Source organism: Bombina bombina, chromosome 3, assembly GCF_027579735.1.
Source record: "Bombina bombina isolate aBomBom1 chromosome 3, aBomBom1.pri, whole genome shotgun sequence".
NCBI classification, from domain to species: domain Eukaryota; kingdom Metazoa; phylum Chordata; class Amphibia; order Anura; family Bombinatoridae; genus Bombina; species Bombina bombina.
This window is the reverse complement of record NC_069501.1, coordinates 1,067,699,198-1,067,987,555: the sequence shown is the minus strand read 5'-3', so window position 1 is coordinate 1,067,987,555 and position 288,358 is coordinate 1,067,699,198. Positions and strand designations below refer to the sequence as shown.

Here is a 288,358-nt window from a genome sequence, read left to right as displayed (position 1 = left end):
TACAATTAATTCAAAAAATTCTTATCACCTGGTGGCTTCATACAATATTAGCATCATTTAATATTTTTGCTATTATATGCATTTTAATCGGACGTTAATTATCATTCCTTTATACTGATTTGTATTTAATCTCTTTTAAGGCCTGATGATTAAAACCTCGACGACATGGAAAGAAATAAAAAAAAAATATTCTGAGGGCTTTTTTTGACCATTATATTGTGAAGTAGGTGACTCTTCTTCACATCTTGAACCCTGCATACCTTTTTAAACAGCTCTCAAGATAAAAATTGCCTCTATACATTTGTTTGAGTGTCTCAAAGTGCGGTGGAGACTTTTAGATAATCTTACCACAAAGTTCTCCAATGGACAGAAAGCAGACACACACAAACACTCAGACACAAAAACAAAGGCACACACACATACAAACATTCAGACACACACACACTCAGATACACATAAAAACACACTCAAATGCACACACAAAAACACTCAGACACACACACAAACACTTAGACACACACACAAAGACTCAGACACACACACAAACAAAACACTCAGATACAAACACACTCACACACACACAAAACACTCAAACACACACACAAAAACACTCAGACACACACACACAAAAACACTCAGACACACACACAAAAACACTCAGACACACACACAAAAACACTCAGACACACACACACAAACACTCAGACACACACACAAAACACTCAGACACACACACAAAAACACTCACACACACAAAAACACTCAGACACACACACAAACACTCAGACACACACACAAACAAACACTCAGACACACACACACAAACACTCACACACACAAAAACACTCAGACACACACAAACACAAACACTCAGACACACAAACACTCAGACACACACACAAAAACACTCAGACACACACAGACAAAAACACTCAGACACACACATACAAAAGCAGTGAAAGTGGGCAGGGGAGGAGCACAAACAAGCAAAAACAGCCAGGAAAACTATTTGTGGAAATTGTGGCGTGGGCTCAAGGGGCAAACAAATTAAGTGTGTCTACAACTTCCCCAGTCCCACTAATGTTCACAACTGCTGGCCCCTCTAAAAAAAAAAATCTATGCATCTCTACATTGTATTTATTTGAATTTCAATAAAATAGAAAAAATAAAAAATCTATGCTCTCTGGCTAGTAGTGTCACCCCCTGGAGGGTGTCACCCGGGTGCGGTCTGCACCCCCCGCACCCCCTAGTGAGGCCACTGGCTGTAATACAAAATATAGTATATGGCAATTGCATTCTCCCCTCCTCTAACTGAGAGTTAACTCTGGTCTAGAATCACTAGTGTCTACATAAAATAACACGGCAAGATTAAAAGTGGCACACTCTCACACTAACACAAAAAAAAAAATATAAATACACATTTATATACATATGTATATATACACCCATACATATATTTAGAGTTAGACTTATATGTATACAATATAGCCCTTTCAATTCAAATACCTTGTCATTTAACATATACCTTTTAACCCTTATAATAGAAATTATTAATACCTTTAAACGTTACGCTAGGTCTTCATTCGTGCAAACCGGATGCACAGTAATTTAGTTTGTGCTCGAGCGAACGATTTTATTTAAACTTTTAATACTTGCACAAGTAATTGCTAACTACATAATGCCACTTGTAATCTATCCCTGCAAAGTCCATATGGAGTTTAAAGGGACAGAAAAGTCAAAATGAAACCTTCATGATTCAGTTGACTGATGCAATTTTAAACAACGTTACAATTTACTACTATTATTAAATTTGCTTCATTCTCTTCATATCCTTTGTTGAAAAGCATAGCTAGGTAGACTCAAGAGCATCCATGCAGTATGTGCAATGGTTCAACTGATGTGTTTAGCCAGCTTCTAGTTGTGCTTTGCTTCACCTTGAACATGGAATACCAAGAGAATAAAAGGGATAGTCTACTCCAGAATTGTTATTGTTTAATAAGATAGATAAACCCTTTATTACCCATTTCTCAAATTTTCATAAACAACATTAATATATTAATATACTTTTTGCTTCTTTGATTACCTGGCTTCTAAGACTCAGGTTGCCCCCTTATCTCAGTGCTTTTGGCAGACTTGCATTTTAGCCAATCAGTGCTGACTCATAAATAACTTCATGGGACATATGGCACACATGAACTAGCGCAGTCTAACTGTGAAACGCTGTTAAATGCACTGAGATCAGAGGCAGCCTTCAAGGGCTTACAAATTATCATATGAGTCTACCTAGGTTTAGCTTTCAACTATGAATACCAAGATAACAAAGCAAATGTGATGATAAAAGTGAATTGGAAAGATGTTTAACCCCTTAATGACCGGACCATTTTTCAATTTTCTTACCCTTAATGACAATGGCTATTTTTACATTTCTGCAGTGTTTGTGTTTAGCTGTAATTTTCCACTTACTCATTTACTGTACCCACACATATTATATACTGTTTTTCTCGCCATTAAATGGACTTTCTAAAGATACCATTATTTTCATCATATCTTATAATTTACTAAAAAAAAAAGATAAAATATGAGGAAAAAATGGAAAAAAACACACTTTTTCTAACTTTGACCCCCAAAATCTGTTACAAATCTACAATCACCAAAAAACACCCATGCTAAATAGTTTATAAATTTTGTCCTGAGTTTAGAAATACCCAATGTTTACATGTTCTTTGCTTTTTTTGCAATAAAGGGCCATAAATACAAGTAGCACTTTGCTATTTCCAAACCACTTTTTTTCAAAATTAGCGCTAGTTACTTTGGAACCCTGATATCTGTCAGGAATCCCTGAATATCCCTTGACATGTATATATATTTTGTTTTAGAAGGCATCCCAAAGTATTGATCTAGGCCCATTTTGGTATATTTCATGCCACCATTTCACCGCCAAATGCGAGCAAATAAAAAAAAACTTTACATTTTTCACAATTTTAGGTTTCTCACTGAAATTATTTACAAACAGCTTGTGCTATTATGGCAGAAATTGTTGTAAAAGCTTCTCTGGGATCCCCTTTGTTCAGAAATAGCAGACTTATATGGCTTTGGCGTTGCTTTTTGGTAATTAGAAGGCCGCTAAATGCTGCTGCGCACCACACGTGAATTATGCCCAGCAGTGAAGGGGTTAAATTAGGTAGCTTGTAGGGAGCTTGCAGGGTTAATTTTAGAGATCAGCCTCCCACCTGACACATCCCACCCACTGATCCCTCCCAAACAGCTCTCTTCCCTCCCCCACCTCACAATTGTTCCCGCCATCTTAAGTACTGGCAGAAAGTCTGCCAGTACTAAATAAAAGTTTTTTTGTTTTTTTTAAATAAAAATAATAAAATATTTTAGTTGTGATGGACCCCTGCCTTAGCACCAACCTCCCTGATCCCCCCCTCCAGCTCTCTAACCCTCTCCCCTACCTAATTACCGCCATCTTGGGTACTGGCAGCTGTCTGTCAGTACCCAGTTTGGCCCCACAAACCAAAGTATTTTAATTTTATTTATTTTTATTTATAACTTTTATTTTTATTTTTGATTATTTCTGTAGTGTAGCAGCCCCCCCCACAATACCCCCACCCCCTCCCAGATTTTTTTATATGTAAAAAAAAAAAAAAAAAAACTTTTTTTCCCTTCTTTCATCGGTGTCAGTGTGGCTAATGTGTGCACGTGCACGCGCGCCCCATGCACACGCACCCATGTGCACGTGCATCGCGCACGCTCGCGCATTGCGCACACATGCACACGCTCCCTCCTCCCACCCGGACAACTGCACCATCGGCACCATCGCTACCGGTGCAGAGAGGGCCACAGAGTGGCTCTCTCTGCATCGGAGGCTTGTAAAGGGGTATTGCAGGATGCCTCCATATCGAGGAATCACTGCAATACCCTCAGAGCTGCTGGAAGCGATTGTGATCACTTCCAGCACTCTGTTAGACAACTGACGTACCAGGTACGTCCATTGTCATTAACTGTTAGTTTTTGCATGACGTACCTGGTACGTCAGTTGTCATTAAGGGGTTAAAATTGCATGCCCTATCTGAATCATGAAAGTTTAAGTTTGACTAGACTGTCCCTTTAAGTAATTTTGATTAATATAAGTAAATTGGAAAGTTATTTAAAATTGTTTGCACTGTCTGAATCATGAAAGAAAAAGTGTGTTTAACGTCCCTTTAATATCTAAAGACATACAACTAGATTATGAGTTTTGCGTTACGAGTATAATGCCGCTTTTTCCCTACTGCTGCTATTACAAGTCTTGTAGCTATAGGTTACACTTTTTTGGCCGTCACGCAATGTCAGTACCGCACTTTAAGAAAAGTCCTTTTTCAATGGGACTCCCACAGCGAAGGTATTATGAGTTTTGCCTGGGAGGCCAAAAAGTGAGCGGTACAGCCCATACTGACAAGATTCGTACCGCCATCTAAAGTCAGTAGTTATGAGTTTTACGTTACTAAGCTGTAGCATAAAACTCATAACTAAAGTGTTAAAAAGTACACTAACACCCATAAACTACCTATTAACCCCTAAACAGAGGCCCTCCCGCATCGCACACACACTCAAATAAAATTATTAACCCCTAATCTGCCGTTCCGGACATTGCCACCACTTAAAAAATGGATTAACCCATATTCCACCGCTCCCCAACATCATCACCACTATAATAAAATTATTAACCCCTAAACCGCCGCCCCCCCCGCATCAAAAACACTATATATAATTAACCCCTTTTCTGCCCTCCGCCCTAACTTAAATATAATTAAAATAAATCTAAATAAAACCTACTATTAATAACTAAATAATTCATATTTAAATCTAAATACTTAACTATAAAATAAAACCTAAGCTAGCTACAATATAACTAATAATTACATTGCATCTATCTTAGGTTTTATTTTTATTTCACAGGTAAGTTTGCATTTATTTTATTATTACTAGTTATTATTTTAACTAGGTAGACTAGTTAGTAAATAGTTATTAACTATTTACTAGCTACCTAGTTAAAATAAATACAAATTTACCTGTAAAATAAAACCTAACCTGCTTTGCACTAAAACCTAACATTACAATAAAATTAAATAAATTAAATTAACAAAATACAATTATCTAAAGTACAAAAAAATAATAAACACTAAATTACACAAAATATTTTTTTTTTATCAAAAATAAAAACGAATCACTCCTAATCTAATAGCCTTATCAAAATAAAAAAGCCCCCCAAAATAAAAAAACAAGCCTACACTAAACTGACAATAGCCTTAAAATTGCCTTTGTGGGGCACCCCCCAACATTAAAACCCCCCACCCACACAACCAAACCCCCAAAATAAAACCCTATGTAAAAAAATCTAAGCTAACCATTGTCCTGAAAAGGGCATTTAGCTCTTTTACATTGCCCAAAACCTTAAGCTAAAAATAAAACCCACCCAATAAACCCTTAAAAAAACACTAACCCCCGACAATCCATAGGAATTAAGGGGGAAAAAATCCTATTGGCTGTTGCAATCAGCCAATAGGATTGAGCTTTCATCCTATTGGCTGATCCAATCAGCCAATAGGATTAAGCTCACATTCTATTGGCTATTCCAATCAGCTACTAGAATGCCAGCTCAATCCAATAATCAGATCAGCCAAAAGGATGCAAGCTCAATACTATTGGCTGATTGCGTCAGCCAATAGCATTTTTTCCGTCCTGAATTCCTATTGGCTGATAGAATTCTAATAGCCAATCTGAATGAAAGGGATGCCATCTTGGATGACATCATTTAAAGGGAAACTTCATTCTTCAATAGCAATTGGAAGAAGAGGATGCTCTGCGCCGGATGTCTTAAAGATGGACCCGTCTGGATGAAGACTTCTGCCCACTTGGATGAAGACTTCTGCCGGTTTCGATAAGGACTTCTGCCAGCTTGGATGAGGACTTTGCTGCCTGGAGGAGGATGGATGTCCGGTCTTCAAAAAATGTAAGTGGATCATCGGGGGTTAGTGTTAGGTTTTTTAATGGTTTATTGGGTGGGTTTTATTTTTAGCTTAGGGTTTTGGGCAATGTAAAAGAGTTAAATGCACTTTTAAGGGCAATGCACATCCAAATGCCCTTTTCAGGGCAATGGTTAGCTTAGGTTTATTTAGATAGGATTTTATTTTGGGGGTTTGGTTGTGTGGGTGGAAGGTTTTACTGTTGGGGGATTGCTTGTATTTTTTTACAGGTAAAAGAGCTGATTTCTAAGGCTATTGGCAGTTTAGTGTAGGCTAGGTTTTTTTTATTTTGGGGGGCTTTTTTATTTTGATAGGGCTATTAGATTAGGAGTAATTTGTTTTTATTTTTTATAATTTCTTTTTTTATTTTGTGCAATTTAGTGTTTATTGTTTTTTGTACTTTAGATAATTGTATTTTATTGTAATTTTAGGTTTTAGTGTAAGGCAGGTTAGGTTTTATTTTACAGGTAAATTTGTATTTATTAAACTAGGTAGCTAGTAAATAGTTAATAACTATTTACTAACTAGTCTACCTAGTAAAAATAAATACAAACTTACCTGTGAAATAAAAATAAAACCTAAGATAGCTACAATGTAACTATTAGTTATATTGTAGCTAGCTTAGGTTTTTTTTTTTACAGGTAAGTATTTAGTTTTAATATAATATAATATAATTATATTAAAGTTAGGGTTACATTAGGGTTAGGGTTAGATTTAGGGTTATGTTAGGGGTTAATATATTTATTTAGCGTTAATGATGTGGGAGGCCAGAGGTTTAGGGGGTAATAACTTTAGTATAGTGGCGGTGGCGACATTGGGGGTGGCAGATTAGGGGTTAATAAATTTATAGAGCAGCTAAAATCCTCGCACTCACAAGGGTAGGTAGAAGGAGGGTGAATATAAATAACGTACCGCCAGTCCAGTGGCTTAAAAATAGAAAGCTCCTTTAATAGAAATGCACTAAAAAGGCATACACGTCAGCAAGGTAACAAGGTCAAACGCGTTTCATAGTTCTAACTTCTTCAGTGACCTATAACAACACCTGAAAACTCATCCTTAATAAAGGTATTAACCACTCCCCTATTACAGGTGCAAAACATTGGTTCAGGTGAATCACAGAAAAGGAGGGCAATCACATTCAATATATGTATTATATAATTTCTAACAGATAAGCATATTTACATAGTTACAGAGTGAACATTGTGAGATATATATTTACTCTTATCAGTGATATTTTTGTACACTCTGTAACTATGTTGGCGTGTATGCCTTTTTAGTGCATTTCTAATAAAGGAGCTTTCTATTTTTAAGCCACTGGACTGGCGGTACGTTATTTATATTCACCCTCCTTCTACCTACCCTTGTGAGTGCGAGGATTTTAGCTGCTCTACAGTTTTTCTCTTGAGGGAAAAAGGTGAAGTTCCCTGTACACATCCCTTTCTGCACCAGTCGAACCGGAACCTTTGTTTTGGCTACAGCTCCCGTGGGGAGCGCTGAGGAGGTGAGACGGAGCGGTGCGGCAGAGGCAGTGAAGACACAGTACAGCGCGGCACAGAGAGAGGTGAATGAAACTGCCAAACACACTGAGCGCTTGCTTACGGATTCTGGCACTGGGTTAATAAATTTATGTAGGTGGCAGCGACACTGGGGGCAGCTGATTAGGGGTTAATAAATGTATGTAGGTTGCGGCGACATTGGGGGCAGCAGATTAGGGGTTAATAAATTTATGTAGGTGGCGGCGACATTGGGGGCGGCAGATTAGGGGTTAATAAGTGTAGGTAGGTGGCTGCGACATTGGGGCGGCAAATTAGGGGTTAATAAATTTATGAAGGTGGGGGTGACATTGGGGCTGGCAGATTAGGGGTTAATAAATTTATGTAGGTGGCGGCGACATTGGGGGCAGCAGATTAGGGGTTAATAAGTGTAATGTAGGCGATGTCGGAGGCAGCAGATTAGGGATGTTTAGACTTGGGGTTTATGTTAGGGTGTTTTTTTCCCCATAGACATCAATGGGCAGCTTTACGGTGCTTTACGCTCTGCGATTGCAGGTGTTAGGTTTTTTTTTAGCCGGCTCTCCCCATTGATGTCTATGGGGAAATAATGCACAAGCACGTCAAAACATTGCTTGTATTTGGGTGCAGTAGGGAGCTCAACGCAACCATATCGCCCACACAAGCCATTTTTTTGCAAACCTGTAATAGCAGCGCTATTAAAGGTGAGCAGTGAAAATAACTTGCAAAACTTGTAATCTGGCTGATAGTCACATTAGCACCTAAACTGTTTAGTCAAATAAAACGTTATTAATTATTAGTGTTAAAAACATTTTAAAGTGACAAAAGCCTAGCCATGTGGGAATTCTTGTCACAAATAACTTCCTTGGAATAAACAGTTCTCCCACTAACTCTATGGGGTGAATTTATCAAGCTCCATATGAAGCTTGATGCTCCATGTTTCTGGCGAACCTTCAGGCTCACCAGAGACAGAAGTTATGAAGCAGCGGTCTAAAGACCGCTGCTCCATAACCTGCCCGGCTGCTCGGGGGAGGCGGACAGAAATCAACCAAATCAAATATGATTGGGTTTATTGACACCCCCTGCTAGCGGAATCTGCAAGGGGCGGTATTGCACCAGCAGTCCACAAGAACTGCTGGTGCAATGATAAATGCTGACAGCGTATGTTGTCGGCATTTATCGATGTGCGGCGAACATGATAACGCTACATCGTATCATGTCCATCCGCACTTTAATAAATAAATCCCCATAAATGAATTGTAAAAATATAAGTAATCAAATCATGTATCAAAGCCTTTTTTTAAAGAGAAAACAGACACAATGTGAATAACAACAAAAACTGAAAAGAAATTGTGTGTCTAATGAATATCAAAACTCTAGGAATCTTTTATGTTTAAACCAACTTAAGGAAAGATTACAAGTGAGGCGCAAACGGTTTTGCACTAGCGCAATTGCCTTTTTGCAAGCCATTTTAAATTTACTGATATTACAAGTTGAGCGAAATAGCGTTCGCTCTAGAGCAATCGCCTTTTACGCTTCAATCCTTACCGCAATCTCAGAACTGTTTTTAACTGGTTTCGGAAACTAAAAGGCTGCCCAAAATACTTTAAAAATTCATTACAAAGTACACTTACACTGATAAATAAACTATTAACCCCTAAACCGACATCCCCATATTGTAACATACCTAATAAACTATTAACCCCTAAACCGCCATCCCCACATCGCAAAGTACCTAAATAAACTATTAACCCCTAAACCGTCATCCCCTCACATCACAAAGGACCTAAATAAACTATTGACCCCTAAACTGCCATCTCCACACATCGCAAACTATCTAAATAAAGTAAAAACCCCTAAACCGACATCCCCTCACAAGGAAAAGTAATAAACTAACGTCTAAACCCCCTAACCAAAACACCCCTAACTTAACCCAAATGAAAATACCACTAAATTAAAAAAATCCTAACTACCTTAAAAAATCCTATAAAATTAACTAAAAACCTAATCTTACCTTTTAAAAAAAACTAAAAAATATAAAAAAGAAACCTAACATTACAGAAAATACATTACTATTAAACAAAGAATAGCTTTAAAAAGTTTTAAAGTAATTTTTTTAGTACATTTTAATAAACCCCCAGCTAGAATTAAAGAAAACTACACAGTCTAATAATCTTAATAACAAAGGTTTCAATTAATTTCTTTCTTCATACTATATGGGTACATAGTACCTAATGTGACGATCCAAAACAGTTCGCTATAATTCAAAAGAAGCTCTCTACTGCCCCTCCCTTAATTGATTAATATTATGTTGGGCTTCTAAAAAATGGCATGCAACTAAGGCTCTGCAGCATTTATTATGTTTGTTGGATTTATGTTCCACTATCCTATCATGATCCCTTCAGGTAGACTCACCCACATAAGCTATTTAATCAAATAGATTATGTACTACTTTTTATAGACCTTACCTTTAAATGGATGTTTCAAGGAACGGCCCTTGATCATACTATTGCCATTGGAGCATCCAAGACATGGGAAACAGCCCTCTCTATCCCCCATCTATATAGCTAATTTGTTTAGAGATGCATATAACACGAATTAGGTTTAAACACTTTCCTATTGTATTGAAATCCAAGAGGATCTCATCAAAACAATACATAGCTATGACTAAGCACTTAAAAAAATATTTATTAAACTGATCTATAACAACATTTCTATATATAATAATTTGACAGAACAATGATTTTAATGTAGCCATACACAATTTGTGCAAAATGTTAGGTCTATCATCACAGGGTGAGTCTATAATATATTGAACTATATTTAGTCCTGAAATATTATTCATTAAAATAATAAAGAATTCATAATTATTTATACAGTAATCTATATAAACTAGATAAAATATTATTTAAAACCATGAACAAAAATATATTAACTAAATGTAGGAACCTGACAGAGAAGAAAATTAAATTGTTTATAAATTATCTATAATATATTTACATGTCTAAAGTGGCAGGAGATTGTCTCATGTACAGAACAAGTCTTTTATACAGGTTAGGTTCCTAAGCAACATCTTCTGAAACCTTATTTTTTATTTATGAATTTATTTTTAAATGCTACCAAGCTGCTGAACATTAAATGAAAATTGGAGTAGGATTAAACTTTACAACTGAGAAAATGTTTGTACATTTGTAAAAAGGAATGCACAAGTAAGTAAACCTGCAGCAAAAATTAAGCTCTGTTTCTACTAGCTGAATTTAACACTTATTGGCTTTTTTTTTTTTTTAGCAAAAACAATATAAACATTATTATTTTATTTTTCTTCTTCTTATTATTATTATTATTATTATTATTATTATTATTATTATTATTAATATTGCATTTTAGCAACTATCTGTTGAAAAATGAAAATATGAATAGTGACAGATTGCCACTCAAACAATACTGATTGGGTACAGTATATACTTTCCACTTGGCCTTGTACTATCAGTATCACTTGATATGGTATTGCAAACTATTGGTTAAAAATTTAACCAAAGATTTGTTACATGTGTATCACTAAATTAGCACATCCAATACTTTGATTAAGAATTAATTAGCACGCTATTACTAAAAAACCCAGACCGCTAAACCCCCTTGACCGCTACAACCTGCTGCACCTCTAACCCACTCTACATTGAACCCCTAACCAGAACAACTTCCAACACAAAACCCAACGCTATAAACCCCTAAGAACCACAACCCCAATGCAAATTCCCTCTGAGTTTTTTTTTATTTTTATTTATAAATATGCATTTTTTTTATTAATGCATTTATTGTTTGTTTGGTTTTTTTTTACATTTATAAATAGCCAATATTAAAATAGAGGCAGTCCAACAGTGAAGTAGAGGCAATTGTCTTTATCAGCCAGTGAGGATTAGCTGGAGGTACAAAAGCAACACTACAGTCCTTATTTAATTTAAAAAAAAATTAAGTTAATTTTCCTGTCCCAATTTTTTTTTTTTTTTACATTCATAAGTGCTGCTCTTTCTTATTAATTATAGGACTTTTTAGCAAAATACCTCTTTTATTATTTTGTTTCCTTTAAGGTTGAATTTAAAGTCGTAAAGCTTTGATGTGACATTTATACACACAAGAAACCACAGGGTGGCATAGCTTAAAGGGATAGTCTAGTCAAAATGAAATGTCCATGATTCAGACAGAGCATGCAATTTTAAGCAACTTTTTAATTTACTCCTATTATCAATTTTTCTTTGTTCTCTTGGTATCTTTATTTAAAAAAGCTGGAAAGTAAGTCTAGGAGCCAACCCATTTTTGGTTCAGCACCTGGATAGCGCTTGCTGATTGGATGGCTATATTTAGACACTAATCAGCAAGAGCTATCCAGATGCTGAACCAAAAATAGGCTGGCTTCTAAGCATACATTCTTGCTTTTTAAAATAAAGATATCAAGAGAGCGAAGAAAAATTGATAATAGGAGTAAATTAGAAAATTGCTTAAAATTGCATCCTCTATCTAAATCATAAAAGTTTAATTTTGACTTTACTATCCCTTTAAATGATGATGAAAAAAACCTTGCGCAATATTCTTCTATTTAAGTTCAAACCTTTTGCTATGTTAAAACATACCGATTACAGAACTGATATAAAATTATTCACAATAACCCTGAAGTGCACCTGATTGCATACTGATATGAGAAATTAATGCAATAATATTTCACAACAGGAATAAAGATATGGTGTTATAAAATTGATTTTTTTTTTCTTAAAGGGACAGTCTACACCAGAATTTTTATTCTTTTAAAAAAATAGATAGTACCTTTATTACCCATTTCCCAGTTTTGCATAACCAACACAGTTATAATAATATACTTTTAACCTCTGTGATTATCTTGTATCTAAGCCTCGGCAAACTGCCCCTTTTTTCAGTTCTTTTGACAGACTTGCAGTCTAGCCAATCAGTGCCTGCTCCCAGATAACTTCTCGTGCACAAGCACAGTGTTATCTATATGAAATACGTGAACTAACACCCTCTAGTGGTGAAAAACTGTTAAAATGCAATCTGAAAGAGGTGGGCTTCAAGGTCTAAGAAATTAGCATATGAACCTCATAGGTTAAGCTTTCAACTAAGAATACCAAGAGAACAAAGCAAAATTGGTGATAAAAGTAAACTGGAAAATTGTTTAAAATTACATTCTCTATCTGTATCATTAAAGTTTATTTTGGCCTGACTGTCCCTTTAACCTTGAATAATTATACTTGATTAATATTTAGACCCCATGTATCAAAGGGTGGATAGATAAGGTTTCCGACTTGGGAACCTGCCCACTCATCATACAGTGTTTCCTACTTTGTACATTAAGTGCTTAATACAAAGACTGCACATAATGTCATAAATATTGATTCATATTTTGTTAAATGTACTGCCTCTTAATTTTAAATAATATATTAGGAGTGGGGAAAAAATATGTTCAAAATGTAACATTCTTAATAAGAGAAGTAGTCCTAATCTTGCCATTTCAATATCATTTCAATTAATTAATGTCACTAATCCAGGTTCACTCAAGCGTCAATAAAGCTGCATATTAACTTTATTAAGAGAATTAATTAACAAGCACTATTCTGCTATAATCAAAACTGATCTGAACAAGATATACTACTAATGAATTGCACCTAATGTTTAATACAGTATAATGAATCACCTTAGTCACATGTCACATTCAGGTATTGACGTGTGGTTTAATATGACAGGAAAAACATGATGAATCTGTCAAACGATTGTAATTTGTTTCATGTTTTCACACCATCATTCAAATGTTATGTCTATCTAATTTATAGCTATTAAACCTTGTGCTGCTACTACCTATGGCTTGTGTGCTGCTCGTAATATGTCCTGCACAATGTGAAAAATCAACAAATGTTCTCCTAGTAGTAATTGTACATTTTTATGGGGGTCATTAGTAAAAGAAAATTAATTGAAGAGAATTCGTTTCTTTTCTTAGCTGCTTAAAATGAGATTTAGCTCTGGGTTTGATTACTTTTGGCTAGATTACAACTTGTAACAATGGGAACAGCACACATTCAAAGGATAAGTGCACGGTAGACCTCAGGTCGCTGCCAAGCCCTGAGACATAAGTACAAAGAACAAGCTGGGTCTCCAGCACTTAAACAATTTTATTTGCACAGTAAGCGACGTTTCGGGGTCACAGCCCCTTATTCATGCTTGGTATATGCTTTGGCTAGATTACAAGTGAGGCGCAAACTGTTGTGCAAGCAATATCATCTTTTCGCAAGCATTTTTAATTGTGCTGATATAAGGAGTTGAGTGAAATTTATACTTCAATCCTTACCGCAATCTTAGAGCTGTAGTTAACTTTTTTTTTTAAGCAAAAAACTTCCACAAAACACTTTCAAAATACATTACAAAGTACAGTTACACTCACATTAACACTGTCTAATAAAAACTATTTAAAAAAAAATATAAGGGCTCATGAGTTATGAGATCTCGGGTGGTAGAAAAAAATAAAAGCAGCCAAAGTACTTTAACATTGAGATACATACTTATACTGTACATTGCTAAATATGTTTTTGTATTTATATAGAAATGTCTATATACAGTATGTGTACATATATCTTAATGTATTTCATAATTTCATATATATTAATGAATTTCTATGTGTATATATGTATTGACGGCTATATATACACATATAAACATATAAATATATATGTATGTACACATATATAGACAAATCTCTCTCCCTCTTTATATAAATATAAATATATATATATATACACACACACAGGTAGCCCTCAGTTTATGCCGGGGTTAGGTTCCAGAATGAATAGTTGTAAATCGAAACCGTTGTAAATTGAAACCCAGTTTATAATGTAAGTCAATGGGAAGTGAGGGAGTTAAGTTCCAGGCCCCTCTCAAAAAAGTTACACCTAATACATTATTTTTAAAGCTTTGAAATGAAGACTTTAAATGCTAAACAGCCTTATAATCCTAATAAAATAGATTGTATCATCATCAAACTAAGTTTAATTAACAAAAACATTCGCTAAACAGCACCTAAAAACATAATTACACAACAGGCTGTATCATCATCAAACTAAGTTTAATGAACAAAAACATTTGCTAACAGCACCTAATAAAATTATTACACAAACACAGACTGCAACATCATCAATCTAAGTTTAATGAACAAAAACATTTGCTAAACAGCACCTAATAACATAATTAGACAACAGGCTGTATTATCATCAAATTAAGTTTAATGAACAAAAACATTTTTTTACTTGCCTTTTTCTGCAAACAGTTCTCTGCATTGAGTCTGCTGCTAAGGGAAGTGGCTGCTAGATCTTGTTCCTTTAAAAGCTGATCCATTGATAATGTCTGGCTTGCTTGGCTTTGCATCTCTTTGCTGCAACACAAGCGGACAGCTCCACCTACTGGCTATTTTAATGAATGCACTGCTTCTCAATGGTTTTCAATAGCAGTCAATGCTTTTCAATAGCAGTCACATGACTGAAAAAAGGACGTTATTCTGAAACGGCACAAATTGAACCATTGCAAACCGAGGGCCACATATATATATATATATATATATATATATATATATATATATATATATATATATACAATATAACCCTTTGTCATTAAGTAGATGAAAAAAAGGAAAAACAAATATATGCTAAGTTAATATTTAAAAAAGATTTTAACCCCTTAAGGACCGGCATTTCAGACAAAAACTTCCCCAAAAGACCGGAGCATTTTTAGCATTTTTACCATCACTACATTTAAACAGAAATAGAGCCTTTTTTATATTAACCTATCAAAACTATATATATATATTTTAGTGGAAACCCCAAAGTATTGATCTAGGCCCATTTTGGTATATTTCAAGCCACCATTTCACTGCCAAATGCGATTAAATGAAAAAATGTGTTAACTTTTTCACAAACTTTAGGTTTCTCACTGAAATTATTTACAAACAGCTTGTGCAATCATTGCACATATGGTTATAAATGCTCTCTGGGATCCCCTTTGTTCAGAAATAGCAGACATATATGGCTTTGGCATTGCTTTTTGGTAATTAGAAGGCCGTTAAATTCCGCTGCACACCACACTTGTATTATGCCCAGCATTGAAGGGGTTAATTAGGTAGCTTGTAGGGTTAATTTTAGCTTTAATGTAGAGATCATTCTCCCACCAGACACATCCCACACCCCCAATCCCTTACTGACCCCTCTCAAACAGCTCTCTTCCCTCCCCCACTGCACAATTGTCACCGCCATCTTAAGTACTGGCAGAAAGTCTGCCAGTATAAAAATAAAAGTTTTTTTTTTAAATTATTTTCTGCAGGTATTTTCCAATCTTGCCTCCCAACCTACCTGCCCCCACCAACAAGCTCTCTAACCCTCCCCTATCTACCTATTTGCCACCAGGCTGTCTGCCTGTATCCAGTTTGCTCCCAGAACCCTTTCCCTCAATGGATGTTATTTTTTATTTCTCTATTGACTTCTATGGGGAATGCAAAAATGCGATGGTGTTCGCGCAATCTCGGGTGTTTTTGCACTATTTGGGTTACTGCTAGCATAATATATTATTTTTTTTGGGACTTGTAATACGAACACAACCCGACTAGCGCAAAAAGCTTAACTCTAGCAGAGTTTTCACACGCCAATTGTAAACTAACCCTTTACAAGTAAAATAAACATGACCTTGCAAATGACCCACTAGACATATGCCACTCAGCTATGCCCTCCACTCACATACGTGCTCTTGGTGCAGGTTGTATGACAGTTCCACCAGATTATCTATAAGAAAAACACATTTTTGAATGTAGCATTTAAGAAAAATTTATAATGATTATATTGAAAAAAACTATTCTAATGGAATTTGAACTGCACTGAAGTACAGTTCAAATAATACTTTGTATGGTATGAGTGGTATGGTATCCATATTTCTGTAAAATGGGATGTGAGTTTTTTTTCCATACTGCCATAAATAATGCTAAAGTAACAAAAACAATTATTTACAGCAAAATAATTACCATATCATAATAAAATATCTAGCAAACCATTACTGTGACTTTCCAAGCCCCAAGATAAAAATATTTACCCTTTGTAATATCAATTCAGAAGTTTTAACAGACTTTGTAAAGACAAATTCCTTTTGAGCAGGGGTGGGCAAGACGTAGATCGCTGTCTACCAGTGGACCATGAGTGAATTTTGAGGTGACCACCTGGAAGATTTCAAAAGTCTGCATAATAAGAAAAGCATTTCTCACACATCTGCCCCCTGATCAACCTGACATGGCGTCCAGCTATTAAAATGACTTTGTTGAATGAGTCTGTCTATGATTGGCTGAGAATAGTTCATTTTCATTGTTGTACCTGATCTGTGGGTTTCCCATGTGTTCCATGCTTGACTACACCGCTAGCCCTAGACTCGAGCCATCTTGATTGTGAGACTACTTATTCATACGCAGGCATGGTACACAGATAAGGTTGCTTGATGGTCTCAGCGTGACGTAAAGAGAAAGCTCTCACAGTAAGTAAAGAGCGCAACTGTATTTATTATTAAAGAGCGCAGCTGATTTTTTAAGCTGGATTATTTGTGGCAAAAATACAATTTTCACCCAGTTACTGGTGTTTGTCTGGTCGCTCTTGCCTTACAAATGTCTGCCCACCCCTGCTTTTAAGGGTTTGGTTCTTGTTTTTTATCATGAAAGTATTTATTCATAAAAGAAATTACACTGGCACAATTGATTGAAGGCCAGATTAAGAGTGGATTACTAACAGTTACATGCAAGCGATAAGGGGTTTATCACGGAGGTTTGCGCGCATCGGGTTAGCGCATGGGCGAAAACAGTTTATAATATGAGCGCAATCCAAAGCACACAAAAAGCTTACTTCTAGCAAAGCATTAAATAGCGCTCCACTTGTAATATGGTCCTAAACATTTTAACAAAAGCCTCTGAAATAAATTATGCTCACTTATCTTAAGATGAGATATGTATAAATGTTCTAGTTCAGCTAGCTGATATTTTAGAGAGGTTTGCTTTGCATTGATTCTCAATAACAACAGTTACAGTACTGACAGCACTAACAGCACTGACAGTATACACCCAAAAGTAGGATATGGAAATTACATATTGCAGTTTATATGAACTGTCTTTGAAAAGATAAATTACTATTACATTAGATCTTAAATTGCGTGAGAGGCTACTAATTTTCTTTACAATTTCATGAATATATTTGCATTTTTTAAACTAAATTCAGTCAGACTAGCTTTTCAGTTTACTTTAAATAAAAGTACCTCCATATAGAAGGAAGATATACTTCATAGGCAATTCATATGGAAGCATAAATGTACTTACTCTGGTGAAAATGTCTCCAGTGCTCCAGTTTAATATAACCAATCAAGGGACAATATTCTGAATAATGCATCCCTTTGTACGACAATAGAAAGTAGCTCTATCCAAAGAAACACTGTAGACATTTTCTCTATGTTATATGTATTTTAAAACCACAAATTAGTTTTTCACTTCTCTAAATAATTAAAACAGCAAATAAGTAAAATGTACAAACTACACATAAGGAAATATGACATAAAAATAAAAAATAAATAGGATGAGATTATACAAAAAAAATATTTATTTATTTTTTGTATATAAAATACATTTTTATTTAACTTTTAACCCTTGTTTTCTGCAACATGGCGCTAGAAAATGTGATTAGGGATTTCCAGTTTATTAAAATGTATTTTTCCCATCATAAACTAGTTTTCTTAATTGACTGGTGTGTGTTAATTGATTAAACCCCCAATGTATATTAACTCATCAGTAATTCAATTTAAATATAACATATCTTTGCTTATTGTACGGTAGAAGAATATAATATGTTTTTGTCAGCATTTATAACAACATTCTTTACTCCAAATAATTTAAAATATGCAAGTTTAACCATCTATGAACAAAGTGGCTATTCACTGCAATTTTTTGCTCTAAGACTAAACTCTAGGGACTAGTGGACAAGTGGAAATTTCCAACCCTGTGTATGTGTGTGCATGCATGTATAAATATTAGATATGTGCATTTGTGAATATAGTTCCATAATGAATATGGAAGAAAATCTGTGCATATCCAGATTTCAATATGTTGCACTTTCACAAGAAAAAAATGTGGCTATGAAAAGAGTCAAATGCGGCTTGTGGCTTGCGCCCGCCTTCTTCCGGATTAATTGTAGATTAATGTATATGAATGTACAATATATCTATTATCTATCCTATCTATTTATTATTTATCTATCTATTATCTATCTATAAATCAGTGACTATGTTCTGCAGGGGAAAATGTATTCTTCATTCAAACTTGATTTTTATACAACTGTATCTAAAAGAATTACATTTTAAAGATATTTTTTTTTCTTTGAAAAATAGAGCATAAACACACAATTGTATTATTTACCAAGAAGAGAACTGAGTTATATTTGATTTATGCATATATTAAAACATTTATCATTGATTCATTTTTTAAAACAGAATTAAAATATGCAACATTTATCATTTGCTAGCTAAGCAACCTTTCTTTTTGACTTAGAGAGGAGTCGAATATTTTTTATGTTTAATTTCCTTTGATCAGAATTATTGTCAATGATGTAAACTTTTATCTATCTTAGAGTAAAAAATATGGCTTGCATTTTTGTATTCTTATAGATGATTAAATAGTAGCAGCAACATCTTGCAATGCTCTCTACCAACAGAGAGGTCAGCAAAGTATCATAAAGTCATACAAAGTGCACTACTGTTAAAAGACAAAATAACAGTGGGCTAGATTACAAGTTGCACGCTATTGTTTGAATATAAGTTGAAAGTAAATGCGCTCGCTCGAGTGCAAACAAATTGTGTAGAAGTTAAAGAAAAATAAACACCAAGCACAACATAAATACATTAAAATAAAGTGCTATACTTTAAAAAATTATATATAAGGGTAAAAAGGTATATGGTATATGATAAGGTATTTGAATTTAAAAGGTCATAATGTATATATATATATATATATATATATATATATATATATCTCAAAATATACCTATGTGTGTATTCATATGCGCATATATGTATAAATATATATATATATATATATATATATATATATATATATTATATATCAAGAAATATACAGGAGGGACATATTTGCTTAAAGCTAGAACAAGAAATTGGGATAAGGTGGCCATAACCGGCTATACCCTGAAAAATCCACAGAATTTTGGTGCAGACCCTTTGAAAAATGTGAAATGTTTTACCAACAAGAGAAACCATCCAGGATAAATCAACCAGGATGAAAGAAGACAGGGAATTCAGCACTCTTTTGAAAAAATATCTTTGCTAGCTTAATAATTATAATGAAAATAAGTAACAAAAGGTGAGCGCAGAGTAGGCGTGCTCCCCCGCAGTGTGAACAATGGAATATGTAACAATTATCAATTGCAACCTAGACACATCAAGACATTAATAGTTACTGTGTTATATATTAGACACTAAACCTGTCCGGTCTGGGGTATGTGCGTGTGCTTATACTTAGTAAATCTCTATATCTGGAGAAAATGCAATAGCAACATGGATATTAAAGGCATGTCAAACTTTCTACACCCTGCTGCACACAGCATCTCATATTAGAGGTCCCAGCTGGGCAGGTAAGTAAAAAATGGGATCTAAGAAAGAAGTGACTGCCTTTCAAATACGGTGTCTACAATCAACAAAATTTTATCAGGCATTCAAAGTTACTGTGTACAAATAGAATAGTATATTCAGGGGAAAACGCTGCAAGGACCCACTACAGGAAATAGTGGCAACGGTGTTAGTTTAAGCAAATATCAACCCCTTCATAATATAGTATGCTGAAATAATAGTAGATATATAATCTATTCAGTATTCATTATATACCAGTTAGTATCACTGGTGAAGTGTAGGAGAAGGGGGGTGCTGACTGTCTGATAGATATATAGGTACAAAAAAGAGAGAAAAGTTTGACCGTACCCAGCACTCACAAAACACTATATAGTAACAGTATGCATTGAAAACCGGATTGTGTCAAGAACTGGTTATTAAAACGTAACTTTTACTAATAATAGAATAAAAAGGGTGGTAAATAGTACCAAATGTATAACATAAATATGTGAGACATACATTTAAAACTTAGATTAAGAAACAGATCAGGACTGTGTGTGTGAGACTTCAAAAACAGAATTACTTCCCTGGGTAATAGTTCAAATACACCGTAACCCTCAGGGCTCAGAGAATACACGGATTGCTCTAAAGCTAATCTAAAAAGGGGATTGACCCCAACAACATTACCTAATCTGAGCAATACTGGTATTTAGAGCAGGAGAGGAAACGGTTTATAAATGACTGATTAAGGAAGGCAATTGCCACATAAATATGAGCTTAGAAACGTCCCAGGTAAACACAAATTATCAAGTCTCATGCACACAGACAATGCCTGATGTACATTTCGCCGCTAGCACGGCTTTCTCAGAGGCTAACCAGAGTCAGGGCCCCAACCCGGTATTTGTATCGTCATTGACCAATAGAAATTGGTTCTAAGCACACACCTCTAGATGCAGCCTATCACAAGAGGCTTAACATAATTGGTTAAAGATTCATCACATGATCGTATCAAGCAGATGTCAGGCTAGTAACATGTTGAAACAATTTTGTAATATAAGATATTAGATATTCGCTACATTGTTTCAAAATCAAGTAATAGGTGTCAGGAGCATTGAAAGATGTCAGCCTAGCTTACTCAAAATTGTCACTCCCACCTGCTCAAAGATTAATTCTATCCACCAATTGGATTCAAAAGTGTCTTACAATACAAAAATCTGCGTTCATTACCAATGACAGATTTTCATTCACACATTTCAACACACGTATAATGAGATTCATCCTTCCTATGTCACACGTAGGAAAATCTTACTCAAAATTGTCACTCCCACCTGGTCAAAGATTAATTCTATCCACCAATTGGATTCGAAAGTGTCTTACAATACAAAAATCTGTGTTCATTACCAATGACAGATTTTCATTCACACATATCAACACACATCCTTCCTATGTCACACGTAGGAAAATCCTCAATTGATGCATAAATCCTCTCCATATATGTTGATAGAAAATTTGATTGCGTTTTTCAAAAAACGATCAGGCATTCAAAGTTACTGTGTACAAATAGAATAGTATATTCAGGGGAAAACGCTGCAAGGACCCACTACACCCTGCTGCTACCGGCACCTCATGCTGAGGTATAGACTACCGGGCAGGTTATTAAGTTGGGATCTAATTGGTCGGTGCAGTCATTCCCTCAAGATATGTACAATTCAGTATTTATGAGCATAATAATCAATTTTATAACATGTGCAGTTGTCACACACAATCTGGATGGAATGCTGTATAAGGTCATATATATTTAGTTCGTCAAAGAGTTCAAGCAAAAGATGCAAGCATTTGTGGTTAGTAACAAGCAAGCAAGCGGAATGATGCCCAGCAAGATGCTGCTCGTTAGTATGTAAGCATGTATGCCTATTTCTTAAGTCCTTGTTGTTATCAAATGAACAAAACTGTCCCCTCAACAGGGTAACGTTTCCATGTATCAGTGCACAGTATGATAGCTGGTTTGCACAGTTCAGTGACAGATGATAGTAAAGGACCATATGACCTGTAAAATACAGTTGGTATCCAGGTATGCTCAGCCGTTCTTTGCCTGAATAGAACAGCGGCAAGTTGCTCCAAGAATTGCTCCAAACTTTTCCGTTATGCCTGTAATGGACCGTAGATACGTGTTGGAGAGAGCCTTCACGAAAGCACGAACACGCACATCACGTGATCCGGTCGGCTGGACCTATGCCGACTCGCGTTTCACCCGCTAGTTCAAAATTGATACCGGGCTTTGTCATGGTGTAATATTCAAGAGATCCTTACGTCCTCTTTTATACAAGTTGTAGTAAGCGCCTCTACAGACGATATTATTGCAGGTAACACTGATATGCCAAAGAGAAGTGGAAACCTACGTGTGTTAAATGAAGCAATAAAACATTTATCTAAGCATAAAAATATTAGCGTGTTAGCTTAGAGAAAGAACAACATAAACATGTTAGTTATTTTATATACACAAAAAGGTACCATAAAATTATTAGGTATATAGTGCAAATAATTTTAATTAAATCTTATGTTTTTCATACAAGTCTTGAGATCATAGTTATTTAAAGGAAACAGGCCATATCTACTCTATCATTAAGGCCTATAGGTAATTGTGTTTCCAAGATTGAGATCCACCTGCATTCTTTTTGAAGGAGGACTTTGTCATTATCCCCTCCTCTATTGTTTGTACTGCCCCTATCTATTCCAATGAAAGAAAGAGAGTCAGGATTACTTCCATGAGCTTGTTCATAATGCTTTGCAACATTGCTTTTTGGGTTCTTGTATTTTACATCATCTCAATGCTCAACTATTACTGTCTTGATGTGTCTAGGTTGCAATTGATAATTGTTACATATTCCATTGTTCACACTGTGGGGGAGCACGCCTACTCTGCGCTCACCTTTTGTTACTTATTTTCATTATAATTATTAAGCTAGTAAAGATATTTTTTTAAAAGAGTGCTGAATTCCATGTCTTCTTTCATCCTGGTTGATTTATCCTGGATGGTTTTTCTTGTTGGCAAAACATTTCATATATATATATATATATATATATATATATACACACACAACACACAGAGAAAGTCCAGCACTAACTTACAAGCTCTCAGCTAAGATTTAAAAGCAAAAATGGAAAGGTTAGTTAACGCATCTGGCCAAATGGGACAAGCCAGGTACCACGTCAAGGTCCTTTCCAATACCTGGGACCCTAAAACAGCCACACAATGCAAGCTCTCAAATCCAAACAAACTGGGAACAAGGGAAGGGTGCACAGGCTTATGTATACACCCTAGACATATACAAAACACGGAAGGGGACTGCACTCTCATACCGGACCGGGTACACATCCCATGACCCTGCAACATGCTCAGCCCTGGGTGCTCACTGGCACTCACAGGAAGCTGTGCTGTCCCCAGAGTAACAGGCAGTTAACCCCAGACAGGTTTGGGTGCAAGAACTATAGGGAAAATTACAAAACAAATTAATACAACACACAGAGAAAGTCCAGCACTCATTTACAAGCTCTCAGTTAAGATTTAAAAGCAAAAAAATTAAAACATTTGTTGATTAGGGGGGGCGGAGTCGACTGCCGACATGGACGTCGCACCTAAATGGAGCTCCGTATAGAGTGAAACTAGGGAACATTTTAAAAGCATGTGAAGCTGCTAGAAATATACTAAAACCGGTTCCAACACCCAGCAAGTTTGTTAGAGACTCTGAATAAACACCGTATAAGCCTCAGTGTCAGCTTTGGTTGAAAGATCTCGGACGGAAGGCTCCGGCCTCAGCACAGACAAGGCCTCTAAACTACTACTCCTGGTCGGACCCCACTTCTGAGCACTACATTCAGGTAACCAAACGCATCACTTACCGGGTGCTATACTTTAGCAAAGTACTGAATTGGACCGACACTGGGGGCAAGACAAGTCACATAAAATTTACGGCCTCAGCAGACTTACACAAAAGCACGCGCATTGTGCATTAATTAAAAAGGAGCTTAATTGTTCATTAAATTCTTAACAACACGATACCCGGCTGCAACTGTTAACAGCTAATATTTTCTAGTCACGCATCAGATGCTAAACAGCAGGGCCCACAACAATATTAAGCCCTTTCTACAAGCGTTTTAGCTACCAAGTTCATGCACTAATTGTGCTGGCTAGCTGACAGTATCTAAATAAGCAGCCAAATATAATCTCAAAACCTACCTTCACTCAACGAAGATATCCCTCACACCACCTACCTGCACTACTACTATATTTTCAACATGGCCGCCAAAAGACAGCTAGAAGGGGCCAAAATGCCTAAAACACCCTCTAACACACAGTGGCTAAATTAAACACTTATTTTAAGGCACTGAGCCCATCCCAAGGCCAGGGGATAGATTCTGAGCAGGAAGAGCAATCCCTTAACACGACTCCTACAGAGAACCCAAAGGATCACAGCGCTCCATTAACTAAAGCTGACATTAATTCTCTACCAACTAAGGAGGACTTTGACGCATTAATTCAGCATGTAGGGAAAATACTAAAAGAGGAAGATTTTCATCCCCAGAATACCCAGTTGGATTTTTTAACTCCCATCCTCTAAGGAAGGTATCAGGGGTTGGGATAATGTTTCATAAAAACACTCACTTCCAGCTTACTAATAGGTTTGAGGACCAAGATGGCAGAATCCTCATTCTCACAGGACTCCTCTTTAATACGCAGGTCACTCTAGTGTGTTTGTATGCCCCTAACTCAGGTCAGTATAAGTTCCTTAAAAAAGCAAATAATAAAATCTTAGAACTAAAGTCAGACTCAGTTGTGGTAGGAGGTGACTTAAACGTAACATTTAACCCACAGATAGACAGCTCGTCAACCAAAAGTGCTAGTAGCAGTTATAACCCCCAAAATATATCCAACTGCTTCCGAGACAACACCCTTGTTGATATTTGGAGACTACAACACCCGCAGAAAAAGGAATTCACATATTATTTGCATACACAAAGATCCTTTTCGAGGATTGACTATTTCCTCATAAACCACAACAGTATGACAATAGCTACTCACACTGAAATGTATGCAGCCGCATGGACAGATCATGCGATGATTAGTCTAGACTGGGTAAACAAACCTCTACGAAATACTATATGGAAGCTAGATGAATCTCTACTACACGATCCAGAAATAGTTACAAAGATTAAACATACAATAGAAGAATATTTTCAACACAACACTAACTCAGTAGATAATATTGGTACGTTATGGGAGGACCACAAGGCAGTAATTAGAGGCAGTTTTATACAACTTAAAGCAAGGAAGAGAAGAGCCCAAACTTTTGAATATAATAATCTTATGCAACACCTTAAGTTAGCAGAAAGCTCACATAAACTTAACCCCAACAATGATGGCACACTAGCTAACCTAACGGTGGCCAAAACTGCAGTCAATAACTACCTACAGAAAGAAGCCCATAAGAAAGCCCTCTCCCTTAGAAAAATTTACTTTCATGGTGGGAACAGATCTGGCCCCTTATTAGCTAAAGCTCTACATAAAAAAACTTTAATGAACCACATATACTCTATTAAAGATGAAGAGGGGCAAACTACTCACGACAGCCCTAAAATCGCTGAAACCTTTAGGAAATACTACGAGCATATTTACAACCTCTCACTCTCTAACACACCTCCCAACAAACATATCACAGCTTATCTAGATTTGATATCAGTGCCATCACTCACTGAACAACAAAAGCAGAATTTAGATTCACCGATCACAGCCCAAGAAATTATAAAAGCTATATCAGATCTACCCTCAGGGAAAAGCCCTGGCCCTGATGGCCTTACAAACAAATATTATAAAACTTTTAAGGATCTGTTAGTTGCCCCTCTCTTATCCCTATTTCAAACATTAGATGAGAAAGGACACCTCCCAGAGTTAATGAAAGAAGCACATATTTCGGTAATCCCCAAACCAGGGAAAGAACAAAACTCACCCCCCAACTTTAGGCCTATATCACTTCTGAACACAGATCTTAAAATCCTAGCCAAGATTATAGCATTGCGCATAAACCCGATTTTACCAACACTTATACACACGAACCAAATGGGGTTTGTGGAGGGGAGGGAGGCGAGAGACAATACCATTAGGGCATTACAGCTGATGGAATACGCCAAAACAAATAAAATCAAAACAGTCTTCTTGTCCACGGATGCCGAAAAGGATTTTGATCGCCTAAATTGGGACTTTCTTTTTTCCACACTACAGAAATTTGGCTTTGGGAACACAATAATAAATAGAATTCGAGCATTATACCTTTCCCCAACTGCAAAAGTTAGGATAAATGGACTTCTTTCAAACAAATTTAACATAAGTAATGGGACGAGACAGGGTTGCCCCTCTACCCTATTATTTGTCCTCAGCATTGAAACATTGGCAGCTCGTATTAGGGAAAATGAGCAAATAGAGGGGATTCCTCTAGGGGGAAATAATTATAAAGTGTCACTATATGCCGATGACGTCCTCTTATCTCTCACCTCTCCACATGCCTCTATTGCAGCAGTCACAAGCGAATTTGAAAAATTCGGAGAACTGTCTTACTTATCGATAAATTACACTAAATCTGAATTGATGAATATTAATCTCCCTAAAACTGACATAGTCACGCTTATGAATCACAGCCCTTACAAATTACAAACCAAAGCACTGAAATATCTAGGAACCAACCTTACTCCTAACAACAGACTACTCTTCCAACTTAATTACTCAAACCTACTTAACTCCACACAAACTGACTTGAGTTCTTGGTCAAAACAGCCCTTTTCATGGTGGGGTAGGATTCAAACCTTAAAGATGACCACGCTACCCAGGATTTTATATATTATGCAGGCAGTACCCATTAAAATTCCCGCCTCATTCCTTTGTAGATGGCAAGGCATCTTAAATAAGTACGTTTGGGGTCCAATCAAACCAAGAGTAGGCAAAACTACACTATACAGACAACAAGGGGAAGGAGGTTTAGGCCTCCCATGCCTAGAAGTATATTATAAGGCGATTAGTCTCCAGAGCATACTTGACTGGCACAGGAACTCAATGACCAAAGCCTGGATAACGATAGACTCACACATTTTAGAAGTCCCGAATGCAGGAGTTCTATGTTGGATACCTCAAACTTACAGAGCTGAGACAAAAAGTGCGTACCCCCTATACAGTAACGTTTTTGATAATTGGAACAAAATCATTAAAACGCACCCCCATATATCAACTTATAGATCCCCAATGTCACCTATGTCCCCAAATGCTGAGTTTTTAGGATTATTGGATTATGCAAAAACCACTTCAACACATCCAGAAATAGGATACACAATCCCTATACACAAACTATTGGACGGTAAAAAAGTGAAGCCACGACAGGACCTTACGCACTATTTGAATGGGGCATTCTCTAGATGGCTTAAGTATGAACAATTGCTACACCTAATAGATACATCTGAACGCAGACAGGACTGGACTAGACCCCCAACATTTTTAGACATTATATTCTATTGGGAATCCATTAGACCCACATTTATAGCACAAACTAGACTAGTTCCTGACAGTTTACAAGTAGGGTTCATGCCTCAGACCCATGACGACTCAACACAATAAAATGCTGTGAAATATTTTATAGATTGTACTGAATGGTTTTAGAAGTCAAAATGATGACACTTGATCTTGTGACATCCTGAATCAATGAGAATAACTGTACTGCAACGGGTATGTTTTGTTTTGTATTGTTTGTGACATTGTATTATTTGTTGTATATAACACTAATAAAAATGATTATTCAAAAAAAAAAATGTGTTGATTAGTGAACTGACTTTATTCAGAGTCTATCTGTTTGAATAAATAGTGATAATAGTACATCAAGATAGTTCTATTGTTTTTTACTGCCATATTAAACTGAAAACATATACATTATCCTTCAGTATTGCCATTAGTAACTGGCATATTTTAAAAGGCAATTCTGATAAACCATTAGGATATGCAAATATCTTAGTACTGTTTCTTTAAATATTTGGTGTATCTAAATGTTTTGTGTTTTTCATTACAATAGGTATAGTATCAATCTTATATAGTACCTCAATTCCTGGTGAATGTGTTTGTAAAATTAGTTCTGTCGCTTACAAGTTTTATATCATTGTTTTATTTAAATTAATTGTACCCATGGACAGCGCTGCGGAATATGTTGGCGCTTCATAAATAAAGTATAAAAATAAAGTATAATAATAATAATAAAATAGTATCCCTTAAAGGGACACTAAACCCATTTTTTTCTTTCATGATTCAGATAGAGCATGCAATTTTAAACAACTTTCTAATTTACTCATATTACCATTTTTTCTTCATTCTCTTGCTATCTTTATTTAAAAAAGAAGGCATCTAAGCTAAGGGGCCAGACAATTTTTGGTTCAGTCCCCTGGACAGCACTTGATTATTGGTGCTGTCCAATCAGCAAGGAAAACCCAGGTTGTGAACCAAAAACCGGCCGGCTTCTAAACTTACATTCTTGCTTTTCAAATAAAGATAGCAAGAGAATGAAGAATATTTGATAATAGGAGTAAATTAGAAAGTTGCTTAAAAAATGTGGGCTCAGTGCCCCTTTAAGAGTTAGAAATGCCCCTTAGAGTAATCTACCATCCTCTATATTTGTTGGTATTGCTCCTTTAAATATTTCCTTCAGAGTTTGTTGTACCTTAAGTCGATACTGTGATTGTATATGTTTCAATATACTCTGATTTCTAATGTGCTTCAAGTAATAATTAAATATACACATAAGTTGCAGTGTTACTGAATTAGTATTTAATACATGGGAATGAGCTTGAATATAGATAAATTAATTATGTTGCCATTTATAATTGTTTGCAGCTTGCTATGCAACGTTTACTTACTCTTAGTTTACTGTTTTTAAACCTTTGCAAGCAAACTACTTCTGTTTTGATTTGGCGGCTCATGATTTGAGCTGGTTACCAACCATATATGAAAACATACTGCTATATGTCAAGTTACCATCTTTCAAATTTAAATTTTAACCACCATTAACAGCTCATTTGCTAACAATGAAAATCAGTTCAAGATTATTATTGGAACATGAATTAAAATACTTAGACTCCCAACAGCGCTCTCCCCTTTCACTCTACAGGGTCTATTTATCAAGCTCCGAATGGAGCTTGATACCCCGTGTTTCTGGCGAGCCTTCTAAAGACCGCTGCTCCAAAACCTGTCCTCTTGCTCTGAGGCTGAAAATCAACCTGATCCAATACAATCGGGTTGATGGACACCCCCTGCTAGCGGCCGATTGGCCGTGAATCTGCAGGGGGCGGCATTGCACCAGCAGTTCATAAGAACTGCTGGTGCAATGATAAACGCCAACAGCGCAAGCTGTCGGCATTTATCGATGTGAAGCAGACATGGTTCGCTATAGCGGATCATGTCCATCCGCACAATGATAAATGAACCCCTACATGTTTTGCTGGACTCGCTGCTCTCTCAAAAGGTGAGTCGCCAAATGTTGGCCCATTCGTCCGCAAAACGAGTAGAAAAATAAACAAGGGACGAAATGGGCGAGTACCGAAAATTTTCATATTTGTTAATTTCATTAAATTTTTTTGGGGTGTAAAATATATAACAATAATAATAATAATGTCTACTAGTAAACTATCTGTATTACATATATCATAGTACAAAGTACCCCTCATTTAATTAAAAAAAATATGTTGTTATTGCACTGGGTCACTGTGGCTTCCTGGCAGTTTGCTATAGGCTCTCTAGCACTATAGCAGCATACCTTGTTACTTGGGTGTAAAATATATAAAATCAATGGCAATAATATCTCAGAGGCTGGCTATATTGCACAGTAGTACATTCTTGTTGCTTATACTGTTGCTAGCAGGCCCAGACTGGCCGTCATATAGGGCTCTAATGTGTGCCTTGCTGTTATATAGAAGCCCCACCCTCTCTTAATATGGGTAACAATAGGAAAGCTGTCACAGTCTGTCTATTTTGTAAAGCAGAAAGTACATTTTCTGTGTGGCTGTTAATCAGAGCTGCAGCAGGATCAGAGAGAGTTCTAGTCTAGTATGACTACCTAGCTGACAGAGGTCTAACTGATATGGGCTGCTCCGCCTTTAAATGCCCGGGCCCATTTTTGGTCCCAGTCCGGTCCTGGTTGCTAGTATGCTACCTGTATTACATATATCATAGTACAGTGTACCCCTCATCTAATTCAAATGATATAGAGCTAGACCACAAGTGGCTTGCTAACATTTGCGCGCAAGCAATATCAGAATATAGTGGGTGCGTTAATTTGAGTACATATTACAAGTTGAAAGCAAACGCGTTCGATCAAGCGTTATCAAATCTAACGAGAATTTTGTTAGCGTGACTGAAGACCTCACGTAAAGGGTTAGGGCTAAAATAAAAGTTGCACCAAACACAACATAAATATATTAAAATATAATGTTACACCCAGATAAACACTATCTGATTGAACAAAATATTTATGTAAATACTAATAAAAATATTTTTTAAGGGTTCAACGGTATGTGGTATATAGCCATGTATTTCACTGCAAAGGGCTTGAGTTTTACTGTAAATACTTAACATTCCAATGTTCTTCACATACAGGAAAATGCTATTTTAATCTTATATAGATATGTCTATATATATATCTATATATGCCTTTACCTATATATCTATTCCCATAGATAGATATATAGGTTTATATATACATTTTACATTAACATTATGTCATATATACAGTATCTCACAAAAGTGAGTACACCCCTTACATTTTTGTAAATATTTTATATCTTTTCATGTGACAACACTGAAGAAATTATACTTTGCTACAATGTAAAGTAGTGAGTGTACAGCCTGTATAACAGTGTAAATTTTCTGTCCCCTCTGGTAAAGGAGTGATCTCCTATGTATCACAATTAGTTGACTATATCTCCAAAGGGTAACTAACTTTAATTTACTATTAATTTAATGGTAAGTGAAACCACAGCGTGCCCAGAGGTGACTGTGGGAGACAGCACTATTATTGTGTATATATAATCGTTGCCTATGTGTTATATTAAGCAAGTAAAAAGTCTCCACATTCCCCTAGCCGCCAGACTTGGGCACACATTACCACTTAAATAGATGCCCACAGTGGGCCAACAAATTACCACATTAAAAAAAGTTCCTGGGGGCGGAGCCAACCGCTGGCATTAATGGACGCATCTTTGCAGAGCTCCCGGCTCCAAATGTCTAGAATAGGGCTTAATCAGCAATTGCTTAGCATTTATTTTAGTTTTGATGTTAGCCCCAACTACATAAAACTCTCTGAAGCGGAGCTCGGGAGCCTTAACTAACTTCACTATATCCATTTAGGCACTTTATCAGTTTTTGCCATGCCCTGGCCTACTGAGACCTCATCGCGACGCCATTAACGCTTTTGTTGTGTCAGGTATACGATCTGTGCTGTTTCTACCTCCTGATAGTACTGAGATTACACTTCAGATGGAGGAGACATACAGACTGATGCAGACTCTGCTATTATCTTTTGATCGCCAATTAGATAAAGGTTTCCTAGATCTGCAAAACACCCTGAAAATGGCGACTCGCGGGGAGTCAGCCAAGGGAGATCCTGACCAAACAGATGCGTACACGGAACAACTGCCGGTATATCGATCTGAGAATATGCAGAGCACCATCTTATGTGACAGCTGCGAGTTTGATACGGGAAATACCTTGCAAGACTCGGCTAACCTGTGCTCATCCGGCCTTACCGCGGGAAGATCTCTGCAAGAATCAGCTAACAAAAACAAGGCGGCTCAGCTAGAAAGCTGCACTAGTGATCCCGTACCTTTGCTGCGGCGAACCTACACATTCCGTCAGAGTCCTGATGGGATCGCCTCCTCTCTCAGGCTGCATGGATTAAGGATGATACTACAAGAAGCAGATCAAGCGGTTCACTTCCTACCCTCTGCACAGCCGGAGCCTACAGGTAGGGGGATATTTCTTACTTCGGGAGAGAGAGACCAAGGTTCTAGGGAGGGAAGCTGTACAGACCATCTATGGGAAATGCCCCTCCATATTGCAGTTAGTTGCATACAGAGACTGCCGGAATTAGTGTACAATACACTTCTGCAAAAGATTGGGGCAAGCCATCAGCTAGCGGCCATGATCCGTATATTGCACTTGCTGCATTTTTCTAAGATTCTGCCTACCATTGTCCTCACTGCAGTCTACGTTAGAAGGGGAATTGGCTGAATCACCTCTGCCCGGTGTATAACCGGCTGCTAGTGAAGTGCTAATCTGCTGGATTTCGCTGGTTGTTCAGGGATGTGACTTCTAGGATAATACATCTATATACAGAGACCCACGTGAGGAATACTAACTTTTTAATCAACATAACAGTATGGTCTGATGGCGTTTTCCTTTATATGTCTTTAACTACTGAAATTAACTACATCATCAGTACCATTCCAAACCTTAGAAGCAGCGATGTTAGGTGAATTTGTATTGACTGCTCCGCCATGGTCATGCCTACTCGGTTAGCCGCACTGAAGCTGAAGCGACTTCTCACCACAGATGCCGCTCTACCTCAGGATCTAAAGTTTATCAACCACCCAGATGGACATTTGCTTACTCGCTCTGGCATAGGGTTAATCCTTAATGAGGACATATCCTTGTACACTTGCCCTATGGGGCTTGGACATACGTGTTTGATTTTTTTACCCCTAAGATGGCTGCAAATATAACATACCTTCTGTGGAATGTTAAACTAATCCCCATACCCACAGACTACAGTTAATGACGACATGTACAAATTGTCTGATGTGCAGTCTGCTGGGCACTGGTTATGACCACTTAATCTTCTAGGGGCTCTTTTCCCTCTTCCATTTAGCCCTTAACAACTGTTTTATTGTTAACTCAGCTTCCAATACGAAATACTTTCTGAGGATAAGTGAACAGAGTTCAAGTTTGAATTTAATGTATATGCTTTTCCTCCCTTAATAATTTCTCCCTCCAATAATAATAGCATTTGCTTACTACGATATACTACATTACTGTAAAGCTTGCACTTATTTGGGGGCCATGTCTTTCAGCCATTAATTCAGCACACGTGGTGTAAACCAGACACATGTAAAGTTTTATTTTAGTTACAGTCTCTCTCTTGACAATACCTTCTCACATGTACAAAGTGTCAGGCCTGTGTAATGCTATGCTAGCCTATATTGCCTTATATATTTTAGAAAAGCTGCCTTCCCAGACCTTGTTAAGGTTATGATATGAGGCATAAGTTAGACACCTGAGATGTAGGCTATATAACATGTTTAAATTTTTATTTGCTCTGGCCATTATGCTGATTAACAGAGGATCAATCTACCTAGGCTCCTTAAAAGTCCTCATAGTAACTTCTGATTATATGATATGTTCTCAAGTATTAAATGCCTGTCTGCTCACTGTTAATGTTTGCATTTTTAACACATCTGTTGGCAGTTTAGCGCTAGTGCTTATAAATGCTCAGATATCTTTGCGTCACATTCTTATACTATAGGCCCAGAAGATAACCTATTTAGTCATATTATATATTATTGCTAAAGGGATTCTATGAAGTGCCTTTCTTCCCTGCAGGTTATGATGTGTACTACTAATGTAATGTGTTTATTATACGACCAAATATATCTCATCGTTCCTAAACAGTTTACTACCTTCTCAAATGTTACATGGAAATGTATATTTTCTATCAATCTCCACCTTAATTAGTGGGCATGCTTGCTACGCAATGTTTAGATAAGCTCACATTTTAACTGTTTCGTTACTCTCTAGACCAGTCCTGAGCACCTAAGTAAATTGCTAATATAGTGACATGTATACATTCCTTTGTAGTTTATATTTGTAATGTTCGGGTCTCCCTGAATGAATCAACAGAGTGGCCTATAGCCCCTACCTAGTTACTCCATTTTGTGTTGGAATGTTACTTTACTCCACTATATACTTCTAAGTAGACTAATGGACACTTATGAGTCCACACCTAGTATCATATGATATTTACATTTATATATGGCTCTGCCCCCCCACCTCCTTTCCCTATGTGTATAGCGGTGCTTACCCGCTGAATATCCCCCTTCCCCTATACATCTCGGCCCAAGAGTGGCTGATTTCTATGCTAACCCTCCACAGGCTGTTATGTTGGTCTTAGATTAAATATTATTAAAATGTGGAGTTCATACGCTGAAATTATAATATAAAATGAAGTTCTGTTTCATCTCGCCTAAGATACTGTCTATATTCATAATCAGAATTGAAATGTATTTTTTATTGCTTTATGCGCATATTGCTTTCTCAATAATGCTTTTTTATAGACAATGTGTTGCTTTCTCTGTTGTAACTTTGGCCTTTGGGCGAGTCCTTGTTGTGATGTTACATGCTTTAACTTCAATAAAAAAAATTATTAAAAAAAAAAAAAGTTCCTAACGCGTGTTTCGCATATGCTTTATCAAAGGCTAACCCGATCACCACCCGGGGTTTCCTTAAAAAGAACCAATAGCCAATCCTATAATTCTAATTTGATTGATAAAGCATATGCATAAAGCATATGCGAAACGCGCATTAGGCCGTTTTGCACTGCTGCTCTCTGTGGTACTAGTACTTTAACTTTAACGGGGTATATCGTAATTGGGAACTTTTTTTAATGTGGTAATTTGTTGGCCCACTGTGGGCATCTATTTAAGTGGTAATGTGTGCCCAAGTCTGGCGGCTAGGGGAATGTGGAGACTTTTTACTTGCTTAATATAACACATAGGCAACGATTATATATACACAATAATAGTGCTGTCTCCCACAGTCACCTCTGGGCACGCTGTGGTTTCACTTACCATTAAATTAATAGTAAATTAAAGTTAGTTACCCTTTGGAGATATATTCAACTAATTGTGATACATAGGAGATCACTCCTTTACCAGAGAGTACACAGTGCCATTTTCTTTTAAACTGTGTTATTTCTTTTTCTTTTTTGATTCTAATATAAGTTGATACAACGTTTTTATTAAAAGTGGCATGGTCCACAACACTTGATTCATTTTATGTATATATTTAATAAATGCTAAGTTTTAATATAATTCACAATTCTACACAATGAACTCACCACCTACATATGTATGAGATGACAATACCCCTAAAGTGTGCCATATAAATGCTTCTGTTCTTTCTCTTTGTTTAAAAATTAAACAATTTTATTGCTAACATGCATCAAAAATCGTAACAAAATTCTTCACCAAAAATTGTATTTTACCAAAAACTTAAAATTTGTATGTAATTTACACAGGAATAAATCGTATTAAATATGCACAGCATAAATCGTAATTGTAGTACACTGGATGTGCATAAAACACAGAAATTTGTACTTATAAATACAAAATGCAAATCATAATTGTTGTTTTTTCGTGAAATGAGCTGAACATGGGCGTTTCTTGGGCGTTAATGAAAATGTCTCTCTAATCCCAGCGTAATTTTGTAAAGATTTTCGCAACTAAAAGGTGACAAGCTTTTCTCAAAAGAGTACAAATACTTATAAGCCGAATAGAAAAACGCATGCATATGAAGATATAGGCAATTGTAAGTTTCTATACTCAGAAAGCAGCGTAATGTGATTTATATTGGCTGCAGGATTTTTAAAGTGCGCCCCCTTCTCAAGTGTCCCTATCCATCAAGCTCCATTACTTTTGATAGCCATCTTGCCACTCGCAGGGACTGCCCATTTTTTTACATTTATTCCACCAGGGCATCCCCTGTGAGAGTCGGCAAGAAAAACTAGGTTTGATCTGGCAAAGTTTATATCATCTAGCCCTATGTGTACTCCTGCCGGGATTATGTGTATTAACTCGACATGAGTATTGAGTTATCTTAAGGTGCATTATGTATTTATCAAATATAAAATATTTAAAAGTATTAAAATATTAGGCTCTCTATCACCATAGCAGCATATCTTTCCATTTGGGTGTAAAATATATAACAACAATAACAATATTTTCTCAGTGGCTGGCTATATTGCACACAGTGCATGCCTGTTGCCTATACTGTACTGTTACTGGTATACTACCTGTATTACATAATTTGTAGTACGGTGCACCCCTCATCTAATTGGAATGATATTTGTTATTGCTGTGGGAGCCCCAACAACAAATAACTAGTAGCTAAAATATAATTATATTATTCTATCATAAAATTGTTAGTTGGTCAGAGTCTACTATGCTTCCAGTTGTTGACACCACCACCAGTAGTACCACCAGCACTGTTACTGCCAGTGCACTGTCTGCTTATACGGAATCAAATATAATATTCATGGACATTGTGTGATGCTCTGGGGGCCGCAGAGGCAGAGTCATCTTTAGCATCTGCTGTATCATGCAATGCCATATCCTCCAGGAGTAGGAGATATGCCGGGCCCACCGCTAGCACAACTTGGATCAGCAGCATCAGTAGCAGTAATAGTCCACCCATAAAACAAAAGCAGACTATGAGGGGAAATGAAGGTGTAGGTGCTGAATTGACATTGTTTGGTTTCAAACCTAGTAATAGAATTGGAAGTGGGTCAGAGGTTACCACTCCCAATGACTGCCTTGCAAATCGAAAGTAAATTTTTTGGCATAGTGAGATTCATCAAAAAGCTTGCAGTTTTAAACATCCTTGCCCATTGCTGTGGTGAATTAAACTTCCAAAATACAGTAATACTCCAGTGGTTATTCTGTGTTTAACTGGAGGTCAGGAATGGGCTATAGACATCAGAATAAAGCTGCTATGCAAATAAAATTGATGGATCTGAATGGCAACACTGACTAGAACTGATGATAGGTTGTAGATAGTCTGTGCACATGGTTCAGGGAGCAGCATGTGAACAGCAAGTCAATTTATCAAAAGCAGAAAATAGCAGGAAACTGCAGATATGGAGTGATGAGGATTAGATCAATCAGACAAATTATTTACACATCTGTCTTTTTTTCAACCTCATCTACTATGTTATAGGCAGTGGTACATAGAGTGCAGGCACATGGGTGAAGTCACAGTTAGGTAGCGACACACAACGTTAGGCACAAGTGTTATTTTGCAGTTAGTTAGAGGTACCACATGACAAGACCAGCACCGTATGTTAGTACACTGAGAAAGCATCCGCAAATCCCACAGATTTCACACAGCTGTCGCTGACATGGTCACCCCATACGGAGTTATGGACATTAGGAGTATACAGTAACTGTAAGTTTAAAAATTCAAATATCAAAGAAAGCCATACATTTATAAAAGTTTAGTCTTGCTATCCAAAAAGAAGTGAGGGGAAGTCAAAGGGGTCAAATCACTTCTGTTTACATATGTTATTGTCAGTCAAAGAGGTAAAAGTATTTCTTTGTATACTACTGGCATCCAAGGGGTAAAATTGCTGGTAATTTATGAAAAATATGCATTGTGGATCAAGAGTAGGGCCTAAGGTAGAGCTTTTAGGGGGCATCACCTACCATTGTGCCCAATCACCATTAGATTGTCCAGTATTTATGTATAGGACAGCTGGCAACCCTATTGATAACACTCCTTTTTGAACGGCAATTGTAGTATAGACCCTATTTAATCTTCTTTTATTTTTTACTTGTCCTGGGTATTCAAGAGTGTAAGAACAGTAATCATATGAATTAAAATTTAAGCATAAAGGTTTTTAAAGTAAGTTAATGGTGTTACATCCAATTGTAAAGTTGGTTCCAATTGTTTTGCACATTACTCACTATAGGTGCCAGTACAGGCATATATTCTGATTACAGTGCTAAACACAAATCTGCAGCACTAGTAGGGGTGGTACTGCCTTTGTTCCTTGTTAAGAAGATAATTGCCTACCTTTTCAAGACGGATTGGGGTCTGAATGATATGCTACACTAGGGCCTCTAGTTATCAAGCTGTCAACTGCAAATACGCTGGAATTCCGCAGCGTATTTGTGGCGAGGCTGATTCGCTGTAGTTATCAAGCCCTACAGCCCAGCAAAAGTAGAATTTAGTGACATAACATACGATCCGCCGGACTCAGTCTGACACAGATCGATGGTTGCATCACTACAGATGTTCCGAACGCAAGTTCGGCACAATCTGACTACTTTTGCTAGTTATCAAATAACTAGCAGGTACGCTCACCACTATTCCGGGCCAGCGTACCTGGTTTTCAATCCGCGGCCCGGGAGGCGGCGGATCCCATAGGAATCAATGGGATTCTGACAGCAGCGAGAGCTCATGTTCGCTGCTGCCCGATACCCCATTGATTTCTATGGGAAGTGTCTGCACCTAACACCCTAACATGTACCAAGAGTCTAAACACCCCTTATCTGCCCCCCAACACCGCTGACACCTACATTATACTCATTAACCCCTAAACCGCCGCTACTGGACCCCGCCGCAACTATAATAAATATATTAACCCCTAAACCGCTGCTCCCGGACCCCGCCGCCACTATAATAAATATTTGAACCCCTAAACCGCCGCTCCTGGACCCCGCCGCCACTATAATAAATATATGAACCCCTAAAGGGCCACTCCCGGACCCCACCGCCACCTACATTATACCTATTAACCCCTAATCTGCCGCCCCTATGCCGCCGCCACCTACATAAAGTTATTAAACCCTATCCTGCCGATCCCGGACCCCGCCGCAAATAAATTAATTGTTTAACCTCTAAACCGCCGCACCCAGAGCCCTCCGCCACCTACATTACATTTATTAACCCCTATCCTGCCCCCCTACACCGCCGCCACCTACAGTACATTGATTAACCCCTAATCTACCCCCCTTACACCAACGCCAATATATTAAATGAATTAACCCCAAAACCTAAGTCTAAGCCTAACACCCCCCTAATTTAAATATTATTTAAATTAATCTAAATAAATATTCCTATAATTAAATAAATTAATCCTATTTAAAACTAAATACCTACCTATAAAATAAACCCTAAGATAGCTACAATATAAATAATAATTACATTGTAGCTATTTTAGGGTTTATTTTTATTTTACAGGCAACTTTGTATTTATTTTAACTAGGTACAATAGCTATTAAATAGTTAATAACTATTTAATAGCTACCTAGTTAAAATAACTACAAATTTACCTGTAAAATAAATCCTAACCTAAGTTACAAATACACCTAACACTACACTATCAATAAATTAATTAAATCAATTAACTACAATGATCTAAATTAAAATACAATTAAATAAACTAAACTATATTACAAAAAAAACAAACACTAAATTATAAAAAATAAAAAAATATTACAAGAAGTTTAATCTAATTACACCTAATCTAAGTCCCCTAATAAAATAAAAAAGCCCCCCAAAATAATAAAATTCCCTATCCTAAACTAAATTACACAGTAATCAGCTCTTTTACCAGCCCTTAAAAGGGCTTTTTGCGGGGCATTGCCCCAAAGTAATCAGCTCTTTTACCTGTAAAAAAAAGAAATACAATACCCCCCCAACATTACAACCCACCACCCACACACCCCTACTCTAAAACCCACCCGATCCCCCCTTAAATAAACCTAATACTACCCCCTTGAAGATCTCCCTACCTAGAGCTGTCTTCACCCAGCCGGGCCGAACTCTTCATCCGATCCGGGCACAAGTGGTCCTCCAGCCGGGCAGAAGTCTTCATCCGATCGGGGCAGAAGAGGTCCTCCATGCAGCAGAAGTCTTCATCCAAGTGGCATCTTCTATCTTCATCCTTCCGGCGATGAGCGGCTCCATCTTGAAGACCTCCGGCGCAGAGCCTCCTTCCAGCACGACGGTCTAACGATGAATGACGGTTCCTTTAAAAGACGTCATCCAAGATGGCGTCCTTTGAATTCCGATTGGCTGATAGGATTCTATCAGCCAATCGGAATTAAGGTAGGAAAAATCATAAATATAAAACAGAGACAGATGCGCCACATGGCCCAATATTGTAGTTTCCAAATGTATGTAGATTTTACTATATAGTTGAACTCACATGTATTGAAGCACCTCACTTGGTGCAAATGACACAGTCTGGGATCTATAACAGTCACCCAGCAGACCGGCCTCTCGAGTTGTTCAGGGTCTATGTAAAATAGAGAACACAAAAAAAAGCCTATATGGCCTAGTATTGTATGACTAGAGTGATTCCACACCAGATAGTAATATAAGATTTTGAACTCACATTTGGTGAAGCATCCCCAATGATGCTATAGAGACAGGCTGGGATTAATTCAGTCACCCAACAGACTTAACTCGTGGCATACAGCATGCAATAGTCCTCTCGGTGGTCTTTAGGTCAGTTATATCCTCAGATAAAAACCAATTCATAGGCAGCAAGTGTTTTTAGTAAAAGTTAAAATCACTTTAATAAAATAATAATAGATTGCGACGCGTTTCTCAGTCTCAGACTGTTTCCTCAGGCATAATAAAATAGTTTACAAACACTTGCTATATATTCCTAAGCAAACCACTTAACATAATTGGTAACACTTGTTGTGGGTGTGGTTTATGACATCATCAGTATCCTAGCTACTAATATGTTTTAGCAACAAATGTGACACAGTATTGTATACTTAAACAATGTACATCAGAATTTACATTTTATGGGTCAAATGAAACAATCTACCTCATACTTTGTAGTACAAATATTAATCACAAAATTGGTTAAAACACATAAATAAATACAATATTGTAGCAATACATATATTTCCCATGCTACTCAGTCATATCTGATTCCTATCTCTATTTCTATATAAAGTCTACACTGAGCCTGTTTTATAACTGAACATCTTTAGTGGTTCATCTTTTATCTTTTTTCAAAATCTGATCCCTCTCTGCCAATAGACACAATCTACATTTAATGTGAGGGTAACTATTCTTTGTCCTAACACTTGTATTACACATTAAAAGCCCTTTGGTTTGTTAGTACGTTACAGTTTTATGATCTGCTGCTGTGCAAACACTGTAATTTCAAATGGCAGATGGTTGACTACCCTTATAGGGCTATTGATCCATTAAAATAATATTCAAGATCACTTACTTTGTTTGGTTACAAACGCCATCTGAGGTTCTAAATGGCGTGTGTGTTGCGCTAGTGCGCATGTGTGCAGCGCCAATGCAACTGTAGTTACTGTTGCCAAGGGAACAATAACTTTAATCAATTACACGTTATGCGTAAAACGTGAAAGAGCGTAGCTAGTAGTAGGTTGCGCTAGTGCGCATGTCTGTATCACCAATGCGTCTCAGGTTTTTGTTGCTAAGGGAACCAGAATCTTATTCAATTAAAGATGAACCACTAAAGATGTTCAGTTATAAAACAGGCTCAGTGTAGACTTTATATAGAAATAGAGATAGGAATCAGATATGACTGAGTAGCATGGGAAATATATGTATTGCTACAATATTGTATTTATTTATGTGTTTTAACCAATTTTGTGATTAATATTTGTACTACAAAGTATGAGGTAGATTGTTTCATTTGACCCATAAAATGTAAATTCTGATGTACATTGTTTAAGTATACAATACTGTGTCACATTTGTTGCTAAAACATATTAGTAGCTAGGATACTGATGATGTCATAAACCACACCCACAACAAGTGTTACCAATTATGTTAAGTGGTTTGCTTAGGAATATATAGCAAGTGTTTGTAAACTATTTTATTATGCCTGAGGAAACAGTCTGAGACTGAGAAACGCGTCGCAATCTATTATTATTTTATTAAAGTGATTTTAACTTTTACTAAAAACACTTGCTGCCTTGCTGCCTATGAATTGGTTTTTATCTGAGGATATAACTGACCTAAAGACCACCGAGAGGACTATTGCATGCTGTATGCCACGAGTTAAGTCTGTTGGGTGACTGAATTAATCCCAGCCTGTCTCTATAGCATCATTGGGGATGCTTCACCAAATGTGAGTTCAAAATCTTATACTACTATCTGGTGTGGAATCACTCTAGTCATACAATACTAGGCCATATAGGCTTTTTTTTGTGTTCTCTATTTTACATAGACCCTGAACAACTCGAGAGGCCGGTCTGCTGGGTGACTGTTATAGATCCCAGACTGTGTCATTTGCACCAAGTGAGGTGCTTCAATACATGTGAGTTCAACTTTATAGTAAAATCTACATACATTTGGAAACTACAATATTGGGCCATGTGGCGCATCTGTCTCTGTTTGATATTTTAGATTGCTTAATTGGATCCTGGTCTGGACCACTACAGATTGCTGCCCTGGTATTCTACTATCAAGATTCTTATAAAGGACAATAGTGATCATTATCACCCTATAACCACTATCTTTGAGTGAGATACAACTGTCCTATTAACATTGTGATTATCAATTGTATAGGTTAATATCTATTTACTCTACTCTATTCACAATATATATACAAGTTACTATTGAATCAGTGTATCATCACTTATACTGAAAGGTACATTCCTATTGGTAACATATGAGCTACCTCATATATCACATATTATCATTTTTTTATTAGATACTCTCAAGGGCGCCCCCTTTTCTTTTGTTATAGGAAAAATCATATTGGCTGATGTAATCAGCCAATCAGATTGAAGTTCAATCCGATTGGCTGATTGGATCAGCCAATAGAATTGACGTTGCATTCTATATTTGTGTATTTGTAACTTAGGTTAGGATTTATTTTACAGGTAAATTTGTAGTTATTTTAACTAGGTAGCTATTAAATAGTTATTAGCTATTTAATAGCTATTGTACCTAGTTAAAATAAATACAAAGTTGCCTGTAAAATAAAAATAAACCCTAAAATAGCTACAATGAAATTATTAATTATATTGCAGCTATCTTAGGGTTTATTTTATAGGTAAGTATTTAATTCTAAATAGGATTAATGTATTTAATTATAGGAATATTTATTTAGATTAATTTAAATAATATTTAAGTTAGGGGGTGTTAGGGTTAAGGTTAGACTTAGATTTTGGGATTAATTCATTTAATATATTGGCGTAGGTGTAGGGGGGTAGATTAGGGGTTAATTAATGTACTGTAGGTTGCGGCGGTGTAGGGGGGGCAGGATAGGGGTTTATAAATGTAATGTAGGTGGTGGAGGGCTCCGGGTGCGGCGGTTTAGGGGTTAAACAATTAATTTATTTGTGGCGGGGTCCAGGATCGGCAGGATAGGAGTTAATAACTTTATATAGGTGGCGGCGGTGGTATAGGGGACGGCAGATTAGGGGTTAATAGGTATAATGTAGGTGGTGGCGGGGTCCGGGAGCAGCGGTTTAAAGGTTAATATATTTATTATAGTGGCGGCGGGGTCCGGGAGTGGCGATTTAGAGGGTCATATATTTATTATAGTGGCGGAAGGGTCCGGGAGCAGCGGTTTAGGGGTTAATATATTTATTATAGTTGCGGCGGGGTCTTGGAGCGGCGGTTAAGGGGGTAATTAGTTTATTTAGGTGCAGGGGGCTCCGGGAGCGGCGGTTTAGGGGGTATAACTGTATAGTATAGTGTGGGTGCTTAGTGACAGGCTAGCAAGAAAGCTGCGAAGAAGCCGATGAGCAGCGAGATCGATGACTGTCAGTTAACAACAGTCCGCTGCTCATCGTTCCGTACTTGGTGCGCGGCTTCTGGACAGCTTTTTTGATAACTTTGGCAAACGTATTCAGGTCCGCGGCGGCAATGTTAGGCGAGCGTATTGGGCCGGCGAAGTAAATACGGAGCTTCATAGCTAGAGGCCAAAGTGTTTTCCTATTTAAAGCTCTTTCAAAAGTGGGCTTAATCAGCTGTATTTTTAGTGATCACCATCCCAAAAAACATTAAAGTTTTCTTGTTCAAATTGAGCATCTATATCTCTTCTCATCAAAACATAAATTTAAAAAATGTAGAGAATGTTCTCTATTCTCAGATTAGATCTTTATACAGACAATAAGCTTTACAAGCATTGTAAAAATAATTTATTTGTATAAACTGTTTAAAAAATGTTAGATATTCCCAATAAAAGTGTCTTTGAATTTATTGAAGTTTCCATATCTAGTAACTTTTTTTCTTCTGACTGTGAAGTATATTTTAGTATGTGCACACATAATTTTATTTATACACATACATATATATACGCATTGGAAAAAGTATATGCGTATACATATGAAACAATATATATAAGGGAAAAAGTATTGTTTTTTCTGATTGAATTTCTCTGTTTTTTAAAGTGCATTTTACCCATCAATATTAAAGGGAAATTATATGGCTTTTGGGCAGAGCAGAAGGCAAGGTCACAAGGAGAGGGATGTGTCAATGGCAAAGGTCCAAACAATCACCACAGCACAAGGGTCAGACAAAGAAGCTGAGCTGTTAATTGTAGCCAGAGGACAGAAACACAGGTCAGTAAGTATTACAAAGCTACTTTAGCGCAGCCACAAGCAACTCTCGAGCAAGCTGTCAGCAGCAGTAAGCAGGTGTGTAGCTCTGACAGTTATATGATAATATATAGCATTCAAATATTGTGTAGGATGTCTCCAGTATCTGGTAAATTTGGCAATACAAAAGGAAGGAGTATGCAAGGTCAATTTGTCTGGGTATCCAAAATGAAATATATAAAAAAAATGATTCACAAAATCTAATTTCCCTACAGGAACCATAATGAAAACAGCCAGTTTCATATTTCCAAAACACTGATGCATGGCAGGAAAAGAATTTTTGTGATGGCCAGAACTTTCAGCTGGTGACATAGCTGTAGTATGGATCAAGCAGTAATTTGCCTTATGTATTTGATAGTCTGTGACCTCTTTATCAAGTGGACTTTAGCTATGATCTGAGGGGCTTGATATTTAACAGTTGTCCTATTTGCATAAAGTCATTTGGTTTCCAACACTAATTGGTTGAAAGAGATACTTCAATAATAAACAACCAAATACATGTGATAATACATAATAATGTAAATTCTAATCTGCATTAGGGCCAGATTACAAGTGGAGTGGTATTTTGCGCTTTTGCTAGAGCGTTAATTGTGCTAGAATTAAACTTTTTGCGCTAGTCGGATTGCGCTGGAACTATGAGTTGAAAGTTAAAAGTTATCCCTCTCGTGTTAACCGGACGAGTGCAAACAGCTTACTTCAAGCACAATTAGACTGTCGCTCAAACAAATACCTATTGTCATGAGATGCAGGACATATGCAGGACACAGCAATGATGGTACAACTCTATTTTATTACAGAGCATGGAAACATACATCTAGTCAGGTTGATTTCACTAACTAACTGCGACACAGACTACCAGACCTAAGCCCCGCCCCAAAACTAGTGACATCACTTCCTGCTCTCATCACACCTATTCCCCTATAGAAGTCAAGGGAGAAAAAAAAGTGGAAAAAACACCAGACTCGCCAGCAAATACGATTGCATATTTTCATATGCACGCACTTGATCGCATATTATAATATGCACAAGCCCGATCACATATTATAAAAAAAATAGGACTTTAAAATTATATATCTGAGTATTTGTATACCATCCTTAAGAAATCTATAAGAAGGTGCCTGCTATATAACACAGCAAAGGACACAACACACAGTGGCTGGAACCCAATATTATAAAACATTGTGCAGCACTCCATTAACAATTGTGGTCATTATAAGGGTAAGCTACAGTCAGATCTTTTAATATTCAAATATTCACTAAGTAGTCTGCCAATGTCACTCTTATCTGAATTTAAGAATGTAACTACCTCTAGAATTCAGAGGCCTTAGGAGTTAAGGGTTTGGATGAAAGTAGAATGTCCCTTGTAGGGCTATGGAGATTGCAGCTGGGTCAGGGAATAAGGTCATGCTGTGCTTTTTTTTTTAAATAAATGGTGTTATTTAAGTGAGGGGAGTCATAGTTAAAATGATACTGGTGAAGGGATCACAATTGGGATTATTGCAGTAAGTGAACATTGTAAATAGGGAAATTGCATTAGGAAGTCAAGCACTAGGACAAAACTGTGAATGGAGTGCAGTTAATTTACTGACCTTTCAGAGTGGCTTAATTTTCTGGACTATCCCCGGGACATCCCCTAGAGTGAATTCCCCCAAAATACTCTAGGGTGGGCCAAACACATTGTTGTGATGTTGATGATGGCACCTGCCATCAATACCGTCTTCCCTGTCCTGACTACTGCTGGTAGCACTGCTCCTAGTATGTGGCATTTCTGGCTGTAAGACTGTTGAATTCTTGCTGATGCTTACCCCACCTTCTTCCATCAAGAACACAGCCTTGTGGTGCATTCTTCTCAAAGCTGGTGAGATGACACTCTCTTAGAGCTATCCTCTTTGCCACACAATTTACACTTAGCAAGACAGCCATGTCCAATGCTAACAAAGGGTTCCCACGCCTTTGTCCTACGTGAAGAAGTTGCTGCCTTTGCTTTCCCTTCTACTGCTGAAGTCTCCTTGCTGAAACTTTGAGATGTGCCAATTTTAATTATTACTGCCTGCCATGGAACACTTTTTCCTCTTCTACTGGTGGAACTGCTAGTGGTAGTAGTGGTGGTGGTAGTAGTGGCAGTTGTGGTGGAACAGCCAGTAACACAACAGGGGACAATGATGGCTATGGAGAGGGAGGGAATATAGGAGGAGACTGCTAGTTTAATAGTGGGGAGGAAGTTGTGCCACCCATCACACATTGACTCTTTGGTGGTATCTCTTCCTCCTCCACCATCTCCTCCAGCTTGTAATCAAGTTCCTACTGGTCTAGAGTAAAAGCAGACATGCAGTAAGATCCTCATAGTAAAAAAATAGAGACTGGGGAAGAAACCATTTCAATACTTCCCTCTTCTCTCTGACAACTTGGCACAATGATATTATCTCCTGCAGCATCTGCCCTAGTGTTGCTGCTGTGCTTGCTCAGAGACAGTCTTTCCGATTGTAAAAAGCCTACCCGGCTGCTGTTATAAAACATGAAGGAGACCAGGAGAGAAGCAGAACTGACAGTGGTAGAACTAATGGTACCACTGGGGTGAACACTTGTGCAGGTGGCTGCTTGGTAACCTTGGACCCCCTCCCAATTCTAGTACTAGGTTATGAGCCAAACAATGTAAATTCTGCCTCTTTACCTTCAGTGGTGGGTTTACATGACCCTTACTGATACTCCAACAGTGCTTGTCCCACTTAAACAAGTAAAAGCTGACACATGCTCTGCACTGATAGTGACGGTGTTGGTACTACTGATGGTAGTGGTGGCAGCCGAAAACATGGTAAACTCTGACCAAATAACAATTTGATGACATAATTGTGTGTGTGTGTGTGTGTGTGTGTATATATATATATATATATATATATATATATTATTATCAGATATTTGTAGGGAACCAACAGATTCCGCAGCGCTTCATACAGTATATATATATATATATATATATATATATATATATAAATCATAAAAATATTATATATAATTCTTAGATAACTATAGAAAAATGTAAATAAAAATATGCAGTTATGTGCTGTATTTACAAGGGAAAAAAAAATTATGCACACAAAGGCATCTACTTATCAAGCCGTCAACTTACTTGCATTCGACAGCACCAATACGCTCGCCTAAGATCGCCTAACTTTGCTGCTGCGAACCTAAATACGTTCTCCAAAGTTACCAAAAAAGCTGTCAAAAAGCCACGCACCAAATGAGCAACGGACTGTTGTTAACTGACAGTCATCGATCTCGCTGCTCTTCGGCTTTTACCCAGCTTTATTGGTATACTGTCACCAAACACCTACACTATACTACACTGTTTTACCCCTATCCCGCTGCTCACGGACCCTGCCGCAACTAAATAAAGTTATTAACCTTTAAACCGCCGCTCCTGGAGTCCACCACCACTCTAATAAATGTATTAACACCTATCCTGATGCTCCCGGAGCCCACCGCCACCTACATTATGTTATTAACCCCTATCTGCTGCCCCCTACACCACTGCCACCGACATTATACTTATGAACCCCTAATCTGCTGTCCCCAACGTCGCCGCCACTATATTAAATTTATTAACCCCTAAACCTAAGTCTAACCCTAACACCCCTAACTTAAATATAATTAAAATAAATCTAAATAAAACCTACTATTAATAACTAAATAATTCCCATTTAAAACTAAATACTTACCTATAAAATAAACCATAAGATAGCTACAATATAACTAATAGTAACATTGTAGCTATCTTAGGGTTTATTTTTATTTCACAGGCAAGTTTGTATTTATTTTAACTAGGTAGAATAGTTACTAAATAGTTATTAACTATTTAATAACTACCTAGCTAAAATAAATACAAAAGTACCTGTAAAATAATATCCAACCTAAGATACAATAACACCTAAAACTACACTAAATTACCTAAATTAAATACAATTAAATAAATTATATACAATTATCTAAAGTAAAAAAAAAAAACATTTTTACAGAAAATAATAAACAAATTACAAGATATTTAAACTAATTACACCTAATCTAATAGCCCTATCAAAATAAAAAAGCCCCCCAAAATAAAAAAAAAACCCTAGCCTAAACTAAACTAACAATAGCCCCTAAAAGGGCCTTTTGCGGGGCATTGCCCCCAAGAAATCAGCTCTTTTACCTGTAAAAAAAAAAAATACAAACAACCCCACAACAGTAAAACCCACCACCCACACAACCAACCCCCCAAATAAAATACTAACTAAAAAATCCTAAGCTCCCCATTGCCCTGAAAAGGACATTTGGATGGGCATTGCCCTTAAAAGGGCAGTTAGCTCTTTTGTGGCCCAAAGCCATAACCTAAAAATAAAACCCACCCAATACACCCTTAAAAAACCCTAACACTAACCCCCTGAAGATCGACTTACTGTTCTGAAGACCGGACATCCCTCCTTAAGGAAGCAGGAGAAGTTTTCATCCAACTGGGCTGAAGTTCTCAACAAAGCCGGGAGAAGTCTTCATCCAAGCCAGGCGAAGTGGTCCTCCAGACGGGCAGAAGTCTTCATCCAGAAGGCATCTTTTATCTTCATCCATCCAACGCGGAGCGGCTCCATCTTCAAGACATCCGACGTGGAGCATCCTCTTCCTTCTGACGACTACCAACGAATGAAGGTTCCTTTAAGTGATTGGATCAGCCAATAGGATGAAAGCTCTTTTTTTTTTTCAACCTTAATTCCGATTGGCTGAAAGAATTCTATCAGCCAATCGGAATCTAAGGGACGCCATCTTGGATGACGTAATTTAAAGGAACCTTCATTCGTCGGTAGTCGTATGCCCAATACCCATCCAAATGCCCTTTTCAGGGCAATGGGAAGCTTAGGTTTTTTTTTTAAGGGTCATTTGTTGTAAATTGTAGGCTAGGGTTTTTTTTATTTTGGGGGGGGGCTTTTTTATTTTTATAGGGTCCTTAGATTCGGTGTAATTATTTTAAAGCTTTGATAATTTATTTTTTATTTTTTGTAACTTAGTTTTTTGTAACTTTGTAATTTTTTTAGTGTAGTATTAAATAATTTGAGTAGGTTTAGGTGTTTAAATATATAATATAGTTAATTTAATTTTTAGTTTAATGTAATTTTAGTATAAAAGTTAGGTTAGAATAATTATTAATTTAATATAGTTTAATGTAATTTTATTATAATAGTTAGAATAGGTTAATTATTAGTTTAATATAGTTTAAGTTTAAATTTATTATAAGATAGGGATGAGTTTATATTTAATGTACAGTTAGCGGGTTGTTAGGTTTAGGGATTAATAGGTTAATTTAGTTTATGGCGATGTGGGGGGCTGGTGGTTTAGGGGTTAATACATTTATTTAGTTGCGTCGGCAGGCGGCAGATTAGGGGTTAATAAGTATAATGTAGGTGGCGGCGGTGTAGAGGGCGGCAGATTTGGGGTGTTTAGACTCGGGGTACATGTTAGGGTGTTAGGTGTAAACGTAACTTTTATTCTCCCATAGGAATCAATGGGATATCGGGCAGCAGCAAACATGAGCTTTCGCTGCTTTCCGACTCCCATTGATTCCAATGGCATCCGCCGCCTCCTCGGATTTATTTTACAGGTTATTTTGTATTTCTTTTAGCTAGGTAGTTATTAAATAGTTAAAAACTATTTAATAACTATTCTAACTAGCTAAAATAAATACAAAGTTACCTGTAAAATAAATATAAATCCTAACATAGCTACAATGTAATTATTAATTACATTGTAGCTATCTTAGGGTTTATTTTACAGGTAAGTATTTAGTTTTAAATAGGAATAATTTATTAAAGTATAGTGTAGTGTTAGGTGTAATTGTAACTTAGGTTAGTTTTTATTTTACAGGTAAATTTCTCTTTATTTTAGCTAGGTAAGCTATTAAATAGTTAATAACTATTTAATAGCTATTGTACCTAGTTAAAATAAATTGAAATTTGCCTGTAAAATAAAAATAAATCCTAAGATAGCTACAATATAATTATTATTTATATTGTAGCTATATTAGGGTTTATTTTAAAGGTAAGTATTTAGTTTTAAATAGGATTAATTTACTTCATAATAGAAATATTATTTAGATTTATTTAATTAATATTTAAGTTAGGGGGTGTTAGGGTTAGTGTTAGACTTAAGGTTTAGGGGTTAATAATTTTATTACAGTGGCGGCAGTGTAGTGGGGGGCAGGATAGGGGTTAATAAATTTAATATAGGTTGCGGCGGGGTCCGGGAGCGGCGCTTTAGGGGTTAATACATATGTTATAGTTGCGGCGGGGTCAGGGAGTGGCGGTTTAGGGGTTAAACTATTTATTTAGTTGCGGTGAGGTGCGGGATCAGCAGGATAGGGGTTAATAACTTTATTATAGAGGGCAACGGTATAGGGGGGGCAGGATAGGGGTTACTAGGTATAATGTAGGTTGCGGCGGTGTCCGGGAGCGGCGGTTTAGGGGTTAATACATTTATAAGAGTTGTGCCGGGGTCTAGGAGCAGCGGTTTAGGGGTTACAAACTTTATTTAGTTGCGGGGGGCTCCGGGGGCGCCGGTATAGGGGGTAGAACAGTGTAGTTAGTGTGGGTGCTTAGTGACAGGCTAGCAAGAAAGCTGTAAAAAAGCCCAAGAGCAGCGAGATCGGATGAGTGATAACTCTCACAATCCGCTGCTCATCGCCCCGTACTTGGTGCGTGGCTTTTTGACAGCTTTTTTGATAACTTAGGCAAATTTTTGCAGGTCCGTGGCGGCAATGTGAGGCGAGCTTAGGTGGGCGTATTGGGCCGGCGAAGGCAGGTAAAGTAGACGCGTTGATAACTACCCCCCAAAGAGTAAAAAAAACAAGTCCATGAAAAAAAGGCAATTCAAATGTTTCCCTGTGTGTCTCCGTAAAGCAAATCAGGGATAATTGTACAGCAATTGTATCCTAGATCTTGCCTAGGTGTTTAGGCTAGCAAACAAAAGATCTCATAGGTTGTCAAACAGTCTTACTTGCTATCCATATAGTGACAGTGTATTGCAAGACTTCCATATAAACGATCCTTAAAGGGACAATGAACCCAATTTTTTTCTTTTGTGATTCAGATAGAGCATGCAATTTAAAGCAACTTTCTAGTTTACTCCTATTATCAATTTTTTCTTTGTTCTCTTGCTATATTTATTTGAAAAAGAAGGCATCTTTTTATTATAGGCATTTTTATTAATTCAGACTCTGGACAGCACTTTTTTTATTGGTGGATGAAGGACAACCCAGGTTGTTCGCCAAAAATGGGCCGGCATCTAAACTTACATTCTTGCATTTCAAATAAAGATACCAAGAAAATGAAGAGAATTTGATAATAGGAGTAAATTAGAAAGTTGCTTAAAATGTCATGCTCTATCTGAATCATGAAAGAAAACATTTGGGTTCAGTGTCCCTTTAACATCTTCTGGGGGTAGACCAATACTGGAGCAGGATTGCGGAAGGGTCCGCTTCACTTCAGGTGTCCGTGGTTTACTGAGTTAACTGACTTCCGGCTCTGCGGCTCTCACCTGTAAAGATGTCCTATCTAGGACAAAAACGTCAGGGGATGTCTTTTTCCAAATAGACGATATCCAAGCAACATGTTTCAGCTGTCCATGCAGCCTTTGTCAAGCTGGATACTGGTAGTTTAAGAGGGCTATTTATACCCGTATCTGTATGCTCTTCTTAAGGGTGTATTACATGTAAATTGAATATGCATATAAGCATTAGCGCTATAAATTAACATAAAGGTTTTTTCAAAAAGCAAGCGTATTCTCACACAATGCACATAATTAATTATATTATTACATCTTATTCTTGCAGATTACGCAATGTGGCAATACTACAGCTTATAATCAATTAGATAGAATAGGTGAAAAGTAAGTGTAAAATAAATACATAGAGGGTGTTTGAACCAGTCTTAGGGGCCTATTTTTTATGGTGTGAGTGGACATGATCTGTTATAGCGGATCATGTCTTAAGACCGCTGCTTAGTAACTGATCCGCTGCCTCTGAGGCTGCGGTCTTCAATCCGCCCGATCCTATTCGATCGGGCTGATTGACACCCCCTGCTAGCTGCTGATTGGCTGCAAATCTGCAGTGGGGGGGGGGGGTATTGCACAAGCAGTTCTGATGAACTGTTTGTGCAAAGATAAATCCCGACAGCATATGCTGTCTGCATTCAGCGATGTCTGTCGAACATGATACGCTACAGCGTATCATGTCAGACAGACATTGATACATTTGCCCCATAATTCTAAAACATTTACGTATATATTGCCAGACATGTGAAATAGTTTTTAATTCTCTTGTAAAAAACTGTTCAAATAGAATTCTAGGTTAAGACCCTTTGAGTGCAGAGTTTGTAGCTGAAAAATCCATCTAGCTTCTGCTTTCAGTAGCTCATTCGCATGATTTTCCCCCCTCTTATTTTTAAAAACATTTTCAATTGCTGTGAAATGGAAATATTTCAGATTACTATTGTTGCACTCTCTAAAGTGTTTGGGAACTGGGAGATTAATGTTCCTTTTTTATATTAGAATGTTCGATGGATAGGATATGTTCTCTCGGGTGTTCATTCAGTTTCGCCTGTATATTGTATTTTACACTTTTTGCACTCTATGAGATAAATTATAGTTTCATCCATGCATCTAATTGTGTTTTTAATTTTATATTCTTTCCCTGTTTTTGTAGATTTAATGGTATCTGTTTTTTCTGTATATCTGCATACTTTGCTTATTTTACAGGGTAAGAATCCTTTCAGTTCCTTTTTAACACCACAATTTCAGATCTGTTTTTGGGGTGTTTGGTCATAGTGGGTGCAAGTCTGCTTTTCAAATTTCTCGCTTTTTTTTTATAAATTTGTTTTTTTATTGATAAACCATAAAATAGATGTACATAAATCATGGAGATGCAACTCCAAACTAGCAATACACAACTTGCAAAAATACAATAAGAGCATCCAGAGAGTAAATGAACTTTTTCATCTATTACAGAATTAAGTGCGAAAGATCAACCTGTCAGGCCTTGATACATGACCGACAGGTCTAGACATATGGGGGGGAAGAGGGATCATAATGACTAAGAGCAGAGGAAACCTTGATGAGAAGAAGAAGGGAGGGAGGGGGGAGGGAAGAAGGGTAATAGGGGGAGGGAGGGGTAGGGGAGAAAGCATGGAAAGAGGAAAGACAGGGCCGTCCAAATGAGGTCAGAGGTCTATGTGTCCTGGGCAGTTGCGTTAGGTTTCCAGTCTGTGCTTTGTTACTCTTTCCAATCAGCCCAGATCAATTCAAATAGATCAGATTTGTTCAATTTGTAAAAGATATCCTTTTCCATTGTATAGACGTAGGCCATATTGTTACAGATCATTGTCCAACTTGGAGCCCGTTCCTTTTTCCAGGAGCATGCAATAGAGTATTTTATAGACATAAATAGATAAATGCAAAAATATGCATGATTTTTAGGTAGAGTATGAAGGTTTAGGGGAAGTAGGGCTGAAGCAAGTAGCATGGGGAACCTAATGCCAATACCCTGAAGCACTGAGAAGGACTTTTGCCAAAGGGGCTGAATCACGGGACACTCCCACCATATGTGTAGTGCATTACCCCTGTGGCCACATTTCCGCCACCAGACGGGGGATACATTTGGGAATATTTTCGCTAACCTAGTGGGCACATAGTACCAGTGAGATAGAAGTTTAAAATAGGTTTCGTACAACGTTGTACAATGAATAGCTTTCTGGGTCAGAGAGAAAGCTCGCTCCCACTCCTCGGAGGTAGCGTGCTCTCCCGATAGCGTTTCCCAGCGGGACAGATGGTTAGGGGTCTCCGGATTTCATGATCCGCCTAATAGCACATAATGGATAGTAAGGGGCCTACATAAGCGGTCTCCTCTGGACCAAATGGACTCCCACAGAGTAAGTGGTCTATCCAGATTGGGTTTAAAACCCCAACTGCTTAGGAAACTCTTAATCCTTTGATATTCAAAGGGTGGATACGACGGGACCTGGGCATCGGCACAAATCTGGGATAGTTGCTTAAAAGAGTCTTGGGGGGACGTGGACCAAAGGTCCGATATTCTATTGATTCCCAATTGGATCCATTTATTGGGATGAAAGTCTTGTTGTAGACCCGTGAGAAGACCCACAATGGAGGCGACTGGGGAGGGGTGAGGAGCTACATGAGGATGGTGTCTTATGCTATTTGCTATCCCAAAAGCCGAGGCATTCACAGACGACAGGATTGGTTAGGGCCAGCTCCCTTCTGCAATGTGGCGGGGTCCAAATTAGGTCCCGTAAGGCAATTTGATAGGGCAGCGAGGCCTGCTCTATGGATTTCCACTTGGTATCTGACGATCTTACCCCCCATTGGGAAACATGGGTAAGCATTGCACCCTCGTAATAACGTATCACTGACGGAGAAGCTATGCCCCCCATGGATTTACGGAGTTGAAGTACTCTGTGTGCAACTCTTGGAGGTTTTTCCATCCAGATAAATTTGGTAAACCCGCTCTGGAATTGAAGAAGCAGATGCCTCTGTATTTTGATGGGGAGGCAGCGGAATAGATACGTCAACTGGTGGAGGAAAGACATTTTCAGTGCCGTGATCCTACCTAGCCAGGAAACATGTTGAAGGTTCCAGTCCCTCCGCAGAGAGCGGAGAGAAGTAAGGAGAGGAAGATAGTTATCTTTAATCGTTTGAGGAAGGCTACTAGAGATCCTGAAGCCCAGGTGGTGAACAGAATGTTCAGTCCAGTTAAACCGATAAGTCTTGGTGAGGGAGACTAATTGTGTACTTGGAAACCCCTGTGTGTACACTTGCATTTTCGAAATATTTAACTTGAAGTAAGAATGGGCTCCGAAGGTGGAGAGTATATCAAGGAGTCTGGGGATCCCCTGCTCAGGATGTGACAAGAAGAGAGTCACATTGTCAGCGAATAGTGCGATTTTGTGCGAGGTGCCCAACAGGGTAACACCCTTGACTTGAGGGTCCGACCTGATCTGTTCAGCCAGGGGTTCTATTGAAAGGGCGAACATAAGCGGCGAGAGGGGGCACCCTTGCCTGGTGCCATTAGTAATGGAGAAGAGGGAGGAGCGAAAGCCCAGACCACTTACAGATGCGGTAGGGGTGGAATAGAGGGCCTGAACGGCCACTATAAAGTCGGGGGAAAATGAAATCTCTTAAGAACTGCCCAGAGATATTCCCATCGGACCCGGTCGAACGCCTTCTCGGCGTCGAGTGAGATGACCGCGAGCGGTCTACGGAGTTGTGAGGCAGAGGTGAGTATGTTAAGGAGGCGTCTCGTGTTGTCTGGGCCCTCTCATCGGGGGACAAATCCCACCTGATCCGGGTCAATAAGGGAGGGGAGGAAATTAGCTAGACGGTTGGCTAGTATCTTTGAATACAACTTGATGTCCGTGTTTATCAAAGAAATGGGCCTGTAGCTTGCACAGAGCGATGGGTCCTTGTCAGGCTTAAGGATGGTGACAATGTTGGCTTTAAGGAATTCACTCTTAAAACAACCCTCCTTGCTAGCCAGGTTATAGAATTTTAGCAATAACGGGGAAAGTTCCTGGGCGTAGGTCTTATAAAAATGGGCCGGGTAACCATCCAGGCCAGGAGTCTTGAAAGACTTCGCATTCTTAATAACTCTCAAAACTTCTGAAAGAGAGAAGGGGGAGCTTAAGGTATCTCGTTGTTCTGGGGCGAGCATGGGAAGCGATAGGGCCTTTAGGTAGGTCTCCAAGACCTCCTGAGAGGAGGACCCGGGAGACTCAGCTGTGGCTATATTATAGAGCTTGGTATAGTAGTCGGCAAACGCCTCGCCTATCTGAGATGGAATCTGGAGAAGAGAGCCTGATGATCGTATAGAGTGAATCCGGGATGCCCCCAACCTGTTCCTAATCTTGTTTGCCAACAGGGTATCGGCTTTATTTCCTTTATAGTAGAATAAATGCTTAAGCTTAGTGAGATTAATTTGGGTTCTGCGCAGTTCGATCCTGGCAATGTGATCTTTAATCTCAATAATTTGAGAGGTGGTCTCTGCAGTGACTGTGCTTCTATTGCATGCTTCTAGTTGTCGTAATTTAATGTGAGCTTGTGAGAGGATGAGGCCTGCTTGCTTTCTAAGATGTGATTGTTTAGTGATAAGAAGACCTCTAATTGTGGCTTTAGCTGCACCCCATAATGTGTCATCTTTGACAGATAAATTGTCATTAGTTTGAATGAAGTGGGTGATATCTCTGCGGAGTTCCTCTCTAAAGGGTATGTCCTCTAAGATCTGGTGAGGCAATCTCCATGTGGGTCTAATATGAGTCGTGTTGGTGGAAACTATGTCGGCCTGAACCAGGTCATGATCAGACCAGGCACAGAGGGAAATTTTGGCCATCCTAACTAAGTCAAGGGAGTCAGCTGTGATGAAGATATAATCAAGCCTAGAGTATAGCTTGTGGGGGTGTGAGTAGTGAGTGTAGTCATGATCCCTGGGATGTAGAGCTCTCCATATATCATACAGGCCTGAGGCCGACATTATTTGCCGGAAACTGTGTGAAAGTTGTTTGGCTGGGGAAGGTGTTGGGTCTGTAGACCTGGGTCTCCTGTCTAACAAATGATCCCAGACCATGTTAAAGTCCCCTGCTATGAGGACTCTTCCCTGTTGAACCTGAGAAAGGACATGAAGAATGTGTTTAAGGTAACGTGCCTGCTTGGAATTCGGAAGATACACGGACACTAGGGTATAAGTGACATGGTTTATTTTACAGATAAGAATAAGAAATCTTGCCTGAGGGTCACTAATGACTTGTACTTTTTCGAAGGCTAGGCGTTTGTGCAACAGTATCGCTACTCCTCTGGCTTTTTTAGTGTAAGAGGCTGTTTCGATATGGGTATAGGACTTGGAGATGAGACTAAGAGGTTCCTTGTCCAGCCAATGGGTCTCCTGAAGGAACACCACATCTAGGTTGTGGTGTTTCAATATACTAAGTAACAGGCTATGTTTATGAGGCGAGTTGAGACCTCTAACATTATGTGTCGAGAGTCTAATAGTGGACATAATCGGTGGGGAGGGCGAGTGTGTAGAGCTCTATACAAAAACTAGACTGTGTTGTGGGTCGGGGGGAAAGTAGAGGGGATAATACAAGAGGGAGGGGTGGGAAAAAGAGAGCACTTAAGAAAAAAAAAAAAAAAAAAAGAAAATAGAAGTGCTCAATAGTGTGGTGGAAATAGTCCACCTCAAAGAGTCCTAGAGTGGACTTCTATGGGGGGGCGGAGCAGTGGAGGAAATTAAACTAAGGTACATGCAATTGGGAGCATCATCAACAGCAGCCCCGCTCTGCCATAGTGAATTACTAATATATATCTTAACATTAAAGATGTACTGAGTAATTTACTAGATAACAAAAATATAATATCCAGCAGAACAAACTTAAACAAAACACATTTATTAGATATTGCAAACATCAAAAAGAGAAAAAACAAAAAACACTTAAGCTGAGAAACAGAACCACCAGGTGGTTATGCGTTGATAACAGCATTTGTCCCATATAATGAGTAGAGAGGGGTAGCCCTAGGAATGAAGGGGTGGCTGTGGCTGGGGTAATTTTGCCCTTTTGGCTCTATGATCATTGACAGTCCACTCTGGAGCGGAAGCCCGCAATTTTGGATAGGGAGGGTCCCGTTGTGGGGGCGGCTCTGGTCTAAGACCCCAGTTGGTCAGGAGAGTTAGGCCCTGGGCCATGGTTGTGGCCACAAAGGTTTGATTGTCCTTGGTGATGATAAGGCGAGTTGAGAAACCCCATCTGTATTTGATGTTGTTGTTCCGCAAAGTGGTCGTGACAGATTGATAGTGGCGTCTCTGTTGTAGAGTATAAGCCGAGAGGTCAGGGAGGAGCTGGATATCTTTAAATTTCTCACTCAGCAATGGTTTCTTGAAGGCTGCCTGCATAAGCCTATCCTTATAAAGAAAACTATGAAAGCATACTATTACATCTCGCGGTTTATCTTGAGCCACGTTTCTAGAGCGCAGTGCCCTATGTGCCCGCTCCATGGTGGCGGTCAGACCCTCTGGGCTACCAATCAACGAGTGGAACAGTTCCCTCAGGAAGTCTTGCAAGTCGGATGGTGCTACCGATTCCGAGATTCCGCGGAATCTGATATTGTTGTGCCTAGCTCTATCTTCTACTTCTGCCACTTTGAGTTCCAGTTGGGAGATTTGGTCAGCTAGGCTTTCTGAATAGGCTAAGAGGTTAGATTGATCCACCACCATGTCATCTTGTTTCCTCTCTAGGGCATCTACTCTCTCCCCAACCTCCGAAATTTCCTTATTAAGCTCTGCTGAACTTCGCTGAATTTCCTGCGTGATGAATTTAGTCTGTGAGGCTAACAACTTCTTTAAGGATTTCTTGGTGATGTAGTGTTGTGAAGCAGCCACAGAGTGGACACTAGATTGGGACTCTTCATCTTGCGAGTCAGGTTCACTCAGCTCACCTTGGGGTTCCATCTCTGGACCCTTAGATTGCTGTGAGAAGTGATCATAGACTGTCTTCTTAGATTTCGATGTTGATTTAAGAGGTTTTCTGCCCAAATGCGGCATGTTGTTAATGCGATATGAAGGTAAGACACCCTAGTCCCAGTGAGCTCAAGATGGGTTTGCAATGGGCTATGCTATTCTGCTGGAAAGAAAAGGGGTTAGTGAATCATATCATACAGGTGAACTAAACATTACTCTAAGTACTGCAGAGCGGGGCTGATTACCATATAGATTATAGCACTCACATGTTAAATGCAAACACTTATATACAATGAATCAACCCTGCTCCCTCACCTCAGGGATGATGGGGATACGACCCTAAGGAAGGGGAAGGGGAGTTGGAAGTGACCCACCCGGGCAGGCCGAGTGGGAGCGGAGAGGTGAGGGAGAGACAAACAGTCATTATAAAGTCAGGCGAACAATCAGAAAATATGGTAAATACCAATCCAGTGCAACTCCTTACCAAACTCCCAAGATATGTCTCTATAGCATGCAATTACCTGTAGACAATCTTGACCCTAAATGTTTTGGCGGGTGTGTATTGTGGAGTATGTAAAAATTCCAATTGAATATGTACAATGCTAATTTTAGAACTAGCCTTTATAGAGGCGTAACTAGATGAGGTGAACTACTTGAGCATAGGCTAGGTAATAGTTGTTGAAGTATGCAGAGGGGGAAATGTATGAAGCTTGGTTTAACCTGAAAGTGTGGTCTAGGTGTATACTGGGCTAATGCGAGGGCTGGGATTTAACATTCAGCACTAGGACAGTGAGCTCTCAACTAGCTTTGTTACATAAAGGTGTGTGTTTAGTTTAAACAAAATTAGCTAGAGAACCTGAAAAAGAATAGTAGGCAGATTAGAAAAAAAAAAAAACACTACACCCTGAGTACTAAATTCAGGGACACCTGAGCTGATGCAGCAGCTATCACATATAGTTATGTAGCCCAAGAAGCCACTCTGTCCAAATAAGATATAGAAGCAGCTGCAAGTTCTATGTGTACTGCAGGCTGTTATCTATGGCTGCAGGTCTGTTTTAGTATTGACCGAGCGGCCACTATATTGATCTATAGGTATGAGTGATCTCATGTAGGAAGCTGTTGAAGCTCGCAACCCCAGAAACTTTATTAGATGCACAGGCCTCGGCAGAGCTTGGGGTGACTTGGTTGCAAGTTTTAGGGACAGTTATGTAGTTGCGTGGTCAGGATGCAAGAATAGGGTTTTAGGTAAGTCTCTGGAAAGGAAGTCTCAACAGAGGAGGCACACAGTGGGGCAGACTGCCAGGTGGACAGGAGGTCTGGAGTAAATAAGCAGTATAGATCTCTCAACCCTATAAAGACTATTCTGGCCTTCTCAGCACCTGTTCCCTGCTTGGGCAGAGGCGATGTTAATTCAGTTGACTGATAAGGGTGATCCTTGGGTGTGAATCTGTGGGAGGGCAGGGAGCGAAAGCCAATACTCTGGTATCAGACACAGAGAGGAAGGTATAGAGTCCAAAGTTCCTGTGAGATCAACTTGAGAAAAATTTAAAGTTGAAAAAGGAAGCTCCAGGGCCCCTGTGTATAGTTACTATGTCCCCTCTAGGATGGTTTATTACCTCCAAGCAGATGGTATGGTGAAGGAAACCAGCAGGGTGACTCTTATTGGCCTCCTAGGCAGAGTCAAACTTTCTTGCAACTGTACCCTGGCTGGTGGCGTAGGAGGTTAGGCCCAGTTAACTATGGCCTTCTAGATATGAGCTGATCCACGCCAAATTAATCAGCTGTGCAGCCTGGTAAATGGTATATGAAAACATATTACGTTTTTACTTACAGCGTCCAGCTATCCGCTACTGATAATCTTCACCCCAAAGCAGGCTTCACACCTAGGTCTGATGATCCGGCCTGAGGATCCCAGGGAAGTACGCCACAGGTGTTGAGGAGCTCTCAGTGTGCCAACCAGCTCTCTGTATTCTCAACTGAGACCCGCAGAAACCGGTCGGAGGTGTCAAGAGGGCAGCGGGTGCAGATATAGGTCCAGCTTTCAAGGCAGCGCTCCTCTGACCAGGTGACCTTCCTGCGCTCCCCGCAACCCAGGACCTTGCAGCTGGTGGTGACCCCGGAGCGGAGCCCCGACCCTCCGGGTCACTTCTAAGACGGGTAAAGTAGTTCCGCCACCTTAGGAGTCAGGATCCAGTCAGTCCGCAACTCCTCGAGGGTCGTGAATCGGGTGCAAGCTGAGACCTGGCTGTGAGTTTAAACCCTGACAGGGAGCGGGTAAGTGGGCCCAAGATGTCGCAGTTTCGCGCCTTTTGTCACGCTAGGCACCTCTTAGTGGGCTGTAAAAAGAAAAGTCAGTGACTGTGTTTTGGATCGCTCGGGTGAGATAAGGCGGCTTAAGGATGTAGTAAACAGTGAGTTCGGCCCCCCGGCCCCTACCAGGAACTCCGCTGAGTCTTGAGGTATGTGCTCTGGAGCGGATCCCCGGCCCTCCGGAGCAATGCGGTGAAAAGTCGGTAAGTATAGTCCACTGGTAACCGAGCTGTAAGAATCTCCGGAGCAGAGCCCCGACCCTCCGGAGATGGAAGACCTCAGCAGCAGGTCTCAATATAAGGCTGTGGCGCTTGTGGTTTAGAAACTTTTGTCCAGTGCAGCGCGGCAATCTGTCTCTTAAGGCCAACTTCCCAATCCGCAAGGAATTGACAAAACTGTGAGCAAGGGCAGGAGTCTAAGTTTTATGCCCACTTATCAAAGGTTTTAGGTGTTGAAAATCTCACTAGAAAGGTGTTTATTTCTATTAGCACTCAGGAGCTCAGTGAAAGCACGTCCATGCTGTGCTGCGGCTAGCTCCACCCCCCAATTTCTTGCTTTTTTATAAATAAATTTAGGTTTTTCCAGGATTATTTCTTTTAATATAGGGTCATATTTTAAAAGATTCCAATGTTTTTTAATAATTTTCTCAACAGTTTGTCTATTCTCGCTACATTGTGTTACAAAGGGTACGTTCACGGTTCCTTTCTTTTGACCATTATTTATTTGTTCGAATGTGTCTTGATGTAAAGATTTGTATTCAAGTAGGCTGTTCCTATTTATGCATTTAACTGTATTTATTTGGGTTTCAATATTCATTTTCTAATAACCCCTTTCTAAGAATTTATTTTCAAAATTTGTGTTTGACTTTCCTCCTCATCCTTCTTACAGTTCCGTCTAATTCTCAAAAATTGGCCTTTGGGTATATTTTCTTTCCAACGTTTTAGATGACAGCTTGTAGAGTCAATATTATTAATTGCATCAACTTTTTTGAAGTATGTCTAAGGGGTCGATTTATCAAGCGACCGCTGCTCCATAATTTGTCCGCCTGCACTGAGGCAGCGGACAGAAATCAACCCGATCGAATACGATCGGATTTATTGACACCCCCTGCTAGCTGCCGCGAATCTGCAGGGGGCGGCATTGTATAAGCAGTTCACAAGCATACGCTGTCGGCATTTATCGATGTGCAGCAGACATGATACAATACATCGTATCATGTCCGATTGCACTTTCATAAATATAGCCCCTAGTGTTAATTGTATTATTTTCAATCTCTATCTCAAGGTCTAAATAGTTAAACTTTTCTGTGCTGTGTTCACATATACCTGTAAATGTGAGATTTAAAGTATTTGTGTTCATTTCATTAATACATTTCTGCAGGTCTGTTTCTGCACCTACCCAGATACAATTGGGATGATTGACACCCCCTGCTAGCGTGCAGGAATCTGCAGGGGGCAGCATTGCACAAGCATTTCATAAGGAATGCTGGTGCATACGCTGTCGGCATTTAGCGATGTAGGGTGATCAGCGGATCATGTCCGCCCACATCTTAATAAATTGGCCCCAATGAATAAAGTGTACGTTAATGTAATATTTATCTGTATACGATTGTTCTCACTTTGAAACTTATCTGTGGTGGCAACATCCTTAAAGAGATAGTCTACTCCAAAAAAATGTATTGTTTAAAAAGATATATAATCCCTAAAAAAAAAAAAAAAAAAAAAAAAAAAAGATATATAATCCCTTTATTACCCATTCCTCCGTTTTGCACAGCAAACACTGTTTTATTAATATACGTTTTACCTCCGTGATTACCTTGTATCTAAGCCTCTGCAGACTGCCTCCTTATTAGATGGCTATTTATTTATTATCTATTCACTTGCATTTAAGCCAATTAGTGCAGTGTCATGCACAACTCGACATGAGAGAGTACAATGTTAGCTATATGACTCACATGAATTACCAGTTTCTTGTGTAAAAAAGCAAATAAAAATGCATGTGATAAGAGGTTATCTGCCGTGGCTTAGAAACAAGCAGACATTTAGAGATTTAAATGTTATAAAGTATATTAATATAACAATGTTGGTTGTGCAAAGCTGTGAAATGAGTAGTAAAGGCACTGGGGTCAATTTATCAAAGCGTCATCTGAAAATAAGCTTGAATTTCACATCTTATTTGTCGCGAGATTGATCCACCGTAGTTATCAAAGCGTCAAGATCGGCAAATGTTGAAATTTGTGACGTAAAGTACGATCCGCGATCTCAATCCGACGCAGATCGATGTTTGCGTCGACTCTATTAGACACTTTTATGCTACAAATTTGTCTCTCATTACAAAGCAAGGGGACAATAGTTCTACAAATTTGTTGAAAAGTTTTGCCCCAAACTTGTCACACTAATAGATATAGGGACCTATTTATTATGGTGCAAGCGGACATGATCCAATATAGCGGATCATGTCCGCTGCACATCCGCTGTTGGCATTTATCATTTATCCGCATACGCTGTTGGCATTTATCATTTATCCGCATACGCTGTTGGCATTTATCATTTATCCGCATACGCTGTTGGCATTTATCATTTATCCGCATACGCTGTTGGCATTTATCATTGCACCAGCAGTTCTTGTGAGCTGCTGGTGCAATGCCACCCCCTGCAGATTTGCGGCAATCTGGGGGGGTGTCAATCAACCTGATCATATTCGATTAGGTTGATTTCTGTCGATTTCTGTCTGCCGCCTCAGAGCAGGTGGACAGGTTATGGAGCAACGGTCTTTAGAGCTTGATAAATATGCCCCATAGAGATAAAAATGAAATAAATACACAACATAATATAGCTAACTTCCTTTTTATTTTTTGTGAAAAATCTATGTGCACCATGTTTAGGCCATGTAATACAAGTCCCATTCTCCACTTCATCCCAAATTTGACGCAACACTTTTAACACCAATGATGACGCAAACTCCTAAACAACCCACACACTAGTGAATTTTTCAACCACTTTAAATTGGAATATGCATTATCACATGATTTATGACATCAGCCAATCTGATTCAAATATACATTTTAAACTATCACTAACGAATCAAAATGCTCAATACTTTTGTCATTGATCACTCATCAGAACTTGTAAGTGCCATTTGTTACATTGTGTATTATACTTTGAAAGTATATATATGTGAATTTAGAATTAAAGATAAACATTGATGCTGACATTAGGACACACAGTGGCCTCTAGTTATGAAGCCGTCAACCGCAAATACACTGGAATTCCGCAGCATATTTGTGGCAAGGCTGATTCGCTGTAGTTATCAAGCCCTACAGCCTGGCAAAAGTAGTATATAGTGACGTAACATACGATCCGCCGGACTCAGTCCGACACAGATCAATGCTTACGTCACTACACACAATCTGACTACTTTTGCTAGTTATCAAATAACTAGCAGGTACGCTCCCATAGGAATTAATGGGAGTCTGACAGCAGCGAGAGCTCATGTTCGCTGCTGCCCGATATCCCATTGATTCCTATGGGAAATGTCTGCACCTAACACCCTACCATGTACCCCGAGTCAAAACACCCCTAATCTGCACCCCCTACACCGCCGTCACCTACTTTATACTTATTAACCCCTAAACCGCCACCCCGACACCGCAGCCACCTACATTATACTTATTAAGCCCTAAACCGCCGCTCCCGGACCCCGCCGCCACCTACATTAAACTTATTAATCCCCAAAAAACGCCGCTCCCGGACCCCACCGCAACTATAATAAATATATGAACCCCTAAACCTGCACCCCCTACACCGCCGTCACCTACTTTATACTTATTAACCCCTAAACTGCCGCCCCGACAGCGCAGCCACCTACAGTATACTTATTAACCCCTAAACCGCCGCTCCCGGACCCCGCCGCCACCTACATTAAACTTATTAATCCCAAAAAAACGCCGCTCCCGGACCCCACCGCAACTATAATAAATATATGAACCCCTAAACCTCCACTCCCAGACCCCTCCGCCACCTACATTATACCTATTAACTCCTAATCTGCTGCCCCTATACCGCAGCCACCTACATAAAGTTATTAACCCTTATCCTGCCGATCCCGGACCCCGCCGCAAATAAATTAATTGTTTAACCCCTAAACCGCCGCCCCCGGAACCCGCCGCCACCTACATTACATTTATTAACCCCTATCCTGCCCCCCCTACACCGCCGCCACCGACATTACATTGATTAACCCCTAATCTACCCACTACACCGCCGCCACTATATTAAATGCATTAACCCCTAAACCTAAGTCTAACCCTAACCCTAACACCCCCTAACTTAAATATTATTTAAATGAATCTAAATAAATATTCCTATAATTAAATAAATTAACCCTATTTAAAACTAAATACTTACCTATAAAATAAACCTTAAGATAGCTACAATATAATTAATAATTACATTGTAGCTATTTTAGGGTTTATTTTTATTTTACAGGCAACTTTGTAATTATTTTAACTAGGTACAATAGCTATTAAATAGTTATTAACTATTTAATAGCTACCTAGCTAAAATAACTACAAAATTACCTGTAAAATAAATCCTAACCTAAGTTACAATTACACCTAACACTACACTATCATTAAATAAATTAAATTAATTAAATACAATTACCTAATATTAAATAAAATTAACTAAAAATAACTAAAGTACAAAAAAAAATCTAAATTACAGAAAATAAAAAAAATTACAAGAATTTTAAAATAATTATACCTAATCTAAGCTCCCTAATAAAATAAAAAAGCCCCCAAAAATAATAAAATTCCCTACCCTAAACTAAATTACAAATAGCCCTTAAAAGGGCCTTTTGCGGGGCATTGCCCCAAAGTAATCAGTTCTTTTACCAGCCCTTAAAAGGGCTTTTTGCGGGGCATTGCCCCAAAGTAATCAGCTCTTTTACCTGTAAAAAAAAATACAATACCCCCCCAACATTACAACCCACCACCCACACACCCCTAATCTAAAACCCACCTGATCCCCCCTTAAAAAACCTAACACTACCCCCTTGAAGATCACCCTACCTTGAGCGGTCTTCATCTAGCCAGGCACAAGCGGTCCTCTGATCCATCCAGAAGTCTTCATCGAATCCGGGCAGAAGAGGTCCTCCAAGCGGCAGATGTCTTCATCCAAGCGGCATCTTCTATCTTCAATCAACCGGAGTGGAGCCATCTTGAATCCAGCCGACTAGGAGCCATCCTCTTCTTCCTATGTCCTAACACCAAATGAAGGTTCCTTTAAATGACGTCATCCAAGATGGCATCCCTCGAATTCCGATTCGATGGCTGATTCTGTCAGTCAATCGGAAATTAAGGTAGGAAAAATCTGATTGGCTGATGCAATCAGCCAATTGGATTGAGCTTGCATTCTATTGGCTGTTCCAATCAGCCAATAGAATGCGAGCTCAATCCGACTGGCTGATTGGATCAGCCAATCGGATTGAACTTCAATCTGATTGCCTGATTGCATCAGCCAATCGGATTTTTCCTACCTTAATTCCGATTAGCTGATAGAATCCTATCAGCCAATCGGAATTCAAGGGACACCATCTTGGATAATGTCATTTAAAGGAACCTTCATTTAGTTTAGGACCTCTTCTGTCCGGATTCGATGAAGACTTCTGTATGGATCGGAGGACCGCTTGTGCCCGGCTGGGTGAAGACGGCTCAAGGTAGGGTGATCTTCAAGGGGGTAGTGTTAGGTTTTTTTAAGGGGGGATTGGATGGGTTTTAGAGTAGGGGTGTGTGGGTGGTGGGTTGTAATGTTGGGGGGATTGTATTTCTTTTTTTTACAGGTAAAAGAGCTGATTACTTTGGGGCAATGCCCCGCAAAAGGCCCTTTTAAGGGCTATTTGTAATTTAGTTTAGGGTAGGGAATTTTATTATTTTGGGGGGCTTTTTTATTTTATTAGGGGGCTTAGATTAGGTGTAAATAGTTTAAAATTCTTGTAATTTTTTTTATTTTCTGTAATTTAGATTTTTTTTTTGTACTTTAGTTATTTTTAGTTAATTTTATTTAATGTTAGGTAATTGTATTTAATTAATTTAATTTATTTAATTATAGTGTAGTGTTAGGTGTAATTGTAACTTAGGTTATGATTTATTTTACAGGTACTTTTGTAGTTATTTTAGCTAGGTAGCTATTAAATAGTTAATAACTATTTAATAGCTATTGTACCTAGTTAAAATAATTACAAAGTTGCCTGTAAAATAAAAATAAGGCCTAAAATAGCTACAATGTAATTATTAATTATATTGTAGCTATCTTAGGGTTTATTTTATAGCTAAGTATTTAGTTTTAAATAGGAATTATTTATTTAATTATAGGAATATTTATTTAAATTAATTTAAATAATATTTAAGTTAGGGGGGGTGTTAGGGTTAGACTTAGGTTTAGGGGTTAATTAATTTAATATAGTGGCGGCGGTGTAGGGGCAGTAGATTAGGGGTTAATCAATGTAATGTTGGTGGTGGCTGTGTAGGGGGGGCAGGATAGGGGTTAATAAATGTAATGTAGGTGGCGGCGGGCTCCGGGTGCGGCGATTTAGGGGTTAAACAATTAATTTATATGCGGTGGGGTCCAGGATCGGCAGGATAGGGGTTAATAACTTTATGTAGGTGGCAGCGGTATAGGGGGTGGCAGATTAGGGGTTAATAGGTATAATGTAGGTGGCGGCGCAGTCCGGGAGCGGCAGTTTAGGGGTTCATATATATATTATAGTTGCGGCGGGGTCCGGGAGCGGCGATTTAGGGGTTAATATATTTATTATAGTTGCGGCGGGGTCCAGGAGCGGGGGTTTATGGGTTAATAGGTTTATTTAGGTGCGGGGGGCTCCAGGAGCGGCAGTTTAGGGGGTAAAACAGTATAGTATAATGTGGGTGCTTAGTGACAGGCTAGCAAGAAAGCTGCGAAGAAGCCAATGAGCAGCGAGATCTATGACTGTCAGTTAACAACAGTCCACTGCTCATTGCTCCGTACTTGGTGCGTGGCTTCTTGACAGCTTTCTTGATAACTTTGGCGAACGTATTCAGGTCTGCGGCGGCGATGTTAGGCGAGCTTAGGCAAGCATATTGGGCCGGCAAATGCAGGTAAATATGGAGCATCATAACTAGAGGCTAGTGTATTATTTTAGAAAAGGATTTTAAAATTCGAGTTGATGTTTGATTCAATATAATCTTAAGATGATATCTCAAAGGGATAGCCCACCTAACATTAAACTGTCATGATTCAGATACAGCAGAAATTAAAACCACCTCTTTACTGTCATGCTATTTTCAGTGTATTTCTTCCTTCTCTTTAATTTTTTTTTTTCAGTACGAATTGTAATCTTATATGCCAGCCCATTTTATAACACCTGTGAAGGGGTGGTTTTTAAAACTAGATTGCAATCAGGAGGGGTTACACAGGTACAGAGAGAAAACTCTTAAAGGAATAGTTTAGTCAAAATTAAACTTTCATGATGCGGATAGAGCATGCAATTTTAAGCAATTTTCTAATTTACACCTATTATCAATTTTTCTTTGTTCTCTTGGTATCTATATTTGAAAAAGCAGGAATGTAAGCATAGGAGCCAGCCCATTTTTTGTTCAGCAAGCGCTAACCAGATGCTGAACCAAAAATGGGCCGTCTACTAAACTTACATTCAAATAAATATACCAAGATAATTAAGAAAAATGTATAATAGGAGTAAATTAGAAAGTCTCTTAAAATTGCATGCTCTATTTAAATCATGAAAGTTTAATTTTAACTAAACCATCCCTTTAAAATATTTATTGATTGCAAATAAATACATATGATATATATATATATATATATATATATATATACAAGAATGTGCAAATATATATGTACAAATTCTAGCATTAATAATCATTTATAAAAAACAAAATAAGATTAAAGCATATCATGACTTCTAGAAATATAAATACAAATTAATTTATGTGAAAGTTTCATAGAACAGATTTGTTTGTATAACAAATAAATATAAAAATAACTTTCTGGGGGGGCGGAGCCGACCATGGACTGAAATGGCCGCATAGTTTTTAAGCTCTGCAAATCCTAAGTCACAGTTGGGGCATAACACTCTAAATACTCATGCTTTAATTATATAAACAGGCTTTGAAAACTCCTTAAACTCTAAAGCACAAAGAAAGTCACAGAAAGAAAGTGTGAGTATCATAATAGCTCTGCTTCTAACGAAGCGCCAAAACCGCCATACAAAGCACAGTGGTAATCATTTGAAAGAAGTTAAACTTGCCACACTGACAGGACGGTTCGCCGCAACTCAGAACCAGCATCACTCCTAAGGAAAAGTAACTACCCGATCGCTGATCGAGTGAACCGGCATAGCGACTGACCGAGTGCAGAGAAGGAGTGAAGGAGGCGGCCGTCACAACGCCAACGCAGGTCAGAGGTGAGCGCCATATTTAAACAACACAAGCACACAGGCGATCAGCTTTAATTATACTGTCCCAGCATATAATTCGGATCTCACAGAGCTGACTGACATTTACATCAGATGGGAAGCCCTTCGCCATAAATAGCGCCGTTTGCACTATAGCTAATAGGAGCTGCTTTAGAGCCAATACATCAGGCATAGCGGCAGGCCCATATTCTATGACCTCGTGGCATGGGACTGGATAAATTAAGCATTAGTGACTAAGACTTATCTTCCCGCAGCAAATACTCAGACAAAGGTTTTCCCAGACAGAGTCTAGCTCATTGGCTCAGTATCAGAGAGGCTTAAGGGAAGGTGAATGCTGTTTTCTCTCTCTTCCACCTAATTAGCCAGTGGCAGTATTTGAAAGATTAAAATATACCCCTGTGAGAGATAAGAGGGCTTATAGCTACATACCCCTATTACATATCTATCATCAAGCTAAGAAACAAATAAATAATTATAAACCTAAAAGGGGAAGAAAAAGAAAAAGTGAGTAGAGGAGGAGGAAGGAAGGAGAAACAAAGAAAAAAAGGAAAGTAGGGGTAAATAGAAGATAATCTGGTTCACACTGCATCCACAAATATAAGCTACATTTTAGTGACAGAGATCATCTGCACTGAGAGGGAGGATTGTATTGATAGATACCTGCTGAGGTTTCAAATATGGCTTCAAGGAGATCAGTTAAAGGTGACAAAAATATGAAACATAACCCCAATAAGATGAGCATGTTCTTTAAAACGTCACAGGCGTTGACAATGGAGGATGAGGACTCATCTCAGACTCCAGAAGAGGCAGAAATCCAACAGGATATAACAGCGGATACCCCTCTCACAAGAGCTGATTTAAAGGATCTCCCTACGAAAGGTGATTTCACCTCATTCATACAGCAAGTAGGCCGCATGATCAAAGATGGGCTGGCAGAGGTGAGGAAAGAGGTTAATGAGCTGGGAAATAGAGTGGAGTACTTAGAGGAACAGTCGGAAACACAGACATCAGATATGGATCTAATAAATAGAAAACTATTGGCTCAAGAATCCCAAATATCCTTTCTTCTGGAAAAATTGGAGGACCTGGACAATAGAGGGAGGAGGCAGAATATAAGGATTAGAGGTCTACCAGAAAGAATTACCCCTGAGATTCTGCACACATCCCTCCAGGATTTGTTCAAGTCCATATTAAGAGATCCTGAATATAATGAAATACCACTTGACAGAGCCCACAGGGCATTACGCCCTCAACCCAAAGAGAAGGATCCCCCAAGGGATGTAATCATAAAGTTCCATAAATATCTGGACAAAGAGAGGATAATGAAAGCATCAAGACAGCAGCAATCTATATCTTTCCAGGAGCACCAGCTACAATTTTACTCTGATCTTAGCCCACTCACTCTACAAAACAGAAAAGAAACAAGATTTTTGACACAACACCTTCAAGACAACGGAATCCCTTATAGATGGGGGTTTCCCTTCAGTATCAAAGTGCTGAAAAACAACCGCATGCATGTCTACAAATCTTTAGACGACCTGGAAACCTTTTGTACCCAACTTGGAATACCGCACCCCTCCTTGCCGTCACTACATGAAGCAAAAGCTCCAGAAGAAACCAACCCACTACAGCAAAGACCACGCTGGCAAACAGTCCAGCGAAAGCGCTCAAGAGCCCCTGCTGTAGGTGGCTCATCAGCAGCACAAGATTCTGAGGATAGATGATTTCTCACCCCGTAAGTAGAATACGGATCTTAAGAAGAAACCAAGGGCTTGGAAATAAGTCTTTGGTTCCCCACTGCCTTGAAGAGGAGAACTCTCATCTGCTCAGGTAATACAGTTTATTGTTCCTTATGCTACACTGTTCAGAGCTCTACAGGAATAGGCATTGAGCCTAAATATAACTGACTTTGCAGTGGACTCATGTTCTGCTATTGAACCCAAATTCCATTGTTACTGTTACTGAAAGACTTTGCATTCTTAGGCCTAGATTTAGAGTTCGGCGGTAGCCGTCAAAACCAGCGTTAGAGGCTCCTAACGCTGGTTTTGGGCGCCCGCTGGTATTTGGAGTCAGTGATTAAAGGGTCTAACGCTCACTTTACAGCCGCGACTTTTCCATACCGCAGATCCCCCTACGCCATTTGCGTAGCCTATCTTTTCAATGGGATCTTCCTAACGCCGGTATTTAGAGTCGTTTCTGCAGTGAGCGTTAGAGCTCTAACGACAAGATTCCAGCCGCCTGAAAATAGCAGGAGTTAAGAGCTTTCTGGCTAACGCCGGTTTATAAAGCTCTTAACTACTGTACCCTAAAGTACACTAACACCCATAAACTACCTATGTACCCCTAAACCGAGGTCCCCCCACATCGCCGCCACTCGATTAAAATTTTTAACCCCTAATCTGCCGACCGCCACCTACGTTATACTTATGTACCCCTAATCTGCTGCCCCTAACACCGCCGACCCCTGTATTATATCTATTAACCCCTAACTTGCCCCCCACAACGTCGCCGCAAGCTACTTAAAATAATTAACCCCTAATCTTCCGACCGCAAATCGCCGCCACCTACGTTATCCCTATGTACCCCTAATCTGCTACCCCTAACATCGCCGACCCCTATGTTATATTTATTAACCCCTAATCTGCCCCCCACAACGTCGCCGACACCTACCTACACTTATTAACCCCTAATCTGCCGAGCGGACCTGAGCGCTACTATAATAAAGTTATTAACCCCTAATCCGCCTCACTAACCCTATCATAAATAGTATTAACCCCTAATCTGCCCTCCCTAACATCGCCGACACCTACCTTCAATTATTAACCCCTAATCTGCCGACCGGAGCTCACCGCTATTCTAATAAATGTATTAACCCCTAAAGCTAAGTCTAACCCTAACACTAACACCCCCCTAAGTTAAATATAATTTTTATCTAACGAAATAAATTAACTCTTATTAAATAAATAATTCCTATTTAAAGCTAAATACTTACCTGTAAAATACATCCTAATATAGCTACAATATAAATTATAATTATATTATAGCTATTTTAGGATTAATATTTATTTTACAGGCAACTTTGTAATTATTTTAACCAGGTACAATAGCTATTAAATAGTTAAGAACTATTTAATAGTTACCTAGTTAAAATAATTACAAATTTACCTGTAAAATAAATCCTAACCTAAGATATAATTAAACCTAACACTACCCTATCAATAAAATAATTAAATAAACTACCTACAATTACCTACAATTAACCTAACACTACACTATCAATAAATTAATTAAACACAATTGCTACAAATAAATAAAATTAAATAAACTATCTAAAGTACAAAAAATAAAAAAGAACTAAGTTACAGAAAATAATAAAATATTTACAAACATAAGAAAAATATTACAACAATTTTAAACTAATTACACCTACTCTAAGCCCCCTAATAAAATAACAAAGCCCCCCAAAATAAAAAATTCCCTACCCTATTCTAAAATACAAATATTACAAGCTCTTTTACCTTACCGGCCCTGAACAGGGCCCTTTGCGGGGCATGCCCCAAGAATTTCAGCTCTTTTGCCTGTAAAAAAAAACATACAATACCCCCCCCCCAACATTACAACCCACCACCCACATACCCCTAATCTAACCCAAACCCCCCTTAAATAAACCTAACACTACCCCCCTGATGATCTTCCTACCTTGTCTTCACCATGCCAGGTTCACCGATCCGTCCTGGCTCCAAGATCTTCATCCAACCCAAGCGGGGGCTAGACATCCACTGAAGAAGTCCAGAAGAGGGTCCAAAGTCTTCCTCCTATCCGGCAAGAAGAGGACATCCGGACCGGCAAACATCTTCTCCAAGCGGCATCTTCTATCTTCTTCCATCCGATGACGACCGGCTCCATCTTGAAGACCTCCAGCGCGGATCCATCCTCTTCTTCCGACGACTAGACGACGAATGACGGTTCCTTTAAGGGACGTCATCCAAGATGGCGTCCCTCGAATTCCGATTGGCTGATAGGATTCTATCAGCCAATCGGAATTAAGGTAGGAATTTTCTGATTGGCTGATGGAATCAGCCAATCAGAATATAGTTCAATCCGATTGGCTGATCCAATCAGCCAATCAGATTGAGCTCGCATTCTATTGGCTGATCGGAACAGCCAATAGAATGCGAGCTCAATCTGATTGGCTGATTGGATCAGCCAATCGGATTGAACTATATTCTGATTGGCTGATTCCATCAGCCAATCAGAAAATTCCTACCTTAATTCCGATTGGCTGATAGAATCCTATCAGCCAATCGGAATTCGAGGGACGCCATCTTGGATGACGTCCCTTAAAGGAACCGTCATTCGTCGTCTAGTCGTCGGAAGAAGAGGATGGATCCGCGCTGGAGGTCTTCAAGATGGAGCCGGTCGTCATCGGATGGAAGAAGATAGAAGATGCCGCTTGGAGAAGATGTTTGCCGGTCCGGATGTCCTCTTCTTGCCGGATAGGAGGAAGACTTTGGACCCTCTTCTGGACTTCTTCAGTGGATGTCTAGCCCCCGCTTGGGTTGGATGAAGATCTTGGAGCCAGGACGGATCGGTGAACCTGGCATGGTGAAGACAAGGTAGGAAGATCATCAGGGGGGTAGTGTTAGGTTTATTTAAGGGGGGTTTGGGTTAGATTAGGGGTATGTGGGTGGTGGGTTGTAATGTTGGGGGGGGGTATTGTATGTTTTTTTTTACAGGCAAAAGAGCTGAAATTCTTGGGGCATGCCCCGCAAAGGGCCCTGTTCAGGGCTGGTAAGGTAAAAGAGCTTGTAATATTTGTATTTTAGAATAGGGTAGGGAATTTTTTATTTTGGGGGGCTTTGTTATTTTATTAGGGGGCTTAGAGTAGGTGTAATTAGTTTAAAATTGTTGTAATATTTTTCTTATGTTTGTAAATATTTTATTATTTTCTGTAACTTAGTTCTTTTTTATTTTTTGTACTTTAGATAGTTTATTTAATTTTATTTATTTGTAGCAATTGTGTTTAATTAATTTATTGATAGTGTAGTGTTAGGTTAATTGTAGGTAATTGTAGGTAGTTTATTTAATTATTTTATTGATAGGGTAGTGTTAGGTTTAATTATATCTTAGGTTAGGATTTATTTTACAGGTAAATTTGTTATTATTTTAACTAGGTAACTATTAAATAGTTCTTAACTATTTAATAGCTATTGTACCTGGTTAAAATAATTACAAAGTTGCCTGTAAAATAAATATTAATCCTAAAATAGCTATAATATAATTATAATTTATATTGTAGCTATATTAGGATTTATTTTACAGGTAAGTATTTAGCTTTAAATAGGAATCATTTATTTAATAAGAGTTAATTTATTTCGTTAGATAAAAATTATATTTAACTTAGGGGGGTGTTAGTGTTAGGGTTAGACTTAGCTTTAGGGGTTAATACATTTATTAGAATAGCGGTGAGCTCCGGTCGGCAGATTAGGGGTTAATAATTGAAGGTAGGTGTCGGCGATGTTAGGGAGGGCAGATTAGGGGTTAATACTATTTATGATAGGGTTAGTGAGGCGGATTAGGGGTTAATAACTTTATTATAGTAGCGCTCAGGTCCGCTCGGCAGATTAGGGGTTAATAAGTGTAGGCAGGTGTCGGCGACGTTGTGGGGGGCAGATTAGGGGTTAATAAATATAACATAGGGGTCGGCGATGTTAGGGCAGCAGATTAGGGGTACATAGGGATAACGTAGGTGGCGGCGGTTTACGGAGCGGCAGATTAGGGGTTAAAAGTGTAATGCAGGGGTCAGCGATAGCGGGGGCGGCAGATTAGGAGTTAATAAGTGTAAGGTTAGGGGTGTTTAGACTCGGGGTACATGTTAGGGTGTTAGGTGCAGACTTAGGAGGTGTTTCCCCATAGGAAACAATGGGGCTGCGTTAGGAGCTGAACGCTGCTTTTTTGCAGGTGTTAGGTTTTTTTTCAGCTCAAACAGCCCTATTGTTTCCTATGGGAGAATCGTGCACGAGCACGTTTTTGATGCCGGCCGCGTCCGTAAGCAACTCTGGTATCGAGAGTTGCATTTGCGGTAAAAATGCTCTACGCTCCTTTTTTGGAGCCTAACGCAGCATTTGTTTGAACTCTCGATACCAGAGTTAAATTTATGGTGCGGCCAGAAAAAAACCCGCGGAGCGTTAACAGCCCTTTTACCGCCGAACTCTAAATCTAGGCCATAATAAGTTAACAGAGTCACTTGAGATCACTGATTATTTGCCCAGTATGAGTATTTAGTATACTAATAAATAATAAATTTAAAAAAAATAATAAAAAAATAATAATAAAAAAAAAAAAAAAAAATATATATATATGTATATGTGGAAAATAATAAATATAAAAAAAAACAAAAAAAAAAACTTAAATATAAAAAGCAAGTGTAATTTTACAACTTTGTTCCCCTAACTGTGTCTAGACCTAAAAAGGTCTGTGGATTCCCCTACCATATTTTTTCTTTTTTCTCTTTTCTCTCTTGTCTTTATTTCTCAATAGAGAAAATGATATGGTTAACTAGATTTATGGTTAAAATGTTGATATTGTTTTACCTGGTTATCAGGTTATGTTTGATTTTTATGTATTGTTGGTCACTACTATATAAGAGGTACTATTGTATGGTCCGCCCGTTAGAGATGACGATTAAGAAAGTGCAAATGCAAACTAAACTCATAGTCAATGTCTTATGATATAAAGCTAATATCACAAAACTGTAAGGGTCTGAACTCCCCTACCAAAAGGTCAATTGCCATGGCATGGTTTAAAAAATCACAGGGATCGATAGTGTTTCTACAAGAAACCCATTTTCCCAAGCATAGAGAACCAACTCTATATTCCAAATATTACACCAAACAAATTCTTCACTCTAATGTCAGAAAAAAGAATGGGGTAGGCATCTTAATTAGTAAGGACGTCCCTTTCCAAATTTTAGATCAATATTCAGATGAAGAAGGCAGGTTCTTGATATTGGTGGGTACACTATATAACACTCAGCTAACTTTGATGAACATATATGCGCCCAATACAAACCAACAAGCTTTTTATAACAAGGCTCTAACCAAACTGGGAGAGGTTCAGAGAGGGGTAGTGCTGATGGGCGGAGATTTAAATATCACACTGAACCCTCTCATTGACTGCTCCACGGGGAAAAGTCAAATAACCCAGAAAAACAGAACATGTATCACCCAAAGATTGGATACTCTCTTGCTAATGGATGTTTGGAGGTTAAACCACCCCAAAACCCGAAGCTATACCTTCTATTCGCACCCGGGTCATTCTTATTCTAGAATAGATTATTGGCTGCTAGACCATAATAATATAGCTTTGGCCACTGAAGCAGAGATTCTGCCGATATCATGGTCGGACCACGCTTCTATCACCTTAGAACTTAGTTGGCCCTCAATGCCCCAACGCCAATCTATGTGGCGACTAGACCCCACTTTACTACACAACCCACTTATTAAGAATCATATAGGCGAACACATAAAAGAATTTTTTCAGCACAACACCTCAGGGGACACAAATAAGGTTAATAACTGGCTTGCACACAAAGCGACTATTAGGGGAGAATTAATTAAACAAAGAGCAACTCTCCGTAAACAAAATGAAAAAGAGTATCAAAAATTATTCTCTAATTTAAAGTCAGCAGAGCAGCGACATAAACTTAACCCCACAAGCGAGGACCTCACGCGGCTGGTATGTGGGGCCAGAGTTGCCTTCCGAACACACTTGCAAAAGGCCGCAAATAATAAAGCATTCTACCTTAAAAAAATGTACTTCCATAATAGCAATAAAGCAGGTACGTGGTTGGCAAAAACCTTAGCAAAAAAGATGTATCAGGCTCACATTTTTGAAATTGACAATGATAGGGGACAGACTGAGACAGAGCCGAAAAAAATAGCGAATGTGTTTGGTGACTATTATGCTAAATTATACAACATTGCAAATCAGGATGAAATAAGAAACTTAGACACCCTTAATCAGTACCTAGATTCGGTAGATACACCTAAAATTTCCACCCAAGAAGCAGATATCCTAGACTCTCCATTCACATTGAAAGAGATCTTAGATGCTATTGAGACACTGCCCAATAATAAAAGCCCAGGCCCAGATGGATTTTCAAACGATTACTATAAAATGTACAAATTACTATTAGCCCCACACCTATTAAAAGCATTCCAACATATAGACGAATTAGGTAGTTTCCCAGCAGAGTGTTTGGAAGCATATATTTCCGTGCTTCCTAAACCAAATAAGCCAGCCAATCAACCAAGCAGTTATAGACCCATATCGCTACTCAACACGGACCTAAAACTCTACGCAAAGATTTTAGCAGGGCGCATTAATAAAATATTACCCCAGATTGTCCACCTGGACCAAGCAGGTTTTGTCCCAGGGAGAGAAGCGAGAGACAACACCATCAGAACACTACAACTAATTGACTATGCTAAAATTAATAAACTAAAAATGGTGATTGTCTCCGCTGACGCAGAAAAAGCGTTCGATCGCTTAAATTGGAGATTTCTACAAGCGATATTAAAGAAATTGGGATTTGGGGAAACTATTATAAAAAGAATCTTTAGTTTATATCACAATCCCTCAGCTAAAGTAAAAACAAATAATATACTCTCAGATAAGTTTTTCATCCAGAATGGAAGCCGACAGGGATGTCCTTTATCCCCTCTTTTATTTGTGTTGAGTATGGAGGTCTTGGCCCATAAAATTAGACAAAACGCGCAAATTTCAGGTATAAAAATAGGGCAAAATGATTATAAACTGTCCCTCTATGCCGACGATGTGTTGCTCACACTGTCTAACCCATTTGAGTCGATCCCAGAGGTGCTTAGGGAGTTTAGGGAGTTCGGAACTTTTTCCAATTTCCTACTAAATGATCAAAAGTCGGAAATTTTGAACATTAATATGTCAAATAAAGAATACTCTGAATTATTAAAGAGATGTCCATTCACCCCTCAAAAAAAGGCTATCAAATATCTGGGGATTTACTTGTCACCTAGACCCAGTATCCTGTTTGAGAAAAACTACCAAAATTTATATAATGAGCTAGCTAAAGAATTAAATAGGTGGAGCGATAAGTCGATCTCATGGTGGGGACGCATACAGGCAGTGAAGATGACTGCATTGCCCAAAATTCTCTATATGCTCCAAACAGTACCAATTGCGCTAACTACCTCATTTCGCGATAAGCTCCAAAAAATGCTAAATAAATATATATGGGGCAAAATTAAACCAAGAATCATTAAGTCCACAATGTATAGACCTACCCAAAATGGAGGGTTAGGACTCCCCAACGTTGAATTATATTATAAAGCGAAATGTCTACAAAAAATATTAGATTGGCATCGAAATGCCGAAAACAAGGCATGGGTGGCGTTAGATTCTCATATTTTGAAATCTCCCTCCCCAGGGGTGTTGTGCTGGGTAGAAAGAAAGAGTCGCCCACCGTGGATTAAAGCATATCCACTATATCAACATGTATTCGACATCTGGGACAACACTATAGCCGGCAATAGCGGGATATCGTCCCTTAGATCCCCGATGTCTCCAGTTTCACCTAACGCTGAATTACACGGGGGTTTAGAACAAAAACTTAATATGCAACTTGACTGGGAAATAGGCTACACAACACCCATACACAAATTTTTAACCGGCGGTAAACTTAAGCAGAGAACTGATCTTGGGGAGGTAATGGGGGGTGCTTTCACGAAGTGGTTGAAATATTTTCAACTTCAGCACTTTCTGACCACTTCTCCAGACAGAGAAAAGCTGACTAGACAGCTCACTTTGTTCGAGCAACAGTGTTTGGGTAATCAACCCCTATGTCATACCTTGGCATGGGCTAAGAGGGCATTGTCGCTCAGTGATTTGAATGAAGTTCCTAATTATGTGAGTAGATGGCATAGGGAGCTGGGGAGTGATCTAGATGAAAGGGACTGGAAATTCATAATGCAGAACACCAGAAAATCCTCGACCTCTGCCAGGGCTCTAGAATTAAATTTCAAAATCCTGACGAGGTGGTACCTCACCCCAGCGAGAATCAAGACAATCTACCCGACAGCCTCTGATATGTGCTGGAGGGGGTGCGGTAGTAGGGGCACCATGATACACATCTGGTGGTCCTGCACTAAGCTACAACCTTTCTGGCTAAAAATAGGGGATTATATTAAATCTGTCAGCAACCAAAGCAACGAGTATCAGATCCAACCCACCACAGCATTACTAAACCTACTCCCAAAATGTAAATGCAAAATACGCAGGAAACTAATACAATTAGCTCTAAATACTGCTAAATCCCTGATAGCCACTAACTGGAAGTCACAAACAATCCCCTCATACAGAGAATGGGAAGCGTCAATGGATCGTACGATCCAATTGGAGGAATATGGCTATTTTATAAGAAAAGATATGGAAATGTTTCACAATGTAAAGTTCTATTGGGAAACACGAATGCACACACATTGAGTACTGTATATAATCTAGGAGAAATTCACGGTAATTGGGAGAGGGTAGTCCCTATGGTGACCATGCAGGCACTGCATAAATAAGTATATCCTTACATCGAGACGGGCAAGAGACTCTTTAACTCCTGCATAATCAAGATGACCAATATTTGTTCTGTTTTTGTTTTTCTTTTCTTTTTTAGTGAATTACAATGTACCTAAGATAAATTAAATATAGGATGTTAAGCTATTGTAAAACACAGCATGACATGTTGACTTGTAACCAATGTGATTTGAAATGCATTAACGTGTATTGTTTTATTTTTCATCCAATAAAAAAACTTTAAAAAAAAAAAAAAAACTTTCTATGGGATATTGTTTGTTGAGGTATAAATGTAGCTATTTCTTGGACATTAACACTAACAGTTGAAAAATAGAAGATTAGCTTTAGAGAAATGTGCTTGTTCATGGACAGTAATGAAATGGTATAAATAAAGTTGGGAAAATCCCAAATAACCGCAAAATCGATGACTGATAAATGGAGCCCATTATCTTTTTAAACAATAACAATTTCGGTGCACTGTCCCTTTAACTATATTGTGTATCTTAACTTAGTCTACCTAAATCGTTTTTTTATTTCCTACCAGCAGCTGCAGAAGCAATAGCCCAACACGGCTGAGTGAAGCAGATGCATTTTTGTTAGATGCAGTAGACTGTTTGGTGGGACCCACTAAAGCCCCCTCAAAATAGTGCCTCAGAAATGTATTATCTTTGTGAATCTCCTTTTCCCCCTACAGTAGACCCTTTGAGCTATTAGGATGACACAGAGATTGTGTGGCCTGCCTTGACTACAGGTGCTCAGGAGCTCCTCTGCTGTCACCCAACCACCGTGCAAAGTGAGTGAATGCTCTTATTAACTAGCAGTATACTGAACCCTCAGCGCTCACAAATGTCCCAGCAGCTCATGGAGAAAATGGCATTTCTTAAATTGAACATTCCAAAGCTAGGTTACTTGCTCTTAGCTTTAACACAGACTGATTTTTAGATGTTTTCCACTCCTGCTCCTGCCCTTCCTGCTCTATGTTGGCCATCATCAGAAAATGCCTAGTCTTTAGGGAACTGCTGGCCGCTGCTTCCAAGGGATTCTATGTACATGTCCATCCGCCTCCTCCATTGCAGGTGTATTCTTGAAGTTTATTTTCTGTGAGGCCTTCCTAGATCAATTACTCTGCTTCCTACTGCTGCTTCTCCTGCTTCTGCCCTTTCTGCTCTGTTGTGGTCATCGTCGGTCTCGTCCTTAGGGAACTGCTGGCTGCTGTGCCCAAGGAACTCTAGGCACATGTTTGTCCTTTTATATTTAGCCACCAATCAGCAAGCGCTACCCATGTGCTGAACCAGAAATGGGCTGGCTCCTAAGCTTTTATTCCTTCTTTTCAAATAAAGATATCAACAGAACAAAATAAAACTGATAATAGTAGTAAATTAGAAAGTTGCTTAAATTTGCATTCAGTGGGGCCGATTTATTAAGGTCAGAATGGCCCTGAAAACCCCTGTTTCCGCGCGAGCCTTCAGACTTCAGACTTAAGTCTTAAGACTGCTGCTCCTTAACTCATACTCCTCCTCTGAGGCTGCGGACATCAATCCGCCTGATCTCATACGATTGGGTTGATTGACATCCCCTGCTAGCAGTCGATTGGCCGCGAATCTCCAGGGGGCGGCTTTGCACAAGCAGTTCACCAGAAGTGCTTGTGCAATGTTAAATGAGGACAGCATATGCTGTCGGCATTCAGCATTGTCGGGCGGACATGATCCGCTACAGCAGATCATGTCCATCCGACTGTTAATAAATGGGCCCCTCTAGCTGAATCATGATGAAAAATTTGGAGTTTAATTTCCCTTAAAAATTGAATGTTTTGAGGGCTTCCCATTGGCGTTACATTGATCCCTTCGAACAGTGTGCAAACACAATAATAATAATTTTATATGAGTGAAAATGACCTTTTCATTTCCAAAACAAAAGTGCAAAGTGTTAATTATCCATTTGAGCTGGGTTATGGGTATACTGAGCATGTGTGCAGAATGTGATATTTATATGGATAAAACTGTAAAATTGTTTATTACATGTCTTTTGATTTATTGAAAAAAAAAAAATTGCAAGATTTTTGCAATTTAAAATATTAAGGGATACTGAACCCAATTTTTTTCTTTCGTGATTCAGATAGAGCATGAAATTTTAACCCCTTAACGACTGAGGACGTGCAGGGTACGTCCTCAGAAAAAAGGCAGTTAACGCCTGAGAACGTACCCTGCACGTCCTCAGTGTGGAAAGCAGCTGGAAGCGATCCTGCTCGCTTCCAGCTGCTTTCCGGTTATTGCAGTGATGCCTCGATATGGAGGCATCCTGCAATAACCTTTTTAAGCCATCCGGTGCAGAGAGAGCCACTCTGTGGCCCTCTCTGCACCGGAGATCGGTGGCTTGCGGCGTTGGTGGGTGGGAGCCGGACCAGGAGGCGGGTGGCGGCCATCGATGGCCCTGCTGATGTGGAGGGGGGCGGGATCGTGGGCGGGGGTGACCGGGGGCGCGCACGGACGCGCGCGCGTGCACGGGAGGGCGGGGGCGGGCGCGTGCACGGGGAGGGAGCGGGTGGGAACCGCTACACTACAGAAAATCTTTAATAAAACATGTTAAAAAACGGTCTTAAAAGTATAAAAAAAAAATGATAAGCAAGGTGGTGGGGGTTTGTCTGTGGGGGGGGGGGGGAAGCTACACTACAGAAAAAAAAACAAAAAAATAAAAAAAAAGCACTTTTTTGTTGCAAACTGGGTACTGGCAGACAGCTGCCAGTACCCAAGATGGCCCCCAATAAGGCAGAGGGGAGGGTTAGAGAGCGGTTTTGGGGGGGATCAGGGAGGTTGGGGGCTAAGGGGGGGATCCTACACTGTAGCATATGTAAATATGCTAAAAAAAATTAAAAAACCCTTTTATTTTAGTACTGGCAGACTTTCTGCCAGTACTTAAGATGGCGGGGACAATTGTGGGGTGGGGGAATGAAGGGAGCTGTTTGGGAGGGATCAGGGGGTGGGATGTGTCAGGTGGGAGGCTGATCTCTACACTAAAGCTAAAATTAACCCTGCAAACTCCCTACAAACTCCCTAATTAACCCCTTCACTGCTAGCCATAATATACGTGTGAGGCGCAGCAGGATTTAGCAGCCTTCTAATTACCAGAAAGCAACGCCAAAGTCATATATGTCTGCTATTTCTGAACAAAGGGGATCCCAGACAAGCATTTACAACCATTTGTGCCATAATTGCACAAGCTGTTTGTAAATGATTTCAGTGAGAAACCTAAAATTGTGAAAAATGTAACGTTTTTTTTAATTTGATCGCATTTGGCGGTGAAATGGTGGCATGAAATATACCAAAATGTGCCTAGATCAATACTTGGGGTTGTCTACTACACTACACTAAAGCTAAAATTAACCCTACAAGCTCCCTAAAAACTCCCTAATTAACCCCTTAACTGATGGGCATAATACACTTGTGGTGCGCAGTGGCATTTAGCGGCCTTCTAATTACCAAAAAGCAACGCCAAAGCCATATATGTCTGCTATTTCTGAACAAAGGGGATCCCAGAGAAGAATTTACAACCATTTATGCCATAATTGCATAAGTTGTTTGTAAATAATTTCAGTGAGAAACCGAAAGTTTGTGAAAATATTTGTGAAAAAGTGAACGATTTTTTGTATTTGATCGCATTTGGCGGTGAAATGGTGGTATGAAATATACCAAAATTGGCCTAGATCAATACTTTGGGATGTCTACTAAAAAAAAATATATACATGTCAAGGGATATTCAGGGTTTCCTGAAAGATATTAGTGTTCTAATGTAACTAGCGCTAATTTTGGAAAAAAATGGTTTGGAAATAGCAAGTGCTACTTGTATTTATTGCCCTATAACTTGCAAAAAAAGCAAAGAACATGTAAACATTGGGTATTTCTAAACTCAGGACAAAATTTAGAAACTATTTAGCATGGGTGTTTTTTGGGGGTTGTAGATATGTAACAGATTTTGGGGGTCAAAGTTAGAAAAAGTGTGTTTTTTTCCATTTTTCCTCATATTTTATAATTTTTTTTACAGTAAATTATAAGATATGATGAAAATAATGGTATCTTTAGAAAGTCCATTTAAAGGCGAGAAAAACGGTATATAATATGTGTGGGTACAGTAAATGAGTAAGAAGAAAATTACAGCTAAACACAAACACCGCAAAAATGTAAAAATAGCCTTGGTCCCAAACGGACAGAAAATGGAAAAGTGCTGTGGTCATTAAGGGGTTAAGCAACTTTCTATTTACTCCTATTATCAAATTTTCTTCATTCTCTTAGTATCTTTATTTGAAATGCAAGAATGTAAGTTTATATGCCGGCCCATTTTTGGTGAACAACCTGGGTTGTCCTTGCTGATTGGTGGATAAATGGCTTCTTTTTCAAATAAATATAGCAAAAGAGCGAAGAAAAATTTATAATAGGAGTAAATTAGAAAGTTGCTTAAAATTGCATGCTCTGTCTGAATCATGAAAGAAAAAAATGTAGGTTCAGTGTCCCTTTAATATATTGCAGAAGAATGTACTCACAACTTTCCTAACTTACAACAATAAATCATGTTTTTGCAAAATTTAGAAATTTCCACCATTAAAACTATTGAGCAAAAATTTATTTTACACTATTTGAAACATTTTCTGCTCAAAATATTTGTTTTCTCCCAATGGTCATCACAATACATTGCTCTTCCATAAGCGGAATTTCACTTTTCAGGAAATACATGACATTAAAATCACAACTTAATTTAGAAATAAACACATTAAATATTTTATCGGGACTAAAACATATTTCTCACTCACCATGTTGGTCTGTGGAAAGCCAGCAGAAATGCCCGAGGCGTACAGATATTTGCACTTTGCTTTAACCATTTGAAATGTAGGTAATCCAGATGTTCTTGAATTGAATATATGTAGAGTAACCTAAAATATTTTAACATAAGCAGGAATTGAAATATAGGGCTAGATTACAAGTGGGCATGCTAACATTAGTGCATGTGTGATATAGAAATAGAGGGCCCTCGCTAACTTGTGCTCATATTACAAGTTGAAAGTAAATGCAACTGCACAAACTAAATATTTGTGTATATATATATATATATATATATATATATATATATATATATATATATAACAAAAAAGAAAAAACAGGCGCACAAAGCACGATTCAAGTGTAAAAGTTTTAATAACAAAGTAACACACGCACAGTAATAATTGCACTTACTAGATTAAAATAAAAAGTATGCATATAAACACCACTCCTTGGGTCTGCAGCTCCTGTAACAGTGGCACAGATGGTCTTTCTCCTTACAGCTTTTGTCCAACAGCATCAGGTAAAAGTAATCCGGATCCTTAACCTGAGTGTGTGACCAGCTTCTGTACACAGGTTGTTCTGCTTCCCAGAAAAGAGTGACATTCTGCAGTGACTGGCCTGACGCGTTTCCCCCGACTTCGGCCGGGCTTTTTCAAAGGCTTAATGATATTGAAAGTGCGCCCTTTTGTTTTAAAGGCACGGTGACCAATCAGAGAAAGGGTGTGAGTTTAATTAGCCAATGCTAAAAGGGGTGTGTAAACACCATAAAACTGACATCGCTGTTCGTTGGAAATGCTCAGTTGGGTTAACAGCTTGTTGCTAATTGCCTAAAAAATTGCCACAATAAGTATACATATAACGCTGACAAATTCCATATGTACAAAAACTCTGAAGCATTAAAACCATGAGAGCGATTACATGCTTCCTCATATAATGTTTTTTTGGGGGGTGTATATTACTGTCAGCCTGTGAAAGGTAATCTCACCCCTGTAAAGGAGAGAGGGAATTTTTTAGGACCACAACTGCAGGCTTAGAAGTGTTGTGAAAGTATCAGTGATTCTGTGTAGGTGAGGGAAGGCAGCAAGGTTCAGAATCATTACATACCGTTCACTTTATTATAAGGATAGGTGTGACAATGGCTGAGACCACAGAGCATATAGCCCCACTCAGTATTGACAAACTGGTTCCCACATATAACAACATGCAATTGCAACGTTAAAGTTTTAGATAGACAATATCTAATCATTTTTGGCAGCAGACATAGTTGTACAAAACTCAGGCAAAAATAGTGCTAAGAGATTTAGGCTGTACTTAGGTAATGAGACTGAACAATTAAGAATATAGGTAGTATTAGAGCTTTTAATTATGAAGGGAACCTAACTAAGATTCTGAGACATGTCAGGAGTAATTACTGAATATTCGTAAGATACTGCGGTACAGGTATGAAGGAAGCGCTTTTGAAACTTACTAATAGCAGTAATGGTTGAGCGGTGTCCGGACAGAGAGAAGTTCCCCTGCAGAGTTTGGGAAAGTTGCAGCGTGTGCGATGGCGTGTGACGTCACCGCTTGCCGGTTCCGGTCCTGTGTTTGGTAGAGAGGTGAGCTGCGTCTGTCTCAAAGGTTGCAAGGAGGTTAGAGGGTGAGAAGCTGGATTCAACAATCAAGCAATTTGGTATGAGTAGGAGGGAAATTTAAACTGCTTGTTGGGGAGGAGTTATGTAAGTGTGCAAGACACAGCTATACAAAGGATAAGGCAAAGAACTTAGGCAGTTATGACAGGACCCCCCCCCCAAAGATCAACTCCGGGGATCGAGTCCAGGACGATCAGGAAAACGTTCATGGAACCTGGCCACCAATCGGGGGGCAGAGAGATTGGAAGCCGGTTCCCAGGAGTCCTCTGAATCAGGGTAGCCCTTCCAATGAACCAGATACTGAAGCTGCCCTCGAAAGCGTCGGGAGTCCAAGACATCTTGTACCTCATACTCCAGGGTGGCATCCTGCAGATGAGGAAGTAGAGGAATAGAAGGATCATGGTGACAAAGTTGTCTGTAAGGCTTGAGGAGAGACACATGAAAGGTAGGATGGGATTTCAGATTCGCTGGTAATGCGAGGGTAACAGCGTTCATATTCACAATTTTTATGATGGGAAATGGTCCAATGAAGCTGGAAGATAATTTCCTGGAAGGAAGGGGTAAATGTAGATTATGTGTTGATAACCAAACGTAATCACCTACTCTATATTTAGGCGAGGGAATCCTTTTTTTATCAAAATGAAATTTATATCGATCCTTGGCGATGCGAATATTTTCAGCAGTTAATGAGAAGGATTCACTAATAGTGTTGATGAGGTCATTCACAACAGGACAAGTGTTGCTGTCCATAGTATCCCATTCAAAAGAGGGATGAAAACCATAATTAATGAAGAACGGTGTGGACTTAGTAGAGGAATGTACGGAATTGTTGAAGGCGAATTCTGCGTATGGTAGTAGTTGAGTCCAGTTTTCTTGTTTAGCTGAAATGAAACATCTTAAATATTGTTCAATGCACTGGTTTGTCCTTTCAGTCTGGCCATTAGTTTGGGGATGGAAAGAGGTACTGAGACGTCTAGAAATACCCAGAGAGTGACAAAGTTGTTTCCAGAATTGGCTGGTGAATTGAGTTCCCCTATCAGAGGTGATACTATTCGGGAGTCCGTGATACTTGAATATATGATGGATCATTAGGGAAATGGTTTCAGAAGAAGTTGGCAGCTTATGGTAGGGCACGAAATGTGCCATTTTACTAAATAGGTCCACGACTACTAATATGGTGTTATTCCTTTCAGAAATAGGTAGGTCGACAATGTAGTCGATTGCTATGTCCTTCCAAGGACGGTCAGGAGTCGGTAATGGGATCAATTTCCCGTAAGGGGGAGTCATCCCTTTTTTTGTAGTTTCGCAGATTAAGCAGGTTTTAACGTAATCCTCAACATCGGAGAGGCAGGTAGGCCACCAAAAGAATCTGGAGACTAATTCTTGAGTTTTCTTTATGCCCATGTGTCCAGCAGATGGAGAATCATGTAAAGTTTTTAAGACTGTTGTTCTGAGACTGTTGGGAACATAGATTTGTTGTTGATAATAATACAAGCCATCCGAGTGTAAATCCAAGACCTGTAATGGTTTATTTGGGTCAGCCTGTTGTGCTGATTTAAAATGAATGTTTTGTTCTGTAGTTAAAGCTAAGAATCTGTCAAGAGGAATTAGGGGTGAAAGGTTTGGATGTGACACTTGGTCCACCAAGTGTCTTGAAAGGGCATCAGCCTTCTTGTTCTTGTTTGCAGGACGGTAGGTGATAAGATAATTAAATCTAGCCAAGAATAGGTTCCATCGGACCTGCCGTGCGCTAAGAGTCCTATTAGATTGTAGGTATTCTAGATTTTTGTGATCCGTGTAAATCAAGATTGGAAGAAGGGTCCCTTCTAGAAGGTGTCTCCATTGTTCCAATGCTGTTTTGATTGCTAACAGTTCTTTATCACCAATTGGGTAGTTTATTTCAGCTGAATTGAGAATACGTGAATAGAAGGCAACAGGGTGCAGAGGGTCTTTTGGAGTCTGCCTCTGTGAGAGGATTGCTCCTAAAGCATAATTAGATGCATCCACTTCCAAGATGTACTGCAACTCAGAATTAGGGAATTGGAGGATAGGGGCCGTAGTGAAAGCTTTTTTTAAGAAATTGAATATTTCTTCTAAATCATCGTTCCATCTGAAGTGTGTGTCAGATTTGGTCAAGTTAGTTAATGGTCTTGTCAGGTCAGCGAAATTTTTAATAAACTTTCTGTAGAAATTGGCGAAACCCATGAACCTTTGTATGTCCTTTTTACTTTTTGGAGAAGGCCAATTTTGAATTACCGATATCTTATCATTATCCATCTGAATACCTTGGGGTGATACAACATAACCTAGAAATTTAATTTCTTTGGAGTGAAATAAACATTTCTCTAGTTTAACATAAAGAGAGTTCTCTCGTAACCGTGTTAATACTAGGGTGACATGTTTGATGTGTTCAGTAAGTGAGGTAGAGAATATGAGTATGTCATCCAAATATATTACCATAAATAAATCCAAAAAATCCTTAAAAATATCATTTATGAAGTACTGAAAAGTAGCTGGGGCATTACAGAGGCCAAATGGCATCACAGTATATTCAAAAAGGCCGTAACGTGTACGAAATGCTGTAAGCCATTCATGACCCTCCTTGATACGTACCAAGTTGTAAGCCCCTCTTAGATCCAATTTAGTGTATATAGTAGCATTTTGTAATCTATCAAGGAGTTGAGGAATTAAAGGCAGTGGATAGCGGTTTTTTATTGTACGCTTGTTTAACTCTCTGTAATCAATAATGGGTCTTAGGGATTGATCTTTATTTTTAACAAAAAAGATACCAGCGCCAGCTGGAGAGGTGGAAGGACGTATAAAGCCTTTCTTCAAATTATCTGCCAAATAAGTTTTCAGATGTTGTAACTCAGGATCAGAGAGGGGAAATATATGGCCGTAAGGTATATCAACACCTGGCAGGAGATCTATAGGGCAGTCGTAAACCCTATGAGGGGGTAGATTCTCTGATTCTTTTTTGTCAAAGACATCAGCGAAAGTTATGTATTCCTTGGGGATTTGTAAAGGAACATCAAGTAAAATTTGTTCATGATGGAGACACAAATTTCTACAATAAGGAGAATTAAAGATGACTTGTGAAGTTGACCAGTGTATAGTGGGATCATGTTGTTTAAACCAAGTGATACCAAGTATAATGGGATATAGAGGTGAGGGTATAACATCAAAAGTAAGAAACTCTGTGTGTTGGTCATGTGTGGTGAGCCTTAAAGGTATGGTGTGGTATAAGATAGGTCCTGATGTGATTTCATTACCATCAATAAAACGAAGTACACTAGGCACCATTTTCTTAACTAGTGGAATTTTATTTACAGTAGTGAATTGGTGGTCTATATAATTGTGGCTGGCACCAGAGTCAAGGATTGCTTGTGAGTTGAGTCTTTGCTGATCCCACTGTAATAAGATAGGAAGGGAGCAATGATTAGATTGTGTTTGTTTAGCAGATAAACATATACTTGTGGTGTTCATCTTACCCTTCCTACGCTGTAATTGAGAGCAGTCCTTTACAGAATGATCGATTCCTCCGCAATACATACAGAGATCTAAAGCTTTTCTTCTTAATTTTTCCTGTTGAGTTAATGGACCTCTGATGAAACCGAGTTCCATAGGGATTTCAGAGGCTTTTGTAGTTGTTTTAGGTGGAGGCAGAGTAGTAACTGTATGTTTAGTTGATGTTTCTAAGTGTGACCTTTCTGAGCGTCTCTCTCTGATGCGTCTATCTAAAGTGATGCTTGCATCTATTAGGAGTTCTAAAGTCTCTGGGAGGGGTTGTCTGGCTAGCTCATCCTTGAGAGTATCTGAGAGGCCTAGGCGGAATTGATTGCGCAAAGAAAGGTCATTCCACTGTGTATCTGGGGACCATTTCTTAAACTCTGCGATGTAGTCCTCCACAGGCCTTTTATGTTGTCTCAGAGACCTCATTGCTGTCTCAGCAGACAGCTGTTTGTAGGGATCATCATAAAGCTGTCCCATTGCTTTAAAGAACTGATCAAATGAGTACAGCAATGGGTCATTGGTCTCAAAAAACAAATTTGCCCATATACGTGGTTCGCCACGCAGATAGGAGATTGTGGTGAGAACCTTTAAATGATCATTGAAGTATGTTTTGGGTTTTAATTGGAAATATAAGGAACATGAGTTTTTGAATTCCCTAAACTCTGAACGAATACCACTAAATGTTTGTGGAGGATTAGGTTGGGGTTCACTAGAACCAATACGTGTAGTGAGTGTATCAATTTTGTCATTGATGTATTGTTTTAGGGCAGAGTTTTCTAACTGTAGTGTACTTAACCCTGTTGTGAGGTTATCTACAGTTTGAGTTAATTTCTCGACATGAGATAATAAGGCTGCTGGGTCCATAGTAAGGGCTTGATTGTTATTGTCAGCCTGTGGAAGGTAATCTCACCCCTGTAAAGGAGAGAGGGAATTTTTTAGGACCACAACTGCAGGCTTAGAAGTGTTGTGAAAGTATCAGTGATTCTGTGTAGGTGAGGGAAGGCAGCAAGGTTCAGAATCATTACATACCGTTCACTTTATTATAAGGATAGGTGTGACAATGGCTGAGACCACAGAGCATATAGCCCCACTCAGTATTGACAAACTGGTTCCCACATATAACAACATGCAATTGCAACGTTAAAGTTTTAGATAGACAATATCTAATCATTTTTGGCAGCAGACATAGTTGTACAAAACTCAGGCAAAAATAGTGCTAAGAGATTTAGGCTGTACTTAGGTAATGAGACTGAACAATTAAGAATATAGGTAGTATTAGAGCTTTTAATTATGAAGGGAACCTAACTAAGATTCTGAGACATGTCAGGAGTAATTACTGAATATTCGTAAGATACTGCGGTACAGGTATGAAGGAAGCGCTTTTGAAACTTACTAATAGCAGTAATGGTTGAGCGGTGTCCGGACAGAGAGAAGTTCCCCTGCAGAGTTTGGGAAAGTTGCAGCGTGTGCGATGGCGTGTGACGTCACCGCTTGCCGGTTCCGGTCCTGTGTTTGGTAGAGAGGTGAGCTGCGTCTGTCTCAAAGGTTGCAAGGAGGTTAGAGGGTGAGAAGCTGGATTCAACAATCAAGCAATTTGGTATGAGTAGGAGGGAAATTTAAACTGCTTGTTGGGGAGGAGTTATGTAAGTGTGCAAGACACAGCTATACAAAGGATAAGGCAAAGAACTTAGGCAGTTATGACAATTACACTGTAATTCCTACTTGCATTGTAAGAAATAAATAAATAAAAACAATTGATTATTCGTGGTTTGATACAGCGAACCTTTAGGAACAGTTCATATTAACTCTCCATATAACAAAAGTTGAATTTCAAGTAATTCATATTGTGTTCACAAAAAGTATCTGCTACAAATAGAAACCTTTTACAAGAACCAGAAAGCATATATATTTTTAAAAAAGTGATAGTTCATGAACAAATGTTTTTATGCAATTTGATTGAAGGTAATTCGATGGAGTTTAGCTGAATGCCTTTGATATTAAAATAAACTATTCATTAATTTTGCGTTTCTCATTGTGAGATTTTGATGGTAATCCCTAGTTAGGTGATTGTATTTTTGTTATCTGATAAGAACGTCTGTAGTCACTGGGTTTTGCTGAATGTGTTAAAAACCTAAAATGCATGATCCCTGCAAGAACAATGAACTACCTATTATGCGGGATAGGATATATACATATAAATTTTGGGTGCTAACTTATTCTACTGAAGACACTAAAAATTAAAAAATATATATAATTAAAATAAAAATATTGAGATAAAAATTCCAAAGTTAAAAGGATTAACGATACCTGTATGAACAAAATTCCACCTGTTTGTTAATATTTTGTACAATTATTTTCTGATAAAAAATCCATATATTTAGTAACGGGTGAGTACCTAAAAGAGTAATTGATCTCCCAGTGCTCAAGTTTGAATGCAAGCGTGTAATCTATAAGATTAAAAAAATTCTAATAACAAAAAATCTTTCTTAAAGGAACATGATTCTCCTTAAAGGAACATAGTTCCACTTATTATTACTGTGGATGAATGAGTGGAAAATCTAGACTAAATAAATATTAAAACACTAAAAATGCTAAAATTCATTCAGATACATAAAATTATGTTGATGTTTGTAGAAAATGTTTAAAAATTAGTGTTAAGCGATTATTTCTAGATGATTTAAATAAAAACTGCCACATCTATGTCAATGTTTAATCCTAGAGGCTGTAATGTCTTTAGTTTGTAAATCCACCTGGTTTCTAATTTTCTTAGTGTCAAGAGTCTATTGGGTTTTGTAGGAAGCACTTGATCTATTACTTGTACTTTCAGAGAGCTTGGATTGCTCCCATGGCATTCTAAAAAGTGTCTCGGAACACTGTGATTCTCCATTTTTTCTTTAATATTGTATAAGTGTTCATTGGTCCTACACCTTATTTTCCTTTTTGTACGGCCCACATATAAGAGGCCACACCCACATTCTAGTAGATAAACAACGTACATTGAATCACAATTGCTTTTAAAGTTAATGGTGTATGTTTCTGTGGACTGACTATTATGGAATGTTGGTGCTTTGTTTATATGTTTGCACATGTTACATCTTGGTTTTCCACATTTCATGGTCCCCTTCCAGTTATTTAGCCAATTATCAACTTTTGGATTGGCATCATTTACTGTGGAAGGTTTGATCTTACTGGGGGCTAGGATGTTTTTTAAACTCTTGCCTTTCTTATATGTGAATGTTGGCTTATCTTCCAGATGTGGACCTAAAATAGGGTCTGATTTAAGAAGTGGCCAGTGTTTCTTGATAATATTTTCAAGTGTTTTGGAGCCTTGGTTATATGTGGTAACCAATCTTGTAGGATTACTATTACTTGATTGTGCTCCAATCAAAGTATCATGTATCACGGTCCCTATTGGTAATGAATTATCAGTAGATTTATTGTTAAGAAAGAAAGAACTTCTGTCTCTATCTGCTACTTTCAATTTTGCTTGTTTTAAAACCTCTGGATTATAACCTTTATCTAAAAACTTTTTCTCTAAAATATTGGCTTCTACTTCATAATCTGAGGAGTGAGTGCAATTTCTCTTGATTCTTAAATATTGACTTTGTGGAACATTATTGATCCAACTTTTCTTATGAGCACTTCTTGCTTGAATAAAACTATTGCAATCAGTAGTCTTCCTGTAATTTTTAACCGCTATTTTTCCTTGATGATCTTTAAAAAAGGTTAAATCTAAAAACTCTATTTTTTCTTTGGAGCTATTGCCTGTAAATGTAAGATTAAAATCGTTTTTGTTTATATGACTCATAAAATCACTAATTAGCTCTTGCTCTCCCTTCCATAAAATAATAACATCATCTATGTATCTTGCATAAATTAAAATGTTACTGTTAAAAGGATTGTTGCTCCATATATAATTATTTTCAAAGGCATTAACATATAAGTTTGCATATGAGGGAGCAAATGTAGTGCCCATTGCAGTCCCTCTTTTTTGTACATAAAATTTGTTTAAAAAGTTAAAATAGTTGTTGTATAAAATAAATGTTATACTTTCTATTAAAAACTCAATGTGGTCAGATGGAAATGACCAATTTTTTAGTTCTAACTCCACTTGTCGAATCCCATTGGAATGTGGAATACATGTATAAAGTGACGCAACGTCACATGTTAACCAAATCATGTCTTCCTCCCAAGTTATCCCTTCAAATTTGGTAATTGCTTCTTTAGTATCTTTAATGTAAGCTTTAGTAGATTTTACCAACGGTTGGAGGAAAAAATCCACATATTTGGACAATTTGTCTGTAATTGACCCAATCCCGGAAATAATTGGTCTTCCCGGGGGGTTTGAAAGGTCTTTGTGGACCTTAGGGAGATGGTATATAATTGGTATGTTGGGTTGTGGAGTAAAAATACATTTGTATTCATCATCATTTAATATTCCTTTTTGTTTTGCCTTATGTAATATTTCATTGAGTTCTTTATTAAAAGCTTCTGTTGGATCTTTTGATAAAATTTAATTAGTATTTTCATCGCCCAAGAGTTTCATAGCCTCTGTAAGGTAATCCTCCCTTCTTTGGATTACTATGCCCCCGCCCTTATCAGCCGGGTGAATAATTATTTCTTTATTGTCTCCTAATTTCTTAAGGGACTTCCTTTCTAAAATACTAAGATTATCATTGTTTTTATTAAGGAATTTGTTTTCATTTTTGAAGGACTCTTCAATATCGTTTAGTATTAACTTATTAAATGCCGATAATTGTTCCCCCTGGGCACCTATAGGGTTGAAGCTGGATTTAGCTTTGAGGTTTGAGTGTTGAATTATGGGTTCATATTCATGGGTAGAAAAGTTTAAAAGATCTAACTGAATATCATTAGACTCTAAATCAGGTGGAATATATTCAAAATTTTCCAGGTTTTTTAAGATATTCAGGGTCCCTAAATCTCCTGCTTCTAAATATTCTTTGTTTGGTTTTCCTCTATACTCTGGATTTTTTTAAAAATATCTTTTTAAAGTGAGTTTCCTCACATACTTATGAATATCTACAAACATCTCAAATTTATTGGGTTTAGACTTAGGGGCAAAATTGAGACCCTTTTGAAGAAGTGAAATATCGTTCTGATCTAAATCAATTTCAGCTAAGTTGAAAATATCCTTTTTGGCTTCAGTTATTCTTTCCTTATTTTTCCTATTTGTCTGTACGAGTTTTCCTGCTCTATTTCCCCTTCTTCTTTTTCTAGGGATCTTTTTCTTTGTCTTGTCCTGTCCTGTTGCGGGGGGTTGTGGTTTTTTACCTGGTCTGTCCCAAAAAAATGTTGTTTCCCATGTGTATCTTTTGGTCTTGCACCATTTCTGTCCCAATTGGGTGTTGTTGTATAATTACTATTGTCAGTGAGAGGATCAAATCTATTGTGAAATGAACCTTGCCTGCTATTGCCATTCCCTGTATGGTGATTATCCCTAAAACTATTTCTGCGTCTCCATTGTGGTGGCTGACTCGAATAATTCTCATTTTTTTGATAGTTATAATGTGAACCCTGGTTATCATATTATAAGCCAACATTCACATATAAGAAAGGCAAGAGTTTAAAAAACATCCTAGCCCCCAGTAAGATCAAACCTTCCACAGTAAATGATGCCAATCCAAAAGTTGATAATTGGCTAAATAACTGGAAGGGGATCATGAAATGTGGAAAACCAAGATGTAACATGTGCAAACATATAAACAAAGCACCAACATTCCATAATAGTCAGTCCACAGAAACATACACCATTAACTTTAAAAGCAATTGTGATTCAATGTACGTTGTTTATCTACTAGAATGTGGGTGTGGCCTCTTATATGTGGGCCGTACAAAAAGGAAAATAAGGCGTAGGACCAATGAACACTTATACAATATTAAAGAAAAAATGGAGAATCACAGTGTTCCGAGACACTTTTTAGAATGCCATGGGAGCAATCCAAGCTCTCTGAAAGTACAAGTAATAGATCAAGTGCTTCCTACAAAACCCAATAGACTCTTGACACTAAGAAAATTAGAAACCAGGTGGATTTACAAACTAAAGACATTACAGCCTCTAGGATTAAACATTGACATAGATGTGGCAGCTTTTATTTAAATCATCTAGAAATAATCGCTTAACACTAATTTTTAAACATTTTCTACAAACATCAACATAATTTTATGTATCTGAATGAATTTTAGCATTTTTAGTGTTTTAATATTTATTTAGTCTAGATTTTCCACTCATTCATCCACAGTAATAATAAGTGGAACTATGTTCCTTTAAGGAGAATCATGTTCCTTTAAGAAAGATTTTTTGTTATTAGAATTTTTTTAATCTTATAGATTACACGCTTGCATTCAAACTTGAGCACTGGGAGATCAATTACTCTTTTAGGTACTCACCCGTTACTAAATATATGGATTTTTTATCAGAAAATAATTGTACAAAATATTAACAAACAGGTGGAATTTTGTTCATACAGGTATCGTTAATCCTTTTAACTTTGGAATTTTTATCTCAATATTTTTATTTTAATTATATATATTTTTTAATTTTTAGTGTCTTCAGTAGAATAAGTTAGCACCCAAAATTTATATGTATATATCCTATCCCGCATAATAGGTAGTTCATTGTTCTTGCAGGGAACATGCATTTTAGGTTTTTAACACATTCAGCAAAATCCAATGACTACAGACGTTCTTATCAGATAACAAAAATACAATCACCTAACTAGGGATTACCATCAAAATCTCACAATGAGAAACGCAAAATTAATGAATAGTTTATTTTAATATCAAAGGCATTCAGCTAAACTCCATCGAATTACCTTCAATCAAATTGCATAAAAACATTTGTTCATGAACTATCACTTTTTTAAAAATATATATGCTTTCTGGTTCTTGTAAAAGGTTTCTATTTGTAGCAGATACTTTTTGTGAACACAATATGAATTACTTGAAATTCAACTTTTGTTATATGGAGAGTTAATATGAACTGTTCCTAAAGGTTCGCTGTATCAAACCACGAATAATCAATTGTTTTTATTTATTTATTTCTTACAATGCAAGTAGGAATTACAGTGTAATATACACCCCCCAAAAAAACATTATATGAGGAAGCATGTAATCGCTCTCATGGTTTTAATGCTTCAGAGTTTTTGTACATATGGAATTTGTCAGCGTTATATGTATACTTATTGTGGCAATTTTTTAGGCAATTAGCAACAAGCTGTTAACCCAACTGAGCATTTCCAACGAACAGCGATGTCAGTTTTATGGTGTTTACACACCCCTTTTAGCATTGGCTAATTAAACTCACACCCTTTCTCTGATTGGTCACCGTGCCTTTAAAACAAAAGGGCGCACTTTCAATATCATTAAGCCTTTGAAAAAGCCCGGCCGAAGTCGGGGGAAACGCGTCAGGCCAGTCACTGCAGACTGTCACTCTTTTCTGGGAAGCAGAACAACCTGTGTACAGAAGCTGGTCACACACTCAGGTTAAGGATCCGGATTACTTTTACCTGATGCTGTTGGACAAAAGCTGTAAGGAGAAAGACCATCTGTGCCACTGTTACAGGAGCTGCAGACCCAAGGAGTGGTGTTTATATGCATACTTTTTATTTTAATCTAGTAAGTGCAATTATTACTGTGCGTGTGTTACTTTGTTATTAAAACTTTTACACTTGAATCGTGCTTTGTGCGCCTGTTTTTTCTTTTTTGTTTTATGTTATCACTTCTGAGTCAAGACCGGTGAATTGCTGGCTGGAACAAGGCTGCACTATAAAGGCACAACAATTGGAATTCAATCCTTTTTACAGAGGAATTGTTTGGAACAGCATTCCAAGGAAAAACCTGCAGAACACCAGCTGCAAAACTCTAACCTTTAAAACCAATCTACTTCATTATAAGGTACTGTGGTCAAGTCCTTTTTCACATATCCCTATTTTGAGACTATATGGACAATTTTTGACAATAGACTGATTCCACTGGGATTGTGTGTGTGTGTGTATATATACATATATACACATTTTCATCATATATACATATATTTTCATTAGTTTTTAATATTCATATTAATATTCATAATATTTATTGTGGTTGGCATTAGAGCGCAAACATTTTTTTGTTTTAATATATATATATATATATATATATATATATATATATATATATATATATATATATATATATATATATATAAAAATATGTGTATTTATGTATTTATATGTGTATATATACACATTGGAGCCCTTTCCACTCAAATACCTCAAAATTATAAAAAAAAAAATGTAATCAATGTTAATATTTAAAGGGACATGAAACCCAAAATGTTTCATTCATGATTCAGATAGAGAATATACTTTTAAAAAAGTTTCCTATTTACTTCTTTTATCCAATTTCTCATGTTACTTTTTGTTAATGAGATATCCAGATAAGTAGCATATCTGCAGCACTAAATGACAGGAAATAGTGCTGCCATGTAGTGTTCTTGCTAATATATAATGTTATTGCAAAACTGCTGCCATATAAGTTATTTAAAATTGTATGTTCTATCTTAATCATGAAAGAATGTCCATTTAATAATGTGTTTTAGTGTGTGTTTACTGTAAATATTTTACATTCCACTGTTCTTCACATAGGGGAAAATGTTTGATGTATATTTAAATATATTTTCCTATGTATCTTTTGCCTAAATATATAAATCCAAAAATAAGCACTCACTGGACTTCAGATGACATATAGCCACATTCTTTAATTCTAGAAACGTGTCCCTTCCTCAATTTGTCCTAATGGTTTTTACAGTTTTCTGAGCAGCATTGGACAATGTTTTTAGTAGTTTTTTTTTAGCATCTCTGTACAATGTTTTCAGATGGCATTTTGCTTGATTGAATATATTTATTTCAGAGTGATCACATCCCAGTTAAAGGGACATGAAACCCAAACTTTTTATTTCATGATTCAGACAGAGCATACAATTGTAAACAACTTTTCAATTTACTTCATATTTAATTTGCGTCCTTCTCGTTATCCTTTGCTGAAAGCTTTATCTAGGAAAGCTCAGGAGCAGCAAATAACCTAGGATCTAGCTGCTGATTGGTTGCTGCATATATATATACTGATTATCATTGGCTCGCCCATGTGTTCAGTCAGCAACCAGTAGTGCATTGCTGCTCATTCAACAAAGCATACCAAGAGAATGAAGAAAAATTGGCAATAGGAGTAAATTAGAAAATTGCTTAAAATTGCAAGCTCTATCTGAATCATGAAAGAAAAAAATGTGGGTTTCATATCCCTTTAAGGGTTATTGCTGGTATGGATAATTTGTCCTCACTTTGCATTACACATAGCTTACACTAAGCTATGTTCAAGCAAATTACGACCAATGTGTAAATGAGTGGCTATGAAGTGTTGATGTAGGTGATCACAAGACAGTGGTTATTTACAATGTCTTTCACGCTACACTGTAGCTTAAACATGTGGTTTTATCTAAATTAGTGTACCGCCCCTCCTATGACTCACACCTATCCTGTGTGATTTGAGGTGTTCCTCAGATGATGTCAGCTCAGTGAGGCAAATTGCTTGGTGACATCAGGAGTATGGGAGGTGTACTTTTATGTATCGTAACTTCCAATGGTTTTGGGGTCTGATTTATAGGATTGGTAACTATATCATTGCCTTGGGTGTTTATGTCTCATTTTGTTTTAGTTACTCAGCTTCGGGGCATGTTTAATGGTTAAGATTTGTATTCTTATTGTTTGTATATTTTTTGGTTGTTAACAAAGGGGTGTAAAAGATTATAGATAGATAGATATTTTTCAAATAATAATCATATATATACAGAAATATATATATAGAATATGTGAAGAACATTGGAATGTAAAATATTCATAAATCATGTCGGGTATAACGCACTTGGTTAAATGCAGAGCGAGGTTAGTGTGTGAGCGATATGTGTAAGGCTTTTTTTTTTATTTTTTCTCTCCATTGAAGTCTATGGGGAGAAGAAGTTAGTGTGGTAGCGATATCAAACCTAAAGTTAGAACACATTGGGTTTTGCAGGCCCGCAAACATTTTACTTTTCACTTTCTATCGAACTTTGCGCAGGTTAGTGTGCATTGAAAGTTTACTTGTGATGGTGTTCGTGCACAAGTTAACGTGCTTAATAACATACCACTTGTAATCTGGCCTATAAATGGTAAGAATTCTAAAAATAAATTAGACCTATAATTAAATTAACATCTATTAACCTTTGCAAAATTGGCAAATAGCCTCCAAATGCAAAACCAAAACGTGCCCTTATCCTAAGGTTTTAATATGTACCTTATATTTAAGACATTATGATTACAAGAGCATAATTTGCTTTAAAATGCTGAAATAAATGATGTATCCTGTCATCAAGTCTTTCTTCTTTTAATCTCTTCTCTTATTTCTCTGTATTCTTTTTATTATTTGCTAGAAAAGCCACACTGACAAAATGTGGGTGTGGTGATGAGTATTTGATAGGAATGATTGCACCAAAGACAATTTACTGTTACCAATGTCAGTTTAATTAATTTGAATATCTTTCATTAAGCATAAAATCCTGTTTTGTTTTTTAAACTTCCATGATCACAATAAATTATTATGATACAATAAAGACATAATCATTCTGTCAGTAGTTTATATTTTCTTAGCATTTCAACATAATTCTGTTTTTGATTACTTTATTTGTGTGACTAGAATCAAGACACATGCCTAGCTATTGAATGATGGTATGATATTAATTTCAGGAATGTGAGGACAATTTGTAATGCTCACTGTGTGCCAGATTACAAGTGGCGCACTAAATAACTTTTTCGCTCTCATGTTAACTGCCCCCAAAGTAAAAATGAATTACAGCAGGGTTAGCGAGAATATTACAAGTTGAAAGTAAAAAGTCAGCACAGGAGCGAAAGATCAATGCGTGCTAACTTCAGGGCTTCTTCTACACTAAATTCTCCACATAGACTAATCTGGGGCACTCTGTAACCTGACACCACATTAGACCAAGGGATCGATTTATTAACCTCTTTGGCAGGCTTTTGTCTGGGAATGTGAGAAGGTAACAAGGGTGGAGGAGAGTAGGAGATCATGAGCGAAGCGAAGGGGATGGGAGGGGGAGTATCTGGAGACAAGGTCTGAGATGTAGGGGAGAGCAGTGCAGTTGAGGGCTTTGTATGTCAGAGTGAGAATTTTGTGTTTAATCCTGGAGGCAAGAGGAAGCCAGTGAAGGGATTGGCAGAGAGGTGCAGCAGATGAAGAGCGATGTGTAAGGAAGATGAGCCTGGCAGACAGTGACGTGCGGTGGGGTCAGTGGCTGGTGAGGCACTGGCTAGTATCAGAGCAAGATAAACACACATATGAACCCGATAGAGGTTTAATTGTTGGATACTTAAAAGTCTGCATGCTCTGTCTGAATCATTAAAGTTTAATTTTGACTTTACTGTCCCTTTAATTGTATTAAATAATTTCATTTTTAAATTAGAGGGACATGAAACCCAAAACAATTATTTTATGATTCAGATAGAGCATAACATTTTAAACAACTTTCTAATGTATTTCTACTATCAGCTTTGCTTCATTCTCTTGGTATCCTTTGTTTAAGAAGCAGCATTGCACTACTGGGAGCTAGCTGAGCACATCAGTTAAGCCAATGACAAGATGGATACAGGTGCAGCTGCCAATTAGCAGCTAGCTCCCTTTACTGCAATAGCTGCTCATGAGCCTACCTGGGATGTGATTTTTAAGAAAGGCTACCAAGAGAAAATGAGAAATTTCAAAATAGAAGTAAACTGGAACGTGGTTTAAATTTTATGCTTTATCTGGATCAGGTAAAAAAAAACATGTGTTTGATGTCCCTTTAAAATCTTCTTGTAACATTTGTTTAACCTCTGAAAAGGGGCTAAATACACAATCAAAGTTGTACTCCTGAAAAACCCTCATGCTGCTCAACATAAACATATGGATGGTGAGATTGTAGCATATTTATATGTGCCTTTCACTGATTGGCTTTGGCTTATACTTTTTTGAAACAACACAAGAGGATGATGGGTGCCCCCTGTTTAACCCTTTTGCTGGACATAACTCATAAAATTTGTTTAAAGATAAAACGCTAGGAACAGTAGTGCTGCACTTACACAAACACTTGTTTTATATCAGGAACTCAAAAAGGTACCTACTCTTATTCAGCAAGCAACCATGTCCTGTGGGATTTGCACCATTTCTCCAGAAATTATAGTAAATTTGGCAATGGTGGTAACTTGTGGTGTGACATTATCACAGATAGAAACACATATTGATTCTGGATATTTGACAAAATTAATGGTTCCTAATTAATGGTTCCTATTGTAGGGCCCGCTAGCTGCTCTGTGAGCTTGGTTTCAAAAACTTTGTATCTAGATTTTGCATCTATTACAATTAATCATCAGTTGGAAGGGGCAAAGCAAATATGGTGCAGTGCCTTCTCTTAAATGTAACCCTCCAGGGTGTAGAATGTGGAGTCATCAGAGGATTTTTTTTTGTTGTATTGAGAATTATTTCCTAGAGTAACAAACATAATTCTGTACACATGAATGACATTTTTCATAAGTAGGAAACAGATGTTGTGACACTTATCTTTGATGTATATCAAAAACAGTAACAGAAATAGGATCAATTAATCGTGAAGCTAATGAACACTGTCTAAATCTTGAACTGTCTAAAGCAAGTTTTTTTAATAGCTAGCAATATAAATAATTAAGAGATGATGTAGCTGATAATATTAGAATTTAGGGCAATGTAAGAAACTAAGATTACCCTGCGGGTGTGGGGCATCGGAAATGATCCGGAGTCCACTAAGCACACCACCACAAGTCCAGACCGCAACTGTCAGTGTCTGGCTCTGGCACCCTCTTGCTCTCTGTCAGGCTTGTCAGCTTTCTTTCTCCTGCTGCGCCTGCAACAACACGGCGGGTGGTGATTGACTGCGACTGGTCTCTCTCCTCACAGTCCGAGACGAAGACGACACAGGAGAAGTACAGTAGGACACACTTGCTAACACATGAGAGGACTCAGGACTGCAGCAGCTCCCTCCTGCTCCACGTTCTGTTTCCGCGCACCAACGCAATTGTCATGTCCAGGACAGCCTGACACGCCTCAACCTGGCAGCTCTGACAGCTGATTGGCTGTCCGGTTAGCTCCATCATAGAGGCGGTTTTGAGAACCGCCTCTATTGGAGCATGGTATGGGCCCAGTGAGACACCACTGGGTGGTGCTAGCTCATAGTGAGCTAAGAACATTATCAAGCATCCATTGTTGCGCAATCATGGAGGGCAGCTGAACCGCTCACTGCCTCTTAATTGCGTAACATGGACCTGATCATGTGATTATTAAATTATGTGATTGTGCACTGTGGGATCTTTTGCGCAGGTGGAGAAAGGGGGTTGGGTGGTCAATAAAGTTTAGACCAGAAAAATACTCAACTTTATTACTGCACGTCACTGGCAGAGGCATTCGTTTTGGTTTGTAAAGGAGCTAGGCAGCAGCTAGGAAGACCAGAGAGAATGGAGTTGCAGTAGTCGAGGCGGGAAAGGATGAAAGAGTGGATTAAAATCTTAGTTGTGTCTTGTGTAAGGAAATGTCTAATTTTAGAGATGTTTTGAAGGTGGAAGCGGCAGGCTTATACCAAGGACTGAATGTGAGGAGTGAAAGAAAGATCTTAGTCAAATTTGACCTCAAGACATCGGCATGCGGGGTAGGGGTAATGATAAAGTTATCAACAGTTATAGAGAAATGGGGGGTGGACATTTTGGAAGAAGATTTGAAAATAAGGAGCTCAGTTGTGTGTCTAAATATGTGTATTTTTCTATGTACACAAATTTATTTATATGTATCCATGTGTATTTATGTTTTTATATGTGTAAATATGTATGTGCACACATACATACATAAATACACATATAAACATATGTATACACATATATACACCCTTTTGAGCCATTCTCAGTCAAATACCTTGAAATGTTTGTGCACTAGCTTTTTATTTTTAAATTGTAAAATGCATGTTAATCTGCCCAAGCTAATTTTTTTACTTTGAGTGCAGTTAGCACTCAAACAAAATGAAAAAAAAATAATGTGCCACTTATAATCTGGCTCTTTGTATATTTTTTTTTCTTAAAACAATAATTGTTATTGAATATTTTACAGTACATGGTAAAAAGCATGTTGTGGTGGAACATTGCATACATTGTTACAGTAATACATATTCTTGTCTTCTGGTTGTTGTAAGTTCACCAGACATTCCCCAGTATTGGTTCAGGAGATTGAAATTCAACATTGATAACAATCGTTATAATCAGGTGATTAACAAGGAATTCATAAAACAAAACAAATCTAATATAATGAAACAAACAATTCGGTCTCAGATTCAGTTAATGAAAACAGAAATAATAACATGTCAGCCTAAGATTGGCAACTATTTGGAGAAGGTTCACATCTCGCAAGTCCAACATCATAAATTTGACATATACAAATAAAAAAGAAAACAGTTGGGGGGGGGCACCTCAGTTCAAGGCTAGGGTAGTACCATTCATTAAGGATTCCCAGTAAAAGGTAAGGTCAGTAAAGAAAGAGAGTCTATTTGTTCGGAAGTAACCGTATTTCTCTAGGGGAAAAATATCCTTCATCTTTTGGGACCACATTGTTAGAGTAGGTGGCTGTGGAGACTTCCATTTTAGGGCAATCAATAGCCTGGCACAATTAAGGACCATCTGAAGTAATGTATTTCGTATTTTGCATCTGGTGGGGGGACTCATGTTCAGCAGAGATATTGCTGGTGTAAGTGTGAAATGAGGGGTAGATTTTATGTAATCTAGCTGGGGTCAGGTACCATCTGAGAAGGAGTTTAAAATTTAGCTCAAGTATATGCGGTGGGGTAGACGATCTGCGGGTGTTAATGTAAATTAGATTCCAGTCTTTATTAGCTAATGTGTTAGGAAGTTCTTTGTGCCACAGTGTAACATGCGTAGGGGTGGGTGTTGAGAGTGCCAAATCTATAATTCTCTTTGAAATAGAAAGGGAACCCCTTGGTGGGTCATGTGATGTGAAATATTGTTCAAAAGGTGTAAGTGGCCTGGTTAGGTCAGGTTTAAGATTAGTATTGTTCAAGAAGTTTTAGATCTGTAAGTATTTAAGCCATGAGGTAAAAGCTCAGTTCATGACCATCTGTATTCTATTTCGGGGTTTCAATCTCCCTTGGTCGAAGAGAGAGAGGAAGGGAACCGAGTCGGGGATTTCTAAAATGTCACCCACTTTTCCTGTGGATTCATAACCCCCCATGAACTCCATGTTTGGAGAGATAGGGGTCAAAGGGGAGATTTTAGTTGAGATTCCTTCTGTCTTATCCAACATGTGGTCCCCAAGTTTTAAAGATGTGTCTGTATAGGGGTGATCTAAGGCACATGACAGGCCTGTGATTTTTTGGGGTCCAGCATAGAGAGTCTGATGAAGGAGCTCTTAGGATTTGAGAATCTAAGGAGGCCCAGGCTTTTGCTTCTGTCTTAGTGTGCCAGTCAATTATTCTTTGAATTACTATTGATTTGTAGTAGGCTTCAACCTGAGGTACTCCTAGGCCTCCCACTCTAGTAGGTCTATACCTAGTAGCCATATTAATTCTAGGGTGAATGCGACCTCATATGAATGAGTTGAGGCAACGTTGGAGCTGTAGGATATACATCTTAGGAAGGGCAATTGGGATAGTCTGAATGATGTAAAGGATTCTAGGCAAGATTGTCATTTTATTTTCCTGAATTCTACCCCACTAAGAGAGGGGCTTATCACGCCACGTGAGGAGAGTTTGTTGAGTTGAGTGTAACAGAGGTTTATAATTTAAGTCAAATTACTGTAATATACAGGGAGACAAGATTGTTCCTAGGTATTTAAGACTTTTTGCTTGTAGCCTATCTGGGCAGATTAGCTTGAGTGAAATAAACTCACCATGTGACAAAGATATATTCATTATTTCAGGTAGGTAGATGGGGAAGCTAATGTGATTAATACATTGTACGCATACATAGCAACTTTGTATTCATTTTTCCTTATCACTAACCCTTTGATAGCATCTTTCTTCCTAATATGTGCGGCTAAGGCATCCATTGTCAATATAAATAAAGTCGGGGAGAGAGGGCAACCTTGCCTAGTGTCATTTGATATTTAAAAACAATGGGACAATACTCTGTTAACTTTAACTTTGGCAGATGGCTTATTATAGAGGTGAAAAATAATTTTTATCATGGTTTCTCCAAATCCCAATTGATATAGTGTTTGTTTGAGAAATGTCCAATTTAGTCTATCAAAGGCCTTTTCTGCATCAATGGATACTAAGACAGATGGGACTTTATATGTTGTTGCATATTCCATTAGTTGCATGACTCTGGTAGTGTTGTCCCTTGCTTCACTGAATGATACAAAACCTGCTTGATCAACGTGTATAAGAGAGGACAACACTAAATTTATTCTTCTGGCAAGAATTTTTAAATACATTTTTATGTTACTGTTAAGCAGTGAAACTGGGCAATAACTTCTCGGTACTGTTAAAGGTTTCCCAGATTTAGGGATTACTGACATTTTTGTTGCTTTATTACAAAATTTGATAATGTACCAAAGGTCTCAAATTCCTCCAGCAAAGCTGGTAAGGAGGTAGATGGGGAAGCTAATGTGATAAAAACATCGTCCGCATACATAGCAACTTTGTATTCATTTTTCCTTATCACTAACCCTTTGATAGCATCTTTCTTCCTAATATGTGCGGCTAAGGCCTCCATTGTCAATATGAATAAAGTCGGGGAGAGAGGGCAACCTTGCCTAGTGTCATTTGAGATTTAAAAACTATGGGACAATACTCTGTTAACTTTAACTTTGGCAGATGGCTTATTATAGAGGTGAAAAATAATTTTTATCATGGTTTCTCCAAATCCAAATTGATATACTGTTTGTTTGAGAAATGTCCAATTTAGTCTATCAAATGCCTTTTCTGCATCAATGGATACTAAGACAGACAGTATTCCATTAGTTGCATGACTCTGATAGTGTTGTCCCTTGTTTCTCTGAACGGTACAAAACCTGCTTGATCAACTTGTATAAGAGAGGACAACACTAAATTAATTCTTCTGGCAAGATTTTTTACATACATTTTTTCATGTTACTGTTAAGCAGTGAAACTGGGCAATAACTACTCAGTTCTGTTAAAGGTTGCCCAGATTTAGGGATTACTGAAATGTGGGCTTCGAGTAGTTGAGCAGAGAGTTGACCCTCATTGTCAAGGTAATTAAAGAGGTTCGCTAGATGGGGAATCTAAATTGTTTATAAGAAATGTTTGTTAAGCCATCGGGCCCTGGGCTATTTTTGTGAAGGGATCTCTTTTTCTGCTAACAATATTTATTGGGTAGATATAGGGTCATCTAAGGCCTCTGCTAATTCTTTAGATAATGTGGGGAGTTGTAAGTTTTCTAAGTAGCTTTCGTGGAGGAGTGCTCGGTGGGTGGGATATTATATAGTGTATTATAATAAGCGCTGAATCAGCTATTTTAGTGCAATTTGAGGTTGCCTCCCCTTCCCGAGTTCTAATAGTTTTAATGAAATTGGCAAGTATTTTTTTTCTTGAGAGATCTAGCTAGGAGGGTACCGCCCCTGTTTCCTTCAGTGAAATAAAGTCTCTTAAGGTAAAAGGCTTATCTATGGGCTTCTTCATTTAATAGGTTATTCCTCTTTTGTCTGGCTACTCTAAGCTTCTTGGCGCAGTCAGAATCTGTGGGGTTGCTCATATGTGCAGATTCTGTGTTGTGTAATGTCTTTATCAAGCAAGTGTATTTTAGTTTATAAGATTTAATTAAAATAGAATTTTGTTTAATAAATTCTCCTCTGATGACAGCTTTATGTGCTTCCAATATCATTGTAGGTGATGATTGGGGCATTTTATTGTGAGAAAAGTAATCTTGTAAAGATAATTGTATTTTGCTCACTATAGAAGGCGGAAGTAAGAGAGTATTATCTAATCTCCACATAAAATCTGTTATTAGCCTTTCTGGCCATTCCAGTATCAGAGACACCATAGAGTGGTCAGACCATGGCCTTGACTCTATATAGGAGTCTCGAGACACAGTGAGCCCCAGTTGGTTAACACATATATAGTCCAATCTTGAGTAAGTTTGCCTAGGGTTGGAGAAAAAAGTGTTCTGTGTGAAGGGTGATGAAGCCTCCAAATATCAAAGAGATTAGCGGATTGAAGGTACTGTAGTAATTTTTGTAGAGAACCTGCAGGGTGCAAATTTTTAGCTTGTGAGCAGTCAAGTAGGGGGTTTAAAGCAATGTTAAAATCCCCCACCAGTAGAGTAATGCCTTTTGCTATGTCTAACAGTTCCCCAATAAGATGTTTGAAAAATCTCACCTGACCTGTGTTTGGTGCATAAATATTTGCCAGTGTGATTGGTTGGTTGTGTAAAAGACCAACCAAAATAATATAACGGCCTTCTGGATAAGAATGATTCTGAAGTACTTGAAAGGGAATCGACTTATGCAATAAAATGCTCACTCCATTTTTCTGTCGTGTGAGCTAAAGAAACCTACTGGGTAGTGGGTTGAGGCAAGTTTGGGTTCTGAGTTATGGAGAAAATGTGTCTCCTGTAAAAAGGCAATCTCACTTTTTTGTTTGTGAAACCAATTCAACGCTATGGGCTGCTTTGTAGGGGAGTTCAGACCCTTTGCATTTTGGGTTGTTACTTTAATTGTCTGTGTGGCCATAGTGGTTCGCTAGGTCGCAAAGGCTTAGAGATATCTCTGTAGAGTGCTGACAGTCCTGAGAGGGTATTAAGCGGATGAGTGTCGAGAGTGGTGTGGTTTCGTGTGGGTGTTATATACCCCCCAATGAATTGTGCCGGGGAGGTGCAACAAGTTACCTGTAAGGTGACATAGAGTTGAGACCATAGACCTTCGGGAGTAAGAACCTGTAAATAACAATAACAAAATGGCAAAGAACATGTCATATCAAATTTGTACGTAACAGTAACAAAATTAATATCTACGATTAGTAACTACTATATGGGGGGGTTAAATCTAGTGGGTGGGAAGAACAAAAAACTTGTAACACACTAGACGGCCTTTCCAATTAACAGTAAAAGTTTAGGCTATATATTAGTTTTCCTAGCAGTCTTTTTTCTTCGTAGTAATGGGACAAGGCTTTCTTACAACTAAGAAAGATCTGACAAAGTAACCTTTGGAGGTATCCTACCCTTAGCCGGGCATTTACCAGTTGCAGAGGTCATCTGGAAAATTATCTCACCCTCCACAGAGGGGGTTGAGTCTCAGAAAATCAAGGGGGATCTCTGTCCACAGAAGAAGGGGTCTAAGATGTCTTGGGTCTTTTCCTACCAACAGTGGACCATTTTGGTCATTGGGGCTGTGGTGCATTGATGGGCGAATGGTCTCTGGATACTGGTGGAGAGTGAAGCTGAGGTAGTTGTGGTTGCGCAATGCCAAGCTGCTTACAAAACTTGTCAAGATCTTCTGGTGAGCTGTATAGGAACACTTGTGTGCCCCGAAGATCATTTATAAAGAATGGGAATCCCCATCTGTATGGTATTTTTAAGTGTTGTAAGTGGTTGGTCAAGAATTTTGCTTCTCTCTGCTTTTGCAGTGTGATAGGGCTGAGATCCGTGTAGACCTGGATGTTATTACTCTTGAATGTGATATTTTAAGCTTTCCTTGAGGCTTCCATAATCTTTTCTTTATCATTAGAGATCTGAAATTTTAAAATAATGTCTCTGGGAGGTCTACCTTCAGGAGGTTTAGGCCTCAAGGCTCTGTGTGCCCTTTCTAGAGGCAGGTTCGGGGGGTCCTCAGTTTGTAGGAGAAAATAAAAGAGTCTTTGCAGATACGGAACTATTTGATTAGTTGTTATTGTTTCTGGGACTCCTCTGATTCTGGCGTTGCTATGCCTACCTCGATTGTCCAGATCCTCAAGATGAGTCTACATCTGGTGTATTATCTTATCTTGTGTTTCAATGGTGCATTGTTATGATTCCATTTCAGTGTTAACTTGTCCAACATTTTCTTCAAGGTATAGCACTCTGTCGCCCAGATCAGAAATATCTTTTTTTGACCTGTGTGAGGCCATCTTTTATCATTTTCCCTACTTGCGTGAGATATTCGGCAAAATCATCCTTAGTGGGTAGGTTAACAAGGTCTGCTTTAGTAAGTGGGACTTTCTATTGTGATGTGGGGGAATGAGGGCTCGCATCCAGGGCCTCGGGGTCCTGATCTGTTGCTTCCACTCCCTCCGTTGAAGAGGTTTCTATTATTTTGAAGAAATTGTTTAGCTTTCTAGCAGGATTTTGGGTATTTTTGAGCTGCTTCTCCTGTCTGAGGGGTCTTCTTGAGGCCATTTCTGAAGGAGTATAATAAAATGAGGAATCCAGGTGGTTTCAAAGGGACCTGGACAAATGGTCTTATAAATGAGGTTTACCCCTTCAGGGTAGGCAGTCTCAGGTAGGTTTTTGCCTTTTGTAAGTGTCCTTATATGAGGGGTTCCATATCTGCAGATGGAGGACCCTTGTCACGTGCCCTTTAGGGGGGCTGATGCAGAATTTATGAATATAGGCCCAGGCCAGCAAGAGCAGGTATTTAGGTGTGACCTTTATAGCATGTGTAACTCATGAGTATGTAGATGCAGAGGCCTCTAATTCAGTTAGTATGAGTTTTTGTTTTTTTCACATAGGGACTATACCTTTAAGGGTCTGACGCTTAAAAAAAAACTTTCTGTTCTAATTTTCATCTCTAACGATTCTTTATGCGTGCTGAGTTGTGATAGAAACTGCCCCTCTCTTACCAATGCTGCTGTCAGAGCCTCATACGCTGGAAGATCCCTCAGTGTGGTCACCATGGCTGATTACTTTTGACCCAATATTCGCTAGCTTCTCATCTGTGAGCTATGGCGCCTTGCAAATGGGGCCTAGACGTACTGGAGCTGCGGCCTCTTTGTAAACCTTGATGCAAGCTTTTGCCGTGTCCTGCAACCACCGACTACTGGTGCTGGGTTACAGAGGAACAAGTGCGGTGAGGCTTTTGTTTTGTCCTCTTTTTTGTTTCCACTAATTCCTAGCGTGGTGCAGAGTATGTGATAGCCACCCTGGTTCCTCCGCATACAGGGTGTTCAGTACAAATACATTGGGCAGTTGTGAAGGGGTTTAGACTTTGGTCCCTCTATATTATTTAGTTAAATCGTTGCCTATACTGCTAGGAGCTGCCCTGTAACTTTTCTGATACACAGAGCTCTCTGCTCAAGCGGCTATGCTGGTCGTTGGCTGGCTCTGCCCCCTCTCTTTGTATATTTTATCATCAAAGGACCTGGTGTACTGAGAAGGAATCTTGGTAATCTGAGGTGGAATTGGGATGGTTTGGAAGAAGAGCCAGGTGGTCCATATGTGTGGAAGGGAGGTCCACGGATGAAGTCAGGATGGTCCAGTCACATGCAAAGGTGGATTCTGCTACTGACTGCTCTCAATATTTTTAACCTTTGGCTATAAAGGTACTTGGCATCAGCTGTCCTGTGGATTATTATAAGTGGAATAAGTCCAAGGCTATATCCAGGATGCTGTGATAGTGTTCACTCAATTCACTACTCAGCTTTTGTGCCTTCCATTTGGACTGAGAAAACTAGTTGGTCTGACATTTATAGGTTGGATTTAGGTGGCTCCAAGCTTTGCTTTGTCAAACCAGGATATTTAAAAGGAAAGAAAGAGGCAGAGTTCACAAAGAATGACTTTACGACAAAAAGCAGGACAGTTTGGACCTCTAAAAAATAGTCTGCTTAACATTTCTAACACCTTGGAATTATTATAATTCTGTTACTGGACTAGTAAAACATTAAAAATGTTTTAACTTTTAAAAATAACATTATTTATAAATAATTCCAAACACAAAGTCAAAAATAAAAAACAATTATATGTATGGTTTTACCAAATATTTATTGAGAAAAATCATGTTATGTATTGACATTACCGTTTTTACAAGTACTAAAGTTAGTTAATTAAGTTCTTTATAAAAACAGTGACTTAAGTTCTTTATAAAAGCAGGGGCTCTCAATGCATGTGAATAAAAGCTAAGCATTGTAATTTATTTCTTAATTTGTGGATTTTCTTGCAACATTCTTATTCTCCATGCTTTTAAGAAATGATATATAAAACCCTGAATAGAGGGGGCGGAGCCTGGCAACGAATGCTGATGGCTGCACACTGAAAGTGCTCTGATACCCATGCACTCTCAGCATAAGGCTAAACATAGCAAATAGCTTTAATTTGCATATTAATGAGATCCTCTAACTCAGAACATAAGACTGCTTCGATATTAAAACTCTTTCTGGTGTGACCGCCGGATGGGGGGCGAGTTGCAGAGTGAGGCCTACAAGAACGGGAAGTCGGAGCACCGGTCTCTAAAACCCTGCGCACCAGACATAGTATAGCGCAATACAATTAAGAGCCCTGACCGCAACGGACATACCGGACTGCTGGGAGGTTGCTAGTGCCCCCTGACCCACAGGCTGATTGCGGAGGTTCTCACCGGAGAACGATCAGAGGTGACCACTGATACCAACACGCTGAAGGGACCCACCGACGCAGCTCGCCGATAAGGACAGGTCAAGTTCAGGCTTAGGCCATCTCAAGAGGAGACGACCCGCTTACAGAATGTGCCACGGACCTGATGGACGGTGAGTTGCGTCTTTTAGCGCTAATCACACCTGGGCCTCGCATTTCAAAAACCTTGCAATATTAACATTAGGGCACAGATATAAGTGTCTGGAGTGAAAATATAAAAAAGGCATTCCTGCATATTAGGCTAAATAAGGCCATTGAGGCATCACAGAGTTAATCTGGTGAACGAGAAATATTAAGAAAATACAGGCCTGTATTTGAGCACACCACGCTCTTGTTTTTACTTATATGTTACATCTAGGCCTTTCTCCCTGTTTCAACCCTCACAACTGTTTACTGAACTGGCAATACCCAGGGCTATTAGCAAAGCACAACCTTTGAGCTGGGAAAATATGTCAACTAAAAGAGGCCCCAAACCTCAGAAAGCCTTACAATCGGCAAGCATGGAAAACTATTTAATATCAACAGACCCAGGGCAGGGTTCACAAAAATATCCCCCAGACCTACCTAACACACAAGAAATTGTCCACCATTCTAGCTGTGACCCTAGACAAACTGGATATGTCACGAAAGAAGATATCAGACACCTGTCTTCTAAAAATGACATAAAAGCAGCTATCCTAGAAATGAGAAACATGTTTGGGGAGCTCAAAAAAGATATTGCCAATATAGACCATAGGGTCACATTAGTAGAGGAATCGCAAGAAGCCCTGCGCTCAGACGTGCAACAAAACTCCAGTTATGTGCAATCACAGGAAGCAACTATCTTCAACTTAAATGAAAGGATTGAAGACCTACAAAATAGGAGTTGTCGGAACAACCTAAGGATTAGGGGTGTTCCGGAGACTGTGGCCCCAACAGAGATAAACGACTATATACAGAGACTTTTCAAATGCATTAAAAACAGCCCTGGGGATGATGATATACATGTTGAAAGGGCCCACAGAGCCTTAAGTCCAAAACCACCAGCAAGGGCCCCTCCCAGAGACATTATTGTCAAGCTCTTATCTTACAGGGACAGGGAAGATATACTCCGGCACGCCAGAAACCAACAACCATTAATGCAAGAAGGAGTAGAGATTCAAATATACACAGATTTATGCCCCTGGGGATGATGATATACATGTTGAAAGGGCCCACAGAGCCTTAAGTCCAAAACCACCAGCAAGGGCCCCTCCCAGAGACATTATTGTCAAGCTCTTATCTTACAGGGACAGGGAAGATATACTCCGGCACGCCAGAAACCAACAACCATTAATGCAAGAAGGAGTAGAGATTCAAATATACACAGATTTATGCCCTGCTACCCTGCAAAAGCGAAGGGAGATGCACTTTATCACATTGGGCCTCAAAGATCAAAGGATCCCTTATAGATGGGGCTTCCCGACCTGTTTAATAGCATCTAAGGATGGAACCACAGCCACATACCGCACGATAGCTGATCTTCCAGCCTTCAATCAAGCCCTTGGAACACAAATCAGGCCGTTGGGCCCTGCAGCAGAGCCATTACCTATGAGAGAAAATCGCAGAGCATTGGAGGGCCCTCATGGCAGAGGCCCCCCCTGAGTCCATCGCCTCTCCACTGATGGGACACACCGCCAGCACCTTGACAGAGCTGCTGAATCTGCTGAGATTTGTATGTAGCAGATGCCGCATCCAAAACCATGCCTTTCTCACATGACAGCTAAGTACTTGAAAATATACTGTTTTACTTGCCTATGACTTATGTTCAAGGTCTGTTTTTAAAGGCCTTACAGTTACAAAATTAGCTTGTTGCAGTTATGTTATAAAAATTGGAATCTGATGCTAGAAAATACCTGATGCCCCAAATAGGGATAACTTAATACTCCTGTCATTTGTAGGAGAAAGATGGACAAGTCCAAAACTCCAATGAATTAGATATTATTGGGACTATACAGTAGCTGCAACTCTCATATTATAAACTCCAGAACTGGGACACTCACTGTTACTGTTTTTTCTAGGTTATCTTTGGTTGAATATGCATGACAGCTTATAATGTAAACATGTTCCTATTGTATGTCAGTTAAGTACATTGAAATTTTATCCTTAATCACCTGTTAAATTTTAGTGACGGTTTGTGTTTTAGATCCGTTTCGGAGGGCATTCTGTTGAAACATAGAATATTGTGGCTGTACTCATGTAGAGAAACTAAACTTAGAACTAAGGATAGACTCGATTGCATCCTGATGTGATTGGTTGCACTAACCACTCAAATGTTGGCTATAGACATACTCAGAGAGTAGATGGAATAGACAATGTTATGGTTGTACTGATATTATACGCTCTATGGAAATAACTACATTATAGACACATATATTGCCATTGTTAAAACTAAACTGTTATATGATAATGGAGATTAGGGAATTATAGGGTACACTACAGCTTAAGACACATACACAGCTGCCCCTAGGATTGAGCCTCTTCACGCAAGCATTGTCCTTAAACTTAAAGCTGCATGTTCATACTTGTAAAGTGCTTTCGCCCCATAATAGGACACATTAGCCCTTATAGAAATATTATTATATAGCCACATGACGGGGTCAGAAAGAGCCCCCATATTCCACTGGGAACTCCTTAAATCAAACAAAGGTACAACATAACGCCCATTATCTAACGCACTAAGAGAAGTCACTCTGTGCTGCTAACTGACACAAAGTGCAACCCCACAGAAAGGTGTAGTCCATCTTTGAATTAGCCGCACATACTTAAAATATAAATAAAAAATAGATAAATCACTGAGTTAAACAAAGTTAATGATATAAGTTATGTATATTGATTGCTATGTTTGCCTACAAGTTATAATGTTAATAGAAATATTTCATTTGCTGAGAGTGTAGGGGTTACTACCCCTGTTGTTAGACTATCCAAACTCTAGTCGGATAGAGTTCGATTCTACAGTTAATCTTTTTCCCTTTTTATTTTACTTTTATTTTTCTCCTCTCACATTTCCTTAACTTATATTGTATATCTTCATACATTAGAGAACTCTGTTTCTCTTTCTCTTTGCCTGTTTCTCCTCCCCCCTTCTCCTGCTTGTTCTTCAAACAGACCGCATAAGGTCATCTTTATAAGTTAGTTTCTCCTCCTCCCAACTACTTACTCTCTCCACCTTTCCCTTTTCTTTTCTTCTTACCTTCACATCCACCCAACCCCCCACCACTTCCCCCCCTTCCCCCTTTTTTTTTTTCTCTCTCCCTCTGTATAGCTCCCCTCCGCAACTCATCCCATCCTCTCTCGACCTGAACGGCTTTGAGCCACCAACTAGCACAATGAAGGGCATGAGGGACCACACCTTAGATTTGGTCACAATAAATGTTAAGGGATTTAATAGTCCTGGGAAAAGGTAGATTGTCACTAGAGACTTGCATAGAATGGGGGGAGATGTTGTGTGCCTCCAGGAGACGCACTTCTCTAAATTCAGAGAACCTAAATGGTATAATAAACAATTCCCAACGGCTCATTTTGCCTCCAGTCCCATTAAAAAAAATGGGGTGGGGATCCTTTTTCGGGCGAGTGTGCCTTTCCGGATGGAGAAGACCATAAGGGACCCAGAGGGCAGGTACTTGATTTTAATTGGCACCTTATATGGCAGATATGTGACACTTGTCAACGCGTACTTCCCGAATACAGCACAATATACTTTCTTTAGAAAATTAATGAACGAAATACTAGAAACCCAAAAGGGAATACTCTTTCTAAGTGGTGATTTTAATGTTTCGTTCTGCCCCATGCTGGACACCTCAGATGGACTGTCCAGCGCTAGACACAAGGTGGTCAAACAGATAGCTAGATGTCTAAGAGATCTGGTTCTTCATGATGTCTGGCGCACAATGCACCCAAATACTAAAAATTACTCCTTTTACTCCCACCCCCACGGGAAATACACCAGAATCGATTACATCTTTACAGATTCCGCAGGACTCTCTAGCGTCAATGGCAGCAGTATAGGTCAGATCACCTGGTCTGACCATGCTCCAGTGAGGTGTACCATCAAATGGCCTGAGATGCCGATTACTCCATTTATATGGCACCTAGATGAGTCCCTACTAGATGAGCCCCTACTAAGGCAGAAACTGGATAACACCATTGATGAATACTTTCGCAAAATAACTCAGGAGGCGACCAAGCTGAGACGGTATGGGAAGCACATAAATGTGTTTTAAGAGGAGAATTGATTAGACATGTATCTGCGCTTCGTCGGGAACAGAAATCCCGCTATAGCGCGCTACTTGAAAAAGTGACACAAGTCGAAGCCGCGCATAAAGAAAGGCCGACTGATAGAGCATTACAGGCTGATCTTAATGAAGCCAGATCGGCTCTATTGCAACATCTCCAGAAGGAGCAACAAATCAAAGCCCTTAGGCTACGACAACATTACTTCGAACAGAGCAACAGGGCAGGGAAATTCCTTGCACGAGCTCTGGCCGAGCCAGAGACTTAGGACTTATGTCTATGAAGTCATGGACCACCACGGTGGAACACACCGAGAAGGATCCTCTATAGCAGACACGTTTTGTAACTTCTACGAAACCTTATAAAATCTACGTACAGGGGAGCCAACAGGGCAAGACCAAATTCCTGGTAATACCCAGGAAAGAGATATTGTAAACTACTTACAGGGTATAGACATGCCCTGTCTGTATCGGGATGAGGTGGAGCAACTTGAAGCACTGTTCACGATAGAAGAGATCCAGCGAGCGATTAAGCTCCTCCCAGGAGGCAAAAGTCCTGGGGCAGATGGCTTTGGCATGCATTATTACAAAACATTCTGAGATAGACTGGCGCCACACTTACTAACAGTGTTTAACCAATTGTCAGAAAGTTCCACCCTTCCAAGCTCCATGCTTGAAGCACATATCTCAGTTATACATAAACCCCTGAAACCTGAGAATCTACCCAGCAGCTACAGAACTATTTCACTCCTTAATTCGGATGTAAAAATTCTAGCAAAAATGATAGCCAACCGCCTTGCCAGACTACTGCCACAACTGATCTCTACGGATCAAGTGGGATTTGTTCCGGGCAGAGAAGCCCGGGATAATACCCTTAGAGTACTGCAACTGATTTCGTATGCGGATCTTCACTCAGCTCCGTTGGCGCTTGTGTCCACGGATGCTGAGAAAGCATTTGATCGGGTGAATTGGTTGTTTATGCGACACACTTTGACAAAACTGGGATTCGGCATTGGCATTATAAATATGATCTTCGCGTTATATTTGACACCAAGCGCTAAGGTGTGTGTTAATGGTATGCTTTCGAGGCCTTTCCGGATCTCTAATGGGACAAGGCAGGGGTGTCCACCTTAGTAATTGAAACTCTAGCCTGTAGGGTTCGTAGTAACCCTGACATAAAGGGACTGGTTGTAGGACACAAAGAACATAAGTTGGCCATGTTTGCAGACGACGTTCTAGTAACGTTGTCAGATGTGTCCATCTCGCTTCCAGCCCTATTGACGGAATTCGCAGAATTTGGACAGGCCTCGAACTTCCAGCTTAACCTATCCAAATCCGAAATCATGAACATTACTATACCGGCGGATGTTTTTGGGGAAGCATGTGATAACTGCCCACTTAGTGTGGCGAAACATCGCTTAAAGTACCTCGGGATCTTCCTGACCCCGATGATCTCTGGCATGGTTGATATGAATTATAAGCTAATTAGAGATACAGTGACAGATGATATGACCAGATGGAGGAACAAATCCATCTCGTGGATGGGTCGTATCCATGCGGTCAAAATGAATGTCCTACCAAGGATTCTCTATATCATGCAGGCACTCCCTCTCGCAATGGCATTACCCTTTATCCATCAGATCCAGTCAGAAATGGAGACATATATCTGGAAAGATATAAAACCTAGAATCAGGAAAGAAACAATGTACCTACCCAGAGATAGAGGAGGGGCAGGAGTCCCTCTACTAAAGGCATACTTCCAAGCAATCATGGTCCAGAGATTGGTCCATTGGTGTCACAACAAATCAGATAAAGCCTGGGTAGAGTTGGACCGAGAGCTTCTACAGAGGGGAAATATAGGCACCCTTGCTTGGATATCAGCAGAGAATCGAACACCTCTGATCAAACAACACCCCTTTTTAAAAGATGTGTTCTGCACATGGGACTCATTGATCAAACGAGACAGATGCATCTCTTCTGTCCCGTCTCCGGTAACCTCGATATTTGATAACCCAGAAAATGCCTTAGCAAATAGAATACAGCCACAGAGAAGCACATACACACTAGCAGAAGCCGCTATATCTAATGCTTTTCATCAAGGCAAGATACAGACCCAGGATAAGCTAAAAGAGTGGGATACATGGCTGTTCTCCTCTTCGTTTAGAGTAGCTCAGTTTCATCATTATGTGAATGGACATAAAGATAAATCCCTCTTCACGAGAGAAAAAACACCACTGGAACATATTTGCACAGTGGCCCAAACACCTGGTCATCGGATATCTCGCCTTTACAAATTGTTGCTCGCAAGCAGTGATGAACACCTGCCCTCCTACACAAATGCATGGTGTGCAGACCTTAACTTAGACATAGCCTCAAAAGACTGGTTCCAGATTTTTAATAAAGCAAAAACAGCCTCAGTCTCGATGAGACTGCAGGAAATGCACTTTAAATTCCTAAGCCGGTGGTATCTGACTCCACAGAGGTTAAGCAAAATTTACCCACAAATGAACGGGGATTGCTGGAGAGGTTGTGGGGAGGCCGGCTCAATAATGCATATCTGGTGGGCATGTCCACAGATACAGGAATTCTGGACAAGAATATTCGCAGAGTGCAGCCGGCTCCTTGGGATAATATTGCCTCCAAACCCGAGCAATTTGATATACCATGCCCTCCCCAAGTTGGCAGTGGAAGCGAAACATAGGCTGTTTCTACTAATGCTAAATGGAGCTAAGAGCTTAATTCCAAAGTACTGGAAATCTGTCAATGTGCCGAGCCTGAATGAATGGAAACATGGGGTCAGAGACCTGCTTGATCTGGAGAGGTTCCACTACCTCAAAACTGGAAAACTTGTGCTACATGAACATATGTTAATGATCTGGGAAGGCAAAAATGTATGAAAGCCTGATGGGACCTAAACTAATTTGATTGACCTGAGGTGTTGTGTCCTGGGGGTACACATGACAGGCTGTTAACGGGGGGAGGAGTGATTGGGGAAGCATTGAGTCGATAACCTCGGAATTAATCCAGCTCTGGGATTGGATCGCCCATAGTGTTCATCATCGCCTTCCCCTTCGCCCTTACTCCCCCCCCCCCTCCCTTTTTTCCCCTTTTTTTTTTTTTCCTTTCACCCCCATTCCCTAACCTCCCTTCTCTCCCTCTTTTACTCTTTCTGACTCTTCTTCTTGCTTTTTCTTACCTTTTATCACCTATAAAGGGTATGACTTCATACCTATGAATATTTTTATACCTTGACCAATAGATATAATATACAGCCACGCTGTATAACACTACGCTAATGAATGTGAACAGTGTACCAGAGATATGATTTTTAAGCACAATTAGAGATATGTTTGCACTGCATTGTATACACAGTTTAATATCTCTGTAATGCTTGATTTGATGTTGCATTTAATTTTTCACTGTTTGTCTTAAAATACTGGTCACTCAATAAAGCTTTCTTATTAAAAAAAACAAAAACAAAAACCCTGAATAGTAATTCCAGAATAAAAAACAAACGGAAAAAAAAAAACACACACACCATTAAAGGGACAGGAAACCCTCAAATTTTCTTTCATGATTTGGATGGAACATACAATTTTAAACAACTTTCAAATTTGCTTCATTCTCTTGTTATCATTTGCTGAAGGAGCAAAATTGTACTACTGGCAGCAAGATGAACACATCTAGTCAGCCAATCACAAGAGACAAATGTGTGAAGGCACCAATTAGTAGAAGCTCCCACTAGTGTAGAATATGTGCGTATTCTTTTCCAAAAAAGGAATACCAAGAGAACAAAGCACATTTGAAAATAGAAGTGAATTTAAAAGTGTCTTAAAATTAAATGTTTTATATGAATTATGCAAGTTTAATTTTGACTTTCCTATCCCTTTAAAGGGACAGTAAACCTTAAAAATAATGTTATATAATTCTGCGACAGGAGCGAGCTGCACTTAGTCTTATGGCGCGGTCGGGCCGGGCTGTGACTATACAGCTGGCCCGATGCGCTGAGTAAATATAACAGACCCGCTCAGCAGAGCGGAGAGCAGAGAGCGGGTCTGTGAAACAGCATTTTTTTTTTAAAATTAATAGGGGAAATTATGTTTTATAAATGTTTGGCTAATATAATGTTACTAGTACTAAAGCCCGTGTACACGGGCCATTTTTTTCAGAACAGCTTTCCCACCCCTTGCTCTCTCCCCCCTTTCTTTTGCTCTCTCTTCCCCCCTCTCTTTTGCTTTCTTTCCCCCCTCTCTTTTGCTTTCTCTCCCCCTCTCCTTTGTTCTCTCTCTCCCCTCTTTTGCTCTCTCTCTCCCCTCTTTTGCTCTCTCTCTCCCCTCTTTGGCTCTCTCCATCCTTTCTTTTGCTCTCTCTCCCCCCTCTTTGGCTCTCCCCCCCCTTTGGCTCTCCCCCCCCTCTTTGGCTCTCCCCCCCCTCTTTGGCTCTCTCCCCTCTTTTGCTCTCTCTCCTCTTTGGCTCTCTCTCTCCCCTCTTTGGCTCCCCCCCCCCTTTGGCTCTCTCTCCCCCCCTCTTTGGCTCTCTCTCCCCCCTCTTTGGCTCTCTCTCCCCCCTCTTTGGCTCTCTCTCCTCTTTGGCTCTCTCTCTCCCCCTCTTTGGCTCTCCCCTCCCCTTTGGCTCCCCCCTCCCCTTTGGCTCCCCCCCTCTTTGGCTTTCCCCCCCCTCTTTTGCTCTCCCCTCCCCTCTTTGGCTCTCTCCCCCCTCTTTTGTTCTCTCCCCCCTCTTTGGCGCTCCCCCCCTCTTTGGCTCTCTCCCCCCCCTCTTTGGCTCTCCCCCCCCCTCTTTGGCTCTGCCCCCCCCCCTCTTTGGCTCTCTCTCCCCCCTCTTTGTCTCTCTCCCCTCTTTTGCTCTCCTCTTTGGCTCTCTTTCCTCTTTGGCTCTCTCTCTCCCCCCTCTTTGGCTCTCCCCCCCTTTAGCTCTCTCCCCCCCCTTTGGCTCTCCCCCCCCCTCTTTGGCTCTCTCTCCCCCCTCTTTGGCTCTCTATCCCCCCTCTTTGGCTCTCTCTCCTTTTTGGCTCTTTTTCCTCTTTGGCTCTCTCTCTCCCCCCTCTTTGGCTCTCCCCCCCTTCTCTTTGGCTCTCCCCCCCCTTCTCTTTGGCTCTCTTCCCCCCCTTCTCTTTGGCTCTCTCTCCCCCCCCTTCTCTTTGGCTCTCTCTCCCCCCCCTTCTCTTTGGCTCTCTGCCCCCCCCCTTCTCTTTGGCTCTGGGGAGCTCTCTCTCTCCCCCCTCTTTGGCTCTCCCCCCCTTCTCTTTGGCTCTCCCCCCCTTCTCTTTGGCTCTCTTCCCCCCCTTCTCTTTGGCTCTCTTCCCCCCCTTCTCTTTGGCTCTCTCTCCCCCCCTTCTCTTTGGCTCTCTCTCCCCCGCCTTCTCTTTGGCTCTCTGCCCCCCCCCCCCTTCTCTTTGGCTCTGGGGAGCTCTCTCTCTCCCCCCTCTTTGGCTCTCCCCCCCTTCCCTTTGGCTCTCCCCCCCTTCTCTTTGGCTCTCTTCCCCCCCTTCTCTTTGGCTCTCTCTCCCCCCCCCCTTCTCTTTGGCTCTCTCCCCCCTTCTCTTTGGCTCTCTGCCCCCCCCTTCTCTTTGGCTCTCTGCCCCCCCTTCTCTTTGGCTCTCTGCCCCCCTTCTCTTTGGCTCTCTGCCCCCCCTTCTCTTTGGCTCTCTGCCCCCCCCCTCTCTTTGGCTCTCTGCCCCCCCCTTCTCTTTGGCTCTCTGCCCCCCCCTTCTCTTTGGCTCTCTGCCCCCCCCCCTTCTCTTTGGCTCTCTGCGCCCCCCCCTTCTCTTTGGCTCTCTGCCCCCCCCCCTTCTCTTTGGCTCTCTGCCCCCCCCCTTCTTTTTGGCTCTCTGTCCCCCCCTTCTCTTTGGCTCTCTGCCCCCCCCTTCTCTTTGGCTCTCTGCCCCCCCCGCCTTCTCTTTGGCTCTCTGCCCCCCCGCCTTCTCTTTGGCTCTCTGCCCCCCCCCCCGCCTTCTCTTTGGCTCTCTGCCCCCCCCTTCTCTTTGGCTCTCTGCCCCCCCGTTCTCTTTGGCTCTCTGCCCCCCCCCTTCTCTTTGGCTCTCTGCCCCCCCCTTCTCTTTGGCTCTCTTCCCCCCCTTCTCTTTGGCTCTCTGCCCCCCCTTCTCTTTGGCTCTCTGCCCCCCCCTTCTCTTTGGCTCTCTGCCCCCCCCCCCTTCTCTTTGGCTCTCTGCCCCCCCCCCTTCTCTTTGGCTCTCTGCCCCCCCCCTTCTCTTTGACTCTCTGCCCCCCCCCCCTTCTCTTTGGCTCTCTGCCCCCCCTTCTCTTTGGCTCTCTGCCCCCCCTTCTCTTTGGCTCTCTGCCCCCCCTTCTCTTTGGCTCTCTGCCCCCCCCTTCTCTTTGGCTCTCTGCCCCCCCCTTCTCTTTGGCTCTCTGCCCCCCCTTCTCTTTGGCTCTCTGCCCCCCCCCTTCTCTTTGGCTCTCTGCCCCCCCCTTCTCTTTGGCTCTCTGCCCCCCCTTCTCTTTGGCTCTCTGCCCCCCCTTCTCTTTGGCTCTCTGCCCCCCCTTCTCTTTGGCTCTCTGCCCCCTCCTTCTCTTTGGCTCTCTGCCCCCCCCCTTCTCTTTGGCTCTCTGCCCCCCCCTTCTCTTTGGCTCTCTGCCCCCCCCCTTCTCTTTGGCTCTCTGCCCCCCCCTTCTCTTTGGCTCTCTGCCCCCCCCCTTCTCTTTGGCTCTTTGCCCCCCCTTCTCTTTGGCTCTCTGCCCCCCCCCCTTCTCTTTGGCTCTCTGCCCCCCCCTTCTCTTTGGCTCTCTGCCCCCCCCCCCTCCTGCTCCCTCTCTGGCTCTGTCTTCGCGGGACCCCGTCCGGCCACGCCCCTCGCGACCCCGGCCACGCCCCTCGTGACGCCCGGTCACGCCCCTCGTGACGCCCGGCCACGCCCCTCGCGATGCCCGGCCACGCCCCTCGCGACGCTCCCGTCGGACACAAACAGCTGTGAGGTCTGGGGAGTGCGTTGCCGCTTCTCACGCAGCAGACCTCACAGCTGTTGAGTAGCTCGCGCTCCCTATCTCACAGCTGCTTGTATGCTGTGTACCTCGCGCTCCCAATCTGTCAGCTATGCCGAGGTGCGCGAGAATAGAATCTAAGGCCAAGTGTTTGTCTGTACTGCGCATGACGGCTTCAGATAAACACTTGTCTTTTATAATATAGGATATAATTCTGCACTATGTGCAGAATTATATAACATTATTTTTAAAGTTTACTGACACTTTAAGGAGTAAAATTTTGTGCTTACTACTAATAATATTTTCTATATCAAAGGTCATAAAAATGTATAAAAATGACATTTTAATCTGATTTATCACCCTTTTTGTATCAAACACCAACTGCAACACATAAACAGTAATAGGTTAAAAACAAATAAGAGGCATTCATACATACCACAAAAAGTCACAAATTTGTAAAATTAGCTCAGAAATGAATATTGCAATTTCATTGTAAAACAGATTAACCACAGAAGGTTTAGCGGACATTACAATAGAACACCCTATACTTAGAATGGATATTGCAACCAAGCAAAATATTTCTAATATTACAGTTGATAGTTAAGGGTTGCATTGGAGCTAGAGCTTGGAGCTAGAAGAATTAGCGCAACCTGAGACCTGAAGTAAGGGTTCAAGAAAAGGGTTCACAAAACATAAATATATATATAATAAAATATTGCATAATTCTAATCAAATTATTAGAAATTATTAGAAAAATCTGAATAGAATATTACACTTAAAGAAAGCATTATAAATACTATTACATTAAACTAATGTTAGAATGGCGTGCAAACGTTTGAAATTCGTAACGAACAAACAAATGTGTTAAAATCCATTTCATTTTTTGAATGTTGCAAATCCCTATTACTGAGGGGACAGTTAATTTAGCTCCATGAGAAATAAAAACAAAGATAAACACACATAAAGTAATGCCGCTGTAAGTAAAATGAAATAATATAACATATTAATGCTTTTTATATTTGTGCAAATGTGTGTAACAGAAAAAAAAAAAAACACAAAGTGAGAGATTAATTGCCCTCAGCTATATTGCAGCAAATTAACTCTATATAGTAGAATAAAACATGAACTACAGGAGGCCCCCTCACTCTCATGAAAAATAGGGAACTCACCCCCTTCCGAACGATCTTCCTTACATATAATGGTAATGGTAATGGCTGCACCCCAGGAAGAAGCGAGTGCAAAGTAAAGGCAAGCAGTGCGAGGGTAAATAAATTGTACATTATTTTCAATATGAAGAACATAGGAATGTAAAATATATGTTGTGCGCATCGTGTTTCATGATTTAGATTTTAACACGGTTGGCACACGTGAAAATTCTTAAGGCGGGTAATTAAAATATTACATATCATTTTATTTTTTTTATTACAAAATATTAAAAAATATTAATCATACTGTAAAATATATAAATATATACTCTATTTTAATAATTTTTAATACATTTTATTATTTTATATGTAATATTTAAATAACACGCCTTAAGATTATTATGTTTTTATGTGCATTAACCCAACCTCGATAAAATATAAATTGTGTAACACAATGCGCAAAATACATATTTTACATTCCTATGTTCTTCACATAGAAATAATGTACTTTTTATTATTAAATATATATTTCTCTATATATCTGATACTGTACATGCAAAATAAATATCTATACCTATATATCTATAAGAATATATATATACAGGTTTAGATATATGCATATATATTTATATACAGTATATACAGGGGTATACATATGTAGATATGTGTGTGTATATATATATATATATATATATATATATATATATGGTTAAGCCCTTTGCAGCCTTTTTTTTTTTAAAACACCTGAGACCTCATACCTTTGAGCCCTTATAACTTGTTAATGTTATATTTTTATCAGACAGTGTTATGTTATTATGAGTGTAACGGTACTTTTAAATGTATTTATCAGTTAACAAGAGCTCTGAAGTTGCGCTAAGTTGACGTGCATTAAATTAAATTGTGCACAAGCGAACGTGTGTACTTTGAAATTCATAATATTCTCGCTACTTCTAATGCCCAGAGCCGCAAAATACCGCTTATTGTTAGAGTGCAACAAATAGTGCTCCACTTGTAATCTAGATCTTAATTAGCAATTGTATTATATATATATATGTTTGTACTTTAAAATGTATCATACATAAATTACATATATTTTATAATTGGTATCTTGACATTAATGTTTCTTATATAGGAGAGAACAGGACAGAGGCGTAACTAGAAACCACATGGCCCAGGTGCAAGAATCTAAGAAGCCCCCCCCCCAAAAAAAAAAAAAGAAGTGAATTTGATACATATCTTTTTTTTTTTTTTTTTTTTACATTTAACACAGAAAAAAAATGTGAATCAGATTACATGTCTGCAAAAGGAGGTATACTGTACCTACAGTCTGTGAGATGGTCTGACCTCCTATTACTGTATATAGTGACACTGTTTAACCCACCAGTACTGTATATAGTTAGTCAGTGACACCGTCTGTAATCTGCCGGTGAATAACTGACCTGACCCTACCCGCCCCAGTACTTTATAAAGTACTGTATATAGTGGTACTGTATAGACTGACACTGTTTACCCCCTGCCCCCCATGCTATAGTAACAAGGTCTGTAATTTGCTGGTTACACAAACATACACACACATATATACATGCATAAATACACACACAGTCACATACATACATACACACACACATAAACACCAATGGGTAAAACAGAAACACTAACCCCTGTAGTCAGAGATACCAGTGAAGCATCATGTCACACTCACATGATATCAGTGCAGTCACTGACAGGTCAACATTTTTTTTTTGTAAAAAAAAAATGATTTTTAAGCTGGGCCCCCCAGTCGCAATTGTGGCCTCTGCACCCCCTGTATTTTTGCTCCTGGAACAGGATGTTTATAGAAAATATTGAGGAACATGGAAGTCAAAATAGCTGCATTCCATCCCACTTTTTTCTTTCTTTCTTTCTTTCTTTCTTTCTTTCTTTCTTTCTTTTCACTTTTAGTGAAATGGGTTGACTGTTTTATTAATACAAGGCCTTGAAAGAGGTTCTCATCTGCACTAATTTTATACATTGGACATTTGCAGATGGATGAGGTTCAATGATGGGAAATAATTACTATTACCATGACAGCTGATTGATTTTTTTCTTTTAAAAAATAATTTATATTAAAATATATACAACTGTTAAAAAGTTTAAATGTATTACTTCAATTCAATTTCCATCTGAGCACAATGTAAGAGTTTTGAGATCACCTTTTCTGCCATAGTGACAATGTTTGTGAAAACCTTGTGTGTCTGCAAAATCAAGTGTAGAAATTTTCTGTGCTAAAAAGAGCAGACACGATTTGGTCAATTTATCTAACTGTGAATAAATGAGCTTTACTGAAAAGAGAATGCACTCACACAAAAACCACAATGCTAGTAAAGATTTATTAAAAAAAAAAAATAGCCAATCTTATTGTCATCAAGACTGACTCAAATGTTAGTTTGTTAATGATAAACCTGAAGTCCGGAATGACACCTGAATATCATCTGAATTCAAACAGTAGCTCCTACAAATGTTTTACACAGAAATACACAAGTTAGTCTGTCTGATACGGTTGTGATATGTTTACTTCCTTACTCTGCTATCTACAAAAAAACAGACCCAGCTGTCCCTATTTGAGAGGGACAGTTCCTGGTCCTGAGCTGTGTCCCACTGTCCCTCTGAGACAGCCATATGTACCTATTTGCAGAATTTCCCACCCACAAGCTGTCCAGACATACCCAGAAACTGCTCTAACACACCCACAAACTGTGCAGACCCTGGTCACTGACCACTCAGAAATACCAATCATCCCACCAACTCTCCACTTGTGACCCACCCCTTCTGATACAGACTCACCCACAAAATGATGCCCTCCTCAACCTCCCGAGTCCCTGATTCCTAGCAACAAATGTTGGGGTATATGAAACTATATGTAAGTCTACTGTATGTTCCTAAGAAGTGCAAAACCTCAATGGTGGCATATTGTAGTTAGTATTGTGAAATGTTATTTTGGTAGAAGGTACAAACTGAAAAAGACAGAATATTAGCAAAATTATTGGTGCATAGAAAAGAACAATATGAAATGATGCTAAGATTGAATTTAACCAATTAATGATCAATAATAAATCTTGACACACAGATGGAGGTTTATTTTCTATGGGCCAGATTACGAGTTTTGTGGTAAGAGCTGCTCGGTGCTAACTTGCACATTATTGTCACCGCTCACTTACCTAGAGCGCTGGTATTACAGGTTTTTATAAACCCGGCATTAAAAGAAAAGCAGTGAGCGTAGAGCAAAACTGGGCGCCATACTGCACTCCTAATACCAGTGCTGCTTAAGTCAGCGGTGAGCTGGTTATACGTGCTCATGCACGATTTCCCCATAGACATCAATGGGGAGAGCTGGCTGAAAAAAAGCCTAACACCTGCAAAAAAAGCAGTGTAAAGCTCTGAAATGCAGCCCCATTGATTCCTATGGGGGAAAAAAAATATGTTTAAACTTAACATGAACCCCGAGTCTAAACACTCCTAATCTTACACTTATTAACCCCTAATCTCCCACCCCGACATCGCCGACACCTACATTATACTTATTAACCCCTAATCTGCCGCTCTGGACATCTCCGTCACTATAATAAACATATTAACCCCTAAACCGTCGTACTCCCACATTGCAATCACTAGTTAAGTATTATTAACCCCTAATCTGCCAGCCCTAACATCGCCGCCACCTATCTACATTTATTAACTTCTAATCTGCCGCCCCCAACGTCATCGCCACTATACTAAAGTTATTAACCCCTAAACCTAAGTCTAACCCTAACACCCCCTAACTTAAATATAATTAAAATAAATCTAAATAAAACCTACTATTAATAACTAAATAATTCCTATTTAAAACTAAATACTTACCTGTAAAATAAACCCTAAAATAGCTACAATATAACTAATAGTTACATTGTATCTATCTTAGGGTTTATTTTTATTTTACAGGCAAGTTTGTATTTATTTTAACTAGGTAGAATAGTTACTAAATAGTTAATAACTATTTAATAACTACCTAGCTAAAATAAATACAAATTTACCTGTAAAATAAAACCTAGCCTGTCTTACATGAACACCTAACCTTACACTACAATTAAATAAATTACCTAAATTAAATACAATTACCTAAATTAAATAAAATTACCTAAATTACAAAAAAACAAAACACTAAATAAATTACACACAAAAAATAATTACAAGATATTTAAACTAATTACACCTAATCTAATAGCCCTATCAAAATAACCCCCCCCACCCAAATAAAAAAACCCCTAGCCTACAATAAACTACCAATTGCCCTTAAAAGGGCCTTTTGCGGGGCATTGCCCCACAGAAATCAGCTCTTTTACCTGTAAAAAAAATACAAACAACCCCCCCAACAGTAAAACCCACCACCCACACAACCAAATCCCCCAAATAAAACCCTAACTAAAAAAACTAAGCTCCCCATTGCCCTGAAATGGGCATTTGGGTGGGCATTGCCCTTAAAAGGGCAGTTAGCTCTATTGCTTCCCAAACCCTAACCTAAAAATAAAACCCACCCAATAAACCCTTAAAAAAACCTAACACTGATCCCCGAAGATCTACTTATAGTTTTGAAGAGCTGACATCCATCCACAATGAAGCAGGGAGAAGTCCTCAATGAAGCCAGGAGAAGTCTTCATCCAAGCCGGAAGAAGTGGTCCTGCAGACGGGCAGAAGTCTTCATCCAGACGGCATCTTCTATCTTCATCCATCCGGCGTGGAGCAGCTCCATCTTCAAGACATCCATGGCGGAGCATCCTCTTCTTCCGTCGAATGAAGGTTCCTTTAAGTGTCATCCAAGATGGTGTCCCTTAGATTCCGAATGGCTGATAGAATTCTATCAGCCAATCGTAATTAAGGTTGAAAAAATCCTATTGGCTGATGCAATCAACCAATAGGATTGAGCTTGCATTATATTGGCTGATTGGAAAAGCCAATAGAATGTGAGATCAATCCTATTGGCTGATTGGATCAGCCAATAAGATTGAAGTTCAATCCTATTGCCTGATTGCATCAATCAATAGGATTTTTTCAACCTTAATTCCGATTGGCTGATAGAATTCTATCAGCCAATTGGAATCTAAGGGATGCTATCTTGGATGACGTCACTTAAAGGAACCTACATTCGTCGGGAGTCGTCGGAAGAAGAGGATGCTCCACGCTAAATGTCTTGAAGATGGAGCCGCTCCGCGCCGGATAGATAGAGATAGAAGATGCCGTCTGGATGAAGACTTATGCCTGTCTGGAGGACCACTTCTGCTAGCTTGGATGAGGACTTCTTCCGGCTTCGTTGAGAACTTCTTGCCGCTTTGCTGAGGACTTCTCCCGGCTTCGTTGAGGATGGATTATTTTTAGGTTAGGGTTTGGGCAGCAATAGTGCTAACTGCCCTTTTAAGGCAAATGCCCATCCAAATGCCCTTTTCAGGGCAATGGGGAGCTTAGGTTTTTTTTTTTAGTAAGGGTTTTATTTGGGGGGTTTGGTTGTGTGGGTGGTGGGTTTTACTGTTGGGGGGTTGTTTGTATTTTTTTTTACAGGTAGAAGAGCTGATTTCTTTGGGGCAATGCCCCGCAAAAGGCCCTTTTAAGGGCTATTGGTAGTTTAGTTTAGGCTAGGTTTTTTTTTTTTATTTTGATAGGGCTATTAGATTAGTTGTAATTAGTTTAAATATCTTGTAATTTGTTTTTATTTTGTATAAGTTAGTGTTTGTTTGTTTTTGTAATTTAGGTAATTTTATTTAATTTAGGTAATTTATTTAATTGCAGTGTAAGGTTAGGTGTTAGTGTAAGGCAGGTTAGGTTTTATTTTACAGGTAAATATGTACTTATTTTAGCTAGGTAGTTATTAAACAGTTAATAACTATTTAGTAACTATTCTACCTAGTTAAAATAAATACAAACTTGCCTGTAAAATTAAAATAAAACCTATGCTAGATACAATGTAACTATTAGTTATATTGTAGCTAGCTTAGGGTTTATTTTATAGGTAAGTATTTTTAAATAGGTATTATTTAGTTTTTAATAGTAGGTTTGATTTAGATTTAATTTAATTATATTTAAGTTAGGGGGTGTTAGGGTTAGACTTAGGTTTAGGGGTTAATAACTTTAGTATAGTGGCGGCGATGTTAGGGGCGGCAGATTAGGGGTTAATAAATATAGGTAGGTGGCGGCGATGTTAGGGACGGCAGATTAGGTGTTAATACTATTTAACTAATGCTTGCGATGCAGGAGTACGACGGTTTAGGGGTTAATATGTTTATTATAGTGGCGGCAATGTCCGGAGCGGCAGATTAGGGGTTAATAATTTTATTATAGCGTTTGCGATGCGGGAGGGCCTTGGTTTAGGGGTTAATAGGTAGTTTATGGATGTTAGTGTACTTTTTAGCGCTTTAGTTATGAGTTTTATGCTACAGCTTTGCAGTGTAAAACTCATAACTACTGACTTTAGAATGCGTTACGTATCTTGATGGAATAGAGTGTACCGCTCACTTTTTGGCCTCCCAGGAAAAGTTTGTAATATCGGCACTATGGAAGTCCCATTGAAAAAAAGATTTTATGTAATTTGGGTAAATTGATTTGCGGTAAGGCCAAAAAAGTGTGCGGTGCCCCTAAACCTGCAAGACTCGTAATAGCAGTGGTAATGAAAAAGCAGCGTTATAACCTGATAACGCTGCTTTTTAACTATAACTCAAAAATCTCAATCTAGCCGTATGGAAATTAATTTTTTTGTTGAATATTTGTATTTAGTTGCAATTGTTGATGGCAAATGCAAGGAGCATTTGTTTCCATTTTGCTGAAAATGAGCCCAAAGAGTTATTACAGCATTAATTTAATCATTCTGTTCTCTTTTATATAAAGAACAGACATTGATAGGAGTGTGATCTGTAAATCTTCATATACAGTAAATAATATAGTGAAGAAAACCAAATGGCTCATAGTTTTCATCAAATAGTATAAGTAATAAGTCCATTAAGTCACAAGTGGCAATTAAACTGCTCAATGTAACACAAATACACAAAATTTGTATGTAAATATGCTCATAACTGGCTGGGAAATTACTTTTATGAAACACCACATTTTTTAAAGTTGCGTTCAGGTACATTGCCTCATACAACAATACAGTTACTAATAATTATGCCTTTGCAACCCTTTTGGCTATAAATTTAGAAAAGAGAAATCCCAATTATGATTTTTGCATGAATTCCAAATGTTTTGTAATAACACATTTATTACTAAATATGGTTACGATAAATATAATCTAATCATTATCCTAACTCATCCATGTGTTTAAAGGGACATTATGTAATAATAAAATGCTCTTGAGTACAACTTTATGAGCAAGATCATGACTGGTGGGCTAACTGCTGTGCGTGAGAGATATATTGTCCGTTTTACAAGTTGAAAGCACAATCGCAAGAGCGCAATCACATTTTCCGCTCTAGGATTAGAATGACTGAAAACCTTGCGTAAAGGGTAGCACATTTAAAAAAAAGACACTAAACACAACATAAATAACATGATTGGTGCCTTCCGTGCATGACAACTTATATTTAATGTTTTTATTGCCTGATGAAATGACCCGTTTGGCGGTCGAGAAAGGCGTTGCTGGAACCAATGAAGTTGTCTTGTTTGCCGACCGGGAGCAGCCCTGTTGTCTTTTATCATCATTTCGATTTGGAAATCTCCTTTGGTTCGTTATTGAAAACAGGAGCATACCAAACTCCCCTCTGAAGTACAACTTGGAATCCCTAAATAGTGTACTAGCCGCTTTAGAGTGCTAGCCTGCCTGCAAGCACCGGTCACAGGACAGTGCAACTCCATCTGGAAAGCCTAATACTGTTTACGTGCTTACACACCTATCTGGTATGAAATACACTATGAGGCGTCCTCTTCTCTTTCTACCATTTCTGCAGATTGCCTAACACACCGGGCCCAAGCGGAGCTGTCTCGAACCCACTAATTCAATCACGCAGACCATCATGTCTACCTTTTGAATTATTGTTTGAATTATTCCTTTGGAACTGGTAAAGCTACTAGCATATTAACATTGGACTTCATTCATCATTGTCTAGGTGCGCTCCCTTAAGATCCCCTTGCAGGTTCTTATCTTTCATTTACTATAAAAATGAGTCATATACATTTTTTAAAAAGTTATAAGGGCTCAAAGGTACTGTATATGGTATATTTTAGGTGTTTGCCTGCAAATGGCTATATTGTATATATACCTACATATACATGTCTAAATATGTATGTATAATATATACACATCTAAAATATGTGTGTGTATACATATGTATTTATGTGTTTTACTGTATATTTACTGTACATATTTAACATTCCAATGTTCTTCACATTCAGGACAATGTTATTTTATATATATATATATATATATATATATATATATATATATATATATATATATATATATATTCCTATATATATCATATACCTATACCTGTATATCTATTCCAATAGATATATAGGTATATATATATATATATATATATATATATTGAATATAGGAATGTAAAATATGCGTAATTTGTTTCAAGTTTCTCGCTTTAGGTCTAACCTGGTATCCGGTAAGTGCACATGAAATATTAAATAAAAAATATTGATAGTACAGGTAGCCCTCAGTTTACGCCGGGGTTAGGTTCCAGAAGGAATGGTTGTAAATCGAAACCGTTGTAAATTGAAACCCAGTTTATAATGTAAGTCAATGGGAAGTGAGGGAGATAGGTTCCAGGCCCCTCTCAAAATTGTCATAAGTAACACCTAACACATTATTTTTAAAGCTTTGAAATGAAGACTTTAAATGCTAAACAGCATTATAAACCTAATAAAATAATCACACAACACAGAATATATAATTAAACTAAGTTAAATTAACAAAAACATTTGCTAAACAGCATTATAAACCTAATAAAATAATCACACAACACAGACTTCACTTGCATTTTTCTGCAAACAGTTCTTTCTATGCATTCCAATCTGGACTGATTTATAGACAGGAAGATCTTGTTCCTTTGAAATCTGCTCGATAGCTCAGGTCTGGTTAAACTGATTAATTTCAGCTTGCTTGGCTTTGCTGCAACTCAAGCGAACAGCTCCACCTACTGGCTATTTTAATAAATGCACTGCTTCTCAATGCTTTTCAATAGCAGTCACATGACTGGAAAAAAAGGTTGTTATTCTGAAACGGTGTAAATTGAACCGTTGTAAAACGAGGGCTACCTGTAATTATTTTAAATTATTATATATTCTATGGATTATTTTGAATTTTTACAGTAGGTAAAAACATTTTTATCAATATTTTTAAATATTTTATGTTTAATATTTCATGAAAGCGCTTTAATATTACTAACTCTTCATGTGCGCTAACTCAACACGCTTTAAACATGTATGTATAGGAATAGATATGTAGGTAAAGGTATATACAGATATACTGTGTAAAGCAACATATATTTAAAAAACAATAAACATTTTCTGTATGCGAAGAACATTGGAATATAAAATATGAATAACTCCTCTCGGGTTAACGTGCGAATAATAAGTGTTAGGGTTTTTATTCTGCACTCTCCATTGAATTCTAAGGGGGAGAATAAGCTAACAAGGTTGCCATATCCGACGATCTTTAGTTAGCGTGCATCGGTTTTTGTTCACGCACAAACTTTTTACTTTTCATTTGTAATATGTGCGCAACCCGACATGTGCAAAAATATTCTTGTGCAATTTTCACTAGAGCTAAATAGTGCACTGCTTTTAATCTAGCCCTATGTGTTTAACACTTTTGCAGGGGTAAAAAAATGTTTGAGTTTATCACAAATCTTTAGAAAAGTTTAGATAACTATTTATTTTCAGAATTTTGTAGAAAAATCATCAGATTATGATTGACCCCATCGTTAGTAATACACATTTTGTTTAATTATAAGTTGCTGTAACAAAATATAGATGTTATAAATATATTTGGCTTTTCCTTTAAATATGTGAATTGGTAACATAGTAACATAGTAAAATAGTAACATAGTAGATAAGGATGAAAAAAGACGGAAGTCCATCGAGTTCAACCTATACAAATCTAAAATACTTACAAAAAGCTCCAGTTAAGCTTAAATAACCCCACTAAAAGGTGACTCATTTAATACTAGCAATCATATCCATGAATTTTTTTTTATATACAGAAATGTATCCAGACTATTTTTAAATGTATCTAGGGAATTGGCATTCACTACCTCCTTTGGTAATGAGTTCCACAATTTTATTGCTCTTACAGTGAAAAAATGTTTCCGTTGCAGGAGATTAAATCTATTTTCCTCCAACCCTAAATTGTGACCTCTTGTCAGAAACAATTTTCTAGGAATAAACAGAGCTTCTGCCATCTCTGATTTTGGGCCTTGAATATATTTATATAAAGTAATCATGTCAGCTCTCAAGCGCCTTTTTTTCTAAAGAAAACAGACTCAGTTTGGCTAGCCTCTCCTCATAGGTTAACTTTTCCAATCGACTTAGCTTTGTGGCCCTTATCTGAACTTTTTCTAGTTCTGCAGTATCTTTTTTTGCGATCGGTCCCCAGAACTGCACTCCATACTCAAGGTGAGGTCTTACCAGGGCTTTATATAGTGCCAGAATTATGCTTTCCTCCCTTGAATCAATGCCTCTTTTAATACATGCTAGTATCTTATTAGCCTTTGAAGCCGCTGCCCTGCATTGTGCACCCATCTTTAGCTTGTTATCTATTACTACTCCCAAATCCCTTTCCTCCTCTGTTTGGCTAAGTCCTGTCCCATTTAAAAAATACGTTGCCTGCTTATTTTTACTTCCAAAATGTAGAACCTTGCATTTTTCTGTATTAAATCTCATTTTCCATTTACTTGCCCATACTTCTAATTTTTGCAGATCCCTTTGTAATGAAAGTTCATCCTGCTCTGACCTAATGACCTTACTTACTTACAAAAATAGAGATATCGCTATTTAATCCTTGCTCCAAGTCATTTATAAAAATATTAAAAAGAATGGGGCCCAGTACTGATCCCTGGGGGACTCCACTGATTATCTTTGTCCAATCTGAGTATGATCCATTTACTACTACTCGTTGCTCCCTATCTTTTATCCAGTTATTTATCCATGAGCTAACATTTTCAGCTATTCCCAGTCCCTTAATTTTGTGCATTAATCTCTCATGTGGCACTGTATCAAATGCCTTTGCAAAATCTAAGTATATCATATCAACTGATTCCCCTTTATCTATATTTTTATTTACTTCCTCGTAGAATCTAATTAGATTAGTTTGACATGATCTATTTCTCCTAAAACCATGCTGATTAGAACTCATAATCTTGTTTACACGAATATGCTCATCAATATAATCCCTTATAATCTCTTCAAATATCTTCCCCACTATTGATTTCAGACTAACTGGTCTATAGCTTCCTGAAACATCCCTGCTTCCCTTTTTGAAGAGTGGCACCACATCAGCTGTACGCCAATCCTGGGGTACCATACCTGAGGATAATGAGTCTTGAAAAATTAAGATTAATTAAGAGTGGTGATTTAACTAATAATTAATCCAAAAGAAAAGTAAGGGAAAAAATGTACTCAAATAATATTTCTGTTAACATTGATATCAATGTCATTAGCTAGCTAAAAAGTTGCTTTAAAAATACTGTATATATTAGTATAAGCAAATATAAGGATTTCCCTTTCATACACACATGAACACACTATATATGTGTGTCTGTGTGTGTACACACACATGTATATATATACTGTATATATATATATATATATATATATATATATATATATACTGTATATAAATATATATATATATATATATATACACACAGTATCTATCTATATCTATATCTATCTATCTACTATCTATCTATATATAGACTGTATGTGTGTTTGTGAAAATTATACTACTCAGCACCAATCCTTTCTGACAAATTTGGTGACTACTTTATGGACCATGCACTTAAATATTCCTGGCAGGCACATAGTGCACAGAGGGAGCATACAAATTTATTTAAAACAAGAGAAAAAAAGAAAAATGTACAGTCCCTAGTGACCCCAGAAAAAGGATCCCCTATCCAGCACTCTAGTATTGCCCCAACAAATAACTCTTTAATCCTAAAAAATATGGATCAGATTGGTGTGCATATATAGTTATGTATTTATTAATACAAGAAAAGCAACTATATATACCCTGTATATATATATATATGCATATATGTGTACAGTAAATATATCCTTCATGCTATAAAAGATTAATTTAATTCATATTTTGAGGATAAAGATGCTCACTCTGGCCACTAAGGGCTATTTCACAGTTCTTTCATGAAATTGTTGGGACAAGTTACAAGGTCTGGAGTTCCATAGACTTTCTTCTTGGCTGTTCTTGCCTTTCTTCCCACTCTTCCTCCACTTCTTCCTCGGATGGCATTCTTCCCAAGAGAATAGCTAATTTCTCTTTGAAGCTTTGATACTGTGGGCACAGAAGGTAATTGTATAATATTGATGCAATGATTGCACCAATGATAGGTCCAATCCAGAAAATCTACAAAAAACAGGAAGCAAATGTTAACTTACATATTGACATAAAACTTGTAAAACAGCAAAATATCCGTAAGCAAGCTTCAAGGTAAAAATAGGGGTAATTTTTAGGGATGTGGAAATATTTATAAAGTGCGAATCCAGGTATTTGTATGAAATGAGCCAAAGGCCACAGACCGCAGCCATTTTCGGCATTTGTTTCACTAACAAATGCAGAATTCCAAATATTTTCAAATTCCTATTGATTTTTACTGGAGAGGAATCTAGTATACTAAACAAAGGTTTTACAAAAGCACTTTTTCATTTTCTTAAGCAGTGCTACAATATGACATGCTATAATTAAAAACAAAAAAAAACTGAAATAATGTTAAAAACAATTTGACATCAAGGACTAAATTTATACATACAGTTTTAAAGAATTTTGGCCCTTAGATCCATGTTAATTTGTATGATCTTAAAGATGAACAATAAAGATGTGTCAAGTTCAAATTTACTCTTTAACCTGCATGGCTTGTGTGATGAGTTCTCAGTCGGCTAGATTACGAGTTTTTGTCGGTAATGGTGTGCGGTGCTAACGCACACTTTTTTTCCATACCACTCACCTACAGTAACGCTGGTATTATGGCATTAGCCGCAAAAATGTGAGCGTAGAGCAGAATTTAGCTCCACATCTCACCTCAATACCAGCGCTGCTTACGGTAGCAGTAAGCTGGCAAAACATGCTCCTGCACGATTTCCCCATAGGAATCAATGGGGCAGATTTGGCTGAAAAGCAGCCCCATTGATTCCTATGGGGAAATAATTTTTATGTCTACACCTAACATCCTAACATGAACCCCGAGTCTAAACACCCCTAATCTTACACTTATTAACCCCTAATCTGCCGCCCCCGATATCGCCGACACCTGCATTATATTATTAACTCCTAATCTGCCGCTCCGTACACCGCCACCACCTACATTATACTTATGAACCGCTAATCTGTCGCCCCCAACATCGCCGACACCTACATTATAGTTATTAACCCCTATTCTGCCGCCCCCCAATGTCATCACAACCTACCTTCAATTATTAACCCCTAATCTGCCTCCCCCAATGTCGCCCCCACTATAATAAAGTTATTAACCCCTAAACCTAAGTCTAAACCTAACCCCCCTAACTTAAATATAATTTAAATAAATCTAAATAAAAATACTATTATCAAATAAATTATTCATATTTAAAACTAAATACTTACCTATAAAATAAACCCTAAGATAGCTACAATATAACTAATAATTACATTGTAGCTAGCTTAGGATTTATTTTAATTTTACAGGCAACTTTGTTTTTATTTTAATTAGGTACAATTGTTATTAAATAGTTATTAACTATTTGATAAATTCTTAGTTAAAATAAAGGCAAATATACCTGTAAAATAAATTACACCTAACACTGCACTATAATTAAATAAATTACCTAAATTAACTACAATTAATTACAATTAAATTAAATAAACTAATTTACGAAAACAAACAAACACTAAATTACAGAAAATAATAAAATAATTACAAGTTTTTTAAACTAATTACACCTAATCTAATTCACCTAATAAAATAAAAAGCCCCCCAAAATAATAAAAATCCCTACCCTATACTAAATTACAAATAGCCCTTAAAAGGGCTTTTTGCGGGTCATTGCCCCAAAGTAATCAGCTCTTTTACCTGTAAAAAACAAACAAACAATACCCACCCCCAAAATTAAAATCCACCACCCACACACCCAACCCTACTCTAAAACCCACCCAATCTCCCCTTAATAAAACCTAACACTAACCCCTTGAAGATCACCCTACCTTGAGACGTCTTCACCCAACTGGGCAGAAGTGGTCCTCCAGACGGTCCGAAGTCTTCATCCTATCTGAGCAGAAGAGGTCCTCCAGATGGCCAGAAGTCTTCATCCAGGCGGCATCTTCTATCTTCATCCATCCGGAGCAGGTCCATCTTCAAGACATCCGATGTGGAGCATCCTCTTCTTTCGACGGCGACTGGAACAATGACAGGTCCTTTAAATGATGTCATCCAAGATGGCGTCCCTTCAATTCCGATCGGCCAATCTGATTTAAGGTAGAAAACATCCTATTGGCTGATCCAATCAGCCAATAGGATTGAAGTTCAATCCTATTGGCTGATTAGAACAGCCAATAGGATTGAGCTTGCATACTATTGGCTGATTGGAACAGCCAATACAATGTGAGCTCAATCCTATTGGCTGATCCAATCAGCTAATAGGATTTTTTCTACCTTAATTCCGATTGGCTGATAGAATTCTATCAGCCAATCGGAATTGAAGGGACGCCATCTTGGATGATGTCATTTAAAGAACCCGTCATTGTTTCAGTCGCCCTCAAAAGAAGAGGATGCTCCTCGTCGGATGTCTTGAAGATGGACCCGCTCCGGATGGATGAAGATAGAAGATGCTGCCTGGATGAAGACTTCTGGCCGTCTGGAGGACCTCGTCTGCCTGAATAGGATGAAGACTTCGGACCGTCTGGAGGACCACTTCTGCCCGGTTGGGTGAAGACGTCTCAAGGTAGGGTGATCTTCAAGGGGGGTTAGTGTTAGTTTTTATTAAGGGGGAATTGGGTGGGTTTTAGAGTAGGGCTGGGTGTGTGGGTGGTGGCTTTTAATGTTGGGGGGGTATTGTCTTTTTTTTACAGGTAGAAGAGCTGATTACTTTGGGGCAATGCCCTGCAAAAAGCCCTTTTAAGGGCTATTTGTAATTTAGTATAGGGTAGGGATTTTTATTATTTTGGTGGGCTTTTTTATTTTATTAGGGGGATTAGATTAGGTGTAATTAGTTTAAAAAAACTTGTAATTATTTTATTATTTTCTGTAATTTAGTGTTTTTTCGTAATTTATTTTATTTTATTTTATTGTAATTAATTGTAGGTAATTTAGTTAATTTATTTAATTATAGTGTAGTGTTAGGTGTAATTGTAACTTAGGTTAGGTTATATTTTACAGGTATATTTGTCTTTATTTTAACTAGGTAGCTATTAAATAGTTAATAACTATGTAATAACTATTGTACCTAGTTAAAATAAATACAAACTTGCCTTTAAAATAAAAATAAACCATAAGCTAGATACAAATGTAACTATTAGTTATATTGTAGCTATTTTAGGGTTTATTTTATAGGTAAGTATTTATTTTTAAATAGGAATCATTTATTTAATTGTAGTAATTTTATTTTGATTTATTTAAATAATATTTAAGTTAGGGGGGTGTTAGGGTTAGGGTTAGACTTCGATTTTGGGGCTAATAAATTTAATATAGTGGCAGTGATGTTGGGGTCGGCAGATTAGGGGTTAATAAATGTAGGTAGGTGTCGGCGATGTTAGGGACGGCAGATTAGGGGTTAATAATATTCAACTAGTGTTTGAGAGGCAGGAGTGCGGCGGTTTACGGGTTAATACATTTATTGAAGTGGCGGCGATGTCCGGTTAGGCAGATTAGGGGTTAAACATTTTAATATAGTGTTTGTGATGTGGGGGGGGACTCGGTTTCGGGGTTAATAGGTAGTTTATGGGTGTTAGTGTACTTTTTAACAGTTTAGTTAAGAGTTTTATGTTACAGCGTTAGCCCATAAAACTCTTAACTACTGACTTTTGAATGCGGTATCAGTCTTGACAGGAGAGGGTGTTTTTCCAAGACTCGTAATACCGGCATTAGGAAAATCCCATTGAAAAGATAGGATACGCAATTTACGTAAATGGATTTGCAGTATGCTCGAGTCGCGGAAAAAAAGTGAGCAGTACACCTGTACCTGCCAGACTCGTAATACAAACGCTGCTTTTTAAGGCTAACGCAAGACTCGTAATCTAGGTGAGTGTTATTTATTATACTCTAATATGCTGTAAAATAGTATTAAATTATCTAAATATTTCATTACAACCAGAATACATTTATTTTTTCTGAACACTTTGTGTATGCATTTTATTTATTTACTGCTTATATACCCAGAAATATATATATATTTATTTTATTTTATTTTAAGACATTGTACATGCATTTTTATGTATTTATTGCTTATACGACTAATTCATTCCTTAATCTCAAAGTAAAGACTATCGCCTAGATTTAGAGTTCTGCGTTAGCCGTCAAAAGCAGCGTTAAGGGTTTCTAACGCTGCTTTTGGCCGCCCGCTGGTATTTAGAGTCAGCCAGGAAAGGGTCTAACGCTCACTTCCAAGCCGCGACTTTTCCATACCGCAGATCCCCTTACGCCAATTGCATATCCTATCTTTTCAGTGGGATCTTCCTAACGCCGGTATTTAGAGTCTTGGCTGAAGTGAGCGGTACACCCTCTACCGACAAGACTCCAGCCACAGAAAAAAGTCAGTAGTTAAGAGCTTTCTGGGCTAACGCCGGTTTATAAAGCTCTTAACTACTGTGCTCTAAAGTACACTAACACCCATAAACTACCTATGTACCCCTAAACCGAGGTCCCCCCACATCGCCACCACTCTAATAAATTTTTTCAACCCCTAATCTGCCGACCGCACATCGCTGCCACCTACATTATCCCTATGAACCCCTAATCTGCTGCCCCTAACATCGCCAACACCTACATAATATTTATTAACCCCTAAGCTGCCCCCCCAACGTCGCCGCTACCTACCTACACTTATTAACCCCTAATCTGCCGACCGGACAGCCAATTGGATCAGCCAATCAGATTGAGCTTGCATTCTATTGGCTGTTCCGATCAGCCAAAGGAATGCGAGCTCAATCTGATTGGCTGATTGGATCAGCCAATCGGATTGAACTTGAATCTGATTGTCTGATTCAATCAGCCAATCAGATTTTTCCTACCTTAATTCCGATTGGCTGATAGAATCCTTTCAGCCAATCGGAATTCGAGGGACACCATCTTGGATGACGTCACTTAAAGGAACCTTCATTCATCGGTAGTCGTCGGAAGGAAGAGGATGTTCCGCGCCGGAGGTCTTGAAGATGGAGCCGCTCCTCGTCGGATGGATGAAGATAGAAGATGCCACTTGGATGAAGATGTCTGCCGGTTTGGATGTCCTCTTCTGCCCAGATAGGATGAAGACTTCTGCCGCTACGGATGTCCTCTTTTGGTCCGTCGGTGCCCGGTTGGGTGAAGATGACTCAAGGTAGGGAGATCTTCAGGGGGTTAGTGTTAGGTTTATTTAAGGGGGTTTGGGTTAGAGTAGGGGTATGTGGGTGGTGGGTTGTAATGTTCGGGGGTGGTATTGTTTTTTTTTTTACAGGCAAAAGAGCTGATTACTTTGGGGCATGCCCCGCAAAAAGCCCTTTTAAGGGCTGGTAATAGAGCTGTTAACTTTTGTAATATAGAATAGGGTAGGGAATTTTTTTTATTTTGGGGGGCTTTTTTATTTTATTAGGGGGCTTAGAGTAGGTGTAATTAGATTAAAATTCTTGTAATATTTTTTTATTTTTTGTAATTTAGTGTTTGGTTTTTTTTGTAATTTAGTTTAGTTTATTTAATTGTATGTAATTGTAGGTAATTTATTTAATTAATTTATTGATAGTGTAGTGTTAGGTTTAATTGCAACTTAGGTTAGGATTTATTTTACAGGTAATTTTGTAATGATTTTAACTAGGTAGCTATTAAATAGTAAATAACTATTTAATAGCTATTGTACCTAGTTAAGATTAATATAAAGTTGCCTGTAAAATAAATATAAATCCTAAAATAGCTACAATATAATTATTCGTTATATTGTAGCTATATCAGGGTTTATTTTACAGGTAAGAATTAAGTTTTAAATAGGAACACTTTAGTCAATAAGAGTTAATTTATTTTGTTAGATTAAAATTATATTTACATTATGGGGGTGTTAGGGTTAGACTTAGCTTTAGGGGTTAATACATTTATTAGAGTAGCGGCGAGGTCCGGTCGGCAGATTAGGGTTTAATACTTGAAGCTAGGTGGCGGCGATGTTAAGGAGGGCAGATTAGGGGTTAATACTATTTATTATAGGGTTTGTGAGGCGGGAGTGCAGCGGTTTAGAGGTTAATAACTTTATTAGAGTAGCGGCGAGGTCTGGTTGGCAGATTAGGGGTTAATAAGTATAGGTAAGGTAGCAGCGATGTTGGGGGGGGCAGATTAGGGGTTAATAAATATAATATAGGGGTCGGCGATGTTAGGGGCAGCAGATTAGGGGTACATAGGGATAATGTAGGCTGCGGCGGTGTCCAGAGCGGAAGATTAGGGGTTAATACTTGAAGTTAGGTGGCGGCGATGTTAAGGAGGGCAGATTAGGGGTTAATACTATTTATTATAGGGTTTGTGAGGTGGGAGTGCGGCGGTTTAGGGGTTAATAACTTTATTAGAGTAGCGGCGAGGTCCGGTCGGCAGATTAGGGGTTAATAAGTGTAGGTAAGGTAGCGGTGACATGGGGGGGCAGATTAGGGGTTAATAAATCTTATGTAGGTGTCGGCAATGTTGGGGGCAGCAGATTAGGGGTACATAGGGATAATGTAGGTTGCGGCGGTGTCCAGAGCGGAAGATTAGGAGTTAATTGTGTAATGCAGGTGTCAGCGATAGCGAGGGTGGCAGATTAGGGGTTAATAAGTGTAAGGTTAGGGGTGTTTAGACTCGGGGTACATGTTAGGGTGTTAGGTGCAGACTTAGAAACTGTTTCCCCATAGGAAACAATGGGGGCTGCGTTAGAAGCTTAACGCTGCTTTTTTGCAGGTGTTAGGTTTTTTTTTCAGCTCAAACTGCCCCATTGTTTCCTATGGGGGAATCGTGCACGAGCACGTTTTTCCAGCTAGCCGCTACCGTAAGCAACGCTGGTATTGAGGGTTGAAGTGGCGGTAAATGTGCCTTTACGCTTCCTTTTTGGAGCCTAACGCAGCCCTTCAGAGAACTCTAAATACCAGTGTTGTCTTAAGGGTGCACTGGAAAAAAAAGCAGCGTTAGCTACGCGGGTCTTTACCGACAAAACTCTAATTCTAGGTGTATATTATCAGACAAATATTGTATCTTGTTCAACACGCCTCTCTTTGCAGCAGTAAATAAAAATGATTCTCATTACATACAATAGCACATTTTTGACAGTAATGAATGAGACACTCTTGACAAAGATGTACTGTGTAAGACTTCATTGGACATTGCCAATAAAACATGGCTGAGCTACTAATGGGTTAGCTGGTAATATTTTAGGCTTCTCAGTTTCTCATTAAAGGTAGGATATGAAACATTTTGGCCTAGATTTGGAGTTCGGCGGTAGCCGCAAAACCAGCGTTAGAGGCTCCTAACGCTGGTTTTGGCCGCCCCGCTGGTATTTGGAGTCAGTGATTAAAGGGTCTAACTCTCACTTTTCAGCCGCGACTTTTCCATACCGCAGATCCCCCTACGCCATTTGCGTATCCTATCTTTTCAATGGGATCTTTCTAACGCCGGTATTTAGAGTCGTTTCTGAAGTGAGCGTTAGAGCTCTAATGACAAAATTCCAGCCGCCTGAAAATAGCAGGAGTTAAGAGCTTTCTGGCTAACGCCGGTTCATAAAGCTCTTAACTACTGTACCCAAAAGTACACTAACACCATAAACTACCTATGTACCCCTAAACCGAGCTCCCCCCCACATCGCCGCCACTCGATTAAAATTTTTAACCCCTAATCTGCCGACCGCCACCTACGTTATACTTATGTACCCCTAATCTGCTGCCCCTAACCCCGCCGACCCCTGTATTACATTTATTAACCCCTAACCTGCCCCCCCACAACGTCGCCGCCAGCTACTTAAAATAATTAACCCCTAATCTTCCGACCGCAAAGCGCCGCCACCTATGTTATCCCTATGTACCCCTAATCTGCTACCCCTAACACCGCCGACCCCTATATTATATTTATTAACCCCTAATCTGCCCCCCTCAACGTCGCCGACACCTGCCTACACTTATTAACCCCTAATCTGCCGAGCGGACCTGAGCGCTACTATAATAAAGTTATTAACCCCTAACCCGCCTCACTAACCCTATCATAAATAGTATTAACCCCTAATCTGCCCTCCCTAACATCGCTGACACCTAACTTCAATTATTAACCCCTAATCTGCCGAGCGGAGCTCACCGCTACTATAATAAATTGATTAACCCCTAAAGCTAAGTCTAACCCTAACACTAACACCCCCCTAACTAATTTACATCTAACGAAATTAATTAACTCTTATTAAATAAATGATTCCTATTTAAAGCTAAATACTTACCTGTAAAATAAATCCTAATATAGCTACAATATAAATTATAATTATATTATAGCTATTTTAGGATTAATATTTATTTTACAGGCAACTTGGTATTTATTTTAACTAGGTACAATAGCTATTAAATAGTTAAGAACTATTTAATAGTTACCTAGTTAAAATAATAACAAATTTACCTGTAAAATAAATCCTAACCTAAGATATAATTAAACCTAACACTACTCTATCAATAAAATAATTAAATAAACTACCTACAATTACCTACAATTAACCAAACACTACACTATCAATAAATTAATTAAACACAATTCCTACAAATAAATACAATTAAATAAACTAGCTAAAGTACAAAAAATAAAAAAGAACTAAGTTACAAAAAAGAATAAAATATTTACAAACATAAGAAAAATATTACAACAATTTTAAACTAATTACACCTACTCTAAGCCCCCTAATAAAATAACAAAGCCCCCCAAAATAAAAAATTCCCTACCCTATTCTAAATTAAAAAAGTTACAAGCTCTTTTACCTTACCAGCCCTGAACAGGGCCCTTTGCGGGGCATGCCCCAAGGATTTCAGCTCTTTTGCCTGTAAAAAAAAACATACCATACCCCCCCCCCAACATTACAACCCACCACCCACATACCCCTAATCTAACCCAAACCCCCCTTAAATAAACCTAACACTAAGCCCCTGAAGATCTTCCTACCTTGTCTTCACCATACCAGGTTCACCGATCCGTCCTGGCTCCAACATCTTCATCCAACCCAAGCGGGGGTTGGCGATCCATCATCCGGTGCTGAAGAGGTCCAGAAGAGGCTCCAAAGTCTTCCTCCTATCCGGCAAGAAGAGGACATCCGGACCGGCAAACATCTTCTCCAAGCGGCATCTTCAATCTTCTTCCATCCGGTGCGGAGCGGGTCCATCTTGAAGCAGGCGACGCGGATCCATCCTCTTCTTCCGTTGTCTCCCGACAAATGACGGTTCCTTTAAGGGACGTCATCCAAGATGGCGTCCCTCGAATTCCGATTGGCTGATAGGATTCTATCAGCCAATCGGAATTAAGGTAGGAATTTTCTGATTGGCTGATGGAATCAGCCAATCAGAATCAAGTTCAATCCGATTGGCTGATCCAATCAGCCAATCAGATTGAGCTCGCATTCTATTGGCTGATCGGAACAGCCAATAGAATGCGAGCTCAATCTGATTGGCTGATTGGATCAGCCAATCGGATTGAACTTGATTCTGATTGGCTGATTCCATCAGCCAATCAGAAAATTCCTACCTTAATTCCGATTGGCTGATAGAATCCTATCAGCCAATCGGAATTCGAGGGACGCCATCTTGGATGACGTCCCTTAAAGGAACCGTCATTTGTCGGGAGACAACGGAAGAAGAGGATGGATCCGCGTCGCCTGCTTCAAGATGGACCCGCTCCGCACCGGATGGAAGAAGATTGAAGATGCCGCTTGGAGAAGATGTTTGCCGGTCCGGATGTCCTCTTCTTGCCGGATAGGAGGAAGACTTTGGAGCCTCTTCTGGACCTCTTCAGCACCGGATGATGGATCGCCAACCCCCGCTTGGGTTGGATGAAGATGTTGGAGCCAGGACGGATCGGTGAACCTGGTATGGTGAAGACAAGGTAGGAAGATCTTCAGGGGCTTAGTGTTAGGTTTATTTAAGGGGGGTTTGGGTTAGATTAGGGGTATGTGGGTGGTGGGTTGTAATGTTGGGGGGGGTATGGTATGTTTTTTTTTACAGGCAAAAGAGCTGAAATCCTTGGGGCATGCCCCGCAAAGGGCCCTGTTCAGGGCTGGTAAGGTAAAAGAGCTTGTAACTTTTTTAATTTAGAATAGGGTAGGGAATTTTTTATTTTTGGGGGCTTTGTTATTTTATTAGGGGGCTTAGAGTAGGTGTAATTAGTTTAAAATTGTTGTAATATTTTTCTTATGTTTGTAAATATTTTATTATTTTTTGTAACTTAGTTCTTTTTTATTTTTTGTACTTTAACTAGTTTATTTAATTGTATTTATTTGTAGGAATTGTGTTTAATTAATTTATTGATAGTGTAGTGTTAGGTTAATTGTAGGTAATTGTAGGTAGTTTATTTAATTAATTTATTGATAGGGTAGTGTTAGGTTTAATTATATCTTAGGTTAGGATTTATTTTACAGGTAAATTTGTTATTATTTTAACTAGGTAACTAATAAATAGTTCTTAACTATTTAATAGCTATTGTACCTGGTTAAAATAATTAAAAAGTTGCCTGTAAAATAAATATTAATCCTAAAATAGCTATAATGTAATTATAATTTATATTGTAGCTATATTAGGATTTATTTTACAGGTAAGTATTTAGCTTTAAATAGGAATAAGTTATTTAATAAGAGTTAATTTATTTCGTTAGATGTAAATTATATTTAACTTAGGGGGGTGTTAGTATTAGGGTTAGACTTAGCTTTAGGGGTTAATACATTTATTATAGTAGCGGTGAGGTCCGCTTGGCAGATTAGGGGTTAATAATTGAAGGTAGGTGTCGGCGATGTTAGGGAGGGCAGATTAGGGGTTAATACTATTTATGATAGGGTTAGTGAGGCGGATTAGGGGTTAATAACTTTATTATAGTAGCGCTCAGGTCCGCTCGGCAGATTAGGAGTTAATAAGTGTAGGCAGGTGTCGGCGACGTTGAGGGGGGCAGATTAGGGGTTAATAAATATAATATAGGGGTCGGCGATGTTAGGGCAGCAGATTAGGGGTACATAGGGATAACGTAGGTTGCGGCGGTTTACGGAGCGGCAGATTAGGGGTTAAAAAAAATATGCAGGGGTCAGCGATAGCGGGGCGGCAGATTAGGGGTTAATAAGTGTAAGGTTAGGGGTGTTTAGACTCGGGGTACATGTTAGAGTGTTAGGTGCAGACGTAGGAAGTGTTTCCCCATAGGAAACAATGGGGCTGCGTTAGGAGCTGAACGCTGCTTTTTTGCAGGTGTTAGGTTTTTTTTCAGCTCAAACAGTCCCATTGTTTCCTATGGGGGAATCGTGCACGAGCACGTTTTTGAGGCTGGCTGCGTCCGTAAGCAACTCTGGTATCGAGAGTTGCATTTGCGGTAAAAATGCTCTACGCTCCTTTTTTGGAGCCTAACGCAGCATTTGTTTAAACTCTCGATACCAGAGTTAAATTTATGGTGCGGCCAGAAAAAAGCCCGCGGAGCGTTAACAGCCCTTTTACCGCCAAACTCCAAATCTAGGCCTTTGTATTTATAAGATTTAGCTACAGTCTTGCAATAAATTCACCTACTGGGTGAATGTGAACATTTTTCAATATGTTAACAGCTTGTTTGCTGATATTATTTTTTTCAATAGACAAACTCCCCACTACCACTTGTACTGTTTATAGAATCCAGATATATTGGAGTACACAAGGCTTCCCACTGCCATTTTATTGCAAAACTCCTATCATTTTAAAATGCCTTAACTGATTATCTCTGCTGAGGCTAATTAGTGACAAACTTGTGTAAGGGTTAGACTTGTGAACTCTGCAGTTTACACTTCAAATTCCCAGTATTGAGAAATTCACAGTTTAAAGATTTAAAGGGACTCAAATTGTATTATTGTTTAAAAAGATAGATAATCCCTTTATTACCCATTCCCAATTTGTGCACAGCGAACATGGTTATATTAATATACTTTTAACCTCTGTGATTACCTTGTATCTAAGCCTCCTTTGACAGCCCCCTGATCACATGACATTATATTTATTATCTATTGCATTTTAGCTATCTTGTGCAGAACCCACAGGCGTGAGCACAATGTTATCTATAGGGCCCACATGAACTAGCAGTATCCTGTTGTGCAAAGCAAATAACAAAGCATGTGATTAAAAGGCTGTCTATAGTGGCAGACATTTAGAGGTATAAATGTTATAAAGTATATTAATATAACAATGTTGGTTGTGCAAAGCTGGGGAATGGGTAGTAAAGGCGTTATCTAACTTTTTAAACAATAACAATTTTAGTGTTGACTGTCCCTTTTATTTAGAAAAGAGGAGGGGGGATAATGAAAATATAATGCAAAGTTGTTAAACTATCCATATTTATATTACAATCTCAAAGTGCTTTATGCCCCTTTAAATACGAATATAATGTTTTTGGATTTAAAAAACAATATGAAACCATTTACCGGAAATCGATGATTAAAAACAAATTGCTATAGATCAATATTCTGCACAATGTTATGTAACATTCAGTAGTAAAAAGTATTTATTATAGGTTTTGCTAATTGCTAAAGTCAATGTAGTCCTACTTACCCAGTGCGTTCCAAAGTTCCCAACAATTATTGCTGGTCCGAATGATCTAGCTGGGTTCATGGAGCAGCCAGTAAAATAAATCTATTTTGCAATAGAAAAATCTGATTTTAGAATGTTTATTAGTGAGCTAGAAATAATTTTTATGCAGGATATATAGAAGCGAACTTGCTGTATAGGTTTGTGCGTATGGTGTTCAAACTAAAAAATACACATTGCAATAGATATAGTTCCTTATAAAATAATAACTTATTTGTTTAGAAAATTAATTGCTGTAAATTCTTTTAAAAACTCAATAACTTCTATGTTGCCAGATGCTACTTGTGAGTCTTTATATTATTTATTCACAAAGAACTGTTTTAACTGGCAAGAGATTTTAGGACCTTACTCTATATACTGGATTTATGGTCGCTGTGATCTAATTTTGCTCAGATTATAGTATTTTTGTCTGGGCAGCAGCAGTTGCGTCTTTTTCCTTTAGACAAATACAGCGGTGGGATCAGCAGTTTCTACAAGTGAGGTTTCTGCTTGATGGGGTTGATTATTACCAACTAGTCCTAAAGCCCGTGTATATGGGCCATTTTTTGCAGTACAGCGGTCCCACCCCTTGCTCTCTCTCTATCCCCACTCTCTTTTGCTCTCTCTTTCTGCCCTCTCTTTTGCTCTCTCTCCCCTCTCTTTTACTTTCTCTCTCCCCCCCCTCTATTTTGCTCTCGCTCTCCCCCCTCTTTTTTGCTCTCTCTCTCCCCCCTCTCTTTTGCTCTCTCTCTTCCCCCTCTCTTTTGCTTTCTCTCTCCCACCTCTCTTTTGCTCTCTCCTCCCTCTCTTTTGCTCTCTCTCCTCTCTCTTCCCCCTCTCTTTTTCTATCTCTATCCCCCCTCTCTTTTGCTCTCTCTCTCTCCCTCTGTTGCTGTCTCTCTCCCTCTATTTATCCCCCCTCTTCTGCTCTCTCTATTCCCCCTCTTTAGAGCTCTCTGTCGGCTCCGGCCATGCCCAGTCCCGCCCATGTCACACCTGGCCCCCTCTCTTTTGCTCTCTCTCTCCCCCCCTCTTTTTTGCTCTCTCTCCCCCCCCCTCTCTTTTGCTCTCTCTCTTCCCCCTCTCTTTTGCTTTCTCTCTTCCCCCTCTCTTTCGCTTTCTCTCTTCCCCCTCTCCTTTTCTCTCTCTATCCCCCCTCTCTTTTGCTCACTCTCCCCCTCTTTTGCTGTCTCTCTCCCTCTCTTGATCCCCCCTCTTCTGCTCTCTCTATTCCCCCTCTTTAGAGCTCTCTGTCAGCCCTGGCCATGCCCAGTCCCGCCCACGTCACACCCGGCACCATCCATGTCATGCCCGGCCCCGTCCATGTCACGCCCGGGCCCGCCCACGTCACGCCCGGCCACGCCCACTCCACCACATGCCAGCCAGGTCAGTTGGAAGGCCAGGTGTGTTTGTCTCTCTCCCTCTCTTTATCCCCCCTCTTCTGCTCTATCTATTCCCCCTCTTTAGAGCTCTCTGTCAGCCCTGGCCACGCCCAGTCCCGCCCACGTCACACCCCGGCCCCATCCATATCATGCACGGCCCCGTCCATGTCACGCCCGGGCCCTCCCACGTCATGCCCGCCCGGCCACGCCCACTCCACCACATGCCAGCCAGGTCAGTTGGAAGGCCAGGTGTGTTTGTCCTCGCGCGCAGTCTCTACTGCGCATGACAGCATCAGACAAACACAACTGGCCTTTTATTATATAGGATGTGGAAGTGTGGTTTCCAGGAGTCAGGTACAGTGTGGAAGTGGGCGAACTGGGTGCCCTGGAGAGACGAAAGTTACTCCTCTTGTTTTACTAGGAACAGGATAAAAGTTCAGACTTCTTAAGGACTTAGAATGTGTGAATAGCACTGCAGAGTGCTTTGCCTATGTGAGTGCTATTTTTCTGCCTTCCTCTCGATTAGTTAAACATTATTATATTATGAGGTGTCTATTTGTTTGTATTTATTTCCAGATTGTTTGATGTGGTGAGAAGCCATACCACCTTTAGAAGAGTGGCCTTGTAATAAGTTTTTTATGATCAGCCAGATACAATTTTTGTGGGTATTGTGGACTGTCACTATAAGAAAGAGCAGCTTTGGTTAAGTACACAATCTTTGTATAGCAGCACAAGATTTTGTATCTAGACCCCCTTTATCTTTTTAATGTCTAATTGAACAATCTGTTTGCTTATATGTCACCTGTCAGAAATTATACTGGGCTTGTTTTGTGTTATTGTAACGTTTTCCTTTCTCCACAGATCTAGATGTTTGAATGTCAAATGGTAAAACATATGCTGGGGAGACCACTGTACATGCAATGGTCTATAATAAACATTATGCAACATCAAATGATACTGATGGTTAAAGTGTTTGTATATTTATTTCTATTAATTAGGGCAGATCAGTTTTTTAGTGTTTTTAGTGTTAATGGCTGTCAACTACTGGGTGAAAAAGCTAAACTAGTTGACTTACCCTTAGATGATATTTGCACAATGTTTTACACATTCAAATAAACCAGATGTCATCATGTTGCCTTCAGCAAGCCAAATACTGATTTATTATACTTAAGAGACATTATCACGATTTACCTATTACATTACCTATTGTACTGGCAATTACAGTATTGCATTAAATATGACATCTTCATATATGTAATATATAGTTAATGTATCATTAGTTTATTTTTGAAGAAAACCTGCCATGTTCTGCTGTAATAAACTGAGTATTATTGTGGAAAAACTACTTACGCCAACCAGGTGACCAAGTGTAACAGAGAGGCCAATAGATATAGATGGGGATCCTACATTGTCATTTCTGCGGCTATCAGTTGATGCAAAAATACAGAGGATCAGCTGGAGAGTAAGAATGAGCTCAACAGCCACGGCTTGTCCTTCAGTAGTTTCACTGTTAAGCTTAAGTGAGACAATGATTACAAAAAATGTTAAATAACTTTGATATTGGGTCCATTTGCACCTTATATAAAGTCTATAAATAAAATAAAGCATTTTTCTTTTCACAGTTTCCAACTCATTTTTTTCATTGTCTACCAATTTACCACCTATCAAAATCTCCCAGGGAACCCATATAAAAACCTCAGTTTTCCCTTATTTTTAAATTACCTTGTCTGACCTAGTTTCCGTTGACGTGGTAAAATTTAGAAACTGGTGATAAAAACAATTGTCATAGTTTCCATTCAGGTAGTAAAGTTTGAGTCAAAGGGCACGTTTCCATTGAGGTCGTAAAGTTTGGAAACTGGTGATAAAAACATTTATCTCTATTAACTCCTTAATACCCTTAGGACATTCTATGCTGTTCTAACTGCACTCGGCTTTAACGCCCTTAGGTTGGCATACAACGTCCTAGCCTTTTGGCTAGCCTAAAGCCAAAGGCACTTCCCGAATGAGATTGCAGGATGGAGGACTGCCTAGCGTCTTAGGCACTCCCCCCAGACACGATCCTATTATTGAAATCACATGATCACATGAACGATCGTGAGATTTAAATTTTCAACTTATTTGTTTACATCGGAACTTTGTTCCGATATAGACATATAAGTCCAGCCATTAAGGGGTTCAATTCTTTGGAGAATGTTTATGTTACCACCAATTTCCAAACTTTACCACCTCAATGGAAACTAGGCCAAAGTTGGCTCAAATGTCCTTAATCAGCGAGTGCTCTATATATACTATGGGCCAGCATTCTGTGAGTTTAAAATAAAATTAACTTTACCTTTTTCATTAAAAAATATTAAAAAAAATATTAAATAGTGGTCTTTGGTGTGCATGACTGTATATTTTTAAATTAAAATATGTCTGATTAGGGGGCCTTATGGTTAGTGTATTGTAAGACTCCAAAGCTTCACAAGTAAACTCTTTCTAATCAGTGTTTGCAATAGATTTAATTTCTATATGTTCCATTTATGCATACTTTATTGGCCTTAGTAATAATTCTAAGAACAGCATCTTGGTTATTTAAAATGGACTGTAAAATAAAGAAAAATCTCACTTTCCAGTTAATAAACATTGCTTTATGACTTTGTCAGTAATGAACCCTGGATATCTGCGCTAGGGAAATTATAACGACACAATAGAGATACACTTAGCTTCATTAAGCTGGCACAAAGCTAGAAATATTAATATTCCTTTATTATCTCAATATTACTTTATTACAGAAAAAAAAACTTTTTTAATCAATTTGATGAATTATAAGAACAAAAATAAAAGTAGCACAGGTAAAGAAATAACAAGTTTGTAGTGTAAAAGGAATATGAGGAAAAAAAGAAGATAAAAAGGTGCTTTCTTATAAACTGCAAATTATTTAGACATTCCCACTTGAAATATTTGACTTATCTATGTCCAAGTAGGAAAATCTTTTCAAGGGGCATTAAATTGCAGAGTACAACTACAGTAGCATAGTTACAACACTATGGTATTGTTTTTCCTCCTGTGCCTGTAGCTCTCTTCAAAGTTGTTGTCTTATTTTACCACTTAAAATTATCAGTTAGTGAAGCTCTGAATCTTCACACTGGGTGCTGCCATCTTGGAGCTTATTTTCGTCATGCAATATGACAAATATTTTAGCCAGAGGCGTAACTAGAAACCCCAGGGCCTCGGTGCAAGAATCCATGAAGGATGCACAGTGCAGTGTGAGGCTGGTGTTAGTTACCATGCATTACTACACACACATACCTACATATAAATTGAACACATGTGTATTTAATGACTCCAAAATACCTTCATCCAGAATCCAGACACTTATTACAGGCTATAGGAAGTGTCTAGAGGCTGTTATTTCTGCTAAAGGAGGCTCTACTAAATATTATTGCAATATTTCTATTGGGGTGCCCAAATTTATGCACCTGTCTAAATTAGTTTTGATGCATATTGAATATTTTCTGCTTATCCAAAAACCTTATTTCACTACTGAAATATTAGTGTGTCCTTCAGTTATTTGATAGATCAAAATTAAATTGCTGATCCAAACACCCAATTATTTATAAATGAAAATCCTGGAAATTGTCAGGGGTGCCTAAACATTTGCATACAACTGTATACAGTATATATACAGATATTTAGACATGTATATGTAAGTATGTTAAAGCCCATTGTCTGCCTTTATTTTTAACACCTGAGACCTCATATCTTTGAGCCTTTATAACTTTTGTGTGCAATATTTTTATTTAATAATTTTTTATTAGATAATGTTATTATGAGTATAACTGTACTTTGTAATGCATTTTTTATGTGTTTTGTGAGACTTTCAGCCAGATTGCTAGTTTTGCATTATGGCTGCTCACTAATAACTTGCAAATTATTTTCACCGCTCACCTTTAATAGCTCTGCTATTACAGGTTTGCAAAAACCCGGCTTGTGTGGGCAATATGGTTGCGTTGAGCTCCATTCCGCACCCAAATACAAGCAGTGTTTTGATGTGCTCGTGTACGATTTCCCCCTAGACATAAATGGGGAGAGCCGGCTAAAAAAAAGCCTAACACCTGCAATCGCGGAGTGTAAAGCTCCGTAACGCAGCCCCATTGATGTCTATGGGGAAAGAAAATGTATGTTTAAACCTAACACCCTAACATAAACCCTGAGTCTTAACACCCCTAATCTGCTGCCCCCGACATCGCCGACACCTACATTACACTTATTAACCCCTAATCTGACGCCCCCAATGTCACCGCCACCTACCTACACGTATTAACCCCTAATCTGCCATCCCCAATGTAGCCGCCGCCTACCTACACTTATTAACCCCTAATCTGCCGCCCCCAACGTCGCAGCCACCTACATAAATTTATTAACCCCTAATCTGCCGCCACCGATGTCGCCGCCACCTACCTACACTTATTAACCCCTAATCTGACGACCCCAATGTCGTCACCACCTACATATATTTATTAACCCCTAATCTGCCGCCTTAATGTCGCCGCTGCCACTATACTAAAGTTATTAACCCCTAATCCTCTGGCCTCCCAAATCACTAACACAAAATAAATATATTAACCCCTAACGTAACGCTAAGTCTAACCCTAACCCTAACGTAACCCTAACACCCCCTAACTTTAAAATAATTAAAATAATTCTAAATAAAACTTACTATTAATAACTAAATAATTCCTATTTAAAACTAAATACTTACCTGTAAATTATACCCTAAACTATCTACAATATAACTAATAGTTACATTGGCATCTATTTAACAAGCAGTCAAACGCAAATACGCTGGAATTCCGCAGCGTATTTGTGGCGAGCCTGATTCCCCTTAGTTATCAAACCTTACAGACCAGCAAAAGTAGAATTTTGTGATGTAACATATGATCCACCGGACTCAGTCTGACACAGATCGATGCTTACGTCATTACAGATGTTCCGAATGCAAATTCGGCACAATCCGACTACTTTTGCTAGTTATCAATTTTCTACCAGGTACGCTCGCCACTATTCCGGCCCAGCGTACCTGGTATTCAATCCGCCGCACTGGAGGCGGCGGATGCCATAGGAATCAATGGGAGTCTGAAAGCAGCGAAAGCTCATGTTCGCTGCTGCCCGATATCCCATTGATTCCTATGGGAACGTTTACACCTAACACCCTAACATGTACCCCAAGTCTAAACACCCCTAATCTGCCACCCCCTACACCACCACCACCTACATTACACTTATTAACCCCTAATCTGCCCCCATACACCGCCGCCACCTACATTATACTTATTAACCCCTAATCTGCCCCCCCCCACACCGCCGCAACCTACTTTATACTTATTAACCCCTAATCTGCCCCCCCTACACCGCCGCCACCTACATTATATCTATTAACCCCTAATCTACCCCCCTACACCGCCGCCACCTACCTACATTTATTAACCCCTAATCTGCCGCCCCCAACGTCGCTGCCACTATATTACATTTATTAACCCCTAAACCTAAGTCTAACCCTAACCCTAACACCCCCTAACTTAAATATAATTTAAATAAATCTAAATAAATATTCCTAGCATTTAATAAATTATTCATATTTAAAACTAAATACTTACCTGTAAAATAAACCCTAAGATAGCTACAATATAACTAATAGTTACATTGTAGCTATCTTAGGGTTTATTTTTATTTTGCAGGCAAGTTTGTATTTATTTTAACTAGGTACAATAGTTATTAAATAGTTATTAACTATTTAATAACTTCCTAGATAAAATAAATACTAATATACCTGTAAACTAAAACCTAGCCTAAATTACAATTACACCTAACATTACACTATAATTAAATTAATTCCCTAAACTAAATACAATTAAATAAAATTAAATAAAATGATCTAAAGTACAAAAAAACCCCCACTAAATTACAGAAAATAATAAACAAATTACAAGAATTTTAAACTATTTACACCTAATCTAATCCCCTAAACAAAATAAAAAAGCCCCCCCAAAATAAAAAAGCCCTACCCTACACTAAATTACAAATAGCCGTTAAAAGAGCCTTTTGCGGGGCATTGCCCCAAAGTAATCAGCTCTTTTACCTGTAAAAAGAAATTATAAATCCCCCCAACATTAAAACCCACCACCCACACAACCAACCCTACTCTTAAACCCACCCAATCCCCCCTTAAAAAACCTAACACTAACCCCTTGAAGATCACCCTACCGTGAGAAGTCTTCACTCAACCGGGCTGAAGTCCTCAACGAAGCCGGCAGAAGTGGTCCTCCAGACGGGCAGAAGTGGTCCTCCAGATGGGCAGAAGTCTTCATCCAGATGGCATCTTCAATCTTCATCCATTTGGCGCAGAGCGGCTCCATCTTCAAGACATCCGACACGGAGCATCCTCTTCTGATGATGTCTTCTTCAACAATGACGGTTCCTTTAAGATGGCGTCCCTTCAATTCCGATTGGCTGATAGAATTCTATCAGCCAATCGGAATTAAGGTAGGAAAAATCCTATTGATTGGAACAGCCAATAGAATGCAAGCTCAATCCTATTGGCTGATTGCATTTTTTTTTTTTGTACTTTAGATAATTTTATTTAATTTTATTTAATTGTATTTAGTTTAGGGAATTAATTTAATTATAGTGTAATGTTAGGTGTAATTGTAACGTAGGTTAGGTTTTATTTTATAGGTATATTTGTATTTATTTTAACTAGGAAGTTATTAAATAGTTAATAACTATTTAATAACTATTGTACCTAGTTAAAATAAATACAAACTTGCCTATAAAATAAAAATAAACCCTAAGATAGCTACAATGTAACTATTAGTTATATTGTAGCTAGCTTAGGGTTTATTTTACAGGTATTTAGTTTTAAATAGGAATAATTTATTTAATGCTAGGAATATTTATTTAGATTTATTTAAATTATATTTAAGTTAGGGGGTGTTAGGGTTAGATTTAGCTTTAGGGGTTAATAAATTTAATATAGTGGCGGCGACATTGGGGGCGGCAGATTAGGGGTTAATAAATGTAGGTAGGTGGCGGCGGTGTAGGGGGGCATATTGGGGTTAATAAATATAATGTAGGTGGTGGCGGTGTAGGGGGCGGAAGATTAGGGGTTAATAAGTATAATGTAGGTGGTGGCAGTGTAGGGGCGGCAGATTAGGGTTAATAAGTATAATTTAGGTGGCGGTGGGCTCAGGGAGCAGCGGTTTAGGGGTTAAAAAACACTTTATTTAGTTGCGACTGGGTCCGTGAGCGCCGTTTAGGGGTTAATACATTTATTAGAGTTGTGGCGGGGTCCGGGAGTGGTGTTATAGGGGGTAAAACAGTATAGTATAGTGTGGGTGTTTAGTGACAGGGTACCAATAAAGCTGTGAAAAAGCCAAAGAGCAGCGAGATCTATGACTTTTAGTTGACAACAGTCCGCTGCTCATCGCCCCGTACTTGGTGCGCTGCTTTTTGACAGCTTTTTTGATAATTTTGGAGAACGTATTCAGGTCCGCGACAGCGATGTTAGGCAATCTTAGGCAAGCGTATTGGTGCCGTCGAATGCAAGTAAGTTGACGGCTTGATAAATAGATGCCATTGTATCTATCTTAGGTTTTATTTTTATTTCATTGCTAAGTTTGTATTTATTTTAACTAGGTAGACTAGTTAGTAAATAGAAAAATAGGGGGGATGTAAGGGCGCTCAAAGCTAAAGATACCTAATAGAAGTATGTTCCTTAAATATGTGATTGAACATAAATGTATTGCTCATAAATGTCTGATATGTAATAATAAAAATATATATGGGGGCGGAGCTATCTAGCAGCAGAGGCAGACGTGCTGGTCTGTAGCTCTCTGCACAACTTGACTATAAAACTTATATTTAGACCAGAACAGTGCTTGAATCTGGGATAAAAAGGGAGCTTTGGGTCTCTAGACTCTCTGCTACTGGGCTTGGAGCTGATAGAGCCGCGGAAGACCTCTACGAGTACAAAAATGAAAAGGATCGGAGGCGGCATTCAGATCAACTGACGCCATTTTGCCTAGCTACTTGGCAAACACATCTTAACTTTTGAAGCGATCCGTAGCCACACCGGACCTATAACATAGAGAGATAAGTACCCATGTTAATATCGGACTTCAGTTTACTACCTGGTTAAGCTGACTGCATTCTAGCCCCATTAACACACAAGACAATATTTGATCCTGCAGGCAACATGGCGGCTACTGCTATACGGAACAATACAGTACTACAATCCCTAGAGCGGGCTCTCCAACTAGTTGAATTACAACTGATTAGAGTCATTTCAGAGGAGGTACGCTGCAGATGTATTACTGCTCAGAGGGGCCCTGGATGTGCAGGAAACTACGGGACCGCAATAGATCGGGGCAATTGGGAGATCATGGAAACTCCTGAAGGTGCGGGTAGGAGAATGTGTTGCCGAGGAGGTGAAAAATCTGGTTCCTGACACATCAGCGGAATATCAGCAGAAATGGGACATGGGATATGTGATGTCCATCACAGTTGAAGCTGTTTTGGCAGATACTCCCGATGATGCGATGATAGCACCGGACACTTGTAGACCAGCTGCAGATTGGCAGAAACATAAACTGGGAAATACAATACCCAGTAGAGCTAAAGATGTGTTGGCAGATAGGTCTTATTACATAGAGGACCCAATCCCAATAGACAATTGGTGTACTTCAACGAAGGTAACAGCTATTGATCAAATCACCTTGTTACACATCCAACTCCACATATATACTTCTTTAGACAGACTCCTACAAGACGCTGCTAGATTACACCCCCGAGAATTGACATCACCCTACAGGATTTATCTGGGACATATGTTTTTCAGTACTGGGGTGGGCTAGAGGATGTCCATTACTACTGGTCTGCCCTAGGGACCCCTACCGTTAGATGGTAACATATTCATCTATTTTCCCGCTGCACATCATAGTAATTTCACCTGGAACTTTCTAAGATAACAATAATGCCGAAATCCTTAGACTCTGTACGACACATGGGACAATTATTGTATTTATGATGAGTCATGTTGCTTCTGTTATCTACTGTAGCCCAATCCGCAAGATATATATGTATAACCCACTCCCTAGGTTAAAGTTTACTCTTAACGGTAGTTTAACGTTTTCATTCAAGTAATAAGTGAAAATCTTTTTTTTTTTTTTTTTTTTTTTTTTTCTTGAGTATACCTGCCCACAGTTTAGCATATACGTTTTAAATATGTACACATGTTATTTCAGCACTAAGGGTGATTACTACATTGGTGCTAAAGTACAATTGGCCCTCTATTGTAGGATCTATAGATTGTAGGATCTATAGATTGCCCCAAAGTAATCAGCTCTTTTACCTGTAAAAAGAAATTACAAATCCCCCCAACATTAAAACCCACCACCCACACAACCAACCCTACTCTTAAACCCACCCAATCCCCCCTTAAAAAACCTAACACTAACCCCTTGAAGATCACCCTACCGTGAGAAGTCTTCACTCAACCGGGCCGAAGTCCTCAACGAAGCCGGCAGAAGTGGTCCTCCAGACGGGCAGAAGTGGTCCTCCAGATGGGCAGAAGTCTTCATCCAGATGGCATCTTCTATCTTCATCCATCTGGCGCGGAGCGGCTCCATCTTCAAGACATCCGACACGGAGCATCCTCTTCTGATGATGTCTTCTTCAACAATGACGGTTCCTTTAAGATGGTGTCCCTTCAATTCCGATTGGCTGATAGAATTCTATCAGCCAATCGGAATTAAGGTAGGAAAAATCCTATTGATTGGAACAGCCAATAGAATGCGTGCTCAATCCTATTGGCTGATTGCATTTTTTTTTTTTGTACTTTAGATAATTTTATTTAATTTTATTTAATTGTATTTAGTTTAGGGAATTAATTTAATTATAGTGTAATGTTAGGTGTAATTGTAACGTAGGTTAGGTTTTATTTTATAGGTATATTTGTATTTATTTTAACTAGGAAGTTATTAAATAGTTAATAACTATTTAATAACTATTGTACCTAGTTAAAATAAATACAAACTTGCCTATAAAATAAAAATAAACCCAAAGATAGCTACAATGTAACTATTAGTTATATTGTAGCTAGCTTAGGGTTTATTTTACAGGTATTTAGTTTTAAATAGGAATAATTTATTTAATGCTAGGAATATTTATTTAGATTTATTTAAATTATATTTAAGTTAGGGGGTGTTAGGGTTAGATTTAGCTTTAGGGGTTAATAAATTTAATATAGTGGCGGCGACATTGGGGGCGGCAGATTAGGGGTTAATAAATGTAGGTAGGTGGCGGCGGTGTAGGGGGGCATATTGGGGTTAATAAATATAATGTAGGTGGTGGCGGTGTAGGGGGCGGAAGATTAGGGGTTAATAAGTATAATGTAGGTGGTGGCAGTGTAGGGGCGGCAGATTAGGGTTAATAAGTATAATTTAGGTGGCGGTGGGCTCAGGGAGCAGCAGTTTAGGGGTTAAAAAACACTTTATTTAGTTGCGACTGGGTCCGTGAGCGCCGTTTAGGGGTTAATACATTTATTAGAGTTGTGGCGGGGTCCGGGAGTGGTGTTATAGGGGGTAAAACAGTATAGTATAGTGTGGGTGTTTAGTGACAGGGTACCAATAAAGCTGTGAAAAAGCCAAAGAGCAGCGAGATCGATGACTTTTAGTTGACAACAGTCCGCTGCTCATCGCCCCGTACTTGGTGCGCTGCTTTTTTACAGCTTTTTTGATAATTTTGGAGAACGTATTCAGGTCCGCGACAGCGATGTTAGGCAATCTTAGGCAAGCGTATTGGTGCCGTCGAATGCAAGTAAGTTGACGGCTTGATAAATAGATGCCATTGTATCTATCTTAGGTTTTATTTTTATTTCATTGCTAAGTTTGTATTTATTTTAACTAGGTAGACTAGTTAGTAAATAGAAAAATAGGGGGGATGTAAGGGCGCTCAAAGCTAAAGATACCTAATAGAAGTATGTTCCTTAAATATGTGATTGTACATAAATGTATTGCTCATAAATGTCTGATATGTAATAATAAAAATATATATGGGGGCGGAGCTAACTAGCAGCAGAGGCAGACGTGCTGGTCTGTAGCTCTCTGCACAACTTGACTATAAAACTTATATTTAGACCAGAACAGTGCTTGAATCTGGGATAAAAAGGGAGCTTTGGGTCTCTAGACTCTCTGCTACTGGGCTTGGAGCTGATAGAGCCACGGAAGACCTCTACGAGTACAATAATGAAAAGGATCGGAGGCGGCATTCAGATCAACTGACGCCATTTTGCCTAGCTACTTGGCAAACACATCTTAACTTTTGAAGCGATCCGTAGCCACACCGGACCTATAACATAGAGAGATAAGTACCCATGTTAATATCGGACTTCAGTTTACTACCTGGTTAAGCTGACTGCATTCTAGCCCCATTAACACACAAGACACTATTTGATCCTGCAGGCAACATGGCGGCTACTGCTATACGGAACAATACAGTACTACAATCCCTAGAGCGGGCTCTCCAACTAGTTGAATTACAACTGATTAGAGTCATTTCAGAGGAGGTACGCTGCAGATGTATTACTGCTCAGAGGGGCCCTGGATGTGCAGGAAACTACGGGACCGCAATAGATCGGGGCAATTGGGAGATCATGGAAACTCCTGAAGGTGCGGTAGGAGAATGTGTTGCCGAGGAGGTGAAAAATCTGGTTCCTGACACATCAGCGGAATATCAGCAGAAATGGGACATGGGATATGTGATGTCCATCACAGTTGAAGCTGTTTTGGCAGATACTCCCGATGATGCGATGATAGCACCGGACGCTTGTAGACCAGCTGCAGATTGGCAGAAACATAAACTGGGAAATACAATACCCAGTAGAGCTAAAGATGTGTTGGCAGATAGGTCTTATTACATAGAGGACCCAATCCCAATAGACAATTGGTGTACTTCAATGAAGGTAACAGCTATTGATCAAATCACCTTGTTACACATCCAACTCCACATATATACTTCTTTAGACAGACTCCTACAAGACGCTGCTAGATTACACCCCCGAGAATTGACATCACCCTACAGGATTTATCTGGGACATATGTTTTTCAGTACTGGGGTGGGCTAGAGGATGTCCATTACTACTGGTCTGCCCTAGGGACCCCTACCGTTAGATGGTAACATATTCATCTATTTTCCCGCTGCACATCATAGTAATTTCACCTGGAACTTTCTAAGATAACAATAATGCCGAAATCCTTAGACTCTGTACGACACATGGGACAATTATTGTATTTATGATGAGTCATGTTGCTTCTGTTATCTACTGTAGCCCAATCCGCAAGATATATATGTATAACCCACTCCCTAGGTTAAAGTTTACTCTTAACGGTAGTTTAACGTTTTCATTCAAGTAATAAGTGAAAATCTTTTTTTTTTTTCTTGAGTATACCTGCCCACAGTTTAGCATATACGTTTTAAATATGTACACATGTTATTTCAGCACTAAGGGCGATTACTACATTGGTGCTAAAGTACAATTGGCCCTCTATTGTAGGATCTATAGATTGAATGTTAGTCTTAATATAACGCATTCCAGCAGGTTTCCTTCTGCTTATATAGGATTGTTTTATATGATATATTACTCTATCTGTCTAAGGTGGTGGTTATATAGATATTTTCCATGCGGCCAAAACTATTATTATTTCGATAGCCCCAATATAGTACTGGTGATCAGACACCGCAGTGCTTCCCTAGATATGCTTATAGTTTGCTCCCTAGCGGCAGTGTGCTAGCTTATGTTTATTCTATTGTAGACTTGGTAATGATATAAGGTTTCATGATATGCTATGTCATGTACTCCAGATATAGAGCATCTGCATAGGTTATTGTTTCTCTATACTACCAGATAGAAACCCCAGACTTAACCTGTCTGCATAATAACATTACAGCAAGGATGATTTTGTGTGGTTAACTATGATGCTGCCAGCGGCCGGGGCAGTGGATCCCTTATAAGCCTTTTTGCTGTTGACAGGTCCTATATGTTAAGTTCGGAGAAAGCTGTGCAGTTTTATAGCATTGTGAAATGACAGAAATAGTCACAAATTAATAGATATTGCTGTTGTTAGTGAAATGAATAATGATGATCATAATTGGACATTTCTTAGCATTCACCCCCCCAGAACTGGTTCATGTCCAAGTCTAATTTCTCTTTTGTTTTGTGTTAATAGACCCCGCCTGCCCCTCCTAAGGGAGCTTATCCTCTAAGCGTTTACATGCCTGCCTTTTAACTAGTACTGAGCTAAGGAATCTATCTAAGGTCAGACTCTCCTGATTGGGGGAGATTTAAATGCTACTATATATGTACTCTTAGTACTGGTCCAGGTCCAACTTTACTATCTACTACTTTTTGTTCTTGGTTTGTTTATATATTACTAGGCTCCGCCCTCCCCTTTTGGAGCTTATTTATTAAGCTAAGGGACACAGATCCCATCGATTACCCCCTATAAACAACATAAGAGTCCTTCATTATAGTTATGGTTGATAATCTTTTCTATAATATATGTACATGGTTATAGTTTGGAGGACCCAAAAAGGGCCCTATATGCTGTTAATCTAAAAAAACATGAGGTCAGTATTTTTGTTCGTTAACCACACAAGAAGCATTGCAATTTTATATATTATCTTTGATTATTGGTTCTATAACACCTATTGTTTTTGAAATGTAAATTTCCATTAATGATTCAAAATATGGGTTGTCCTGCTTACTGTATTGGCAGTGTTGTATACTTTTGACAATTGCCCTTACGGGTTAAGGGCTTATATCTGTGGTTACTATGCTCTGTACTATTTTATTATTTGCCTCAATGAAAATGTTTAAAAAATAAATAAATATATATATATATATATATATATATGAACCCAAATGAAAAAAACAATGTCATTTATTGATACATAAAATTATATAACAACTATAGAGACGTCTCTAATATAAAAACAATTGTTGGGTTACCTACAAATTAATTTTAACATCTAAAATCATCAGTTGTAAAATAAAACTTTATGTTACAGAGTTTGCAGAAAATAGTTATACTTTATGTGATTTCACAGGATCACCAAGAAAGTGGAATTAAATCCAAATAGAGATTACATTTATGTATACGTACAGTACTATTTTCTGTATTCTCTGTTTATTTAGATAGGTTAAATCAGCTTTGTTAAAAAGTTAAATCAGCTTGATAAAGAGATCTGGTATACAGTGATACAGAATTATACCAAAACCAACATATAAGAGCACTTGAGATTGTCCATACATGAGAATGTTCATAAAATATGTCAAAGTCCGTTGTGACCAGCTGTGAGGAATATGGTATTATGCCAAGTGGGATCTTAGTGGTAAAGCCGTAACAATATTACATATGTATTAGCATATGGCTGGTGTTAAGAATCCTCATATGAGATTACTTTTGCAATCGTACCTTAAGCTTTTTTCTCCTAAGACAGCAGGGTATCTTGTGCGTCCTGCAGTTGGATGTCGGTTGTTGGATTCCTCGTGTCTTTGGCGTCTTACGTCACACCCGGCACTCCAGGGGCTCATCTTGCACCTACCAATCGGCACTTCAAAGGCTTGTCTCAAGTCTGCCAATTGGCTCCGACCTCCAGGCCGATGTAAAACAGATTGTATTTTCAGAAAGATATTGCAGATTTCACTTTCTAGTGTATGCTTCTGCAATCGATGTTTTCTTATGTATGTAAACTTCACCTGCCCTTAGTGCTTGCGCACGCAGGTACTTTAGCCAAAAAAAGGAGTTGTAGTAGATATATTAGCAACCCGGGTTGTTAGGAAATTCTGGTGTTAGACATTAACACTGATGTTGAAGGTGCACAGTCCTACAATTCTACGCGTTTCGCTCTCTCCTAGAGCTTTATCAAGAGTTAGTTAGTAAATAGTAATTAAGCATTTACTAGCTACCTAGTTAAAATAAATATAAATTTACCTGTAAAATAAAACCTAACCTGCCTTTGCTAACACCTAACATTACAATAAAATTAAATAATTTAAATTAACAAAATACATTTTTCTAAATTACAAAAAAAATAAACAGTAAATTACACAAAATAAAAAAAGAAATTATCAAAAATAAAAATGAATTACTCCTAATCTAATAGCCCTATCAAAGTAAAAATGCCCCCCCAAAATAAAAAAAAACCTAGCCTACACTAAACTGCCAATGGCCCTCAAAAGGGCCTTTTGCGGGGCATTGCCCCAAAGAAATCAGCTCTTTTACCTGTAAAAAAATACAAACAACCCCCCAACAGTAAAACCCACCACCCACACAACCAAACCCCCTAAATAAAATCCTATCTAAATAAACCTAAGCTAACCATTGCCCTGAAAAGGGCATTTGGATGGGCATTGCCCTTAAAAGGGCATTTAGCTCTTTTACATTGCCCAAAACCCTAAGCTAAAAATAAGACCAACCCAATAAACCCTTAAAAAAACTAACACTAACCCCCGACTATCCACTTACAGTATTTGAAGACCGGACATCCATCCTCATCCAGGCGGCAGAAGTCTTCATCCAAGCGGGCAGAAGTCCTCATCAAAGCCGGCAGAACTCTTCATCCAAGCGGGCAGAAGTCTTCATCCAGACAGCATCTTCTATCTTCATCCATCCGACACAGAGTGGGTCCATCTTCAAGACATCCGGCACTGAGCATCCTCTTCTTCTGATGTCTGTTTAAGAATGAAGTTTCCCTTTAAATGATGTCATCCAAGATGGCGTCCCTTACATTCCTATTGGCTGATAGAATTCTAACAGCCAATAGGAATTAAGGGGGAGAAAAATCCTATTGGCTGTTGCAATCAGCCAATAGGATTGAGCTTTCATTCTATTGGCTGATCCAACCAGCCAATAGGATTGAGCTCACATTCTATTGGCTGATTGGAATAGCCAATAGAATGCAAGCTCAATCCTATTGGCTGACTTTAGATGGCGGTACGATTCTTGTCGGTATAGAGTGTACTGCTCACTTTTTGGCCTCCCAGGCAAAACTCGTAATACAGGCACTATGGGAGTCCCATTGAAAAAGGACTTTTTTAAAAGTGCGGTACTGATGTTGCGTGACGGCCAAAAAAGTGTGCGGTACACCTATACCTGCAAGACTTGTAATAGCAGCGGTAGGGAAAAAGCATTGTTATGAAGCAAAATGTTGCTTTTTCACTCATAACGCCAAACTCATAATCTAGCTGTTTTTGTTTTGCAAAACAGTTAACAAGAGCTCTGAGGAAGCAGTAATCATTCTTGAGTAAATTGCAATTGCGCTCAAGCGATCGTGTTTACTTTCAAATTGTAATATGAGCGGAAAACCCAACACATGCAAACACCCATGATATACCCGCCTCTCGTGCATAACTGTTAGCACTCCACTCGTAATCTGACCCTATATATGCTATAGATGATGCCTCAATTTAGAATTAGATCATAATCACGTTTAGTTAAAAAATACATAGAAATTTAGTTAATATTAATACATTTATTTCAACTGTATATACTAATTAAATTTGCAAAGTTTGTTACAAACATATGTTTTACCTAATGAGAAATGTGCAACTTTTTTTAATGACTTTATTGAAACGCAAAAATTATTAAAACTAGAAAGATGAATAGATAGGGTGAAGTAAGATTTGAAGATGAGAGATATATATGCACTTAAAATATCATCAGGTCAATTGATATAATTTCCCTTTTATCCAGAAGCAAAGGAGAGCTAATGTGCAGTATAATGTGAAATGGCGAGCACAAATCAATATTAATCATTCATAACATCCACTTGGGGTGAAAGGGTAAAGAATGTCCTATTTTTTTTAACAGCAGGTGCCTAGGTGCTCAAAGTAGAAAAGGAAAGATAAAGGTATACAGTGGGTTAAACCATTCAGCTAAGGAAACAATTATACTGGCCTCGCCACAACAGTACTAAATTCAAATTGTAACGAGCAAAGATTTCTAGCCTAGGTAACCTCCTTCCTACCTACAAGAAACAAGCCTTTTCCTGCAGATTTCTGACTAAATCACCCTATTATAAGTATCCATCAACTCACTTTACGATCCATATCATGTATAGTTAGTGCAACAATTTTGCATTCAGCATAATTATCAGCATATCTGTTATCTAGATGGATAATTTATGCACTAACCTTCAGAAAATTCAAAACACATCCACATGTTACTGCACAAAAGACCCGCCCACCAATGTGTTTCATCACTAACATGACTTTGTCATGATGACTGGCTAGATGTGGTCCATGGGCTGCAGAATGGAGTGGCCTTGGTTTTAACTAGATGTGAATTTAGAACTAAATTAATTTTCTATACAGATTAATGCAGTGCTGGATTTGCCCGCTGGAATACCGGGACTTTTCCCAGGGGGTCCAGTGGGCTGCAATTGCTGTAGGCCCACATCCTTCATCCGGTCACAGAGCGAGCCTTGTGTGCATGCACTGCACATTTTTTCAAGGCTGCTCTGCTCCTGATGAGGTTGTGGGGGCCTGTGATGACTGTAAAGAGGCCCTAGGCAAAGTAGGGCAGGTAAAAGTGGCGATGGGGGGTCTGGGGCAGGGAGTGTGTGAGCCAGGGCCGTGGGGGGGGGGTGTGCGTGCTGGGGCTGGTCTTCAAATATTTCCACGGCCAGTCAGATTTCCCAGTCCGTCCCTGGATAAATGTGACAAATAGTTGAATTGTTCATGCCCATAAATACTTCAGATTTATACTATTCAATAGTAACCAAGCAATGTCCTTGTTAGTTGATTAATAAATAAATACATTAAAATATATTTTTGTGCTAACTTCTAGTTTTCATTAACTACAATTTATCAATGACCCCATGACTGAATATTTGACAAAAAATAAAACTCTTTTTTATATGCTCATGCTCAAATCACATTAATCTTCAGTAGAACACACCACCTATCAGACCGGACCTTGTGTGTACATCTACAAGGCAGTCATCAAGTTTTTCTACATTTTAGGAAAGATAAAACATATCTCTTCTAGCTATGACTAGTAACAACAGGAAATTTGTAACTGAATGACTAAAATAGGTTAGATACTGATTTATTATGTACATTATTACATTTTTAAGATTTTTTTGTGTGGTTATTAGTATTTAAATGCTTAGCTTGGCAGTTGCATTCTTTTGTAAAGCCTGAAGCCTTAGATTCTGTATAAAGTAGTGGTAATTAAGCAACTGATCCATAAACTATCTGAATCTAGGACACTGAAAGTGAATATCTTTTTATCGTTTTGTCTATCAAATGTGGAGACAGGAAGCTTAGATTACCACATTTAATTTAATACATTTTCACCCTATAAAATGCAACCATTATATTTGCTGATTTATATATTGTTGAAAGAATTACAGTATTTTTAAGCCTATAAACTTTACTAGCAAATTATCACCATAAAATAACTAAAATGATAGTTATGATTTTTATTTGCCAACACAAAAACATTTTTTTGAAAAATGATATACAGTATATAGTATGTTAAGATATAAGACATCCCCTGGCTATATTCACTAAAATGGAAGGACTTCTTTTCAGAATTTTTTTTTTCTTGGTTTCATCTAAAAATATATAATGCATTATAGTTGGTTTTGGTTTATGCTCTTCTCTGTTTATTTTATTTTTAAAATGTTTTCACTAATAAAGCTATTTAGTTTATTAGCCAATAAGCAACTGATACTTTTTAAAAAATGCACTGCCTGTTAAATGACCCACACAGTAGGCACTGCACTATGCTCAAATAATACACAGACACCATTAAAATGCGCCTATATTTAGAGTTTTGCTTTAGCCATCAAAACCAGCGTTAGGGGCTCCTAACGCTGGTTTTGGGCTACCGCTGGTATTTAGAGTCGTGTAGGTAAGGGTCTAACGCTCACTTTCCAGCCGCAACTTTTCAATACCGCAGATCCCCCTACGCCATTTGCGTATCCTATCTTTTCAATGGGATCTTTCTAACGCCGGTATTTAGAGTCTTGGCTGAAGTGAGCGTTAGAAATCTAACAACAAAACTCCAGCCGCAGAGAAAAGCCAGGAGTTAAGAGCTTTTTGGGCTAACACCGGTTCATAAAGCTCTTAACTACTGTGCTCTAAAGTACACTAACACCCATAAACTACCTATGTACCCCTAAACCGAGGTCCCCCCACATCGCCGCCACTCTAATATTTTCTTTTAACCCCTAATCTGCCGACCGCACACCGCCGCAACCTACGATATCCCTATGTACTCCTAATCTGCTGCCCCTAACACCGCCGACCCCTATATTATATTTATTAACCCCTAATCTGCCCCCCAATGTCGCCGCCACCTACCTACAATTATTAACCCCTAATCTGCCGACCGGACCTCACCGCTACTATAATAAAGTTATTAACCCCTAATCCGCCTCACTCCCACCTCAAAAAGCCTATAATAAATAGTATTAACCCCTAATCTGCCCTCCCTAACATTGCCAACACCTAACTTCAATTATTAACCCCTAATCTGCCGACCGGACCTCGCCGCTACTCTAATAAATGGATTAACCCCTAAAGCTAAGTCTAACCCTAACACTAACACCCCCCTAAGTTAAATATAATTTTTATCTAACGAAATAAATTAACTCTTATTAAATAAATTAATCCTATTTAAAGCTAAATACTTACCTGTAAAAAAACCCCTAATATAGCTAAAATATAACAAATAATTATATTGTAGCTATTTTAGGATTAATATTTATTTTACAGGCAACTTTGTATTTATTTTAACTAGGTACAAATGCTATTAAATAGTTAATAACTATTTAATAGCTACCTAGTTAAAATAATTACAAAATAACCTGTAAAATAAATCCTAACCTAAGTTACAATTAAACCTAACACTACACTATCAATAAATTAATTAAATAAAATACCTACAAATAAATACAATTAAATAAACTAACTAAAGTACAAAAAATAAAAAAAGAACTAAGTTACAAAAAATAAAAAATAATTTACAAACATTATAAAAATATTACAACAATTTTAAGCTAATTACACCTACTCTAAGCCCCCTAATAAAATAACAAAGCCCCCCAAAATAAAAAAAATGCCCTACCCTATTCTAAAATAAAAATTGAAAAGCTCTTTTACCTTACCAGCCCTTAAAAGGGCCTTTTGCAGGGCATGCCCCAAAGAAAACAGCTCTTTTGCCTGTAAAAAAAACCATACAATACCCCCCCCAACATTACAACCCACCACTCGCATACCCCTAATCTAACCCAAACCCCCCCTTAAATAAACCTAACACTAAGCCCCTGAAGATCTCCCTACCTTGTCTTCACCACGCCGGGTATCACCGATCCGTCCAGAAGATGGTCCGAAGTCTTCATCCAAGCCCAAGCGGGGGCTGAAGATATCCATCATCGGGCAGAAGAGGTCCATCATCCGGCTGAAGTCTTCATCCAAGCCCAAGCGGGGGCTGAAGATATCCATCATCGGGCTGAAGAGGTCCATCATCCGGCTGAAGTCTTGATCCAAGCGGGGGCTGAAGATATCCATCATCCGGCTGAAGTCTTCTATCAAGCGGCATCTTCAATCTTCTTTATTCCGGATCCATCTTCATCCCGCCGACGTGGAACATCCATCCTGGCCGACGACTTCCCGACGAATGACGGTTCCTTTAAGGGACGTCATCCAAGATGGCGTCTCTCGAATTCCGATTGGCTGATAGGATTCTATCAGCCAATCGGAATTAAGGTAGGAAAATTCTGATTGGCTGATTGAATCAGCCAATCAGATTCAAGTTCAATCCGATTGGCTGATCCAATCAGCCAATCAGATTGAGTTTGCATTCTATTGGCTGATCGGAGCAGCCAATAGAATGCGAGCTCAATCTGATTGGCTGATTGGATCGGCCAATCGGATTGAACTTGAATCTGATTGGCTGATTCAATCAGCCAATCAGAATTTTCCTACCTTAATTCCGATTGGCTGATAGAATCCTATCAGCCAATCGGAATTCGAGGGACGCCATCTTGGATGACGTCCCGTAAAGGAACCGTCATTCGTCGGGAAGTCGTTGGCCAGGATGGATGTTCTGCGTCGGCGGGATGAAGATGGATCCAGAAGAAAGAAGATTGAAGATGCCGCTTGATAGAAGACTTCAGCCGGATGATGGATATCTTCAGCCCCCGCTTGGATCAAGACTTCAGCCGGGTGATGGACCTCTTCCTCCCGATGATGGATATCTTCAGCCCCCGCTTGGGCTTGGATGAAGACTTCAGCCAGATGATGGACCTCTTCAGCCCGATGATGGATATCTTTAGCCCCCGCTTGGGCTTGGATGAAGACTTCGGACCATCTTCTGGACGGATCGGTGATACCCGGCGTGGTGAAGACAAGGTAGGGAGATCTTCAGGGGCTTAGTGTTAGGTTTATTTAAGGGGGGTTTGGGTTAGATTAGGGGTATGTGGGTGGTGGGTTTTAATGTTGGGGGGGGTATTGTATGTTTTTTTTTACAGGCAAAAGAGCTGTTTTCTTTGGGGCATGCCCCGCAAAAGGTACTTTTAGGGGCTGGTAAGGTAAAAGAGCTTTTCAATTTTTATTTTAGAATAGGGTAGGGCATTTTTTTATTTTGGGGGGCTTTGTTATTTTATTAGGGGGCTTAGAGTAGGTGTAATTAGCTTAAAATTGTAATATTTTTATAATGTTTGTAAATTATTTTTTTATTTTTTGTAACTTAATCTTTTTTTATTTTTTGTACTTTAGTTAGTTTATTTAATTGTATTTATTTGTAGCTATTTTATTTAATTAATTTATTTATAGTGTAGTTTTAGGTTTAATTGTAACTTAGGTTAGGATTTATTTTACAGGTAATTTTGTAATTATTTTAACTAGGTAGCTATTACATAGTTATTAACTATTTAATAGCTATTGTACCTAGTTAAAATAAATACAAAGTTGCCTGTAAAATAAATATTAATCCTAAAATAGCTACAATATAATTATTCATTATACTGTAGCTATATTAGGGTTTATTTTACAGGTAAGTATTTAGCTTTAAATAGGATTAATTTATTTAATAAGAGTTAATTTATTTCGTTAGATAAAAATTATATTTAACTTAGGGGGGTGTTAGTGTTAGACTTAGCTTTAGGGGTTAATCCATTTATTAGAGTAGCGGCGAGGTCCGGTCGGCAGATTAGGGGTTGATAATTGAAGTTAGGTGTCGGCGATGTTAGGGAGGGCAGATTAGGGGTTAATACTATTTATTATAGGGTTTTTGAGGCGTGAGTCAGGCGGATTAGGGGTTAATAACTTTATTACAGTAGCGGTGAGGTCCGGTCGGCAGATTAGGGGTTAATAATTGTAGGTAGGTGGCGGCGACGTTGGGGGCGGCAGATTAGGGGTTAATAAATATAATATAGGGGTCGCCGATGTTAGGGGCAGCAGATTAGGGGTACATAGGGATAACGTAGGTTGCGGCGGTGTACAGAGCGGCAGATTAGGGGTTAAAAATAATATGCAGGGGTCAGCGATAGCAGGGGCGGCAGATTATGGGTTAATAAGTGTAAGGTTAGGGGTGTTTAGACTCAGGGTTCATGTTAGGGTGTTAGGTGCAGACTTAGACAGTGTTTCCCCATAGGAAACAATGGGGCTGCGTTAGGAGCTGAACGCTGCTTTTTTGCAGGTGTTAGTTTTTTTTTCAGCTCAAACTGCCCCATTGTTTTCTATGGGGGAATCGTGCACGAGCACGTTTTTGAAGCTGGCCGCGTCCGTAAGCACCGCTGGTATTGAGAGTTGCAGTGGCGGTAAATATGTCTCTACGCTAACTTTTTGGAGCCTAACGCAGCCCTTCTGTGAACTCTAAATACCAGAATACACGCGTAGCTAACGCACCCCTTCTAACACAAAACTCTAAATCTAGCCGATGGATTTTAATCCATGGTTTGCAAAATAACAATAATGGGACAGGAATTATGAGCTACTGAGTTTTGTCATGTTTGAGAGCCACATATCTTCTAGCAAACTAGCAAAAAAAAACCAACTTACTAATTTTCGGCTAGATTACGAGTTTTCGTAGGTAAGGCTGTGCGGTGCTAACACTCCTTTTTTTCTTACCGCTCACTTAAGACAACGCTGGTATTACAGGTTTTCTGCAAGCCGGCGTTAGCCTCAGAAAAGTGAGCGTTGAGCAAAATTTAGCTCCACATCTCACCTCAATACCAGCGTTGCTTAAGTCAACGGTAAGCTGGCTGAACGTGCTCGTGCACGGTTTCCCCATAGGAAACAATGGGGCTGAGATGGTTGAAAAAAAAACTAACACCTGCAAAAAAGCAGCGTTCAGCTCCTAACGCAGCCCCATTGTTTCCTATGGGGAAAATAAATCTATGTCTACACCCTAACATGAATCCCAAGTCTAAACACCCCTAATATTACACTTATTAACCCCAAAGCCGCCCCCGACAAAGCCACCACCTGCATTATATTATTAACCCCTAATCTGATGCCCCCAACATCGCCGAACCCTACATTATATTTATTAACCTCTAATCTGCCCCCCCAACTTCGCCGCAACTATATTAAATGTATTAACCCCTAATCTGCCCCCGCCAACGTCGCCGCCACTATAATAAATTTATTAACCCCTAAACCTAAGTATAACCTTAACTCTAACACCCCCTAACTTAAATAGAATTTAAATACATCTAAATAAAATAACCATAATTAAATACATTATTCCTATTTAAAACTAAATACTTACCTATTAAATAACCCCTAAACCGAGGCCCCCCCACATCGCAAACACTATAATAAAATTATTTAACCCCTAATCTGCCGACTGGACATCGCCGCAACTTTAATAAATGTATTAACCCCTAAACCGCTGCACTCCCGCCTCGCAAACACTAGTTAAATTTTATTAACCCCTAATCTGCCATCCCTAACATCGCCGACAGCTACCTACATTTATTAACCCCAAATCTGCCGCCCACAAAATCGCTGCCACTATAATAAATATATTAACCCCTAAATCTAAGTCTAACCCTAACCCTAACACCCCCTAACTTAAATATAATTTAAATAAAACAAAATTAAATTACTACAATTAAATAAATTAATCCTATTTAAAACTAAATACATACCTGTAAAATAAACCATAAGATAACTACAATATAACTAATAGTTACATTGTAGCCATCTTAGGATTTATATTTATTTTACAGGCAACTTTGTATTTATTTTAACTAGGAACAATAGTTATTAAATAGTTATTAACTGTTTAATAACTACCTAGCTAAAATAAATACAAAAGGACCTGTAAAATAAACCCTAACCTAAGTTACAATTACACCTAACACTACACTATAATTAAATAAATTACCTAACCTAACTACAATTAATTACAATTAAATTAAATAAACTAAATTACGAAAAAAACACTAAATTACAGAAAATAAAAAAATAATTACAAGAATTTTAAGCTAATTACACCTAATCGAATCCCCCTAATAAAATAAAAAAGCCCCCCAAAATAATAAAAATCCCTACCCTATACTAAATTACAAATAGCCCTTAAAAGGGCCTTTTTGCTGGGCATTGCCCCAAAGTAATCAGCTCTTTCGCCTGTAAAAAAAATACAATACCCCCCCAACATTAAAACCCACCACCCACACACCCAATCCTACTCTAAAACCCACCCAATCCCCCCCTTTAATAAAACCTAACACTACCCCCTTGAAGATCACCCTACCTTGAGACGTCTTCACCCAGCCGGGTACAAGTGGTCCTCCAGAGGGTTCGAAGTCTTCATCCTATCCGGGCAGAAGAGGACCTCCGGACCGGCAGAAGTCTTCATCCAGGTGGCATCTTCTGTCTTCATCCTTCCGGAGCGGAGCGGGTCCATCTTCAAGACATCTGACGTGGAGCATCCTCTTTATCCGACGGCCAACGACTGAATGACTGGTCCTTTAAGTGACATCATCCAAGATGGCGTCCCTTGAATTCCGATTGGCTGATAGGATTCTATCAGCCAATCGGAATTAAGGTAGGAAAAATCCAATTGGCTGATGCAATAAGCCAATCGGATTGACCTCACATTCTATTGGCTGATTGGAACAGCCAATAGAATGAAAGGTCAATACTATTGGCTGATTGGATCAGCCAATTGGATTGAACTTCAATCCGATTGGCTTATTGCATCAGCCAATTGGATTTTTCCTACCTTAATTCCGATTGGCTGATAGAATCCTATCAGCCAATCGGAACTCAAGGGATGCGATCTTGGATGACGTCACTTAAAGGACCAGTCATTCAGTCGTCGGCTGTCGGATGAAGAGGATGCTCCGTGTCGGATGTCTTGAAGATGGACCCGCTCCGCTCCGGAAGGATGAAGATAGAAGATGCCGCCTGGATGAAGACTTCTGCCGGTCTGGAGGTCCTCTTCTGCCTGGATAGGATGAAGACTTTGGACCCTCTGGAGGACCACTTGTGCCTGGCTGGGTGAAGTCGTCTCAAGGTAGGGTGATCTTCAAGGGGGTAGTGTTAGATTTTATTAAGGGGAGATTGGGTGGGTTTTAGAGTAGGGTTGGGTGTGTGGGTGGTGGTTTTTAATGTTGGGGGGTATTGTATTTTTTTTTACAGGTGAAAGAGCTGATTACTTTGGGACAATGCCCAGCAAAAGGCCCTTTTAAGGGGATTTTTATTTTATTAGGGGGATTAGATTAGGTGTAATTAGCGTAAAATTCTTAAAATTCTTGTAATTATTTTTTATTTTCTGTAATTTAGTGTTTTTTTTTCGTAATTTAGTTTAATTTAATTGTAATTAATTGTAGGTAGTTTAGGTAATTAATTTAATTATAGTGTAGTGTTAGGTGTAATTGTAACTTAGGTTAGGGTTTATTTTACAGGTCCTTTTGTACTTATTTTAGCTAGGTAGTTATTAAATAGTTAATAACTATTTAATAACTATTGTACCTAGTTAAAATAAATACAAAGTTGCCTGTAAAATAAATATAAATCCTAAAATGGCTACAATGTAACTATTAGTTATATTATAGTTATCTTATGGTTTATTTTACAGGTATGTATTTAGTTTTAAATAGGATTAATTTATTTAATTGTAGTAATTTAATTTTGTTTTATTTAAATTATATTTAAGTTAGGGGGTGTTATGGTTAGGGTTAGACTTAGATTTAGGGGTTAATATATTTATTATAGTGGCAGCGATTTTGTTGGCGGCAGATTTGGAGTTAATAAATGTAGGTAGCTGTCGGCGATGTTAGGGACGGCAGATTAGGGGTTAATTAAATTTAACTAGTGTTTGTGAGGCGGGAGTGCGGCGGTTTAGGGGTTAATACATTTATTAAAGTGGCGGCGATGTCCAGTCGGCAGATTAAGGGTTAAATAATTTTATTATAGTGTTTGCTATGTGGGGGGCCTCGGTTTAGGGGTTTATAGGTAGTTTATGGGTGTTAGTGTACTTTTTATCACTTTAGTTAAGAGCTTTATGTTCCGACGTTAGCCCATAAAACTCTTAACTACTGACTTTTAAATGCGTTAGGAGTCTGGAAAGGAGAGGGTGTACCGTTCACTTTTTCCAGTGATCGTAATACCGGCATTAGGAAAATCCCATTAAAAAGATAGGATACGCAATTGACGTAAGGGGATTTGCGGTATCCTAAAATCGCGGAAAAAAAGTGAGCGTACACCTGTGTCTGCCTGACTTGTAATACCAGCGGGCATTAAAAAGCAGCGTTAGGGGCATGGTCTGAAATACATACAGGGAGTGCAGAATTATTAGGCAAATGAGTATTTTGACCACATCATCCTCTTTATGCATGTTGTCTTAATCCAAGCTGTATAGGCTCGAAAGCCTACTACCAATTAAGCATATTAGGTGATGTGCATCTCTGTAATGAGAAGGGGTGTGGTCTAATGACATCAACACCCTATATCAGGTGTGCATAATTATTAGGCAACTTCCTTTCCTTTGGCAAAATGGGTCAAAAGAAGGACTTGACAGGCTCAGAAAAGTCAAAAATAGTGAGATATCTTGCAGAGGGATGCAGCACTCTTAAAATTGCAAAGCTTCTGAAGCGTGATCATCGAACAATCAAGCGTTTCATTCAAAATAGTCAACAGGGTCACAAGAAGCGTGTGGAAAAACCAAGGCGCAAAATAACTGCCCATGAACTGAGAAAAGACAAGCGTGCAGCTGCCAAGATGCCACTTGCCACCAGTTTGGTCATATTTCAGAGCTGCAACATCACTGGTGTGCCCAAAAGCACAAGGTGTGCAATACTCAGAGACATGGCCAAGGTAAGAAAGGCTGAAAGACGACCACCACTGAACAAGACACACAAGCTGAAACATCAAGACTGGGCCAAGAAATATCTCAAGACTGATTTTTCTAAGGTTTTATGGACTGATGAAATGAGAGTGAGTCTTGATGGGCCAGATGGATGGGCCCGTGGCTGGATTGGTAAAGGGCAGAGAGATCCAGTCCGACTCAGACGCCAGCAAGGTGGAGGTGGAGTACTGGTTTGGGCTGGTATCATCAAAGATGAGCTTGTGGGGCCTTTTCGGGTTGAGGATGGAGTCAAGCTCAACTCCCAGTCCTACTGCCAGTTTCTTGAAGACACCTTCAAGCAGTGGTACAGGAAGAAGTCTGCATCCTTCAAGAAAAACATAATTTTCATGCAGGACAATGCTCCATCACACACGTCCAAGTACTCCACAGCGTGGCTGGCAAGAAAGGGTATAAAAGAAGAAAATCTAATGACATGGCCTCCTTGTTCACCTGATCTGAACCCCATTGAGAACCTGTGGTCCATCATCAAATGTGAGATTTACAAGGAGGGAAAACAGTACACCTCTCTGAACAGTGTCTGGGAGGATGTGGTTGCTGCTCCACGCAATGTTGATGGTGAACAGATCAAAACACTGACAGAATCCATGGATGACAGGCTTTTGAGTGTCCTTGCAAAGAAAGGTGGCTATATTGGTCACTGATTTGTTTTTTTTTGTTTTTTCAACTTGCCTAATAATTCTGCACTCCCTGTATAGAAAGGATTCCAGAGACCACTTTTAATTTACAAAGCCTTTCATCTAATAGAAATAAGTCAATCCTTGAAAGCGACTTATGTGCCTTAGAGAGACATGTGAAGTCCCTAGAATTGGGATTCTGTAGCCTCCAAATATCTCTTACCCTGAGATTCTGAAATGGTCTATTGAACATTTTTGACTCTAAGTTATCTCTTTTATTTCTGGGACAGGAAGGGTTTTGTCTTAATCTATCTAGTGGGTATTGTGGTGCCATATTAAAATCTCCTCCTATAATCAGATAGCCCTCTGTATAAGTCAAAATATTCGCTTGGAGTGTTTCCCAAAAAGGCAAATTAAAAACATTGGGAGCATATATGTTACAAAGTGTATATAATACCTTGTCTATTTTAATTTTTACCATTAAAAACCTTCCCTCTGAGTCTGCATTGGTATGGAGGACTTGATACTTTAGCTTCTTTCCTAGGAGAATCGCGACTCCTCCTTTTCTTTGTACGCTACTTGAAGAAAGGACCTCCTTGACCCATGAGCATTTAAGCTTAAGCACTTCCTCTAATTTTAGATGGGTTTCCTGTAGAAAGGCGATATCAGTGTTTATTTTTCTTAAGTGAGATATTATTGTTTTTCGTTTTATAGGGGATGTGATACCCCCAATATTCCAAGAGGTTAGCCTAAATCTATTTATCACTTCTACCATCTATAAAAGAGAGGGAAGTAGGTCTTTATATAGAAAAAAACTAAGAGTACCAAAGCCACCATCCGGAGAAGTACCACCGTAACATGTATAACCAGGGGAAAGGGAAGAGAGGAAAAGATGCAGTCGGGAAAGAGGGAGAGGAACAAAACAAACAAAAAAAAAAACAAAAAACAACAACACAAAAGCATAGGCACCCCTTGTGCCCATTGCAGCACCTATTGGCCCAAAGCCAGTTATGGCCATGAGGCCAACCCCAGAGGGAACTGGTATAACATGCCTTAATCCTGACATTCCAGAGAGATAGTTATCTATCTGCGTTTCTGTCTTACCCATAGGGCAACAACTGGTTGACACATTTTTCTGCATTTCTAAATGACTCATAGAGGTGTGTATAAGTGCTAATATATTAAACCTTGAACCTGGCATTTCTCATACATTAATTACTTATCTCCACCCCTGTGCTATTCAGGGGGCAGTGTCTGAGTGATAAATTATTCTGCATCTCTAGCAGATTCAAAGTAGTGTATATGGTTATTTTTCTTGACTTTCAGCCTAGTGATCCTGCCCCAAGAAATTCTCGGTTTCATTTCCCAGTTTATTTGGCATCAGACCTTAAATTTAAAAACTGGCTTAAATCTAAGCTTAAAGAATTTATCTCTTTTAACTGTGACTATATTAATCGCCCTGCTATTTTCTGGGAAACTGCGAAGGCAGTACTCAGGGGGGAGATCTTAGCTTATAGTATAAGCAGGACAAAGAAATTCAAACTTAGGGAAAAAGAAATCCTGAAGTCCGTATCCAATTCATACAATCGCTATCTGTTAGAGAAAACATCTGAGAGTTGGGCACGATACACTCGGGCGTTAAAGGAAAGGGATTCCTTTCTCCTACATCGGTCATCTCAGAAAGAACTGAGATTCCAGGCAAAGTTATTGCGACATGGAAATAAAACAGGTAAACTCCTCGCTAGTTTAGTTAAAGGGGATACAGGCTCAACTCTGATCCACTCTCTACATGAAGAAGATAAAACATTAACAACATCATAAGAACTCCTTCAGACCTTCTCAAATTATTATCAGGACCTGTACTCCCTTAAAAACTCAAACAACTTTGAGCGTGAGGATTTTTGGAGTAAAATCTCCCATCCGTCATTAGCATCTGATCTAGTTGAAACACTCAATTTACCCATCATTGAGCTTGAAGTGTCTAGAGCAATTCAAAATCTCTCCCTGAATAAAGCCCCGGGCCCGGACGCTCTCCCTAATGAATTCTACAAGATAGCATCCCCATTAATCGTGCCATATCTAACCCTACTGTATAATGATATTTATATAAAAGGTAACTCCCCTTCTTCTAGTTTTGCTGCTTCTTACACTACTTTAATTCTTAAGCAAGGAAAGGACCCTGATTATAAAGAATCATATAGGCCTATAGCCTTGTTGAATTCAGACTACAAGATATTTACCTCTATCTTAGCGCTGAGGCTCCAAATCCTTCTTCCTAGCATTATCCACAAGGACCAGGCAGGTTTCATGCATAAACGAAACTCCTCAGCCAAAATAAGGGAGGTGTTCCTCACCATAGACTATTTCAAAACCAGGGAGGGATGGAGGAATGGAGAGGAAGGGGACATCTCTGATTCAGCAATTATCTCAATAGATGATAAAAAAGCTTTCGATTCCGTTCATTATGACCACTTATTACACTCTCTTCAGCGGTTTGGCCTCCATGGTAATTTTTTTAATTTTATTAATAATCTCTATAATGTAGCCTCCACAAAAATTTTAGTTAACGGCCTGTTTTCGTCAGATATCTCACTGAGAAGAGGAACTCGACAGGGTTGTCCCCTTTCCCCTCTTCTTTTTAACATCTCTATCGAACCCCTCACTCTCTATGTTAGACATCATCTTGATGGAATTAGGATTGGTAAAAAGGAACTGAAAATAGCTTTATATGCTGACGATATCCACATATATATCACAAATACTTCTATTAACATCCCCAAGCTCTTATTAATTATCAACCAATTTGGATCTTTCTCTGGCTACAGGGTGAATACTACAAAAAATGAACTTTTGTGGATCAAACAACCCAAGGAATATCTTGCAAACATACCATTTAGGGTAGTCTCCGGGTCTTTTAGGTATCTAGGTATTGTAATCTCTGCCAACCCGGACGCCTGGTATAGCCTCAACATTCTCCCAGTGTTGAGTAAAATCAAGGAGAGCCTGAAAAATTGGCAAAATCTTCCCCTCTCTGTCAGGTCGAATAGCATTATATAAAATGGTCTGCCTCCCCAAGTTACTATCGCCTAGATTTAGAGTTATGCGGCCAAAGGGGTGCGTTAGCTACGCATGCTTTTTTTTGGCCGCACCTTTTAACCCCTTAATGACCGGACCATTTTTCAATTTTCTTACCCTTAATAACAATGGCTATTTTTAAATTTCTGCAGTGTTTGTGTTTAGCTGTAATTTTCCTCTTACTCATTTACTGTACCCAAACATATTATATACTATTTTTCTCGCCATTAAATGGACTTTCTAAACATACCATTATTTTCATCATATGTTATAATTTACTATAAAAAAAATTTAAAATATGAGGAAAAAATTGAAAAAACACACTTTTTCTAACTTTGACCCCTAAAATCTGTTACACATCTATAACCACCAAAAAAGACTGATTCTAAATAGTTTCTAAATTTTGTCCCGAGTTTAGAAATACCCAATGTTTAAATGTTTTTTGCTTTTTTTGCAAGTTATAGGGCAATAAGTACAAGTAGCACTTTGCTATTTCCAAACCACTTTTTATCAAAATTAGCGCTAGTTGCATTGGAACACTGATATCTGTCAGGAATCCCTGAATATCCCATGACATGTATATATATTTTTTTAGAAGACATCCCAAAGTATTGATCTAGGCCCATTTTGGTATATTTCATGCCACCATTTCACCGCCAAATGCGATCAAATAAAAAAAAACTGTTACATTTTTCACAATTTTAGGTTTGTCACTGAAATTATTTACAAACAGCTTGTGCAATTATGGCACAAATGGTTGCAAATGCTTCTCTAGGATCCCTTTTGTTCAGAAATAGCAGACATATATGGCTTTGGTGTTGCTTTTTGGTAATAATAAGGCCGTTAAATGCTGCTGCGCACCACACTTGTAATATGCCCAGCAGTTAAGGGGTTAATTAGGTAGCTTGTAGGGTTAATTTCTAGCTTTAGTGTAGAGATCAGCCTCCCATCTGACACATCCCACCCCCTGATCCCCCCTGACCTCCCTCAAACAGCTCTCTTCCCTCCCCCACTCCACAATTGTCCCCGCCATCTTAAGTACTGGCAGGATTTTTTTTTTATTATTTTCCTTATACAGTCTGCAGTGATGGATCCCCCTTACCTCACAACCTCCCTGATCCCCCAATACATCTCTCTAACCCTCCCCCCTACCTATTTGCTGCCATCTTGGGTACTGGCAGCTGTCTGCCAGTACCCAATTTGCACCAAAAAATTGTTTTTTTTTTAACTTTTTTATTTAATACATTCGTTTTCTGTAGTGTAGCTGGCCCCCCTCAATAATATACATCCCTCCCCCTCCCAGATCCCTTACTTGATAATGGAGAGACCCTTCCTTCAACTGCATCAACTTTTTTTGGGGAACAGGAGTGCATAAGTTGCGTGCGCGCACACGCGCGCGCATCCGCCCCCCCCGCCCCCCCGGCCGCAATCGCCGACAGTGAGACATTAGAGCCGATCGGGCTACTACTGAGAAAAAAAACAGGCCACACAATTGAGAGAAGTTGCTCCCACCCACCAACGAATGTGTTAGCCGCAATAGCCGATGCAGAGAGGGCCACAGAGTGGCCCTCTCTGCATCGGTGGCTAAATTATGAGATTACAGTGATGGCTCAATGTTGAGGCATCACTACAATCCCTTGTAAGCAGCTGGAAGCGATCATGATCGCTTCCAGCACTTCAAATAACAGAGGACGTACCAGGTACGTCAATTGTCATTAAGGGGAGCTTTTCCTATGACGTACCTGGTACGTCCTCTGTCATTAAGGGGTTAAATACCGCTGGTATTTAGAGTTCATAGAATGGCTGCGTTAGGCTCCAAAAAAGGAGCGTATAGCATATTTACCGCAACTGCAACTCTCGATACCAGCGGTGCTTACGGACGCGGCCAGCTTTCAAAAACGTGCTTGTGCACGATTCCCCCATGGGAAACAATGGGGCTGTTTGAGCTGAAAAAAAACCTAACACCTGCAAAAAAGCAGCGTTAAGCTCCTAACACAGCCCCATTGTTTCCTATGGGGAAACACTTCCTAAGTCTGCACCTAACACCCTAACATGTACCCCGAGTCTAAACACCCCTAACCTTACACTTATTAACCCCTAATCTGCCGCCCCCACTATCGCTGACCCCTGCATATTATTATTAACCCCTAATATGCCGCTCCGTTCACCTCTGCAACCTACATTATAGCTATGTACCCCTAATCTGCTGCCCCTAACACCGCCGATCCCTATATTATATTTATTAACCCCTAATCTGCCCCCCACAATGTCACTGCCAGCTACCTACAATAATTAACCCCTAATCTGCCGACCGCATCTCACCGCTACTATAATAAAGTTATTAACCCCTAATCCGCCTCACTCCCACCTCACTAACCCTATAAGAAATAGTATTAACCCCTAATCTGCCCTCCCTAACATCGCCGACACCTAACTTCAATTATTAACCCCTAATCTGCCGACCGGAGCTCACCGCTACTTTAATAAATGGATTAACCCCTAAAGCTAAGTCTAACCCTAACACTAACACCCCCCTAATTTAAATATAATTTAAATCTAACGAAATAAATTAAATCTTATTAAATAAATTATTCCTATTTAAAGCTAAATACTTACCCCCCTAATATAGCTACAATATAACAAATAATTATATTGTGGCTATTTTAGGATTAATATTTATTTTACAGGCAACTTTGTATTTATTTTAACCAGGTACAATAGCTATTAAATAGTTAAGAACTCGAATTCCGATTGGCTGATAGGATTCTATCAGCCAATCGGAATTAAGGTAGGAAAATTCTGATTGGCTGATGGAATCAGCCAATCAGATTGAGCTTGCATTCTATTGGCTGTTCCGATCAGCCAATAGAATGTGAGCTCAATCTAATTGGCTGATTGGATCAGCCAATCGGATTGCACTTGAATCTGATTGGCTGATTCCATCAGCCAATCAGAATTTTCCTACCTTAATTCCGATTGGCTGATAGAATCCTATCAGCCAATCAGAATTCGAGGGACGCCATCTTGGATGACGTCCCTTAAAGGAACCTTCATTCTTCATTTGGACGTCAGAAGAAGAGGATGGATCCGCGTTGGAGGTCTTCAAGATGGAGCCGTTCGTCATCGGATAGATGCCGCTTGGATCAAGATGGTTACCGGTCCGGATCTACTCTTCTTCCCGGATAGGATGAAGACTTTGGAGCCTCTTCTGGACCTCTTCAGCTGCCGCTTGATAGAAGACTTCAGCCGGATTATGGATCGCCAGCCCCCTCTTGGGCTTGGATGAAGACTTCAGAGGACGGATCGGTGAACCTGGCATGGTGAAGATAAGGTAGGAAGATCTTCAGGGGCTTAGTGTTAGGTTTATTTAAGGGGGGTTTGGGTTAGATTAGGGGTATGTGGGTGGTGGGTTGTAATGTTGGGGGGGGATTGTATGTTTTTTTTTACAGGCAAAAGAGCTGAATTATTTGGGGCATGCCCCGCAAATGGCCCTTTTCAGGGCTGGTAAGGTAAAAGAGCTTTGAACTTTTTTAATTTAGAATAGGGTAGGGCATTTTTTTATTTTGGGGGTCTTTGTTATTTTATTAGGGGGCTTAGAGTAGGTGTAATTAGTTTAAACTTGTATTATTTTTCTAATGTTTGTAAATATTTTTTTATTTTTTGTAACTTAGTTCTTTTTTATTTTTTGTACTTTAGTTAGTTTATTTAATTGTAGTTATTTGTAGGTATTGTATTTAATTAGTTTACTGATAGTGTAGTGTTAGGTTTAATTGTAACTTAGGTTAGGATTTATTTTACAGGTAATTTTGTAATTATTTTAACTAGGTAACTATTAAATAGTTATTAACTATTTAATAGCTATTGTACCTGGTTAAAATAATTACAAAGTTACCTGTAAAATAAATATAAATCCTAAAATAGCTACAATATAATTATAATTTATATTGTAGCTATATTATGGTTTATTTTACAGGTAAGTATTTAGCTTTAAATAGGAATAATTTATTTAATAAGAGTTAATTTATTTCGTTAGATTTAAATTATATTTAATTTAGGGGGGTGTTAGTGTTAGGTTTAGACTTAGCTTTAGGGGTTAATACATTTATTAGAGTAGCGGTGAGCTCCGGTCGGCAGATTAGGGGTTAATAATTGAAGTTAGGTGTCGGCGATGTTAGGGAGGGCAGATTAAGGGTTAATACTATTTATTATAGGGTTATTGAGGCGGGAGTGAGGCAGATTAGGGGTTAATAACTTTATTATAATAGCGGCGCGGTCCGGTCGGCAGATTAGGGGTTAATAAGTGTAGGTAAGTGGAGGCGACGTTGATGGGGGCAGATTAGGGGTTAATAAATATAATATAGGGGTCGGCTGTGTTAGGGGCAGCAGATTAGCGGTACATAGGGATAATGTAGCTTGCGGCGGCATGCGGACGGCAGATTAGGGGTTCAAAAATGTAATATAGTGGCGGCGATGTGGGGGGGCCTCGGTTTAGGGGTACATAGGTAGTTTATGGGTGTTAGTGTACTTTAGAGCACAGTAGTTAAGAGCTTTATGAACCGGCGTTAGCCCAAAAAGCTCTTAACTACTGACTTTTTTTTGCGGCTGGAGTTTTGTCGTTAGATTTCTAACGCTCACTTCAGCCACGACTCTAAATACCGGCGTTAGTAAGATCCCATTGAAAAGATAGGATACGCAATTGACGTAAGGGGATCTGCGGTATGGAAAAGTCGCGGCTGGAAAGTGAGCGTTAGACCCTTTCCTGACTGACTCTAAATACCGGGGGTAGCCCAAAACCAGCGTTAGGAGCCTCTAACGCTGGTTTTCACGGCTACCGCCCAACTCTAAATCTAGCCGTAAATATCCTTCAGAATACTCCACTGATTCTTAAGGGAAAAGACATCTTAATATTTAACACAGCTTTGCGAAACTTTATTTGGCAAAATAAAACCCCCAGAATTTCTTTGTCTAAACTTTCTCTTCCTAGAAAATTTGCAGGGCTAGCTTTACCAGATATCAAGATTTATAATTATGCTTTCTTGGTGCGTTTAATTATGGATTGGATCTTTGCAAGAGACTATGTCACAGATAACGAACTCAAGAGAAGTGTAATGTACCCACTCCTGCCCACAGCAATTATTCATTGTAATCCCAGCTTACTGCCTGGAGAGGTGAAGAAAATGAGAACCATCTTTAACCCACTACAGGCTTGGTGGAAAGTCTGCAAACTTCTTGATTCACAACACAGGGTATCTAAATTTATGCCACTATTAGGTAATCCCCAATTTCAAGCTGGACTCCAACTATCACCCTTTCAGAGGTGGAATAGCTTAGGTCTAAAGCATGTCTCTCAACTCTTAGACTTTGATAGGAGATGTATTAAAACCTTTGGTTCTCTTAGGGAGTTTAATCTTCCTCAAAAAGATTTCTTCGCGTATCTACAAGCAAGGCAATTTGCACTTAATTTAACAAGTAACTTTGGCTGGAATTGGACTCTAGGGAAAATAGAGAATTGGCTCATGTTAGCTAAAAATTGTTATATGTCAGTTTCCCTTTGTTATCAAGACCTGAGCTCCATAAATGGTGTCTCTAATTTGGAAAAGATTTCCTCTAAATGGGCTGTAGTTCCATCACAAAACTTTGTAGATATCAGTCTCATACAATCCTCAATTCTTGAAGTCACCCAAACAACTCTCTCCTCCACATGGAGAGAATCTCACATTAAACTACTTCTTATGACTTTTTTCACTCCTGAGAAAGGCGCTAGATGCAGAAATCCCAACTTTAATTGTTGTCCTAGATGCTCTCTGTACTCGGCCAATCTTCTACATATGTTTTGGGATTGCCCAAGGATCCAATATTTTTGGATTAAACTACAATACTGGCTCAATAAAACATTAGGGATCTCTTCTTTGGCACTAACGGCATCACATATTATGTTCCTACGGAAGGATCCGGAGGAAGGGCAGGGTAACACTAAAATTGTCAATATGGCCATATTAGCAAGTCGATATTTAATCCTTAAAAAATGGAAAGGGAAAGTGACCCCTAGTATTCCAGAGGTTAAAAACTGTCTAAAAAAACAATGTATTCTCGAGCAGATGGACACGAATTTAAAAGATGAACGGGATGTCACTGCATTTTTCTTGAAACCCCCGAGTGAAATTGATCACTTAATATATCCATATAGAAACTCAGAACTTGTAATGCTCGGTATATGGTAACAAGCTGGCTTGCACCATTCTCTTCTTTCCCCCTCCCCTCTTTCCCCACCAATAACCCCCCCCCCCCTTTTTTTTTTTTTTTTTGTTTGTTTTGTTTTTGTTGGAGTTTTATTTATTATTATTTTTTTCTGTGTTTTTGTCTATGTTTTTTGGTTTGATGGGATTGGTTGGTTTGGCCTAGCCCGGATCTATCTTCCTGTCTCTCTTGTCTTGGACCGGATACGGATCATGGATGGCCATATGAGCCTCGGCCAAATGTCCTACGTGGCCGTGTTAAGGGAGATAGGAAAAAAATAAATAATAAAATTCCAACAGAGTATTACACAGAGATTCTGAAGTACAGATGAGTTTATAAAATAGGATTAGTGCAGCTCAAATTGGAGAATTTACATTTCTTAAAAGTTGCACTATAATGTAATTTGGTTTAAAATCCAGAAGGAGACATTTTTGTTAGGATTAAAAAGTGCTGAATCTATCTATGTTGGTAAATGTTTCCCATATGTCAGATGGTTTATGGCTAATGTGAACTTTTTTTTTTTTCTTTCTTTCCTTTTCTGTTTAGCTACATGTGATTACATATGTTTAACTCAAACTGTATACCCTGTTGGACATAAAATAAAGATAATTAAAAAAAAAAAAGCAGCGTTAGGACCCCTTAACGCTGCTTTTTAAGGCTAATGCAAGACTCGTAATCTAGGCGATTAGAATTAAAGTTTTCCATACTGGAGAGGATCATCTCTTATTTTGTGGTTTATGACATTTTTTTCCATTTGATTATTAACATTTTAAGTGGTAGAAACATATATCTCCATTAAAGGGATACTAAACCCAAACATTTTCTTTCATGGTTCAGATAGAGCATGCAATTTTAAGCAACTTTCTATTTTTTTCGTTCTCTTGCTATCTTTATTTAAAAAGCAAAAATGTAATGCTCAAAAGCCGGACCATTTTGGGCTCAGAACCTAAGTTATGCTTCCTTACTGGTTTGCTAAATGTAGCCATCAATAAGCAAGCTCTATTCAGGGTGCTGAACCTAAAATGGGCCAGCTCCTAGGCTTTACATTTCTACTTTTTAAACAAAGATAGCAAGAGAACAAAGAAAAAATGATAATAGGAGTAAATTAGAAAGTTGCTTAAAATTACATGCTCTATCTGAATAATGAAAGAAAATAAATTGGATTTAGTATCCCAGTATGTGCCCAGGATCAAACCTGAGACCTCTGCTGCTGATTCTCTCTTAGCCTATTGGTCTGCCTCTGGGCCACTGGAGGGTTTGGGCTCTGGCTCAGGCTGAGAGTTTATTTCTGCTGCTACCTGCACTTTTATAGCTCTCTGGCTCCACCTGTTTGCCAGCTGCAGGCAGTTTCTCAATCAGCACTGCTATTTAAGGTAGCCTCACAAACCACTTAATTACCTGACATTGAGGTTTACTCTCTGTGCCTTTGACCTGTAGTCAAGTTTTCTATTGAATCTTCTGGATAATGTATACCCAGCTTGTCTTCTGACCTCTTTTTTTGGATCTCCCCTGTGTTTAGATAAAGGATTGGACAGCTTTTCTGGTAAACTGAATGTGGCTTGTTTTCTTGCCTTCTCTTTTGGGTTCTTCCTGTATTTGGTAACTGATTGGCTGATTCCTGGCATCTAACTATTGGCCTGTCTTCTGACTTATCTCTGCTTATTAGCCTGCCTGTGCTACCAGTGTTCCAGTATTCACACCCTGGAGTAGGTATATGCCCAGCTCTGTTATCCTTCTCCTGTGCCGAAGACCTGCATAGGGTGTCTGCCAAGCACTGGTATGCTGTTTCAGTGCCTAGCCCTGCAGAGGGCATTGGTCAAGTTCTAGTATCCAGCTACTGCATCCAAGCTCTGCAGGTAGTGTCTGGCAAGTACCAGTTCCTACTTACAAGCCCTGTAGAGGGTATGTGCCACATACCAGTATTCACCTATTATACCCAAACTCTGAAGTGGGCATTCCAGTCTCAGCCTTAGAGTTCACATTTCTGTCCCTACCATGGGCATTACTTTCAATTCCAGCTCTGGAGTGGGCGTACCTGCTCACCAATTCTGTGTTTTTTTTTTCTTTTGTTTTTTTATAATTATTGCATGTTGTATAATTTTATGGAAATATAACTGACAAAAAATACAGAAATACATTTTAAACTAGGTGGTTTATATTTAAATTCCTGACGCTATGTTAGCGACTTTTTTTCACAGTCCACCATTAGACCAATGACATATTTTCCAGTCCCTCTTTAGAGTAATATTTGGGTCCTCTTATCCTCAGTATCATATTAAAGGAAAATGGTAACAGTAGCAATAGGTTGACATCCCAATCTATTTACAAATAGAAAATGAACTGAGGTTTTAGATCCTCCTTCTTTGCTGCACTGAACTACCACTCAAATGTCTCTAAATCTTCATAATTTGCTGAATATAATGATGTGAACTATTTTAAGGTACCTTAAAGAATTTCCATAATCATTGTATTACCATACCCATCTGGCAGACATTAATTTCATATACTTACTAGCTTTGTACTCTGCAGCTTGCTCCCCTAGTATCTGGCTTGAACAGCAGTATGCTCTTGAATCTTTTTGCCCTGCTCTTGAAACTAAGAGGTGGTAAACGAATCATGACAGCAAATACTATTCCATATACATTGCAAGAATTATCCTATAGAATTTACCTTTGTAAACTCCAGACTGCATGTCTTGCACATGGCTCTGTTTTCTGAAGACCTGTACTGCTTTCAAGCTGCTGACATGGGTCTAGTTTCCATTGAGTAAATAAAAAGAGAGAAGCGCTCAACCTGGGAACGAACAATAGCATAATAGCTTGTTCTATGGCTAGTTACCACCCTAGAAGCAGCCTCTTTTTGCTCAATATGTGCCTTTCACAGAGAAGAACTTTCCTGTAGCATATCAGTCTGATCCTGACTTCACAGTACAGTCCAGCACCGAAATACCAGGCAATCCCTCTCTGAACAAGAGAAACAGCAAAACCCCAGACGTACGTTTTGGCCTATTGTGGGCCTCGTCAGTGAGGTGCAGCCATATCCCTCTAGGCACACTGAGCAACGGGTCCACGTCTGGATTCCCGCATCACACTTAGGGAGACTTCCCTAAGTGTCATAATTTTCATAAATAAAAAGAGAGAAGCGCTCAACCTGGGAACGAACAATAGCATAATAGCTTGTTCTATGGCTAGTTACCACCCTAGAAGCAGCCTCTTTTTGCTCAATATGTGCCTTTCACAGAGAAGAACTTTCCTGTAGCATATCAGTCTGATCCTGACTTCACAGTACAGTCCAGCCCCGAAATACCAGGTAATCCCTCTCTGAACAAGAGAAACAGCAAAACCCCAGACGTACGTTTCGGCCTATTGTGGGCCTCGTCAGTGAGGTGCAGCCATATCCCTCTAGGCACACTGAGCAACGGGTCCACGTCTGGATTCCCGCATCACACTTAGGGAGACTTCCCTAAGTGTCATAATTTGCATGAATAAAAAGAGAGAAGCGCTCAACCTGGGAACGAACAATAGCATAATAGCTTGTTCTATGGCTAGTTACCACCCTAGAAGCAGCCTCTTTTTGCTCAATATGTGCCTTTCACAGAGAAGAACTTTCCTGTAGCATATCAGTCTGATCCTGACTTCACAGTACAGTCCAGCCTCGAAATACCAGGCAATCCCTCTCTGAACAAGAGAAACAGCAAAACCCCAGACGTACGTTTCTGCCTATTGTGGGCCTCGTCAGTGAGGTGCAGCCATATCCCTCTAGGCACACTGAGCAACGGGTCCACGTCTGGATTCCCGCATCACACTTAGGGAGACTTCCCTAAGTGTCATAATTTGCATAAATAAAAAGAGAGAAGCGCTCAACCTGGGAACGAACAATAGCATAATAGCTTGTTCTATGGCTAGTTACCACCCTAGAAGCAGCCTCTTTTTGCTCAATATGTGCCTTTCACAGAGAAGAACTTTCCTGTAGCATATCAGTCTGATCCTGACTTCACAGTACAGTCCAGCCCCGAAATACCAGGCAATCCCTCTCTGAACAAGAGAAACAGCAAAACCCCAGACGTACGTTTCGGCCTATTGTGGGCCTCGTCAGTGAGGTGCAGCCATATCCCTCTAGGCACACTGAGCAACGGGTCCACGTCTGGATTCCCGCATCACACTTAGGGAGACTTCCCTAAGTGTCATAATTTGCATAAATAAAAAGAGAGAAGCGCTCAACCTGGGAACGAACAATAGCATAATAGCTTGTTCTATGGCTAGTTACCACCCTAGAAGCAGCCTCTTTTTGCTCAATATGTGCCTTTCACAGAGAAGAACTTTCCTGTAGCATATCAGTCTGATCCTGACTTCACAGTACAGTCCAGCCCCGAAATACCAGGCAATCCCTCTCTGAACAAGAGAAACAGCAAAACCCCAGACGTACGTTTCGGCCTATTGTGGGCCTCGTCAGTGAGGTGCAGCCATATCCCTCTAGGCACACTGAGCAACGGGTCCACGTCTGGATTCCCGCATCACACTTAGGGAGACTTCCCTAAGTGTCATAATTTGCATAAATAAAAAGAGAGAAGCGCTCAACCTGGGAACGAACAATAGCATAATAGCTTGTTCTATGGCTAGTTACCACCCTAGAAGCAGCCTCTTTTTGCTCAATATGTGCCTTTCACAGAGAAGAACTTTCCTGTAGCATATCAGTCTGATCCTGACTTCACAGTACAGTCCAGCCCCGAAATACCAGGCAATCCCTCTCTGAACAAGAGAAACAGCAAAACCCCAGACGTACGTTTCGGCCTATTGTGGGCCTCGTCAGTGAGGTGCAGCCATATCCCTCTAGGCACACTGAGCAACGGGTCCACGTCTGGATTCCCGCATCACACTTAGGGAGACTTCCCTAAGTGTCATAATTTGCATAAATAAAAAGAGAGAAGCGCTCAACCTGGGAACGAACAATAGCATAATAGCTTGTTCTATGGCTAGTTACCACCCTAGAAGCAGCCTCTTTTTGCTCAATATGTGCCTTTCACAGAGAAGAACTTTCCTGTAGCATATCAGTCTGATCCTGACTTCACAGTACAGTCCAGCCCCGAAATACCAGGCAATCCCTCTCTGAACAAGAGAAACAGCAAAACCCCAGACGTACGTTTCGGCCTATTGTGGGCCTCGTCAGTGAGGTGCAGCCATATCCCTCTAGGCACACTGAGCAACGGGTCCACGTCTGGATTCCCGCATCACACTTAGGGAGACTTCCCTAAGTGTCATAATTTGCATAAATAAAAAGAGAGAAGCGCTCAACCTGGGAACGAACAATAGCATAATAGCTTGTTCTATGGCTAGTTACCACCCTAGAAGCAGCCTCTTTTTGCTCAATATGTGCCTTTCACAGAGAAGAACTTTCCTGTAACATATCAGTCTGATCCTGACTTCACAGTACAGTCCAGCCCCGAAATACCAGGCAATCCCTCTCTGAACAAGAGAAACAGCAAAACCCCAGACGTACGTTTCGGCCTATTGTGGGCCTCGTCAGTGAGGTGCAGCCATATCCCTCTAGGCACACTGAGCAACGGGTCCACGTCTGGATTCCATTGAGGTCATAAAGTTAGGATACTGGTGTTAACATGAAAAGCTCCTTAGATTTTTATCACAAGTTACTACCTCAATATAAACTAGGCCATGGTCTGTTCCTTACTACCTGTTCTGCTTTAAAGTTACTGACCCATTCATTCATGACCACAAGATTGTAAAAGCCTCTCCTGGTGCTTTTTTCTTTCTGATTGTTCCTTTGTCACATTCTGCCTGCCTCCAAGTTGCTCATCCATTCAGTTTCTGATCTCAAGTTGCCTATTTCATGGTGCTTTACAATTGGTAAACTGGTCTACAGCTGACTGTAAATTTGCCAAGCCCTGTTCTATTCATTACTATGAGCTTACCACACCCTATCCTGCTACAATATTTCTGAATGTACCATTCTTGACTGTGAATTTGTCCTGTCCTGTTGCCTTCTAAATGATACAATAATCTATTTCTGACTATTAGCCATCTAAATCTTGTCCAATAGCTAATACAAAGATGCACACCAGGCGGTGTGCCAAAAAGGATTGCTTTACCCTAAACACATATATTATAAAGGTAGAAACAGATTATCAAAAGAAGAAAGTATATATATGGTTTGGTATCAACCATACATTCATACAAATTGTATTGGGAAAATATATACAGCCGACCGTTACACACAACACATTAAAACCACTTAAACTCTCTCTGCTAATAAGGACTTGCATATAACAGGAAAGAGAAATTGTAGCGAAACAGCTAAGAGTAGGAAAGGTAGATACCTATCTCAGGCTAAGTTCCTTCTATAGCGAGAGCTGAAATTACTTTTACTCTGTCTAATCTGTCCAACATAATGTTCATAATGATTGTATATTAAAGTGACAAAGCAGATAATAATAGCAAGTTATGCTCCTTTTATGCCAGGATTATTAGTGCTCTCCCTGTTCAGATAAGAATCAAATACAGCGAGCTATTGTAAATCATTTTAGAGCAGCAGAGTAAGCATAGGTAAAAAGTGGAACTGTGTCCTTGTGTAGGTGCCCCTTGTCCAATAGCTGTCAGCTTGTTGCTCTGTTACTAACTTCCATATTGGTAATTCTAGTCCTATTGTTTTCTAGATAATGATGTAATCACACTGCAAGATTACTAGATCTTGTTCTGATAATTACACAGTGTCTATCTCCTATTTTCACAGCTCTAAAATGACATAGTTCTTCCTTGCAGCAATCATGTTACAGACTCTGTGGTTAGGATAGCCTATTTCTGTTATCTAATGACAATAAACCTTCTCAGAGGATGTATTGTTTCTTTGTTTGTTATGGTTGTCAATTAAAAGGATAGTAAAGTCAAAATTAAACGGATTCAGATAGAGTGTGCAATTTTACACAACTTTTCAATTTGCTTCTGTTTTCTAATTTGCTTTGTTCTTTTGTTGAAGCAACAATGCACTACTGGGAGAAAACTTGTGATTGTTGGCTGCCTGTATATGCGTCTTCTTATTGCGATGTGTTCAGCTCACTACCAGTAGTGCATGGCTGCTCTTTCAACAAAGGATAACAAAATAGTAGTGGACCTACTAAACAGAGGAACCTGGTGCAACCCCCCCCCCCCCAAAAAAAAAGTTAACTTTGTAGTATTCAATAGTAATAATATATATGCTGCTCTGAATCATGATTTGAGTAGATAGATGGACCTGCAACCTGTACTAATAAAAGGCTCCAAACATTAGGACTGTACACATTCTGCATATGTATAGACTGACTGCTAAGGGCCCCTCCATCACTTGGGCCCTGGTGCCACTGTACCTGCAGCACCAATGGTAGTTCTACTCCTGATAACAAAATAATTAAGCAAATTTGATCATATAAGTAAGTTTGAAAGTTTTTTTTAAATTGTATGCTTTATCTGAAACATGAAAGAACAATTTGGGTTTCATGTCCCTCTAATATGTGTGTCATCCCACATTTTTTTTATCTATTCTTGCATCATGGTTCAAGTAATGAAAAAAATAAAAGCGGACCTAAAAATCATCATATGGCAAAAAAAGATATACTTCTAGATTAGAACTAGATGTGGAGACAAAGTCCCTGATGATCGAAAGTACTGCAAGGCTTTGATATATTCAAAAGGGATCCGATGCAATGTCGGGAAAGCCAGTGACATATTCAAAAGTGCCGACATTACTGTTTAAAGGCACCATCGCCGAGATGCGTTTTACTGTTCTTCCCAATGGGTGGCGATGCTGGCAAAATATTCCAAGCAGCATCGCACCGACATTGGCTATGTATTTAAAGCAAAGGATCCAATATATAACACCAATCCTAATAAATATACATATGTACCTCTAAACTGACAAAACCCACCACTGCAAACACCCTATATTAATTAACCCCTATACCGCCAACAGCCCACTGCTATAAATTTCCTAACCTATCAACCCCTAAAGCACCAATAGCCCCTTTGCAATAAACTTAATAACCTATTAACCCCTAAACCGTCAATAGCTCACCACAATAAACTTCCTAACCTATTAACCCCTATACCACCGATAGTGCCCCCGCAATAAACTTCCTAACCTATTAGCCCCTAGCCCGGCAGAACCCTCAACCGCAAAGTACCCCTACACTACTTAACCACTATACTGCCATAACCCTCCATGACAAACATTCCCTAAAATTTTAACCCCTAAACTGCCACAACCCCCAGCGCAAACACCCCCAAACCTTTTTACCCCTAAACTATCACAGCTCCCCAACACAAACACCCCTAACCTATTAACCCCTAAACTGCCACAACCTACCAACTAAAAAAACTCCTACACTATTTAACTACCTAACCGTTAACCCCCCAAGATCGCTAACCTAACACCCCATAAGTTACACAAAATAACAAACACTAAAAAAAGCACTACCAAAAATAAAATAAAAACAGGCCCCTTTAAAAAAAAAAAAAAAAAAACCTATACTAACACTGAAAGAGTCTTTGGTAGGGCAGAGCTCTAAAGTGAACATAGCTCTTGTGAACAATAACAAAATCCCTATACTAAAAAAATCAGAAGATAAAAACATCTTAAAAAAGATGCCCTGATAACGGCATTCTGTTGGGCATTGCTCTGATAAGAGTATTTGGTAGGGCCTTTAGTTTCAGTTTTTTATTTTTGGTATTTTTTTTTTATTTAATTTTGTAATGTGTTTATTTTTAGTGATTTTAGTATTTGTTATTTTTTTTTGTAGTTTAGGGAGTGTTAGCTTAGAAGTCTGGGGGATTAGCTATAAGGTATTTTGGTAGTGTAGGGGTAGTTTGTGTTAAGGGGCTGTGGCGGTTTTTATTGGTTAATGTTTGTATTATAGGGGGTATGATAAGCAATATTGCAACTGTGAGGAAAAGGTTAAGTTAATATTCTATCTAATAGTGATCTGACTAAAGTTGCACTTACTATTTCAGATTGATATTTTCTCTTTTATATGCAAATATATTAGTTACTCTTCACCCTTGAGGGTCTGCACCGGTATTAAAAGTTAATTTGTATATTTAAGGGTAATGAATGATGATATTGTGTAAATCTGTGTGCTGGTTTGTGCAATATTGACGTTAAAACATTGCTAGTGAAAGATCTGCTTATGGATAAATTTTTAGGTCCTAACAAAAGGCCGCCTAAATTAAAAAACAATGATAAAAAACAGAGGAGGCCCTCAGAAGGATTAAATGAATCTATAAGTACTTTAACAGAAAGTTCTAGCGTAGATAAAGAGTCTCATTACATTGTGCAACAGATCTCATCAATTTTTATCCCTAAAATGGATAATTTGCAAAAGGGTCTAGATAATATAACTGAGATCAAGCAAATAACTGCAAGGTACACTGAGTTGGAAGAAAGGGTCTCTGATTTAGAGGAGATTGCCTCATTACACTCCAATAAAATGGAGAATGTTCTTAAGCAAAATCAAATATTATATCAAAGGATTGAGGACCTAGAAAACAGGTCGAGACGTAATAATATTCGCATACTAGGGATCCCAGAATCAATTAAGTCACACGAGCTGTTGCATTTTTGTGAAACGGTACTCCCTAAATTATTGAATCTACCAGAGGAAAAGCTAAAGAACAGCATGGAAAGGGTTCACAGAATAGGACCAGAAAATCAAAATGGGGAGAATAATAAATATCCCAGACAGGTAATATGTAAATTACTACATTTTCAAGTGAAAATAGCTATATTACAGGCATATAGAAAAGCAGACACTGTAATGTATGAGGGATCAAAATTACTTTTTTTTCAAGATTATTCAATAGATCTAACTAAGAAACGTAAAGAATTCTCAACATTATGTACAAGCCTTAACAAAGAAGGCACAAAAGCTTTCCTTATGTACCCTGCAAAATTAAAAATATTAACAGATAGAGGGTCAAACATTTTTGATTCTCCTCAAGAAGCACAGAAATATCTTACTTTAAAATAGAGTTCAATATAGGGAATTTCTAACTAAAACTTTATGTTCAAATTTAAACAGATGAGATATCTAGGAGAGTTTAAGCATGTTTGGTATATTGCAGATTTTTTTTTTCTCATTAAGTGTTTTTCTTTGTTTTCTGTATAATTATAATTATGTGACTTATTTTAGGATAGTGCTTAATGTTTTTGATAATGCTGTTTTAAGTTTGAAGGGGGTAAATGGGATAAGAGGAAGTTGGATGGGTCTTTTTCTTTTTTTTTTTTTTTGTGCACAATGAAACACAATTTTGGCACAAAGAAAGCCCCTCGAATGGGGTACTTAAAGAGTGTATTTCCACACAGAAGTCACTCAGGAATTAAATATATTCCTAGGAGCTCACCCACACAGAAAGAAAAGTGAGCGTCCTTTTTTTTTTTTTTTTTCACATTATTTTTGCACAAAGAAACTCAACTCGGGCACAAGAAACCCCCTTGAATGGGGTATTTAAAGGGTGTTTTTCACACAGAAGTCACTCAGGAATTAATTATACTCCTAGGAGCTCACCCACACAGGAAGGAAAGTGGGCATCCCTTTTTTTTTTTTTTTTTTTTTGTGTGTGTGTTACTTTGAAAAATAATTTTTTAGTCACGTTGGGTTTGTGTCACTTTAAACACAATTTTTTGTTAACGTTTTGACATGGAAAATGATAAATTATTCACTTATTTGAAGAATTTTTTTTTCTTTCTTTTGTTTTTTTCTCCCTCTCTCTCTCTCCCCCTCCTGCTTCGACCCCCCCCCCCCCCCCACCTTTGCCCCCCCCCTTTTTTAGACAAAAAAGAATGATGTAGACTTTTGATAGAACATGGTAATTAAAATTACATCATGGAATGTGGGAGGTTTCCACTCACCAATTAAAAGGCATACAATTATTACACATTTGAGAAGGCTTAAAACAGACATAGCGTTTTTACAAGAAATGCACCTATCTGATCAAGAACATATAAAACTACGTAGAGACTGGGTGGGGACAATAATTCATGCTTCTTACTCTAGGGCGAAAAGGGGGTAGCAATTTTGTTTGGTAAACGACATAATGTTGAAATTATCAAGACAGTTATAGATATAGAAGGAAGATACGTGATAGCACAGGTTAAGGTGGACGGGGGGATGCTGACTCTCTGCAACATCTATGCTCCAAATGAAAAATCCAATAGATTTTGGACTAAACTGATACAAGAATTGCTCCCATTTCAAGATAAAAATCTGATACTAGGAGGAGATTTTAATCTTACTCCAGACCCGGTATGCGATAGAATAAGATTAAATCAGAACAGAACATATTTAAAAAAAAGACCTTTAGGTACATTTGAAAGGAAAATCTTTGAGAAATTAAAGGAATTGCTACAACTAAGGGATATTTGGAGATTGTGTAATCCAGATGGTAGAGATTATACATGTGCTTCTAAAGCTGTTCCTACTTTATCTAGAATAGATATTTTCCTAGTCACAAATAGATTTATTCCTAGGATCTTTGGAACAAAGATACACAAAATAATGGTATCAGACCATGCGCCGATAGAATTAAATATTCAAGTCAGTGAAACATGTAAAAATAGAAATACATTCAGATTTCCTTATTATTTATATTCTTCAAAGAAATTTCAAGATTATGTAAAACAGGCATGGAATGATTATGTAACAGATAATATAGAACATTCCAACAAAGTAGAGCTGTTCTGGGAAACGGCTAAGGTAGTGATAGCAGGTAATATAATCTCATATGACTCAAATTTACGTAGGAACGCTCGACGGCATTTGCAAAATCTCCAGGAGAATTTGGCTAAAGTATATCATGAGTACTGTGATAAACCGTTGGTAGCAACACGCGAAATATATTGGAAAAGCAAGGAAGAATTAGACGCGCATCTAGCAGAACAATCGGTGCAGTCACAACTGAAAAGCAATAGTAGATATTATAGATGGGGAAATAAGTCGGGTAAGTTCTTAGCTTCTATAATTAAGGCTAGAGTGGCTCATAAAAATATTGCAGCGATTAAGTATAAAGGAATTGTATATAAGATGCCGCAAGACATCGTGAAAGCTTTTGGAGATTACTTTACTGAATTATATACTAAACAAGATAAGGACACAGACAATTGGAGGGAAAAATTGTGGGAAAATATTGACTTACCCAAAATAACTAAGGAACAATTAGAAAGGCTGAATACGTCTATCACAGAGCAAGAGATTGGCAAGATTATCTCCTCATTTGCAAATGGGAAAGCCTCAGGGCCGGATGGGCTTCCTATAGAAGCATATAAAATACTGAGAACACAGGCAACTCCAATATTATGTAGATTATTTGATGAATATTTTCAGGGAAAAAAAATACCTTCACAGGTTTTTTCAAGTGCTTATATTTCACTAATATTGAAGCCTAAAAAACAGGAAGAGCAACCAGAGTCGTATAGACCAATCTTGCTGCTCAATGCTGATTATAAGATTCTAATGAAATTATTAGCAGAAAGATTAAAAACGATTTTACCAGATCTTATTAATGTGGAACAGGCGGGATTTATGCATGGAAGAACCTCAGTGAAAAATCTAAGAAGAGTTCTGCATGTAATCTCACACTTCTGGAAGGAGTCCTCCAAGGAGGACTCAAACAACCTGCCGGAGGCCTTCCTGCTGTCTCTTGACGCAGAGAAGGCCTTCGACAGGATAGAATGGGAGCACTTGTTTATGACTTTGGAGCGATTTGGCTTTAAAGGCCCATTTCTATCACTAATAAAGAGCATATATTCCACCCCGATAGCATATATCTTGGTAAATGGAGTTTTCTCAACTGGGGTCAAACTGCAGAGAGGAACTAGACAGGGGTGTCCCCTGTCTCCGCTCCTGTTTAATTTAAGCTTGGAACCCTTAGTGACAAAATTGAAGAGATCATACCCAGGGATAGGAATGGGGGGAGTTAGGTTACTTTACGCAGATGATATGCTATTATTTGTAGAAGATCCAGGGAGTTATATATCAATAATTCTACAAGTGTTAGAGACATTCGGAAAAGTAGCAGGATACAAGGTCAATATGGCCAAATCCGAGATTCTCTGGTTGAATAAAAACCATAAGAATAAGGATGAGCATAACTTCCCATTCAAAGAAGTAGAACAAACCTTAACATATTTGGGTATCTATTTAACTAAGGATCCTTATGCTATGTATAAACTAAATATTTCGAAACAATGTGCAGAAATTATAGCTCTATTAGAGAGTTGGCACCATCTCCCTCTATCTTTAGCTGGGAAAGTAGATCTTATCAAAATGGTAATTCTACCGAAAATTCTATATCCCATTATGATGCTTCCGATTCTTATATTGAAAAGTGATCTGCAAAATTTTAATAGGGCAGTTAGAAAATTTATATGGAAAGGGAAAAAAGCAAGAATTGCTCTAAAAAAGTTATATGCACCATTTCTCAGTGGAGGTCTGGGCCTCCCTGATTTTAGGCTTTACAATTGGGCAGCATTACTACGTAAAGTAATGGATTGGCAACTAAACTCACAACATTTCTATGAAGAGGCATTAGAACAGACAGTCTTGGGAGAAGTTGGCTTATCTTACTTACCATATAGCCAGCATAAAGACTTACCAATGAACATTCAAAATCATCTTTTATACAAGGATGCTCTAATAGCTTGGAGATTAGCACATAAATATTTGGAACGAAAGTTTCCAGCCTCTAAATATATCCCTCTAGTAGGGAACATTGAATTTCCATCTGGGCTGGATACAAGCCCTTTTCAGCTCTGGAAAAATAAAGGACTCCAGAGGATTGGGGATATATTAGATCCTTTAAATAAAATGGTCTTATCTTTCCAGGATTTACAAAATAAATATGGCCTGCCGAGAACTCATTTTTTCGCTTATTTGCAAGCGCAACATTATATTATGAATCTAATAAAAAGGGATATTGAATTTTGGGATACACCGCTCTTTATTTCATCTCAAATGGCATATGAAAAAGGGTCTTTCTCACTATCAGGATTCTATGGAAATCTGAACTATAGAAACACCAAGGAAGGAATAGAGACATTGGCAGATAAATGGAGTGTAGAGGTTGCGGAGAGTCTGACACCGATACATATATGTGATAGCTTAAAAACAGTTAAAAAGGCAACCCTTGAAATACCTCTTCGGGAATCACAGCTAAAAATGTTACACCAAGATTACATAACCCCACGCAGAATGATAAAATGGAACCCAGACTATATTAATAAGTGCCATAAATGTCAAAAGGTAAATGCAGAATTTATTCACTATTTCTATGATTGTCCAAAGATTAAATACTTTTGGTGCAGAATACAATACTGGATCAAACAGAAATTAAAAATAGAAATCCACTTGGGAATAGCTCAAATCTGTTTATTCAAATGGGATAAGACTCAGATCAGAGGACAGAATCTATTAGTAACTATTACCCTCCTAGCAAGGAAATGCATATTAGAACAATGGATCTATAAAAAAAGCCCCAACCATGACACAACTGAAAAATAAAATACAAAGACAGTTGTGGATCGAACAATGGGATACTAAGATAGATTACCCTAATAGATTAAGAGGGTTTTTGAATAAATGGCAGATATATATAAAGGCGTTAGACTCTAATGAACAAAAATGAATTTTAGCACCCTTTATAAATACTGAAAGAATAATGGAGGACAGACTTAGAGGGGAATGGCCCTGCTTGGAAGAAAACATAGAGGAGGCGTGAGGTAGAGGGGGGTGTGGGGTGTGGGATGATGGGTGGAGGTGAGGGGGAGTTTAAAACTATTTTTTTTTTTTTTCTCCCTTCCCTGTTCTCTTCCTTCCTCCCACCCCATCCTTCCCCCTGATACGGTCTGGTTTAAGCATAGCTAACACTATATGTATACATGTATAGAAACAGCAATAAGAGATTTTGAATTTGAAACTGAAAAACACAGAAAATTGAAAATGTAAAGAATATGAACCATGTAAAAATGGAAATGTCAATATTTTGATCACAGACGTTTACATAACATGCAAATATTTGTGTTAACGAGAAAAGTATTGTAACCTAATCTGTGAAATAATAAAAAGAATTATAAAAAAAAAAAATGGGTATTCTTTATTGAAGAAAAATCATTTAAAACATAGTACCACAGAGACCACTACAAGTCAGTAGACAACTGCTATTTAAAATCAGGCAAAAACCTATGACCGAGGGGCCGTATGACGTCACTGATGTGTTTCGGGTTTCCCCGTAATCATAGATACTAATACTGTGACTCCCTCTAAGCTTTTAAACCTTCTGAACAGGTGCAAGCCTCGATTTGATCCTTACTACCAATTGCTTTCAAAGAAAAGCAACAGTGTAAATACTTTGTTACATATTACAATATAGCTGCTATAGTGTAGTATATATTATGTACAATATTGAAGAAAATCATCATAACCAATAATTCCTCTATTTACATTTACATAATATATTCTTATTAGCGAATGCTATTAGTGCAAAGAATGGGCTAGTCCATTTAGGCCAATCATTTAAAGAAACATCAGATATTTAGACACAGGATCTTAAAATTTCATACTGATTGTTTTAATATATATATAGCCCTATTATAGTGTATTCACTTTCCCTGTTACTTAAATCCGGCTCAATTTGTCTATTCCTGCATACACGCTCCATGTCTGTTTTATGTGTTTTTAATAACAATAGTTATTTATTAACAATCATTATTAAGGTTCTACTACATTTCAATATATCATAGCTTCTGAATATATGAAACATTCTGAATAACTTTGAAAGCATAAAACTGTTACTTCTAGTGATTTATAAGATCAAATACAGAGTTAAATCCTTTGCGTAGATGTGTATGTAGCTTGAAAATCCAAAAGGCTTCCCTATGATAGAGGATTTTAGTTTTATCTTCACCTCTCTTTGGGGTAAGTACTCTCTCAATCGTCTGTCATTTAAATGAATTAACATTTGTATCATGTTTATGAATAAAATGGTTAGCCTGTGCTGAACATTCTTTACCATTATTTATGTTTGTTAAGTGTTCCCTAATTCTAGACCTCACGTCCCTAGTGGTAAGGCCTACGTACTGCATCTTACAGCAGACACAGGAAACCAAATAAGCCACATAGCTCATTGAGCAATTCACATATTGTAGGGTTGTATATTCAGTGCCTGTAGAATAAGAATTTTTTTTACTTGTAACCTGAATATAATCACAGGCTTTGCACCGTGAGCTCCCACATCTAAAGGTGCCATTGTGTGTTAGCCAAGAATTAGTAGCCCCTCCACTTTTTAGGGGCAACTGTGTAGGTGAAAGAATGTTACCTATAGACACCCCTTGTCTATAGGAGAACCTACACCCTTGCTTCATGATTTTCTTAAATTTGTCATCAGCCAGCAAAATTGGGAGGTGTTTGCTCACAATATCACACACTTTGGGTTACTGGTTGCTATAGCTAGTGACAAAGGTAGTTTTGGATGAATCACTATTCACTATCCTCTGCTTATCCTTCAAAAGGGTATTTCTTGAACAATCACCAGCTTGCATCTTTGCCCTTTCTATTATTTTAGAAATAGCAAGAAGACAGCAGCACCTTCTTAATATAAAGAGGATTTCTTTATTCGTGAGACATCACAGCATGTAAAAAGAATGTAAGTACCTCACATTTTTGTTTATACACTTGTGTATCGCTGCAATTTCAATTAACCCTTAGGAATTGGCCTTTTGCAATTGCAAACGGCACATGAGATGGATGGTTACTAGTCACATGTAACAATGTGTTTTTTGAGATGGGTTTTCTGTGCAGTTGGCTCTCAATCTTATTAGCTTCTCCTATAAGTGTGACATCAAGATAGTTAATTTTGACTTATCATATTCCATTGTAAACTTCAATCCTTCAGAGATCATATGTACCTGTTCATATAAATATCAGGTAATCTATAAACCTTTTGTTGATTTTAATAGATGACCTTTATGGATTTTTATCTACAAAAATGTGTACGGCCTTCCAACAACCTAAAAATAGGTTGGCGCAGGATGGGGCATACTTCGATATACCTATCGCCGTTCCACACTTTTGGAGATAAAACTGTCCCTCAAAGGAGAATTATGTTCAAGCAAATAACATATTACATACAATACAAATTCCCATTGATTATCAGAAAAATCAGTTGTACATAGGAAGCTTTCAATGGCAAAAATTCATGAGGTATGGTAGAATATAGGGAGACCACATCCCCTGTAAGTCATCCATAGTGTGGTTTCCATTTTATATCTTGGACCAACCTAAGAAGATGCTTAGTGTCTCTCAGATAACTTTCTAAATTCCTTACCAATGGTTGGATCACTGAGTCCACCCATTCTGAGAGGGGTTCTAGTAGTGTCTTGAGTAAAACAATGACTTGGCTGAGAAGGTATGGGTAGCTTTATTTTCCAAAACATCATTATCAATAGTATTTCCACTCTCATTTACATATCCCTAAGGCAACATAGATCTTCAAAATCATGATCAGAAACATCCCTTCTTTCAATGCTTTTGGCAGATTTACTGTCATATATATTGCCCAAGGGTCTGGAAGTGTCCACTAGAGCATTGTCATCTCAGTGTTAGATGTCTCACAAACCTTTTTAGGTATATTAAAGTATCAAACAGCTTGAAGTCAACGTCGGTACAAAACCTAAACCCAAATTTAATACATTATATGTATCTAAGGTTAATACCTGTCCTGAGACATTGATCTCATTGCCTACCAGATGCACTCTTTTCCCTAGAGGGGGGACCACAATTTTAAAGTTATAAAAAAAAAATCCAGATATTGCCCTCCTACAAGAGAGGAGATGAACAAACTTAAATGTAAATGGGTAGAAGAGATAATATCTGCCCTGGCCCAAAATGTAAGAGAGGTGTAGATCTGTTATTTGCTAAAAAAATTTAGTTATAAGATTTTAACACAGGAACTGGATCTGGGGGCGGGGAGATATATTATAGTGGAAGTAGAATATGGAGATATTTTACTAGTCATCTGTAATGTATATGGCCAAAATGAATTTCTAATTCTGTCTATCACTGGGGCAGTTGTCATATTAAAATCACCAGCAATAATCAGGTTCTTGTTTGCATAAGGGAACAGCTTGATGTATAAATTGTCCCAGAACCTTGAGTCTAATTCATTTCCATAAATAAAAAGAGAGAAGCGCTCAACCTGAAAACAAACAATAGCATAATAGCATGTTCTATGGCTAATTACCACCAAAGAAGCAGCCTCTTTTTGCTCAACATGTGCCTTTCGCAGAGAAGAACTTTCCTGAAGCATATCAGTCTGATCCTGACTTCACAGTACAGTCCAGCCCCAAAATACCAGGCAATCCCTCTCTGAACTAGAGAAACAGCAACCCCAGACGTACGTTTCAGCCTATTGTAGTCCTCGTCAGTGAGGTGCAGCCATATCCTTCTAGGCACACTGAGCAACAGGTCCACATCTGAATTCCCGCATCACACTTAGTGATACTTCCCTAAGTGTCATAACTTGCATAAATAAAAAGAGAGAAGTGCTCAACCTGGGAACGAACAATAGCATAATAGCTTGTTCTATGGCTAGTTACCACCCAAGACGCAGCCTCTTTTTGCTCAGCATGTGCATTTCACAGAGAAGAACTTTCCTGAAGCATAACAGTCTGATCCTGACTTCACAGTACAGTCTAGCCCCGAAATACCAGGCGAGAGAAACAGCAAAACCCCATACTTACATTTCGGCCTATTGTGAGCCTCATCAGTGAGGTGCAATCATATCCCTCTAGGCACACTGAGCGACGGGCCCACGTCTGGATTCACACTTCACACTTAGTGAGACTTCCCTAAGTGTCATGGGGTTTTGCTGTTTCTCTCATTCAGAGAGAAATCCTGTGAGGTAGATTTGGCCCTTTTAACCTTAGATGCTGAAAAAGCATTTGATGCAATTGTGTGGGAGCATTTATTTACTTCATTATCGCGGTTCGGCCTAACAGGTAATATTCTTAATTTTCTTAAATTGATTTACAAGGCGCCATCATGTTCTACTCTTTGTGTAAATGGGCAAATCTCCCCAAAAATAACTTTGACTAAAGGGACCAGACAAGGCTGTCCCCTTTCACCATTATTGTTCAACCTCTCGATAGAACCATTAGCGGCTAGACTTAGACAGGCATTAGCTGGTATTAAGATGGGAGATGGTAATGCAATCTTATCATTATACGCAGATGATTTAATACTTTTTCATTTTTTTATTTAGAACATCACGTAGTATTCCGATATTATTAGAAATAATGAATGAATTTGTTTTATTTTCAGGCTACAAAGTTAACCATGCAAAATCAGAAATACTATGGATTAACCGCCCTAAATAGTATACCTTCCGTCATCCATTTCAAGAGGTTGAACAAATTAAATATCTAGGGCTTCACCTAAGCTCAAACCCTGGGTTGTGGTATACATTAAATTATCTCAATTTTTTCCAAGAAAGTAAAATTTTAATAGAAAAATGGAAACCATTACCAATTTCTGTGACCGCCAAAATTATGATGATGAAAATATTTTTATTCCTATGTTTGTTGTATGTATTACAGAATCTTCCAATTTTTATTAAAAATATAGATATGAAGAGATATGACAAAGAATGTAAACTCTTTATATGGGGGGAAAAAAGGATGCGGCTTTCAAAAAATATTTTATATCTAGACAAAGAATTTGGAGGGTTTGGACTTCCTAATCTTAAACTATACAATCAGGTTACAATGTTAAAAATAGTAATTGATTGGATTACAGAAAAAGACCATTTCTCCTTTATGGACATAGAGGATATTTTAATAAAACCCTTTGTCTTAAAAGCTATTTTACATACCCCTGTACCTAAATTGCCATCATTGGTATGAAATATTAAGATTATCAGTAATATGGTCAAAGCATGGCAGAAATTTTGTAAAGATCTCAAGGTAAATTTTAGATATTCTAAGTTTCTTCCTATTGTAGGGCACCCAGACTTTATGCCAGGACTGAGTTTTGGTATTTTTCATATTTGGAAAAGAAAAGGAGTAGAATATTTAGATCAATTAATTGATAAAGAGTCAGGGGTGTTTACAGCTTTTATATAACTTCAAGAAAAATTTGACATTCCCAGACGTGCTGTCTTTGCCTTTTTACAGGTCAGGCAATTCTACAATCATTTAATACAAAATCGTTCTGGTAATTTGGACATGGGGATGATAGAAAGTGGGCTACAGATTTATCGGGCGGGCTATCACTCAATATCAATTTGGTATAAAATGATTATGAAAAATCTTGGTAATATGCACTTAGAAACTCTTATCAATAGATGGCAAAAAAAAATTCCAGATTTATTAGTTCAAGACATTAAAGTGAAGGTAAAGTTTTGACTTTCTGCAAGGATTATTTAATCTATCACCTTGTAAAATAAACTGTTGCTAACTTATTTTTTTTTTAACCTTACATATTTCGGTAGTAAATGTATTTGATTCTCCCCTACCGTTCCGTTAAAGCTCCGCCCATGATCCATTTCCTGTCTGTTTGTATAGAGCGTGCCTACAATGCTCGTGCCCGGACAAGATAACCAGTGCGCATGCGGTAATCCTCGACGACGGTGCACAATGCGCATGCGTTAATGCTTGTTATAAACAAGCTTGCTATGTATTGATGGTTTTGTTAGTAAACTTGCGCTAAACGGGGCCGCGCCAGGGAGCGGAAGGATTCTTACGCATGCGCAGAGCTTAGAAGATAGCGGTGACGTCAAATGACGGCCGCCTAACGGCCAGCAAGTCAATTGGCTGTTCTGAAAACGTGACCAGCAGGATAAAAAAAAATATATATCACGGGTTGAATCGTAAGCTTGTTAGATTGCGACTAAAACCTGATAAAACTACGAATAAAGGTAAAAATTAAAATTTTCATGAATGAAAGTGCCATTGATTTGTGCTGTATTGCTGATATTTGCATAGTAATACAGCAAACTTTACCTTCACTTTAAACAGTGACGGCTGGATACAAGTTTATTTCCTGGAAAGAAATTCAAAGCTATTTGGTAAATTTTTTATACATTACCCCTAAATTGATAGCCAAATGGGATGAGAAATCTAAGGGGAATTGCTTTCACTGCTACGCCCCACAAGCAGATATACTCCACTGTTTGTGTTACTGTCCGAGGATATGTTAGTTTGGAAAAGGGTTTCTTTCTGGTTGAATAAGTTTGTGAGCCAACCTGTGACTTTTACCCCTATGAGTATTTTATTTTTTCTAAGCAATTTGTAAAGGAAGAATACTTAATTATTACAGCAATACAAATTGCAAGGAATTTAATTCTTTGGCACTGGAAAGCTAAAAAGTATCCGATTATAGCTGAATTTGGACAAAAAATTATTTCTCAATTAATCATAGAGCAAATGAATATTGAGCCAAACAATGAAAGACAATTTTGATTTTTTTTTACAAAATGGGTGGATATTATTAGACTTCAACCATCAGTTATGCAATTAGATATCCTGAAACCCTTTTATAAAGCAGGTTATCTATCTCCTGGGGATTTATAGAACGTCAACTACTATGTAGTTAGTTTGGGAGGAAGTACCCTATTTATATAATAATCTTACTTATTAACTTTCTGGGTTCCCCTTTTCTTTTTTTTTTGTGTTTTGTCGTCAACTACTATGTAGTTAGTTTGGGAGGAAGTACCCTATTTATATAATAATCTTACTTATTAACTTTCTGGGTTCCCCTTTTCTTTTTTTTGTGTGTTTTGTTTCGTTATGCTTTGTTTTGCTTTGTTTTGTTATGTTTTGTGGCTGCATCCATGTTAATGTTTATTATAAAATAGGTTTGAAAACCCCCAATTCATGTAAAAAGAGTAAAAGGATTTTGGTAATAGTAGATTGACGAGTTCCTTAAATGGTAGAAATATTATTTTATGTATATTTTTATAGGTGGATCTCTACAAGAGAAACATGGTATTGATATCTGCTATGTATGTTAATTGATTTTGTTTTATTTTTACCTTCGTTTTTTTTCTCATTGTCCTCTGAAATGTATCATGAAGTGGTATATAAATAATACAATTAAAAAAAATAAAAAATAAAAAAAGAATATAGGCAGTCGCCATCCATAGTGTGGTTTCCATTCTATATCTTGGACCAACCTAAGAAGATGCTTAGTGTCTCTCAGATAACTTCCTAAATTCCTTACCAATGATTGGATCACTGACTCCACCCATTCTGAGAGGGGTTCTAGTAGTGTACCAATCCCAGACACTATCAGTCTTCCCATAATATTGTACAGGGACTTGTGAACTTTGGGTAAATGGTGGAAGAAGGGAATCTTGCGGTGTTGTACATACAGAAACTCTGCCGTCTTTACATCCATATATCCCATTTCGACCCACTCATCCACCATTGACCTCACTTGTTGTTGGTAAGCATTAGCGGGATTACCTTTCAGTTTAGTGTAAGTATTAGTGTCTTCTAGTTGGTTCAATGCTTCTGTGATGTAGTCTTCCCTCTTAAGCACTACTGTGCTTCCTCCTTTTATCTGATTTTTTTATCACAAGATCCCTTCTCTCTTTTATAGATGTTATTGCAGCTCTTAAATCTTTACATCTTTTTTTCTGGGATAGCAAACCATTGTTCAACTATGTTAGTTCCTACACTCTTGTGAAACAATTCTAGAACAGTATCTCTACTTTGGATTGGGTAAAACGATAACTTGGCTGAGAAGGTATAGGTAATTTTATTTTCCAAAACATCATTATCAATAGTATTTACACTCTCATTTACAATTTCATTTGTCTCCAGGAGACCCTGCATATCCCTAAGGCAACATAGATCTTCAAAATCAAGATCTGAAACAACCCGCTTTTGACAGATTTACTGTCATATATATTACCCAAGGGTCTGGAAGTGTCCACTAGAGCTATGTCCTCATCATAATGTTGTCTCAGGGTTTGATTTCTCACAAACCTTTTTAGGTCTATTAAAGTATCAAAAAGCTTGAAGTCATTCTGCGGTCCAAAACCCAAATTTAATACCTTATATTCATCTAAGTTTAATTCCTGTCCTGAGACATTGATCACATTTCCTACCAAATGTACTCTTTCCCTATAGGGTTAACTATATATATTCAGTTGTTACATCTATTTTTGGGTCCTTAAAAGGTATCTGCTTCTCCCTATTGGCTCTCTCTGCTCTCTTCTTATACCCCCCCCCTGCTCTTTGTTTCATGCTCTGTCCAGTGTCCAGGTATTGCTCTTCTCTTTCACCTATATCTGTTCTATGTTCTGTACTTTTAATCATAAATTTACTAGCTGGATTCACGTATTCTTTCTTGCCCCTCCATTTCTGGCGTGCATTTGAGGACCTTTCTTCCTGATATTCTGCATTTTTTCTACTAGTTGTTGCTGCCCAACAGGTATTACTGCTCTTTGTTTAAATGGCATAGTGGTTACTTTAAATACAGGGCTGATGTAACTCTTTTTCTGTTTTTGTTTTACCTACTATTTGCTTTGATGAATGGATTCCTTTGCCTAGTATTTTTTGCTAAAAGCCTAAACAGATGTTTCGTATTACTAACATAATACCACCAAAAAAACAAAAGTATTATTGTTTTATATAAGACCCAAAAGTAAGCAGATTTGTGTGGACATTGGTAGTCCTCCCTTTTTTGGTATCTGAGACTGCTATCACTACCATTTCTACATTAATTCAGTGTTTAACTATTCAATGCTAACACTTATTTTCTATAATGGAACAACAAATGGACACATATTTTTACTTTCTGGACAGAGCTATTTAGCAAGGGGCTAAATAGCCTAGAATTCAAGAATATTTTTTCACTTAGTAGAACAAATTCAGCATTGGGTGATTTGTTCTATGAGGTGGAAGTCCTGCAACTTAAAGAGACATGACTCAAACTAGATAAGTGGACCCTTGAACGGTATTGCACCTTAAAAATTATCCCACAGGGCCTAAGAATGAACAAATACCTAACCTTTCGAAATGAGTGATCAAAATTTCATAAATGAGTGTATTTCATAAATGAATAAACAAGGTACTACAGGATTGTTCCATTGGACTTTTATTACTCATTATAAAGTATAAGACCAAGGAACTAGCAGTGAAACGTGACAAAATTGTGGAATTACAGGTCAGCTTGGATATACATACAGAGGATCCCTCCTATGTTGAAATGGATGTAATATTAAAAACCACTGTGGAAGATGCTAAATCTGAGATTCTAAAAGTGAAACACAGTAAATATATTAGGGACTCGGAGGACTATCAGAGAGGTCGTCTTTGTCTGGAGCAAAAAGGAACAAGCTTTCCAGTTTAGGAATGACAGCAGGTTCAGGGGGAGAAGAAATAGAGTACGAGGAAGGAGAAGATCTGGTCTATATGAGGAAAATATACCCCAGCCAGTGTCAAGTGATGGAAAGAATAATGCAACTAGCAAAAAAGCTGACTTTCTCAAGCAAAGAGTCAGAGTCCCTAGAAGATGATTTTGGGTCAAATCATGACTCAGAGGACTGTGTTGATAATTTTGAAAATTAAAGTTCTCTACCTACTCCAAAGGAAAAGCCAAACAGGGGCTCAATTTTGAGATCATGGGAGGTAGATGTAGAGGTAGAGACCAGCAGAGAAATAATATAGGGACAGCAACAACTAGTGGAAAAAATGCAGAATATCAGGGAGAAAGGTCCTAAAATACACCCCAGAAATGGAGGGGCAAGAAAGAATACGTGAGTCCAGCTAGTAAATATATTATTATTAAAAGTACAGAACATAGAACAGATATAGGTGAAAAAGAAGAGGAATACAAGTCTATGCAACAGGTTTTTTACCTGGACAGAGAAAGAAACGAAGGGGGATGGTATAAGACGAGAGCAGAGAGAGCCAATAGGGAGAAGCAGATACAATTTAAGGGCCCAAAAATAGATGTAACATCTGAATATATACAGTAGTTACCCATCTAGGAAAAAGAGTACATCTGGTAGGCAATGTGATCAATGTCTCAGGACAGGAATTAACCTTAGAATACCTATAGTATTAAGTTTGGGTTTTGTACTACAGAATGAATTCAAGCTGTTTGATACTTTAATAGACCTAAATAGGTTTGTGAGAAATCTAACACTGAGATGACATTATGATGAGGACATTGCTCTAGTAGACACCTCCAGACCCTTAAGCAATATATATATGACAGTGAATCTGTCAAAAGCACTGAAAGAAGGGATGTTTCTGATCTTGATTTTGAAGATCTATGTTGCCTTAGGGATATGTAGGGTGTCCTGGAGACAAACGAAATTGTAAATGACAGTGGAAATACTATTGATAATGATGTTTTGGAAAATAAAATTACCCATACCTTCTCAGCCAAGTCATCGTTTTACCCAAGACCAATAGTGTCTGGGATTGGTTCACTACTAGAACCCCTCTCAGAATGGATGGACTCAGTGATCCAACCATTGGTAAGGAATTTAGAAAGTTATCTGAGAGACACTAAGCATCTTCTTAGATTTGGTCCAAGATATAGAATAGAAACCACACTATGGATGACTTACAGTGGATGTGGTCTCCCTATATTCTACCATACCTCCATGAATTTGGCATAAATGCCATTGAAAGCTTCCTAAGTACAGCTACTGATTTTTCTGATAATCAACAAGAATTTATATTGTATGTCTTAGGCTATTTGCTTGAACATAATATCTTCTCCTTTGAGGGACAGTTTTATCTCCAAAAGTGTGGAACGGTGATGGGTGCGAAGCTCACCCTATCCTACGCCAACTATTTTTAGGTTGGTGGGAGGCCATAAACTTTTTTTGTAGATAAAAATCCATAAAGGTCATCTATTAAAATCAACAAAAGGTTTATAGATGACCTGATATTTATATGGACAGGTACAAAGGAAGATGCAAATTCATTTGTGCAGTATCTAAATATAAACTCTATAGGATAGAAGTTTACAATGGAATATGATAAGACAAAAATTAACTATCTTGATGTCACACTTGTAGGAGAAACTAATAAGATTGAGAGCCAACTGTACAGAAAACCCATCTCAAAAAACAGATTGTTACATGTGACTAGTAACTCTACATCTCATGTGCCCATTGTGATTGCAAAACGCCAATTCCTAAGGGTTAAAAGAAATTAAAGCAATACACAAGTGTATAAACAAGAATGTGAGGTACTTACACAAGAACTAAGAGACAGGGGCTATTCAAACAAAATAATAGAAAGGGCAAAGATGCAAGCTGATGTTTGTTCAAGAAATACCCTTTTGAAGGATAAACAGAGGATAGTGAATAGTGATTTGTCCAAAACTACCTTTGTCACTAGCTATAGCAAACAGTAACCCAAAGTGTGTGATATTGCGAGCAAACACCTCCCAATTTTGCTGGCTGATGACAAACTTAAGAAAATCGTGAAGCAAGGGTGTAGGTTCTCCTATAGATGAGGGGTATCTATAGGTAGCATTCTTTCACCCACACAGTTGCCCCTAAAAAGTGGAGGGGCTACTAATTCTTGGCTAACACACAATGGCACTTTTAGATGTGGGAGCTCACGGTGCAAAGCCTGTGATTATATTTAGGTTACAAGTAAATTTGTTTCTTATTCTACAGGCAATGAATATACAACCCTACAATTTGTGAATTTCTCAAATGAGCTATTTGGTTTATTTGGTTTCCTGTGCCTGCTGTAAGATGCAGTACATAGGCCTCACCACTAGGGAGATGAGGTCTAGAATTAAGGAAAACTTAACAAACATAATTAATGGTAAAGAATGTTCCGCACAGATTACCCATTTTATTCATAAACATGATACAAATGTTAATTCATTTAAATGGCAGACAATTGAGAGAGTACTTACACCAAAGAGAGGTGGAGATAAAACTAAAATCCTCTATCATAGGGAAGCCTTTTGGAATTTCAAGCTACATACACGTCTACCCAAAAGATTTAACTCCGTATTTGATCTTATAAATCACTTGGAGTAACAGTTTTATGCTCTCAAGGTTATTCAGAATGTTTCATATATTAAGAAGCTATGATATATTGAAATGTAGTAGAACCTTAATAATGACTATTAATAAATATCTATTGTTATTAAAAACAAATAAAACAGACATGGAGCGTGTATGCAAGGATAGGCAAATTGAGCCTGATTTAAGTAACAGGGAAAGTGAATACACTATAATAGGGATATATATATATATATATATATATATATATATATATATATATATATATATATATAAAGACATTGACAATTTAAGATCTTGTGTCTTTAAATATCTGATGTTTCCTTAAATGATTGGCCTATTCTTTGCACTAATAGCATTCGCTAATGAGAATATATTAATTAAATAGATTAATTATTGTTTGTGATGATTTTCTTCAACAGTGTACATAATATATTTACACTGTAGCAGCTATATTGTAATATGTAACAAAGTATTTACACTGTTTCTTTTCTTTGCAAGAAATTGGTAGTTAGGATCAAATCGAGGCTTGCACCTGTTTAGAAGGTTTAAAAGCTTAGAGGGAGATGCAGTATGAGTATCTATGATTACGGGCAAACACGAAACACATCGGTGACTACATACGGCCCCTCGGTCGTAGGTTTTTGCCTGATTTTAAATAGCAGTTGTCTGCTGACTTGTAATTGTCTCTGTGGTACTATGTTTTAAATGATTTTTCTTAATTTCATTTTTTAACTTCGGAAGGAGCCAGTCTAGAATACTATTTGTTTGCATTAGTTACAGTAAAGTCACGCAAGCATTATTTGAAGTGTCCATGTTATTTAATATGGGAGACACATCGCCATTCGTTCGCACTTCACGGATTTTCCCCCTATTTTAGAATATATCAACAGATCAACAGACTGCGAGGGCGACAGGGCCAGAAAGGTAGTTTCTCGTCGGTCTGTCGACGCTTTGAATATTGGGGCCAAAATGAGGATGTACTCGTAACGTAGAGTGAGACAATGAGAAAAACATGCTCTATTATACTTTATTTGATTTATCATTTCTAAAATGTTTTCTGCTCACTATATAATTGATAAGCAATGCCATCAACACACTTTATTACAGTGCAATTTTAAGAGCAATAGTGCAATCATAAAATACTATTATAGCATATGTTTTGTAGGTGAGCACAGGGATTGCTAAACTATGAAGGGATTGTTTTATTCATTTTTGGCAGATATGGAATATTTTCCTGGGTTGCATTCTATTTTTTATACAAAGTGCTGCGGAATCTGTTGGTGTTGTACAAATAACTGATAATAAAAATAATTATAATCCAAATATTTATATTTATATATTTAATTGCGCTAGATGGAGGCTTTTTGCATGTGTCGGGTTGCACTTGTATTACAAGTTGAAAGTAAAAAGTTAGCACGCAAGCAAAAAAACGGACGTGCGCAAAAAGTTGAACTTCAAATATCGTGACCACGTTAACATATTCTCCCATAGACTTCAATGGAGAATAGATCAACAGACCACAAACACTTATATTCACTCGCTAAACTGATTGTGTTTATTTAAGTGGACTAAACAGACATGAATTATGAATAGTTCACATTGCATTATTCTTCACATAGAAGAATATGTTTTATATATATATATATATATATATATATATAACATAATTTATGTAAGAACTTACCTGATAAATTCATTTCTTTCATATTAGCAAGAGTCCATGAGCTAGTGACGTATGGGATATACATTCCTACCAGGAGGGGCAAAGTTTCCCAAACCTCAAAATGCCTATAAATACACCCCTCACCACACCCACAAATCAGTTTAACGCATAGCCAAGAAGTGGGGTGATAAGAAAAAAGTGCGAAAGCATAAAAAATAAGGAATTGGAATAATTTTGCTTTATACAAAAAAATCATAACCACCACAAAAAGGGTGGGCCTCATGGACTCTTGCTAATATGAAAGAAATGAATTTATCAGGTAAATTCTTACATAAATTATGTTTTCTTTCATGTAATTAGCAAGAGTCCATGAGCTAGTGATGTATGGGATAATGACTACCCAAGATGTGGATCTTCCACGCAAGAGTCACTAGAGAGGGAGGGATAAAAAAAAGACAGCCAATTCCGCTGAAAATAATCCAAACCCAAAATAAAGTTTAAATCTTATAATGAAAAAAACTGAAATTATAAGCAGAAGAATCAAACTGAAACAGCTGCCTGAAGTACTTTTCTACCAAAAACTGCTTCAGAAGAAGAAAACACATCAAAATGGTAGAATTTAGTAAAAGTATGCAAAGAAGACCAAGTTGCTGCTTTGCAAATCTGATCAACCGAAGCTTCATTCCTAAACGCCCAGGAAGTAGAAACTGACCTAGTAGAATGAGCTGTAATCCTTTGAGGCAGAGTTTTACCCGACTCGACATAAGCATGATGAATCAAAGACTTTAACCAAGACGCCAAAGAAATGGCAGAGGCCTTCTGACCTTTCCTAGAACTGGAAAAGATAAGAAATAGACTAGAAGTCTTTCGGAAATTCTTAGTAGCTTCAACATAATATTTCAAAGCTCTAACTACATCCAAAGAATGCAATGATCTCTCCTTAGAATTCTTAGGATTAGGACATAATGAAGGAACCACAATTTCTCTACTAATGTTGTTAGAATTCACAACCTTAGGTAAAAATTTAAAAGAAGTTCGCAACACCGCCTTATCCTGATGAAAAATCAGAAAAGGAGACTCACAAGAAAGAGCAGATAATTCAGAAACTCTTCTAGCAGAAGAGATGGCCAAAAGAAACAAAACTTTCCAAGAAAGTAATTTAATGTCCAATGAATGCATAGGTTCAAACGGAGGAGCTTGAAGAGCCCCCAGAACCAAATTCAAACTCCAAGGAGGAGAAATTGACTTAATGACAGGTTTTATACGAACCAAAGCTTGTACAAAACAATGAATATCAGGAAGATTAGCAATCTTTCTGTGAAAAAGAACAGAAAGAGCAGAGATTTGTCCTTTCAAGGAACTTGCAGACAAACCTTTATCCAAACCATCCTGAAGAAACTGTAAAATTCTCGGAATTCTAAAAGAATGCCAGGAAAAATGATGAGAAAGACACCAAGAAATGTAAGTCTTCCAGACTCTATAATATATCTCCCTAGATACAGATTTACGAGCCTGTAACATAGTATTAATCACAGAGTCAGAGAAACCTCTTTGACTAAGAATCAAGCGTTCAATCTCCATACCTTTAAATTTAAGGATTTGAGATCCTGATGGAAAAAAGGACCTTGCAACAGAAGGTCTGGTTTTAACGGAAGAGTCCACGGTTGGCAAGAGGCCATCCGGACAAGATCCGCATACCAAAACCTGTGAGGCCATGCTGGAGCCACCAGCAGAACAAACGAGCATTCCTTCAGAATCTTGGAGATTACTCTTGGAAGAAGAACTAGAGGTGGAAAGATATAGGCAGGATGATACTTCCAAGGAAGTGACAATGCATCCACTGCTTCCGCTTGAGGATCCCTGGATCTGGACAGATACCTGGGAAGTTTCTTGTTTAGATGAGAAGCCATCAGATCTATTTCTGGAAGTCCCCACATTTGAACAATCTGAAGAAATACCTCTGGGTGAAGAGTCCATTCGCCTGGATGTAACGTTTGGCGACTGAGATAATCCGCTTCCCAATTGTCTATACCTGGGATATGAACCGCAGAAACTAGACAGGAGCTGGATTCCGCCCATACCAGTATTCGAGATACTTCTTTCATAGCCAGAGGACTGTGAGTCCCTCCTTGATGATTGATGTATGCCACAGTTGTGAGATTGTCTGTCTGAAAACAAATGAACGATTCTCTCTTTAGAAGAGGCCATGACTGAAGAGCTCTGAAAATTGCACGGAGTTCCAAAATATTGATTGGTAATCTCACCTCCTGAGATTCCCAAACCCCTTGTGCTGTCAGAGACCCCCAAATGGCTCCCCAACCTGTCAGACTTGCATCTGTTGAAATTACAGTCCAGGTCGGAAGAACAAAAGAAGCCCCCTGAACTAAACGATGGTGATCTGTCCACCACGTCAGAGAGTGTCGTACAATCGGTTTTAAAGATATTCATTGAGATATCGTTGTGTAATCCCTGCACCACTGGTTCAGCATACAGAGCTGAAGAGGTCGCATGTGAAAACGAGCAAAGGGGATTGCGTCTGATGCAGCAGTCATAAGACCTAGAATTTCCATGCATAAGGCTACCGAAGGGAATGATTGAGACTGAAGGTTTTGACAAGCTGAAATTAATTTTAGACGTCTCTTGTCTGTCAGAAACAGTCATGGACACTGAATCTATCTGGAAACCTAAAAAGGTTACCCTTGTCTGAGGAATCAATTAACTTTTTGGTAAATTGATCCTCCAACCATGTTCTCGAAGAAACAATACAAGACGATTCGTATGAGATTCTGCTAAATGTAAAGACTGAGCAAGTACCAAGATATCGTCCAAATAAGGAAATACCACAATACCCTGTTCTCTGATTACAGACAGAAGGGCACCGAGAACCTTTGTAAAAATCCTTAGAGCTGTTGCTAGGCCAAACGGCAGAGCCACAAACTGGTAATGCTTGTCTAGGAAAGAGAATCTCAGAAACTGAAAGTGATCTGGATGAATCGGAATATGCAGATATGAATCCTGTAAATCTATTGTGGACATATAATGCCCTTGCTGAACAAAAGGCAGGATAGTCCTTATAGTTACCATTTTGAATGTTGGTATCCTTACATAATGATTCAATATTTTTAGATCCAGAACTGGTCTGAAGGAATTCTCCTTCTTTGGTACAATGAAGAGATTTGAATAAAACCCCAGCCCCTGTTCCAGAACTGGAACTGGCATAATTACTCCAGCCAACTCTAGATCTGAAACACATTTCAGAAATGCTTGAGCCTTCGCTGGATTTACTGGGACACGGGAAAGAAAAGATCTCTTTGCAGGAGGCCTTATCTTGAAGCCAATTCTGTACCCTTCTGAAACAATGTTTTGAATCCAAAGATTGTGAATTGAATTGATCCAAATTTCTTTGAAAAATCGTAATCTGCCCCCTACCAGCTGGGCTGGAATGAGGGCCGCACCTTCATGTGGACTTGGGAGCTGGCTTTGGTTTTCTAAAAGGCTTGGATTTATTCCAGACTGGAGATGGTTTCCAAACTGATAGCGCTCCTGTGGGTGAAGGATCAGGCTTTTGTTCCTTATTGTGATGAAAGGAACGAAAACGATTATTAGCTTATCAGCATTCCAAGTTTTAAGCCATAAAGCTCTTCTAGCTAAAATAGCTATATACATATACCTGACATTAACTCTAATAATATCAAAGATGGCATCACAAATAAAGTTATTAGCATGTTGAAGAAGATTAACAATGCTATGAGAATTATGATCTGTAACTTGTTGCGCTAAAGCTTCTAACCAAAAAGTTGAAGCTGCAGCAACATCCGCTAAAGATATAGCAGGTCTAAGAAGATTACCTGAACATAAGTAAGCTTTTCTTAGAAAGGATTCAATCTTCCTATCTAAAGGATCCTTAAAGGAAGTACTATCTGTCGTAGGAATAGTAGTACGCTTAGCAAGAGTAGAGACAGCTCCATCAACTTTAGGGATTTTGTCCCAAAATTCTAATCTGTCAGATGGCACAGGATATAATTGCTTAAAACGTTTAGAAGGAGTAAATTAATTACCCAAATTGTTCCATTCCCTGGAGATTACTTCAGAAATAGCATCAGGGACAGGAAAAACTTCTGGAATAACTACAGGAGATTTAAAAACCTTATTTAAACGTTTAGATTTAGTATCAAGAGGACCAGAATCCTCTATTTCTAATGCAATTAAGACTTCTTTAAGTAAAGAACGAATAAATTCCATTTTGAATAAATATGAAGATTTATCAGCATCAACCTCTGAGACAGAATCCTCTGAACCAGAGGAACCATTATCAGAATCAGAATGATGATGTTCATTTAAAAATTCATCTGAAAAATGAGAAGTTTTAAAAGACCTTTTACGTTTACTAGAAGGAGGAATAACAGACATTGGGGCCTAGTTATCAAGCCATCAACCTCAAATACGCTGGAATTCCGCAGCGCATTTGTGGCGAGGCTGATTCGCCTTAGTTATCAAAGGCTCGAGACCGGCAAAAGTAGAATTTTGTGACGTAAACTTCGATCTGCCGGACTCAGTCTGACACAGATCGATTCTTACGTCACTCCAGATGTTCCGCACACAAGTGCGGCACAATCTCACTACTTTTGCTAGTTATCAAAAAACTAGCAGGTACGCTCGGCACTTTTACGGCCCAGCGTACCTGGTTTTCAAAGCGCCAGCCTGGAGGCGGCGGATCCCATAGGAATCAATGGGAGTCTGACCATAGCGAAAGTACAATTTCGCTGCTGCCCGACATCCCATTGATTTCTATGGGAGCTGTCTGCACCTAACACCCTAACATGTACCCCGAGTCTAAACACCGCTAATCTGTCCCCCCTACACCGCCGCAACTAAATAAAGTTATTACCCCCTAAGCCGCCGCTCCCGTAGCCCACCGCAAGCTACTCTATACATATTAACCCCTAAACCGCCGCCTCCCGGAGCCCACCGCAAGCTACTCTATACATATTAACCCCTAAACCGCCGCCTCCCGGAGCCCACCGCAACTATAATAAATGTATTAACCCCTAAACCGCCGCTCCCGGAGCCCACCGCCACCTACATTATACCTATTAACCCCTATCCTGCCCCCTTATACCGCCGCCCTCTATAATAACGTTATTAACCCCTAAACCTAAGTCTAACACTAATGCCCCCTTTACTTAAATATTAATTAAATAAATCTAAATAATATTTCTATTATTAACTAAATTAATCCTATTTAAAACTAAATGCTTACCTGTAAAATAAACCCTAATATAGCTACAATATAAATAATAATTATATTGTAGCTATCTTAGGATTTATTTTTATTTTACAGGTAACTTTCAATTTATTTTAACTAGGTCCAATAGCTATTAAATAGTTATTAACTATTTAATAGCTTACCTAGCTAAAATAAAGAGAAATTTACATGTAAAATAAAAACTAACCTAAGTTACAATTACACCTAACACTACACTATACTTTAATATATTATTCCTATTTAAAACTAAATACTTACCTATAAAATAAACCCTAAGATAGCTGCAATATAATTAATAATTACATTGTAGCTATCTTAAGATTTATATTTATTTTACAGGTAACTTTGTATTTATTTTAGCTAGTTAGAATAGTTATTAAATAGTTATTAACTATTTAATAACTACCTAGCTAAAAGAAATACAAAATTACCTGTAAAATAAATCCTAACCTAAGTTACAATTAAACCTAATACTACACTATCATTAAATTAATTAAATAAACTACCTACAAATAACTACAATTAAATAGAATTACATAAACTAACTAAAGTACAAAAAATAAAAAAGCTAAGTTACAGAAAATAAAAAAATAAGTTACAAACATTTTACAAATATTACAACAATTTTAAGCTACTTACACCTAATCTAAGCCCCCTAATAAAATAACAAACCCCCCCAAAATAAAAAAATGCCCTACCCTATTCTAAATTAAATAAAGTTCAAAGCTCTTTTACCTTACCAGCCCTTAAAAGGACCATTTGTGGGGGCATGCCCCCAAAAGTTCAGCTCTTTTGCCTGTAAATGAAAAATACAACCCCCCCCAACATTAAAACCCACCACCCACATACCCCTAATCTAACCCAAACCCCCCTTACAAAAACCTAACACTAATCCCCTGAAGATCCTCCTACCTTTAGTCGTCTTCACTCAGCCGAGCAGCGATGGAACCCAAGTGGACATCCGGACCGGCAGAAGTGATCATCCAAGGGGCGCTGAAGAAATCTTCCATCCGATGAAGTCATCATCCAGGCGGCGCTGAAGAAGTCTTCGATCCGGGCGATGTCATCTTCCAAGCCGGGTCTTGAATCTTCCTTCCGCCGACGCGGAACCTCCTTCTTCACCGACGGACTACGACGAATGAAGGCTCCTTTAAGGGACGTCATCCAAGATGGTGTCCCCTCAATTCCGATTGGCTGATAGGATTCTATCAGCCAATCGGAATTAAGGTAGGAAAAATCTGATTGGCTGATGGAATCAGCCAATCAGATTGAGCTTGCATTCTATTGGCTGTTCCGATCAGCCAATAGAATGCGAGCTCAATCTGATTGGCTGATTGGATCAGCCAATCGGATTGAACTTGAATCTGATTGGCTGATTCCATCAGCCAATCAGATTTTTCCTTCCTTAATTCCGATTGGCTGATAGAATCCTATCAGCCAATCGGAATTGAGGGGACGCCATCTTGGATGACGTCCCTTAAAGGAGCCTTCATTCGTCGTAGTCCGTCGGTGAAGAAGGATGTTCCGCTGCGGCGGAAGGAAGATTCAAGACCCGGCTTGGAAGATGACATCGCCCGGATCGAAGACTTCTTCAGCGCAGCCTGGATGATGACTTCATCAGATGGAAGATTTCTTCAGCGCCCCTTGGATGATCACTTCTGCCGGTCCGGATGTCCACTTGGGTTCCATCGCTGCTCGGCTGAGTGAAGACGACTCAAGGTAGGATGATCTTCAGGGGATTAGTGTTAGGTTTTTGTAAGGGGGGTTTGGGTTAGATTAGGGGTATGTGGGTGGTGGGTTTTAATGTTGGGGGGGGTTGTATTTTTCATTTACAGGCAAAAGAGCTGAACTTTTGGGGGCATGCCCCCACAAATGGCCCTTTTAAAGGCTGGTAAGGTAAAAGAGCTTTGAACTTTATTTAATTTACAATAGGCTAGGGCATTTTTTTATTTTTGGGGGGTTTGTTATTTTATTAGGGGGCTTAGATTAGGTGTAAGTAGCTTAAAATTGTTGTAATATTTGTAAAATGTTTGTAACTTATTTTTTTATTTTCTGTAACTTAGCTTTTTTTATTTTTTGTATTTTAGTTAGTTTATGTAATTGTATTTTATTGTAGTTATTTGTAGGTAGTTTATTTAATTAATTTAATGATAGTGTAGTGTTAGGTTTAATTGTAACTTAGGTTAGGATTTATTTTACAGGTAATTTTGTATTTCTTTTAGCTAGGTAGTTATTAAATAGTTAATAACTATTTAATAACTATTCTAACTAGCTAAAATAAATACAAAGTTACCTGTAAAATAAATATAAATCCTAAGATAGCTACAATATAATTATTATTTATATTGTAGCTATCTTAGGGTTTATTTTACAGGTAAGTATTTAGTTTTAAATAGGAATAATTTATTTAATGATAGTGTAGTGTTAGGTGTAATTGTAACTTAGGTTAGTTGTTATTTTACAGGTTAATTTCTCTTTATTTTAGATAGGTAGGTATTAAATAGTTAATAACTATTTAATAACTATTGTACCTAGTTAAAATAAATTGAAAGTTGCCTGTAAAATAAAAATAAATCCTAAGATAACTACAATATAATTATTATTTATATTGTAGCTATATTAGGGTTTATTTTAAAGGTAAGTATTTAGTTTTAAATAGGATTAATTTAGTTCATAATATAAATATTATTTAGATTTATTTAATTAATATTTAAGTTAGGGGGGCGTTAGGGTTAGTGTTAGACATCAGTTTAGGGGTTAATATATTTATTACAGTGGCGGCGTCGTAGTGGGGGGCAGGATAGGGGTTAATAAATTTATTATAGGTGGCGACGGTGTAGGGGGGGGCAGGATAGGGGTTAATAGGTTTAATATAGGTTGCGGCGGGTTCAGGGAGCGGCGGTTTAGGGGTTAAACTATTTATTTAGTTGCGGCGAGGTGCGGGATCAGCAGGATAGGGGTTAATAATTTTATTATAGAGGGCGACGGTATAGGGGGGGCAGGATAGGGGTTACTAGGTATATTGTAGGTGGCGGTGGACTCCGGGATCGGCGGTTTAGGGGTTAATACATTTATAAGAGTTGCGGCAGGGTCTAGGAGCGGCGGTTTAGGGGTTAGTAACTTTATTGAGTTGCGGGAGGCTCCGGGGGCGCCGGTATAGGGGGTAGAACAGTGTAGTTTAGTGTGAGTGCTTAGTGACAGGCTAGCAATAAAGCTGGGAAAAAGCCGAAGAGCAGCGAGATCGGATGAGTGATAACTCTCACAGTCCGCTGCTCATCGCCCCGTGGCTTTTTGACAGCTTTATTTGATAACTTAGGCGAACGTATTCAAGGTCCGCGGCGGCGAAGGTAGGCGAGCTTAGGCGGACGTATTGGGCCGGCGAAGCCAGAAAAGTAGACGGCTTGATAACTACCCCCCATAGCCTTCTTAATGGATTTAGAAACAAAATCTCTTATGTTAACAGGAACACTCTGAGTATTAGATGTTGACGGAACAGCAACAGGTAATGTAACATTACTAAAGGAAATATTATCTGCATTAACAATTTTGTCATGACATTCATTACAAACAACAGCTGGAGGAACAGATACCACAAGTTTACAGCAGATACACTTAACTTTGGTAGATCCAGCACCATGCAGCGTTTTTCCAGAAGTATCTTCTGACTCAGTGTCAATCCGGGACATCTTGCAATATGTAATAGAAAAAACAACATATAAAGCAAAATTGATCAAATTCCTTAAATGACAGTTTCAGGAATGGGAAAAAATGCCAGTGAACAAGCTTCTAGCAACCAGAAGCAATAAATAATGAGACTTAAATAATGTGGAGACAATATTGACTCCCATATTTTTTAGCGCCAAAAAAGACGCCCACATTATTTGGCGCCTAAATGCTTTTGGCGCCAAAAATGACGCCACATCCGGAACGCCAACACCTTTGGCGCAAAAAAACCGTCAAAAATGACGCAACTTCCGGCGACACGTATAACGCCGGAAACAGAAAAAAAAATTTGCGCCAAAAAAGTCCGCGCCAAGAATGACGCAATAAAATGAAGCATTTTCAGCCCCCGCGAGCCTAACAGCCCACAGGGAAAAAAGTCAAATTTTAAGGTAAGAAATTTTTTTATTTATTCATATGCATTATCCCAAATATGAAACTGACTGTCTGAAATAAGGAACGTTGAACATCCTGAGTCAAGGCAAATAAATGTTTGAATACATATATTTAGAACTTTATATAAAAGTGCCCAACCATAGCTTAGAGTGTCACAGAAAATAAGACTTACTTACCCCAGGACACTCATCTACATGTAGTAGAAAGCCAAACCAGTACTGAAACGAGAATCAGTAGAGGTAATGGTATATATAAGAGTATATCGTTGATCTGAAAAGGGAGGTAAGAGATGAATCTCTACGACCGATAACAGAGAACCTATGAAATAGACCCCGTAGAAGGAGATCATTGAATTCAAATAGGCAATACTCTCCTCACATCCCTCTGACATTCACTGCACGCTGAGAGGAAAACCGGGCTCCAACCTGCTGCGGAGCGCATATCAACGTAGAATCTAGCACAAACTTACTTCACCACCTCCATAGGAGGCAAAGTTTGTAAAACTGATTTGTGGGTGTGGTGAGGGGTGTATTTATAGGCATTTTGAGGTTTGGGAAACTTTGCCCCTCCTGGTAGGAATGTATATCCCATACGTCACTAGCTCATGGACTCTTGCTAATTACATGAAAGAAATATATATATATATATATATATATATATATATAATCTTTTGATAAAATAAATAGCTATAACTAGGCTCATAATACGCACGCTACTGCAGAGCCAAGAAATACCCCATATCGCTTACGCGCTAAAGTTAGCATGCCACTTATAATCTAGCCTTTAATATGGCTATTCTAAGCACTGTGAGTGGAAGATTAAAGCCCTATTTTCAATTGCAACTTGTTCTGTGTCAAAGAAAAATGTAAAAGGACATTAAACACTAGATTTGTGTTTGCATAAATCTTTTGTAGATGATCTATTTATAGAGCCCATCTGGAGTGTTTTTATAACAATGTATAGTTTATAGCTTATTTTCTTCTACAAGATATGATGAGTCCACAGGTTTCATCCTTACTTGTGGGATATTAACCTCCTGCTAACAGGAAGTGGGAAAGAGCACCACAGCAGAGCTGTATATATAGCTTCTCCCTTCCCTCCACCTCTAGTCATTCTCTTTGCCTGTGTTAGTAATAGGAAGAGGTAAAGTGAGGTGTTAGTTTAGATTCTTCAATCAAGAAGTTTTTTATTTTAAAATGGTGCCAGTGAGTACTATTTTTCTCAGGGGGAATTCGTCAGTCTATTGCTTCCCAAGAGGAGTGGAGACATCTTATTTTCTACTTGATGTTGATGATCTTAGCGAACATTATCTAAGATCAAAGATGGTTCCCACAGCACAGATGAAGGTAGTGTGAGAAAATCTTCAGTGTGGAGAACGGTGTCTTGCTACAAGCAGTATTAAGGTATGTTCAGTCTTTTGTTTCTGGGGAGACTTGATGCATCAGAACTGGCTGACATTGTTCCCTATATGGGGAAGGGTAAGCAGTATGCACTATATGAAATGAAATTGTGTAACTGAAATCCCTTTATTTTATTTGACAAAGTTTAAATTTAGTTCTTAATGTTCTTCAAGGGGTTTCGTTTGAACCCATGCATTCCATAGATATTAAGTTGTTATCTTGGAAAGTTTTATTTTTGGTTGCTATTTCTTCTGCTCGTAGAGTTTCGGAGCTTTCAGCGTTACAATGTGATTCGCCTTGTCTTATCTTCCATTCTTATAAGGTGGTTTTACGTACCAAACCTGATTTCCTTCCTAAGGTTGTTTCTAATAAGAATATTAATCAGGAAATTGATGTTCCTTCATTATGTCCTATCCCTTCTTCTAAGAAGGAGTGTATGTTGCATAACTTGGACGTAGTCGTGCCCTGAAGTTTTACTTGCAAGCGACTAAGGATTTCCATCAATCATCTTCATTATTCATTGTTTTTTCTAGAAAGCGTAGGGGTCAGAAAGCTACAGCTGCCTCTCTTTCTTTTTGGCTGAAGAGTATTATCCGTCTGGCGTATGAGACTGCTGGACAGCAGCCTCCTGAAAGAATTATGGCTCATTCTACTAGGGCTGTGGCTTCCTCATGGGCATTTAAAAATGATGATTCTGTTGAACAGATTTGCAAGGCTGCAACTTGGTTGCCTCTTCACACTTTTCAAACTTTTACAAATTTGATACTTTTGCTTCTTCTGAGGCTGGTTTTGGGAGACAGGTTCTTCAAGCAGTGGTGCCTTCCATTTAGGTCCCTGTCTTGTCCCTCCCTTTCATCTGTGTCCCGTAGCTTTGGTATTGTATCCCACAAGTAAGGATGAAATCTGTGGACTCGTCATATCTTTTAGAAGGAAAGAAAATTTATGCTTACCTGATAAATTTATTTCTTCTACGATATGACGAGTACATGGCCCACCCTGTCATTTTTAAGACAGGTATATATTATATTTGTATTAAACTTCAGTCACCTCTGCACCTTTGGCTTTTCCTTTCTCTTCCTAACTTCGGTCGAATGACTGGAGGTGGAGGGAAGGGAGGAGCTATATATACAGCCACTTCCTGTTAGCAGGAGGTTAATATCCCACAAGTAAGGATGAAATCCGTGGACTTGTCATATCGTAGAAGAAATACATTTATCAGGTAAGCATAAATTTCCTTTTTTAATAACATTGTACTGATGTAGACGGAAGTCTACAGACTCTTGCTTTCTTATTTTTGTGTTATGGGTTTTTTCTTTTGCAGGGTAGGGGGGAGTGTCTGCTCTTCCTGCTTTCTTAGCCCTTTTCAGGCGGTGTCCCAGCCTAACCTCATCAACTGTGAGGATGTGGGAGGTGTCTGGAACTCAGTATGCGTGAATGGAAAAACAAAACAAAGAAAGTATTTTCTTGAATAAACTTTACTAAAGAAATGTAATGCAGAAACAGGTAAATCAAATAGAGGTCAATATTAAACCAGATAAAGTCTTTACAAAGAAAACTTTAAGCACAAGTCTCTCAGCAAGCACAGAACCCAATGGGTACTGTTGGTGAGGAATGTCTAGGAACAAGAGGGAATATAAGTATCACAGCAGATGTATTTGGTCTCAGAAGTAGTATAAGCATTCAAAAGTATCACAGCAGAGGTCTTTGGTTTCAGCAGTAGTATAAGCATACACAAATATCGCAGCAGAGGTCTTTGGTTTCAGCAGTAGTATAAGCATACACAAATATCACAGCAGAGGTCTTTGGTCTCAGCAGTAGTATAAGCATACACATGCATCACAGCAGAGGTCTCTGGTCTCAGCTGTAGTATAAGCATACTCAAGTATCACAGCAGAGGTCTTTGGTCTCAGCAGTAGTATAAGCATACACATGCATCACAGCAGAGGTCTCTGGTCTCAGCGGTAGTATAAGCATACTCAAGTATCACAGCAGAGATCTTTGGTCTCAGCAGTAGTATAAGAATACACAAGTATCACGGCAGAGGTCTTTGGTCTCAGCGGTAGAATAAGCATACTCAAGTATCACAGCAGAGATCTTTGGTCTCAGAAGTAGTATAAGAATACACAAGTATCACGGCAGAGGTCTTTGGTCTCAGCAGTAGTATAAGCATACCCAAGTATCACAGCAGAGGTCTTTGGTCTCAGCAATAGTGTAAGCATACACAAGTATCACAGCAGAGGTTTTGGTCTCAGCAGCAGGATAAGTATACACTAGTATCACAGCAGAGGCCTATGGTCTCAGCGGTAGTATAAGCATACCCAAGTATCACAGCAGATGTCTTTGGTCTCTGCAGTAGTATCAGCATACACAAGTATCACGGCAGAGTTCTTTTGTCTCAGTAGTAGTATAAACATACCCAAGTATCACAGCAGCGGTCTTTGGTCTCAGCAGCAGGATAGGCATACACAAGTATCACAGCAGAGGAGCAGGAAACAAGACCTTCCTATTCAATAACTCAGTACCTTCCAGGTGGGAGTTCCTATAATTGGTGACTGGCTCTTTAAATCTAGGCAGCATGCGGCCACACACGTCTAGAGAGTTGTAGCCATAGCTGCTGGCAGACTGGTCTCGGCATCTCTCCATGTGGAACACTGAGACGGATCACTGAGTGCATTGTATTTGCAGCAATGGCAGCTTGGAGAGCGAGAAAGCTGGGGCTCCTGCATTCGTTGTGACGACGGCTAGGTAAGGAACCTCACAGTGCCCCCTCCTTAGGTGTAACCTCCTGGGACAACTGTGAGCTGGATGGTTAGGATCTTTCTTCTTAAAATCTCAGATGCATGCAATTGTATGAATCTCTGTTGCTGGTACCCAACTTCTCTCATCAGGACCATATCCTTTCCAGTGGATGAAGTATTCCATTTTTCCTCTATGGATTCTGGCATTCAGGTATCTCTTCGACTTCATATTCTTCGGATCCATCCACCATGACAGGTTCTGGGATAGATGGTGTACAGGATGAAAATGGATCTGATATTACTTATTTGAGTAGATAGATATGAAATACTGGATGGATATGGTAGAAAGATGGCAATTGGAGACATATTGCAACTGGAGACATATTGCAACTGGAGATATGATCTTTTCAATGATGAAGGTCCCAATAAAATGAGGAACTAGTTTCTTGGAAGGTAGAGTAAGTTGAAGATGAGAGGTAGATAAATATACTTTATCCCCTACTTGATAATCAGAGGTAGTACATCTTTTCCTATCGGCTTGTACTATTGCTGAACCTCCAATAACTTTTTCTTTATAAGTGCAAATGTATTTTGAACTTCTCGTAGATGTTGAACAGTGGCTGGCACTGAACTTTGGAGAGGAGAGCCAGGTAATATGGTTGAATGATACCCATAGATTCACAAAAAAGGAGACATGGATGTAGACCTATAAATTTGGTTATTATAAACAAATTCAACCAGAGCAAGGTATTGAACCCAGTCATCCTGTAATGTTGGTTTGTGCACTCCGTTTGACCATCCTTATGGGGATGAAAGGCAGTAGATACTGCTTGCTGGATATGCAACCCCTTGCAAAAGGCAGACCAAAACGTAGAGGTGAATTGGGAACCTCTATCAGATACAATAGTTTTGGGTAAGCCATGTAAATGGAAAATCTCTTGGAGAAAATGTTAGCTTTTTGGTTTGCATCAGGTACCCCTTTGGCAGTAACAAAATGGGCCATTTTTGAGAACCGGTCAACCACTACCATGATAGAAGTGTAGCTTTGAGCAGAGAGTACATCAGCAATAAAGTCTATGGCTATGTCTGTCCAGGGTCTTATGGGTACAGGGAGTGGTTGTAGAAGAACAACAGGCGCTTGTCATGAGTCCTTATTCATTGCACAGACAGGACAATATTGTATATAAGATGTTATGTCTTTCTGCATACCGGGCCACCATAATTGGTGATTAATTAATTCTGGAGTCTTGTGTATGCCACCATGTCCACACATTAGTGGAAAAATGTAGTACCTCAAGAACAAAAGAACATGGTGTTACTACTTTGTTGTCCTAAATATGGTACTCAGGATACTGTGTAGATGCTCCTGAGGGATCAAGGGTAGATTCAGATTTTTATAGTCTGTTGACAAATTGTGTCCCATAAAGAGGCTTTATTGGCTAGGAAGTGCTTAGACTGTAGGATAGTGGTTTGTTCAGACTCAATTTTTTCTGCTTCTCCGATGCGGGATATAGCATGGATAGAGCATCTGCTTTACCATTTTTGGCTTCAGGACAGTATTTGACAAAAGAGTGAAATTGACTTAAAAAAGTGCCCATCGGGCTTGTCTGGCTCTCAGTCTGAAGGCTGTATGCAGGTATTATAGGTTTTAGTGATCTGTATACACAGTGATGGAGTGATACTCTCCTTCCAGAAGGTGTTTCCATTCTTTGAATGCTGTCTTTATGGCAAGTAATTCTCTGTCCCCAACATCATAGTTTCTTTCTGCCATGAGAGAAATCGAGACACCAGGTGAAGATAATCCCTGGCACCAGCTTTTTGAGATAGTACCACCCCCATAGCAGTTTTGGAAGCATCAACTTCAACATAAAATGGTTGTCATGGTTCAGGCATGATTAAGATAGTTGAGGATGTGAAGAGTTGTTTTAGGTTTTCAAAACGTAATTGAGCTTTGTTGGTCCAGGGAAGATTGACAATCTTTTTGGTAAGAGCAGTGATGGGTTGTATAATATGAAAAACATTTATTTTATACCTCCTATAAAAGTTTGCAAATCCCACAAAAGGTTGTATGGCCTTTTTACTGTCTGGAGTGGGCCAATTGATTATGGCCTTAATCTTCTTGGAGACCACGCATACTTTTCCAGGTGTTAAGATGAAGCCTAGGTATTCAACTGATGAGTGTTAAAGATGCATTTTTTCAAGTTTTGCATATAGATTATTGTTTAGACGGATGTTTAGATGGGATAATACTGTTGCTACATGCTCATGGTGGTGTTGTTCAGAAGAAGAGTAAATGAGTATGTCATCAAGGTAAGCTACCACAAAGATATACAGAATGTCAAATTGACAAACCACTTGAAGGTAGCAGGGGCATTGCATAACCCAAAAGGCATCACAGTATACTCATAGTGGCCATAACATGAGCGAAAAGCATTTTTTTTTTCATTCATCTCCTTTTCTTACTCTAACGAAGTTGTAAGTGCCTCTTAGGTGAATCTTGCTAAAGATGACAGCTGATTTCAGTCGATCCATTAGCTCTGGAATGAGTGGTAAGGGATATTTGTTTTTGACAGTAATTGCATTGAGATACCTGTAATCAATGCAGGGGCGAAGTCCTCCATCATTTTTGCTGACAAAGAATATGCCAGCCACGGCAGGTGACTTGGAAGCCTTGATAAACCCTTTTTTGAACGTTTTCTTTAATATATTCTGTTAAAACTTTTAGCTCCGGTCCAGATAATGTATAAATACGTCCAAAGGGAATTGGAGCCCCTGGATAAAGATCTATGGGGCAATCATACTCCCTATGAGGAGGAAGGATATATGCTCCTTTCTTTTCAGACACTGTGGAAATCTTTATTCATGTTGGGTACTTGGACAGGGGTATTTACAGATGTCTGGGTTTGAAGAGTAGCATAGATGGAGGTTTTAAAGCAAGATTTAAGACAGAAGGATGAATGGAATTGTACAGTTCCAGTCTCCCAATTGATTGAAGGATTATGCTTTTTCAACCAGCGCAGGCCAAGCACAAGAGGAAACATTGGTGATGTTACTAAATCAAAGATTAGTTTCTCTTGATGTTCAGGCCCAATCATGATTAATAAGGGGATGTTTTTCTTGATGATGGGGCCAGTCTTTAATGGGGAACCATCAATGAGTTGTATGTGGATTGTTAGGAACACCGGTATAACCTTTAGGCTAATTGGATGTCCATAAAACAACCACTAGTGCCTGAATCAATCATAGTAGGTAATTCACTTGAGTTCTTGTCCCACCCTAGTGGTTTTGGGTATAGAGGTACATTCTCAGAATACATATCCAGGTTCACACAATTACAAACAGAGAGGTAATGATCTTCTTCTTTGCTTTTCAGCATCAGAAAGGGGATTCCTGAAATATCCTATCTGCATATGTTCTTTAATGGAACTTGTTGGAGGAGATGAAGACAGAGGATGACCATCTTTTCCATACGCCTCTCACTGAGATGAGGGTCTATCAGGGTTGACTGGGAAATCAAGTCTTCCAGAGTTTTTGGGACTCCTACCCATGCTAACTCGTCCTTTAGAGTATCGGATAGGCCCAACCAAAACTGATCAAGAAGGGTTGCTTCATTCCAGGATGTAAGGGTGGCAAGCTGGCAAAACTTTGTAGTACATTCTTTTAAATCTTTTTTGCCTTGTTTAAGAATACAAATTCTTGCTTGAATGGTGGAGATCTTATATGGATCTTCTTATTGTGTTTCTAGGGTTTTCAAGAACTGATCCCAAGACTCTAGGATGGGGCTATGAGAAGCAAGGAGTTGATGAGCCCATCATTGAGGTTTGCCAGTAAGGAGTGAAATGACAGTTCGTACATGTATGAAATCTGAATGGTACGTGTTTGGTTGTAGGGAAAATAATATTTGGCAAGAGGTGATAAAAGTTTGGAAGTGAGATCGATCTCTATCAAATGTATCTGGTAGTGCCACTCTGGGTTCGGATCCACTACTTGTGGCTGGTTCAGGTATAGATTAGCCTTTGGAATGTTGGAGCTAGGACTCTGTGGAGTTCTTTGAAATAGCTGATTCTCTTGCAATGCTCGCACAGTCTGGGTTACAGGATTTGGTTGCTGAGTAAGGGATTCAACTATTCCCGCGAGTTCCATGTTTTGACTGAGTTAATCTGTGAGGCTGTGGGAGGTATCTGGAACTCAGTATGCAGGAATGTAAAACCAAAACAAAGAAAGTATTTTCTTGAATAAAATTCACTAAAGAAATGTAATGCAGAAACAGGTAAATCAAATAGAGGTCAATATTAAATCAGATAAAGTCTTTACAATGAAAATTTTAAGCACTCTCAGCAGTCTCTCAGCAAACACAGAACCCAGTGGGTACTGTTGGTGAGGAATGTCCAGGAACAAGAGGGAATATAAGTATCACAGCAGAGGTCTTTGGTCTCAGCAGTAGTATAAGCATACATAAGTATCACAGCAGAGGAGCAGGAAACAAGACCTTCCTATTCAATAACTCAGTACAGAGTGAGGTATTGAGTAGTCTTTTATAGGGACTCCCTCACCTGCGCCTTCCAGGTGGGAGTTCCTGTAATTGGTGACTGGCCCTTTAAATCTAGGCAGCGTGCAGCCGTGCACGCCTAGAGAGTTGCACCCGCAGCTGCCGGCAGACTGGTCTCTGTGTATCTCCATGTGGAACACTGAGACGGATCACTGGGGGCCCGCTCTCCTAGCCCAACGGCGGCTAGGAGAGCGGGCAAGCTGGGGGCACTGCACTCTCCACGCTGATGGCTAGGTAAGGAACCTCACATCAACAGTGCTAAACTGGGAGCTTCTAAGTAAGTTTTAAAAAAGGTTTTATACTGGATTTTTAGATCAGTATCTGTGCATATTCTCCTTTATAGTAGTGTCTATTATAAGAAGTTATATGTGTATACTGTCCCTTTAAAGGGTTTTAAAATCCTCGACCCTAATTGTAGTCACCTGTCTAAGAGTATAAAACAAGCAACATCACAAAAATCCATCAATGTTAGTCAATGTCTAAATTGTAAAATACAGGCAGTGAATTAACGTTTTTGTTTTTTTCTGTGTGTCTAATATCTTCAATAGGATGGTTGTGAGCCAGGTTTAGCAATTAGATAAAATGACATACACCACATATGATTCAAAATATTTTATTAGCGTGATATCTTTAAGGAGATGACGGAAACTAACAATGCCTAGACCATAATTGCAGCCTACAAATCATCTCATTGTGGGCTGTAATTACCTAAACCATCAAGATTTATATTCCCATCACCAAGGCAAACATTATGGCTATGCATTTTGGCTTTTCTTTTTTGTGGGTGTGAAGTTAAATTAGGTAATGCTCTGTTTTATATCTATATTAAAGTCATTGTCTGCAAATGTAATACCCACTCTACTTTCCTTGTAACTGCAGGGGCACAACTCACTCCTTTTCATGGCCTGATTTTGTAAGAAAATGAAATTATTATTATGAAGTAATATAGTATGAAGATATACTGCACAACATTTAAAATAAATAGCATGTAATTAGCCAGTTACATATTTTAATGATGGTACTAAATTGAATGTTAATAGACTGTAATTGCAAAGGATGTCAAAGAGAATGACCACAACCCTGTATTTTTAAGCAATTGTATTTTATAGTGACCTAATCTTTAATTGGGCTATTGAACTCATATTTGTTAGACAATAAAGGGATTACTGCTAATTCTTAAAATACAAAGATAGAGTAGCAATAACTTAAATTAAATTTAAAGTATTTTATTATGATTATGTTATTTAAAAAGTGGTAATATATTATAGAAGCAATATGCAATAGGGTAATTAACATATATACATGCATTACAATACTTACAGCAATAAACATAGGACGATGAATACTTTGTCCTTGAGCAAAATCAGTAGGAAAATGCACTTTTACAAGTGGGAAAACTCAAAGAAATGGTCCAGCACCAGCCAATCCTCAACAATCGTCCACGATCCTCAACACTCAAGGAAAAGCTGAGCCAGGCGGGTAAAGATTAAAAAAAGGATCATTTATTCGTAAAAAGAATAAATGACAGTATGTAGCCTATACCGTGTTGAATAAAAACAACAAGCACGAAAGAAGAACCTTGGCCCCTCCGCATCATACGTGTTTCATGCCTCAACGGCACTTGGTCCCTGATGATTACAGATTACAAGTGGAGTGCTAAATATCGATTTTGTGAAAGCAATATTAGCGCTACACTGAGTAATACTAGAGCAAGCTAATATGTGCTGTTATTACAAGTTGACAGCAAAGCAAACACGACCTCGCATTTTATATTTCTGGGAAGCTTTGGCTCACAGGAGCGCGCTTCCACAGGCTCCAATGGGAGCCTTGTTCTCATGCTGCACACACTGCATGAGAACCTCGTACAGCGAAAGGGGTAAGTAGCACAGAGATGGCAGCAGAGTGTAAATATATATTATTATATATGTACACGTATATATTTATGTGTGTATATAAACATATTAACATATATATGTATATATTCATATGCATATATATTTACAGGAAAAAACACAGTAACACTTTTTGACCTGTCACCTGATTAGCATTTTGTTTATGAAAAACACATTTGACCGATTTTTATCACCATGATATCATTAGTTGAATACATTTTTGTACAATTGCAGCTGTCTGCTAGCTAAAAAGCTAAAAAAGAATGCAATTGAACAACCAATAAATATCTATGCCTCAATATCAACCATTTAAATTCATTTTCATCTGTTAGTTCTCAAAATTAATGTGAATTCCATTTGTTAAATATCTCTGCAGTGAGTTAAACTAATAGACAAAGGTCTATAAAATAATGTTGTAACTTTTAGACAGTGCTTTGCTTATAAATTTTAAGCAATCATTTCTAAATGATCAATTTATGAAAACAATTTTACTATTACATTTTGACCATATTTGCAAATGTGAAGGTATTTTGATCTATATGCAGCACCAATGATCTACATTCATATTATGTTGTTAGTTAAACCCAAACACTGAACCCAGTTTTTTTCTTACATGGCTCAGATAGAGCATGACATTTTAAGCAACTTATTTACTCCTATTATCAATTATTCTTTGTTCTCTTGCTATCTTTATCTTAAAAGCAGGAATGTAAAGCTTATCAGCCGGCCCATTTTAGGTTCAGCACCATGGATAGAGCTTGCTTATTGGAGGCTTACATTTACCCACCAATAAGCAAGCATAACCCAGGTTCTCAACCAAAAATGGTCCGGCTCCTATGCATCACATTCCTGCTTTTTTAATAAAGATAGCAAGAGAACGAAGAAAAATTGATAGTAGGAGTAATTAGAAAGTTGCTTAAAATTGCATGCTTTATCTTTATTCAAAAAAAAAATATTTTATATATGACCCTTTTGTAAATTTTATTCCTGGGCTATCTACTTTTGATCCTCATGAATGCTAGCAGTTTGTATTATACACAATCTATATATTACAGCTATGAGACCTTCACATAAAAATTTTAAGAATCAGTTAAAAAAGCCTTAAAGGGACATGAAAATCAAAAGAATTCAATAAAAAGGTATATATTACTTCTATTATAAAATTAACTTGTTCTCTTGTAATGTTGAAGAGCATATCTAGATAGGCACAGAAACATGCGCATGTCTTAAGCACTAAATGGCAGTAGTATTTGCATTCATAATAATGTACATTTTATGTTGCTTTAAAATGTTTGCATCAAATGTATCCGGAAGGAAAATATTGCATTACAAATACATAAAAAATATATTTAGAAGGTGTTGGTCCTTGGAAAACTTCTTGAACATATAAGCTTTACTTACCGAATTAATTCCAAAGTTACCCCGGATACTTTCTGGAGTGAATTCATAGAGTAAGGCAGCTCCAATTACTGCTCCTAACAGCTGGGCACAGATGTAGCAGACAGCACGAAATAGAGAAATCTGAGATGCCACCAGGAATGCAACTGTCACTGCTGGGTTGAGGTGGGCACCGCTTATGTGCCCCACTGATTGGACAACAGTACCTATCCCTAGACCAAAAGTAAGAGAGATCTGTAAAATAGATGGCAGGGATGCAGGCCATCTTAAAGCTGACCCCAGGCCAAAAAAGACAAAAATCAAAGTGCCCAAGAGTTCAGCTAGAAATGCCCTTGTAAATGGACCTGTGCACAGTTCTTTCATCGTTACTGTATAACGTAAGAAAAATACAATTGTTATTATTTTTGGCTGCTATTCTTCTCAGTTGCAATGAGTTACTGCTTTGTGCCAGTACAGGGTAGCGTTTTATATGTAAGATTTCAAGATTTATGTATCACAAGGAGTGGCAATAAACTGCCAGGAATTCCCAATGCTATCCATAGCATGCAGGAAGTTTCACATCACTAAATTGCCTTGTACCTCCTATGCAAGCAAAGAAGAAATATTACAACTACAGGGTGAAAAGTTTGTACACCTAGAATACAAAATCTATGTAATATATTAGTATTGAAACATAAATAAATATGTAAACTACATGACAATTTCTATATTGTATGTATTTTACATAGTGCAGCTATAATCTGACAAGTAGAGATTGCTTATTCCACAACTAACAAATAGCATATTATGATTTGCTTGGTGTAGCGTGTGAACCTGTTTGTGTATTCCTCTTTTCATTATCAGAGTTTAATCATTCAGTTTAAAAGCAATAGCTATTTCATGCCCCAGTAGCTCAGAATTTATTAATGTAGAAATCTGGGGTATTTGCATTAATTAACTAAAAAGATTGACATGGCACGAGAATAAATAGCATTTAATTTATTTCTGGATACGTATTATAAGATATATAAGAAGCATATTGTATTGTAGCATGATAATGCCACAGTTACATATCACCTGCCATACCCAAGTGTCTCAGTGTTTTTAGACTCATGCAATGCCAAAAATAGGCATATAGGGATGGCAGGATAAAATTTCTATCATAGAGTGAGAACATTGTGCATATTCTTTCTTTCTCATTCATTGTTCATTCATGCCCTCTCAATTGTGAAAGTTATGTTTGTTCCATTTCCAACAGAGTACAATACAATCCTGACCCTGCCATTCTGGCCAACACCATCTATAATTGCAATTGCATTAAAGGGACATTAAATACTAAATACATATCACGTACCTCCCACTAATTATGGGTGCTGCCATTATAAAACCTAGGTTACACTGTAGGTATCTGAAGGAGATTTGATGCACATGTGCAAACACATCAGAATGCAGTGTAATGTGGGGAAAGCTAGATTTCAACAAGACAGCACCCATGGCTAGAGGGAGAAGGGGAAAAACCTCAATATTATACTTAGACATGGATTATGAGTGGAGCGCTATTAAGCACTTTCGCTAGAGCGCTAATTGTGCTAGAAGTAATTTTTTTGTGCACGTCAGGTTACACTCATATTACAAGTTGAAAGTAAAAAGTTATCGCGCTAGAGATAACCCGACATGTGCAAACAGCTTACCTCTAGTGCAATTAGAATATTGTGCATGCAATAAAATATTCCCCATAGAAGCCAAAGGAGCAAAAACGTGGAAAAACACCCTACTCGCGTACTAACCCGAACTTCTGTTCTCAAGGGCACTAACCCGACATGAAGAGATCTCAATGTTAAAGACTTTTTTTTCTAACAACTGAGACCTCATATATTTAAGCACTTATAACGTTTATGTGCAATTTGTTTCAATACTGTTTCTTATATGTTGTTATTATGAGTGTAACTGTACTTTGTAATGTATTTTTGATGTGTTTTGTGAGAATTTTTTGTTTTGTTAAACAGTAAGCCACAGCTTTGAGTAAGCGCTAACCCGACGAGCATAAACTTGAATTGCGCTCAATCGATCACATTTACTTTCAACTTGTAATACGAGTACAATTTAACCTGCATGCAAACGATTGTGAAAACCAGATATCGCTTGCACGCAAACATTTGCGCTCCACTCGTAAGCTGGCCCTTAGTATTTAATATCCCTTTAAGAGCCCTATGCACATGAAAAAAGATCTAATTGCTAAGTGGTTAAACCAAAAGTGACTACAACAACTTAACAAACATGCTGCAAACACAGTAAATGCAAATGCTTGTACGAGCAGAATATCTATTTATTTGTTTTGCTATATATTTCACTGGATAGAACAAGAAGAGTCTCAGAAACCTGAAAAACAGAACAACGGACTGACATGGCCATTTCAGGGAGTGTTTGTTTTTTACCTAAACCTTGACCATGCACCCAAACACAAATTAGCACTCACCCTTTAACTCCACTAGAAATAAGCATAACATAGCAAACAATAAAACAAAAAAGATTAGCATCATGAAGAGGAATATAACTTTGACTTATTTAAGTTGGACAATAGTGAAGAGAAGATGCCAATAACCAGAACTGAGTAAAATTAGATTAGGTTACATACACTTACATCTTTGATGTTATATGGAGGTGGGATTCAGGAGATTGCTTGTTGTAAAGCCTAGATTATGTATGATTGGCCCTCATAAGGTCTTTATAGTTGGTTTGTTCAGTAAAGACAGGTAAGATTTGTTTGTGGTTTTTTGAATGCCTGAAATCTAGTTAGTGGTAAACATTACTGCTCTATGACTTTGTTGTTTTATCACAATCTTTTTAGCCATGCGGTGATAAGGAGTTAGCTAATTTGGGTAGCCACTTAAATTGAATGAAGACTCCCAATCCTCTGGTATCCCATCTCATGAGAATGTTATTTCATGTTTTATCACATATGTGAAGGTGCTAGGTTACAGAATATTTGCAAGCCCTCTCACACGCTGCCCCAGCCACTGGCCGCACAAGAGGAGGCAGAATATGTGTTTATAGTATATGCCCTCTGTTAGTTGCATTGACAACTTCCTGCTATTAGCTATGTGTAAGAGGGCTTTATGTGTCATATATTATTGGGACATGTGATTTCACCTAGATAGAATGGAGTAGTTGTTGCTTACGTTTATTTCTCTATAGTTGCGATATTGTGAGTTTTTTTTTTTTTTTTAAACAAGCTTTATTAGTGAACATCCAAAGATCCACAGCATAAGTGCAATACAATGAAAAGGCAGGTTTACATCTCACAGAGCATTATAAACAACATGCATTTATATTATAATGACAAGTGTCCAACCTGAAGCTAACAAAGATTGTATCACGCTATCTCATTTGTAAAGTTTAATATAAGTCATGCTTTAATTAGAATACAGCCAGATTTCCGAGATCCGACCCATTAAGCAGATCCATGGATATGTCCACCCGCATTACTCTTTAGTGCAATTTCTGAGAAAAGGGGGAGAGGAAGGAAAAGAGTGATAGAGGGAACAGCATGTAGAGGATATAAAAGGAGTAAAGGGAGGGGAAAAAAGAAAAAAAACAAAAACAAAAACACAGACCCAGATCGGTGCACAGCCCAAGTCATTCCAGACCCAGCTTTCCAGATATTATCAGACTCTTATACATCTTTGCCTTCCCATAAAAGTACCATATATTCATGTATTTCAGTTTTGCCTGATCTTATGTAGTGATATCTTTCTAAGTTCAGCAGATCTCCGACCCCATCCCTCCACTCCCTCAGAGTTGGCACATACAGAGACTTCCAGTGCCTCGGTATGAGGCTTTTAGCGCAATTCAGAAACAGGAGGAACAGATTTCACTTAGGCTCCTCAATGATTCTTGGTATTTCATGATAGATAAGATATTTGGGGTCTGGGGGTAGGATCATTTTCAGAATCCTGCCTGCTTCACCGAACACCTCCTCCCAAAAGTGTTGAATGTGGGGGCAGCTCCACCACAAGTGCACCAATGTGCCCTCCTCTCCACAGCCCCTCCAGCACTCCCCACTCAAATGATGATATATCTTCTGTAACCGCTGTGGTGTCATATACCACCTACTTAGGAATTTAAAATGCATTTCCTGAAGTCGTATTGACACCGAAGCTTTTTTTGCTTTGATGAAGATAGATCGCCAGGCCTGAACATCAATCTCCAGTCCCAGTTCTCTATGCCATGCAGTCACATAGGAGGGCAGAGTTTCTCCGTCTCCCACCAGTAGGAGTGTGTATAGTAAGGAGACCAAGTGTCGTGGAATAGTTGACGCAGTACAAAGTTCCTCGAATGAGGTTTTCTGCCTGGTCAGTTGGTCCCTATTCTGTGCCTTAATGAAGTAATGGGTTAGTTGCGTTACTCTAAACCATGAGGAGAACAGCGCCGGTCTCCAAGCAGCCAGTTCCTCCTGGGTCTTAAGTTTGGCATTATCTGTTACATTAAAGATAGCTGCTTCTGCAAGAGAATAGAAAGACCCTGAGGAGTAATTTTTAGATGCTATTCCAGTGTCCAGGTTCTCCCAAAGGGGGGTGACCGGAGCTATAGCTGAAGAAATATAGTTTGTAGTTTTGATAAGCTTATCCCAGACGTGGAATACATCCTGTATCAGAGGATAGTGCGAGATGTTTTTTGGGCGATGCTCGGAACTAATCCACGCCAAGGAGCCAACATTACCTCTCCGGAGGATTTCCCTGTCCAGCCCTATCCAGGCCTTGTCCGAAGAGCCGTGACACCATTCAACGATTCTTTGCAGGATCATTGCTCTATGATACTCAATGAGCAAAGGCACTCCCGCTCCTCCTCTGTCTCTAGGGAGGTACATTGTCTTTTTGCTAATTCTTGGCCTCAGGCCGCCCCAGATGTAGGATTCCATTAGCATCTGAACTTGATGTATCAAGTGATCAGCTGAAGCCAAAGGGATCGCCTGCATGATATAAAGCATTCTAGGTAGCACATTCATTTTGGCTACATTTATCCTCCCCATCCACGAGATGGATTTATTTTTCCAGGATTTCAGGTCCCCTGCAATAATGTCTCTGATATTTTTATAGTTGGTGTTCACTATCTCCCCCAGAGAAGGAGCAATCCAAACACCAAGATATTTCAAATGTTTTGTGTTGATTTTTAGAGGGCACTCACGATTCTGAGCCTCAAACACTTCACAAGGCATAGAAATGTTTAGTATTTCTGATTTTGAGAGGTTGAGCAAGAAGTCTGAGACTCGTCCATACTCTTTAAACTCCGCAAGCGCTTCTTGCAAAGAGGCTCCATTGTCCGCAAGCGTGTGTTCTACCCCTCCGACCCGAACGCCTCGCACAGCCGAATTAGCTCTTATCTTACAAGCCAGGGACTCCATAACCAGAGCGAACAGCAGCGGGGAGAGCGGGCATCCCTGCCTCGTCCCATTGGAAATTGAAAAGGGCGCGGAAAGCATACCATTCACCCTAACACGTGCACTGGGGTCAGAATATAAGGAAAACACTCCATTGATAAAGCGTGGACCAAGGCCCACCCTCACCAAAGTTTGACGCATGAAGGACCTATTGACCCTATCAAAGGCCTTTTCCGCGTCCGTTGATACAAGGACCAACGGCGCGGAGTTGGCTTGGGCTGCAGATATCAGCTGTAGTACCCGGAAGGTGTTATCTCGTGCCTCTCTCACCAGAATAAAGCCGGCTTGGTCCGTTGATATCAACCTTGGCAAGTGCTTCTTAAGACAATTCGCCATGACTTTCGCCAATATCTTAACGTCAACGTTAAGAAGGGAGATTGGTCTGTAACTGCCCGATTGTGTGACTGGTTTGTCCGGTTTAGGAATAACCACTATAAAGGCCTCCAACATCTGTCGAGGTAAGGTTGCATCAGAAGCAAGTCGGTTAAACAAATTGAGCAACCGAGGTACCAGGATGTCCGCAAAGGATTTGTAATACCGAGCCCCGATTCCATCAGGGCCCGGGCTCTTACCCACCTGAAGGCACTTAATAGCCTCAGTAATCTCTTCTGCGACAAAGGTGGCCTCTAACTGCTCGGATTCAGTCTCCGATAATCGTGGGAGGTTAATTCCCTCCAGGTAGTCTATGACCTCCTGGGCAGGAATCTTGTCAGCTCCACTCTCATCCCGCACTATGCCTCTCGGATGTATGTTATAAAGGGATTCATAGAATCTCCCAAAGGTGTTAGCAATTGATTGCCCATCCTTATGTAATTCTCCATGCTCGTCTATTAGTTCAAAGACATAGGAGCTCAGTCTCTTTCGAGACAAGGCCCGCGCCAGGAGCCTTCCTGTCTTATTGCCCTGCTCAAAGAACCTTTGCCTCAGAATGAGAGCTTTTTTGTGTTGCTCCTCTTGCAAGTGTCTGAGCAGAGCCGACCTGGCTTCAACCAATGCCTCCCAAAGCACACGGTCATCAGGATTAAGTTTGTGTTCTGCTTCTTTCTGGGTTACCCGCGTTAGCAGGGCTGAATATAAATCTCTTTTAGTTCTGCGCATCTTAGCACTGTGCCTCATTAGAATGTCTCGGAGTACACATTTGTGAGCCTCCCAGACAGTGAAATTGTCCACTTGATCGTCTGTATTTAGACGAAAATATTCCTCCAATCAAGTGCGCAGCTCCTGAGAAAATAATTGGTCATTCAGGAGAAACTCGTCCAATCTCCAAATGTAAGGAGTTATTGGAGAGTCAGGCCAGTCTATGGTGCATCTAACCGGAGCATGATCCGACCACGTGATCGTATTAATAGTACTGCCGGTTGTGACCGCTAAGCCCGCCGAGTCCGCAAAAAGGTAGTCTATCCTCGTGTATTTCCTATGAGGATGAGAATAGAATGTAAAGTTTTTAGTCAAAGGATGGAAGGTACGCCACACGTCGTGTACCACTAGCTCTGTGAGGGACTTGGTAAGGTGTTTAACTACCTTGTGAGGAGCGCTGGAGAGGCCATCAGAAGTATCCAAAGCTGGATCCAACGACACATTGAAATCACCGCCCAAAAAGAGGGTGCCCTTCTGTATCTCCAAGATCTTGAGCGTGAGCTTTTTAAAGAATACGTCTTTGGCTCTGTTAGGAGAATAGAGGTTGGCCAGGGTCAGAGGTCTGCCGTATAATGTGCCGGTCAATAGCAGGTACCTACCATCTGGGTCTTTTATTATTTGATCCACCTGAAAAGGAATTGCAGATCGGAATAGTATTCCCACTCCATTTTTTTTTGATGCGCCTGAGGCAAAGTATGCCGTTGGATACTGTCTACTGAACCATTTTGGTTCTTTTAGTTTAGAGAAGTGCGTCTCTTGGAGAAACACTATGTCACTCCCCATCCGGAACAGATCACGGGTAATTATAGATCTTTTCCCTGGACTATTAAAGCCCTTAATGTTTACTGTGACTAGATCAAATGTGTGTCGCCTAGCCCGTGACTGGGAGGTGGCCATCTGTGCTGCTGGAAAAAAAAAAAAAAAAAAAGGGGAAAAAGGAGGGAATGGGAAGAGGAAGGAGGGTTACAGGCAAGGACAGAACAGCTGGGGGGTAGATAGACAGAACAGGAGTAAAGAGGAAGGGTAGAAAGAGGAGGGAGTCGGAGGCCTGGTAAGGACCAAGACTGCGAGAGGAGGGGGTCACCCTTCCCAAGGGGAATAGGGAGGTTAGATTTAAGGTTAAAGATAATAGTTTCCAAATCAGAGGGAAACTATAAATATAACTCAAGTGGAGGTAGTAACCTCATTACTCTTACAAATACAATATCAACAGAAAAATAAACTTTGTAGGTTAGAAAGACCCAAACTGAACATTAGAACAATAATTTTAGAACCGGATATTCTTACAATAAAATCACAGAAATTCAAACCAGTCCCCCCACCCACCCGAGGAGCCAATAACTTCTGAAAGGCTCTCTTCCCACATACTCATTAAATTGCCTGCGTTACAGAACAGTCAAAGAATTAGTATGGCTCATAGGTAAGTCGTGCTTTGTCTTCCTAGATCTTGGGGGCCGTATCTACGCCAGCATACTAATTCCTTATGCGGTCGACTGGGTCACCTTTCCCTATATGGGTAGTGATACATAGACACACAAATTGTCTCGTCTCTAAAGTTCCCACACAATCCTCACCGCTAACCATATCCCTCTAAAGGGGGGGTAGGGCAATAACTCCAGCGTGGCTAAGATCCCTTATCCTGTATTTGCTGCAGCGTTAAAATGCAGGAAGATGCTAGTCAGGACCCTATCCCCTCTTTTATTTATTTTTTTCCCCCTTTTCTTTCTTCTCCCTTTCCCCCCCCCCCCTTTTTCCCATTCTCTGTCCTTTCCTTGTGTGTTATGAAAGTTAGGAATGTATGTAACCCCCAGTCTGCATAACGTATATGTCCAAATTGTTGTATAAACCAGTTACTCTATGTGCTTACATGTCTGCCTCCAGCTCCACCTGTACTCTGAGAAGCTGCAGGGTCTCCCTTAAATACTTTTTCTTCAAAGAACTATTCGTCGACCCTAGTGGAAGAAAACAAATCGAAAGGCAGGGGACATCTTACACATAAAAGGCAAGCATTAGATACTAATTAATTTAAACTAGAACATTTCAAAGATAGACAGGACAGTATTTGACAGTTGGAGCGTTGGAACCCGGCCCCTCGGGCCCTGCAGGGGGACCCCAGTTATAAAGTATTAAACATTTCTACAGTTCAAGGTAATAAAGATATTTAAGATCAGTCCCTTTCCCTTTCCACCCCAGGCCTCTGCTGACCTACACCTGCACCCACGTTTGGAGGGTTAATCTGGATGCCCAGAGCCTGATTGAAAGCAGGGAGGTCCGCAGGAGACCTGAAGATGGCAGACGCTCCATTCTTAGAGGCTATTAGGCATGTGGGAAACCCCCACCTGTATGGGATCTGCTGCTCCTTTAGCCTTACGGTTATATAGCGAAGGTCTCTTCTCTTTTGAAGGGTATCTGGGCACAAATCATTGAAGACTTGAATTTCCGCCCCCTCAAAGTGCAAAGGGTGCTTATTTCTTGCATGTCTCAAGATGTCCTCTTTGTCCTTGTACGAGAGGAGCTTTATAATAATGTCCCGGGGGGGTGCCCTGGCAGGAGGTCTGGGCCTGAGTGCCCGGTGCGCCCTTTCTACCTGTATCTCTTCCGCTCCTGGTGCATTTCTGAGGAATCCAAAAAATTCCTGGATGTATCTGTTAATATCAGGCGGGTTTACTGCTTCAGGCACCCCACGGAGCCTCAGGTTGTTCCGCCTGCTCCGATTCTCCAAGTCCTCAATTCTGTCAGTCAGGGATTGCACTGTAGCTTCTTGAGATTGTATGCAGCTAGCTTGTTGTTGTAAGTCTGAGCGCATAATTTCTTGTGCTTCCTCTACCTGCGCCACTTTACGGTCTACCCTCATAATGTCTTTTTTAAGCTCACCAAACATGTGCTTAACATCCCCCATGGCCTCCTTGATGTCATTTTTAGATGACAAGTGGCTGATATCTTCCCTCGTGAGAAAGCTGGGTTGTTCAGATCCTGCACACCAAGTTTGCACAGCAGTTGTCTGTTTGCTGCAGACCGGCATTTCCCTGCCTGCACCTGGTGTTGTTTCAGGGGGGATCAAATAGTGTTCCATATTGGAGGATTGGGAACTTTTAGTAGGTTTCGTGCCTTTCCTTGCAGCCATTTCAAGTTTTGGAGTGTGGAAAGGTTCAAAGGTCGCTTCTAGTTTCACCCCTTTGTGCTTTACTCAGCAGATATGATGTAGCACAAGCAGGGTGCAAAGGCTCAACCTTTAGGGCCTCTGGGCTTGTGTATATAAAGCTAGTTAAAGCCAGAGATATGTAAGCCCCACTTCAAGCAACTTGTTAATAACAGTAGTAAAAAGGTTATCTTTCCTCCCAGCACTTTTAGAGTGGTTTCTTGTAGGATTATAAACACCACTTTGTTAAAACTTTTTATGCGGCACAGGTGTCCCCCCACTGTAAGAAGCTTCAGGGCAGTAAATGATAGACCTTGTACTCAGAGAGTCCCAGCCCCTCGCACAGAAGCAGCACATAAATCACTCACCCGGTCTGCGACACCGGAGCCCCTTCCGCTCGTACAGGTTGCGCTGCAGCAGTCACGCTCCTCTAAACTGAATCCACAGCTGCGTCCCACTTTGGGTAAGGACCTAATTTGCGGCCCGCTCCGTAATCGCTGCTTCGGTCAGTGCTTTACTTGCAGATGCGGTTAGGACGGTCAAGCGCAAGTGACCCAGCTCAGTCCCTCTAGTCAGCGCGGAACTTCAGACCTCTGCCCTTAGTGCGGTCTCACTCTTCAGGGTTCTGTGAATATTTAGAGGGCCTCCAGAGTCCCGGGTCTCCACCGGACCACCAATGAAAGTCTTAGCAATATCCAACTGTGGCTACCACCTTCAGGGGTAGGTTATGTGATTTTTATCCGGATCTTATGAGCTTTGGGTCTAACTAAACCTTAAGTAAGAGTTTTGAGGCTTCAGAGCTCAACTAATGTGCGGCCATCAGCAAGCGTGGCCAGGCTCCGCCTCGATATTGTGAGTTTTTGTTCTGAAAGATTGTGAGTATGAGCAGTAAAAAAAATCTAAAGCAAACAAGTTATTAATAAACATTTCAATTGGAACAATAATGTTTTCTAACCTGAACACATCCTATCAGTTACAATGACTCTAACCCTATGTTTATAATGAGCGACTATACAGAATATATAGTAAGGGGTTCTAGCCTGTTAACCAAAAGCTTCATATTAAAACACCTTTCCCCACCGGCATAATTAAGTCTATTAAGTGTAATACAAACTAGTGCTATTTCTTTCAAAACTAGAATGCTTTTACCCACAGGATCATAAGTGTAAGATTTAAAGTTAAACATCTAAGCAGAGTATTATTTAGAGTCTCGTTGTTGTTATTAGTAAGTATACTTAGCAGGGGATTAGGTTGTTGGGGTTCTGAAGCCCCGCGGGTATTTGTGCATTACCCTCTGATAAGGGAACTATTTATCTGGAACATGAAAGTCTCTTGAAGTGTAAGTAGAGAGATAGTTCCAAGTCAAAGGAGGTCTTATTATAGGTACCTTGTGAGTTCCTCTGAAGTTGTCTTTGAGTTGAGCAGAGCTGTGTAAAGTGAAGGCTGTCTCCGGTTGGCTACTATATTGATTATGACTATCAGTAGATGTTATGGACCTGTTTAGTGCTTGCTCCTCAGCCGTAACCCCGCTGGGGACCCCCCAAACCCACACGGGGCCATGACCAGGATGCAGTGTTCTTTTGTCTATTGAGGCTTGCTTAAAAAGCCAGAGAGATCTTGAAGCTTTGTTTTTAATAAGCCTTTCCTCTCAGTGGTTGTTGTATGCGAACTGCCCAACATTTCTTGTGTCGCCATGGTCTAGTTGTTCAGCAGGTGATTGACCTCAAACAATACAGTATTGGGTTGTTCGGCCTTCCCGGGCCCTAGGGACAGGCTGGACCCAAAAGATTTTGTTTGTTGTTTTACCGGTAACTTCGAATGTGCTGGCAGCACTTTATTTATAAGGGTTTGAAGGTCCTGCTCAGATAGCGCCTTGTCTATCAGTTGTTGGAATAATGCCTCCAGCCTGATGAGTAGCAGATCTTGTTTGTTAGGAAGATTTTCAACCCACGTGTCAGCCATGATGTTAATCATCATTTGTTCCCCTTTCTTTTCCTTCCTCTGCGTGTCTGTGCTATTTAGTCGGGTGATCTTGTCAAAGAGAATGTTGTATATTAAGAATGGTCTAAGATGTCAGAGTAGATTTGGAGTGCTATTAGTTCTGGTAAAATACCCCAGAGATCTGAGGGGGAGAACGTTGCCTGTGAGATCGCCGCTGCTACAGGCCTCAGATGTCCTTTTTCGACCCTGGGGTCATAAATACAACAAAATATTTTAGAGTTACGTTGTCATGAAATCAATTGTGTTGTTGCTGGATGCTGTGATTTTGGAGTGATAATCGGCAGATTATGATCTCTTCACCCAGAGCTCCAGAAAGATGCAACCACATAGAGCCGCTGCTAGGACACGCCCTATATATATATGATGTTTTTTGGTAAAATATATATCTATATACATATACTGTATATGGGTATAGATATATACAGATACATATAGGAATATTCATTTTAAAATACTTAGAACATATTCCAATATATAAAGAACTTTGGAATGTGAAATAATTACAGTAAATACATAGTTAAAAACTTTATTAAATATGAATATGCATTTTCATATTTTCAGCTACTTGACTTTACATATATATATGTGTGTGTACATATGTATTTATATGTGTATATATGTCTGCAAATACATATATACACATGTAAATACATATGCACTCACACACACATATATATATGCATATATATATATATATATATATATATATATATATATATACATATTTAGACATGTATATGTATGTATCTTTATGTTAACCCCTTAATGACTGCAACGTTGCTGGTCGGTGCAAGACCTGCGCTATTGGACCCTCCCTCCCTCCTGCAGGCTTGCAAGACTGCGCTATTAAAAAATACACCCCCTAGAAAGACTAGTGACATACAGGGTATGTCTCTGGTTATTAAGGGGTTAAAGCCTTTTGCGTGCATTTTTTTCTAACATCTGAGACCTCATTTCTTTGAGCCCTTATTACTTTTTGCAATATTTTTTTTTATTATTTTTATTAGACACTGTTATTATGAGTGAAACTGTACTTTTGAACATATGTTTTATGTGATATTTTTTGCCTTGTGTAACAGTTAACCAGAGCTCTGAATTAACCCACAAGAGATTTGACTATTGTACCTAGTTAAAATAAATACAAAGTTGCCTGTAAAATAAATTTAAACCCTAAGATAGCTACAATGTAACTATTAGTTATATTGTAGCTATTTTAGGGTTTATTTTATAGGTAAGTATTTAGTTTTAAATAGGAATAATTTAGTTAATTGTAGTAATTTTATTTCGTTTTATTTAAATTATATTTAAGTTAGGGGGGTGTTAGACTTAGGGTTAGACTTAGGTTTAGGGGTTAATAAATTTAATATAGTAGCAGCGACGATGGGGGCGGCAGATTAGGGATTAATAAATGTTGGTATGTTGCGGCGACATTGGGGGGGGCAGATTAGGGGTTAATAAATATAATGTAGGTGTCGGCGATGTTGGGGGCAGCAGATTAGGGGTTAATAAATATAATGTAGGTGGCGGTGGTGTCTGGAGCGGCAGATTAGGGGTTAATAAGTATAATGTCGTTGTGAGCAATGTCAGGGGCGGCAGATTAGGGGTAAATAAGTGTAAGATTAGGGGTGTTTAGACTCAGGGTTCATGTTAGGGTGTTAGGTGTAGACATTAATTTTATTTCCCCATAGGAATCAATGGGGCTGCGTTAGAAGCTGAACGCTGCTTTTTTGCAGGTGTTAGGTTTTTTTCAGCTGAATCTGCCCCATTGATTCCTATGGGGAAATCGTGCACAAGCACGTTTAGCCAGCTCACCGCTACCGTAAGCAACGCTGGTATTGAGGTGAGATGTGGAGCTAACTTTTGCTCTACGCTCACCTTTTTGTGGCTAACGCCGGGTTTAAAAAAAAAACGTAATACCAGCGTTGTCTTAAGGAAGCAGTGAAAAAAAAATGCTCGTTAGCAACGCACCCCTGTTACCGCAAAACTCGTAATCTCAGTGTTTGTTAATTAACTGGAAAACATTGGAAAAGTAGCAAAAACGTAAATCCCTTAATGTTTGTTTAAGTTATGAAATAGCAGAAAACGCATATTTGTAAAGACAAGGGGAAAAAATACAAGAAAAATAATGATTCATTCACTACATTTATATCTATTCTAATCTATTTAATGTAATATGTTTGAGAGGACCTCTGCTAGAACAGAGGAGCATGAGCACAAATCTATGTATTTTAGACATGTGCATTTGTTTTTTATTATTTGTTTTTGCCTGAAAATGATTAACTTACAGTCCCTTTAACATAACACCCACTAAAAAATGCATGCAATAACAAAAGATAATTTACTTATTCATTTATTTGTTCATTAAAACATTTCTTTGTGGGGGGCGGCAGGACGTTTACATCTCGAGCTCCTGCAAAATCTTTAAGCATTCAGCATATGGAACATTTAATCTATGTTTTTTCAACTTAACACTAGAATCCCTTTATCACAAGGGAGAAAGCAGCAACTCTACAACTTTAATTAATGCGATTTCAAGCATTTATCTTGATTCCTGTGCAGCGACAATTTCAATGATAGCTCCACGTGGTAGCGGTGATTACCTGATACATAGTCATAGCTTATAGCACGCTGGTTCCTAGACTACATCACCAAGAATGGCCGACGATACTGAACTAGTTAGAGAATCGCTAGAGAATTTGATGCAGCAGATGGACTTCAACTTTCAGGACCTGACACTTGTGCTTAGAGAGCAGTGTAAAGCAGAGGATACTTCCCTATCTAAAATGGCAGCTCCTGCTGATCCTGATAGAAAAGATGAGAACTCACAGAGCAATAACGGAGCTTTAATTTCTGCGCTGGAGCTGCCGCAGATCTGCATAGGCTCTTCTGTAAAGGAGACATGCCATGACGCAAAGGGGGGCCCTGCGGCTGAGAGGAGACCTACCTCATTTGACCCGGATAAAGAGCAGCTGTATGTCGGCGACAGAGAGACTCGGACCGCTACTATTTCACGGCAGGCGGACAGCTTAGACCGCTCACCGGAGAGCTGGATCCCTGACCTAAACAATGATCCGGATGCCATGCAGGCCAATGAGCTGCTGAGTCTACGCGCTGTAACAGAGTTACTACAGGATGATTGTCATACAGCCTCATGGCTACAAGATAGCAGGCACGCGATCTCGTATTCTCAAGCCTGGAGCCCAGAGTTGCTGAGCATTTACATACTGATCTATCCACTCCCGATTGCGCTCTCTCCCCTCTGCCTGAGAACTGGTGTGGGCTAGTAGGCGTACGGCTCTGTAAGCCATATTTTTAGTTTGGTTGGCGACAATCATTCTTGATGACATTACAGTCTGATTACCATAAAGATGGCTTATATTACTATTACGCCTGATACGCTATTTAGCGCTACTGACTCCCAATGCTTTCTATGTAGGCTACAGGATATGGTGACTTGACTGAGGTGATCCCCTTTCCGCCTGCATTGGCGAGGTGTCAGTCTGATATGCTGTGCTGTTCATGCAGGCTATCGACTCCAGAGACAATTTATATTCACACAGAGCTCTACATTGAGGATATTAACCTTTTTTCTTTCCTTCCAACTGTTAGAGTTTGAAAGTGTTGTCTGATAATGTCTGAGTTTACTGTAGTTAACCAATATTTGAGGGCTGTACTGTATATGATCCCATACAAAGCCTATATTTGGTCCATACATGTCTTAACTGTTACTGGTAAGATTAGAGATAAGGGGTAATTAGAGTTTAGTTTAGAAGTTTCATCTTATATAAGCTAATGTTAAACCAATAGGTCTCAGTTTGAGATATCTGTGTAATTAATGGGGTAACATATTTTAGTTCAGATATGTATGCTATGCTAAAATTGTGGCCTTTACTCCACACTGTATATGTGTGACATCTATCATTTCCTACAACTCTTTATTTTCAGTGTACATATGGAAACTCCCCTATAGTCCTATTATGGTATATATCGTTTCTAACTGTATTATGATTAGAGTGTTTCGCACTTTTATTATAAGCACTTAGCCTGCATGCATAATGCTTCTTGAAACTGTGTTCATTTGCAGACTATAATTTAATTGGCTGTGCAGGTTTTGTGGACGCTTTGGGGTGAAGCTATGCATAACCCACCTTAAGAATATACATTATGCTAAGGTCATAGCCTTTAGCTCACACTACATATGTGTGACAACTATTATTTACTATAACTCCTCCATATCAGTGGGTATTTATAGAAACCCCCTATAGTCCTACTATGGCATATTTATAAATACTTGGACAGTTCTTGTATGGACTGTATGATGGATAAAGTGTTCTCTACTTTTGACATAAGTGCCTACCCTACATACATAGTGCTCTCTGAAACTGTGTAATGATATTGTTTTTTATTCATATTGCTAATTATTTCAGTGAAATGTTTTTGTTGTCTTGAGGTTTTCTTTGCTAAAGTTCACATCTATCTGATGGCCTATATTAACTTCTTATATATGGAAATTACTACTTAAATGTTATATATAAGTCATAAGCATAATGCTGACAATGTAGGAGGCATACTGGCCTCAATATTTATGCTCAGGCTCTTAGGCTGACCAACAGAAGACCAGCTTATCTAGGCTCATTAAAAGTCCTTATAGTAACTTTTGATTATTGGGTCTATATTTAAGCATTATATGTCCATCTGTTCAATGTTAACTTATGCATTTTTTAGTACATCTGTTTGTAGTCCAGATCCAACACTGACATATCAAGCTTATAAATATTTTCATCTGTTCACTGTTAATGTTTGCATTTCTATCCCATCTGTTTGCAGTTCAGATCCAACTTTGACATATCAAGTTTATAACAATTGAAATACAACAGTTACATATATTAGGAGTGCCTGCTGGCGTAATTAATATACTCTTCATGGTCCAGATCTGTACACAGCATATCTGATTGTGCTGCTTGTGTCAGCAGGGTTAAGTGGTTTAATTGTCTATATTTGCATATCCTTATGCATGCTGAGTAGGCCCCCTTTCTACATTACATTAGCATTATCCTAAATATTATCTAGCAGAAATCAGCGAAAACTCACAAGTAATATAGTTGTGCTGATAAAACATACTTTAAACTTTCGTTGGGAAATATACATAACAACTTGCAACTCTCTATTGCTGACTCTATAAGTAAGGCACTAGACTTTCATATCTCTCCTAGTAGAATGCCCCCACAATATGAGCACCCTTGTCATCCTACTATGCTCCCGGCTATATTATAGCTAGTGAATAGCTACACCTATCTTTCCAACTACACAAGCCCATACAAACCCTTAACATTAATATTAGCTCTAAAAAATTTGAGATGTTATGATGAGTTTAGGCAGATTCAGTTTTCAAGATGGCAAACTACACTTCTATTCTAGCCAATGATCTCTAGTATTAATCAGCTGTTTGTGAACTGGTGTTATATCACTAATCTGCCATACACTCCTGTGTATTTGCCTCTGGATGACATCCTATATATAGAAGACAGTTTGATCCTTTCTCTTCCAATTGTTTACTTTGTTCTCTATCTGTTTAGTGTTCATGCAAATTACACCCTTAAAAGGCTGGTATATCCCTGCTTAGGTTGTCATGTACGCTAAGGTCTCTGATGTGATGTCACTTTCTACTTATTTCTTACCCACTTGTTTTTTATTTATACGCTTTCAGAAACAGTTTCCATTATGTTATGCACCTTCACATCATGTTTAAGTATTGTATAGTTTGTAGGAGCGCAGGATTATATGCTTATGTTGTTAGTGTCTTTCTCAACCTATTTGATTCTATACTGGAAGAGGATAGAGAAATCTCATGAAAATGCAATACACATACTATGACTTAAACTGTTTGTTTCTATCAAATTTAGAGTTGCTATGTAAAATCACCCTTGGTTATGTCATGCTCTTGCTGTATCTATCCCTCTCTCCTATACAATGGAACACTCCCCTATGGATCTAGATCTATTAATATACATTCGAGCCTACTGGAACTAGTATGAATGTTTAGTCCTCAATACTCATTAGGTGAGCTAATTAAGGCCTATTTGTAAGACGCCATGAAACTTTCTATTAGATATTAAGCTATATTTCCCATCTGATTATTAATGGGCTTATGTAGCATTACTGTTCTCCATATATAGGCGGCAGGCCTTTCTCAGGCACGCTGCTCACTCACCCTTGCTATATAGGGGAGTACTTTGTTGCAGCAACCAGTATCTGTTTTTGTCTGTATCTCATGCCTACCCATATATCAGGTATATTCAATACATTAATAAGTTGATGCGTACCAGCTGCTGATTTTGAATTCCTGCCTGCATGTTTAACGCTTGTTTAACTTTACTATGACTAAAGCCAGCATGTTCCCCTAACCTCCTGGTCCATAGTATACAAGTCTTACTATAAAAATAGTGCTAAGTCATTCTAAGCCCTGATAAAGTTCCCTTACTAGCTATTATTCCCTCAACCTTATGGATATAAACATATTATTAGAGGGGAAACTTAACGACAGAGACTAACCTAATCTACACTATGACCCGCAAGATATAATTCTCTCCCGACAGCCCTGAGGTCTCTATGCTTGAGCACTTCTAAGTTCCCACCATGTATCTTAACCTATCTACACTCTTATATGGCTCCGCCCTCCACTCCTTCCCCTATGTGTATAGCGGTGCTTATCCGCTAAATCTCCCCTCCCCCCCTATATATCTCGGCCCAAGAGTGGCTGATACATATGCTAATTCTCCACAGGCTGATATCTTTGACTCAGATAATTAATCCTCTATTTTCTATCGTACTGTGGATATCATCCGTCAATAATATAACATAAAATGAAGTTCTATTTTACCTCGCCTAAACTCTTGTCTATCTTCATATTAAGATTTGATATGTAATTATCTTGTTGCATGTGCATATTGCTTTTTCAATAATGCCAGTTTAAAGACAATGTATTACTCTCTTTGATGTAACATTGGCCTTAGGGCGAATCTTGTTTGTTGATCTATACTTTAACTTCAATAAAAAATTATTTAAAAAAAAAAAAACATTTCTTTGTAAGCAACAAGGGTTTCAAATTTTATCTAATAACAATCCAGGAATGCCAGTTGATTGGTTCTTGACATAAGCTTCATGTGTTTTCTTGATCCATACTGATCCAATTAAGGGCTGGCTCAAAACTGTGATAAGCTTCCTGCTTGTCAGTTTACTTTACGCTAACTCTCAGTCAGCTTCCTGCTTGTCAGTTTACTTTACGCTAACTCTCAATCAGTTTCCTGCTTGTCAGTTTACTTTACGCTAACTCTCAGTCAGCTTCCTGCTTGTCAGTTTACTTTACGCTAACTCTCAGTCAGTTTCCTGATTGTCAGTTTACTTTACGCTAACTCTCAGTCAGCTTCCTGCTTGTCAGTTTACTTTACGCTAACTCTCAGTCAGCTTCCTGCTTGTCAGTTTACTGTACGCTAACTCTCAGTCAGCTTCCTGCTTGTCAGTTTATTTTACACTAACCCTCAGTCAGCTTCCTGCTTGTCAGTTTACTGTACGCTAACTCTCAGTCAGCTTCCTGCTTGTCAGTTTACTTTACACTAACTCTCAGTCAGCTTCCTGCTTGTCAGTTTACTTTACGCTAACTCTCAGTCAGCTTCCTGCTTGTCAGTTTACTTTACGCTAACTCTCAGTCAGATTCCTGCTTGTCAGTTTACTTTACACTAACCCTCAGTCAGATTCCTGCTTTTCAGTTTACTGTACGCTAACTCTCAGTCAGCTTCCTGCTTGTCAGTTTACTTTACACTAACTCTCAGTCAGCTTCCTGCTTGTCAGTTTACTTTACGCTAACTCTCAGTCAGCTTCCTGCTTGTCAGTTTACTTTACGCTAACTCTCAGTCAGCTTCCTGCTTGTCAGTTTACTTTACGCTAACTCTCAGTCAGCTTCCTGCTTGTCAGTTTACTGTACGCTAACTCTCAGTCAGCTTCCTGCTTGTCAGTTTACTTTACACTAACTCTCAGTCAGCTTGTTAAGGGGGGGGTAGATTTGTAAATGTTCTCAGGGAGCCAACTAGGAGTAAAGCTATAAAACAATACAGATATAATATAAAACATAGAAGTCAAAGAACATTTGGGTAACAGTGATCATAACATGGTCACATTTGAAATCTCTTTTCATAAGCAGTGTCTTAAAGGTTTAACCAAGACTTTTAATTTTAAGAAAGCAAAATTCAACGATTTAAGGAAATCATTAAATAACATAAACAAAGTATTCTCTAATAAAAATACAGAGGATGCATGGATAACATTTAAATATTTGTTAAATAAATGTACATATCAACATATACCATATGGTTATAAAAATAAAAATAAATGGATACATTTCTGGCTAGAAACAAAATTCATGGATATAATTGCTTGTATTAAATGGGTCACCTTTTAGTGGGATTCATTTTTTTTTTTAAAAAATATATTAGATTTGTATAGGTTGAACTTGATGGACTTCGGTCTTTTTTCAACCTCATCTACTATGTTACTCTATCTATCTATCTATCTATCTATCTATCTATCTATCTATCCATCCATCCATCCATCTATTCATCCATCCATCCATCTTTCCATCTATCTATCTATTATCTATCTATCTAGCCATCTATCCATCCATCTATCTATTTATCTATCATCTATCTATCTTTCCATCCATATATCTATCTGTCATTTATCCATCTATCTATATATCATCTATCTATTTATTTATTTATAATCTATCTATCTATCATCTATCTATCATCTATATATATATTATATTTTACAATTTTATATTACAATATTATATTACAGTTAATTTAAAAATAGTTTAATACTATGTGAAAAACACTTTCTTCATTTTTTAGTGCACCTTCTGGTCAGCTCTCAAAAGAAAGCCAAACTTGGATTTTGTAGTGTCCCCCATAGAAGTCTATAAAGTGAGGGCCACGCTATCTATCCTCCAGATGATAGCACACCCTAGGCTTTTGCTCAAACATTTTACTTTCAACTTGTAATATAGAAGCCTGACGAAAGTCCAGGACTTTAGCCCACTGTCACAATCCAGGTGTGCTTGAGTTTTTAGAGACCAGGAAATTAAAGGGACATGAATCCCAAAATGTTTATTTTATGATTTTGGTAGAACATACAATTTTAACAAATTTCCAATTGACTTCTATTATCAACGTTGCTTCATTTGTTAAAGGACTAGCAAAGCACTACTGGTCTCTAACCGAACACATGGGTGAGCCAATGACAATCGGTATATATATGTAGCCACCAATCAGCAGCTAGAACCTAGGTTCTTTGCTGCTCCTCGGCTTTCCTAGATCAACCTTTCAACAAAGGATAACAATAGAATGAAAAAAATTACATAATAGAAGTAAATTAAAAGTTTTTAAAATTGTATTCTTTATCTGAATCATTTATGACTAATTATGACTTTACTGTACCTCATTGGAGTGGGAAAGATAAACAGCTGGAATTGGCCATACTGAAGATTATGTGGATTCATCAATTCAATACACTAATCCTTTAAGATTATCCTATATAATAAAAGGCCAAGTGTGTTTGTCCAAAGCTGTCATGCGCAGTAGAGACAGCATGAGGACAAACACACCTGGCCTTTGAGTCCCTAACTGAAGATCTGCGCTGCGGCAGAAGTGGGCGTGGTCGGACGTGAATGGGGCGTGGTCGGGCCTGAGGGGGTGTTAATGGGCGTGGCTGGGCGTGAAGGGGGCGTGGCCGGTCACGTGATAGATGGAAGAGGGGAGAGAGATAGAGAGGGGGGAGAGAGATAGAGAGGGGGAGAGAGACAGCAAAAGACAGGGGGGAGAGAGACAGCAAAAGACAGGGGGGAGGGAGACAGCAAAAGAGAGGGGGGAGAGAGACAGCAAAAGAAAGAAGGGGAGAGAGACAGCAAAAGAGAGGGGGGAGAGAGACAGCAAAAGAGAGGGGGAGAGAGACAGCAAAAGAGAGAGGGGGAGAGAGACAGCAAAAGAGAGGGGGGAAAGAGACAGCAAAAGAGAGGGGGGAAAGAGACAGCAAAAGAGAGAGGGGGAGAGAGACAGCAAAAGAGAGGGGGAGAGAGAGCGCAAAAGAGAGGGGGGAAGAGAGAGCGCAAAAGATGGGGGAAGAGAGAGTGCAAAAGAGGGGGGAGAGAGAGAGTGCAAAAGAGAGGGGGGAGAGAGCACAAAAGAGAGGGGGAGAGAGACAGCAAAAGAGAGGGAGGGGAGAGACAACAAAAGAGAGGGGGGAGAGAGCGCAAAAGAGAGGGGGGTAGAGAGACAGCAAAAGAGAGAGGGGGAGAGAGACAGCAAAAGATAGGGGGGAAAGACAGCAAAAGAGAGGGGAGAGAGAGACAGCAAAAGAGAGGGGGGATAGAGACAGCAAAAGAGAGGGGGATAGAGACAGCAAAAGAGAGAGGGGGAGAGAGACAGCAAAAGAGAGGGGGAGAGAGCGCAAAAGAGAGGGGGGGAGAGAGAGCGCAAATGAGAGGGGGGAAGAGAGAGCGCAAAAGAGGGGGGAGGGAGGGAGAGAGCGCAAAAGAGAGGGGGGGAAGAGCGCAAAACAGAGGGGGGAGAGAGAGCACAAAAGAGAGGGTGGAGAGAGCACAAAAGAGAGGGGTGGAGAGAGAGCGCAAAAGAGAGGGGGAGAGAGAGCACAAAAGAGAGGGGGTGAGAGAGCGCAAAAGAGAAGGGGAGAGAGAGCGCAAAAGAGAGGGGGAGAGAGAGCGCAAAAGAAAGGGTGGGAGAGAGAGCACAAAAGAGAGGGGAGAGAGAACACAAAAGAGAGGGGGGAGAGAGAGCGCAAAAGAGAGGGGAGAGAGAGAGGGGGGGGAGAGAGCGCAAAAGAGATGGGGGCGAGAGAGCGCAAAAGAGATGGGGGAGAGAGCACAAAAGAGATGGGGGAGAGAGAGAGCGCAAAAGAGAGGGGGAGAGAGAGCGCAAAAGAGGGGGGGAGAGAGAGCGCAAATGAGAGGTGGGAAGAGAGAGCGCAAAAGAGGGGGGAGGGAGGGAGAGAGCGCAAAAGAGAGGGGGGGAAGAGCGCAAAACAGAGGGGGGAGAGAGAGCACAAAAGAGAGGGTGGAGAGAGCACAAAAGAGAGGGGTGGAGAGAGAGCGCAAAAGAGAGGGGGAGAGAGAGCACAAAAGAGAGGGGGTGAGAGAGCGCAAAAGAGAGGGGGAGAGAGAGCGCAAAAGAGAGGGGGAGAGAGAGCGCAAAAGAAAGGGCGGGAGAGAGAGCACAAAAGAGAGGGGAGAGAGAACACAAAAGAGAGGGGGGAGAGAGAGCGCAAAAGAGAGGGGAGAGAGAGAGGAGGGGGAGAGAGCGCAAAAGAGATGGGGGAGAGAGAGCGCAAAAGAGATGGGGGAGAGAGAGAGCACAAAAGAGATGGGGAAGAGAGAGAGCGCAACAGAGAGGGGGAGAGAGAGCGCAAAAGAGAGGGGGAGAGAGCACAAAAGAGAGGGGGAGAGAGAGAGCGCAAAAGAGAGGGGAGAGAGAAAGCGCAAAAGAGAGGGGGAGAAAGAGAGCGCAAAAGAGAGGGGGGAGAGAGAGAGCTCAAAAGAGAGGGGGGGAGAGGGAGAGAGCGCAAAAGAGAGGGGGGAGAGAGAGAGCGCAAAAGAGAGGGGGGAGAGAGAGAGCGCAAAAGAGAGGGGGGGGGAGAGCTCAAAAGAGAGGGGGGAGAGAGAACGCAAAAGAGAGAGGGGGAGAGAGAGAGCGCAAAAGAGAGAGGGAGAGAGAGAGAGCGCAAAAGAGAGGGGGGAGAGAGCTCAAAAGAGAGGGGGGAGAGAGAAAGCTCAAAAGAGAGGGGGAGAGAGAGACCAAAAGAGAGGGGGAGGGAGAGAGCGCAAGAGGTGGGACTGCTGTACTGCAAAAAATGGCCCGTGTGAATGGGCTTTAGGACTAGTTTTCTATAAATGGATAACAGGAATTTATTAAATAAATACATGTTTAAATATCAAGAGGATGGCTTTATAATATAACATTATATTGTGTTATTTAAAACAACTTGTATACCTTTATAGTGTTCTTTTTAATAAATTATTTATATTAAAACATTTATAACAATATAATTTTATATTTCTATGAGATTTTTATAGTGTATTATTTTAATGTGTGCATTCAAATTTGGCCATTTATGTCTTTAATACAGCTAAGGTCTTTTATAGGTAATGCGATTATGCTCCACCTGTATAAATTATATATCTAAGAATTCATGTTGTAAATTCAGTTTTAATAAGCTTTGATCTGACTTTATCATGCAGCAGGTAGACAAGATTACCAGCCCCATTCCAGCTGCACATGATCCATCCAGTTGTGCAAGAGCAGGGCCTGTCATTCACCCAGGACAAATTAGTTTGGGGTGATTTAATTATGCCATCGTCGTAAGTATCGATCTTACGACTGCTGCTTCTAAACTCAGTCAGCAGGCTCAAATGAGCAAACATGCACCGCAACAGCTCCAAAACTGCCCCATAGCTTGGTAAATGAGCCCTATTCCTTAGATTTATGAAAGAACTTGAGAAATGGCCAAAGAGTTCTGTTGAGGACGTGTTAGCACAGTGCTTGGGAGAACCCTTGGTTATCCTTGAGAATGCCACTAGTTGTTGTGAAAAGTATGTTGAATAAGACAAGTAGCCTGTGTACCTCACAATGAAGGGCAAGGCTATGAGGAGTGTTTAGCACAGAGGCAAATATTCAAATAGATTATCCTAACACCATTTCATCCAAGTGAACGATGAGCTATATTGGTTGCATACTGGTCGCAAAAACTTTGAGCCCAAAGTGACTTCTATATGTGGTGAATATTTTAATGTAAATTCTTTTAAAGGGACACTCAAGTCAAATTAAACTTTTATGATTTAGATAGCAGGCAATTTTAAACAATCTTCCAATTTACTTCCATTAACAAAATGTGCACAGTCTTTTTTGAGTCACCAACTTCTACTGAGCAGGTGCAAGAATTCACAGAATATACATATATAGATTTGTGATTGGCTAATGGCTGTCACATGACACAGGAGGAGTGGAAATATACATCAATTTTCAATAAAAATATGTGTTTTGGTAATTCCTGATTTTTCTTTAGCTTGCATGAGTTAAACACTAAGGCCTAGATTTGGAGTTCGGCGGTAAAAGGGCTGCTAACGCTCCGCGGGCTTTTTTCTGGCCGCACCATAAATTTAACTCTGGTATCGAGAGTTTAATCAAATGCTGCGTTAGGCTCCAAAAAAGGAGCGTAGAGCATTTTTACCGCAAATGCAACTCTCGATACCAGAGTTGCTTACGGACGCGGCCGGCCTCAAAAACGTGCTCGTGCACGATTCCCCCATAGGAAACAATGGGGCTGTTTGAGCTGAAAAAAAACCTAACACCTGCAAAAAAGCAGCGTTCAGCTCCTAACGCAGCCCCATTGTTTCCTATGGGGAAACACTTCCTACGTCTGCACCTAACACTCTAACATGTACCCCGAGTCTAAACACCCCTAACCTTACACTTATTAACCCCTAATCTGCCGCCCCCGCTATAGCTGACCCCTGCATATTTTTTTAAACCCCTAATCTGCCGCGTAAACCGCCGCAACCTACTATCATATGCTGAGAATCATTAATAAAGTAAATAAACTATTCTCATAAAAATGAGGTTTTGTAGCTTGAGTAGGAATTTCCAGCATATATTCATTTGCTTGATATGTGGATATTCAAACTAGTAAGCAATTCAATGAATAATGAAAATAAATGTATCCTTCTTTCACAACTGAATGATGTTCAATTGCAGGAGTCTTAATAATTAGAAAACAATTTTAGGCTATAACAGAATTTAGATCCAGGTATGAGGATATTCAGATAAGTAACATCCTGGTAATTAGTACTGTGTTGCATTAAATCAGTACACAGGTTAGTGAGGATTTTGATTAGTATACAAGTAGAAACTGAGAGTCAATATTCTAGCATCAAGTAACAGTTCAATCTCAGTCAGGTCATGTGTTATTGTAGCAAGTGATATTAAGAAAGTAACATAATATAAAGTGACTTTGTTACAAATACTTGCGGATATGAATAGGCTCTTCTGAGGCAAACCGAAGGTGTGCTGATTGCCTGTCAGCTGTTCAGTGAGGAGCTGTAGATCTGTGCTGCAGAGAGGAGGAGAGAACCGGCAGCGTGAGAAGGAAGGCGCTCTGTGTATTGGCAGAGAGCGGATGACGTCAGCTGAACAGCGTTCCGATTTCAGTAGTGCAGAGTTAAAGTTTTGAAGAAAATAAACTTTTCCTGTAGTGCTTTTAATCCGGAGTGAATACAGAGGTAATTCCTATAAGTTTGTCTTAATTCCAAGAACAAAATAGTTCAGAGTAAGAGCTTTCAGCATTGGTTACCGGTAACGATTCACCTTAGAAGTTAGGTCTGTCTGGCTTGAAAGTAGTCAGCAAATGTGATTCAATAAACAAGCAACTACAGGTGTTCTGATCAAGCTATTTAAGGGGAGTGAACTTAGAGCAGGTAATGGATCTTCTTAAAGAGACAGTATCGTGACAGATCCCCCCTTTCAGGAAGGGGCATACCGTTGTTTCGGAGCCGGTTTGGAAGGATAAGTACTATGAAATTCAGTAAGTAAACGGGGAGCATGTATATCTTTCAGTGGTATCCAAGAATCTTCCTCAACTCCGTACCCAGTCCAATGAACCAAATATTCCAATTTATTATGTCTCAGACGAGAGTCAAGAATCTTTTCAACCTCGTATTCAATTTGATCATCAACTATTGAGGTGGTATCAGTTTGAGATAAGGAATCTGTTGATCCAAGATAAGGTTTTAGCAGGGAAACGTGGAAGGAGGGATGGATTCTTAATGTTGATGGTAAACGTAAAGTTAAAGCATTACTATTTATGATCTTTATAACCTTAAATGGTCCAATGTATTGGTTTGCTAATTTCTTTGCTGGCACTTTGAGTTTGAGATTTTTCGTAGAGAGCCAGACTAGATCTCCTAATTTATAGGAAGGAGGTGCTTTATGTTTTTTATCAAAATACAGTTTCTGGTGATCTTTTGCGTCTTGGAGATGTTTTCTCAATGTCAACATGGATGTCTTGATATTGGTAAGATGATCCTCTACATAAGGAGTAGATGATGTAGTAGAAGTTTTGGGTAATGTCAAAGGATGGAATCCATACGTGGCAAAAAAGGGAGACATTTTAATGGATGAATTGTAGGTGTTATTATATGAGAACTCAGCCATGGGTAACCAGTCTACCCAGTCATCCTGAATATGTGATACATAACAACGTAAGTATTGTTCCAAGGTCTGATTAAGACGTTCCGTTAGGCCATTTGACTGAGGGTGAAAAGCTGTTGACATTCTAGGAGTTATCTTGAGTAGGTGACAGAGTTCTTTCCAAAACCTGGAAGTAAACTGTGTTCCTCGGTCGGTTACAATGGATGAGGGTAAACCGTGTAGTTTAACGATATTTGAGAAAAACACATTTGCAGTTGTTATAGCATTAGGGGTCTTTTTCAGAGGTATGAAATGTGCCAAACGAGTTAAATGATCAACCACTACCAAGATGGTTGTGAAATTTTGTGAGTTAGGTAAATCTACGATAAAATCCATGCCAATCATGGACCATGGAACTTCTGGTACAGGTAGAGGGTTTAATAAGCCAAAAGGTTTATGATGTGCCTTTTTGTTTCTTGCGCAAACATTGCAATTTCGTATGTAAGAAATTACATCTTCCTTCATGTGAGGCCACCAGTATTGTCTATTTAATAAGTCGTGGGTTTTATTCATTCCTGGATGTCCAGACATCGGGGAGTCATGAATATGTTGAAGAAGTTCCTTGCGTAAAGATGAGGGTATGTATATGAGTTCTTTAAAGCAGAACAATCCAGAAACAGGATCTTTCGAGCATGAAGTTGGTATGGAGTTGTCCATATCTTGGGCAGTGTGTAGGTCTGATAGAAAGGTGCTTGCTGTTGCTAGGATCTTGTGTGAAGGGATGATAGATCTGACTTCCTCTGACTCATAGTGTGGAATTAAGGATCTTGATAGAGCATCGGCCTGGATGTTTCTGGACCCGGGTCTGTAACTTAGCTGAAAGTTAAAGCGGTCAAAAAACAGTGACCAGCGTACTTGTCTTGAAGAAAGTGTCTTGTTTCTTTTTAGATATTGTAAGTTCTTGTGGTCAGTTAATACCTGGAAAGGTTCTTCAGTTCCTTCTAGTAGGTGCCTCCAATGCTCAAGGGCACTCTTTATTGCTAATAACTCTAGATCTCCAATAGAATAATTCTTTTCAGCAGTGGTAAGTAATCGAGAATAGTAGGCAACAGGATGACGGTCTTGAGTTCCTTTGCGTTGTTGAGACAGAATGGCACCAAGACCTATATTTGAAGCATCTACTTCCAAGGTGAACTGAGAGTCCGGGTTTGGTAACTGCAAAACTGGTGCTGTAGAAAAACTTTTCTTTAATAGGTCAAATGCTTCCTGAGCTGAGTCTGTCCATTTGAATTTTTGTTTGCCAGTGAGCTTAGTTAATGGTTGAACTATTGTTGAAAATCCTTGTATGAATTTTCTATAGAAATTCGAGAAGCCTAAAAATCTTTGTAAAGATTTAAGCGTTGTGGGTGTTGGCCAATTAAGTACGGCTTCCACTTTGTCAGGATCCATAAGGATTCCAGTTGGGGAGATGATGTATCCAAGAAATTTTATTGTTTTTGCGTGGAATTCACATTTCTCAGCCTTGGCATATAAACAATGTTCTCTTAATCTTGTAAGGACCCAACGTACGTGCTTAACATGTTCAGTGATATTTTTAGAAAAAATCAATATATCATCTAGATATATAACTACGCACACATCCATAAGATCTTTGAATATATCGTTGATAAAGAATTGGAATGTGGCGGGGGCATTTGTTAAGCCAAAAGGCATGACGTTATACTGGAATAGGCCATAACGGGTCCTGAAGGCTGTTTTCCATTCATCCCCTTTTCGCATTCTAATAAGATTATACGCCCCCTTGAGGTCTAATTTGGTAAAAACAGTAGCGTCTGTGAGCCTTTCCAGCAATTCAGGGATAAGAGGCAGGGGATACCTGTTTTTAATTGTAATTGCATTTAGACCTCTATAGTCAATAATAGGCCTAAGGGTGCCATCTTTGTTAGTTACAAAAAATATCCCCGCAGCAGCGGGTGAGGTTGAGGTAGAGATAAATCCCTTTCTTAAATTATCGTCAAGATAATCTCTGAGATATTTTAATTCCTTTTGGGACAAAGGGAAAATACGACCAAAAGGGATAGTGGTACCTGATTTAGTCTCAATAGGACAGTCGTATGGACGGTGAGGGGGCAAATTTTCTGCTTCCTTGAGATTAAACACATCTGAAAAATCAGAATATTCCAAGGGTATCTGTTTTTGAACATGATTAATTTCTACATATGGGTAACAGGTATTGGAACAAAAGGATGAGTTAAAGATGAAAGAGTTTTTGCACCAATCTATCATAGGGTTGTGTTTTTGCAACCATGGGAATCCCAATATAATGGGATGTAGAGAACTAGGAATTACATCAAAGGTGATGTATTCCTTGTGATTTTTGTCAGTTGTAACTAAGAGGGGTATTGTATGGTGTGTAATAGGCCCTTTTAAATAAGTGGAACCATCAATTACCTTCACATACACAGGATTTTGCTTGAGCACACAAGGTATTTTATTTTTATTTACAAGATTATTATCAATGAACATTCCATAAGCACCGGAGTCAATCATAGCCACGTTCTTGAGAAGATGTTGATCCCACTGCAAAGACAACGGTATTGTTATGCATGTATCACAACTAAATACAGTCTTAGGGTTAACTGATAAAATCTTACCCCGTTTTTGTCGATTCAAGATAGGACAATTAGAAACTGTATGATCCTTTTGACCACAATACATGCACAAATTTGCTTGTCTTCGTCTAAACTTTTCCTCTTGGGAAAGTGGACCTTTGATAGTGCCGATCTCCATAGGGACTGATGTAATGTTCCCTCTGTCAGGATGATTAGTTGTATATTTCTTTGGATAAGGTTCAGTGTTTTGTTTCTCAGAGCGTCGTTCTCTGTATCTGCGGTCCATCTGAATACATATTTTAATAAGAACATCTAAGGACTCTGGAAAATCAATTCGAGACAATTCATCTTTTAAATGTTCTGAGAGTCCCAATCTAAATTGGTTTCTTAGACTCACAGAATTCCACTGTGAGTCTGTGGCCCATAATTGGAACTCTGCTACATAATCTTCTACTGGTCTTTTTCCTTGTCTCAGAGTCCTTAGATTGTTCTCGGCAGTGATTTGAGTATTACTGTCTTCATATAGAACAGACATTGCCTTAAAGAAATCATCTAAAGACTCCAAGATAGGATCAGAGGTTTCGAAAAACCTGTCTGCCCATGATCTGGGCTCTCCATTGAGAAACGAAATAACAGTACATACTCTTATTCTGTCAGTATGATATGTTTTTGGTTTCATGGTGAACATTAATATACAAGCGTTTTTAAACTCACGGAAACGTGAACGTATACCAGAGAAAATAGGAGGAGGGTTAATATGAGGTTCTGGATGCTCTGTTGTTTTCTGTGAAAAATAGTCATTCATTAACCTCTTGAGTGTGTTGTTTTCATTTTTTAACTCATTTAGACCTTGTGCCAGAATTTCTACTTTTTGATTTAAAGTAGTTATTTCGGTAGCCATAGTAGCTGGATCCATCTTTATTTTTAGGCTTGTTTATTCTATCATATGCTGAGAATCATTAATAAAGTAAATAAACTATTCTCATAAAAATGAGGTTTTGTAGCTTGAGTAGGAATTTCCAGCATATATTCATTTGCTTGATATGTGGATATTCAAACTAGTAAGCAATTCAATGAATAATGAAAATAAATGTATCCTTCTTTCACAACTGAATGATGTTCAATTGCAGGAGTCTTAATAATTAGAAAACAATTTTAGGCTATAACAGAATTTAGATCCAGGTATGAGGATATTCAGATAAGTAACATCCTGGTAATTAGTACTGTGTTGCATTAAATCAGTACACAGGTTAGTGAGGATTTTGATTAGTATACAAGTAGAAACTGAGAGTCAATATTCTAGCATCAAGTAACAGTTCAATCTCAGTCAGGTCATGTGTTATTGTAGCAAGTGATATTAAGAAAGTAACATAATATAAAGTGACTTTGTTACAAATACTTGCGGATATGAATAGGCTCTTCTGAGGCAAACCGAAGGTGTGCTGATTGCCTGTCAGCTGTTCAGTGAGGAGCTGTAGATCTGTGCTGCAGAGAGGAGGAGAGAACCGGCAGCGTGAGAAGGAAGGCGCTCTGTGTATTGGCAGAGAGCGGATGACGTCAGCTGAACAGCGTTCCGATTTCAGTAGTGCAGAGTTAAAGTTTTGAAGAAAATAAACTTTTCCTGTAGTGCTTTTAATCCGGAGTGAATACAGAGGTAATTCCTATAAGTTTGTCTTAATTCCAAGAACAAAATAGTTCAGAGTAAGAGCTTTCAGCATTGGTTACCGGTAACGATTCACCTTAGAAGTTAGGTCTGTCTGGCTTGAAAGTAGTCAGCAAATGTGATTCAATAAACAAGCAACTACAGGTGTTCTGATCAAGCTATTTAAGGGGAGTGAACTTAGAGCAGGTAATGGATCTTCTTAAAGAGACAGTATTGTGACACCTACGTTATCCCTATGTACCCCTAATCTGCTGCCCTAACATCGCCGACCCCTATATTATATTTATTAACCCCTAATCTGCCCCCCTCAACGTCGCCGACACCTGCCTACACTTATTAACCCCTAATCTGCCGAGCGGACCTGAGCGCTACTATAATAAAGTTATTAACCCCTAATCCGCCTCACTAACCCTATCATAAATAGTATTAACCCCTAATCTGCCCTCCCTAACATCGCCGACACCTAACTTCGATTATTAACCCCTAATCTTCCGATCGGAGCTCACCGCTATTCTAATAAATGGATTAACCCCTAAAGCTAAGTCTAACCCTAACACTAACACCCCCCTAACTTAAATATAATTTTTATCTAACGAAATTAATTAACTCTTATTAAATAAATTATTCCTATTTAAAGCTAAATACTTACCTGTAAAATACATCCTAATATAGCTACAATATAAATTATAATTATATTATAGCTATTTTAGGATTAATATTTATTTTACAGGTAACTTTGTAATTATTTTAACCAGGTACAATAGCTATTAAATAGTTAAGAACTATTTAATAGTTAAAATAGTTAAAATAATAACAAATTTACCTGTAAAATAAATACTAACCTAAGATATAATTAAACCTAACACTACCCTATCAATAAATTAATTAAATAAAATACCTACAATTACCTACAATTAACCTAACACTACACTATCAATAAATTAATTAAACACAATTCCTACAAATAAATACAATTAAATAAACTAGCTAAAGTACAAAAAATAAAAAAGAACTAAGTTACAGAAAATAAAAAAATATTTACAAACATAAGAAAAATATTACAACAATTTTAAACTAATTACACCTACTCTAAGCCCCCTAATAAAATAACAAAGCCCCAAAATAAAAAATTCCCTACCCTATTCTAAATTAAAAAAGTTACAAGCTCTTTTACCTTACCAGCCCTGAACAGGGCCCTTTGCGGGGCATGCCCCAAGAAGTTCAGCTCTTTTGCCTGTAAAAAAAAACATACAATACCCCCCCCCCAACATTACAACCCACCACCCACATACCCCTAATCTAACCCAAACCCCCCTTAAATAAACCTAACACTAATCCCCTGAAGATCTTCCTACCTTGTCTTCACCATCCAGGTATCACCGATCCGTCCTGGCTCCAAGATCTTCATCCAACCCAAGCGGGGGTTGGCGATCCATAATCCGGTGCTGAAGAGGTCCAGAAGAGGCTCCAAAGTCTTCCTCCTATCCGGCAAGAAGAGGACATCCGGACCGGCAAACATCTTCTCCAAGCGGCATCTTCGATCTTCTTCCATCCGGAGCGAAGTGGCAGGATCCTGAAGACCTCCAGCGCGGAACATCCATCCGGACCGACGACTGAACGACGAATGACTGTTCCTTTAAGGGACGTCATCCAAGATGGCGTCCCTCGAATTCCGATTGGCTGATAGGATTCTATCAGCCAATCGGAATTAAGGTATGAATATTCTGATTGGCTGATGGAATCAGCCAATCAGAATCAAGTTCAATCCGATTGGCTGATCCAATCAGCCAATCAGATTGAGCTCGCATTCTATTGGCTGATCGGAACAGCCAATAGAATGCGAGCTCAATCTGATTGGCTGATTGGATCAGCCAATCGGATTGAACTTGATTCTGATTGGCTGATTCCATCAGCCAATCAGAAAATTCATACCTTAATTCCGATTGGCTGATAGAATCCTATCAGCCAATCGGAATTCGAGGGACGCCATCTTGGATGACGTCCCTTAAAGGAACAGTCATTCGTCGTTCAGTCGTCGGTCCGGATGGATGTTCCGCGCTGGAGGTCTTCAGGATCCTGCCGCTTCGCTCCGGATGGAAGACCATAGAAGATGCCGCCTGGATGATGACTTCAATCGGATGGAAGATCCTCTTCTGCCCCGCTTGGATGAAGACTTTGACCGGATCATGGACCTCTTCAGCCCCCGCTTGGGCTTGGATCAGGACATCGGAGGAGCTCTTCAGGACGGATCGGTGAACCTGGTATGGTGAAGACAAGGTAGGAAGATCTTCAGGGGCTTAGTGTTAGGTTTATTTAAGGGGGGTTTGGGTTAGATTAGGGGTATGTGGGTGGTGGGTTGTAATGTTGGGGGGGGGGGGTATTGTATTTATTCTTTTACAGGCAAAAGAGCTGAAATTCTTGGGGCATGCCCCGCAAAGGGCCCTGTTCAGGGCTGGTAAGGTGAAAGAGCTTGTAACTTTTTTAATTTAGAATAGGGTAGGAAATTTTTTATTTTGGGGGGCTTTGTTATTTTATTAGGGGGCTTAGAGTAGGTGTAATTAGTTTAAAATTGTTGTAATATTTTTATTATGTTTGTAAATATTTTTTTATTTTCTGTAACTTAGATCTTTTTTATTTTTTGTACTTTATCTAGTTTATTTAATTGTATTTATTTGTAGGAATTGTGTTTAATTAATTTATTGATAGTGTAGTGTTAGGTTAATTGTAGGTAATTGTAGGTAGTTTATTTAATTATTTTATTGATAGGGTAGTGTTAGGTTTAATTATATCTTAGGTTAGGACTTATTTTACAGGTAATTTTGTTATTATTTTAACTAGGTAACTATTAAATCGTTCTTAACTATTTAATAGCTATTGTACCTGGTTAAAATAATTACAAAGTTACCTGTAAAATAAATATTAATCCTAAAATAGCTATAATATAATTATAATTTATATTGTAGCTATATTAGGATTTATTTTACAGGTAAGTATTTAGCTTTAAATAGGAATCATTTATTTAATAAGAGTTAATTTATTTCGTTAGATAAAAATTATATTTAAGTTAGGGGGGTGTTAGTGTTAGGGTTAGACTTAGCTTTAGGGGTTAATACATTTATTAGAATAGCGGTGAGCTCCGGTCGGCAGATTAGGGGTTAATAATTGAAGTTAGGTGTCGGCGATGTTAGGGAGGGCAGATTAGGGGTTAATACTATTTATGATAGGGTTAGTAAGGCGGGTTAGGGGTTCATAACTTTATTATAGTAGCGCTCAGGTCCGCTCGGCAGATTAGGGGTTAATAAGTGTAGGCAGGTGTCGGCGACGTTGAGGGGGGCAGATTAGGGGTTAATAAATATAATATAGGGGTCGGCGATGTTAGGGGTAGCAGATTAGGGGTACATAGGGATAACGTAGGTGGCGGCGATTTGCGGTCGGAAGATTAGGGGTTAATTATTTTAAGTAGCTTGCGGCGACGTTGTGGGGGGCAAGTTAGGGGTTAAGAAATATAATATAGGGGTCGGCGGGGTTAGGGGCAGCAGATTAGGGGTACATAAGTATAACGTAAGTGGCGGTCGGCAGATTAGGGGTTAAAAATTTAAATAGAGTGGCGGCGATGTGGGGGGACCTCGGTTTAGGGGTACATAGGTAGTTTATGGGTGTTAGTGTACTTTAGGGTACAGTAGTTAAGAGCTTTATAAACCGGCGTTAGCCAGAAAGCTCTTAACTCCTGCTATTTTCAGGCGGCTGGAATCTTGTCGTTAGAGCTCTAACGCTCACTTCAGAAACGACTCTAAATACCAGCGTTAGAAAGATCCCATTGAAAAGATAGGCTACGCAAATGGCGTAGGGGGATCTGCGGTATGGAAAAGTCGCGGCTGAAAAGTGAGCGTTAGACCCTTTAATCACTGACTCCAAATACCAGCGGGCGGCCAAAACCAGCGTTAGGAGCCTCTAACGCTGGTTTTGACGGCTACCGCCGAACTCCAAATCTAGGCCTTGAATTGTAAAACATACAATTGTTTGAAGATAGTAAAATAAACACTTCTAAGTTTAATTATCTAAACAGCACATGAGCTAATTGGAAGTTACCCATCCCTAAAGGGTATTTATTTTAAATATGTGCTGCTAGTTTACTTAAGTCAATTAAATGAATGCATTTTGATGGTTGTTATGCAGCTGTTCTTTCTATCACTGCATTATTAAAACATTTTTATTAGAACACAATAGACAGACGTCTTACCAAATGACTTTGCTAGAATCCTTGTGGCTTTTCATGTCAAAAATGTAACACTTTAATTGTGTTATTGCTCATAGTTATAGAAAGAGAGATTTATTACACAAATTCTTAATCATTTATTTTGAAATTGATCAGATAGTATTTTGTATTATTGTATTATGGTTCTTGAAATTATATAAAAAGTTTATTTTAATGCCCAAAGTTTAACTTTCTACAATAAAAAAAAAAAGAAACCTAAAAGTATTAGTCCTATCTAGTCAATCACAGCAAGAGAGAGAAGGCTATGTATTAACATTTTTGCAATAACATTTTTAATCAAAATAAAGATAAGATTTTAGAATTTGACATTACATTTATTGGATGTTTTAAACTATGGTACATAATCAAAATTAAATATAAAATACTTATAAAGACACCATAAATGAGATTAGAATCTAAGATTTTTTTATTGTATTCTTATTCTAGAATGACAGTAAAGTTTGTATGTTCTTCAAGAACATTCCATTCATAGATTTAATCCATAGATTGCTTCACAGCAAAATATCTAACTCAAGTTTATGGAAGTACCAGCAGATTTAGCGAAGCAAGATGTTTTGATAATATGGATGTGGTAGCTTTAATCACTGCTAAATGCATCTTAACATTTAAAGCAGGCTTTTAATTTATCAATACACTTGTTCTTTAATGCTTGTGTTAATAAAACGTTAAGGGCTAGATTACAAGTGGCGCACTTACACTAGTGTGTGCGCAATATTAATATTTTACGCCCACTTTAACTTGCCTGCGTATTTTCAAGTTGAACATAAATAAGACAGCACTAGCGCAAACTAAATTTCTTTCATGTAATTAACAAGAGTCCATGAGCTAGTGACGTATGGGATATACATTCCTACCAGGAGGGGCAAAGTTTCCCAAACCTTAAAATGCCTATAAATACACCCCTCACCACACCCACAAATCAGTTTTACAAACTTTGCCTCCAAGGGAGGTGGTGAAGTAAGTTTGTGCTAGATTCTACGTTGATATGCGCTCCGCAGCAAGTTGGAGCCCGGTTTTCCTCTCAGCGTGCAGTGAATGTCAGAGGGATGTGAAGAGAGTATTGCCTATTGAATGCAGTGATCTCCTTCTACGGGGTCTATTTCATAAGGTTCTCTGTTATCGGTCGTAGAGATTCATCTCTTACCTCCCTTTTCAGATCGACGATATACTCTTATATTTACCATTACCTCTACTGATTCTCGTTTCAGTACTGGTTTGGCTTTCTACTACATGTAGATGAGTGTCCTGGGGTAAGTAAGTCTTATTTTCTGTGACACTCTAAGCTATGGTTGGGCACTTTATTTATAAAGTTCTAAATATATGTATTCAAACATTTATTTGCCTTGACTCAGAATGTTCAACTTTCCTTATTTCCAGACAGTCAGTTTCATATTTGGGATTATGCATTGAATTATCATATTTTTTCTTACCTCAAAAATTTGACTTTTTTCCCTGTGGGCTGTTAGGCTCGCGGGGGCTGAAAATGCTTCATTTTATTGCGTCATTCTTGGCGCGGACTTTTTTGGCGCAAAAATTCTTTTCCGTTTCCGGCGTCATACGTGTCGCCGGAAGTTGCGTCATTTTTTGACGTTAGGCGCCAAATAATGTGGGCGTCTTTTTTGGCGCTAAAAAATATGGGCGTCATTTTTGTCTCCACATTATTTAAGTCTCATTATTTATTGCTTCTGGTTGCTAGAAGCTTGTTCACTGGCATTTTTTTCCCATTCCTGAAACTGTCATTTAAGGAATTTGATCAATTTTGCTTTATATGTTGTTTTTTTCTTTTACATATTGCAAGATGTTCCACGTTGCAACTGAGTCAGAAGTTACTACAGGAAAATCACTGCACAGTGCTGGAGCTACCAAGCTAAGTCTGCTATAAACTTTTGGTATCTGTTTCTCCAGCTGTTATTTGTATTGCATGTCATGTCAAACTTATTAATGCAGATAAAATTTCCTTTAGTACTGTTACATTACCTGTTGCTGTCCGTCAACATCTAATTTTCAGAGTGTTCCTGATAACATAAGAGATTTTATTTTTTAAATCCATTTAGAAGGCTATGTCTGTTATTTCTCCTTCTAGTATACATAAAAGTCTTTTAAAACTTCTCTTTTTTTCAGATGAATTTTTAAATGAACATCATCATTCTGATACTGATAATGGTTCTTCTGGTTCAGAGGTTTCTGTCTCAGAGGTTGATGCTGATAAATCTTTGTATTTGTTCAAGATGGAATTTATTCGTTCTTTACTTAAAGAAGTGTTATTTGCATTAGAAATAGAGGATACTGGTCCTCTTGATACTAAATGTAAACGTTTAAATAAGGTTTTTAAATCTCCTGTAGTTATTCCAGAAGTGTTTTATCTCCCTGATGCTATTTCTGAAGTAATTTCCAGGGAATGGAATAATTTGGGTAATTTATTTACTCCTTCTAGACGTTTAAGCAAATTATATCCTGTGCCATCTGACAGATTAGAGTTTGTTGGGACAAAAATCCCTAAAGTTATGGGGCTGTCTCTACTCCTGCTAATGTACTACTATTCCTATGGCAGATAGTACTTCATTTAAGGATCCTTTAGATAGGAAAATTGAATCCTTTCTAAGAAAAGCTTACTTATGTTCAGGTAATCTTCTTAGACCTGCTATATTTTTAGCGGATGTTGCTGCAGCTTCAACTTTTTGGTTAGAAGCTTTAGCGCAACAAGTAACAGATCATAATTTTATAGCATTATTATTATTCTATAACATGCTAATAATTTTATTGGTGATACCATCTTTTGATATCATTAGAGTTGATGTCAGGTATATGTCTCTAGCTATTTTAGCTAGACAAGCTTTATGGATTAAACTTGGAATGCTGACATGTCTTCTAAGTCAACTTTGCTTTCCCTTTCTTTCCAGGGTAAATAATCATTTCGTTCCTTTCCTCACAACAAGGAACAAAAGCCTGATCCTTCATCCTCAGGAGCGGTATCAGTTTGGAAACTATTTCCAGTTTGGAATATATCCAAGCCTTATAGAATCCTATAGCCAGCTCCTAAGTACCTATGAAGGTGCGGCCCTTATTCCAGCTCAGCTGGTATGGGGCAGATTACGTTTTCTTCAAAGAAATTTGGATTAATTCCGTTCTTAATCTCTGGTTTCAGAAACATTGTTTCAGGAAGGTACAGAATTGGCTTCAAGTTAAGGCCTCCTGCTAAGAGATTCTTTTCTTTCCCGTGTCCCAATTGACACAGCAAGGCTCAGCATTTCTGAAATGTGTTTCAGATCTAGAGTTGGCTGGAGTATTTATGCCAGTTCCAGTTCTGGAACAGGGGCTGGGGTTTTATTTTATCTCTTCATTGTACCAAAGAAGGTCAATTCCTTCAGACCAGTTATGGATCTATCATTATTGAATCGTTTTGTTAGGATACCAACATTCAAGATGGTTACTGTAGGTCTATCCTGCCTTTTGTTTAGCAAGGGCATTATATGTCTACAATAGATTTACAGGATGTGTATCTGCATATTCCGATTCATCCAGATCACTTTTAGTGTCTGAGATTCTCTTTTTAGACAAGCATTACCAGTTTTGTGGCTCTACTATTTGATCTAGCCTCAGTTCCAAGAATTTTTTTCAAAGGTTCTCGGTGCCCTTCTTTCTGTAATCAGAGAATAGGGTTTTGGTATTTCCTTATTTGGACGATATCTTGGTACTTGCTCAGTCTTCTCATTTTCGAAGAATCTCATACGAATCGACTTGTGTTGTTTCTTCAAGTTCATGGTTGGAGGATCAATTTACCAATCAGTTTATTGATTCCTCAGACAAGGGTAACCTTTTTAGGTTTCTAGATAAATTCAGTGTCTATGACTCTGTCCTTGTCAGACAGGAGAAGTTTAACATTGATATCAGCTTGTCAAAACCTTCAGTCACAATCATTCCCTTTGGTAGCCTTATGCATGGAAATGTTGGATCTTAGGACTGCCGCATCAGATGCGATCTCCTTTGCTCGTTTTCACATGCGACCTCTTCAGCTCTGTATGCTGAACCAATGGTGCAGGGATTACTCAAAGATAACTCAATTAATATCTTTAAACCAATTTTACGACACTCTCTGACATGGTGGACAGATCACCATCGTTTAGTTCAGGGGGCTTCTTTGTTCTTCCGACCTTCTTCCGACCTGGACTATAATCTCAACAGATACGAGTCTTACAGGTTGGGGAGCTGTGTGGGGGTATCTGACGGCACAAGGGGTTTGGGAATCTCAGGAGGTGAGATTTCCGATCAATATTTTGGAACCCCGTGCAATTTTCAGAGCTTTTCAGTCTTGGCCTCTTCTGTAGAGAGAGTTGTTCATTGTTTTCAGATAAGACATTGTCACAACTGTGGCATACATCAATCATCAAGGAGGGACTCACAGTCCTCTGGCTATGAAAGAAGTATCTCGAATTTTGGTTTGGGCGGAATCCAGCTCCTGTCTAACCTCTGCGGTTTATATCCCAGGTATGGACAATTGGAAAGCGGATTATCTCAGTCGCCAAACGTTGCATCCGGGCGAATGGTCTCTTCACCCAGAGGTATTTCTTCAGATTGTTCAAATGTGGGAACTTCCAGAAATAGTTCTGATGGCTTCTCATCTAAACAAGAAACTTCCCAGGTATCTGTCCAGATCCCGGGATCCTCAGGCGGAGGCAGTGGATGCATTTTCACTTCCTTGGAAGTATCATCCTGCCTATATCTTTCCGCCTCTAGTTCTTCTTCCAAGAGTAATCTCCAAGATTCTGAAGGAATGCTCGTTTGTTCTGCTGGTAGCTCCGGCATGGCCTCACAGGTTTTGGTATGCGGATCTTGTCCGGATGGCCTCTTGCCAACCGTGGACTCTTCCGTTAAGACCAGACCTTTTGTCTCAAGGTCCTTTTTTCCATCAAGATCTGAAATCCTTAAATTTAAAGGTATGGAGATTGAACGCTTGATTCTTGGTCAAAGAGGTTTCTCTGACTCTGTGATTAATACTATGTTACAGGCTCGTACATCTATATCCAGAGAGATATATTATAGAGTCTGGAAGACTTATATTTCTTGGTGTCTTTCTCATCATTTTTCTTGGCATTCTTTCAGAATACCGAGAATTTTTCATTTTCTTCAGGATGGTTTGGATAAGGGTTTGTCCGCAAGTTCTTTGAAAGGACAAATCTCTGCTCTTTCTGTTCTTTTTCACAGAAAGATTGCTATTCTTCCTGATATTCATTGTTTTGTACAAGCTTTGGTTCGTATAAAACCTGTCATTAAGTCAATTTTTCCTCCTTGGAGTTTGAATTTGGTTCTGGGAGCTCTTCAAGCTCCTCCGTTTGAACCTATGCATTCATTGGACATTAAATTACTTTCTTGGAAAGTTTTGTTCCTTTTGGCCATCTCTTCTGCTAGAAGAGTTTCTGAATTATCTGCTCTTTCATGTGAGTCTCCTTTTCTGATTTTTCATCAGGATAAGGCGGTGTTGCGAACTTCTTTTGAATTTTTACCTAAAGTTGTGAATTCCAACAACATTAGTAGAGAAATTGTGGTTCCTTCATTATGTCCTAATCCTAAGAATTCTAAGGAGAAATCGTTGCATTCTTTGGATGTTGTTAGAGCTTTGAAATATTATGTTGAAGCTACGAAATCTTTCTGTAAGACTTCTAGTCTATTTGTTATCTTTTCCGGTTCTAGGAAAGGCCAGAAAGCTTCTGCCATTTCTTTGGCATCTTGGTTGAAATCTTTAATTCATCTTGCCTATGTTGAGTCGGGTAAAATTCCGCCTCAGAGAATTACAGCTCATTCTACTAGGTCAGTATCTACTTCCTGGGCATTTAGGAATGAAGCTTCGGTTGACCAGATCTGCAAAGCAGCAACTTGGTCCTCTTTGCATACTTTTACTAAATTCTACCATTTTGATGTATTTTCTTCTTCTGAAGCAATTTTTGGTAGAAAAGTTCTTCAGGCAGCGGTTTCAGTTTGAATCTTCTGCTTAGGTTTTTCATTAAACTTTATTTTGGGTGTGGATTATTTTCAGCAGGAATTGGCTGTCTTTATTTTATCCCTCCCTCTCTAGTGACTCTTGTGTGGAAAGATCCACATCTTGGGTAGTCATTATCCCATACGTCACTAGCTCATGGACTCTTGTTAATTACATGAAAGAAAACATAATTTATGTAAGAACTTACCTGATAAATTCATTTCTTTCATATTAACAAGAGTCCATGAGGCCCACCCTTTTTTTGGGGTGGTTATGATTTTTTTGTATAAAGCACAATTATTCCAATTCCTTATTTTATATGCTTCGCACTTTTTTTCTTATCACCCCACTTCTTGGCTATTCGTTAAACTGATTTGTGGGTGTGGTGAGGGGTGTATTTATAGGCATTTTAAGGTTTGGGAAACTTTGCCCCTCCTGGTAGGAATGTATATCCCATACGTCACTAGCTCATGGACTCTTGTTAATATGAAAGAAATGAATTTATCAGGTAAGTTCTTACATAAATTATGTTTTGTGCATGTTGGGTTAGCACGACTGAAGACCTCACACAAAGGGTTAGGGTTAAAAAGGTGCCTTTAAACATAAATACATTAAAATAAAGTGTTACAGTCATATATACAATATCTAATAAAAATGTATCATATAAATATTAACAACAAAAAGTTATAAGAGTTTAAAGGTATATGGCATATGACAAGGTATTTGAATGGAAATGGCTATAATATATATATATACATACATATACATGTGTATGTATAGATACATATGTTTATATGTGTATACATGTGTATTTATGTTTATATGTTTATATGTAGGTATAGGCACTAACAGGGTTTAAAATATAATTCAATCTTTATTGAAGAAATACTTTAAGTTTCAATGTCGACGTTTCGGTCCTAAGCCGGACCTTTATCAAGACAACATGTCCTGCAAACATACAAACAAGTATACAAACAGAAATTTGACACAAAATAGAAAATAGAAAAACCATGTATCCCCTATACTAACAAAAGTTCCATATACCTGTATATCTGTTGACACCAGTATACATATGCAGATTAAAATCATAACAAACATATAACGAATATAGACACACCACCATAATTTTCATAGGACTTAACTAAGTATATGTCTTACCAAAAGTACGTACTCTGTTGTCTAGATAATCAGATCATTATAAAATCACTGTTTAGAGCAACATAAATCACAGAAATCCCTGACAGTTTCACATTAGAGCCAACAAAATTGACAATATACAAATATGTACTGTGAAAGTATACATAAAGTCATGTATGAATCAATACAGAATGTAAATTAACTGAAGGATCGAAAAATATCCGAATCAAAGGGCAACCAATAGGTGTCTTGCTGACTGGTGAGACAAGAGGTTCCTAGATAAATATGTCTCCCTCCAGATAATCCCAAGAGGCCTGAGGCTGAGAAAAGTGCTCTTTGAGGTTAATGGGGCTCATCATCAGATATAAGGAAGAGAAACTAACACTATACAAAAGGATCTCAATGTGTTTATTGAACATCCAGATAACTCTAAAATGGCTAAAATACTACAACAAACAGTGGATAAAGTTAAGAAAGAGCTTGACGTGATCAAATTTAAAAAATATTCTAGAGACTCTGATGATTATTCATCTAATAAAGTGTACAACTGGCAACCAAGAAGGGGCTTTAGACAAAGAAACCAGGGCAATAAGCGCCATCAACTCAATAATAACAACAGCAAAAAGAAGGAGACGAAATGCCAGAAGAAGGTTACATTCTCAGATACAAACCCTGAGTCTAATGAGCAGGACGAACTATCAGATTTTGTCTTGTTCATGTCAAGTGAACAATCATCAGAAGATGATACAGGAACTGATTTCTCTGTACTTACTGTAACCACTCAGCCTGCTGTCTTACCTAGCACTAGTGATACTAATGTAGATAGGGGGCAAGGAGTTGAATCTATTGATTTATCTGTAAGGCCCAAGAAAGCAGGATCTATTTTGTCTCAGAAAGGGAATATATATAAGCAGAGCCAAGGTGTTATCAGAGCATACTATCAGTTTACAGGGTAATCTGTATTTTCACTTAACACAACACCAAAAAAGAGACAGAGGCAGAGAAGAAAACGTAGGCAGAGGAGACATAATATCCCAGACCTCTATGAACCTGGGTGTTCAGAGGGATCAATATTCACTGAGGAGGGGCAGGCATGTAAACAAGTACAGGCAACAAATGTCATAAATCTGTCCAAAGCCACATTAACAGATATGGAACTGTCAGTTCTTGGTTTATGATTAAATGTTGTGCCATCTGCTAAATTTAACATGTTTGACACCATATTGGATGTCAATAGATTAATTAGAGGCTTAACCCTCAAAAAGTATTATAAATATAATCCTACATCAACCCAGGAATTTAATACAGTTAGGGATACTAGCCCACAATACGATTATTTTAGCATTGCAGAAGCTAAGGACTTTTTTGGCACTACACTCACTAAAAATGGAGAGCCCTGATATAGATGTGTTAAAGCACACTCACAAGGGATTTAAGCCTAAATCACTTTATAATTTATAATTCAATCTTTATTGAAGAAATACTTTAAGTTTCAATGTCGACGTTTCGGTCCTAAGCCGGACCTTTATCAAGACAACATGTCCTGCAAACACTCACAAGGGATTTAAGCCTAAATCACTTTATAATTTATAATTCAATCTTTATTGAAGAAATACTTTTTTACCCTACACAGTTTAGGGGTCAAGCACTAGAATCATTTCATAGAAGGAGATTTGGTGAAACTTAATTCTAGGCTAACTAGGCAGAAAGATAACCTTTCACATGAATAAAGGCAGGCTTTGAGATGCCTACACAGAGGGATGATATAGTCATCAAACAATCAGATAGGGGGGGGCTCTATTGTAGTGTTGGATAGAGTGTATTATATCTCTGAAGCAGAAAGACAATTGCATGATAATGAAGTATATGTAAAACTATCTGGTAAAACTATCTGGTGATCCTACAAGTGCATATGGAGCCCAACTTCAACATCTGCTTGATGACAGTAAAGCCCTAGGCATCTTTGATGATAACATATTTGATTACCTGTATGTAGATAAGCCAGTGGTCCAAATCTTTCACCACCTCCCGAAGGTCCATAAATCCCTCACAGAGGTAAGGGGTTGCCCCATAGTTTCAGGAATTGGTTCATTATTCGAAAACTTATCTAATTGGCTGTAGTCTCTTCTCCAACCAATAGAATACAAATTACCATCCTTCTTGAAGGATACCAAGAATTAATTAAAATTATTGGCAGACAATAAATGGGAAGATAACATGGGGTGGTTGACAGTAGATGTAAAGGCTTAGAAGCTAAGCTAAGCTAAGCATATGTTGAACACACTGACCGATTATTCCCCTGAACTGATTGGGTATATCTTGAATGTACTGGAATTTTTGCTTACCCATAATTATTTTGAATTTGGGGGTACATTTTATCTGCAATGGCGAAGAACAGCCATGGGGGTGAAATTTGCCCCAGTGTATGAAAATATCTTCATGGGCTGGTGGGAACCATATTTATGCAGGTAGCAACCCATTTTCAAAATCACTATTGGATATTAAAGATATTTTGATGATTTGTTATTTATTTGGGTAGGCTCTGAGTCAAATCCCATTCTAACACTCAAATCAAATTTCTGGATCTTATATTATATAATGATCAAGATAATAAAATAGCAGTTAAAAACTTCAGAAAGACAATAAATAGGAATAGTTTCATTCAAGCTAAAAGCACTCACAAAAAATGTTGGATCCAAAATGTCCCTTACAGTCAGTTTTTACGCTTAAGAAGAAATTGCACTCATCTTGATGAATTTAATATAGAAGCAGATATATTGGAAAATACATTTTTAGAAAAAGGTTATAGTATGGAAATTTTAAGTTTAGCGAGGAATAAAGCCACAACAAGAGATAGAAATTCTTTTTTTAATAAAACAGATGAACAAACAAATTAACCAATAGGAACAAAGGTGCACAACAAATCTATTACATCTCTTTCAACTAACACTAAACCAATCAGGTTTATCACTACATATAATGAGGGTTCCAAGAAATTGGAGAAAATTATACATAAACACTGGCCTCTCCTAATGACAGACCCTCTACTGAAATCCAGTTTAAATGAAAAACCAATATTCACGTACAAGAAAGGTAAAAACTTGTAGAATATACTTGCACCGAGTAAATTAAAAAAATAAGAAAGATCAGAAAGTTGTTAATAATCTAACTAAAGATAATTGGTTAACTATCTGGAAAGGTACTTTCAAATGTGCTAAAGATAGATGCAACATGTGTGGTCATGTGTAGACAAATCACCAACTTTTTCCAACTCAGAACTAACAGAAACGTTTAACATTACATCCAGGAAAAATTGTGATTCCACTTATGTAGTTTATCTACTCCAATGTGGGTGTGGCCTACTTTATGTGGGCCGTACCAAAAGGAAAATAAGACGGAGGACCAATGAACACATTTACAATATTAAAGAGAAATTTCTTAAACATAGTGTATCAAAACACTTCCTAGATCATCATGGAAGCAATCCTAAGACACTAAAAATACAGGTAATAGATTGGGTACCTCCGACTAAGCCAAATAGATTATTAGAACTTAGAAAATTAGAAACAAAATGGATTTACAAATTGAAGACTTTACAACCATTGGGGCTAAATATTGATATCGACGTAGCTGCATATATGTAAACAATTAGGTACCATACAAAAGAAATATTTCCCTTATACATAATTCTACAAGAGTGTAATTTAACATTGATATTTATTAATTAAATTAATATTAAATTTAAAAATAATTAAGTCATAATTTAACTGAACAATTTTTATGAACTCAAAATTTTTTATACTTTTAGAATGGATTCATTTTAGGCAGGAACATTTTCCTTTATTTTGCTTTTAAACAGGTTGGTGTGGTTTTTTTAAATTTTTTTAAATTCTTTTTTAGTTATGTGTACATCTATTCAATTGGTTCATACGATTTATCTTTTAGTACAGCACATCTTTTAATATAATATTTTTATCATGTTTAGTGTAGAATGATTAAATCTTAGCAAATAGGTTTTTATTTTACAAACAATACTAAGCTCTTCATTATTTAAGTTTGTGGATATTTCTTATGTAGTAAGTAAATGAACTATATGTCAACATATAAAATATATATTCAATGCTCTCTCTTACATATAGACAGAGGCTAGCTTAGGAACCGACAATTTACTTATAGGACTAATAGCCATCTGCTTGTCTAAGTAAGTGAATAGTAACTAGCGTCATCCACACACCCTCTGGTATCCATGGTTACGTGTAAACAAGATACGCAATCATACACAAGCATTCAGAACCACGGGAGCAATTCTCAGTGACAACCATATAATCTTTAAAGAAAATTGTTTTTATTCTGACTGAGATAAATTAGAAACAGTATTGTGGAGATGTAGACTGTCGCAAAGAGTGAGTGCATTTGTTATCATAACTATCATAGTAATCAGTTGTTTTTATGATGTGCTCAATTTGGTGTAAAGAGTATCAATTTCTACTGGCGGATGAAATAACGCTACAAAATACGTTTTTTGTGTGTAGCTTTTATAAATTATCTGTCTCTCAGATCGAAATGTATCTAAACAATCAAAATGTATTTAAACAATCAAAAATTTAAAAGAAATGTTACTAACTGGTATCGATATAGAATATGTTACATCATGGTGTTTCTAGATATATTTGAGAATATCTTCATGGTTAACAAACAATATCAAATCCTTGCAATGCGAGTAGGTTATAATACAATACATTTTGTAATATGCATCAATTTAAATGTTGGGTTATCTCGGTTAACACTGAATGTATATGTATTAATCATTGGCCAATCATATAGTGAAGATACCGCACGCCCCCGGTGAACCTTGGTGGGCGTGTCTATTCTCCTGGATGCTTTAAAAGCCAAAAGGCGCTAAAATTTAAACAGACTATTATCACCACTTGATAAAGCCCGACCGTGGTTCGGGGGAAACGCGTCGAGGAAAAGAAGGACAGATTAACACGTCTTTTTGCACGGCAACTGTGCTATCTGCAGCAGGCAATCCGGACGCCTTGCAGATACCTGAGCCGGTGTTGGGAACTTTGTACCATCTGTACCAGCACGCATAGAGATGGTCACTAAGATTTCAACATATGAAATTGCCTAACATCATTTTAATTTAGTAAGTGCAACAGTGTGAGTTGTGTGTGTCTAATTAAATAAAGCTTCACTTGAATCGTACCCTGCGTGCGCTTCTCTTTTTCTCTTTTCATATGTTCACGCATCGAGTCAGACAAGGATCTCTTTGACTGAACTGAAGCAGCACCAGAAGAAGCCAGCCCTCCAACGGGGATAAGCTGTCTTTTGCACATACTTAAGGTGAACCAATTCCAAGAAAAAGGGATGACATCTAAGTGACTATTATATCCTGGGAACTGTAATAAGGTATTGTGTTTAACCCTAAAGAGTTGCCGAAACTTTCAAATCTTAGTGGATTACCGTGTTTGTATTTTAATTACTGTGTTTGTATCTAAATTTCTGTAAATCCATTTCAGTATTCATCCACTATAAGGTGTTCAGTGGTAAAATCTTTGGTTTTTAATTTGCAAGAACTAAAAACATTGCAACCATTGTGTTATACCGATACAAGTAGCAAAACTAATTTTACTCTTTTTTATCACAAGAGAGACTATTGTTTTGAGCATTGACATCACTTCATTCTTCACTTTTAAACATTCTTCATTTTTAAATATTTTTAAAAAATTCTTTTTTAAATATTTTATAAATCCTTCAATCTATATTAACCGCACATATATGGTTTTTTAAAAAATAGGCATATCAAGTTAAGCGCAATATCATTTTGTACAGTAGTCAGTAAATAATTTGTTGATTATCTTAATGATAACTAGATAGGCTTACAATTTACCACTGCCTTTGACAGAGAGAGGATGCCATATCTGGATGTGATACTAATAGGAAATCAAAATGAAAAAAGAGTTGATACGTCAATTTCTAGGAAACCAATATCCTCTAATACAGTTTTGCATGCATGAGTTGTCATCCCACACATATGAGCTATGGAATAGCCAAAGGCCAATTGATGACAACTTCCTTCTTGATAGCAAGCTCCTGATGTCCAGATTCATTGAAAGAGGTTATGATCCCAAGACATTATTAAAAGCATTAAATGATGGCAAGCCTAAGGATAGGGCAGTCTTACTTGAGGATTTACATAAAAAAAGAGACCAAAGGGAAAAACCAACCTTCATCACTACATATAGCTTGCAGTACTATTCAGT

The 288,358-nt window shown here is 38.7% G+C and overlaps 1 protein-coding gene across 1 annotated transcript; it reads right to left on the bottom strand.

Annotated features, from left to right (window-relative positions):
- Positions 1-137,871: 137,871 nt before the first annotated feature.
- Positions 137,872-239,852, bottom strand: LOC128652069 (aquaporin-5-like). Its single transcript, XM_053705019.1, has 4 exons — positions 239,493-239,852; positions 153,414-153,578; positions 150,667-150,747; positions 137,872-138,123 (listed from the first exon to the last, which is right to left on the bottom strand). The coding sequence occupies exons 1-4, from the start codon at positions 239,850-239,852 to the stop codon at positions 137,923-137,925; spliced, it is 807 nt and encodes a 268-aa protein (XP_053560994.1). The 3' UTR covers positions 137,872-137,922.
- Positions 239,853-288,358: the final 48,506 nt, after the last annotated feature.

Coding starts and splice junctions, on each gene's coding strand:
- LOC128652069 (XM_053705019.1), bottom strand. CDS start 239,852: ATGAAAGAACTGTGCACAGGTCCATTTACAAGGGCATTTCTAGCTGAA. Junction 153,579..239,492: donor GTAACTTTGGAATTAATTCG/GTAAGTAAAGCT, acceptor GTCTCACTTAAG/CTTAACAGTGAAACTACTGA. Junction 138,124..150,666: donor GGAACTTTGGAACGCACTGG/GTAAGTAGGACT, acceptor TGTTTTTTGTAG/ATTTTCTGGATTGGACCTAT.